At 41.8% G+C, this 214,932-nt stretch overlaps 2 protein-coding genes across 2 annotated transcripts; one reads left to right on the top strand and one right to left on the bottom strand.

The window, feature by feature from the left end:
* Positions 1 to 25,370: 25,370 nt before the first annotated feature.
* On the bottom strand, positions 25,371 to 128,838 carry MARCHF11 (membrane associated ring-CH-type finger 11). Its single transcript, XM_027074479.2, has 4 exons — positions 128,178 to 128,838; positions 126,798 to 126,953; positions 49,564 to 49,756; positions 25,371 to 26,024 (listed from the first exon to the last, which is right to left on the bottom strand). Exons 1-4 carry the CDS (start codon positions 128,727 to 128,729, stop codon positions 25,702 to 25,704), a joined length of 1,224 nt encoding a protein of 407 aa, XP_026930280.1. The 5' UTR covers positions 128,730 to 128,838; the 3' UTR covers positions 25,371 to 25,701.
* LOC113603486 (uncharacterized) lies at positions 128,728 to 150,209 on the top strand. Its single transcript, XM_053224354.1, has 4 exons — positions 128,728 to 128,807; positions 129,095 to 129,704; positions 137,632 to 137,745; positions 149,866 to 150,209. The coding sequence occupies exons 1-4, from the start codon at positions 128,728 to 128,730 to the stop codon at positions 150,016 to 150,018; spliced, it is 957 nt and encodes a 318-aa protein (XP_053080329.1). The 3' UTR covers positions 150,019 to 150,209.
* Positions 150,210 to 214,932: the final 64,723 nt, after the last annotated feature.

Here is a 214,932-nt window from a genome sequence, read left to right as displayed (position 1 = left end):
GCCCACAAATAGATTTGAGAGCATAAGGTAGGCATAGATAGAGCTATCTCTTCACAGTGGAATCAGACAAATGATGGCTTTAGGGGAAATAACATCTGAAGAAGACATCCACTTCCTATTAAAGCCCAATTAGAGAAGTAAATCAGAACACAAAGACTGGATAAAACTGCTGATTTCATAGACAGAAAAAGTTTAGAGGTTTATTGAGGAGTACTCGTATAGTATTTCTTTCTAAAACAAAACAAAATCATGATCACAGAGGTTTGCTTCTGCAAGCAGCCACAGCTGTATACAATATGTAAGTATCGATCTCAGGCTCAGAAACCACATTAAAATAAAGTTAAGAGCCCGGCTTACATCTATCAAATTTTGGGTAATGTCAAGGTTATGCTAAGTCTCCCAGCCACAGAACACCCCTGTGTAATACGCCAAGACCCCTCCACTCATCTGGTTCTTTATATTGGGCTGTTTGATCCCCAGTCGGTTTGAATGCCTCCAAGCAGAAGATCTGGAAAGCAGAGACTGAGGTTAAAAATTCCACTTGGTTTTCATTTTCTTATCCCTTGCAGTAAGCATGACGTCTATGAGCCACCACACTTTCTAAGTCTTCATCTTTGAAAGAGTTGCCATTCTAATGAGTAAGAACTTGGAGAATGAAAAATCTGAATGAAACGTGATGGTGGTATTCCCCACTGCACCTTGGGGGGAACTAAGAGGGAGACAAGATCAGACCAAAAAACATCCAGGGGATAATATGATGAGATCCCTGCCCTAGACTGTGGATTTGGAACAAAGGGAAGCCTTCAGTTATAGCTAAGCAAATTCTGTCTTTGAGTACTTATTTTTAATGTTTATTCATTTTTGAGAGAGAGGGAGAGAGCAGGGGAGGGCAGAGATAGAGGGAGATACAGAATCCGAAGCAGGCTCCAAGCTCTGAGCTGTCAGCACAGAGCCTGATGCAGGGCTTGAACCCACAAACTGTGAGATCATGACCTGAGCCGGACTTGGACACTTAACCGACTGAGTCACCCAGGCAGCCTGCAAGTTTTGTCTTTAAAATGGACTTGGGGTTTTCCTCTAATGAAGAGTGCAAAAAATGTTGCCGTGGAATTGAGTGCAAATAGTGAATAGTCGTTGGAGGCTTCAAGTTTAAACTAACAAAATGACAATTACGCGTTGATTATATAAATATCCTCTACCTAAGTTTATCATGCGCCTTTCCACATACATGATGTATGTACAAGAGGCAAGAAACATTGCTGTGACAGGTCTCTCAGGTGGAGGAAGGTGGCTGCACAACAAATTGAGATAGCACAGCTTAAATCCCTCATGGTGATAAATACTGAATATATCTCTACATATTTTGCTGTGCTGGGCGTCAGCCCAAATTCCACCTCACATGCACTCTGTGACTTTAGGGCAGTAGTAACTTTCCAGCCTGTTCTCCATCTCTCTGCCAGTTACATAAAAATAATTACTAGAAAAAAGTTATAAAATCATGTCTGTTTCTTCAAGCTTTTGGGGAGTCATTGGTACTACCAATCAATACATTCTAGAGCAAAAAGGAAAAGGAAACAGCTCCTTATATTTGCCCAACTTTCACAAGTATATATTGATCGCAGTTTCTATGTCCTGCTGTTCATGCGGCCCCTCTCGTCACAGACGAAACTGCCGTGTAGTTAATCTTGTCACTCTGGCCTTGTCTAGAAGTTTCTGTTCTATTCTAGTCTGTTCTATTCTATTTCTGCCTTCAAACCCTTTGAAGTCAAATTATGAACTGCTGAGCATATCATAGATGCAAGGCACTGTGTACAATAAGGAATCTGATCTAGGCATAGGTGAAAACAGGATCATTGTTAGTTTCCATGCAAGTACAAGATTAGCAAATATAATAAAGCTGATTTATGGCACCGTTCAAAGAATGAAGAAATGAAACTTTCTCAAATGAAATAACTGCCTGTGTATATATTTGGGATCTGGGATAAGTTCTTCCCTTCCCTGAACCTCCATTTCCTTACCTGTAAAATGGGACAATAATAGTACCTAATTCGTAGGTTTGCTATGTGAGAACTGGATGAGGCAGCATGCATAAAGAATTTAGGAGAGCCTAAATCATGAGTGCTATTATGAGCTCACCTGCGCTAAAGCCCCAGTACTCCAGAACGTGGCTGTATTTGGGAATAGGGACTTTTAAAGAGGTAATTACGTTAAAATGAGGCCATTATTTACGTTAGTAATGATTTAATATGACTGGTGTCCTTATAAGAAGAGATTAGGACACAGAGACACGAGGGGTGCATGTGTACCGAGAGACAGCCATCTGTCAGCCAAGGAGGGGACTTGGAACAGATCCCTCTCTCATGACCGTCAGAGGAAACAATCCTGTTTGGCACCTTGGTCTTAAACTCTTAGCCTCTAGAACTTAAAGAAAATTCATTTCTGGCGAATAAGCTGCCCAGTCTGCAGTATTTGGTTACGGCAGCCTGAGCAGACGAATACAACTGCTCAGTAGATGTTTCCTCTACAGAGAGGGTAAGGGCAGAGCGAGGAAAATGAATGTGTACATGGAACACTACAAGGAGATGTGGTCACCACGTCCCCTTGGGTTGACCTCCCTGGACGACCTCAAGGAGCTCTCTCTCTCCGGCACCAGAGCAGTATCATTGGATCGTCTTCTCCAGTCGGCAAGGAAATTCTGGAAAGAATTGCAGGTACTCGCAGACAAAGGAAAAGCAGAGCATCTCATCGGTATCACTTTATACATTCATTTGGAAGAAGACTGGACTTCAAGTCATACCGAAGTAACACAAAACACAAGGAGCCCTTATTCTCCCCGAGACGCTTGACGATTTGCATGTATAAATCAAGAGTGCATTTTCAAAATGCTTGGCTTCTTTTATGAACGTCTTGATTTCTCCAGGCCAAAGTATCTTAGAATCCAGAGTGCAAAATAAAATAAGCCAGGACAATATGTATCAGAGTCTATTCATAGGGACCTAATTGGTGCAATCATTAAACGATGTGTTCTCAGCCAGTCAGTTGGGTAATGCATGCGAATATGTAATTCCTTACTACAGACCCAGCCTGCTGATATATGTCTTTCTGCAGTCAAGTCCAGGAGGCTGAGGGAAGTCAGGCTTACAATTCTGTGGCATCTCAATATCTCAGTGTTATCTCAACAACAACACAAATTCAACAAGGATCTAATAGTGTATTGCTGCCAATATCTGGATCTTTTTTTTGCTAAGTGTTCTTTTTCCTTTGCTTGCAGCATAGTTTTAAAATCATGTAGTGCAGCTTATATTATTTAGGAGAAACCAGATGATATCTCTGTACCCTGAGGTCAGACCCCAATAGCCATCAGTTAGCACTTGACTGCTGTGGGCCAGGCACATGATGTTTTAAGTACTTCATTAGTCTGGGGCCATGTTCCCTGGGGCTTCCATAGAACAAAGGGTATTATGGACTCTTTCCAAATGTTCATTTGTTTTACATCATTGTTATTAAATGTAGGCAGGCCGAGTAAGAAGGAGAAGCCTAGGATTTTCGATGGCACCTTTGAAATCTTCCAGTCCAGGGGTGGCAAATAGATTTTATTTCCATTGTTAACTCTTATCAATTGATTGTGGCTTCACCCAGAGCACGATGTTGAAACTGTGCCAAAGCCAAGTGTGGACTCAACAGAAAGTAATGTCAAGGTTGATACTGATGTCCGCTGTGGGCACAAGATTGGGGAGTGGCAGACTTAGAGATATGAAAGTCTTACCCTTTCTTCTTATGTAGGAGGAAACTGAGCTCCAAAGACATTAAATGATATTCTGAAGATCACACAATTAGTTAGCAAAAAAGGCCAATATCCTGACTCCCTTTCTACCACATCACTGAAGAACAATGCATGAGTATAGCTTAATTCTGCCCTCCAGGTGATAAAACCGGTCTTCGTCTCTGATGAGACTGTAATCCAAAAAAAGCATCCCGTCCCCAACACACACATCACCCTTCTTCCCTGAAGGATAGGTTTCCTCTGCATTGACTTAGAGGTATTTTTCTCCTGAGACCCTTTTCATGTTAGAAATAGGAAATAAAGTTTGTCTCCAGGTTCTATTTACTCATCTGTAAACGGGAGAGTAATACACAAAGTCTGAATTCTGCATGAATTTCCATTATTAAAGCCCTTTGAGTTCTTTACAAAAAGAATTCAAACCTGAAAATCTCTTTGGTTATCGGGGAGCTTGAGTGGCTCAGTTGGTTAGCCTCCAACTTTGGCTCAGGTCATGATCTCGCAGTTCATGGGTTTGAGCCCTGGGTCAGGTTCTGTGCTGACAGCTCAGAGCCTGGAGCCTGCTTCGGATTCTGTGTCTCCCTCTCTCTCTCTCTGTCCCTCCCCCGCTCACACTCTGTCTCTCTCCGTCTCTCAAAATGAATGAACGTTAAAAAATGAAAATAAAAGAAACATTTACAAAAATTTCTTTTGTTCTCAATATGCCAAATACAGGTAAGAAAATATAAACCTTATATATGTAAACACAAAATGTTCTGCACATGAGTTGAGTGAACCACGGGGGGAAAGAAGTTTTAAAAAAGGGTAAAAATCTAGTGAACCTTCTTAAGGAATAAGAGCAAGGAGTTAAATTCTAATTCTTTGTAGCAATTATTTTTTCCCCTTGGGAAAGGACATTAAGAACTTTTGCACCGTAATGCCATCTATTTTTTATTGCGCCAATGAACAAGTACATCTTTCCAAACTGCCACTATTCATCACTTTTAAATAAGAATAGATGAGTTTGAAAAGATATGAAGATTCATTAGTCCCAGCTCTAAATATTGCAGGTGGAATTATTTCCATCCATTGCAGCCCACTGCAGACTCAGAGAAGTGTCACATGATATCCTTGAAAATTATGCTTCCGAAGAGAGTGGCCCTTGTTTGGACAAATGCAAAGGCAACAAGACCCTGTGTTCATTTCCCCAACATATCACGTATACGGCCGGATAAGGAATACCATTCGATCTCATGGGAATGAGTCCTTTCTATATATTGAGACCATCCAAACAGCTGGAAGAGGATGTGATTATTGACACGACATTTTAATGGAGTTCTGTAGTCAGTGGGAAAGTTTCATTAAGATCTACTTCCAGGGCGCCTGGGTGGCTCAGTCGGTTAAGGGTCCAACTTCGGCTCAGGTCATGGTCTCGCGGTCTGTGAGTTCAAGCCCTAGGTCAGGCTCTGTGCTGACAGCTCAGAGCCTGGAACCCGCTTCAGATTCTGTGTCTCCCTCTCTCTCTGCCCCACCCCAATCATTCTCTCTCTCTCTCTCTCTCTCTCTCTCTCCCAAAAATAAATAAACATTAAAAAAAAATGTACTTCCTGGAGCACCTGGGTGGCTCAGTCAGTTAAGTGTCCAACTCTTGATTTCAGCTCAGATCCTGATCTTGCAATTTGTGAGTTTGAGCTCCACATCAAGCTCTGCATTAGCAGTGTGAAGACTGCTTGAGATTCTCTCTCTCTTTCTCTCTCTGCCTCACCCCTGCTCTCACTCCCTGTCTTAAAACTCAATAAACATTAACAAAAAAAAGGAAAAAAACGGTCCACTTCCTTCCAACCACATTAGCCTCCAGAAGGTAATAACTGGGATAGTATTTACTCCCGAGGAAAAGGCATGAGGAGTCATGAGTTCTCGTGAGCACTTACCTACCCAGCACCCTGTTTGGAGATTTACATTGATTACCATATTCATTGCCATGACACTCCAAAAGGGTAGATATAATCTGCAGATAGAGACAGAGATACTGAGGGCATCGGCGGGTTGAAGCAGTTCAGTGCTCTGGAAACAGGACTAGACTGTCCCTTGACTCCTTTCCACCAGCCCAACCTGAAGGCTGCTCTACACTATACTTCCCGGCCAAGCCCTATCCCTCAGAATCCTAATTCTTTGAAGATCTTCTTCCAAGACATCCAAACCTCTACTCTAGCATTGCCATTTGATTTACCTCCACATGCCCAGGTTCCAAATGGGAATACCTAACTCCCCCATATGTAGGAAGGGCTAGTCCTACACACTTTCTGGGGGTGGTGTTTTGAGCTTGCCTGAAATGTACACAGAGAATGAGACACGACTAGGGAGAGATTATCATACCTCATTTATGATGTCGGTTTTTTCTTGCATGTCACTAGGCTTCTGTTACTTACTTGATCGAGGGCAAGAACTATGTCCTGCAGCCTGACTCCCCTCCAGTACCTAGTCCTGTGCTTTGCACATAGTAGGTGCTCAATACTTGTGAGAAGAACAACTGACTACCTGAATGACTTAATGGGTGGATCATAGCTCACTGGTGGAGTGTCCTCATGTGCCAACCTGTTTCTCCCTTTTCACTCACCTTCTACCTCCTGAGCCACTTCATAGGCAAAAATGCAACCTCCTTCCCTCTCCTCTGCTCACCCAATGTGCCCTCCACCATGTCACCCTCTACCGACTTGCCACAGTGTAATGAGGGCCTAATGAGAATGACTCAGCTCAGTGTTGCATCTAGATGTCCCATGACCTTTTCTTCTTTATCATTTGCTCATTGCCAGTCTGAGTGACTCAGCTTTTGGCTTAATGGAAGTGGTGACTATACAGCATAGAATTCTCCGTATCTGTATCTATACCAATAGATACAGATATATACAGATTTATATATATACAAAATAATATATAATAATATATATATTATATATATAATAATATATAATATGTATAATAATAATATCTATACCAATAGATACAGATATATATATATTTATTTATATATATACAAAATAATTTTATAGATAAATTAAATTTATATATTTGAACTCTCTATATTCATATTTATAATCATACACACACACACACACAATTTTTAAAACTCTCCCACAGCCATGATCTCATTTGACACAGCACCTTCTGAGACCACCAGGACGTACCTCACAAGTCTTATCTTCCAGGAAGTAAAGGTGACTTAACCAAAGTCACACAGTTAAGCCATCAAGTGGCAGACACATGTCCCACTTTCTTTTCACTACCACCCATCTCTTCTTCGATCGTTGGCTGACCTTGTTTCCATTCTTAGGGCAAAGACCTAGCACCTATGCCTCTGTTTGAGTCTAGCACAGTAAATGTTATAAACTTGACTGTAGCCCCTAAAAGTGAAACCTAGCTTTGAAAAAAAAAATTTACCGGAAATATCGAATATTTTAAAAACTTCCATCTTACTGAAATCTCATCAGGGATGGACACTCACATCCATTCATTTGTGAGGACTTGGGGGTTTGGAAGTAGCATAAAAAGTAAGTATCATGGGAACCCCCAGAGGTCTTTGTCCCATTGAAGGGTCCATTGCCGAATGTGGCCAGAGAACAGTCCTGCAGCCAGTGTGGCTGGGGCACAGGTGAGCGGCTGATGGGCCAGATGATCTGTTTTGAGAGAGAGGGAAATTCGCCTTGGCTGGCGTGGTGGTGAAAGGGGGTTTAGCAGAAGACAGAGGACAGATGTGACAGATACCTGACTGAGAGTGCAGAATTGCTGGGTCCAGGGGGGCACTAGCTTTCTATGTGCACTTGTGGGACCACTGGGATGCCCAAAATTTGTATTTAGGCCTTGTTTCTATTTAAGTTAGTTACGTAACTGTTTTAAAATTATTTTTTTCTTGGATCCATTTACCTGCGTGTTAAATGGAGACAAATTTGCCAGTTCTTAGCTATGGACACTGAGGAAAAGTTTTAATTTCTCTAAGTCTCATATTTCCACTTTTGGGAAATAGAAAGCCTGTAACCTGCTGCACAGCATTGTTGCGAGAATCAAATGAGATGATCTAAGTGAGGCCTCCAGGACAATGCTTGGCACAGAGTAGTTGCTCAGTTATTTATTTTCTAGGTGAGTTTACATGCTCATCTGTCCTTTATACTAAACATACCCTTGGCAACAACTGTCTCGATTCCCAAAGTCCAGATCTCCTGGAAACACTGACAGTCATTTCTTCAGTCTAGAGACTAGACAGATAGATGGGTAGATAGTAAGTAACAAATGGGCAGATGGGCAGAGAGAAGGAGACAGAAATTGAGAGAAACACGTGGTACATACACAGATGGAGAGAGATACCGGTGGAGAAAATCAAGTCAGAGACGGGGAGAAAAAGGGGAAGAGATGGGAAGATAGATGGAAATTGATAGGGAATTGAAGTATTGTTCTTGACTCACTCCCACCTCCATGAGACATTACCATTTAATCTCTCTGAATCCAAACGCTGAGTAATTGCAAATGGCATTTGGACCTGGAAGGTTTCACCGCAAGTCCTGGTTATGTGTATTTCTTTCTTGTCACTGAGTAATGATATCACAGGAAAGTGGAGCTGAGAAGTAAGGAAGAAAAACTTGCAAACCTACTCAGATAAAAATGGGCCCAAATGAAAACTGGAGAGCTAAGGGTATATAATTTCCCCCAATCTAATTGTACATTTTCAACCCTCTTCCCCTCTCCCCGACACCTCCTCTCCCCTGCCAAGCGTTCCCATGACCTCAGATTTTATGTGTAGCTGGGAGGTAACTAAAGTTAGTGTTTATGTGGAATCCAGGGGTGTTAAGAGCAGGGTGAATTCACACTGGGTGAATCGGGATAGAGGCTGGTAGGAATAGGTCCTTGGAAGAAAGAGCCCAGTAAAGCAGAGCCCATCGAGACTGGGTGCCTGAAATAATGGCACACACCTCATATGCCTGGAGCAGGGAAAGGTCTCAGGCAATGGCAGTGTCCTTATGACCATTACCAATTCACAGAAGGCACGTATGAGAAATGGACATGACAAGTTTGAACCGAGTGGCCCCCATGCATGTTGTGACTTGGGACTGATGACAGCAGTTTACGGGGTTTATGTCCTTTGATGGCCACTGGCTCAGTTCTTCCCAGCCAGACCCTTGGAAGAAAAGTTTCATTCCCAAACTTTTCCAGTTATCAGGAATCCATTTTTAAGCACAAAATACTTCATGCCCCCCCTCCATGATTATAACTGTAGCTAACATTTTATCATGTGCCAGCCTTGCTTAGGTGCTTTCTGTGTGTTGATTCTATTCATGTTCATTCCATCTTTGTTAGGAAAATAGCCTGTCATCTCACAAAGGAGAAAGCCAAGGTAAGGGGAAGTCACAGGACAGGTAAGGGGGAGCTGAGTTATGACACCATTCCACAGTCCCTGCTCTTAACAGCTACACTACCCTCTCTCTTGATTGTAGGTGAGCTTTCATTGCAAAACAAGTCACATAAGAATAGAGGGATTCCATACACATCCAGCAATGCTTTTAAATTAATCTCATAGAGCTGAAAAAAATAATACACTGGAGGTATTATGTATCAGATCCATAAACAACACTTGAAACAGCATGGGGGTGTGTATTACTTCCTATGATGGCAGCCTTTGCCGTGGCAACGCATGGTCAGACCATCCCCATGCCTACACGGCCCCAGGGCTCGCTGTTCCAAACCTTATCATACTCTCTTGGACCTTGGCTATCTATCGGTTGTGTCCTTGGGGTCGGGACGGTGTATTCTTTGTAATTGTAATTTATGCACGCATCACTTCTTGCCCATTATAGGTGCTCAGTAAATATTTTTGGAGTGAATGAGTGCATAGTTCAGTATCTAGGTCCTCCCTTCTCCTGTCAAGGCTATTTGCAAGTACAGATGATTTGGAAACAACTAGCTTAGAAGGTGTAATCAATGATATACCAGGTCTTTCAAGAGAGGTAGGGCTGTACAGGAGCACCTCTGAGAGGGACCAGTATAAAAAGCATGGCGCGAGGTGGGTTCCTGGAGCCGTTTTCCTGGGCCACTGTAAAGCGCCTATTTGAAGATGGTAATGGACATCATGATCAATAAAGGGTGAGTGTCAACAGATACCTTCAGGGAAGATGGCAAGCTCTTTGGCCTGTCCCGGTCTGAGGGTGCTGCACATCTTGAGGTTCACGTGGAACATAGGGCAGAGTGGGAAGCACCTTCAAGCAGCGAGAACCACATTGGCTGCCAAAAGGAGGACTTGAGGTGCGGTCAAGCTGCCAGGGCCTCTGACCCTGACTGGCTGTGGAACAGAGGTTTGCACCTTCAGGTCAAATTCTGGCCGACCCACGGGGAACCTTTCCCTCCCAGTCTTCTTCCAAGGGCATAACACTAGGTGGGGTTCACTCATTGGTAATTACAATGAGTAACAAGGGGAGATTTCAAGTTCGGCATTATGGATGTGAAACGGGACATTGTGGGGTCACAGGAACCTGGGGTTTAGCTTGAGAGGCCAGTGCAACTCTGTGTTCGCTCCTCTTGGGTATGCCCCCTGAGGGGATATCTGGGGCTTTTAAGTAGCCCCTGTCACTCTAAGAAACAGCTAAGAAAACCCAGAGGGCCCAGTCTGAGACTAGGATGGGATAAAAAAGCATTCTCAAAAGAGAGCACATTCTGTGTTATATCATTGAAAATGATCCATGAAAACTGGACAGCATATCACTGATGTTGAGATTTTTTGGTCTGGACTTGGATTATATGTGCAGACTTCATTTATTGCTTTGTATAATATTAATATTAGTATCCTAATTAATATTAGTATCCCCAGAGTGCCAATCCAATACAGAGAAAGGGATAGAGAATGTGCCCAAGTAGTGTCCCATTACGGCAGACTTGTATCAAAGTGGACTACTGGGCTTGAATCCTTGCCCAGAAAGCCCATTCTGAGCTGACGACATGCTTGTCCTCTGTTATCTGACATCCCACTCGCCTCTACGCCACTGCTTGTGACCCTTGGAGAGCCTTTCTTGACAAAATGAAGCCTGGTGTCCACCCCATGCATTCAGTAGAGCTGCACAAATTAGTCATTGCCTATTGAAACTTTAAGCTTCTTAAAAACGAGATATATAGAAAATGAGCGTGGTCACCGTGTGTCAGATGTGCTCACGGAATCAGCCGTTTGATTTCTAGTGGAAATAAATCAAAAGCAGACACTTCTCTTGACCATAGATGAGACGGTGTCTGGAGCCAGATAGAGGCAGGTTGCTGAGTCTAAAGTGCACATAAAATCCAATTGTAAGTTGGCTGACCACAGAACACGACTGGATTCACTTACTGCTAATTAGGATGAATAAAAAGAGACACTAGGAGATGTGAAGCTTGGGATTATGGGTAGTGAAAGCCACTTGATGGGAGGAAACCAATTTTTCCTGGTGTTTTGGAAAATCACTTCATACGGAGTCTGGTCCGTTATTTATGTCCTGAAAATTGCATGTAGGAAGGACCAAGCATATTCTGATAAAACTACACCCCAGGAAGTCCCATCCGAAGGGATCTTAAAGACCCAAGCAGGGAAGAGTGAGTGGGTTTGGCTCCCCATTAAAGAATGGATCTTCTGTCCCTGGCCTGTACGGAAAGACATTTTTCCTTCTGCCCCAAGTGATAAAATGCATGCCAATGAGCAACGCTGGATACCGTCAGTTGAGGCTGGTGTGATGGCCAGATGGCCCACTTGATTATCGATCATTTTATTTGTACCTCCTGGTGGTAAGTTCTCTTTCTTAGGGTGATTTCACCATCCCTTCACTGTATTTGGAAAGGAAATGAACGGCCAGGCTCACGCAAGCTAGGAGTGACTGTCAGGAGGTGTGAGGCCAGAAGAAAGCAGCTACATGGAGTGCTGGTTAATAACATAAAGGAATCTTTTGTGGGAATTCTTACTCCATTATGTTGGCACATCCCTTTCCCCCGCTCTCTGGCCAGCAGTGATATGGGAGAGTTATTTTAATCTTAACTCTATTTAGGGGATTGGAGTGTTCCAAAGAGAAGGAGAGAGTTTTGCTGAGTATTTCAAACAATTGATTCCAGATGGATTCTCTTTGTATCATTTATGGAATTGTTTTTTCTAAATGGATTCTAAAGATAGAATGTACGTGTTCACCGCAGACTGAAGAATGCTGAAATATTAAGCAACTTGGATGGCAAATGTTGTGGTATCCAGGTGTCACTTTGGGTAAATGGTCTCATTTTTCCATTTTTTTTTTGTTCTGTTTTTCTTGGTGCATCTACAACACATCTGAGATGGTAATCCTCGTAGGGTAGGGATGACAGGATCAATCTGCAGGATGAGTTATCCACATCTCTGCCCAAGTACCTATGGGTACTTGCCATAATAATAAATGATTTTTATTTCATATTAGTTTCAAGAGCATTTTTACTTTTAATGAGAAGTATAGCGGCGGGGGCGGGGGGAGAAAGAAAGAGAGAGATCAAGAGAGATAGAGACACCCAGAGAGACCCCACAGGAATGGGGGCAGAGAGAGAGAGTCTAGTGGAGAAGCCAAGATTAAAAACCAGGATCTGATTCCCACTCATGTTCTTCTGCACAATGCCCCTTTCTTTTTAATGGTAATCATCAAATAATCCCCATGCAGAATGGTTATCACCAAATGACACCATGGGCGTCAAGACAAATGGTACAGCCCCAGCACCGCTCAAATAGAATGAATGCCAATTATAAGCTTCCAGGATGGCATGCTTAACTGCACAGGCATGCATACCAACCGTCAGCGAAAGTTCCTGAAACCTTGCATCCCTGCTATACCCATGGACAGAGTGGCATTACCTGTGTTGTCTTGCTCTGGGCCATCAGATACAGGTGTCTTGACCCACAACAGACTGAACCGGAGATCGGCTCCTTGACTAAAAACTACAAGACATATGTGGCAGGCCAGTGGCTCACAAGGTGGTCAAGTGCCACATCAATGTGCTCCTTTTTGGATGAAGATCGGTGAGCCCAGTAAGAGCTTCTTTCTGGAGGAATTGAACAGGTGACATAAGACATGGAAGAAAAAGAGGCAGGGCAGCCATGCAGGAAACCCAAGAGTAGAGAGAGAAGCAGATAGAAAGTAGCACAGGTTGAGAATGGCAGGCTCACTGGATTAGGTGCCAGTGCTGTTGACAGAAAGGACAATAGGGCACCAGAACTCCTGAGGATCTGGAATGATGCTTTGCTTCTTTGTGGCATCTACTGTGGGAGAGCAAAGGTGGTTTCCTGACCCTCCTCACTTCCCCAAATATTCCCTGCTAGATCCCCATCACCTGAGGTAGCTCAAGTCTATCTCTCCTCCTTGTGACCTAAAGTACTTATTATGGCAATAAGTATAAGAATCACCTGATTGCTGTATGGTAAATGTGTGAGTAGATTGTTTTAGTTAATCATTTCAAAAACACTATGAAGTAAGCATCCTAATGATACTATCATTTTATAGATGAGTAAATAAGGTGAAGGGGGTCAAGTACAACAAAAAGTCTTCTTATTGAATACAGTAAGTGCCAAGAATTAATCAGTTAATTGAAAAAACCAATTGAAACAAGGAACTGTTGGGGAACCTGGAAAGCTCAGTCGGTTAAGTGTCTGACTCTTGATTTCAGGTCAGGACGTGATCTCTTGGTTCGTGAGTTTGAGGCCCGCCTCAGGCTCCACTCGGATATTATGGAGCCTGCTTGGGAGTCTCTCTCTCTCCCTCTCTCTCTCTGCCCCTCCCCTGCTCACTCGCTGTCTCAAAATAAATAAATAAACTTAAAAAAAGGAACAAGGAATTGTTAGAAACTGATTCATGCATACCTTAAACATTCTGTTTTTTCAAATGCATAATATACATCAATTTGATAAGGGCTTTTCTTTTGGTAGAAGCTGATGGGATTCAGGGCTGTTTTCCTGCATAAAGCATGCATATAGCATATGCTTCACATTTTCTACTTTCAGTTTCTCTGATGTGAAATAAACCTGGAGACCCAGGTGAAACAATCTGATGCAGACTCTTTCTAGATTTCTTTTTTGTTTTCTATAATCTTCCAAAGATATTTTCCCAACATCCAACTGGCAGGGCTCACGCCTCTCCAGTCCTTCCAAAACTCTCAGCCTAGTGGTCACCTCTTTTCATATTCAATTCCATCATCAGTTATATTAAATGAAATTATGTAATGACATTGGTATCAAGTGATTTGACAACTAATTCTCAGAAACTCATCTGGTAGAAGCAAGAATGTATGTGTCTGTTACAGAAGATTCTACTCCAAGATGGAAAGGTCTTGGAGCATCTCTGATGCTCGTGCAGAATCCGCGTCCCCTCCCCTGGAACCTGGAGGAGTGTTGGTAACTACCTTGACAGAGTATGGCAAAAATGATGCTCTGCGACTTCCAACCTTAAGTCACAAAAATGCCACGTACTTCTGCCTTGTTCTTTTACAGCCCTGCCTCTTGGACAGCCGCATGCTGCCAAGAAGCCCCAGCACACTGTAGTGATGCCACATGGAGAGGAACCAAGGCCCTTTGCCCGTGGCCCTGAGTGAACTCCCAGCCGATACCAACACCACCTCTCCAGCCCTGTCTTGAGCCGTCTTGCCAGCAGATCCTGCAATCCCAGTGGATCCCCTTTTTTTTTTTTAATTATTTTTTAAAATGTTTTTATTTGTTTTTGAGAGAGAGCACACGAGCAGAGGAGGGGAAGAGAGGGCGAGACACAGAATCGGAAGCAGGCTCCAGGCTCTGAGCTGTCGGCATGGAACCCGACGCCGGGCTCAAGTTCACGAGCTGTGAGTTCATGACCTGAGCCGAAGTCGGACGCTTAACTGAGCCACCCCGGCGCCCCAGCCGAGCCCCTCCTATACCTTACACCGAGTGGGTAAGGAGGGGACCTCTCTGCTGAGTCCTTCCCAACTACAAATTAGTGAACAAAATAAAAGACCGCTGTTTGAACCCATTCAGTTTAAGTGGTTTGCTGTGCAACATTAGACCAGCTAATGAATGTTTCGGGTCTCATTAGTATGTTTCACAGAAGGAACACAGAACACGCATCAGCTAGAGGGTCTGCTAAGCCAACATCCTCTGTAACTCTTCAATGATTGGGTAACTATTAAAAGCTAGAGCTTAGGTTTGAACCCAGCTGTCTGACTTCAGAATTATATTACTACAGTCCTACAAAAGAATTTTAGAAGCCCCTACTAAACCGTACGTAACAGTTGGTGACACATAATAATGTGTAGTATGTATTATCCTAACTCCATGCTTACAGACAAGCTCTTAATATTTCCAAGGTTCAAGGCAGGAGGACAGATCCCAGATGTCTAATATTTAGAAGTTAAAAATGAAGGCAAAAACTGTCAAATCAGTTTCATCCCCTTTACATACACCTTCGTGAAATCTAAATGGTCAGTTGAGTTCTTGGACCCCATGGCTATACCGCTTCTCCTTCTACCCCTGGATTCTTTCCTTATTTACACGTGTGGTCACACGTGTGTTACCTCCAGCTTGTACTACCCGGCTTCATTCACACATGCCTCATCAGCTCTGCTTGGCCAGCCCCAAGTCCTAGGGATGGTCACGCTGGAGGGACAGTCAGTCCTAGAAGAATGAATCCAGGAAAGAGGTCCGTGTGAGCTCATGAAGTAGACACGACCTATTTGGGTAGAAACTTCTGGGAATTCAGTGCTTGGTGCACGTTCTATATTGACATTTGGGCGCTGGAGGGACTCTGGGTCCCTTGTGCCATGTGGAGGAGTGTGGCTAGAAGGGGCTGCCAGTGAGGGCCACATGACAGGAGCTCCTTTCTTCAGGTCTAAGGATGGTTAGTCAACTCCACCTCCAAACCCTCTACCCCACCCTCTTTCACGATGTCTGGCCCATAATTGAGGACCGATAAATATTTACCAGATAAAGTAACCTTGTCCCCAGAGGCAAGCTTTACGTTTTGAATCTTGGGTGCTTCTGGGGTTTCAGACTGTCAGCCCGGAGTGAGATCATAAAGCCGGGACAGGAGCCAGACTCCCACACATCTCTGAGCCCAGCTCAAATTGATTCTAAGTGACTCTGAAGAGCCAGCGGGATGGATGAGAATTAGATTCCGCTCCATGAACGGTGGTGCAGACAAGCACCAGACGCTTGACAGTGACCCCTGAGCACTGACCGTCCCAACCTTTAGTCCTGCCGATGAATTTTCCACTGACACTGACAGTCTGCTCTAATCTCTCCGCAACACCCACACCCACCTCCCTACCCAAGAGCGCACACCTTTCTGGTAATGACAACCGAGTAAAATGGAAATGATTAGAGCTGAGGGCTGTAAAACACTGCAATTATGCAGTTAGGAGATTTATGTAAAAAGGGCTACTCATCCTATTTCTTCAGAGAAGCCTCTGAAGAACTACAGAACCTTCCAAGTCTGACACTGGTAATGGTTGGAGAACACTATTATTTACCAGACCTGTAAGCCACAGACCTTGAATATGTCATAGACCCAAACCCCCTTACTTTGTTTTACTGCTGTTTCAAAGCACGTTCTCTGCTACATCCAGAAAATTCATTACCCATGGAAGTAGTTGTTTTAGTTAATTGGACCTAGGTGTTTTAATATTATTTTAGTCCAAATAGAAAAGACTTGAGTCCTATAGTCTTATTTAAAAAAAAAAAAAAAAAAAAAAAAAAAAAAGCTTGTCTGCCTTTTTGATTAAACTTGGTGCTCCAGGCCTCACAAAAAAAAAAAAAAAAAAAAAAAAAAAAAGACCAAAATAAGGTACAGCCCACGTATTTTAAGTAAAAGTGGAGGGAAGAAGTGGAAGAACATTTTCAGCCTCAAATTCTGTCAAATTCAGAATCCGAATCTATTGACCCTTTTATCTATACACCCTTTTATTTGGAAGAGTGTTAATGCAAAACCTTCATAAACATGGCTAGGTGAAGATTTCTAATGGAACAGAGATTTCTGGGGCCTAATTCCCCTAGGGTGTAATTCAAACGTGCCCTCCGAATTCTGTTTCCTGTAAGGCTATCAGATCTAGGGCAGACAGGAAAGATTAAATCTGTGAGAGATAAATGTCACACTCTCTTCCTGAACATTCTTCTGACATTTCAAACCTCCATCAGCCTCGGGAAATCCATCTCTGCCTAGACTCATGATTGGTGTTCCGGGCACAGACGTTGACAAAGAATTACATAAATTGATGTCTTAAATGGTACTTTCATCTATAGAGATTTTGGGAGAGTTTCATGAATTTGGGGATATATATATATATATATATATTTTTTTTTAATATTTATTTTTGACAGAGAGAGACAGAGCATGAGCGAGGGAGGAGCAGAGAGAGAGGGAGACACAGAATCCGAAACAGGCTCCAGGGTCTGAACTGTCAGCACAGAGCCCAACGTGGGACCTGAACTCACAAATCTCGAGATCATGACCTGAGCCAAAGTCCGTCACTGAACCGACTGAGCCACCCAGGCACCCCCATGAATTTGGGGATATAAAGTAAACTGCAGAGAAGTAATTCACTAACTATTAACTAGTAATTCATACTTTTTTCCCTCTATGTCCATAGGAAACTAAAATGTAAGAGAATAATTTTCCTTCCCTCATCCCTATGGTTATGTTTACATCTTTTTCCTGTTGTGAACTGTTTTCGGTTTTTGTTTTGCTTTGATTTTTTGTTCAATTGTTATTTATTATTGTTACTATTACTTTTCCTGAGGAAATTATCCTGGGTCCTGGAAAGGATGGGAGCTGAGAGATACAGGGAAGAGACATAAAAAAGGATAGAATGCCCCCCCAAATATGTCCAAGTTCTAAATCTCGAAACAGCAGATTATGTTACTTTACACGGCAAAAGAGGCAAAAGACAAACATTTTCAGGGTGAATATAAAAACAGGATTCATGGGGCACCTGGGCGGCTCAGTTGGTTAAGCATCTCATGGTTGGTGAGCTCGAGCCCCGCATTGGGCTCCATGCTGGCAGTTCAGAGATGGCTTGGGATTCTCTCTCTCTGCCCCTCCCCAGCTTGTGCTCTTTCTCTCTCTCGCAAAATAAATAAATTTTTTTTTAAAGAAAAGCAGGATTCAGCTACATCCTGTTTTCAAGAGATGAAATTTAAGTATGAAAACACAAATAGTTTAAAAGTTAAAGGATGAGAAAATGTGCACCATTGTAAATAAGACCATTTAAGAAGACTGGTAGGGCAAAATTAATGTCAACCAAGTAAACGCCCATATCAGAGATAAAGAACACTCCCTAATGCAAGAAAGAATGAGACACAACGACCCTATGTATATGCATCCATTGCTAAAAGCAGGGCTTCAAAACACATGAAACAAAAATAAGCTAAACAGAGAAATAAACAAAACTATATAAGGAAGTAATTGATTTAAATATAAACTTAAAAAATATTTAAGGATATAGTTTGAGCAATATTGATCGGTGTGTCATAACAGAAATGTATAGAATATCACACCCAACAATTGCAAGAACATATATTTTTTTCAAGTGTCCATGGAATCTTCACAAAATATAGTACATTGAACATGACTACAAATTAATCGTCCTTCCTCTTGTCAGGAGGTAGAATCCATTTTCCCATTTTTAAAAATCTGAGCTGGTCTTGTGATCCACCTTAGCCAATGAAGTATGGCAGAACTGATGTTATACCACTTTGGAGTCAAGGCCTCTTAGACTTTGTTCACCCACTTTTGCACTGCAGCGGTAAAGAAGCCTAGATTAACCTCTGAGATTGAAAGAGAAACCCAGGGGACCCTGGGTGGCTCAGTTGGTTGAGTGTCCAACTCTTGATTTCGGCTTGGGTCATGATCCCAGGGTGGTGGGGTCAAGCTGCAAGTTGGACTCTGCACTGAATGTTGAACCTCCTTAGGATTCTTTCTCTCTCTCCCTCTGCCCCTCTTCCCTGCTCATGCTCTTTTTCTCTAAAATGAATACAATTAAAAAAAAAAAAAGAGAGAGACAGAGAGACAGAGAGACAGAGAGAGAAGCCCAGCCCAGCCAGTGTCCCTGTTAAGCCCAGCCCCCAGCCAACCCTCCATTTGAATGCAGTCTCAGGGTGAGATCAGAGGAAATTAGCAGACGAATCACCCAGACAACCAGCAGAATCATGAAAAATAATAAATTATGATTTTTAAACCACTAAGCTTTGAGGTGGCTTATTTTTTCAGGTAGTTTGTGATACAGCAGTAGATCTATGATACACTTAAGAAAGACCATATACTTGACCATAAAATCATCTCAATAAAGTTCATTGGATTTAAATTATACAAAGTGTCTTCTTAACCACAATGAATTAAATTATAAATTTTATAAATTGATAACAAGAAGAGATTTAGGAAGTCTACGAATATTTTGAAATTAACCACATAGTTCTAAATAATCTATGGATCAAAGAAGAAACCACAAGGGAAGTTATATTTTAAATAGGATGATAGGGAAAGCAGTATGTTAAGAGATATGCAATGCCGTTAAAATGGCATTTAGAGGGAAATTTGTAGTTTTAAGTGCTTACATTGGAAAAGAAGAAATCCTTTAATTCCATCATCTAAACCTCCACCTTAAGAAGCTAGACAGCCCAACTGAGGTGCCTGGGTGGCTCAGTTGGTTGAATGTCTGACTCTATTTTGGCTCAGGCCATGAGTGGTCGTGGGATCGAGCCCTGCATCTAGCTCCATGCTGAGTGTGGAGCCTGCTTAAAATTCTCTCTCTCCCTCCCTCTGCCTCTCTGCCCCACTCACGTTCTCTCTCTCTCTCTCTCTCTCTCTCAAAAAATAAAATACAGGGGCACCTGGGTGGCTCAGTTGGTTAAGCGGCCGACTTCAGCTCAGGTCATGATCTCACGGTCCGTGAGTTCGAGCCCCACGTCGGGCTCTGTGCTGACAGCTCGGAGCCTGGAGCCTGTTTCAGATTCTGTGTCTCCCTCTCTCTCTGCCCCTCCCCCGTTCATGCTCTCTCTCTCTCTCTCTCTCTCAAAAATAAATAAACGTTAAAAAAATTTTTTTTTAAAAATAAAAAAAATACAAATTCAAATAAATAAATTAAAAAGAAGAAGCCAAAGAGAAAAAATTAAACTCAAATTTATAAAACTGAAAGAAAGATACAGTTATTGCTTACAGATACAGATTTGACTGTGTATATAGAGAACACCAGGACAATAACAACAACGAAAGCTTTGGAGATAATGAGGGAATTTATAAGGTCTCAGGATACAAGGTCCACATAGCAAAACCAATATATTTCTACATACTAGCAATAAATAATTAGATAAAAGAAAACATGATCTACAAAAACAGAAACATGAAATACTTGGAATAATTTTAACAAAGGAGGTAAAGGAACTCCACACTGAAAATATAAGATGTGGTTGAGATAAAACAATGAAATCCTACACAAATGTTAGTGTATTGAAAGACTCCACAGTGTTGTCTATGTGCCCCTAAGTTCGTCGATGACTTCAGTGGAATGTCGAACAAAAGCCCAGCAGGCTGGCCGATGCAGTCTGTCCTGGTCTGGGGGGGGGGGGGAGGGTGGTGAGGGGGGCTTCAGCCTCACCCCATATTCTAGAATTCTCTCAGTGGTGTCTTGTTCTTGAATTTCAGGGAGAGGGAGAGTCAAGTCAGGAACAACCTCTGTTGCCATCTTGGTCTGGAGGTTACCTTCTTTAGGAAACTTTCTCTGAACACTAGGATTAAGTCATGTGTCTTTTCTGAAATTTTCTTTTCTGGCATCAAAGTGCTTAAACCACTTCATTCAACTGCCAAATTAATGGGCTTCCTCCTCCCTAAGATCACAAACTTCATAAAATCAGCTTATCTTTTATCTTCTGTTCCCAGGCAGCCTTCCCTCACTGTCACCTCATAAGCAACCCCTTGGGCTTGTTGCCACTGTGGCCTTTTTATTGTCCCTCCATCATGGCTGCCTCTTCTGATTTCTTCCTTATCTCTTTTTGGGGGGCAGTCTCTCCAGCCCATGTGGGGAGCTGGTCCTTAGTGATATACGAACAGGAGCAGCTAGGAGCCTCACTGTGTGCCTGGGGCATAATACTTTGAACAATGGCATAATGGGGACGGTGCCACCTTGTTGTCTAAGCCAGGGATGATGAATAAGGAAGGCGAGGTAGAGAAGTAAGTATCCCCAGAGCTGCAGCTAACAAAACTAATCACATCGTGCCGTTAAATGGTGTTGAATTGTGTTACTTTTTCTTCTCCTGGTCTCTGAATCTATGCTTTGGCTCTTTCTTATTAATAAATCTTGACTTTGCCAAGAGTCTCATGGGAAGCGAGTCCCATGGAGCATTTCCAGCTTCTGGCCACATTGTCCTTGTTGTCATAACAGCTCCTGGGCAGATCTCCTGTGTTCCCAAAGCCCCAGGACAGCTATGCTAGGGAGCTAGAGGTATGACTACATGAGACATTTCTCTCCATGTTTCCACTCACTCACAGCTGAGGCTCCTTCGGTGGCCCAGCAGCTGAGATGGACATTCGTGCTTGACAGCCCCAGAGAGCAGGGTTTTAAATCACCTAGGTCACCATTTCCACCCTACGCTCACTAGGCTCCACGCCCTATGTGTCTTGGAGCAAATCTCTTTTTTCTACTTGCAGCCCTAGAAAAAGATACTTTTCTTCCGAAAGGCCATGTTGCATGCAGACAAACTTCTCAGAAATATGAAGAAGTTACAAGAAAATTAAGTGACCTCTAACTTATTTTGGAAAATCAGTATCAAACGCTTTGGGGTAAAGTTTATGCATCACCAAAATTTTACAGGAAATCATACATAGTTTTCATTCTCCCACTGGCTCCCAGTGTCTATACTTCCTAGAGGGAAAATCCCTTAAAATAACTTTGAAGCCTTTGACTAATTTATTAGATAAATCCACTGTGTATAAAATGGCATCTTTATGAGGTAATTAATTAATCTCTAGGTTCCACCGGGGCTCGGAACTTTGAGCTTTGCTATAAATTACGGCACCTGCCGCAATTCTGAATCACACACACGTTATGGGAGCATTTTTTTCTGAACTGATAAAATGGGATTGAACTAACTGCCTCCAGTATCTTCTTAAGGTTTTAAACCAATTATTTCTTAATATGTTGGACATCAAATTATTTTTATATGATATCATTTATGCAAACGCGTTTTGAAAATAAAAAGCCAAATTTTGCCACTGAAGTCTGATAAATGATGAGCCTGGAAAGAAAAATTTTAAGTATCAGATATTCGTAAGCTACTGTCATTAAAATTTGCAAATCAAAAAGAAAAAAAGAAGCAAGCTACGCAGGAAAATAGGGACAAATTATGACCTTTGTGTAAAATGACACTTCCATTATTAGATGGTCGCTGATCTAATTCTGGATTGGCAAAGACAAATTAATTTTGCTATTTCACTCCATAGATAAAGGAGGATTGATTAGCACATCATCAAAAATAATAGACTATGCTAGTAGTGTGGGGAAAAAAAAGAAAAACAAAAAGGGAAAGGAGAGCAGTCCCAGGCTGAAACAGAAGCAGTAGAGAGAGCTTGCTTTATTTTGGCATTTGTTTAGTTAATGAGACATATGGAATAAAAAAAAAATTAATCACGTTTAAGAAAAATCAGATGATAGTCTTTATTCTGGGAAGTGTTTGGGAGTATTTTCAATAATAGAGACACTATCTTCTACTTCACAAAATCTCCGATGTGCTTTCCTCTTCGGAATTGTGGGTTTTGCTGTCTTCTGGGAGAGGGGAAGAGAGCCCACTCAATGCCCCCAGTATTTCTACTGCATTATCTAATTTATAGTGGTGGCACCTGTGTGTGATTGCTGCCTACTATTTCATTTTGTAGGATTTCTCCGAACTCTTTTGAGGGTATGACCACTGTCCATTTATTTTAGCCGTACCTTGAGAACAGAGAGTGTCGCCCATAGGAATCGGGTTACAGGGGGGTGAACATCCCCCCGAGATGACCTTGCCACGTCTGGCCACCTGCAGCTTGAACACCGTCTTCTCAGGGTTCCCTGTGGAGTTCGGACCCTGCTACCTAGTAAACCCCATAGAGATAGATCATGTCTTCCCAGGCATCTTCTGCCCCCCCCCCCCCCCCCCCCCCGGTGAGAAGCCTCTCACCATGACTGAAACATGCCTCTCTTTTACCCCCGAGGAGCCGTTCCCAGAACTTCTTCTCCGTTTGAGTGGCAAATTTCTGCTCACGCTTCAGCACCCAAGTGATGCCGGCTCCTCGGGGATTCCTTCCCCGGCCGCCCCAGGGAAATCTGCTCCTGATCTTCCACTTTCATTTGCTTGCCTGTATCCTGCCACATATGCTGTGGCACATGTCCCCAAAGTCTCCCTGCAAACCTGGGTCGTTCTGTGGCCCACTGCAAAAGTATGTGGCACGCAGGAGGTGCTCTGTGGATGCCTGTCCTTCACATGAGTGGTTGGAAAGAGACAAATTGCATACAGGTCTCATTGTTTCTAATATTGGAAAAGATCCTAAAAATAAGGCATTTCGAACTTATTTCCTTACATCGGTGATTTTGATATTTAAGGGAGCCCACGTTTGAATTACAGACTTGGCAACTGGAAGTTAATTATTTATATCGTAACTCGTACTACATATTAACATTTTAATTATTTTTAAACAGTGAATTCAATTATTTCAAGGCACGTCTCCTCCCCACCTGGAGTATTTCTTCTGAGTTTTTATGTAATCATTTCAGAGACGGTACGTTTTATTGAGCGGAGGTTCTGCCAGATCCTTATTCCAACCTTGACTTGGGTCATGTGTGGGTGTGTGACTGTGTGTGTGGGTGTGTTAGGAGGTGTGAAGGTGATGGGGGGAAACAGTGGGTGTGGGCAAAATGTGCATCCAAAGGTCAGGGTGCTGGAAAGCAGGGCAGCCTAGGGACGCATATTCCTTTCCAGTTTGACAGGCTCACTCTGAACTCTCTTGGCGACATCTCTACCTCGTGCACCCCACACTGGGAGGGGTCTCCCATCCATTACGCCTTTTTGTGTCTAGTGAGTTGATGGAATACGAGGGTGTACGCCAATTAGAAGGGCAGACTTGCTAAATACGGAGCAGTGGTAATCTAATCTGTGTCTGTCTCTTTATCCGGTATTTTTAATGCGATGCGCTGAACAGTTCCCACAATTATTCTCCATTAAAGGTGTTGTTGACGACGACTCCTCTTCGTGATTAAACTGTCCAGGACAAACATCAACACCTGCGGGGCACAAAAAATGGGTTGTTCCTTTGACAGCAGATTGGCATTCCTGGTGTCCCTATTAATTAATCTGCTTTTCAGTCCCAGGGGGCAAGATTCTGAGCGTCCGGAACCAGATTCATAGGACTGACTGCTACCTCCCAGTGTCTTCCCCAGGACTGTGCTTGTGTAATATCAGAATTAAAAAAGTGACATACAGGATGGGAATATTGAACACTCTCGCTTCCTACAACTGCCCCCTTAACAGTGGTTGCGTGTTCCTTCTTTCATGATTTCCTGATTCCTTTTTCCCATTTATGCAAATTAGCACAGCCTTAACTCATTTGCGACAGTTTTTAAACTGGGAAAATATTCTTTCGCGTATTGGTGGGATTTGCTACGTAGGAATCACAGTGCTACCTGTAAACGTTAACTATCCTAGTACGAATCATCCAAAGGTCATTTTTAGAAAATAGAATGTAAAGCGTTTTTATTTCATATGCTTTAAAATCTACTCATCAGTGACTTCCAATGACTTACATGTTCAACTCATGTTCCAAAGGAAAGCATGACCGCCTGCCTCTTCATTTATTCTGTCACTGCTCATTAAAATGTGCCATTTCCCTCCATTAGGAGGATTAAAAGGTGGAAAATCTCCAGGTGCCGCTAGTTAGCAAACCGTTCCTAGGGAGTCAATAGCCTCATTTTTCTTTTCCTCTTTTCACTTAAAAAATACTTATCTACTGAAAGAAAACATTTCTCGCTGCAGGTGAATAGATTTCCCAGGACTTCATTAAAGCGAGTGATAGGGTCCGTGTTTAAATGATTCAGTAGATATATAAGCTTTTACAGAAAGAAAATCTAATCAAGATAGCACTCACAGGCTTCAAGACACTAATAATTAACCCAAATGACTGCCGTAGGTCTGTAAGAGGGTTATGCAAATGTGAGGCGGTGGGATTATTACTTCACAAGCAATGATGTGACGTTTTGGTGAGCTCTTACGGTTATAAGTATACAGAAGGCCCTGCCCATTTGTATGTAATACCAGTAAGTTATACGTACTATTTTTCCCCCACTCATCTTTAGCTGTTTATAAGCTCTCTGTACTGTTTCACAAGCTAGAAAACAAGCCAACATTCCTAGAGCTTGCATTCCTGGTGACAGATTATTCCATCCCAGCAAAAGAGTCCCGCTTACATCTCCCAGTAGATGTGAGGCACGAAGAGGACCAGTCCACAGCATCGCCCAAGCACCTGGGATCTGCGAACCCACAGGCACCTTGGCATCTGCCCACAGAGTTCTAAGCTCTTCCCCGTTCGTAGCATGCCTGAAAAACTACACATGGAGCAAAACGTTTGATAAAAAATATATTTAAAACAAGCAAGAAAAAATAGTCTCGGCCTTCAGGACAGCTTCCGTCATTCTTTGAACCAAGTAGGGTTAAATTATATGTATAATGATTTCAAGTACCAACTTATAAAAGATGTGGGAAATCAGAAAACAAAGAACCAGAGAGCTATTTTTTTTCAGAAAAATGTATTTGCAATTCAAATGTTCATATAAAAAGCATAAATTTTAAAAAGTTCATAGATGTGTGTTTTTAGAAGTGCTGTGGTTTCGCCATTCATTGCAATTACATTCCAAGATGTGCAGGGTGGTCTACACCACGCCGCCTTACACTTTTGTCACACAGAAGTCACTCTCATCACAACCTCCCCTGAGCTGTTATCTTCGGACAGATCTTCATGGGGCCTCATCCGGTTGAACAGGTGCAGTAACACATAGCCACACTGAAACCTGGGGGAAGTTAACTGCGTCGGGTGGACCAAGTTCCTGTTCCGCAGGGCCGTCAGTGGCAACCATAAAGTCCTGCTTGTGGAAGACTCTCCTCGGCTACTTTCTTCGATGTCTGTGGCTTTATCATAATTCAATACATCCCAGTGTAAGTTAACAGCCCGCCAGCGCTTAAACACTCTGTAAACTGCAGCTCCTTCATGGACAATGAGACCTAAAAATGGAGGCGGGGAGGGGACAAAGTCTCGTCATAATCAAAAGTCGGTGGTTTTGTATACAAGTAAGGCATTAAAGAAATAGTTCTCTGTTACTCGTTGTCATGAAAAAAGATGGTATCCTGACCACTCAACTGTCACGGCTAACGGCAAGCTACTGTCCATATTACACAGGAATAATCAATAGCCAAAGAATAAGAATACACTAACGTGCACAGAGTAAAGTTATCACGGGTATAATTAACCTGCTCCATCGTGGCTTAGAACACACCTTGGGCACTCATGTTGCCTTAAGAGAATCATTAGGCTTATTGATTCATTCATCATATATTTGCGGACTCATTGCGGGGCCAAGTAATGTGTGGAGGGCTTGGTTTCAATGGACACCTTAATTTGGGAAAGAGACAGATGTTAAAGTCAACATCATCTTCCCAGTTCCTAAAGCACTGTCTCACACCGAGGAGGTATGAGACGACTTTTTCTTCTTTTCACTCTCTTCAACTCCACAAAAATGCATTAGGCACCTACGTGAGAGTTTCATGTATATTACCTCGTCCAGTGTTCGCCAAAGCCTTAGGAAACGAGTATGAGCATGTCCCCCATTTTGCAAACAAGGAACCAGCTCAGACGCAGAGAACTGGTAGCAGTGGCACAGGGATTCAAACCCAGGCAGCCTGGCTCCAGAGACCTAGGTCTTTGCTGCTATGCAGTATATTGGATGATTATGCATTTCGGAGACACTCTCAGGAAAATAAACAAGGTAATACAAGAATCTCAGGGACCATAAACTCGTAGTCTGTAGATCGGATATGGTGCCCTGATACATGGCTCCCACTCTACCCAGATCCCACCACACCCTGCATTTTTCATACATTGGCATTTCAGCATGTGGCCCAAAGCTTTTGAACTGGTGACCCCTCACTGAAAGAAATTCCTTGGGGGAGGTCCGGTCAGATTGGGAAATGAGAAGGAGCTCTTCTCCTTCAGGAGGATGAAATTCCATTGAACGTCGGTGGAGGGATGAATGCAGAGTCTTTTTTTTTTAGGTGGAATAGGGCACATAATCACAGCATGTCAGTTGGCCACAAGCACTGTTGAATGAAAAATTGGAAAGTGAGAAGATCCTACCTCCCAGGATTTAGACCTTGAGTCTAGAGAAACTCTCAGAAATGTGAACAAGGAAGCATGTTCAAACATGTTTGTCGTGTAACTGTTTGTGTTTGAGGGGGGAAATAGCAAACAGTCTCAAAGTACATGCGGAGAAGAATGGATAAATCGTGTCGTATGGATCCAGTGGACCACGGCAACGAAACTGAAGGGAGCAAAGTCGCATACACAAACATGTATAAATCTTAAAAGAGAGGAACTCTTAAAGCCATGTGAAAAAAAAACAACATGAAAGTTTCAGAAAGAAATTACTGGGGTAGAGAAATACTACCCATTTTTACAGATTCAGATATATAGGTAAAAAGTATAAAAAGATGCATAAAAAATAATCATGAAATTCGTGACAGTGGAAAGGAAAGAAAAGAAATGAGATCCCGGAGAGGTTTCAAATAGGCTTTTTGGCTGTATCTCTAAGGTCACTTTTTTTTCACGTTTATTTATTTACTTTGTGAGAGCAGGGAGAAAGAGAGCGTGAGTGGGGGAGAGGCAGAGAGAGAGGGAGAGAGTGAATCCCGAGCAGACTCTGTTCTGTTAGCATGGAGCCCAACGCAGGGCTCGATCTCATGACCATGAGATCATGACCTGAGCTGAAGTCAAGAGTCGGATGCTTAACCAACTGAGCCACTCAGGTGCCCCTCTAAGGTCCCATTTTTTAAGCTGGGTGGTGGTGATGTTCAACATATTCTGTATACTTTTTTATGCCTAAGTCATACTTTCTAAAATTACAAAGAATTTATTAGGAAAATTTATCTAAGACGTATTGAGGCACAGAGAACTGAAGTCAGGAGACACGTAGGGAGATCACCACATTGCAGGCGAGGAGCAGAGTGGGCACAGTAAGGGACAGAGTAATACACTTGTCAAAGGAAAACAATGATAGAACTAGTAATACCAGAAGGGGAAAAATCAGCGTCTCATGTTTTCAAGCCTAGAGGAATGGGTGATTGAAAGGATGTTAGTAATCTTTCCAAAGGTACAACGAGTAAGGGTTTTGAACATGGTTTTGTTGGGGAGATTACTTCATTTTCTTTTGGCAGCTAAAACAATGGCAGGTAGGTGATGGAGATGCCCAATTTTTTAAATATCACAACTACCTAATATCCGAATTTAGGTTTTACACCACTCCCTTACCAGGACAAAAACTTCTGACACGCGTGACTTAAGAGAATTCCAAGGATGTTGGCATAGGCCACTTAAAACATGCATGTGGTTTAATCAATAAAAATAAACAAATAATAATTGTGTGACACCACCAAAATAATGAGAAGGAATGTAAACTTCTGTTAATCACAGCAACTGCAAATAACTGTTTTGATCAACTCTATTTTTCTAAGGACAAACTGTCACAACTGATCAGATATTCTGGGGAAACAGCCAGAATTAGAAGTAAAGACTACCAGATAGTAATTGATGATTCGATTATTGGCCTTCTGAAATCTCTGTGGGCAATGATTTAATTTTTCTGGTTCTATCTTTCCTCATCAAAACACAATTGCAATACCTAATCTATACATTCAGCAGGATAGTATGAAGACAAATTGAAATTCATCAATTATAATGCACTCAAATTTCCTCGAGATGGTGGCTCTAAAGACACAAAACATTATTATTAATTAAAAAGTCCATAGTGAACCTACGTGACGAGAAACATTCATTCACACTAATCACAAAACCAGTGCAGCTTGCAACAGGTTCATTCTGGAGAAGTACAGTGATGGGGGACAGCTTCACCCCAGGAAATCACTCATTTCACAGGATCTTATTCTGTTTTTTTATCGATTTCCTTTGAAAGGCCAGAAATCAGATCATTTACTAGAGCTTAACGTCACTTTCTGGGAACGCACTCCTGGTAGCCTTTTTCTAAATACATAAATCTACCCAGTGTGCAGAAATAAATCCCACAGGCCTTTCTAGTACATTCTGAATTTAGAGGGAGCTACTTGAAGTTTTCAGGAAAACACAGTCCTCTTGAATTTTCAGCTCCATGTTCTGCTTCTTCATTGCACTTCAAGTTATGAACGATGCTTAGATTTTGTTTTATTTCCTATAAGTGTTGGGAATCACTCCTTGCCCTTTAGAAGCTTAAGTTTTCTTGAAATAGGAGGAGGGCTATCCTACCCTTGAGGTCCTCTCTAATATGCATCTTTCCCTTTCTTCCTTAAATCTTCTAGACTTGTAGCAAATGCCTTTTGTACTCAAGGTAATGAGAACATATGGTACTAAGATCGTCAAAATCCAAGAGTAAAGATTCATTCAACTCTAGTCCATATGTTGAAAATCCAACTACTAAAATTCACGCTGCCATACTTTCTTACTGATGATCTTGTCTCCTCTTGTTTCACAACTGAGAAATGCACTTCCCCCAGGACCTTCACTCTCTGAGTAATACCTTAAGTTAAGCCTTAAAATGAATGTGTCATCTTGACATTTCAGGTCATGTAAGAACAGGCTTAGATTTATTTTTTTCAAGAGTCACTAGACCTGAAAGGAAAAGCAATGATAATTTCTATAAAATGTAAGTATGAAATATTTTAGGACAGTTGTTACACTATTTTTTAAATTTTTTTTTAAATGTTTTAATTTATTTTTGAGACATGAGCAGGGGAGGGAAAGAGAGAGAGGGAGACACAGAATCCGAAGCAGGCTCCAGGCTCTGAGCTGTCAGCACAGAGCCCGACACGGGGCTCAAACTCACAGACTGAGATCATGACCTGAGCCGAAGTCGGATGCTCAACCGACTGAGCCACCCAGGCGCCCCGACACTTGCTACATTATTAATAGCATGGATGTCAAGGGGTGATTCCTGAGAATTTGGGAGTTTGAGAGTTCAGAAAGTGTGTGTGTATTAAGTGTTGGTTGTTTTTGTTGTTGGTGGTGGTGGTGGTGGTTTCTTTTTGTTTATTTATTTATTTTTTATTTATTTGTTTTTTATCATTTTCCTCCCAGTAACTTTTAATTTGAGCATCCCCTTATTGATGTGAAGAGGAACATTTTTGTTAGGGAATAATATGCTTCAAAAAGAGAAAGTTCAAATGTTTCCGGTTTCACTAAAATAAAAGCAGAGGGGTGATGTGTGGGTAAAATATATCCCAAATTTGTAAGTGGTGTGTTGGTTGAATTTTTTTCCATGGTAGCAGAAAATGAATTAATTACCCAAATACATCATGGGGAAGACCATCAAGGTCCCATGTTCTCATGCTCACATGCACAAGCATGTACACATGCACACGCACACACACACGCACACGCGCGCACACACACACACACACACACACCACTTGTCCATGTTTATTGCAACACAAATGATATGTTGCAATTAACAGAGACTTGCAAAAATTATAATCAAATACAAACAAATTTTGATATTAACAATCAAACTACTGATCAAATCATTTCATTTTTTGTGTTACCTGTCTCAGCTCTTGCTCAAAGAGGTTTGGTTGATTTTCAGAACTTAAATTATCATCAAGGATCTATTTTGTGCCAAGCACTGTGCTAAGTGCTTTACGCACACGGTTTTCATTTTATCTTGGCAGTAGCTCTACAAATAGACACCACGACTGAACAACTTCATGGTTGAGGAAATTGAGACTTAAATTTAATAACTGTCCAACATCAAGACATAAGAATAAGAGCAGAGACTGGGGCTCAAATTTGTCTACATATAAACCTTGTGTACAATAGTCCTATCCATGCTAAATTTCCAATGCAAGGCGGTCTCTCAGAATGAAGATCAACTAAAAGAACCCTTGCTATGGACTCAGTGTATCCTTCCAAAATTCATACCTTGAAGCCCTAATCCCTAATCCCTATGTGGAGGTGGGACCCGTGGGAAGGTAATAAGGGCTATTTTGAGTCATGAGGGTGAGACTCTCAGGATTGGATTAATGGCCTTATATAATCTGGAAGAGACAGCAAGGAAAGGCCATGTGAGAACACATGAGAAAGACAGCCATCTGCAAACCACAGTGAGAGACCTAACCAGACACTGAATATGCTAGCACCTTGACCTTGGACTTCCCGGCCTCCAAAACTAAGAAATAAATGTCCTGTGGTATTTTGCTATAGAGGCTTGAACAGACAAAGCCAGACCTTGCAGACCTACACCATCCTCATAGAAAATATGAGTAAATTAAGTCCTGGAGACTGTGATTTGGACAAAGTTATACCATTAACTGCCATTTTTAATATCTTGTAGGTCACTGACACTGTTATATCTCTAAAAGCGCCAGTGAAACAGCCCCTTCCTCCTCTTCCCACCCACAGGAAGAAAGCTGTTGAAGACAACACTATAAGTGGTGACAGCTTCATCTGAGAAGCTGCCTCCACCTTGAGGTTTCCCAGGAAGTGAGAGGTTCTGATGAAACCACAAAGGAGCACAGGTGAAAGCCCTGTGTGCTGTCCAATCAAAACAACCTTTGGGAGAAGCTAAAGAACTTACAATGCACAGCACACATTTGGCCAGAAAAGGCTCCTGACTGTGAAAATGTCCAAGATTTTTAGACTAAATTTCACCAGTGTCCATTGCCAAGATCTCTTTCACTCTGTCTCCCTCTTTTTCTCTCTGCCCATCTCTCTCAGTGAAAGTTACACATACTCTATAAAATATAACCTATGTCATTCTGAGAAGTCAGTGGGCAACAGAAGAAGAATGGAAACTTTGGGTGGGAACTTTGGGTCCCATTTAATCCCACCTAAGAACAGTTTAGGGGCGCCTGGGTGGCGCAGTCGGTTAAGCGTCCGACTTCAGCCAGGTCACGATCTCGCGGTCCGTGGGTTCGAGCCCCGCGTCGGGCTCTGGGCTGATGGCTCAGAGCCTGGAGCCTGTTTCCGATTCTGTGTCTCCCTCTCTCTCTGCCCCTCCCTCGTTCATGCTCTGTCTCGCTCTGTCCCAAAAATAAATAAAAAACGTTGAAAAAAAAATTTAAAAAAAAAGAAAAAAAAAGAACAGTTTAGAACCAGTTTCAAAAAATGGACACATTTAAAAACATTTTTTTAATGTTTATTTTTGAGGGGGGGAGGGGCAGAAAGAGAGGGAAACACAGAATCCGAAGCAGCTCCAGGCTCTGAGCTGTCAGCACAGAGACTGACATGGGGCTCAAACTCATAGACTGAGATTATGACATGAGCCGAAGTCGGATGCTTAACCAACTGAGCCACCCAGATACTCCAAAATGGACCCATTTCTGACTCCTTAATTGCCACTACTTGAGGACCGGAGCATGGTTGTATAAGAAAGATCAACTAAATGAGACTGTGGTCCAAGATACCCTTTGATGCATAATCTTTGCTGGGATGTCATAAAATGCATTAATCTTCCTGGCTTATTTTTCCCAACCTACCCCAAATTTAAATGCTGAACATTTAATGGAAAGTTAGATATGAGTATAGAGGTCAACACTTGAACACGTAAATCATTCCCCCATTGCTGAATCTTGTTAATATGAATCTTGAAGAAATAAACATGAGTGATTACTTCTTTGCGTAACGAATGCTTTTTGTTGAACTGAACTATATGTGGAACTTAAAGAAAAAAATGCAAAAATATGAAACTTAGAGATGAAAATTGAAAGACAATACATACGGCCTCACTGAAGTCACCAGACTCACACAACAGAGCCATCAGAAATTGGTATCTTAAAAGCCAACTGGGGACTACAATGTCTTGATGATTATATACGGGGATTTTTGTGAAAGTGTATTTGCAGTGTTGCCCAAATCAGAACAAATAATATAAAGAAATATCCCACATAAAATGCACTTACATCTATAAAAAATAAGTTAATTTTTCTATTGTAAATTATATATATTACATAAATATGTATGTACATTGTATATATGTATAATATGTATATCTTATACATATATACATAAATTCAGAGAACCAAGTTGAGGATGGCAGGCTAATCACGAAAGCATAAAGTCCAGGAGCCCAAACACTCAAACTGTTGGTAATAAAATCTTCTGCGTAAGAAATGTAATGAGAATAAAAATTACTCACAAAGTTCCCACAGCATGAAAACCCTTGCAACTAGGCGCTGGCTAATTCCCAAATACTGATGATCTGACCCACCCCAACTGATGATCTGACCCACCCCAAAGCAGAGTATGTAACAGTACACATAAAGAAATGATTATTAGAATAGCGAAAACCCTACGTGATTGCTTCTCTGAGAGCACACAAAAGAAAATTCACAGTGTCTGTCCTATGACCCGCTCACTACTCTCTATGTCCTCCCGTCTGCTCAATGAACTCTGCAGTCCTCAGCCTTCACACAAAGAACACAGTGGGGCTGGATCCTCAGGGGCTCCTGGATCATCACTGATGTCGATGACATCACTGCCTGGTGGTAGAACAAGATGGCAAAGCCAAATTTCATTAAGGAGTATAATAGTTTACTAACTAGTGGGGAGTGAAGCACACTGTTTTCTGAAAGGTCTTGACATAGGTTGAATTTGCTTCCTGACCTACCACCTCTATTTCAGTTAATGACCATCCCCTGAGTCAATTAAGCTAAAACCTTGGAATCACCTAGACTCCTCTATGCACTAAATTCTGCTAGTTCTATCTTCTTAGCAAATCCGAGATAAACCCATAAGACAGAGAATTCTCCAGAAGGATCATGCTCCTACATTTTCACAATGAACTATTATTAAATATGCTTCCTGATCCATATTCTCTCATAATTTCTTCTCTGGCCCACTCGGAATTAATCCTTCCCTCCTACCTTCTGCCATTCCACACAGGAAATACCTGCCCTGTTTTACCTATTACTGGTACTGGAATAATTTGTTTATATGCGTGTGACTTCAATCAGCTGTGTGATCTCTGAGAACAGAGACCTTACTCTTACTTCAATGCTTGAAACATAGTAGAAACTCAATACATCTTTGCGAAATGGGAGGGGATGAGAAAGAGGTGAGCAGGCATCCCTAGAACGTAAAGGGGAACAAGGGTCAATTTAAGTCTAGTCATGAAAGTGCCACTAAAACAGTGTTCTTTAAACTGGTAGAGTTATGGGGCACCTGGGTGGCTCAGTCGGTTAAGCGTCCGACTCTTGGTTAGGGCTCAGGTCATGATCTCAGGGTTTCATGAGTTCAAACCCTGAGTAGGGCTCTGAGCTGACAGCATGGAGCCTGCTTGGGATTCCCTATCTCTCCCATTCTCTCTGCCCCTCTCCCACTCTTGCGAGCTGTCTCCGTCTCTCTCAAAATAAATAAAAAAAAAAATTAAAAATAAAACAAAATAGCAGAGTAATATCTTAAGATACCACACTGAGACATGCACTCTAAGACTAGAGATGAAAAAAGTTTAGGAATCGGGGCCCACGTTCCATACATACTTGAGCATATGTACGGGTACACACACACACACACACACACACACACACGGCCTGGCAGGGGGTAGAAGAGTTAAATTCTTCACTGGGACTCATTTTCAGTCCAAGTAAATTGTAGCCAACTCCCCCAAGGTCTTGTTGACCTGGTCATCAAACATCTTCCTGAATCAAACAATCATGAACCCAGCTGGTCATAAAATGACCACGCTCGGGCTGAAAGCCTAAGCGACTTACATGCATTTGTCTCTGCTATTTCCAGGCAAAACAGGGAGACTAAAAGAGATGCTCCCCATTCATCTGACCACTTGCTGTTCTAAGAAGCCAATCCATCAACGAATGATCTTAATGATTTCTCTTATTTCTTAGTAAATAAGAAACTCCTGATCTTTCAATCTTTACTAGTCCTGCCTCTCGAATCCACCTTTGGCATAGTCACAGAACATTCCTCAAAAGCTGCAAACTTTCTTACATGTTATAAAATACATGATATGTTATTTTTTTTAATTTTTAACGTTGATTATTAACTTTTGAGAGAGAGAAACAGACAGAGTGTGAGCAGGGGAAGGGCAGAGAGAGAGGGAGACAAAGAATCTGAGGAAGGCTCCAGACTCTGAGCCATCAGCACAGAGCCCACCGCCTGCATTGAATTCATGAACCATGAGATCATGACCTGAGCACAAGTCAGATGCTTAATTGACTGAGCCACCCACACACCTCGATAAGTTAATTTTTTTAAAGGATTAAAAGAATTCACTGGAGAGAAGAATTGTTATATCATCTAAGCTTCTACCCAAAAGTGCTTGAGAAAAAAGTCACCTAATGAATACGGTTATTTCAATAAAAGAAATAAAAGAATTAGTCCAATGTCCTTATAGATGACAAAGGTATCCTAGAGCCCTCCTAAAACTGGAAGCATGGATTTCAGCCGAACACAACTTCAAGTCTGCCTTCAAATCATGAAACGATGAAACACCTTGTAGCAAACGGGTAACATCATGTGTCATGGGATCAGCAGTGGACAAACGCAGTCACTGAATTTCAAAATTAGAAAATACTGGGTATGATTTAATCTAGCCCTTTTGCTTTGGGGGATGAGGGCTCTGAGTCTCACAGAAGTGACATGGTTTGCCCAAGTGTCCACAGTTAGTTAGTGCTGGAGCCCAGAACCAGAGCCAGACCTTTGTTGGCTGGTCCAGTGTGCTTGCTCTGTAAGAACTCAGACCCCAGGAACCATCCTTGGCCAGAGCTAGTCCACACTGGTGCCTCTTTGGCCCAAGGGATATGATACTATGAAGTAGATAGAATCAAAATCTCTTCAATAACACCAGAGCCTAGGATGGTTAAGTTCTCCTCTGGTCTGTATCTTAAAGGGCACACGACAGCATTGGGAAGGATTACAGTGACCTTCACAATTTATGAAAGTAACTCCACAAACCCCAGTGTAATAGTATTGTGTTAAAAGTCCTACCAATGTCCATTTGCTGTGTTAAAGCTTTTAGAGTTAGAAATCTACTTTGGTAGATTTCCATTTGTTTCCCACACTCTAAGATATGGACTAAAAACAATTCTGGGTGCCTGGGTGGCTCAATTGGTTGAGCATCCGACTCTTTTGTTTTGTTTTGTTTTAAGGTTTATTCATTTTTCAGAGACAGAGAGAGTGCGTGAGCGGGGGAGGGGCAGAGAGAGAGGGAGACACAGAATCCAAAACGGGCTCCAGGCTCTGAGCTGTCAGCACAGAGCCCGACGCTGGGCCCAAACTCACGGACGCCGAGATCATGACCTGAGCCGAAGTCAGACGCCTAACCGACTGAGCCACCCAGGCGCCCTGAGCATCTGACTCTTGATTCCAGCTCAGGTCATGATCCCATGGTTGTGGGATAGAGTCCCCGAGTCAGGCTCCGCACTAAGCAAGGAGCCTGCTTGAGATTCTCTCTGTCTCTGTCTCTGTCTCTGTCTCTCTCAAAATTTTAAAAATTAAGAACAATTTAAAAACACAGTTCTTAGAAGGAGACTATTGGTGGAGACTGTTTTCCTGGTCGCAAGTAGAAACAAACACAGCTAATTTTCCTTCTTTGCCAATGGACAAACTGTCTACCGCAAACTCACAGAACACAAGTTTATTAATCTCTAGAGTAGATCATATATGTATTGGTTGTTCTATTTCTCAGGGTGAGAATAAGACTTAAAAAGATCTAAATCGAAATACCTAGTTACAACCCCATTTATCGTTGTGACTTGTCATAGGCTATCTCATCTTTGTTGGCTTTGTTTTTCATTTCTCTTAAATCATACAGGCAGTGGGTAAAAATTCCAAACAGAAGCTACCACCTAAATAAACATAAATAAACTTTCTAAGTCTTTGATGTCATTCACACATCAGTAAGATTTTTGTAATTGAAAATATTAATGGGATTTTTAACCTGAATATAAAAAATGCTCAGACCTTAGCTTTCCTTAATATTCTATTCTGTGATCTAGCAACAAAATCCAAGGGTTAGAGGGGATTCTTTACGTACATAATTCTTATCAGGCAATTGTTTCACTCAGATCAGTCAAAAGAAAGAGATCGCTTTTGGTATGCTGTATTAAATATTTCCCATTCTCCACTGTTTCTGTATGTTCTGTCTGGGTCCATTAATTTAGAATAAATGAGTAAAGACTTCACAAAATAGCTACATTACTTTGGGCTTTTAGGGAAAATTTTTCTCCATGTCTGATCTAAAATCAGATCCCCCATACCTCAAATAAATATTTATTCCTGTTGTTATGCCTTAGGTGTTTGAGACAGCAACTCAATGTGGTTTCACTTCATGAATAAACAACAACATTTTGTAAATTAGCTATTCAAGCTCAGCATATAAGACGGGGTACCGACTAAATAATAAATAGAATTGACCGGACCACATAAATATTCTTACACAGGCTCTGGGAGCGACAAGGTCTGGATTCCAATGTCGGGTCCCTCTTCCAATCCGGGTGACCTTGGCAGAACTACTTAATGGCGCCTTAAGTTTTCTCATCTCTGAGATGATATAGTGGCAGTACCTACACTTAGTGGAGCAATGTGGGGATTAAGAGTGACATTTGAGGAAAAGTACCTGGATTAGAAAACATAATCTTACCTATTATTGGAGATCATGGTTTTTAAAACCTTATTTCTACCTATTTGGAGGCCCCTGAAAACACATACGGGCTTCGTCTCTATGCTCATCTCTGTGGTTCCTCATGACCCAAGTTTGTCTCCTGCTCCCTGTCAGCAAACCCATAGTCCCCAACCTGCCGTGATGTGCACATCATCTAGAAGAATCTTCATGTTCGCATTTCTCTTCAGTAAATAAGGTTCTTTGCTGCAAAACAGTCCTAAGTCAAGAGATCCCTAAAGAGGCGGGTGTCAGTTCTGAGGAACAATCTCCAGGTTTTTAGGTTAGAGGGCCTGCCTCTTAGTGTCCTGGGTCCCATTTCCACGCAGTCTAGTCTGATCTGTCCTCCCAGGAAAACTTCCTGTTCCCACGCCGAGGTGACCCTATCTCACACTGGCCTAGGGACACACTCAGATTTCTCTACGGTTGCTGCAGCCATGCGTGAGCCTCGTTGTATTTAAAGTCCCACAACTACTCTTCGGGAGAACAGTAAAGTCACACAAAAGAAAGAGTCAAGTTGCACAAAACACACGTATGGCCACGTGAGCCTATGGTGCGTCCACAGGAGATTTCCTCTCCTGGCCCCTCAGCTGCTCTCAACAATCACAGATGATCTGTCCCCTGGCTCCTGGCTCCCTAAGCCCCCTCAACACACAGGACTCCAGGCCCATGTGGATGACCTGACCTAATGTACATGCCCCTTGCCCTCTGCTGCCCCTCCTTCACTCCAGCCTGGGGCCCTTCCCTTCCAGAAACCATTCCAACTGCTAGCTTTGAAACTCTCCCACCCAGTGCAGACAACCACCCTCCAGGGCTTCTTACCCACTTTCTTCATCTCAATGCAGCCTCTTCTACCTCCTGAAGACCCCCCCGCACCGATCTGCTACTTCTTTCTGGCTTTGTTTCCTCCCCCAGTACTGAGAAAGCACACCCCACCCCATAATCACTCTCCCAGCACGGGGAGAGTGGGGGGAGGGCAGTGAAAAGGTAAGGTCGACATTGCTGCTTCCTCTCTCTGCAACTCTGCATTACAAACCCCCTCTGAGCCCAGCCTCATAGTTCACCTCTCTGCACCTGCTCCTCATCCTTACTGGGTAAAAATACAGAGCCACATGGCTGTGCAGACTGGGGGCACCTTGCTCCAGCCTCTGGGGGGGGAGGTGCTCCATCATACCCAGTGGTCCTTAATGCTCCAAAGCCCTCCACCGCCGAACTTCATTTCTAAAGCTCCCCTCAGACTCTTCCCCATGCTGCCTCTTCTCCGTCTCAGCAGATTGTCTCATATCCCTCTGCCTGATTTGCATGTCTCTGTGTTCCTCAAACTGCTGCTCTTCTCGCCCAGATCACCTTCCCTTGCAGCCAGTGGCTTCAAGTACCAGATACAAATCTCCAGCTCAAATTTCTATCCTGAGCTCCAGACCGCTATACGCAGCCACTGCCTGGCCCTATCCACTCGATTCCTCAGAAATTCTGCAAAAAGAAAATGTTCAAACAGCACCTATCCTCTTTCTCTCCAATCTACCAATCAGCCTCTGTGAATCACACCTGATGGTCCCTCTCCCTTACCCATGACCTCCACCCCTGCCTCCACTGATCTGATCCCCGTTATCTGGAGATTAACCTCTTTGAGTTCCGGCAGCTGCCTATCTGCCCTGATGTCGGCCTAATCCTTTGCCTGGATTATTATCTTCTTGCCTTCCCAGCATGCCCACCACACTCCCCTGACCCCTTTAACGTCCCCTGCTACCAAGGCTCTTTCTTCACTGTCAAGCTGACCAGTCACAGGCGGCAGACCACCCTCCAGGGGCTCCCTGAGCTTTCACGGTTCCGTCCCAAATCCATGCTCCAGCCACAGGGTCCTGCTAGATGATCACACCTTATTTCCTCACTGCTACTCCCCAGCAAGCGTCTTTTGCTCTTGTCACACCAAATTACACAGGAGTCCTCCAAAATACATGTTTTCATGTATTGACAGGTTCAGGCAGCTGCCTCTCTCTGGCCCCCTTCGTGCTCTTCTTTAGACTTGAACTCAAGATTTCTTCCTCCCCACAGACTTTGCTTCCTCTAAGTATGGTTAACCAACATTCTCCCACCTACTCTCACATGTATTTGTCTCCTGACACTTTTCGTGTTGCATTTTAATTGCTTAGCTCCCTGGCCCTCTCCAGCAGCTGCAGAGCAGGGAGCGTGTCAGGCTGCATAAAGCTCTTCTGGAAAGGGCCAGACAGTGAATACTTTAGGCTATGTGAACATTATGGTCTCTCAATGACGAAGTTGTAACTACTCATTGATGGCACATAAATGAATGGGTATGTCTGTATTCCAATAAAGCTTTACTTACAGGCACTGAAATTTATATTTGATGTAATTTTCATATGCCACAAAATAATAACCTCCTCTAAATATTTTTTAAATCATTTCAAAAGGTAAAGCCCATTGTTAGATCATGGGCTGTTCAAAAACAGGCAGCAGACCCATGCTATTAATATCGCTATCCTGCACTCCAGGCTTACAACGACACAGTCAACACTTAGCAAATGTTGGCTCAATAGATGACGGGGACCCATTTGGCTAAATGGCCTCCAGATGAGAGAGATGGCTAAGAGCGTCATATTTTCTCTGGAGGAAACAGAAGTCAACAAGATCAGCATATTTGGTCTGTTGCTTTGCTAACTATGTCAATGTTTGCCCCGGAGAGCTTGAACTTTACAAGGGCAAAGGACAGGAAGGCAAGGCGTTGTAACGTCTTCTCTCCCTGAGGAAGCCTAAAGAGTTAATTCGCTTTGAGAGTCCATTGCAAGCGCAGCATTGAAGGGCAAGTGCCAAAAAACAAGTTCCCTTCTATTTTATTTCCTGGGGTTTTAAAGGCAGCAATATCTCTGATAACCAACTACGATAATAATCTTTAGAGAAATTGGTAAACATTAGTATGATTAAGGCATAGAAAAGCCTTTAATTTGTACCTCCAGAGTAAAATGCTAATAATGGCATACTTTTCAAAGCATATAAATGATAAAGAGTTGGTTTTCCTCTAACAATTTTGAATTACAAAGCACCACTCTGCCTCTCTGAGCGGCCTCAGAGGTCAGAAAGCGAAGGATCAGATAGGAGGCTGGGACTGGTGTGGGAGGATGCACTCCTGTTCGAGACTCTTTCGCGACAAAGTTGCGGCATTTCCTAGCGCATGATGCCTAAGACATTCTGTATTCGGGAAATAACATCAATACTTGTAAAAGATTCTACTCTGTTTAAGAAATGATTCCCATCAAGCTAGCAGCTCGTGCAAATCTGGTAGTGGTCCTGGCTGCAGCAGCCGACCTCAGAACCCAGCCCTCTGCCCGGGAGGAAGTTTGACGGGAAACCCAGAGGGGCTCCGGGCAAGAGCAGAGGGAGGCTTCTGTCCTCCCTGCATCAGCAGCTGGGCCAAGTTTCGTAAGTAGCCAAATTGTGGCACCAGAGGGGTACCGATCCCCCGTCAGATCACAGATCAGGGAATGGAAGCATGTCTTGAGAGCGGAGGTGGCTGATAGTCCTTTCCTGTCTTGGAGGGAAAATTGAAAATTGTGATAGGAAGATTAAAAAAGGAAGTACCGGGCTAGTCAACCTTCCTGGTTATTCTGCCCAACAGTGTTTAAGTTGAGCTGCTTTTTTTCACATGCCTTATGATTCGCGCAGATGCTTCCACATTGGTGCTTCCTAGGAAACTCTGGGAGAGGAGAGTGGTGTCGCCCTCCTACACTCTGCCTTCCGCAGCCTAAAGCTCTGCCCGTAGCTCTGAAACAGCCTCTGCGGGCCCACTTCGTGCTGAGGACCTACTGACGTTCAAAGCTCTGTTCTCTGGAATGATTCTGGTGGCTCAGATCCCAGACTCCGTGGTGGTGGTGGTGGTGGTGGTGACAGGGGTGTAGTGCCATGAACGGCTGGATGTGGGCTCCCGGTGTTTTGTGATTTAAAAAAAAAAAAAAAATCAACATATATTTGGAGTCTCAGGATCAAACTTACTGACAATTTTGAATGGGGTGGAGCTGCCCTGCTGGTGTGGCCCTGAGAAGAGGCGTGGGGCCTGTGGGTGGCTGACAGCTATTCGCCCCCATTTCTCATAGAAGAGGCCCCCAGAACCACACTGGATTCTGCCATCCTGGCTCTCCTACTCTAGCGGGCATCCTTCACCCCTCTGCGCAGGACAGAACCGACACAGGCCCTGAAGAATGCTGGTGAACGAGACTGTCCTCTTGGCAATTTGACGTTTCTCACTCGAAACTATTTGATAGATTTTATATTTATCCATAAATATTTTGCCTCTCTGCAGTGAGCCAAGGGCTGCACATTTTACAAACTTTGCCCAAATTTCTTTTTCAAACTCACTCATCTATACGGTTGATGACCCTGTGTGACAATCTAGGAATTGAAGGCTCCCCTGTTGTCTCCTATTTTTTTTTCTGCTCCACATCATGGCATATTCCACCTTCCAATGCTAATTTCTTTCAAACTCTTTAAGTAAATATATGTTTTTCACCTAAAATGCTTTAAGAACTTCTGAATCATGCTGTGAAGTGCCAGAGAGCATGGGAAATTTTAAACAAGAGATCGTCCAATAGTCATTTATATTTTGCTTGGAATGCATTCGAATTTTTCTTCCTTAGTTGATTTACTTTCTTAATCACGCTTTGCTTATGCTAATTGGTTTATATTTGTTGAAAACAAGCCACAGGAAGAAAGAAAATCTAAAAGCCTCATTTTAGAAAGAAACAACCCTGGCATGAAATACACAACTGGCAGGGCACCTGGGTGGCTCAGTTAAGTGTCCGACTTCAGCTCAGGTCATGATCTCGCAGTCCGGGAGTTTGTGCCCTGAGTCGGGCTCTGTGCTGATAGCTGGGAGCCTGGAGACTGCTTTGGATTCTTTGCCTACCTCTCTCTCTCTCTCTCTCTCTCTCTGCCCCACCCCCCCCCCCCCATGGTGCTCTGTCGCTCTCTCTCAGAAATAAATATTAAAAAAAAATTTGAAATAGACAACTGGCCATCCTCAATGGGGAGAACTCATTTGTGGTAACCAAGAGTTTGATTATCCTGAAATTCTTGGTTAAAAGTCTTCACTTTTCCTCATACAATATCACAGAATTAGAAAATGTACGTTTTAAGTTTCATGTCAATGAAAGGTTCAACGATGTGTTACTTTTAGCTGCTCTGCTGGGGAAAAAAAAATAGCACTGTGAAGCAGTATGGAAAGTAAGACAGAAATGTTACCTTAGCTTTTAAAAATGTGTCTCATGTCTCCGATATAATCAAGGACCTAAGAATATGTGGTATTTACTTGTTTGAAGTTCTATAATGAAATGTGAATACATTACCACTGGTAACTCTATATCGTTTTCTTGTGTGTGCCCAAGAACCTTTAACTAGACAGATCATCAACTGTGAAAAACAAATTTTTTAAAAGGGCTATAATAATAACTACAAGAATTCATATGTATTTAAAAAAAAATAATTAGGTTTCAAACAGAGTGAAATAAAACCTCACATTGGAGGATATGAAATTTCTGCAGAAGGAGCATTTTTCAGCACTGACTATATAATTGGTAGATTAAGGAGAAGATATTTTGATCTGATCCTCGTTCAAGTGTATAGCAGGTTATTTTTAAAAATGCCCTAATCTCTGCAGTTTTCAAAAGCAGGACAAGAAAAACCACCGTACTATACTTTATATCATTATTTCAAAGAGCTCTGAGAGGGATTTTTAGTTCCTGGTGGGTACATGTGTGTTTCCTCCACTCTGGATGTCTGTGCTTTAATTTGTTTATTTAATAGAGTAATACGGAAAACAAGCAATAACAGAGTCAGTACTTTAGCCACAGACCCAAGTGATAGAGGGAGGCAATTTTCCTTAAAGCAATTTCTGGGAGCACTTTCTGCATGAAAAAAAGAGACAGACTGAGAAGTGAAACTCCTTGAGTGTTAATGGTATCATCAATAGAACTGTTCTCGAGAGGCAGCGATCTTTGACCTCGATCCCATCTTGTGATTTCATTTTCAGAAAGACGAGGTGGGAGTAATCACAGGGCAGAGCTAGTCTATGTTCCCGCCCACCGCATCCCAAAAGACGCCACGCAGGACAGGCTGCATTAAGAGCACGGGTCCGTGTGGCCATTCTTATTTTCTTAGGTAAAACCGCCCCACAAACCTAAATAGTTACAAGAGACTTTAAGGAAAGCACTCTAATGGTATTAAATATAGCTCAAACTACCAATGAAAATGTCAAAAAATGGATATCCATTTTTGGCAAGGCGTGGGAAGATGGGAATTCTCATATATCTGGGGTGAGTGCAATATAAGTCAAATTTAGAGAGCCAAGATTAGAGAGCCGAAACGGGGCATGTGCTTACTACTCAACCCAGACTTTGCATTTCTTGGAATCCTGCCCTCAGAAATACCGCTAGGCAGCACTGTGTCTAAGGACAAAAATTGGTAACAACTTGAATATCCGTCAGTAGAAGAAGTTAAGTAAACGGCTGTACATCCATTCTAATGGGGAAAGATCTCTAGGTCATGGTGCTGCATGAAAATGACTATGTTTTGAACAATAAGAATAGTATGATCCCACTTATATTAAAACACCTATGTGTCTATGTACCCATACACATGTTAACCTAATGAAAAAGATCTGGTGGATATACACCAAAATGTTGGGGGAGGGGGACCTTTCTGCAAAGGGAATGACATAACAGAGCAGTGGGAGTGAAGTCTTTTTTTTTAAACTTTATATATTCATAAAATGGGTTTATTTGAATATGTATATGTTTATACTATGTGGACAATTAAGAGATTTTTTTAAAAGAACAAAGTGATCCACGTTCTTAAATTTTTTTAAATGTTTTATTATCCATAGATGAGAGAGAGGGAGACAGGGTGCGAGCAGGGGAGGGGCAGAGAGAGAGGGGGAGACACAGAATTTGAAGCAGGCTCCAAGCTGTCAGCACAGACAGAGTCTGACACAGGGCTCGAACCCAAGAACCGTGAGGTCATGACCTGAGCCAGAGTCGGATGCTTGACCGACTGAGCCACCCAGGCGCCGCTTAAATTTTGTGGCCATAACCAGCCCCTTCCATTGGTATCTCAAGGAAGCTCAAAACATATTCCAGACATGGATTCGGCACTAATTTAGAGTGTTAATGAAATTAAGCATAAGCACTGCTATCCCGAGTTCAGGAATCCCACTAACTGGGTTCTAGTTTCATTTTATTGCTTTGACAGAAAATTGAACTCACCTCATCAGGTTCTACCAGACACTCAAATGACGTGGTAACTACTGCCCTCACTTTTTGGATGCAAGTTCATCAAATGACTCCCTTTCCTCATGGCTGACTCTGGGTCACTACTGAATGCATTCCTCTTACGGAACAAGCTTCCTCTGAATCAGTCAACGGAAGCCATAGCCTTTTAATTTCTCAATGTGCAGAGTATGGACTTAAGAACCAAATCCTGAGCCCAAAGCCTTCCATCATGCATTTGCTTTTCATTTCTGGGTTTCATAACCTTCCTTTGCCCACCGTGCAAATCTTCTTAGGGGGGAGCCAACACAAACGAGCTTGCTTTGACTATTGTCCCTAACTTACTGTCCCAGGCTAAAACATCTCAGTGATTTAAATCCTTTATATTAGTTTTCCTGGTACACAATTACAGTTGGAATGTCAAATAGTTAAAAGAGCTCCCCCTGTATGATATAAAGTTACCGTTTTGTAATTCGATTTCCTTAAGACACATTTCCCTTTTATGGTTCTCCCTCGACCTCTCGACCACCACCCTCTGACCTTTAATATCTCCTCTTAACGATCTTCAACTCATTCTTACTTTCTCCATCTCTCTTGGCACACGGCCACTTTGTGATTTAGTAAATACAACCTGGTTATATAGGCGATGCGGATTGTGTTCATCGAACCCTTACACATTCAAGTTGAATCATCATCTAGGATCGGTACTGTCCAATATAATAGCCACCAGCCACATGTGGCTATTTATTTAAATTTAAGTCAATTTAAATAAAATTGACTTTAAAATTCTGTTTCTCTTTCTCACGAACCACATTTCAAGCGTTCAAGAGCCAAACGTAGCTAGGGTTGGTGGTCCTGGACAACAGATACACTGCAGTAAATTCTACTGGACAGCCCTAATCCAGGCATTTCAATGACAATGGCACCTAGAACCCAGGGAGAATTCAAAACTTTAATAGCAAGAAAAAACTGAATCTCGGAAAAGCAGAAAATGTATCAATTAATCATGAATAAAAGCAAAAACCAAACCCACTATGTGTAGAAAGAAGTTAACGAATTTCCTGAGTAAATACATTTTCTACAAATCTTTACATTTCTATTGAACAATCCAACAACAACCTCTTCCTAAGCATTACAAACACTGGCTGGATTATAACATTTGTTGATTCAGGAATAATCTACGGATTTTCCGAATTATTTTTTTTTAAACAGAAGATTTATGAAGCTGCCAGCCTGTTCCTTCTCACTGAGGTATAAACAAGTTTGAAAAGCTTGGGCAAACAGGCATGTGGGAGTGTCCCCAAGTACTTTAACGCCCTCCGAAAGGGGAGCCAATCTTACCTCCTCCACCAGTGACAAGGGGCCATCTCCCCACTTGCCATGCATGTACTCATCCATCAGCCTGCTTGGCTGTCACCTCCCCGTGAAACCTGCCTGGAACCACCCCCTCCTTGCATACGACATCCCAGCAGTCATGCCTCCCTGCTTTGCCCACCTCCTGTGCCTGCTTCCAGAACTGTGCGCATTCCGCCAGATTCTAATTACCTACTGACATGCCTGTCCTCTTGTGTGGCTGAGAGCTCCATGGGGGTGGGAAAATGACCCACTCTGATTTGTATTCCCAGCGCCTAGCACTGTGTCTGACACAAAGAAGGTTCTCAATAAATATTTATTGACCTGAGCAAACTGGGCTCAGAGGGTAACCTGCTTTCACCGTCAGACTCCTGCAGTCAGGGGGATTGGAGGCGTAATCAACGTAACCTACTTTGTTACCATCTACATGCAATTAACAGACCCTTGAATTAATTTGCCAGAGCTATTATTGGCTATGATCCAGTTGGCTATTGACAACCTGCGTGTGTATTTGCTAACTTGGCTATAGTCGTTTCCCAATTTCTTGAGGAAAAAAATAAGATACTCTCTGAAAACGAACAAGGTTGTTCAACCTGAATTCTTTGACATTTTTCAAAAAATACAAATAAATCCTGGGGCGCCTGGGTGGCTCAGTCGGTTAAGCGGCCGACTTCGGCTCAGGTCATGATCTCGCGGTCCGTGAGTTCGAGCCCCGCGTCGGGCTCTGTGCTGACAGCTTGGAGCCTGGAGCCTGTTTCCGATTCTGTGTCGCCCTCTCTCTGCCCCTCCCCCGTTCATGCTCTGTCTCTCTCTGTCTCAAAAATAAATAAACGTTAAAGAAAATTAAAAAAAAACAACAACAAATAAATCCTGCAAGGGTGAGATTTGGATTTAATGAGTTAGAATGTAATGAAAGGTTATTGTCATTATTTAAAACGTCAATAAAAATGCACTCTCCAAAGTGTAAGCCAGCAAAATGTTGATTGGTTTGTGTTCCTAAGAAACTTGACTTCATAAAATGGGCAAATACCCAGATTTCAAAAGGGAAGCCCAAATATGTCCATATTCTGCCAAAAATCATTAGTCCATAGGCCTATGTGTTTAAAACCAAAATTTAATAATTTTGATTAAGAAACTGGCATTAGCAATCAAAATTTAAGATAAGGTAACTTGGTACTAAATGCAAGCTTTGAAAACCAGAATAATGGGGGTGCATGATTCTGTCGGTTAAGCATCCTACTTCGGCTCAGAACATGATCTCATATGGTTCGTGGGGTCCAGCCCCGCATCGGACTCTGTGCTGACAGCTCAGAGCTTGAAGCCTGCTTCAGATACTGTCTGTCTGTCTGTCTCTCTTGCCTCTCCCCAGCTTATGCCCTCTCTCTCTCTGTCTCGCAAAAGTAAATAAACATTCAAAACAAGAAGAAAGGAAAGCCAGGATGATGATTTCCTAACCAGGATGTATAAATATACGTTCGTTTTTTAGTGCTGTAATGATATCAAAGCCAATGGGACTTTTTCCCTCCACGTTCGACTGGAAGCCTAATGGTTTCTTTGTTTTTCATCTCTCCTTTTCGTATCAATGGAATACCGCATTTTATAACATTTATGGTGAAAAAAAATAAATACTATCTATCTCTGAATTTATTAAGGAATTTGTAGAACAGTTTTGTGACTCTTCTTTATTTAGAGCAATACCCTAGAGATTATATTTGTATAGAGATTTCGCATTTCCAAATGCTTACAAGTGCATTATCACATTTAATGCAAATTGTTCATACACATCATTAGTTCCATTATTCAGGCAACATCTGCTCAGTTTACATATTATTCGTGACATTTCCCCCCCACACCTCCTTTTTCCCTTCCTGGCCTGCAATTTGATCATTTTCTTTCCTATTAGTCTTGTGCTAGTGACAAGGGAGGAAGAGAGGAAATTCTGGCTAATCCTATTTTAAAATGTATAGGGTTCTTTTAGAAAAAGTGACTGAAGATATTTAAACTGCTAGTGAAATTAAGGCTCTAGTGAGCACAGGCATTAGTGTGAATGATTTGAGTTGCTTTAATGTTTGTGACTTATTCAAATACCTTTAATCTGTAACTTCCAGTTAATAACATAATTGGTTCTAATCATGATTTCCTTGATTTGGGCCTGTGGGCTAGGGATTATTATTTCCATCCAGGACACGGAGAGAGAGAGTTGATTAGTCCCCGCGGAGCCCGGGATTGGAAACCGAGTCACTGGATCCCAAATTGCACCATTCCCTGCAACCAGCGTCCCCCAAGCTTCGGCGTGCCTCAGAATCCCAGGGGACTTGTGATGCACAGGCGGCCGGGGGGCCCCAATCCTGAAATTTCTGATTTGGCAGATGAGGTGGAGCCTGAGAATGTGCACTTCTTAAGAAGCAGCAGTAGGACCGTTGCTCTAAACCACGGCTGCCTCTCTCAGCTCTGTTTACGCCCCACCGAGCTGCAACCACATCAGAGCAGGGACAGTCCCCTCGAGACCGCGTGGCCCCTCTATGTGCCTGCCCCCCACTGCCAACCAGACACCATCACAGTGCCAGTGTGATAACTGCATAATTACACGCCACATAACTGCTGCATGAATTGGCTTCCACTTTCTCTTGGTATTGGGGAAACAGCAGATCAGTCAAGAGGAACGTGCAAATAACCTTTTCTTTTTCGTAGGGATCTGTTTAAGCCAAAATGTTTGCTCCTTTTTCTCTTCTAAGCCACTGAATGTATTAAGCAAAACAAAGAGGCACAGGTGATAGGAGAAACTGACCCCCAGCCCCCATCCCGCCAAGGAGTACTTTGTGCCCTCGAGGCACCTGAGTCACTTGACCACGAGGTAGGACCACCCGGGGTCTGTCCCTCCTCTCCCCAAATGCACAGACCACCACCGTCACCAGTCAATGCCTTCCCAGCTTGGTGAAAGGGGGCTGACTTGCTCTCATGCCATAGAAATAAATGACCTTATTTTGCCCGCCCCCCCATAATTTCTTCCACTCTTCCTTCCTTTACCTTGCAAAACAAGTCACTTCAAATGGGCATTACTCTGTTAAATTTTTTGCAACGACTTGGGTATATAGACGCTATGCTTTTTGAGGAAAGCGGCCCGATTGTGACACCCCAGACAGTTAAGTACCTGGAGAACCGAGATCCCGTGAACCACAACGTTCTACCCCAGATCCCACTGGCAAAAGTAAAACAGCTGAAAGAAATGGATTACTGACAGTTTGTTAACGTTCAACGGCATGGTCTTACCTATGCACACTAGATCCATAAAACCATACATTCCATAGCAGATTTGAAAAAGGATGTCCTTCCTCTGCCACACTGCATAGGGGCTGAAGGCAGACCAGAGGAGCCAGGTCATACTTGCTATTAAGAACAGGGATCCTAGGATTACAGCAATCATCTGAACTTTCTCAACCAGTGTTATAGAAATGCTTTGCCACTAAAAGAAAAACAGAGGCATGTAAGAAAAAGGTGCTGTGTTCAATTCAAAAAGGAAAAAAAAAACATTTTCAGCCCCATGTTTCTCTTCATAATGTTAGACGCTTTTCGATCTGATCAGCCCCCAAATGAATTTTTCCATTTCATCCCGGCTATAAAAAATAGACAAGCAGATAAAGATTAATGAATTGCCTTAGCTTCATTATTTTCAGTAATTCACCGCTCTGCACATTTAATCTAGTTTTATTCCAGATAGCAGTACTGCGAGCGAATGGCTGAGGAATATTTAGTACCTGGGATCACATTATTATCTTTCATGCATGCACAAAATTAAATATACTCCGAAGATATGCGTTGAAGTCTCCTCTATTTGGAAACTTATTTTGCTTTTTAGCACATTTGGCTACTGCAAAAAAGGGGAACTGTCTCTTGCTTTTGCAAAAAAAAAAAAAATGTAAGAAACAAATACATAAGTTACATAAGAACATCAATGCAAAAGTCATTAAAGTAATACACTAGAATTCTAAAAGAACTATAATATTGTACATTATCTGTTACTGGTACATTTCATATACTCAGATAGTACTGAATTTTAATTATCTAGTGAGTGATCTGTGAAGCCATTTTTGTCAAGATTTCGAATTGGTAAACAAATGGAATATCTTTGAAATTCACAAACCGTGTAAGTACCACACTAGTCAATGGGGAGAATAATTTGGTATCCTAAGTATCAGTATTTGTGAGGATTTTACAGTCCAAATGATCAAAAGTCTTTCAAGAGTGTTATCAACTTGAAAGGATTAATTAGTCATGTTCTCCCTTTTGCATAATTGAGACAGAAACAAGACTAGGATTGCTATTATGGTTTGTCAGTAAACAATGAAACTCAAAACAACCTGCACAATTTTATTCTGTGTGAAAGGGCTCTGGCTGTTGCAACATATGGCTTGTCAGAAGAATTCCTAAACAGTTTAAATAAGCTTTAAAAACAAATGAGCTTGAACAACCAGCATCCACTGTGTGAATCCGATATTTCCTTAAACTCTTTACTTACCTTAAGTCTGAATATGTGGATCCCAAATTGTAAGTCTGTCACTACCCATGACTCCCTCTTCTCCCTCATTGCTTCTGTCTCTCATCATAAATAATTTATATATTATATTCAAATATGCATTTTTACCTTGCATATTCATAGATAATATTAAACTCTACATTTATTAAAGATTAAATACAAAAATGCATATGAAACATTTAATTCTCTAGGGTCATTTATTTTTCTTTTAAATATTTTATTTTCTTTTATTTATTTTATTTTAATCTTTATTTATTTTTAAGATAGAGACAGCATGTGAGCAGGGGAAGAGCAGAGAGAGAGGGAGACACAGAATCCGAAGCAGGCTCCAGGCTCTGAGCTGTCAGCACAGACCCGGACGCGGGGCTTGAACTCACGGACCGCGAGATCATGACCTGAGCCTAAGTCGGACGCTTAACCGACTGAGCCACCCAGGCGCCCCTTCCTTTAAAAATTTTATAACCAAATGACCATTCTGTGGAATTCCATAAGAAACGTATTTCTAATGATTTTAAGATGCAGATTCGATTATCGAAAACTGGCTTTTGGTTTACAACTCTGGATGAATAGTAATTAAATTAGTCAATATGATTTTATCATTACGAATGAATCAATTTACTTCAAGCATGTACTTGAAGCTATTGTTTTGTTTTGTTTTTTTTCTGGCTTCCTGACGTAATTTTAAACTGCCAGGCAATTGAATTTAAAGCCATTTTAGCAGCACCTGGGCGGCCTAGTCCATTGAGCGTCTGACTCTTAGTTTCAGCTCAGGTGATGATCTCACAGTTCATGGATTAGAGCCTCACATCGGGCTCTGTGCTAACAATGCAGAGGCTACTTGGGATTCTCTCTCCTTCTCTCTTTGCCTCTCTCCATCTCGTGCTCTCTCTCTTTCAAAAATAAATACATAAACACTGAATTTTTTTTTTAATTTGGCGTCACCAAACAGGTGTGAAGTATCACTAGTTGTTGTTTTAGTTTAGTTTTGGTGCTTGTTAAAGTTTTGCCTTAAATACCACAACACGGGAAGCTAAGTAGAAAATAACTTCCAACCAACATCCATCCCAGATGGCTGCTATCACATCTCTATGCATTATGGTGTTCTATCAATTTATTAATCATGTCAGATAGATGAGAACAAAGCATGCTTTTAAATCCACGAGGCAAAGGAACACAAGTGGTGTGTGTGTGTGTGTGTGTGCGTGTGTGCACGTGTGTGTGATTTTCATATGGTGAACAATATGTTCCAAAATACATAAGCCAGATTCACTGGAGTCTTGGGTAAGCAGCGAGCGGTAAGTAAGAAGGATTTATCAAAAGTGGTCTTTACTGATACCTATTTTCCTTTTTCAGGAATCCTTTATGTTCCAGATTCATTCCGTAATTTTAGCGGAATTAAATTTAGACAGCTCAATATTGTACAATTCATTGTATTGAGCTTCAATTAGGCTTAGTAGTTAATTGATCCAAGACTGCCCGCGTAGCAATTTAGCGAAACATGGTGGTCATAGGCATATGTGGTGAGGTCCTACTAACCACTTAGATTTTGGTGAATTGATCAGGAGGGACGGATGGAGCTGAAGTGTTTCCTGGGACACAGGAAGTTGTGGTGGTTCACATCTGAGAGTCAGCATGACTGAGAGGGCTGAGAGGCCACTCCGGGTTGGGCAGCTTTTTTTTTTTTAAGTAGACTTCACACCCAGCCCAGAGCCCAATGCAGAGCTTGAACCCATGACCCCAAGAACAAGACCTGAGCTGAGATCAATAGTCCGACACCTAACTGAATGAGCCACCCAGGAGCCCTGTGTTGGGAATCTTCTGACACATGAAGCTTAACTATTTCCTGGCAGGGAAGGAGAATGAGTGAATGGACAGACTTATCAGGAATAAGAACCATTGATGTTGCACACTTGTTTGGTGACACCAAATTGAAAATGGCTTAAAATTCAAATACCTGGCAGTTTGAAATTAAGGTGTTTAAAATTACGTCCAGAAAGCCAGGGAAAAAAAAGAGCATAACTCTCAGTTCTCATACCCTGAGATGCTTATTTATTATTATCATAGAAATTATTTTGTGTTGTGGAGATAAGAAATAAGGTCAGAAATAATGTTGAGACTTTGGAAGTTTATTTCTAAAGAAGGAAACACTGCTCAAATGCTATAAAAAGCTTCCTGAAATTTTTGGTTTTATATCAGTCCGCTAATGCAAATATGCCAATGAGTCTGAAAGGGCGTCAATGTTCTTCATATATTGATGATCCTTAAAATTAGCACCATTTATCTGAATAGCTAATGAGGGCAAGCCAGTATTGAAACCAAAATCATTAAACTGATTATGAACATGGGGATTTTCCCTTTGAACGCTGATGTCATCTTGGCAATTTCTTTGCCCGTTATATAATGTTCTTATTATTGTTACCATTATGCAAAAAAGTGGGATTGTTCACATTCTTCCCCTAGGAAAAATAATGTTGCTTTCCACCACTAGGAAACACCCACCTGGCGTCTTTGCCCTAGAAGGCACACATTATCTGACGGGCTTAGCCTCAAGAAGCTGTGTTAATGGACCATTAGCTTAGACAATAAAAATAGAGGATGAGTCTCTCGAGGCTATCCCAATGGTATCCAAGGCTTGGATTTCAGTCTGTAAGACATTTCTGATATTTGAACAGAATTTGTCAACTGCTGAACATACTTTTCACCTCTAAAACTTAATATGTAACCATATGTAATATGCGTGTTTATTTACATTTCTTCCCAAGTTTGGAAAGGTAAGTACTATAACAATGAGCAGATTGACTCTACAGAATTGCTATGATTTATTTCTTTCCATAATATTGGAATATGTTTGACTTTTATCTTCCTGAAAAGATGCTCACTTCTACACAAACTATTGGATGTATTGTTTCTAGCAAAAATGGGACCGAGTGGTTCCTCTTTTGAAAGTTCATCCTCATGCAATGTACTAGAAGTAATTTAATAAACATAGTCTATGGTTATATAGGGCCAGTATGTCCCAGGCACTTTTCTAGGAGGTTATGCATATTAACTCATTTAATTCCAACAACTCTGTGAGGAACGTACTATTACGATCTCCATTTTAAAGATGAGGAACCTGAGGCAGAGAGAAGTCAAACAATTCGCCCAAGGTGATACACCTACTAAGGGCTAAGGCTGCCATATAAACCCAGGCAGTCTGGCTCCTAGGTTCACTCTCTTATAGACCTGACCCATGAACAACACGGGGGTTAGGGGAACCAACCCCCTCTCCAGCAGGAAACCCATGTACAACTTCTGAATCCCCCCAAACTTAACTACTAATGGCCCACCGTTGAAAGGAAACCTTAGCAATGACATAAACAGTCGACTGACTCATACTTTGTGAGTTACATGCTGCGTTCTTGTAACAAAGTGAGCTAGAGGGAAAAAAATGTTAAGAAAATCATAAGGAAGAGAAAATAACATATTTGCAGTAGGGTACTGCATTTATTCAAAAAAAAAAATCTGTGTATAAGTGGACTCACGCCGTTCCAAGCTGTGTTGTCTAAGGGTCACCTGTACCATACGATAATTCTACGCTCTAATGACAGTTAACGGCTCACACCCTGTTTTTGCAGTGACACCACAATTTTCCTGGTAACAGCTTCAAGTCTGTCTTCTATGGTCTCCTGAAATAGCTCTCCAGCTGGACTGCTAGCCGTGAGTCATGCCTTGATCCCCCGTGGCAGCCCCAAGTCTACATTCCTAATGAAAGGAGTCCCAGGAAGGAAGGCTACACATATGGCTCAGCACATATTCCGAGTCCTTGGCATATAACTGTTGCAGGAAGGATGAAAGAAAGGGATAGAGGGATATGATGAGGAAGAGAGGGAAGGAAGGGGGAAATAAGGAAATGAGGAGGAAGGAAGGGAAGGAGGGAAGGAGGGAAGGGGGAAGGGAAAAATGGAAGAAAGAAGGAAGGAAAGAAGAAAGAGGGAGGGATGTGTACGTTCCTTAATTCTGCTTAATCTGCCTGCCTGTATTGTCCCAAATGCATGTACTTACTTTTTATTTTGGTCTCTCTCTGCCTTTGAGCATGTTCCTTTTTCAGCATGCCATGCCCTTCTCCCCTTCCTCACGGGCTGAAATCTCTCACCCATCCTTAACTGGCTTTAATGCCACCTCTTCTAAAAAGCCGTCCCCGCCTCTCCTTGTGCAGATTCCCCCGTCTGGACCCCATAATCCACTGTTTCTACTTCTGTGTGGTGTGAATTTCTCTCTTGGATCCCAGGTGATTAACTCCCTGTTGTCCACAGACTGCAAGTTTCATGAAGGCAGAGGCTCAGCCTCATCCCCCTGATACTCACCAAACAGCTGTACAGACCCAGGAAATGCTTCACTACATGGTGTCCTGACTTCAGTTTCCATCATCTATCTGACTGTCATAATGATATTCTCTGCACCTCCATTCTAGTCTTGCTCCAAGATAAAGTTCCAGCTCTGGCCAAGCCACCAATGAGTAGAGAAGTGAGAATTTAAACTGTGATCTGTTTCCAAAGCCCAAGTTCTTTCTAAAATGCCCTTCTCGCCACCTGCATCAACTGACACATCCTATATTTGAAAGTGAAAACAAACTGGGCATAACTATACCTCCATAAAAATTATACCTCTACAGTTAGGGAAAAGTCAACATATGCGAAAAGCAGTTCAGCACGGCAGAGTCCCAACGAAATATCACCGATCACTTTCTAAATGGCATTCAATACTTCTTGAGTCTGAAATTTGCAGTTTGTTAACTGAATACTAACATAAAGAAGACAACCTCAAGGAGATGTATCGCTTTTATTTTAATGAAGTTTGAAAGGAAATAAATAAATACACATTGGAAATTATTTAATATTCTCATTATACACGGCTGTTCAGAGATGCACCAAGAAAGGTCCACCAGTCCTAAAAAGACACAGACAACGTACATGGCCCGGAACTGGGTATCGTTGTGTGTGAGGGTCCATGTCTGTGTGGCATTCTTCCCGGAAAATTAAATAACTACCCCACTAATTACCACAGACTGCTGTGAAACCATGGCAAAATGGTTGCCTTTCCCAATGAAATCTAACTGATTAGCACAGATTGATAACTTCCTTCAGAGAAAAAAGGATGAAAGAAAAAGCTGGGAATTTTCTTTAAAGAAGTGACGGGAGCCCAAGCCAAGGTAAGAGCAAGTCGTCTCCTGGTATCAGTCACTTCCAGCCAGTAAGATAAGAACTGGAGAAAGGCATACGCTCCATCAGGCCTCCAGAAAGCTATTTAGAAAGATGTACCTGTCATTCCGTTGTCTGAAATAGTTAATGCACCTTCTCAATTTAGAACCCAATTTCCTCCCCGAAAATAACACATGCTCAGAGGGAATGAAATTGAACTCAAGGAAAGTAGGTTCATTGAGTGTGCATTAAATCCTTCATTCTAAAACTGTTTCACCTTTGTTTTTAAAAGGCAGGCCAGATATGAATCATAAGCTAATAGATTTGTAGTATGATGATTTATAGCATGCAGTATGACAGGTGGGATCACTTACCAGTGTCACAGGAGGGAGAACCTGTTCTTAAGAAATGTCCTCTTCAGAAAAGTGAATTTAGCTAAAACCTATTTTCAATCATCTTTAGATGGTATTTAAATTGAGCCACTATAAGTTGGGATTTGAAATGCTGGTAGAAAACATCTCTATGTGTAATCAACCTGACATGCGGATACAACATTCAGTTAGTTATATGCCCCTTCTTTGTAGAGTTGTATTTATAAGCTGCATATTAAACGTGATTTCATGCTTCGGTGTGGGTCTTCTCTGCTAGAAAAGCATCCTCATAAACTTATCAGAGCTGAAATGATAATCAGACAAAAGAGAATTTGCTTTGCCTGAGAAAGGTGAAAAATTGTTCTTTGAGAGAAGTGAAATCTAAACAACTTAGAGAAAATAAATAGGAAAACACGGAACTCCTTCTTTAAAATAGTTAACAAAAACTGATAGAACTCTAGCAAGGCTAATTAAGAAATAAAATTGGGAACATAACATGACTGATCCTACAGATAAAAAGAGTAATAAGAACATATCATAAACAGTCTTATGCCAATTAATTCAATAATAGAGATGAAATAGATGAGTTTTTTGCAAAACATAACTTATCAAAATTGACTCAAGAAGAAATAGAAGGTATGAATAACCTTGTACAAAATAATTGTACTTATAATTAAAAGACTTCCACAAATGAACAAACACCTCCTGGGCCAGATGGTTTTACTGGGAAATTTTATCAGACATTTAGAAAAAAATAATATCAAAGTTACATATACTCTATCAGACAACAAAAGAAGACAGAACATTTCCCAAGATATTTTATGAGGTCGTGCAAGACCCCGATACCAAAACCCCAAAAAGAAAAATATGTATATAAAAAATTCCAGACTAATATTCCCTATGAGCATAAACGAAAACATAATCCTCTACAAAATACTAGCAAATCCAGTAGTATATAAAAAGAATAATGCAGCTGGAGAGGATGTGGAGAAACGGGAACCCTCTTGCACTGTTGGTGGGAATGCAAATTGGTGCAGCCGCTCTGGAAAGCAGTGTGGAGGTTCCTCAGAAAATTAAAAATAGACCTACCCTATGACCCAGCAATAGCACTGCTAGGAATTTACCCAAGGGATACAGGAGTACTGATGCATAAGGGCACTTGTACCCCAATGTTTATAGCAGCACTCTCAACAATAGCCAAATTATGGAAAGAGCCTAAATGTCCATCAACTGATGAATGGATAAAGAAATTGTGTTTTATATACACAATGGAGTACTATGTGGCAATGAGAAAGAATGAAATATGGCCCTTTGTAGCAACGTGGATGGAACTGGAGGGTGTGATGCTAAGTGAAATAAGCCATACAGAGAAAGACAGATACCATATGTTTTCACTCTTATGTGGATCCTGAGAAACTTAACAGAAACCCATGGAGGAGGGGAAGGAAAAAAAAAAAAGAGGTTAGAGTGGGAGAGAGCCAAAGCATAAGAGACTCTTAAAAACTGAGAACAAACTGAGGGTTGATGGGGGGTGGGAGGGAGGGGAGGGTGGGTGATGGGTATTGAGGAAGGCACCTTTTGGGATGAGCACTGGGTGTTGTATGGAAACCAATTTGACAATAAATTTCATATATTGAAAAATAAAAAAAAAAAAGAATAATGCATCATGAGTGAGTGGGGTTTATCCTAGGGATGAAAGATTGATATAACAAAATGTCAATCAATGTAATTAACAATACTAACAAACAAAAAAGCAAAGAAAAAAGAAACAGATCTTACCAAAAGATGCATAAAGTTACATGACAAACACCCATTCATGATGAAAACTAGGAAAGAAAGAAAACTTAACCTGTAAAGGGCATGTACAAGACTTAAAGCTAGGATCATACTTAATGGTGGAGGAAAAGAAAGAATGCTTTCCCCCCCTAAGATCAGGAACTGGGCAGAGATGTCCACCCTTATTACTCCTATGCACTAGTGAACTAGATAGACATCCTCGTCAATGGAATAAGTCAAGAAAAAAAAAAGGTTTCTATTTGTAGATGATATGATGATCTATGTAGAAAATCCTAGAAAATCCACAAGAAAACCTAACAGAATTAGGAAGTTAATTTCGCGAAGCCTCAAAATACAAGGTCAATAAACAAAGATCAATCGTATTAAATACCCCCACAAAAAGTTGGAAAATAAAATTACAAAAAACAGCGCTACATTAAAAATACCATAAATCATAAATTACTTAAGACTAAAATGTTTAAAAGATAATCTGCAAGTCACTGCTGAAATAAAGAGGACTTAAAGAAACGGCTTTCATGAAGACTCACTATTGTTCAGATAATTGTTCTCCCTAAATTTAGGTTCTACAGTTAAAGGGGAAGAAAAATAGTATCCAAAGCACAAAGGTTTCTTGTTATTGTTTACATTTTCAAAAAAAAAAAAGGCCGCTGCTCTAGAATTTAAAATGAACACCAATCCGTTGATATTACCAATCTACTTTTAACTCACAGTGATTAAAAAAGAAAAACAAATCTCCAAATCATGGGTTGCAGTTTCCACAAGAATTTGGCAGAAAACTCTCTGGACTCACTTTCTTGTAGGGAATAGTCTTGACTGCCACTCCCAGAGCTGGCGGTAATGCATATTCTGCAGGGTGCTGTGTCTTGACCACAGAGCATCATTTGGTTTAATTAAAATGCTTCGAAGTAGATCATGTGACCAACAGGAAAGCCGAGAAGTGGGTGGCAGGTCCCCATGTGTACCAGGGCATGTTGTGAGGGCTTCGTGCTATGGTATAGGGCTCAGACCACCAATGAAAGTTTTTTCTTCCAGAAACCTGGAAATCCCAAGAGGTTTGACAAGCCATGTACCAGGACTACAGAGATGTACTCGATATGGTTTGAAGCTCAGGAAGAAGAAACTGAGAATCTCAAGGTGAGGGCCACCTTGGGGGTTCCCGGAATGGACTGTCAAGGACTCTGTCTGTGTCCTAAGATGAAATGAAGAAGGAGAGAAATTTTCGTCCCCCAGAAGAAAGCCCCTGGGAGAAGGTGGCCTTTAAGACTTGACTCTGGTAAGGAGATTCTTCTCAGCTTTCCTCACAGCAATTGGGCTCAGTTGTGCTAGACATATGAATAGGGGAGGCTGAGCTTTGACTTCAGGGCCAGGAGAATCAAGTCCTGGATGAATTGGGATGAGGTGAACCTAGTCCAAGGCCAAGTACCAACTGTCTAAAAGAGTTGGTCTTAGTAGCTAGATTTTGCTCCCATATGAATTAAAAGGGACCACAGATCCAGAGGTAGGCCAAAGTGACCAGAGAGCCTGCCAAGTTTGAAAACTTAGTTCTAGGGGGGGGAAGGAAATTAATCTAAAGTAAAAGTTTGGTTACTAAGTGAGAAGCAGAATTAGCAGAGCCCAAAGATGTGAAGTGGGGAGGGACGCTGCATGGGAGGAGCATCTGTGAATGTCCAGGGACCAGGACACTAACTACATGAGTGAGGTGAGCCTTCTAAAGAAATGTGTGTCCAGAAAAACCTTGGTAATAAAAGCTGTCCTTTATCTCGATGCCAAATCTTGGGATAGGACACTAAGTCCCGAAGAATAGCCTACCTGGCTGTTTCTAGAGTCACAGGACGATGGTAGATCAAAGGAGTAGAAGGTGTAAAAAGTTTTCGTATAGGAGCTGAGTATCCTTATTTGGAAGGTGTAGTCTGAGAAAAATCTCTCAAATGACTGTTAACAGAAGGAACAATTTTTGAACTAACAAGCATTAATTGAGCAACCATAGGGCACGGAGTCCACATGAGAAATGCCAGATTCTAGATCTCACTTAAGAAAAAGCATATTGATTCTCCCTTCCCCCCGCCCCTTAATTCTTCCAGAACTGTTCCCTATCTCATCTCTCAGTGTTACCTCTTGTTCAGTTGTTTTGTCAGCTATAGATTTTCATAATTGCCAAAAGTCTTGTGAATCCACACTTAACAGTCCGAAAGTTAAGATAAAAATACACTCTAGCTCTTCAGGGTTCGAGAAATTATACTGCCTTCCCCCTCTCTGTATTAATTCTTTCTGTAACAAAAGCTGGTGCTATCCATCACTCCAAATCAGGGAAATCTGTTCCAAGTGCCAACTTTCTAAAAGAGTTAGTCTTAGTAACTAGATTTTGCTCCCACACGAATTAACAGTGTGTCTGTATATAATGCATTTTCAGTTCATTACTCTTCTCAATATTTGATATTAATTATGTTTAAATACAGGTTCCCGAGGATATTTGTATCTAAGTAATTAGTAGGTGGTCATGACCATATTTACGTGTTATCTCCACAAAGAGTTGAGAGCTACCTTTGCTAAAGCTTATTTAAACTTTCAGTGGATTGTTGCTGTGTTCAACCTTGATTCTGAAGCAGAATTTTCACGGAAAGCAACCATCTTTCCATTTTAAATAATTGAGCTCATGTCACCCAAACACTGTATATTCTGGTGGTCAGACATAAAGGTGCACACAGAAGTGCACCCTCTTTAAATTTCTGATGTGTATAAATGGAAGCCTTCAACATACACTTACCAGATTCCTGGTCCATGGCAGAACTTACAGGAGTTAGTAGACTGAGGAAAAATCCTCTTGCTATGAGAAACACTATCTAAGCAGTAAAAAGAAGCACAAAGGGCAAAAGGTGAGCTGAGTGTGAACACACGGGTAAGAAGAGTCTGCTCAGCGGAGAGTATGCTGAAGACGTGGGGAGAGACGGGACAGGCAGACAAGAAGAAGCATGCGCAGAGGAGCTGGCAAATAGTGGGGGTTTTATTGTTGCTGAAGAGCAGAACCCATGTGGGCAAGTGGTGTGGGAGCCAGCTTGGAAGGGGCTTCCAGAATGGCGATGCAGTCTGAACTTTATCCTATAAGGCAATGGCTATTAGGTAATCACAAGAAAGAGCACGTCTTGTGATAAGATCGCTCAGAGAGGTTTATCTGCCTACTTCTGCTCTTGCTTCTGGTGTTTCCCAAAGAGGGACACGATACACCCCATCCCACACGCTCTCCTGCCATGCGGCCTTGCCAATCCTTATCAAGAAGGAGCATCAATTTCTCCACTCCTTCGAGTAATGGATGCTTTAGCCAACAGAATATGGCAGAAGTGACCCTATGTCAATTCCACGCACAGATTTTAACTGTCTTCGCAGCTTTTTTCTGAAGAAGTGTGGCTCCCCCAAGACCGCCATGCCGTAAGAATCTCAAGCCATGAGGAAAAGCCCAAGGAGTACAGGGGCATTAGGCACGTGAATGACAGGTGATCTGAGATGTGGCTTCTCCAGGCCCCAGGACCTCAGCGGACACCACAGGGATCACAGACGAATCACCCAGCTGAACCCTTTCCAACTACAAAATCATGAGCAAAAGAACCACGAAGTACTGGGATAGCTTTTTTCGATAGCAAGAGACAAAGTGGAACCCATCCATTCACAGATCATTCTTTGCATTGCGGTAACTGTGGGATGAGAATTAGAAAACCAGACTCTTGGTGTTTTGCCCCCTCACTCCGGCTCCCCAACTCTCGACCCTTCTCATCCTCATTTTTAAAATGAAATTTCACTTAGATCACCTGTAAGTCTTACTTCTACTCTACAATTCCCTCAAATATGCCTTTTATTATATAACTTGCATTCGCACCATTTTTCTTACCCCTCCATCTTCTCTCCATATGCCCTTAGGGTTCTTGTCCTTAAAAACGTGAGAAATATTTGGGGGGTAATGGAAATGATCTAAAATTGGCATGTGGTGATGGTTGCACAAGCCAATATACTTACTAAAAATTATTGAGTTGTGCACCAAAAAAATGGATGATTTTTATGGTATGTAAGCTATGCCTCTCAATAAAACTATTTTTTAAGCCCTCAAGAAATCCTTAAAATAGCAAACTGAGTGAAATCTTTTCAGCAATTACTTGCTTGGTTGGTGTGTGCTATCGTTTACAAATGTTTTATCCTTGAAATGTGTTTAATTGTTTAATTAAATATAATTTCTAGTGCAACCCCACAGAGAGGGGACCCCTAAGAAGGCCATTTACCTGAATTCACTCTTCTCAGCTTTTCAATTCCTAGAAAGGTGCACACCAGATAAAGAGTTTGGACTCTGAGGTCAGATTCGAACACCGGCTCCGACATTTCCACTTCTTTGCTGTGGGACTTTGGACAAGAACCTTTTTTTCCTCATTTAAATTGAGATCCTGGTAACTATCTCAAAGGTTGTGGTGAGGATTAAATGATAATACACACATACACACACAACATACACACACATACATGCACTACATAACATATACGCACACACACTGTATACATGGGGCACATAACCAGTACTCCTTCAGCTATAATTATCATTCCAAAGACAAAAGAGCCCTAATTGACAACTTCTCTGAGAAAGGGAAATCCCTGAGCCATCTGCTTCTAGATGCTTCTAGAAGAAGTCTGACGGAAGAATGGTCAGCAGTGTGTCTGAACAAGGCTGCCCTGTCCCGCTCCCCGTTTCACCCTAAACCATGTCCCATTTCCCGACATCCTGCCATGGTGAGCATGTCACTTTGCTTGAGCACAAAGAAATCCTTTCCACAAACAAGAACTCTCTTAAGTGAGATTTGGCAACTCATTAAGGGGGGAAAGGGGGGAAGGAAGAGCTATGATATCTTCTCATATTTATTCTTTACTTTCAGCAATACTTTAATAAAACAAAGGCCTTCCCACCAGCTCCAGGAATTCCTCACTGACCCATAGTTTTCTCACTAATAAGGGTTTTATAGGAATAATAAAGAAGAAGCTTTTCCTCACTCAAGAGATATCTTCCCTCTGCGTAAACTTTAGGCCATTCATTTACATTGCGATTGAGAAGCCACCGTGTGGTGGGCCAGGCAGAATGCTGGACAAGACACTGCCACGAGATGCACTCGCCCCTGCCCTGAACACTTGACTGCCGGGTGAGGAATTCGGACTCACGACAAGCGACTACAGGGGACACCCCAGCAATCGCATCTTTGCAACGACGCTATCAAAATGCATAGCAGAGATACACTTCATAATCAGAAGCCACAGCAAGCATAGAGGAGAAGGTAGTGTGCGCTCTGGGGTTTTAAAGCATCAGCAGAAGTCACTAGGTGGAAAAGAAGGCGCCAGACAGAAGACCAAATGCCTGTCATTCTCTAGCTTTAGGTCTGCGTTAATTTCATCTTCTCCTTCACTGGCCTTTCCTCATGGTTTTGAGTTCTCCTCCCACACCGAGTTTTGCAAGTCAATGGCAGTCCAATGGTGACTTCCTTTGCCATTAATGTGAATAATCCAGTATAACATCTGATCTCCACCTTCAAGTAGCCCACAACCTCTTGAGTGATTAGAACGATGCCTGGCAAGCAGGGGGAGGGGAGGAGGACATACTGTACATGCTGTCTTTACAGCATGTAATTGAGCCTACAAGTTCTGCAGAAGAGACTGTGGATTTCATAGGAGGAGTCTGACAGACAGACATCAACACAGTCTAGAACAGCTTCCCGGAAGAGACAGGCTGGCCTGTGACCGGCAGGGGGAATTCAGAGATGTGAAAGTTTGAGCTAAAACCTTCCAGAAGGAGCCACTCCAGCAAGGCTCCAAGGAGGGAGAATGAGCAAGAGACGCTCTTGTGGTTTAAAAGAAAAGAGCCCGGAGGGCGCTTGGGTGGCTCAGTCCATTAGGTGTCCAACTCTTGATTTCCGCTCGGCGGTCCAGCCTCGTGTTGGGCTCTATGCTGAGAGTGCAGAACCTACTTGGGATCCTCTCTCTGCATCTTTTCTGCCCCTCCCCCACTCATGCTTGCTCTCTCTGTCTCAAATAAAGAAATAAAACTTTAAATAAATAAATAAATAAATAAATCAAGGGACCGGGAGTCTAGGATGCGGGAGAAGCTATCTGAAAAGTAAAAAGTGTAGTCAGTGAGATTTGGCTACATAACATCCAGCGACATGACCAGTGTTCTCCCCATGTGGTCCTGTTGTATATGACGACCTGTTTACACGTCTCTTCCCCAACCAACCTCTCTGTGAGCTCTCTGCAGGCAAGGATGGACCTTACTGATGTCTGAGTCTTTGTCTCTTGGCCACATGGTGGCCTGTTGGCAGAACTCAAGGAAATTGGGTCAAGAACTGAGGTTTGCTTTTGCTTTGTCTCTTCACGTGACTGACCTGTTTGGACAGCATGAAAGGACCCAAAAGCCATTTTAGCTTTCTGATTCCAGCCTGGTGGTTCTCAGTCAGGTCTGATTTTGCCCCCACTCACTCCGCACGGGTCATCTGACAATGTCCGGAGACATTTCTGCTTCTCATTACTGGCCCTACTCGTGTCTAGGGGACAGAGATCAGAGACGCTGCTCAACATCCTACGGGCTGCAAGCCAGCCGCCCCAACAAAAAACGTGTCTGGCCCAAAATGTTGACAGTGCCAAGTTCGTGAAACCCTATTCTAGTCTATCACACTTAAGATCAAAATAGATGTTGGGGCGCCTGAGAGCGTTCAACTCTTGATCTTGGCTTAGGTCATGATCTGATCTCACAGTTCGTGAGTTCAAGCCTGGCGTCAGCCTCTGTGCTGACAGCGTGGGGCTTGCTTGGGATTCTCTGTCTCTGTCTCTCTGCCCCGTGCGCGTGCGCTCTCTCTATCTCTCTCAAAAATAAATCAACTTTAAAAAAAAAAGATGAAAATAGATGCCCTGTTTGGATTGTTGGGGTTCTAGTTGTATTCTCTTCTGAACAGAAAGCATGTGAAAAGAAATGAGGGGGAAAGATCCAGGTTCTTTTCAAGATAATTGCACTTAGTTTCCCGGGAAACTTAACAGCAGAGACATCCAAGGTATGCCACGGGTCATCTCATCAGCCAGCAAACTCCATTACATGGTTGCTGCGTCCAGAAAATGTGTGAGGAACGGTGCAGAGAGGATGTTGTCAGATGGTGACTAATGTGCTGATGTGTCCGAGGTGCCTTAGTTAAAAACAAGTTCAAAGTCTTTGTGATTCTGCATGAAAGAAGCTACATGTATATATTAGCATTACATGCTACTTTTAAAGTGAATGAGAGATGATTCAATAAAGCACTGATGAAGGAGGGCAAGGCATGCTGCTTAAGGAAAGATTTCTCTATAGCATGGGAGAGATAGATAGGGAAGGAAGGAAGGAAGGAAGGAAGGAAGGGAGGGAGGAAGAAGGGGAGAGAAGGGAGGGAGGGAGGTTGGATGAGTCAGTGGTCGATGGATTGGTGGACAAAGAAACAGACTGAACTACTCTCACCCAAGGCCACTGCCAAGGTCACTATAACATCCATAATGCTGTAGAGCCATCCCGCATTGTGTCTCCATACACTGTAACCCCCCAGGTTAGTGGAAACAGTTGGCCTTTTCTGGTTTTGATTAAGAATTGGGAGGGGCGCCTGGGTGGCTCAGTCAGCTAAGCTTCTGACTTTGGCTCAGGTCATGATCTCACGGTTTGTGAGTTTGAGCCCCACATCAGGCTCTGTGCTGACAGCCCAGAGCCTGGAGCCTGCTTTAGATTCCTTGTCTCCCTCTCTCTCCAGCCCTCCCCCATTCGCCCTCTCTCTGTCTCTCAAAAATAAATAAGGCTTAAAAAAAGTTAAAGAGAAGTGGAAGAAAGCCATCCACAAAGATTAGGGTGGCACCAATATTCTGGATCAGGTCACCTTTAGGTAGAGGAAACTGCCTGACAAAATAAATTACTGTGTTGTAGAGGGGAAAGCTCTAGTTCTGAGACGAATGGTCAGCACAGAAGAAAAATGCGTCCATTGAGGGCCAAATTCAGCCTGTGCCGGATCCGAACATACACAATTTAGAACCTGTCCTCATCAAAGCACATTTGGAAGGAGGCAGACAGCTCCTCAGAGGCCCTTCATTTTAAGGACGAGCCAAGAGTGGTACAAGCCGAGAAGGCTCTGGGGCAAGGCTGCCGAGCTGGCTGATGGGACATGGGCCCCAGAATCGGTCCAGGGCTCCTGGAGCTCGGCTGTGGGGACTCGGGATTTACCCTGCAACCTCACCCTTTCCAGATGGGCCATCTGCTCATTCCATGTTGGCTCTTAGTCTCAGTCACTCTTAGTCTGGTCCTGCCGCTGCAGGACGGTCAGCCCGTTCCTTATGACGGCGGCAGAAGCCTCCTGCCCCAGGACCCTCGACCGCGGCCAGGGCCCTGGCCGCAGGTGAGGTGTGATACAGAACCACACCTGTACTCCATCTGGAAAACATTCCTGAATGAGGAGTGTCACCGAAGGAATGACGATGAAATTATCCTCACGACAGCTCAACTGGCTTTTAAGCAGCTTTGCTGATGAACAAGATTGATCTGCTAGAAGATGAGAAAGCAAATTTTCTAGAGTTTTCCCTCCCCAGAAAGAGATTTAGAGTGGGGGAAAAAAAAAAAGAAATAAGTGGTTTGAAGATAAGAGGGCTTGAGGGAAGCACTATTGATATTTTTGGAAATCATATTACCATATTGTTGCTTTTTCCGAGGTTATGTCCCTAGTGAAGGATAATTTATTCTTCAAGAAACTTCTTTGACAAGTTTTGCAAGTGAAAGGAGTGCACACCCAGAGATGAGCACACTTTGCAAACAGCAAAATAAGGCAACATGTACCCCCAAATAATTAATACATTATGAAATAGCTGCAGCAACATTAAAAGGGCCCCCCCTCCCCCACCAACACACACTAAAAGAAATAAAACCTATATCTGGGCATTTTAGGGCACAGAATAGGAGAGGGCGGGCAGGCACAGGGTTGTAGTGATGGGTACAGAACCGGGAAGGTCCTTTCTTAACATCGGCCAGGGTGGAGGAAGGGGACCTACTGGTGGCCGAACTGTTCCCAGGAAAGGACAGGCTCCAGGTGGAGAAAAGGAGCACGCAAGGTCAGACCTGTTCCCTCGCAGAAGCCCCAGCAGCCTGGGACAGGAAGGAGGGGAAAGAAGGAAGGGGAGGAAGGAGCCGCGAAGCAAGAGATCCCGAGCGAGCACGGCACAGACGTCCACAACCAAGGTGGCCGTCGTGGTGGCGGTGACGTCTGACATTAAAAAGCTCTCGCTGACATGAAAAAGCCAGGACAACGGGCAACACAAAACAAGGCCACTGTGCTTCCAGGTAGCTGAGGCACGTGAGAAAAGCGTGCTCTGGGCTGTGTCTCTCCGGCAGCCGCAGAAGTGGGGGTCTGGGTGAACAGCTTGCCCGAGACAGCCTCTGTGTCGTGTGTGTGCGTGAGTACACGTGTGCGTTCATGGCGGTGCGTCTGTGTCCACAGACTGCTGTTGCCGACGGTCAATGTCAGAAGCCTCAGCGCAGCCTCGGTGTAGCTCAATGGAACTCAGTGTAGCTCAATGGAACTCAGGTGCCCTAACCGCTGGGGCACCTGAGTGGCTCAGTCCGTGGAGTGTCTTCTGACTTCGGCTCAGGTCACGATGATCTCATGGTTCGTGAGTTCAAGCCCCGCATCGGGGGCTCACTGTTGTCAGGGAGAAGCCCGCTCCAGACCCTCTGTCCCCCTGTCTTTGCGCCTCCCCGGCCTGTGCTCTCTCAAAAATCAATAAACAGTTTTTTTAAAAAAAGAGTCCTAACTGCATTTTCTGCAGCACCTGGGAAATCTGCTTGTTGTTTCAGAGCCTCAGTTTCCTCAAACGCAAAACACCAACCTGTAGGAATGCTGTGAGCAGCACAAGAGATAAGTTTTACACAAACACTTAGCAGTATCCTTGGAACACAAGCACTCAATGAACGACATCTAGCTATTAACTGTTAAGAGGGCGGACCTCCCAGAAACTCACCAGCTGAGCTCTGGAGAGAAAGCAAGCCCAGAAATGGTTTCTCCAATGATCAAACACAGCAACTACTACTCTTTTTCCAGGATCACTAGAGTGACTTATCAGTGAAGTCCCATTTGGGGAATATATTTTCTTTCTGGTTCTCTAGAAAACCTGAGCATATTCTATTTATATATTTTGTTACTGGTTTAGAAAAATTTAGAATATTTGTAATTGTAAAGGCCTCCTTTAAAGGACAAAAATGATAATTTTAGGTTGGGACACTGAGCCCAAGATCACATAGTTCAGTTTCAGTATATGTAAGATCGTTTTGCACAAACGAATCATTCAATCGTGTCACTGGTCTCAAAGGGGACCAGACGTAATGAAGAAGACCATCCATCCCATCTACTTTTGAATTTTTCAAAATTCACTGACATACAGGCTTGTAGTCGTAGGTGAAGAACCACGTCTTCGTATATGAAGTTAACAGCCACAATACAATTTAATAGAACCACATAATATAAAGTGGATATGTATTTGGACTAGAGAATATTAGAGTTTTGAAAAAAGTACATAGAAACCATCTAGTCCAAATTCCCATTTTACATCAACTGGGACCAAAGGTAAAGTGACCTACCCAAGATCACACAGCTAGTTAATGGCCAACATAACAAAAGTTATAGATCTGTTTTGTTATTAGTACAGACCTTATTTATTATTATAATTAATAATAGCAGACTCAGAAAATGGTGTGATTTTATATTTCTAATTTCCAGCCCAGGCAGTAATAGTTACTGTATTCCTTGAGGTCTGACAAGAAGATAATGGGTTCCATATCAAAAGCTGAGGAATTAAAGAGTGATATAACCAGAAAGCACGACGGGTAGGGTATCCATGATAGGCAATTGCTCAGACATGGCCGACACCCCTAGTAAACTAAAGTCTTGGCAATATGTGATATATTTAAAATAAATCTTTGGCAGACATATTCTTTTTCCTTAAAATTATTAGTAGCCTAACATAATTTATAGAAAGCTCTTTGTATATTGGATTGGCAATATTCAAGGTATCCTATGTTTTTTTATTCTTTTGGTGATGGGGAGTTGAGACCTCCATTCCAAAAGAAGTAAGTTATATCTAACGTACAGTTTACCATTTCTTTTTTCTTTCTTTCTTTTTTTTTTTTTTTGAGTGTATTTATTTTGAGAGAGACAGAGACAGAGAAAGTCAGTGAAGGGTACAGAGAGAGAGAATCCCAAGCAGGTTCCTCACTGCCACGGCACAGCCCGACACGGGGTTTGAACCCATGAAGCTGTGAGATCGTGACCCGAGCCCAAACCAAGAGTTGGACACTTAATGGACTGAGCCACCAAGGCGCCCCCAGTTTACCATTTCACTGAAACAACTGTGTTTAATGTTAACCAGCATTCAAATGAAAAGTATGACTAAAATTTGGAAGATTTCCAGGCATACTAAAGAAATACACTGCTGTTAGTGCTCCATTTTTAAAAATACAGTTTTATTTTATTTTTTTAAAGATTTGATCTTTAAGTAATCTCTACATCCAACACAGGGCTCAAACTTACAAACTTGAGATCAAGAGTCGCATGCTCTACCCGCTGAACCAGCCAGGCTCCCCCAAAAGATAGAATTTTAGAAAAATGGGGGCACCTAGGTGGCTCATTCAGTTAAGTATCTGACTCTTGATTTCAGTTCAGGTCATGATCTCATGGCCATGAGATTGAGCCCATGTCAGCTCCCACTCAGTGTGGGGCCTGCTTATGATTCTCTCCCTCGCTCTCTCTCTCTGCCTCTCCCCACTTGAGTGTGCAGGCCCAGCTCTCTCTTTCTCTCTAAAATAAAATAAAATAAAATAAAATAAAATATCATTTTTTAGATCATAGTCTACCTTCTCCAACTAAAAAAATATACAGGTATTTGAGTGAGGATAAAAAGGGGCATAATTAAGGAATGACCTTATTAGAATCTCAACACCACGCTGTCTCTGAGAAATGGTTAGCAATACAATCCATTTTCCTAATTCCAATATTTTACATCAAGGGAGTATTTTTTTATTTTCAAAGGAAGGTCACTGTCTTACTCTTTCACAGAGTAACAGAAACCTTGGTTTTAAGATGAAAACTGAGGGGCGCCTGGGTGGCTCAGTCGGTTAAGCGGCCGACTTCAGCTCAGGTCACGAGATCTCGCGGTCCGTGAGTTCGAGCCCCGCGTGGGGCTCTGGGCTGATGGCTCAGAGCCTAGAGCCTGCTTCCGATTCTGTGTCTCCCTCTCTCTCTGCCCCTCCCCCATTCATGCTCCGTCTCTTTCTGTCTCAAAAATAAATAAAAAACGTTAAAAAAAAAAAGATGAAAACCGAGATTATACAACTAAAGAAAAAGGTATAGAAAGAGTCTAAAATCTGAAAAAGGTTTTTTTGCGTTTCATTTTGGCACTGATCATGTTTGTGCATTCTTTTCAACACGGCCTTTTTTTCTTACTTCCAGCTTGTTTACCACCCAGGAAAGCATCCTTGCTCTTGATGGAGTTGTAATCTCCCCTTTTCATCCAGAACTGCCGCTTTGCCCAACCCGTAGATGCAGAGAACCTACGGGCAGGTATACTGGGGCTGGCTCTCCTGCAATTCTTTCGTTTATAAACAAGAAGAAATGGCTGCCTGAATTATTAATATGAACATGAAATAACAATATCATTTCCCATATCTTCCTTGAGATTCTATTTACTTTGGTTATTTGGATTGTTGTTTTAAGCATAAGACAACAATAAAAACAACAACAAAACGAATTCCTGTGCTGTGGAATCCAAACCCAGCAACCAAGCTTTTCTAGTTGCTACTATTCATCGGTAGCATTTAACTGCACACCATGGCTCACGCTGTTGCAACATTCAGCCTTTTGCGCTGAATAAATTCCTGTCACCAGTGAGGTTCATGAATAGGATTATGAGTCTTGACTTTGCAGTAGCATTTTTAACGAAGGCCGGGGTGGAACTTTGCAAAGGGCATTTTGCAGTAAGAATAACTTAAAATGAAATATTTAGCCAATCTACTTATTAAGATGAAATTTGGGAGTCTAATTTAAACCATTATTTTGTAACGAGTGCCCTCTCCTTCCCTAACGCGTCCACTTCTGTCATAACACTGGCACCCAGTAGGCACTTAGATTCTCTTCCTTCGCGTCCCTGAGCAGCATTTTGTGCACGCCTGGCTCTCTCCTCAGCAGGGGAGCACCGTCAAGTGCAGCTTGATGTCACGGCCTCATCGGTTTACGAGAAAAGAATGAACTCATCAGTAAATCTGAATCAAGAGCCCTGCAACGTAGAAGACAGGACAGAAGCAATAGCATGAAAGGAGAATACTTTTTGCTAAACAAGTATTTTCAGGAGGCATGTACATTACCCGTGGTCTAGGAGTTTTGTACGTTGGGTAAGCAGGAAGGAATAAAAAGATCTAAATAACAATTTGAGAACGTTGAAATTGAAACCTGGGACTTATTGACTTCGGGAAATTCTTTTTCTTCCTAGGACAATTTCAATATGAGCAATTTTGCTGACACTGGTTTTGCATGTGCGTCTCTGAGAACTAAATGCTCTTGTAAGCACAGGTTAAAATGCGTTTTGTGAGGTTGCACATCATTGGGGGAAGGAGGGGGAAAGTTGAGTGTGGCATGATTCTAGCCTCTGGAACATGCATGTACTTACTAATGACTGTCAGAACAAAAGAAAATCATCCTCTTTGTGTTTGAGCATATCAAGTCAGTGAATGGTCTTCTTGAAGTTAGTGTCCTGAAATGAAGCATTTTGACCACGCGATGCCTTCTGACTCTTTGCAACCACCAAATTGAATCTAGCTCTGTGAAATCCAATTGACTGTACTTCAGTGCCCAGGTCCTGGGATTCACTCTCACCAGGAAATATACTGTACAAGATATACTACCGTCACGACAGGTTCCACATCTAACAGGCGACTAAGATTGCCTGATTTTCCATGCTTATGATTTCCTCAAATAACTCTAACTATCTCAAATGGCTTCATTCTTCCCCCAAATTACAGAGAACTGTTAGTACAGGTGATACAGGAAACAGGTCTCTGCTACCATATGAACTTCGGGAAAAAGAAAAAAAGAAAAAAAAAAGCCATGCTGAGCTATTGATTACACTTTGCTGACTTTGATAGAGTAAATAGATCCTATAAACAAGGTTAGCAAAATTAATCTTAAGGCTCCTGGAATCATTAGTAAAACCTGCTATCCTATTGTGTATGATGAAAAACATTTTTGGAATATTTGGAAGTAATTCAAAGGTATACCCTCATTCAACGATGAACAACTGCACAAAGATATCTAAACCTGTGGACAAATGCTTCAGAAATTGGATTTGGGTGAAAGACCCAAAGAACACCTTCATAGCAAGAAGTGGTTTTCTAGAAGTAGTCCCATCACCTCGTGCAGGGGTGAGAGCATGTCGAGGTTGCCCAGCTAGGACTTTTGAGGAGGACAGCAACGGTGGAGGAGAACTAAACTCTACCACAATGTCAAGCTGGCGATTAGCACCGCAGAGCAATTATCAATGACGAGTCAGAAACACGCTGAAAAGGACAAATGTGTTAAATACTCCAGTGGTAACTGCAGTGGGGATCTTACCAGAGATAGGAAGAGCGAGAGAAAGGATGGGATTTGCAGCTGTTCTGGCTGAAAAGAATCACCTAACTTCACACATGGAGGAGGGGGATCGGCGAAGCACCAGGACCGCTCTGGAAATTTTCTCAAATTGATTTTCTTCAATACAGAGATAAATAAAATATGACTAGATCGGCTCTGCTATAATATGGCTCATTTGGGATGCTGTGAATTATTTATTCCTGACTGTACCCACTCGGCATGTTTATTCACTAACCTTTTAAAGCCATCTCACAAAATGGTGCAAACTTTTCTGAAACTGATTTATTTGGGTAGGCATGCCTCGGGACTAGCTTCTTTGCTCTCCTGAAAGATTTTTGTGTATGCATCCATAAAGGGGATCATACATTTAGGAAGTGCCCTACACAGAGCAGCAGAGCACAGTCATGTGGCCATTTGGACTGGTCCCACAGGAAGGCCACGTAGGCCTTCGGTGATGAAACTGACGACTGCCCTCTTTAGACTCGGTTGTCTTCCAAAACAACCTAGGAAGTAAAATTCACTCGTTCATCCTACCTTAGTGCTTACTATGTGCCTGATGCTGGGCATATGTTGGTGACAAGTCAGGCAAGTTCCTGCTTGTGTGATAACTACAGCAGAGCAGAAGACTGCAGACATTAGACCAAAGTGGCACAAAGAAAGTCAGCGTGTAACTACGCATTGTGACAAGGGCCATGAGAAGAGACACGGGCTGCTCTGAAGGAGGAAGGCGAACAGAATTCTTTTGAATTTGGGTGTTCAGGGAAGCCTGTTTGATCAAAAGGCACTTTATCCTACTGAGAGACAGGTAACAGGAATTCATTAGGAGAAGAGTAGAGGGAAAGGTGTGCCTGGCACAGGGAAGAGCCCTGAAGCACCTGTGGCGATCTGGAGGCACACGCCCACCTGCAGATACCGTGATGTGAAAGGAGCTCACAGACTCAGCCATGGTATGGGCCAGACAGAGGCTGGGGGCCCTTCCAAGGGCTGAGGCTTTCTCCCAAGGTCACTGGGGAAACAACCACTGAAGTGTTTTAAGGCAGAAGATGATGTTTCCCTCATTGCCTTGTAGAGAATAGATCTGAGCAGGGAAGAAACAGAAAATCCATTCAGAAGGCCATTCAATTGGTCCAAAGAAGAAGCGGCCGTGATTGGGGCCAGATGGTAGCTTCAGAAAGCAGATGCATGGAGGTACAGCACATTGAGACGGGAGAGGACAAACTTTGAGGGGAAAGACCGTGAGTTCTGTTAGAGACATTTAGTTTGAAATCCCCATTAAGTATTCAAGCGACGACAGGGTAGTTGGATTTACGAGCACGAAAGAATGACCATATTTGATAGAGGAAGGAGAACCAAGACAAAAACCAAAACAAAACTGAGCTGTGGGTGACATGAGGGGAAGGAGGAAAGAGGAATCCGGGCAAGCGAGGAAAGGAGGGCATCGCCCACTGCGTCTTGCTCTGAAATGTCTGAAGACTCCTCTTTCAGGTCCTGACTGGCTTCCGCAAGAACAGTTTCAGGAAAGTAATGGAGGCAGAAGCCAGCTCCGAGTGGGCTGAAGAAGGACAGGGAAGGAAAGAGGCAGAAGCAGTGAAGGGGGCGGTGCCGCTGAGTGCCGGGGCCAGGGAAGAAAAGGAGAGCCGTGGCTGAGTGGGTCAAAGGAAGGTGTATTTGTCATCTTGGTTTTTCTGTTCCGTTTCTTAGAATGAGGCTAGGGGACTACAGAACTCTATATAACTACTCTTGGAATAATCTTGGGAGGACACAACTGAAGAGTCAGGGAAGAGGTGAAAAACAATTGAGGAGCAAAAGCCCTGAGTTGTTGAGGGACTGAGCTCTGGAGCAGGAATAGAAGGATGGGTCCTGAAGAGGCAGATAGTTCCTCTGGTATCAGGTGCAGAGAGCATGCGGAAAGCATCACCCTGATGCTCTTCCTCCACAAGACTTGGAAAAAAAAATTGATTTTAATTTTTCTGAATTCCTAGAGCCATGAATATTGGAAGCCATTTAAAAATGTTAAAGGATGCCTAGCCATGAACATGATTATGTTTTGAGATACTAAAGTCCTATCAGCCAACAAAGCAATTATGTTTCCTGACTTGCTGACAATACCATTTAAGAACGCTCAGATTCTGAGTTTATCCCACCAATTATTCCTCTAAGGCAAAAAACCCAAGGCTCTGTGTTTTATTACTTCTATTTATAGTAATAAAAACTCAACCCACAGATTCAAATAAACACACAGAATGCAATGAAGCGAAATGAACTAGCTTAAAATGCATTACTAAATAACCCTTCACAAATGGATTCCCCTCGGCTTTATGTCCATGCATATGCCGCTAAGTGCTCAACTCAAGGACACTCCCATCCCAGCAGCCTGGTCCAAGGACAGCAAGCAGAGGCCTGTATCAGCACTGCATGCCATGATCCACCCAGAGTCACTGGGGTCCCAAAGAGTTTCTGAGAATGTCTATTAGCTTCTGTAAGTTCACCTCGGAAATAGACAGTCCAATAGATTCATTTACTCATTCATTCATTCAACAAATATGTATTGACCATCTGCTATGTGCCACGCATGGTCCTAGGTGCTGGGAACACTGTGGAAAATAAAGCATTCCTTACCCACAAAGAGCTTTCATGAGGTGACAAAAAGAAAGAATAAGCAGGGGAAGGCACTCAATGTACACATAGAATGTGGTTGTTTCTCACCACCTTCACTGCTATCCTCCCCCCAGTTCAAGCTGCCACCAAATCTGACTTAAGATTATTACAATAGCCTCTTAAAAGGGCTTTCCTTTTCTTTTTTTTAATTCTTGAGAGAGGAAGAGAAACAGAGGGAGATGGAGAAAGAAAGTGCATGTGCAAGTGGGGAGAGGGGCAGAGAGAGAGGGAGAAAGAGAATCTTAAGCAGTCTCCATGCTTAGCACACGGCTGAGGCAGGGCTCGATCCCACGACCCTAGAATCATGACCTGAACTCCTATCCGGGAGCCCTGAGAGAGACTTTGCAATTACTAAGTCAGATCATGTTAAAGCTCTGCTCCAGACTCTCAGATGGCTCTCCAACTTACATTACGAATGAAATCTAAACTCACATTTACAACGGACAAGGCTGCACCACTCTCTGGCCTTGTGTGTAGATTGCAGAAATGGCTATAATGCTTTGCAATTCTTCCCATCAAGGGGTGGAGCCAATTCCCCACTCTTTGCATTTGGGATTGGCTGTGAGACCTGTTTCAACCAATAGAATGTGGCCAAAATGACTTGGCCATGTGAGCAAGCATCCAGATGTGAATTGGACACAAGCCATCTCACCTGAGGTTTCCGGTCAGCACCAGCTTCCTAGCAGCTGCCAGAGACACATAAGTGAGCCTAGTCAAGACCAACATTAGAACTGCCTAGCTGAGCTCAAACTGCCAACAAGTTAGCAGCTAACTTTGTGTGCCTCTGAGCATGGAATGACTCAGGATGAGGGGTCTGGGAATGGTGAAAAGAATCACTGATAAGTTGTGAGGTGAAGGAAGTAGAAAAAGAAAATGAGGACCTGGTACGTAGTGACTGGGGCCTCAGCATGAGAGAAGCCAGCAAAGGCAGGGAGGGAAAGAAAGGATAGGGCATTGGATGGCCACCGTTGATGGAGACACTTCTGGAACTTATTTCGGCTACGGAAAAGGAAGGCTAGTTCACACAAAGCTCACCCCAAGTTGTCTCAGTAGTCTGAACAAAAATCACTTCTCAGGGTGCCTGAATGGCTCAGTCTGAGTGGCCGACTCCTGGTTTCAGCTCAGGTCATGACCTCATGGTTCGTGAGACCAACCCCGCCCCCCCCCCCCCCCCCCAGCCCAGGCTTTGTGCTGACAGCACGGAGCCTGCTTGGGATTCTCTTTCTCCCTCTCTCTCTCTCTCTCTCTTCCCTTCCTCCACCTGTGCTCTCTGTCTCAAAAATAAATCAACATTTTTAAAAAATTACCCCTCTTCCTTATGAATCCAGGAGAGGGCAGAACCGTGAGTCTGGGGGCCAACAACTGTCAATGACGTTTGACATGAGACAGAGAGTTGAATCTGGAGCTGAGCATAATGGATGATGGGAGACATGCAGGGAATATAAGAGTATGTTTTCTAGAAGTGAAGCCAAAACCAGAGGCACAGCCTGCTACTCTACATGCTCTATTAGTAAAGATTTCTACCTCCCACAGGTAATGATGAAAAGACGCTGCCCCGAGGAACCTCACAGCTAGGCACTTTAGGGTAAGTAAGAACAGGCACTTTGGTGTGTGGGGCTTGTCCCCAGCCTGTTTGGTGTTAGTTGCATAGTCAAATTAAAATATAAGGCAGCCATGATTCTTGGAAATGCAGTCACCAATTCAGGGCAACCGAAGTCTCAAGAGAACCTAGATGGCCTAATGCAAATTTGTAGGCATGGTGAGAACTGTAAGGTTTATAAGACCTTCAGACAGGTTCCGAGCACATGAATGAAACCGGTCTGCCCTATTCAAACGTGATTTGAAACTATCTTTGTAGAAACAGTGTAAGAGACTTGTCTCCGTATTATGTATATTACCCTTTGAAAAGGTCTTGGTAATTATCATGGGTTTACATCCGAGGTTGCCATATTTCCTAGGCTCAAGGAGCCCTTAGTAAGACGGTAAACTTTCTCACGAAGCTCCTAGTCGAAAAGAAATTGCTTATAGTCCTGCTTATTAAATAGCTGGATCCAGACAACTAATAAGTATTTATTCCCTAACTTAGTAGCCATTTGAAAAAAAAATAATACAGGTAAGTGTCATTATTAAATGACTATAGATACTTGTTACAGACACGTGACCCTGCTGCTCGGTACTGTACGTCTCAAACTTTAGACTGAAATAAGACACTGTCACTTACATTCCCTGTTCCACCTGGGCTGTCGAGAAGCACTTACATTTTATCACAGCAAATGCAGAAAATCTAGCTTCACAATGTATGACATCATCAAACGGAATGTGCAAGATCTAATGTTGAAACCTGAAACCGGAAGCTACTTCGAATAGTAATTCACCCAGTGCCCGACAGGTGGCGTTGTATTTTCCTTGACATTTTAACAGTACCTGGTGGTGCCCCTGGGAAGTCACAGGAAGTAAGTTTCCGAGCCAGGAATTTATAGAATCATTAGTTTTTATCTAGTTCACAATGCACTTAGGGGCAAGATTCTTAATTAACGATGGAAGATACAAATCCACGTTTCTAAAACTCTCTCACTCACTCGCTAGGTCCTTGGCTTTTTGTCAGATATGATTAGATTTGTTCTTTCTTTTTTTTTTTTTTCTAGAACTATGACTGAACTGGTACTAGGAATGCCAGCTTGGCCATGTTCTTATTGTCTGATTAGGTCTCCATTATTATAATTTCCTTCAGTCCAAAGTTTCTTGGCAGGAATATTTTTCAGTCTCTTGCCAGTTATGTGATGGGTGAAGTGGAGTTGAAAGCATGTATTGTAATCTGCAATATCAGCTCCTCAGGGCCCTGATAGCAGCGATATGTCACACGACCCTGAAACGCAATACGTGTGGGGTGTGAGGGGTGCCGAGAACTCGTTTTCTGGAACACTGCTGAGGGTACCTTCCTGATCATCTCACGTTGGAATTGGGCACTGGCACAGACACCAACTGTGTATTAAACACTGGTAAAGCTGCTGTTGTGCACTGGGGATCATATATGCAACTCTTTAGACAGCATGCGGTTCAAGTTCAATAAACCCTAAGATATTAACATTTTCTTGGAGCCCTCAGTGCTGTAAAGAGTCCCCAGAATGGCCCTCTGCCACGTAATTTTTAAAGCATGGAATCACTCTCTGGCAATGCTTGGGCTACCATGAATACTCTAGTCCCGAGTCTGGCATCCAGGGATGGATCTGGAGTTTATAGGAACTGGATATCCATGGCTACCTCTCAGCTGTGAACCCTGGCTGTCCATAGTTCACGCTGACCACGGCTTCATTACAACACCAAAGGGACCCATGTCAAGAGACCCAGCATATGTGGCCTGATTATGAAGAACTCTAACTACACCTGCTCGATGAGAGAGAGAAAAGCCACACAAGTAAGTCAGCAGAAATTTAATACAAATCACTTTCAGGTTCAATTGATAAACACCAGTAGGCCTGAGGTAACCCACATTTTTACTTTTCTCCATGAGAAGAAAGTCACAGCAGAGACCTGATGCCCCTGAAATCCGTAGATACCAAGTCAACGTGATGAGAATTTCCTCGCTCTGATTTGTGAACATAATGCCTTGCTTGCAAATCTTGAGAAAATAAGCATTATGAGTGTTCGTGGTGAAAGATTCAGAGAAATCCTTTAACTTTACAGTTGTTACTTTGGGTTTCTTAAATACACATCACCCCAACTAATAGTTACTATGCACGTTAGGTATTGATCGTAACCTGGTGCTTCAAGGAGAAATTGCTAATGAGGGAATAATGTAACGTGAAACCATGCAAGGTTTTAAGTTGGGGGGTGTTGGATGGAAGGGACACGCAGAGATCTTTGACATCTAATAAAAGGAGAGTCAGAAATTAAGACAAATTATTTTCTCATTTGTACTGCGCTCACCAATTCCATGAATTCACATGCCAAGAATGTACCATATAAACACTGCTAATTAACAACCAAATCGTTTACAAGAAAATGTTGGCAGATAGACTAATTTTTAACACATGAATTATTTTGTAATTTATTTCAAATTATAATACTTTGCATTTGGATTTAAGTTCTTAGTTGCAAAGCCCCGATTTGAGAGCATTCTCCTTGTTAAAACAGCTACTTTTTTCAGTGCCTTGCGTAGACATTTTACAAATAAGAACTAATTACTTATAAGAATGGGGGAAAATCGAGGCGCCTGGGTGGCTCAGTCGGTTAAGCATCCGACTCTGGTTCAGGCCATCATCTCGTGCTTCACAAGTTTGAGCCCCCTGTCAGGCTCTGTGCGGACAGCTCAGAATCTGGAGGCTGCTTCGGATTCTGTGTCTCCTTCTTTCTCTGCCCCTCCCCCGACTCACACTCTGTTTCTCTCTCTTTCAAAAATAAATAAAACACTAAAAATTAAAAAAAAAGAATGGGGAAAAAATAGCATTATATGGTATATTTCCTACGGCAAGGAAAGCGAAATTATATATTCTCCCTCTGGACTTCTCTTTGGTCCTAAATATTTGGTTTCAAATATTCAGAATTTCTCTTGTAGGAGAAATGTGGAGTTGAGATTCTAGTTACAGAGCTGAGATTCTGAAAGTACTGACATTAAATCAATTTGTCATATTATGTGTTCCCCATAATACCCTTCATTGTTTGTTCCAACCGTAAGAAATGGCATCTTGCAAAGGTCCTGCTTTGGCTAGCATCTGCTTGTAATAGGCATGAACATTTTAGAACGAGTCAAATTAAAAACTTGATTAAAACATTAATATTTCCTTTAATTAATATTTGGGAGGGATATTTTTAAAGGACCATAAATCTTTAATAACATAAACCTATCGGGGTGCCTGGGTGGCTCAGTCGGTTAAGTGTCCAATTTCGGCTCAGGTCATGATCTAACGGTTCTGTGAGTTCGAGCCCCGCATCAGGCTCTGTGCTCACAGCTCAGAGCCTGGAGCCTGCTTCAGATTCTGTATCTCCCTCTCTCTTTCTGCCCCTCCCATGCTCACTCTCTCTCTCTCTCTCTCTCTCAAAAATAAATAAACATTAAAAAAGAAAAACAACATAAACCTATATACTTACATTATCTCAACTCAGTAAAAAAAAAAAAATCTCCCCTGGTTCTTCCAAATAATGAATAATGTAAATAATTAAAGTGCATAATATTTAAAATTAGATCATTAAAGTAGCATATCTAGAGTAAACTGGTTAAACATTTCACAGGACATGGTGAAAATTTGTAGGACAACAGGAATTAATGGAGGCTGAGTGGGGGCTGAGTATTCAGTTAACAGTTGGGTAAGGAGTCCCAACTCACTCTAGGTTATGTTCATCGTTGGGATTCAGGCACATACTCCTCAAACATCCTGCCTTTCTTTGCATTCAGGTTAGAGCCATGTGACTAAGTGGCCAATAGGATATGAGTGACCAGATGCCAGCCACACCGGGCCTAGCCATAAAGTCATCTTATGTGTTTATCTGTCTCTTTTCCTTCCCTTTCTTTGCAAACGTATGCTCAAACCCAGCTCCTAAGACCCATAAGCTAGTGTGGCATGGGACGGGGTGGGGGGTGGGGGGGTAGGGGGAGGAGAGGCTGTGTGCCAAACACTCATCATTCGCCCCTCCAGATCTCATTTCTGTCCTTTCCTTCCCTGTTCTTTATGAAACCGTATTAGCTCCCCTGCCGTCTGGCTCCTGGATGGATGGGGTCAATGGGAGGGACCTGGAAGAAGTCAGAGGGCAGAAGCGGAGAAGTCAGAGTATCTACTCCCCCCTGCTCCCTCCCCATCTGATCAGGAACATGGCAGTGGCTCTATTCTGCTATCCTGAGCTCATCTCTGCAACAGCTACAGCTCCGAAAGCACTCTGGGAATTCTCCACCTCCTACCTCTTTTTGGTTCTCCTGACCCTGTCCATCCCCCCCACAAAACCCACTGAGTTATCCACCTGTTTCCTACCAGGGCTGATGCAGGCTACATGTAATTTCAAAGGCTAGTATCTTTATTGAAATTTCAATAAGACCCCAGACACAAGGCAGTACTATCGGGCAATGCTTGCCAAGCAGAGAAAGTAAGGATTTCCTCTTAGTCAGACTCCAGGCACAACGCAGCTTGACTAATGTGCAGGCCAACAGAAACAGCCCGCCCGGTGCATCTGATCTCTAGTGGATGACTGGGCAGTACTCATACCTTTGGGGGGGGAGGTGAAGGGACGGCGGAAACAGCGCCTATCTGCAGGCAGTCCAAATGTGGGCACAAGAGGCTGTACCTGGGTACTTCTGCACAGCTTTTCAAACTGCTGAACAGCCATTAACTGCCAAGGCACACTCAGGCCCAGTGACAGTCCCTGGGGATACCCAGAAATATACAGGAAAGAGTATGAAGCCACTTGGGGTCCCATTATAGGAAGGAGGGATGAGAGCCAGAAAAACAGAATCAAATGCTCTTGATTTCAGTCACCACCTATGTAATTCTAAGCTGATGTGGCCTGAGAAGGTAATCTTTCCTAGAGAAGGTGGTGTAGGGAAAGTCTCTGAACAAAGAATGTGCCCTAACAAAAGAAATAACCTCCTTGCAATGAACTAGAGTTCACTGGTTATATGCCAAACTGTGTGCGTGTGCGTGTGTGTGTGTAAAAACACCACTTTCCAATGCGTATTTCAGAGCTCATAAAAAAACTGATCCAATATTCAAACATTTTGAAAAAAATGTGAGCAAGCTTGGCCATCTGTTCATACAAGTGATTCATAAAACATCAATTCCAGATGGATATCTAAGCCTCAGATATTCATTTTTGTGCCTTGTTGTTTTCATTTACAAAATAGTCTCTTTTATTTTGTATGTAAAACCCCTCCCCTCTCCACGTTTATGTCTTTACACAAAGAAGTCCCATTAACCCTTGACTGGCAGGCATTGATTAGAAAATAAGCTCTTTTAAAAATTATTTTATAGAGAGAGACAGCATGAGTGGGAGAGGGGCAGAGGGAGAGAGAGAGATACAAAGAGAGAGAGAGAGAATCCCAAGCAGGCCCCACCCTCAGTATGCAGTCCAACTGGGGGCTAGATCCTATGACCCTGGGATCACGACCGGAGCCGAAATCAAGAGTCAGGCACTCAACCAACTGAGCCACCCAGGCGCCCCGAGAAGACGAACTTTAATATCATCATGCAGTCCTTTATGTGGCAATGCAGAACTTATAAACTGTTCGCCACAGTTCATGCACTTGGCATGTGATTGACATGAGCTGGTTCCCCACTGCTTATGTTGGCACACTACTTTTTCTCATTTCTGGAGTCAGATGTCTTGCTCATATAATCGTATATGTCACACTGCCCAAAGACATGTATAGGTATTTAAAGTTGTGGAATAGCTAGGAATGTTTTCTATTATTTTCACACTACTACCAATGTTTCTTTGGTTATATTTTCATGATATGGCTCAGGAAAGCTTTTTCTAGCACATACTTTGGGCCCTTCATTTTTTTTTTTCTATAAAGCAATGTATTAGAATAAACAATTTTAAAGTCACCGTTTACAAGGGGAAAATTTAGTTTTTCAGTCAAGTGTTTTATATTGAAATAGCTACATCAAATTTAATTTTACTTAATATAAAGATGGCCCAATAAAGATATTTAAAATATTTATCTTAGGGTTATTTTACATTCACATTATGTCTTCAGTAAATTATTTTTCAAACAACTCGCTGGTTCGGCAATATTTTATTTTTACATTAAGTCTCAGCAATTCCAAAAAAGGTTTTATAAAAGTTAAATGTAGAATTGAATAAGATATTTGCATTGCTCTGCTTGAGGGTTTTTTTTATTCCAGGTATTTCAATAGAGAATGAGTGATTTCCAATGGACATTCATTCCACTGAGCTACATAATTCGTCTTAAGGTGATTTTATGACACCTGTCCCCACCTACTTTTATCTTTACATGGCACTGTGGATATGTTACAGAATGAGGAATGCCTATCAGTGAGATAAGGACCAAAAGAAAAGTAAATCAAAATAAAAAAAGAGCATGCAGTCAAATTTGTGCTATGAAATCCAATATGGCTAATGGCTAAAATTTCCATGCCTCCTCATTTTTAGCATTTTAAGATACATTTCCTTTGCAAATAATAGACGTAATATTTCATCAGTTACAGAGCAAATGAGAGGTAACTATTTATTGTTCCCAAGATTTTGTCTAACTGCATTATGTAAATACAGGTAAAATCACATGTTAATAAATTCAATGATCATATGTAGCTTCAGTTTCAGAAATGTGATCTACCTTTCAGCTAACAATTCATATTAACTGTGGTACAGATGAAAATACCATAAATTCTAGGAGATCGACACACACATATAATAGTGTGTTCATATTTTTATTAAATATTTATTAACCATTAGCCCCTGTTTCTAGCCAAGGAAGATCATAAGCTCTTCAGTGAGATTGAATGTGCACAGACCTTGAACTTGAATACTTCTGCTATGCTAAATATGCTCACAAATTAGAATATTGTGGTACAAAATGTCGTGCCTGTGATACTTAGGCATTAGAAGTGGTTTTGTTGTTTTGCAGGTTTATACAGACCCGTGGGCTGTTAGGGAATACAGTCAATGCAGGGATGCTACTAGACAGAGGACAAATCACTCTTTGGAAAAGAAAACCTCCTTGGTTCTGGTTAGATATAGATATAGATATAGATATTTCCTGATGATGATATTCATGAAAGAAACAGACAAAAGGGCAAAAGGCAGTAACATTATCATAGATGGAAACAATCAAGAAAGCACTATTAAAGGACATCAGAGATGCTGACCATATGCTCCTAACTTGTAGTTATTAGGGTAGAAGACAATCGTCACCACTCACAAATCAACCCAGTATCACTTCCACAGTTGGAACCAGAAGCTGATGACAGCCTATCTCCAGATATGTTTAAGAGACACCACATTTTCCCTGCTCATTGAAATTCACTTCCTGAATCCTTTCCTATCTGGCAAAATTTATTTTAATCCATATGCCTGAAGGCTCATGTTAATTTACCATGCAAATATGATCTGCTGGATCCTTCATTTGAAATAGATTAAATAACGATGAATATTTACACATGCCTTTAAAAATGCATTTTAGAACCAGCAGTACCTTCATTATTCCACTTAACAAGGATAGCATGAAGAGGTAAATAGAAGGGAGGGGCAAATTAACATGAATCCACATGTAATATTAAGGCAAGTGCCTCAACGGTCAAAAGTAATTCTTTTTAAAAAGTTCAAGGGGCATCTGGATGGCTCAGTCAGTTAAGCATCCTGATTAGGGCTCAAGTCATGATCTCACGGTTTGTGAGTTCAAGCCCCACATCAGGCTCTGCAATGACAGTGGGGAGCCTGCTTGGGATTCTCTCTCTGTTCTTCTCTCTGTCCCTCCCCTGCTTATGCTCTTCTGTCTCTCAAAATAAATAAACTTAATAAAATAAAACAAAACAAAATAAAATAAAATAAAATAAAATAAAATAAAATAAAAAGTTCAAAATTCTAGGGCACCAAGCTGGTTCAACCAGTAGACCGTGTGACCCCTGATCTCAAGGTTGTGAGTTCAAGCCCCATGTTGGGTATAGAGATTACTTAAAAATAAAATCTTTAAAAAGTTCAAAATTCTAATCCTAATGGAGATAATTCCTAATTAATTTGTAAGGAAGAAAGCGAACAACCATCATGGAACACATAGTATTTGCTTCAGTAAGTAGTAACATAATCTCCATCAGAATTACCTTGTACGGAGAAAGGGAAGCAGAAAATAGCCAATGACAGTTTGTTATGGATGGATTTCTAGACAACAAGAAAGAGATCCTGGAAATATTTTAAACTTTGAAATATAATAAATAGACAAATGTATAATTATACCGGGAAAACGGTGAAAAAAATTGTACTGTGGGAGTAGCAAAGGAAGGAAAAATATAATCTAAAACAAAACGTAATATTATCAGCAGAGCAACGTGAAGACCTGGGAGGGTAGGCAAACAATAAAAGGCAACAGATTAAGGGGATCTTGGTGTAAATCCTGTTTTTCAGTTCCCCACTCTGGAATCATGAATGAATCAGTCCCAACCTTCTTGGGGCCCAGGTTCCTCCGATTCAACTTGATGATCTATCAGATCCTTGTCAGTTCAAATACTCTGGGAATGTTGCCATTTCACAAAGGACAACCTAAAGAGAAAGCTCATTTTACTTTGCGCTTAAGAATTGGAATATATGTCCTTTTTCCCCCGTAAAATTCCTACTCAGTTCTAATTTCTGCCAACTTCTGATGTGAGGTATTAAATAGCGGTGATGCGGCACCAGTTAAAAGAGAGCTACAGTAATTAAGCCAGGGATGGCGGAAGGTAGGGTAAAATTCACTGACATCGAAAGATCCGATAAGAAAAGCAGATGTGAAGCCACTGACTGCTTCCTCGAGTACAGTCCAAGCCAGCTACAGACGATTCCTTTCACCCCTGATCCAGAGCCCCACGGCAGGAGCTCAGAGCACCCCAACTGTGGCTGGGGACGCTACCCAGGGGATATGGGAGAATACAGCAGGGGCAGCTCCTCCCCTCGCCTACAGAGCAGATTAGCCACCATGTTCAGAACCAAGTAGAAAATAGTTATTCTCAAGGTGTTTACATGGCCCAAGAGCAAAGGGAATGAGAGGAAATAATGAGCTGAGAAGGAGAAGAGACGAATTGTGATGAGCAGTCATCTGGATGGGTGATATGATCAATCTTCAGGCCAGTTATGTGTGTCTTACTAGTCCAACTTAGTGCCTCTTTGGGGGCTCCATTTCTTGCTGGTCTAGGAGATTCCGTTTTGCATCTATCTTTGACTTCTTCCTCCTTAAAGTGACGCTCATAACCTTCCTCCAGTGTCTGGGTCGCCAGAAAAAGATGAGTGAGTGTTGGAAAGCTTGAACATGGAAACCTGGTTGTATTAGGAATGCTTTCTTACAAGCAAAGTGCTAGGATATGGGAAAAAATTGAGTAACAGGCAAATAAGGGGCTGCCTTTGGATGTGGTTGATTAAAATTCAAAGTGTCAGAGGATAATACAGTGTGGTGTGCTAGCCTGGAGATTGAGAGTAGGACAGCTGATGTCTTATGAAGGGAACCCAAAGAACATTTTAGGAGACTTCTTAGAAGCTTCAGAAATATGAAAGAAAGTATGCCCTGCAAAAACTGGAATTAGAAAATAACGAGAGGCAGTCCTCAGATGAAAAGTCAGTAGGAACAGACAGAAACAACCAGCTAGGACAGGGATGAAGATAAATAACTGCAAGGAAATTAGAAGACATAACAGGCCAATCAAAACCCACAGTGCAGGAAACTGTTGGCATTATGAGGAACAACAGGAATTGATGCAATCATCAAAAGCCTCCTGGAAAAAAAAAAGCTTCCCTGTGCTTGAAAAAAGCAAAATTATTTGTTGACTGTCTCTTGAATACATCATTTTGAAACAAAAGGATGAAGAAATATCCTAAAAATATCCAGTAAAAAAAATAAAAACAAAACCCACCACCACCAAGAAACTATGCACCTACTGTGGACAACCAGAAGAATAGCCACAGGTTAAGCACTCCTGCCATTGCCTTTTGCAATGTATTTTTTGCGGTCCTCTCCATCAAGAGGTAAGAGTCCATTTCACCATCCCTTGAATCGGGTCTGGTTCTGTGACTTACTTTTGCCACTAAGAATGTCAGAAATAGCTGTGTACCAGTTCCAAGCCTTTCTTGGAACCCTGCCGTTTGAACACATCAAGCTAGCCTAGAGACGGAGAGAGAGCCCAGCTATCCTCGTCCAGGTCACCAGAGCTCAGCCAGCCTGCTGGTGCCTTAAATGTAAGAGATCTCGGCGAAAATCAGCAGAAGAGTCTCTCTACCCCACAGTGGACCACAGAGGCATGAGAGAATCCAGCCAAGGCCAGAAGAACACATAGACTACCCAAAGACTAACAAACAATAAGAAAGGACTATCGTTGTAAGCCACTGAGCTTTGGTGGGTTTTGTTACACAGCACGAGCTAACTAATCTACCTAAATTGGAACAAAAAATTGTAACGTGCACATGCACACACACGCATCTGCGAGATAGAAGAATGTTGAAATATTTAAAATGCTTAAAGGAAATAAGCAAAATTCTAATACTCCAACAGATAATTTGGCAAATATCTCCTTAGACAATTCACAGAAAAAAAATTCATACGGCTAACAAACATCCACAATCTACTCAACTCTACTGATACGCGATAAACAAATGAAGGCAAAGAAATGTCGTTTTTACTACGTTAAATTGACAACACAATTCAAGACTCATATAAATGTTAAGGCTGGCACAGGCAGGCGGCCACTCAAACACACTCCTTGTGAAAAGGGACTACGGCCCAGCCATCCTCATCAGGCTCACATCAAGTCTTGAGCCTCGAAATGCTCACACTCGTGTTATATTTTTGTACCCTCAGTTTTTCAAAACAAAACACTTAAAAAACAGGGCAAGTGGGTGGCTCAGTTGGTTAAGCGTCGAATTCAGCTCAGGTCATGATCTCACAGTTTGGGAGTTTGAGCCCCGTGTCGGGCTCTGTGCTGACATCTCAGAGCCTGGAGCCTGCTTCAGATTCTGTGTCTCCCTCTCTCTCTGCCCCTCTCCCTTTAACACACTCACTCTCTCTCTCTCTCTCTCTCTCTCTCTCTCTCTTTCTCTCTCTCAAAAATAAATAAACATTAAAAAAATAAAAATTAAAAAAAATCACTTAAACAAACCAAAAACCTGGCACCAAAAAAGTCTTCATGCTCATCTATCTATTAACTGTACTTCTTGGACTTTATCTCAATGAAATATTTATGCATATGTACAAAATTTAATAACACAAGAATTTCAACCATGAGAGAGTGACTACATAAATTTGGGTATAGCCTTAAAATAGCCTTATAATTTAAAATTTGTGGATCATTACAAAAAACACATGTGAAGAATATTTAAGAAAATGAGATAACATAGCAACATAGAGAGAAAAACTCGATACCAACTTTTAGGTGTTTACAGCATGACTGCAATTTAATAAAATTATATGTGTGTGTATGTATATTTAAGACTAGAAGCAAATACAAAGCCATGCTAAGTAATCTTTGTACCTCCAGGATTAGGATTTTGGGTGATCTATCACACACACACAGAATTTTCAAATTCCTTATAGTAAGCATACATTCATTTTATCAGTACAACGAATAAAACATTAAAAAAATTTTTTTGGAAAAAAAGGGGGGGGCGCCTGGGTGGCTCAGTGGGTTAAATGTCTGACTTTGACTCAGGTCATGATCTCGGTGTTCATGATTTCGAGCCCCATGGGGCTCTGTGCTGACAGCTCAGAGCCTGGAGCCTGCTTCAGATTCTGTGTCTTCCTCCCTCTCTGCCCCTCCCCCACTTGTATTCTGTCTCTCTGAAAATAAACAAACATTAAAAATTTTTTGAAAAAAATAAGTACAACCAATAAAGTCACTTTTTTAATGATTGGGTACAGCTTTGGGTGAATTTAGAGGTCAGTTCTCGACCTGGTGCATTTTATAATCTTTTCATCAGTGACTACACATTGGACAGTATATAAATGTAACAGCTTTGGGTCCTTTACCAAACCAGGAGACTTTATGAATTCAGAATGACGCTGTTAAATGCTGAGGTAACCAGAAATAAAAAGACGAGATGTAAGAGGGACCTCTGTTGGGTCATTAACAAGGATAAGTTAATTACACAACGTAATAGATAACAAGTGTAGGTGTGTCTGAAACAGATCTAGGAGTCAGCAGACCAGAAACTGAACATGAATTAGAAACCTGTGTATGGAATCAAGTACATTATTGAAACCTAAAATGACAAGTAAAACATGAGATTAATTCCTCCCCACCCCACTGGTCACATATAGTGTTTTATGAATATCATCTACAGTTTTTGGATTCACAATTTAAGAAGAAAGATTCAAAGGAAAACATTACAAATAACAGTATTTCTTCAGAAATGAGGTCATGTAGCACCCCTCCCACCCCCCACCCCCCAAAATACTGTTGGAAAGATTTAAATCTTGGGACAGATGAAAAGTAATTATTACACAGCTGGCAATGGCCAGTGGTCTCCACGTCTACATAGGGAGCATAAAATGTTCCTTAGAAAGTATGATTAAATTATGTAATGATCACGTCATCTCCCTCCCTCAAACCAGCACCATCCTCCAAACCCCAGGTAATCACATTATATCGAATAGGTTCCCCAGTGCAAAGATGTGGGAAAAGATATCAAAGGCAATAAGAATGAAGGATTGGAGGGAGAGTGAAAGCAGAGAGGGAGGAAGAGAGAGAGGTTGGGGGAGTGAAGAAAAGAAAGAAAGAGAGGGAAGGAGGAAGAGAAGGAAGGATGGAAGGAAGGAAGGGAGGGAAGAAGGAAAGAAGGGGGAAAGGAGGGATAAAGAAAGGAAAGGGGGGAAAGGAAGGAGGGAGGGGGCAGGGAGTGAGGAAGGAGAAACTTGGAAAGATCCGAAATAGGAAGAAAGGTGCTCATCTGAAAAGACACAGGGAAAGCAGACATGGTTGTCAATCCTAGCCAGCCATGTCTCTTACCGTGCCTCAGTTTCTCATCTATAAATTAAGTAATATGCTCTTAAAAAATTCAAGGGGAAAGTGGTAGCAGATAGTATATTTGTACAAATGGTGGCTCAAAAAAAAAAGTGACAGCAAATAGGACAAAGAAAGAAAGAAAGTAGGGAGAGAGAGAGAGGGAGGGAAGGAGGAAGATGTAATTCAAGGAAATGTTTTGAGAAATAAAGAAACAGATTGAAAGTATACATTGGATGCCAGAAATAAATTTGATATATAACAACAGACATGAGGTTCGTAGACTTCAGTGATAAAGAACAATCCTCTGGGCAACCAGCTAGGAGAAAGAGATAAATTTATCTCGAAGGGAAAAACATCAGCTAACCTTGGGCTTCTCCCCAGCAACATTCAATATTGAGACATGGCAGAAGGTCTCCAAAGTCCTCAGGCAAACAAAGTCAAGAGACAAATAAAAACCGTTAGCAAAATGGCTAGTAGTGATCCTTGGCTGCATGTAAGCAAGGAACGAAAGTTAAAGCCACCGTGAGCATCAGCTCTAGAACACAATGGAAATGGCATGCACCGCGACCACGTAGAAATAGAGGAGGCAAAGTGTACCAACGGCCTCAACTCTTACAGCCAGGCTAAAAATGCCAGACTTAAATCTGGTGAAGGAAGAGGAGAAGAAATTTAAGTACATTAAAAATATAAAGGTAAATAGAGAATAGCTAAAAATATATAGTATAATCAACTAAAATTATGCGGTAGAAGGAAGGAATAGAAAGTAGAAATAAGTGGAATTATACTTATTTCTTCACGAGCCCTGGGAGGGAGCATAAATAGATACTGTCTAAAGAAATATAATTAACTAAATATATCTATGAAGGTACAGTTATAACGGTTGTTCCTAAAAGAGTTACGCCGTAACAGATAGGAACTTGCCAAATAAGAGGAAAAAACATACAATTAAACTAAGACCATATAATAAAAGTTAATAAAAGAAAGAAAAACATAAAATGATTACAGAATTAAGACCAAACACATCTATTTTATAAATATACGTATTGGCACTGTATTAAGAAATCAAAACAAAAAGCCTCCAGACTGCTTCCCAAGGGGGGAAAAAAATAGATGATAGGCTCTATTGAAGAAACACGTAAAATGAAAGTGACGAAGAAAAGTTGAAAATAAACGGCTGGGCAAAGACATGCCAGGTGAGTACCAACACAAACTTGGGAATTCTGATGGAAATTTCAGATACATTGGCTTCAAAGCAAGTAGCCATTTGCAATAAGAAATAGCTACTTTGAAATTGTAGAGGCTGCTGGGGCGCCTGCTTGGCTGTGTCGGTGAAGCAGGTGACTCTTGATCTCAGGGTTGTGGGTTCGAGCCCCACACTGGGTGGAGAAATTACTTAGAAATAAAATCTTAAAAAAATATATTTAAAATTGTAGAGATCGCAAGCCACAATGAGCATCCAACAGTTATAAATATGGCATCTTCGTTTATACAGCAAAACCCATATGAGGTACAAGTGTAAGAAATACAGATGTATTGAAGTTTATCTCTTTCTGCAGATGAATGATCACACGAACAAAAAATAAGAATAAAATCACAAGGCTGTTCTGATATATAAATAGAATTCCGTGTCTTAAAACAGAGAATGGGACTTCCTTATAAATCTCCATGGAATATCTTGACACTTAATTAGACCAAAAATAAAAGTTTCGATCAATTATCAAAACAGAAACAAAATAGGGGTGCCTGGGTGGCTCAGTTGGCTAAGCATCCTGACTCTTGATTTCTGCTCAGGTCATGATTTCATGGTTTGTGAGTTCGAGCCCTGCATCAGGCTCTGTGCTGACTGCATAGAGCCTACTTAGGACTCTCTCTCCCTCATACTCTCTCTCTCAAAATAAATAAATAAACATTAAAAAAAAAGCAGTGAAATAAAAAAAATTCTGCCCATAATGCAATAAAAATTAAAATCTGTAACAAAACCAGAAAATCAAGGAACCCTACCATCTGCAAAACATTTAAGCCTCCAAAATAAACTTGGTGTCAAAAATAAAATTAAAACCAAGAATATGGAATATACAGAAAATAGTAACAATGGGATGCTCTATATCAGAAACTCGCATACAGCTGTGATGTGCTCAGAGGAAAATTCACAGACTAAACTACTTATATGCATCAATAAGAAACCGAGCCTTTTTTTTTCAAGTCAAGAAATCTAAGGCCAATATATGAGATTAAGCCGTTAACTCACCAAAATAAAGAGGAAAAAAATTGAGAATGCAGAAATAACCATAAATTTTTCATGGAATATGTGAATCATAAAAACTACTGGCCTCCAAAATATTATAATAAACGTAAAGCCCTAAACGAATGGATGATGTCATACATAAACAATTACCACAAATGAAACTGCAGTGTTTCAAAGAATAACCCCTCCCAAAATACACCAGACTTAATCAATTTCACAACTGAGACTTCTACAAAACCTTAAAGGGACGGATAATTTCAAATCCATTTACAATACACATAGAAGACGAAGGGAAGGTTTTGATTCTAAAAACACCGGCATAACATCCACGTCAATACCTGAGACAACACATCCACACAAAGAGAAACTACAGACAAATTTCACTTATGTTCTCAACGCAAAAATCTCAAAGTAAATAGACACAAGCTGAATTATGCAATACAATGGGGCTTCTAACAGGCGTGCAAAGAATGTTTAGCATTAGAAAACGTGTCAATATAATTCTTCATATCAGTAAGTAAAAGGAGAGAAGTTGGAGGTTCTCCATTAATGCTAAGGAAGAATGGGACAAAATTTCATAAAATTTAAAATTTCTCTATTTTTTTTTATTTTTTAGACTTAATAACATAGAAAAATATGGACACATCACCAAGATCATAATAATGAGTAATATAATGAGCATTTATAAAGTGCATATTATATGCCTGGTGCTGCTATGAGTGGATGTGCACCCATTCAAAATTGTTCTTTTCTCCCTTTTTCTAAAGTAATGGCTAAATAAGGCAATGGCAGGGGGGATGAAGGGGACAGCGGACAGAGCCAACACTGTAGGACTCTGGATTTATTCTGAAAGCTGAAGGAATCATCTGGTTGCCAAACCAACAGAAGAAGTAACATCTAAGCTCCACCTCCCAGAATTCTTTCAACCCTGTTGAGAGTACATCTTAGAGACTATATATAAAACACTCTCCTTTTATCTACTAACTGCTGTGTAACACATCAGATGGCAGACACAGTCATTCGGCGTGCACTTATTGAGTGCCTGCTGGGTACCAGATGCTGTTCTAGGTGTTAAAGATATACCAGTACTGATAAATGATCCTCACCCAGCTCACTTTCTGGTCCTAAATCTAAAGGCAGAAAGAATGTAGCAGCATAAACCTTCTTTAAAACACTCCCCAGATCTCAGGCGCTGAATAAAATAAAAACGAAACATGGCCCTTTCCTAAGGAGCCTAGAGTGTCCACAAAGACGTGAAGGCTGTCTGGAAGCCAATGAACTGCAAATACCCTCCACCGCGTTATATTGGCAAAATGAAAGAAGGACGTCCTTGGAAAGTCATCAAAAATGTAAGCGAATCACATCCTTTCAAGGCCAAGGAGCTTGAGATACACTTGTCTACACAGCACGTTCACTTTAATATTTTGAAAAAAAAATGACATGTTTTTAAAAACCATAACATCTATTTTCCATTCATCTTGAAACTGTGAACTGAAACTCAAGAGCCAAGAAACACATGAGAACAATATACTCTGACCTTAAGCAACAAAAAGCAGCATTGCCTCTTAAAAGTCTATATTGCATAAAGTACTTTCTAGTGTCCAAATACTGCACATTCCTTACCTCGCGGCACAAGGACCCCTACAAGGCGTTCAGCAACCAGGATGTTGCCTAATTTTTAGGGAGATTTTCTTTTCCGTCTTCCTGGAAAATCACTTTAATACAAAGATTTTAAAAGGCAAAACAGAGCCACCCTGTGTTTTCCACACGAGTCCCTGCCAAAAAGTTAGAAGACAGCCTTCCTTTTTAAGAGGAAAAACAGCAGATTCTATCTTAGTCACACAGTATCAACTCAGGCCAAAATGACTAAAAACCTCGCTGGAAGGAGTTGGCATCACTATTTCCAAAACCAAAATAGTTACCAACAAGTGGCTAAAATTGGGGGGAAATTATTAAATTGGACTATATTTTACAAAGACAAGCCATTTCTAAGGTGAGATTTTAAGAGTCAAAGGCATCCAAGAACATACAAATCCTAGCATGGTTTCCTGCTCAACCTAAGTACGCATCTACGTCGTCATCTCCTCCCCTCGAGCTCACTTGACTTGTCACTTTTAAGGACATTAAAAGTAATTCCACTCTAGGACCTTTGGGACAGATCTCAAAAATCCCTCTTCTGGCCTCAACGGTGCATTAAGCCAAGTAGATGGCTCAAAAGGTGACCACATGACAAAATACACTGTAGCATCCAAGAGTGCAGCCTGGTCGGGCCCTGCGGATTCACACTGCCTACAGCCATCACTGCTCCCATGACCCTGACTTCCTCTCCACTGGTAACGCCATTCAAAAGGAAGCACTTTGTGCAGGTTACCTGCTAATGTGTACAGGCAAATAGCGTCAGACCTTAACAGGGGCTAAACACCCTATGCCCCTGTGTCCTCCTTTCTCCTTTCTGTGTTGTGTAGCTGCCCTCTCTGTCCTTGGACCTTCATCCTATTCAAAGCTCATCTAGCTTGCCCCTTTGTTCTTTCTCTGTTTCGGACTCCTAAGACAGCAGAGGGAAGAGAAGGGTGACAGGACACCATGGATATGGAATCAGGCAAGGAGGCGGGACCTGGGTGGCAGAGGACAGCTGATGGGAAGACACGTCTTGCCCTGCCCTCTGCTTCTATTTCCCAGGCATTCCCCATCTCTCCAACGACACCCTCGATTATGGCAATTCGGCTGCTCTGTGCCACCTCGTCACCTTCCAGGAGCTGGCTCACCGTGCCACTGAATGTTGACGATCGCCCCTCTGAAATGAACTTGCTCTGCCCTATTCCTCTTAAGGTTCGGTTGATCTCTCAAGCAGCTAATCTAAAAGAATGTGCCCGTGGAAGAAAACTGTCCCACCCAAGAGCCACACCCCGGTTAGCGTTCCAAGGAACGCGGCATTTCTCCTCAACTATAATGTAGTCTTTTTACCTAAACCAGAGAGACTGATTACAAAATAGAGCCAGGCCAAAGAAAGAGGCAGGCATTTGGGAGTTTTGTCCAGATCCGGGGCAATGAGTTCAAGGTGCGGTCATAATCCTCAGGCCTCGGTTTAAGTTAGCACCCCCTCCGCCAAAATAAGAGACACTCCTTAGACATCCTGATAGCAAAATCTCTTCAAAATACTGACAGCCTTCCAGCGGCAGTTTTATTTAAATGGACGGTGGTAGATTCACATTTGCATGACTCCCCCAGGCTCAGCAGGGAAGGGGGCTCCCTCTCTTGTAACTGAAACTTGAACTGAAACAAAGTGAAATTCCTGGTTCTTTATCCCTGAACAAGTGAGACCTCCTCAAGTCGCAACGGACCCATGTGCAAAATGGGATGATGACAAGATTAACACCTCGGATTCTTCATAAGGGATTAATGAACTAATGCGTGCGAAAGCACTTTATACATGGAGAAACGAGACGCAGATGTTCATTATTATTTCTCATTATTATTTTTCAACCAGTGAGGTTGGTAAATGCAGAAGTTGACAATATGTTCTCGAATTCTCTCTGGATATTCGTTGAAGTGACCATCCGTGCTCTTTGAAATGGAATTTTATCAACTTGCTGCATGATGCCCAGATCATATAACCTCTCCCAGCATCCCATCCACCTCAATGGACAACCACCAGTGGGTGCTCACCGTCTCCCCATCACAGGATGCTTTCCAACAGCGTCACCCACACACTCCTTGTCTTCTGCCTTCGTTCTCCACTACTGACTGTTAAATGTATGCTCACTGACCCTCTCTCCTCTTTATCCCATAATCCTACCTCTTGTTTTTCCATCGGCCTGCTTGATTGACTTGGGGGTTTTAGCTTTTAGTTAAAGCGCGAGTTTTGATTCTTAATCAAAGCAACATATTGCAATCTGTTTATCGAGCACACAGAGGAATGCTCAAATGAGTCACATGGCTCCACAGCCAGTGAAATTACATCCTTGCTTAATAGCATAGTGAGGCATTCATGGTGCCAGAGTCAGTATATCACTTAGCAATGCCAAGCAGTGTGATTAAGAAACGCTTTTTAGTTCGTTATTTGAATTTTTAGCCTATTAGGGAAACATTTACATTAAGTGAGAACGTGGGGATAGCTGACTAACTTTTTCAGCCTTAATCTAGATTTTAAATGTCATGTGCGCACAGCAGAAAACCTGCACAATTAAGAGTGACGGCTGACAGAAATGAGGGGGGAAAAAAAAAAAGATGGTCCGTGGAGCTTGTGAGAAAATGCCTAGACAAAACCTTCCCGTTAGAGTTAAGTGTTAGAACTGAGATGCACTTAAGTGTTGCAGGTCAACAGAAGAAAGTTAAATATGTTCAGTTTAAAAAGTTCAAGATCTTCCACTCTTTGAGTGTAGGCTGTACCTACTGACTTGTTTTCGAACAGTTTATCATGGAGTGGGGAGAGAGGAGAGAGTAACTTTACCGTGGAGAAACGTGACAGACGTGACCTCGAGCCAAGCAAGCGAGGTCACCATCAACCGTGATAAGTCGTGCTGACAGCACGTGCCCTCATACAAGGCACTGACCATGCCACTTCGCCTATGGGGTCTTCCCCACAAAAAACAAAAACAAAAACAAAAAAACCCCACAATCTTGGTCTACCTAAGAGAAGAAAATCAGGCAAACTTAAGTGAACAGGCATACGAGGAGTCACCTGATAAAGAATCCATAATTTGTCAAGGTCATCAGAAATAGGCAAAGTCTGGAAACGGTCACAGCCGAGAGGATCCTGAGGGGAGACAGCAACTAGACACAATTTGGTGTCCCAGAGAGGACCTTGGAACAGAAAAAGACTGTTAAGAGAAAACTATTGGGATTTTGGTAAAATGTGAAGCTTCGTCAATAATAACGTGCCAGCGTTTCTTTCTTAGTTGTGACAGGTGTACCAGAGTCACATAAGATGTTTAACAAGGAAAGCTGAGTGTGGGGTGTGCAAGAACTCTCTGTACTAACTCTGTGTCTCTTCAGTAAACATAAAACTATTCTAAAATTAGGAGCGCCTGGGTGGCTCAGTTGGTTAAGCTTCCAACTCTCGGTTTCAGCTCAGGTCATGATCTCATGGTGCGTGAGTTCGAGTCTCATGTCGGGCTCTGTGCTGACAGCGTGGAGCTTGCTCGAGATTCTCTCTCTCATTCTCTCTTCTCTCTCTCTCTCTCTCTCTGCCCCTCTCCCACTTGTGCTCTCTCTCTCAAAACAACTAAATACACTTAAAAAAATCCATTCTAAAATTAAAAGTTTATCAAAATGTCAAAGAGCACAACTGGAAAACCTGAACTAACTCTACACCCAACGTGTAGAGTTAAGCTTAAGCAACCTCTACACCCAACGTGAAGCTCGAACTTACAACCCCAAGAATGAGAGTCACATGCTCTACCCAGGCATGCACCCCCAAAACTAAACTAATTGCTTTCATTGCAAGCATTTTGTACGGCTGGAATAAATAACTGGTAAGTTATGTGGTGGTGTGGTTTTTGTTTCTATATCCTTAAATTCCAGATTGGGCCTCACTTTCATCTTCTTGCCCTCCTTTGTGCCCTGGTGGTATCTGTTTTTGCTGCCACCAGACAGCCAAGGACAGGACTCCATCACTATCTGGCCAGCTCTACCTCACAGGACCCTAAACGAGGTCTCTTTCCTGACTCCCACCCTCGACCTCCACTCTCTCTTTTCTGGGAAGAGCTGACCCACCCATCCAATGATGTTAATGTATCAACAGTGCTGAAGTAACCTGCAACGCTACCTGGAATAATGTTTAAGGACAAAGAAGTGAACTCAGTTGGGAAAGGCCCATAAATCAAGGGCAAAGCAAAATTTCCTGGATTTTTTTCATCATGCCCAAGGAATGTTAGACAGCTCACTCTTCACCAAGACACCTGGATGGAGTATATAAACTGAATCTTTGTACCCTTGCCAGGCTTTCAACGAAATTGCCAACTAAAATGCTTTTGTTTTGTAGGTATCCATTTTAATCCAGCAGAAAGTTCTTGCCGTGGACTGAACTGTGTCCCACACAAAATTCATGGTTCAAGCCCTAATCACCAATGAGACTTGTACTTGGAAATAAGATCTTTACGAGGCATTAAGATTAAAGGTCATAAGGACAGGGCCCTGATCCAAGAGGAACGTGGCCTTATAAGAAGGTAGTCTTCAGTGGAGAGCACAGAAAGAAGGCGGACCTCTGCAAGTCAGGAAGAGAGCCCCACCAGGAACTGAATCAGTCGGCACCTTGATCTGCACTTCCCAGCCTCTAGAGCTGTAAGATACAAATTTCTGTTGCTTAAGCCACCTGATCTGTGTGTTTGATTACAGCAGCTCAAACTGACCAATACAGTTCTTTGTGAAAGAAAAAGTACTTTTAGAATACAGAACCAAACACTATTATGCTATATAAAATGATTCATGTGTTGAAAAGACCAGTTTGTCAATACTGAGAGAAATGCATTTGGGAAAAAATATAACCATATCCATTTTTCCCCATTCCAGAACAAGCTGTCAACCAAATAAATGCAGAAAGATGCTTTTTTTCTTCCTCATGAATGTCACTGGTGCTGCTTTTCACCAAATCACTATCTCCAGATTTTAATATTCATGCAGTACATGACCCCTGGATGCGTGACCTAGTAATGAATGCCCTTCCGTTTCTAGATAAGACTTATCCATATTTGTCCAAGGGAAATAATAGTATATATACAATTTTACCTTTATTATGCCCTGGGATTTTTTTTTAATTTTTATTTATTTTTGAGGCAGAGAGAGACAGAGCATGAACGGGGGAGGGTCAGAGAGAGAGGGAGACACAGAATTGGAAACAGGCTCCAGGCTCTGAGCCGTCAGCCCAGAGCCCCACGCGGGGCTCGAACTCACGGACCGTGAGATCATGACCTGAGCCAAAGCCGGACGCTTAACCGACTGAGCCACCCAGGCGCCCCTGCCCTGGGATTTTAAGAGGGTTCTGTGTGGAAGCATTTCAAATCTCTTATATCTAAATTCGATTAACATTCCCCCCAATTTCATAAATGGGGCTCTCTTTTAAGAACAGCAGAAAATTTCTTCAGTTTGTAAATAACCAAAAGAATTGGAACATAAGGTCAACCTCCCTAATCATAAGCAGGTGATGACATTGTTAATCTCACTGTCAAAATGTCAAGACTCAATTTATTTCTATCTTTTCAAAACAAAGGGCTAGGCAGTGTTCCTGGGGACCTCTCACAGTGGCTTTCTTTATATTTACCAAATCATTCCAACTCCTGGAAGTTGAGGCCTGCTATTCATCAGTTAAGATCACAAATAAGAAAAAACAAGGTATAGTTAAGCAAAACCCTTCATTTGCTAACAGCATTCTATTTTGTCTCTTTAGCTTTGAGGGTTGAAAGTTTCAAGAGTATTCTCGTGGAGACAAAAAGAAGTCAGCTCAGAACTACAGAACTCTCTCTGGTTTACCACCACTTGGAGAAGGGTAAAGTGACCCCTGGACCCCAGGAACCAGGATTTTGAGGCTCACTCCGCCAGCTTTATGGTCGTGGGGGTTTGGAGTATGTGATGACTAGGGTACCTACAGCTTAAACAGCTAAAAATCTAAAAGGAATCCAAAGTTCTGATTTGAAGGATTGTGAGAAGCAGGAGAAATTCTTTGGGGTTGGCTGTTTGCAAGGTTTTAAGTTTGTGGCACAAGAGCTAAACAGGAGGATAATCAATAATTTCAATGTAGCTTTCTGCTATAACAATTAAAAAAATTTTTTTAATTTATATTTGGAAAGGGGGGGGTGGCGAGAGATTTGGGGGACAAAGGATCTGAAATGGGCTCTGTGCTGACAACAGCAAGCCTGATGCAGGGCCCAACCCCATGAAGAACCGTGAGATCATGACCTGAGCCGAAGTCAGATACTCAACCAACGGAACCACCCAGGCGCCCCTCTGCTGTAACAATTTTAAAACAAGCCAGCTAGTGCAGAAATACAGGCTGTAGCTGCCACATTTTCTAAGCAGTACCACTCTTGCCTTCCATTATAGTACTCTGTAGGAGACAGGGTAACTGGAAATTCTAGCTTAGCTATTCTGTGCTAAAAATCTGAAAAACATTGAGAGAGAGGCAGACAGACACTAAAACAGAGGCAGAATCTGCTAACTGTGTTCAAGTGTACCTAAGTGGAAATCCTGAAGTATCTCAGTAGTCCTTTGATCAGTTTTCCCAAAGAAAGTAATGTTTCAAAGAACTCCCTTTCATTTGATGTCATGGTAGATGCCTTGTTTGAGGGGCCTGCGTTTAAAGTAGGGCAGTCACAAAAGAACAGGTTTTCACTGGCCAGTCTATGGGGACTTTCAAGAACACCTTGAATCGGTACTTAGTGTTTCTCTGCCTTCAACTATAAAACCCTTCATTTAAAAACACCGCTAATGACAGCTGATATTTATGGAGCGTTTACTCCATGTGTCATTCGGCCAAGTGTATTGCGTGCATGTTCTCATTTGATCCTCCGAAACCCTGTGACACAGTTACTACTATTATTATCCCCTTTTGACAGTTGAGAAAACTGGGGCACTGAGAGGTTAAAAAGCAGGCCCAACATTACAAGGCCAGTAAACGCGGAGACTCAAAACCTGACCTATGGGCTTAGTAAACCATGCTCCTGCCCACAAAGCTTCTTGGTAGAAGGAGGGGGCCCTGGTTCTAGACAGGGCTCAGTCACTAATTGTCTCGAGGAGCTTGGCTACCCCCTCTCTCCTTTTAGAAAAGAGGGCTGATCCAGAAGGTCTTTAATGTGTATGTTGAACGACCATGAATCAGTCCCCAATTATCTCAGAGGAGAACATAGAGGCTACTGGACCCGTCTTTGCTAAGTAAACATGGTGTGGCACACATAACCATTCCGATCACTCTGCACACTGGTTTGCAGGTATGTGGGCTCGTTGTCTGTGTCTGGAACACGATACGCATTCAACGAGCACCCAGGAATACACTGAATAAGCTGCAGGGCCCAGGTTATATGGTTTATACAACTGTATATTCCAGGAAATGTCTACACCACCTGCAAGGCCACGTGGTGCACCCTCGCCCATGAGGAAATGTCTATAAAGTGAGTTTTTCTTCATCTTCTGCTCCTGGTTTATATTGTACACTTTAGGGAATATTGAGGAAAAATTGGAGGAGAGGTGCAATCAACAGCAGATCTAATAATCAGAGTATGAAATAAGAGCACTGTTAGGAAACCGAGGACATGAATTTAGTTTTTGTGTCGTTGTGGTATTAAATTTATATATATACACACACATACATACATGTTAAGTTTATACACACGCACACACACACACACACACACACACACAGATAGATAGATAGATGATTCCATTCTCCTTACAAAAGAATGGCTACCCAGAAATTCACCAAATTCAGTGTCTACGTGGGATTTTCCTCTCTTTCCTTTAGTCCTCACTGGTACACATACTCACTAATATTTGACACTCTTTCCCTACCCCTGGCACCAACGTCCAACTCTAATCAGCACTGACCCTTGTCCAAAAGCATGTGAGCAATGGTGAGTCTGGGGAAGGGGGAATAAGCACCCCATCCTTCCAGGACCTGTTCCCCACCTCCACCTACCGATTCTTCCCCAGCCATCACCCAGGCACCCTGCTAGCAGCCCCTCTCATCTCTTCACCCAGAGCCCTCCTTACCACCACCGCCACCACCCCGCACCCTCCCAGTCTCCCACCCTCCCCCCAGCACTGCTCTGTGCTGCCCACCCAGCTCCACTCCTCCCCCAAGCCCCGGCTGACCTCAATGTCCAAGGCTTTCTTTTGAAATTTAAGGGAAGTTTTTCCAGAAAGTCACTAGTACCTCTTGTTTTAAAGACCTAGGGTCCAAATGAAATGAAGACAAAAGGCGATGGAAAGCTGAGAAGAGGAAACAGTCCTCTGCCCTTATGCTTCCCAGTGAAGATATGGAAGCACTCTCTTCTACTCTTGGTGGGAGTATCAGTTGGTACAAGTCCTTGGAAGCTTTTTGGTAGTCTCCACGAAAGCTTTATAGACACATGCCCCATGACCCAGGGCCTCCTGCCGCATGTGGCCCAAATTCTTCACCCTGCCCTGTGCCCGTGCCTGTCACAGAGCTGGAGTGGAGTTGAAATGGGGAGACAGATGTTCCTCCCCTCCCCAGACCCAGAAATCAATCCACCTAAGCAGCTCCATATGTGGTGCTCAGCATCCAGGCAAAATGGCCCCAGTGGACAAGCCAGAGAAACCCACACGGGCTCTGTGAGTGAAAAAGGAGCGCTATTCCCAAACAGGTTCAACACATTACCTGTTACTGAGCTGCGGATGGCCTTTTGTACAGCGTAACGGTCAAGTCTGAGGTAAGCATTTGTATTTGAGGTAAGCATTCATGTTTGCCTCCAGTATTTACTCTCCACAGAGTTAACGCCTGCTGACTTTCAACTCACCCTCACTTCTTCTAGAAACTTCCCTCAGGCGGTCCCCTCATCGTCTACCCCTGTTCACCACATTCAAGGCTTAAGCAGGTACCATTTTTTAGTACTCTCACAGTGCAGACAGGACAATCCACACTGGGTTGTAATTTATGTGTTTTTATCCCCCAGTGGGCCGTACGCCCCTCTAGTCTGGGAGCTATAACTTACATGTGATTCCTAGGGTCCGCCTCGCTGCTGTGCACAAATATCGTAGGGTGAATGCTGTCCCTCTTGCCCATAATCCTGCTCCTGCCTCTCCACCCAATCAACCCCTGACTCTGGCGAACGAACCAACCCAAGTGCTTCCCACCGTGTAAGACCCTCTTTGGTCTCTCTTGCGCCGCTGACCTTTCCCTTCTCTGAAACCCTGTGACCTTCAGTCGTTGTAAGCATCCTCCCCAAGTTAGTCCCCAAGAGCTTCTCTTTTACATGTGTCTTCCCAGCTGGATTTTAATTACCAGTGTCCATATTTTAGTAGTTTTTTCTAGGTATAATTATACATTCAAAGATATGTTCAGATATATAGATAGAGGTCTATCTACCTATTCAGCTACTAAGTGGAATTAGAACACACCCATGTTCTGTTGCCTGCCCTTTGTCCTCATCAACAGGTGGTGGAAAATTTTTCCAAGTCAACACATTCATTGGCTTCCTAGCACTCCACTGCGTTGGGGTGGCATCATTTACGTAACCGTGCATCAGGCCTTGTGGAGCAGCATTTAGGTCTTTTTCAATATTTCTCTATCACAAACCAGGCTGAAACCAATATCCTCATACATCCATCATCTCAGACTCCTATAATTATATCCTTACGGTAAACCTCTTAAGGTAGGATTGCCAAGGCAAAGAGTTGAACACATTTTATTTTATATTCAGAGAAACATGTCTAGACCACTCTCTAGAAACAGAGTATCAGTTTATAGGCCCCAAATCCTTTTCCCAGAACCACTCCCCCACCATATCCCACTCTTTGAGACTGATTCATTATTTTGTTTCCTAGAAGGACAAAAGCCTGGCAGCCGACATTCTGGCATCTTCACCTTGGGAGCCTATGTGTTGGGGAGGGGAGAAAAGAGATGGGAGCTATTGAAAGCCAATATCAAATAGAATTCTTTCTTCCAGGTCTCCAGTTACTGCCACAAATAAACACTTCATATCTCGCTCCTAACATTGCCAATAAAACACATGAAGAGATACCTAATCTCCCCATTAGCCAAAGGAATGTAAACAAAATAATAATGGCTTTTTGGGGATTTTTTCCACTGTCATCATTTTTGGGTGAAGGCAAAGTGTAGTTGTTTTGCTGATGGTCAGTGGGAGGAAGAGGTAACTGCGGTAGTTAAGTACTTCCAGAACAACCTCAGATAACGCGTGACAGCTGTATTTCCAGTATCTCACTCATTAAGCATGAAAAGGGTTTTAGTTGAGCTTTATATTTTTGTTTATATTTTGCTTACGGTTCTAAATAAATGACTTTCACCAAGTGCATTTTTGTGCATCTATTAAGATGAATACACAGAGACAAATAGGCTTGTAATGGCTGTGATGCAAACCACACAGTGTCTACCTGCCCCCCTCCTTCTGTATCACGAAGAAATTTTTCAGTTTTTGTCCAAACATGAGATTTGTTCCAAGCTTCTGGCCCAACGTGGAGCGCTATAGGTCAAACGCACCTTCCAAGTATAGCTATGACACAAGAACAGTAAGTGTTATCAAGAGCCGTGTCACAAACCGTATCAAGCCCTGTTTGTTAATTCATCTTAAAGAAACCAAGCCAAATTCTGGCAGGACCCAGTCCAATACAAAGAAATCCCGATCGAGAAGAGATAGGCATAAAGCCACAAGAGAAGAGACTGCCTACAAACAGCTCTCACAGCAAAATCAGAGATCCGTTTCTTCCCCTCAATCAGAGACACGAACGGAACCCAGGAAGTTTCATCACACCCTCCCAAAGTTGATGAAATAAAGTGTACCCTGATGGATTCAATTGCAGGAATTGGCACCGTTTCTAAATTCTGCTTCCTCTATTTGGCTAAGAATGGGTCTGTTAAAATATTAAGATATGCCAGTAAGTGGTATCGTGTTTTCTCTCGCCACCTGCAGCTGGTTATGCTATATTCACACTAAATGCATCTCTCAGTTTATTACAACGATAACGCAGCAACCGTGTCATTTGGACCACACAGAGCATAAGTTACGTTAACATAGCACGATCATTCAGATCGTATAAAATAAATACTATGACACTAAATGCACACATTTTACAAGCAGTCGATCATCCACTTAATTTCCTTTCTCGATGCATTGTCCAATGTTATACACATGGCTGGGCACTGTGGCGGGTGGAATACTAAGTCAGGGACCAGTCCTCCCCTTGAGCGCCAAGATAAAAATGTGTGCGCGATGACAGAAGCGCAGAAAAGATAAAGTACCATGGCAGTTGCAAGGAGGAGAAGATCACACACGTGCTGCAGTGTTCAAAGATGTCTTGGTCGACAAGTGGCTTTTAGATTAGACTTGGAAAGCCAGAGGGAACTTCTCCATGTAGAAAAGAGAGAAAGGGCATTTCTAGATGGGAAAGGAGTGCTTTCAGCTCAGGAACTAAGACCGGACTTGTGGGTTGTGCTAGAAAAACAAGGATAGCTCTTTGGCAGGATCACGGGTTATCGGAAGCACTGAAGGAGGCGTACATTTGGTAGCTTAGATGTCGCTAGCTTGAATAAGACCTGACCACCATGCTGGGAGCATGCACGGCACTCTGTAGGCAACCAGGAGCTCCTGGTAGGGCTCCCAAGAAGCACGCTCAGAGTTGTGTTTTAGGACGCAGAAAGGGGAAAGTCTAAGTGTTTGAGCAAAGACTGCACCCGACATTAAGTGTGATATTCTTTACACTTCAAGACGCTTGTATTCAATATGTTGGCTATTAATGGACGGATATATAGTTGAAAGAACGAGTTATGTCAGAGACTGGTAACTGTTGCTCAGTACCCATGCATCCCTTTCTTGTTTAAGAATTCCCAAAATTCAGTTGGTCACAGGCTGTCCAGAATGAACTCCACACGTTTCCTAGCTTGTCTTGAAGTTAAATATGATCATATTTAGTCATATGGCCCACCCGTCCCGTAGGCACGAAGCGTAGTCTGACGTGCTGTGCACGACTTCTGGGAGATGGCTTCTAGACACTTTAAGACATTTCTAGAGAGATGTGCTTAGCTTTCTTTTTCCTGGCTCCCAGTTGGCACATGGATGCAACGTCTGGAGGTGAAACAGCCGCTCTGGGCAAGAAGATGAACTTGGAAATGGAGGTCGCATACGTCAGGACAATGAGAGGGGAAGAACCTGGACTCTGACGCATGACCTTCATAGCCCAGGAGCATCTCACCTGACACTTTTATGAAAAAAGAAATGCCTGTCCCTTCTGAGTTGCAGATATTTTAGATAGCCACCACTGGCATCACAGCCACCATGGGCACCTACAGCAGATCTTATCTGACATGGTTAGGAAGTAATGCAAGGGGCTTTCTGTAGCTCCTTGTCCAAAAAGTCTGTGGGTTTCACCCTAGGTAAGAAGTCCAAGAATTCTGGAAAGGGTGGAGCAAAGCCCTACTGGACAATCCAATTAAACCCGAGGAACTGCATCCAACAACTGGACAAAACGCATCCTTTTCCAGCACACAGGACACATACTTGGCCAAAACTCAAGACTCAAGTCTCAGCAAACACTGAAAGAATGAGTTCTTACCCACTATGTTTTCTAATCACAAGGCAATTAAGCAAGAAATCAGAAACACAAAGGTAATCCTCATAAAAAGTTGAAAAATTAATTGCATGATGATTTGTTAATGTCTATCTGCCAGTTAGATTGTAAGCTGTGTTACAGAAACTGACGGATTGAGCTGGCCAAAAAAAAAAAAAAAAAAAGGGAAAAAATGTAGTGATGTAAATATAATTTTTTTAAATTAATAAGCCTAACGTCAATAAAGACAAAGGATATGAACATATAATTCACAAGCACAGAGAAATACCAACGATCAGTAAACATAGAAAGCGATGTTCAATCACACTAGTAATCAGGGACATGCAAATCAAAATAACAAAGTATCACTTTCCTGCAACATTAATAATTAATTTATTCATAATTAATAATTGGTAATTTCCTACGTTGGTCAGAATAGGGGAAATGACCGCTGTCCTACAATGCTAATGGAGAATCATATTCATTCAGTGCTGACTGTGGGCAATTTGGAAATATCTATCAAAAATCTAATGGTGGACACTCCATAATCCAACATTTCTACATCTGACACAACCTTACAGTAATACACCCAACGTGAGTGTATAGAGTTCACTGCCGCCATTTTACAACAGCGAAAATTTATAAACTAACTAACTGTCCCTCAACAGGAGAACTGTTAAATAAATTGTTAGATCCATTCTGAAGAATATATACATCAGTTAAAAAAATAATACAGGGTCAAAACGCTGTCAAATGAAAGAAACTGCAGAACAAGGCAGGTAGCAGGAAAGAGAAATACTATAAATACACAGAATTTGTACATATGAAAATAATCATTCGGAAAGTCTTAGAAGGTGACAGTCTTATCGGTGAACACTTGGATTGGGGTCATGGTTGGGGGTGGGGCTTGGGAGGTAAACAAAAGGAGAGATTATCCATTTTTATTCCACTGGTTTCTATACTACCTGAATCATTTACATTTTAACATACATTTTAACTCCATTACATTTTCCTGAGTTACTTGTGTAGTTCAAAACAGTTTAGTAAATTATTAGACTTAACCCAAATCCCATAGTGATTTGTGGTGGCTCATGAACTAGGATCAGGCTCCCTATCAGGAAGCATTCTTTCCATTTTCCCAAACTGATTCAAATTTAATCCTGTAAATCTTGGCACAACTTAAACTGAAGCACCTCAGAGCAAGACACATTTTTCTAGACTACTCGTTGGTACGGCAGCCTGAGAACGAAACGGGGCAATGCCTCTTAAGCACTTTGCAAACTGCTTGCGGCACAAGTGCTCCATAAACGGTGGCTGTTATCAGGAAGGGTCTCTAGAAATAGGGACTGTAGTGCGACAACAAATGCTTGTTTCCCAAACCATGTTTTCTCATCGGCCATGGTCAGCCTGAGAAAGTGTGTACACAGGGAGGTGCCCAAACATAACTCTTAACCTCCTACTCCAGATCGCTCTCAACAACCATACTTAAGATATTTTCAGTCCTGGAAATGACATGTTGGGATTCGCTTAAGTAAACACTTGTCTAATCCACATCACTTTCCATAGCTGTTTGCTTTGCAATCAAGTTAGCTTTAATCCATAAGTATCTGGAAGTGAATAAAGCCATCTATCTGTTGTGCTGAGCTCTGAATGGATTCGCTGTATATATATATACAGTTAAAAGATAATAATTGTATAATTTGATGATGGCATCATCACTTTGCAGGCACTGTTCGGTTCTGATCAGACATCTAGAAGAAATTCCATTATCAGACTCTGATAGCATCTGAGAAGTGAGCTCTCTCACATCTAAAGTGCTAGACAAATTCAGACCCATACTTGACAAGGAGCTTTGTATTACTTTTCATGTCATACAACTGTCACCCATGTATAGTTAGCACCTTCTCTGTAGTAGGGGTCTTGTCTTCAAATTACAAACGAAAACCGCCTTCAACAATGGCTAGTATTCTCTCAGTCCTTTATGGGAATAGCAGTCTTATGTGAGTGTGGAGCTGCTAGGCAATGGTTTTAATACAGAACATGCAATGCAGATACATTATCAGTGTAAATATTTCTCTCCTTACTCGCAATGAAACTTTATGCTATGTTATTGAAAACTGTCCCAGTTTTGTACCAACCCTTTGCCGGAACATTGCCATAAAAATTAACATGCTCAGCATTTGCTCAAGGTTTAGCTGCTGAAAACATGTTATTGACCACACAAGACAATTTTAATTTACTGTGTTTGTCATTTAGTACCCTATCGTTTGCAGCTGAGAGAGAAAAAAAAAGGCACTTAATAAATAATATAAATCATTTTTCTTACTGTCCCAAAATCTGATGAAGAATATTTTTCTAGGTGGCCAAACTAAAATACACACTAGCTACCAAGATATCCGGCTATGAATTAACCATGCTAATGTATGCAATTATTATCGTGCTTAGCTTTTTAAATATTCTCTGAAACTTATTTTGGCCTAGAAATACATTTCAGGTTTTGGTAAGGCAGAAGTACTACATGTACATTTTTATGTAAAAGATATTGTTTTTATTTATGTATTTATTTATTCACTTAACCCCCCCCACACACACACACACTGTAACCCTATGTAAAATATATTTAATGAATGTTATGGCCCCCATCATCATCTAACAGAAGCTTCATATTCCTACAGGCCCCGGCCCCACCTACGGCTCTTGGAAACCACAGTTTAAATGGTTTTCTCTGACAGAACATAACATTCTTTGTACCTCTTGCCATATTCGCATGTACTATTTGATAAATGAGTTACTCAATACAGAAGGCAGGGGAAGTGTTACAAACCAAGTTCTTTGAGTATTTATACACTGTTTATTTTCAGTAACAAATAGGTCATATTTTCTCTGCATCGAGACAAGAGTAACTGTGGCCTCCTTGATCTGGAAAGGGGATGCATGTGAGTTCAGACAAATACTATTTGTTCTAATGCACACTATTAGTATTCTTGAAATGCCTGTACCTCTAAAGCAAAATTATATTTCCCATTTAGAAAGAGAAAAATTCTACTTATCTCTCCTTTTTCCTTGCTCTATTTCTTTGTTATTTCCAGGATAACAGAGCCTTTCCTGGGGATTCACAACCAGCCAGAGAGAATCATCCTCCACATCTCCTCCCCGCCATGACGAACCTCAGGAGATGCCCGGTGCCTAGTTACTGCTTAATTACAGTTCCTCTGGTTGTTAACTAAGAACTCAAGCTGCTTGGAAAAATTTTCTCCCTCAAGCAAGATTGCTTGCCATTAGTAAAACAATCAGTAGTAATTAAAAACCTCATTTTCAAATATAGTTCATAAGTTTTACATCAAGAAAATTGCTTCTTGTCTAATTCTCTTTTAAAATGCCGCCCAGAGAAAAGTAAAAGGCCCTTGAAACAAACAAACAAGCAAACAAACAAACAAAAACTAAAGCCAAACAACAGCAGCAACAACAAGCCAAAATGCAATGACTGGTTTTCAAATAACAAAACTGCTCCAAATACGGATGAATCCAAAAAAGAGGGTTTTTGTCTTATTGACAAAAATATCAAAAATACTTGATTGTGGATATAGTGCAAATATTCTGGCAGGGACCACTAGGCGCTATAATTATCTTCCATTTAAAGTTGCTGTGCCCAGATAGTCAATGGGCAATCAAAATGTGAGGCACCCCCTAAAATAACTTTAAATGGATTTCACATTCTGCTTGGGTTCACATACTTCACACTCTTCAACTGTTCAAGAAGTAGCTATTCCAAAATCTCTGAACAGAGTAAAGATTAACTCCCCCAAATTGAAAAGTGTCAAGGAAAAAAAAAAGAAAGAAAACAGAAATGTAGAAATGGTTGATTTGATCAAGGTCGAACAGAGAAAGGAGCACCTTTTTCGAAACAAGTTAGGTGAACAACACCAGGTGCCAAAGCCTTTTAAGTAAATGGAAACTGGCCCAAATTTATTTCCAAACAAGATGAAAATGTAGAGAAACATGTCTAAGGTCAAGGGAATTCTGTGCACTATGAGATCCGTTTCAAGAACACAAGTGGAGTTAACAGGAAACACTAGAGGGCGTAGTTGCATAGTGAAGCTCTTCTGACATCTAATTGGGGAAACAGATACCAATAGTCAGATGCTTGCTCCTATAAATCCTCAAGACCTGCCACTTCTGACTTGTTTTGAAAAGCACTGAACTTTTAATTGATGACCTAAACTTATCTATTACAAAGGCATTCAAGCAAATACAGAAAACCCAGATAAGGGCTCCATGGAGAATGCTTATTCTCAGAATGATCTGTCTTCCCTCCTGCATATGTTTATAAATATGAATCTTACTCTCCATGAAATGACCATCACTTTTCTTCTGAATAAAAGATTCTTAATAACCCACTTTGCTTATGGCCTTTGAAAGCCATGGGTTGTGAGTTATGGATGACATTTCCCATCAAATTTAGGGAACTGATTATTCCATTTTGGTTGACTAAGTACCATAAGCTCAAACAGAGTGTCTCCATATTATTAAAAGTTTTCTGAAGAGAAGGAAGGAGTGTTTACCCTTCAAAACTCCTTTATATTCATATTCTCTGTCAATGGCAGAGATTCAAATAGATGGGCTGCCCAGCATCCAGTTCACTGATTAATGGAAGCCATTTATTCCAAATGGATTTTGGAAGCCCAGATGTCAGTTTCTGTAGCTCCAAAAGCAACATAAAAAGTCATTTACCCTCTTTTGGTCAATGCATGATTTTCATAGTGGCCAAGTCATGTTCAGTATCTCTTAATTATATTATCTTGAAAATTACAGCCTCAAACATCCATTCTCCAAATAGCCAAGTTTCCTAGATGACATTCAGTTAGATGATGGAGCTTCTCTTCAAAACAATCCACCTTAGAAATTGTATGTTTTTCAACATCAGGATAAAATAAGCCCAATATTAGTTTTTTACTTGTTTTATTATCACTATATTTATAAAAATCATTATTAAAAATAATTATAATCCATGGGGCACCTGGGTGACTCAGTCGGTTAAGCGTCCAACTTTGGCTCAGGTCATGATCTCACGGTTTGTGAGTTCGAGCTCCACATCCGGCTCTCTGCTATCAGTGCGGAGCCTGCTTCAGATCCTCTGTCCCCCTCTCTCTCTTCCCCTTCCCCATCCGTGCTCTCTTTCTCAAAAATGAGTAAACATTAAAAATAATAATTATGATGATGATCCAAGGGAACCTGGCTGGCTCCGTTGGTGGAGTGTGCTACTCTTGATCTCAGGGTCATGAGTTTGAGCCCCATGTTGGGCATAGAGATTACTTTAAAAATTATAATAATCCAAAGTAGGCTGAATTTCTCATATATCATGGCATTTATTTAAAATCCTACCCCTTGAAAATTCTGTAGATCAAACAGTGAATGACTCAGGAAGAGCAAATTGATCATTTGTGATTCTAAAATACATCTTTACTACTCTTCTTCTCTTTACATCCATCTGATTGCACTCTTTGTCCTTGCTCCTAAAACCAATGTATTGAATCTTCACCATAATATCCTGGATAGTACAGTGGATTGAGGGAATTGGCCACTATAAAGGCTTTTAACATATTGATGCAAATTATAAAACTATAAGTATTGACCTTTCCAGTTCCTAGAAAACTGAAACCCAGAATGAAATGTGTTTCAGTAGGAAAAGTAATCATTCACTAGCATACCCTATTTCTAGAAAGCCATAAATTTGAAAATTCTGTCAATCAAAGTCAAAGATCGGGGATTGGTAGCCTTCTCTCACCAATGTACCTAAAAATTTAACCACCTCTTCCCAAGATTTTATAGGTCTCCTTCTCTGCCCGATATTTTTTTCCTTAGCACTTGCTCCTAATTAGTTTGCTAATTATTTGACTTGCAATTTATACTTGTATAGCATCTGTCTCCCTCTCTGGGTTGTATGCCCTCTGAAGGCAGAGATTTTATTTCTTTCATTTACTTTTTTGTTCATCCCCTGCCCCTAAAACAGTGCCCATCAATTAGTAATTAAGTATTTGTTGGATTATTTAAAGAATGAATAAACAACAAACACAAAATCTGGCAGAATTGTATTTGTTACAACACTTGTTCTAATAAGGTTAGAAGTCAGGAATTAATGAAGCACAATCAAATGCCAACAACTTTGAGAATGCTACTTGATTTAACTTTCCCCAACAGTATGACGGAATTAATATATATAATGTCACTGCTGGTCACACAGCTTTTGTTAGAGGTTGAGCTAAAATTTGGACCCTGGTCTGCACATTGCTAAAGTCCATGCTTTTTCTATTGTATTATACTGACCCTCATATAATCTCAACCCCTCTAGAAGATGTGTAACAAATATTTTAAAGGATGGGCTTAAGTTACAAAGGCTAATTGTGTCAACATACTCATACCCAGGACGCTCTGGAGACCTGGAAGAAGCAGTTGGATATTTATGAATGGCAGTAAGTATCTCCTTGATACTTGAAAAGCATAGAGTCCCAAAACTCCTCAATTACTCACACCAAGTCTCAGGTGATCAGGGAAAAAGAAGATGATGAAAAGTCACATAGTTCCTTCATGAATGATGGGAGAGGACAACTGCACCAACACACAGATTAAGAGACTATTTGATTAGGGATCTGAAACACTTAATCTCATGCAGTACATAATCACCATGATTGCAGAATCATAGAATCTCCTAAGCTGATAACTTCACAAAGAAAGCTAGCTCACCGACTCTTACTGATTTTTCATGAGGCTCTGTTTCAGGAATAACCATATGCAGGTTCAAGCTCCCTTAGCCAACAATCCTACCCTATGCTGTCTGCAAGGATACACTTCGGATTCAAAGACCAAATAGGTTGAAAGTAAAAGGATGAAAATGATATATATATATATATATCCAAACAGTAATCAAAAGAGAGCTGGAGTGGCTATGCCAGTGATTGTTACCACAATATCAAACAAAAACAGACTTTAAGATGAAAACTACTACTACAGATGAAGGACATTTTGTCATGATCAAATGGTCAGTCTCTCAAGAAGGTATAACACTCATAAACATATTTGCTTCTAATAACAGAGCCCCAAAATACAAAAAGCAAAAACTGACAGAATTGAAGAGGGAAACAGACAGTTCAATAACAGTTGGAGATTTCAATACCCCACTTTGAACTAGAGAGAATATCAACAGAAAATAGAAGCCTTGAACAACACTATCAATCAACTACACCAAGCAGACATTTATAGAACCCACCATGCCACAACAGCAGAATACACGTGCTTCTCAGAAATGCATGCAACAGTCTCTGGGACAAACCATATGTTAGGCCAAAATCCCTTACCCAAAATACCTTAGGCCATATATGTTTCAAATTTGAAATTGTCCAGATTTTTAAAATATGATACGGCGCATTTTCAACATAAATGGAACATTCCACATCCTCAGCAGGGTCTATCTAGGTCAACATCCTATTTTCTAATCACAGTATCTCTACAGCAAAACACATGGATATTGACCTTAACTGATCAATAACAACCATCAACAGCTTCAGGTCAATTCAGATGTTCTATCATCAAATGAATTACACAAATGAAAATAAAATTTAAACACCTGCTGCTTCTACTTTCAAACGTTTTTCAAGTGGATCCACTTTTTTTCACGTTTGCTGCCATCATGACCTACTGCTCTGTCCTTCCACCCATTCACCAAGGGAGCCTTCTAACAGCATTCTTGCCTCAGCCCAGCCTTTCTCCAACCCAGTCTCCACAAAGCAACAAAAGACATCACTCCACTGACGGAGACTTTCCAGAGCCTTCTGCCTGCCCTTAGAATGAAATGCAAATTCCTCATGAATGAGGAAATGCATGAATGAAATGCAAATGGCCTGTATGGTGAAGTGCACCCCTGCTTCCCTGAAGACATCATTTGCTCCTCCTCAGTCATGGTCCTCTTTTTACTCCCTCGAACATACCAGCTCTTTCCTACTCACAGTCTGTGGTTTAGCTGCTCTCCCTTTCAACATGCTCTTTAGAGTTTTTCAAAGGTGAGATTATCATCAACCTTTATGTCTAAGCTCAGATGTCATTTCCTCAGGAAGACTTTCCCTACCCCTTCTATCTAGTTGGACTTAGGCTTCCCCATAATTTTTTTTAATAAACTGAATTTGGGAGCAGTTTTAGATTTACAGAACAGTTGCAAAGATAGTGTAAAGCGTTCCTTTGTACCCTGCACACAGTTTCCCTCACTGTTAACATCTTACATTACCCTGACACACTGGTCACAATTAATAGGCTAACAGTGGTATATCACTTATTAACTAAGCTCCACACTTCACTAGGATTTCACTAATTCTTTCCCGATGTCCGCCTTTTTCTGTTCCAGCATCCCATCCAGGACACCACCGCATTACATTCAGTCCTTACATCTCTTTAGCTCCCTCTGGTCTGTGACAGTTTCTCGGGCTTTCCTTGTTTTTCCTTCGCAATGTGGAAGGGGCATTTGTAGACTATCCCCCAGTTTGGTTTGCGCTGATGGTTTTGTCATTATTAGACTAGGTTAGAGGTTTTTAAGAGGAAAACCATAAGAGGTCAAGTAGTCTCATCACAACATAACAAGGGCATATGTTATGAATATGACTTATCATGCATAAGTTTAACATAAACCTAGATAAGGCAGAATTTGCCAGGCTTCTCCACTGGAAGGCTACTCCATTGGCTCCTCCCACCCTATAACCAATCTACTCTTGGAAAACAAGTCACTAAATACAGCCCACACTCAAGGGGTGCACAGAGATGCGCCTCACCTCCCGGAGGGGACAGTAAGCAAATAAATTATTCGGCATTCTTCAGTTAGGGAGATTTGTCTCTTTCCCCCCATTCACTTATTTATCACTTATTTATATCAGTATGCATTCATGGCTGTTCATATTGTAGTTTGAGTTATAATCTATACTACGTCATTTATTTCATTCCTCAAATTGTTCCAGATTTTGCCACTGGGGGCTCTTTCACGTTGGCCCTTGTGTCCCTCTGCTGTGCCTCCACCCTTTGGTTTCTGGGCACTTCTTGACTTTCCAGCACAAGCCACTCCAGACCCACCTTGTGTAAGAATAAGCATTTTGTATGTGACCCGTTCCTTTTACTGGAAAATGGTACTGGAAGCTAAGATCTGGCGCTAGGTGAGTTTGTTATTACTGGAGTGTCACTACTATTAGGCCTTCTCAACAGACAGAGCTAGGCAATGGATAGGCGTATACTAACCCATGCATAAGCACATAGCTATAAATAGTTGTATCTATCTTAAGCAAAACATGAATTTGTACTGACGTCTCCAACTCTAATCCAGCACCACATGGCTGAGTCTAGTTTGCCCTGTTTTAGTCACTCACTTTATTTCCATTAGAAGTATTCACATAATCTATAATTACCTAGTTCTTAAAATTTATTTGCTTATTTGTTTATGGTCTGTCCCTCACCATCAAGAATTTAAAATAAGAAGCAGAGGTTTGCCTGTTTTACCTTGCTCCTGGGCCTAAAACAGTGCCTGCTATATGATAGAGGTTAATATGTTGAACGCATGAAAAAATAATCGACAGGAAAGTATTAATTATATAATTCTTAGTAAGAAATAACAGAGATGAAATATTTTGAGGCTACCCCTTGACACAAGTGAAGTCATCTTCTAGACCAAAAATGCACATATTAATCCATTGCTATGCCCTGTTATATCAATAATCTCCACACATTCATCATCACTTAGCATTGAAATTTTCCCTACAAGCAACTCAAGAAATGGTTAGTTTTCTCCTCCTAACGTTTACTATAGTAGAGCTTAATCATGTGCAAAATGAAGTAGCATATTTCTATCTCAAATGCCCTTATCTGTAACAGACACTACCTTCAGTCTCAGTAGGGTGCAGGTCAGAGAGAAGAGGTGGGCAGGAGGTAGGGAGATTAGTCACCCATTGTTATGTGTTTCACCAAATTAGTCAAACAAGTTTCAGTATCCAAGAATCTTTCCCACCATATTCTAAGAACCACGTGTCATCCAAATGTACCCAACAAATCTTGACACAATTAGTTGTAATCTTGTTGGCTTAGCATTTTTTTTCATTTCTTTATACTACTTAAATTGCTGAGAAGTCTTATCTAGATTTCAAAATGACTTTAATAGAAGCCTTAGCAGCAGGACTGAGAGGCCCTCATGAAGGGTACAAGAAAGCAGTTTCAGAAGGATGAAAAGGTGGTTTTACATCCAAGATTTCCTTTCAACTTCCATGAGCGCCTGTGTGGTTCAGTCGGTTGAGTGTCTGACTCTTGATTTTGGCTCAGGTCATGATCCCAGGGCCATGGGATCGAGTCCCATGTTGGGCTCCGTGCTGAGCATGGAGCCTGATTAAGATTTTCTCTCTCTCCCTCTGCCCTCCCCTGCTGTCATGTGCTCTTTCTGTAGATAAAATAAAATAAAATAAAATTAAATTAAATTAAATTAAATTTTAAAAAACAGGATTTTCTTTCAACTTCCAGATTTGAGCTTGGGAATGCTTGATCCTAGGGGATACAACGTGGGTAAGAATAGATAACCCTTCCTCTCCAAAGGACTGGAGCTTCTGCTAAAAAAGTAAGGGGATAATGTTGTCAAGAAAATAAGAAAAAGATGGAATGAGCATGAAACAAATATTTACTGAATGTTCCATGTATTCCTAGTAAATCCTGTGCTCTTTTTCTATTCTACTATAAATATTTTATGTTCTTTATTTTTTCTTTAAATTAATAAGAGATTCCTTACATACATATTTATGTAAAAAAATTGCAAATGTAACATAGAAAAGAAGTTAATACTGGGGAGTGAGTGGGGGGGGGGAGAAAAAAGAAAAAAGTACTCCCCTGTGGCTTCTAGAATATTCTTTCAACAAGAATATAAGTAAAATTCCCTGATACTTGTGAGAGAGGTTATCATGCTTAAAAATCTGTTTTGGAGGCGCCTGGGTGGTTCAGTCTGTTGAGCGTCCGACTTTGGCTCAGGTCATGATCTCACAACTCCTGAATTCGAGCCTTGAGTCGGGCTCTGTGCTGATGGCTCAGAGCCTGGAGCCTGCTTCGGATTCTGTGTCTCCCCTCTCTCTCTGCCCCTTCCCCACTCTCTCTCTCTCTCCAAATAAATACATATTAAAAAAAAAAATAAAAACAAAATCTTTTTTTTAACAGGCTGAACAAACCGAGGAGAGCCTGTATAAATTTCTTGAAGAAATAGTTCCTTGTTTATTTGAACTATATTGTAACTCAGAGTCACGACACAAATGAGTATCATGGCACAAGATCAAGTCCATATATAACAAAGGAGCGCCCAGAGGGTTCCTGTAATAAGAGCTAGATGCATATGGGAGGGCCTCCTGTGCCCAAGTTAAGCTTTGGCCACTTGCACATAATTAGCATACCAAAATGAGAAAGGAAACCAAAGGGCACACGAAGGCAATGAAACTCTATTATTATGATAAGAACACACTGCCCAAGTTTTAGCAAAGAGAACTGATAGAAGAGATAAACACTGGAGAGAAAGCAGGTTTTCAGACGCTAGTCCCCAGAGCATACCACACCTAAGAGCAAGGACAGAAATCGTCAGTAAATTCTCTTCTGGGCTTTGCCTGTATACAAATGCTTCCGGTTTGGGCCACGTCTTCCTAGGTGAGCTGCTTCGTGCTGAGGCGCCATCCACCTCTACTTACACGGGACCTCATCGGGCTAAGTCATGTAGAACAGCTGTTGAATTATAAGTTACGCTCTGGCAGGGACCACGTGGTCAAATATCCAAGGATACAGAAAGCACAAGCCATAGCGCAGTTTTTCCTGGAGAGACCCCAGGGACTACCATCCATTTACGGGTAATTATAGGCGATTATCTCCTGCCGGTCCACTCCCTGCTGCTACGAATGGTCGGAAGCACACTCCCCCTTCCTCAGTCGCACCGTTCTACTCTTACAGGGTCCGAAAATAGAAGGGAACCTAGTTGGTCACATCACAGTAAAGCCACGTGCCAAGCAGGGAATGAGCAAGGAGAAAAGAGTCTGTTCTGTTCCTCCGTGTCTCTCTGGGTTGGAGTATTATTCTCACCAGTAGAAAAGCACTTTTGGAGTTACATCACAACTGTACAAACCGTTTGTCAAAAAAAAAAAAAGAAAAATTCACCTTGTTTTTAGCCAGGTGACAGATTCCACGCCAAAAGAGTTGTACCACGTAGACGTTCTTAGCAGCTCATCTATACCCGTGATCATACAGCAAAATTTCCGGCAGATTATTCAGATTCTCTGAACAAATGCTAGATGAAATCCTTCAACCAGTGACAACCTCAAGAAAGCAAGTGTGTCACACATGGGTAATTTCACATTTACAGAGTCTTTTTTCATGACATTTTATTTTGTGAAAAGAGCAGACATGTCTCTCTGGAACCTTTTGTGGGTTTTTTTTTTTTTCCTTTCAATTTTAGGCTTTTAAAAATAGATCTCTGTATTACTCTCAAGGCTTTTTCCTGTGGTCTGAAGAACTGAACATACTTGCCTGAACAGCTTCAGAAGAGAATTATTAGAAAAGCAACTTAAGAACAAGCTGAAAACTCACAGCCGATAGATGGCTGACGTGCCAGCATCGAACGCACGTTCGATCATTTTCCTTGAGATGTATTCTCACTGCACAAATATGAACATGGCCCCCTGGTTCTGTTCATCCTAAGACACTCGTTCATTCATTCATTCACTCATTCGTACTACAAACAGCCACTGAATGACCACAAAGCGACCAAGAAAGAGAAGCTTTCCCAAACTCTGTTGAGCTGTGTTAAGAATTTGTTCCCAAACCCCTCCCACTCACTGATAAGCTTGTCCTCCCAGAAGGCAGGCTTGGAAACCCCAATCAAACTCAACAACATTTTCAAACATTCAAAAGTGGGTGTTCTAAGCATACCTGTTGGGCTGCAGATAGCCTGGGAGGACCTGCTTTAGGGATAGATGTGCGAACACTCTCCAAAATGCATTCTACAACTCAAAGGGACAAGAAGGTGGCCTACTCCAGGGACACTGAGGGCTTCTTCTGGGATGTCTCCGCCTTCTGCTTCTAACTTAACTGAAGCAGCTCCTGGAAATGGAGGCTTTGAGTTCAATACAACCAAGAAACTGTTCGGAAGAAACAATGGTTTTAATATTTAGTGTAAAGTTGATAGCATTTGGTTATGGAGATACAGTCCCACCATTTTCTGAATGATATAAGTGTATGATGATTTCACTCAAAATTACAAAGAAACATATAAAAATCTGGGGACACTTCACCCATCTCATTTTCTAAGAGGTCAGAAAATACCGAAGTCCATGTTGATACTTAATTTGTTTAAACTGGGGGTTGGCAAACTACTGTCAAACCCATGTGGGCTCAATCCAGCTGGCAATCCACCTGTTTCTGTGGTGCCCACAAGTGTTTACGTTTGAAATCGCTGCGGTGTGGGGTGGGGTGGGGGAGACAAAAGAAGGATCTTATTTCCTGACATGTTAAGATTATGTGAAATTCAACTTCCAAGGTCTACCAGTGAAGATTCACTGGGACACAGACACGCTCATTCCTTTACGCGATGGTTATGACTGCTTTCATGCTAGGACAGTAACCATAATATTTTAGGCCCTCAGAGCCTACAGTTTACTGTCTGGACCTTTACGGAACAGATTTGCTGACCTCTGGTTTACGTACCAAGATTAATGTTATCAAGTGAAGACATTCTGGAGCCATTCCAAGGTTCCTCTACCCAACCACTACCCAATTTTCTTGCCACCGTAAGTTGCTTTAACCAAAAAGTCTGCCCAGTTCCACCCCAGGTTGGCAGCGGCGGTGGTGGGGGGGTGTCCTCTTCCAAGGGCAACTGGGGAGGGGCGAAGAAAGTGAAGAAGAGAGGGGTGTCAAAATAGAAATACACTTAACCAGAGCTAGGAAGTGTAGAAAAGCAAATGGGTATAGAAGACAGTTCTGGAAAGTACCACCATCCGGGCAACATCATCCCAGTCCTCTTTTGGTAAAGGGTAAAGGTCAACACCAGCACAAGATGCCTCAATGGACTCCATCTGTTTGACTGCCATCTCAGAACCATCCGGCCTTGAGACAAATTGTAACATCACTGTACACGTGGCCTATACAATAAATAAGATGGCTTATAAGTAGTACACAAAGTATAATTTACATATTTTATTCAGCAGAGAATCATTAATCTGTTCCAGTGAGTAAAATGAAGATTCATGTGTTTTGAGAATTAGTAAGCAAATGAAACAAAAATAATTTCAAAGGCGAGCAAATTGCCTCATGATGTGTTCTTTGTTTATTTTGACATTTTTAATTACCTATAAAATATGCCAACATATGCATTTAAATATTACATTTTAATGTTGTTTCTCAGTTGTTCAGGCATGGTAACGAAAAGCTTCTCTTCAGCTTGCCATTTGCTATTAAGCCCGCAGCGAATGTTAGTAAGAGAGCAGGGGTTAGAGAAAACCAGAGAAAGGGTGGTTCACCATGTCAGCCAGGTGGTATGTATGCAGACATTTTTCACCCATAAAAGGAAAATGCCTTGAAGTATTTTGAAGTATTTTGAAGTATTTTAAATGACAGCATGAAAAAGCGATACAGTTCATGCTCTGATGTCTTCTTACTACATGTTCAAAATCACACTTGATTTTCTATAATAACTTGTCAACTTCTGCTGTGTGTCAGTTACATCACGAGAATGACTGCATCACTTCTGAAGGTAGACCACCCCTTCCGTGACACAGCCCCACTCAGGAAAATAACGACCACAGAGTCCTCAAGAAGTTAAGGTTCTATAAACGCTGTACAAATAAGGTCCGGAACATTAGCCAAGAGGGACCCAACTTCCCTCTAATTCAACTTCCTCTCTAATTCAGGTGCCAACTTCCTCTCTAATTCAAAACTGTCATGATGAGCCCCGGGGTTTTGAGAATATGGGTAGAAATGAACACCGCTCTCAAGTCGTTCTCCCTCCTAGGAGACTTTGAGTCATTCTTACTGCTATGAGAAGACCTGTTGCTGACAGCACACTGAGTGTTGAAAGGCAAAGCAGTAAGGGGAATGCTGAGAAAAAATGTTACAGGCTAGTAAAAATGTCCAGGGGCCTAATATTCACAAAGGTATATGGCCCCCATGCAACTCTCAACACTGTCCGAGGCAAGTTCCTTCCTCGCCCTTTCCTTTGGTACTTGAAGTAAGGGGGGAGAAGGAAAGCTGATGGGCACCACCATTCACTCTGACTGACACTCAGCCAACTGCCTGTGCCTTTTTGTGATTGCCCCCCAGGGATCTCTGGGGCTTCTCCAACCTCCTCTTGCTCACAGGCACACCCCACTCAGTAGGGGCATTTCCAAAGTATAAACAAATGACGCCTGAGAAACTGAATCGCACTAGTCTGTGCCTGGCCACCTGTGGAAGCATCTCATAACTCCCGATTATGAGTAGACTCCAATAAGGACCCACAGGGAGGGATATTATCTCTGGAGCACATACGCCCTTGTGTGCTGAGATTGTTATATAGCATAACACCTGATTCTTAAAATGCTGTTTATTCATTATGTACAAAAATAAATTTGTTCAGACACTGAGATGTGCTCTCGAAGAAAAAGTGGGGTGTCAACATCCAGGGATAAAGAGTGATATGGAAAGAGAAGTCATTAACTTCATTTTGGTGACAAGAGATTGAAGGAAACAACAGGGACCTGTGAGTGACTGAAGGTCCCCATCTGTTAGCTGAATGAACAAGTAATAATAATCAAAGCTAACATTAAAATGGTACCTACTATGTACTGGGCACTATTCTTAGCACTTTACATATATCTATGTATTTAGTCTTCAAAATAATGGATAAAATAGATGCCATTATGATCTATTAAAGATGACTTAACTGAGGGCACCTAGCTGGCTCAGTCGTAAAGCCTATGACTCTTGATCTCAGGGTTGTGCGTTCTAGCCCACATTGGGTATAGAGACGACTTTTTAAAAAATGAGTTAACTGAGGCACAAAGAGTTAAGTAATTTGTCCCAGGTACCTTCCATTTACAGTGTATTTTCCTATGTTTAAGGAGTGAGGTCTTTTATAACAAGTCTTAAGATTCTCCTACAATATGTTACCAAATAAATGTTATCTCTTCAACTGTCTATATTCCTTGCAAAAAGCACTGAAAGAATTCAGAACCTTGAATATAGCTTAATTAGTTAATGTCACCAGCATCTCAAGATAAAATTGATCTTATATGTCCTTAGATTCCACTAATTTTATACCATAGTATGAGATTCAAAACAATTAGCTTTTACTCTTAGAATATTATTAATGCGTCATCTTGAATATGCTAATCAATAAAATAGATTCTGCAAGTAGGTAGGAGGGTAAATGCATGTTAATTACTTGGAATGTCTTAATTAACTCCACTGCTAATGATACAGCAATTAAGGCTTAAATATGTTTAGAGGATACATCCGTTTTCTACTGGGTCATGTTGCTGAGAATCGCTAAAACCCAATGGAATGGAGAGTTTTAGACCCAAAGTCTCAAAGAATTCTAATCTCAATGAGAAAAACAAGTAAAACTAAAGTTCTAGACTCACTGCAACATGTTTCCCTCGCACATACACCTGCTTCTGGTTAGCTATTCTTTTCCCTTCTCGGTCCCCATATTCCTCTGAGCACCAGGAGGTACCTCATGGTAATAATCATTTCTGGAAGTGCTTGGGGGTCTGCATCGAGCATCACTGATGAGTCAACCTCCTATACATTTTTTCAAGCTTGTTTTTTATTTCTGAGCCCTGGGAGGGGAGTTATGACGGTGCCTGTGGACCTATCTGGGCCTAGTGAGTACTTAATACGGAGACCAGGGTAGTTAGAGCCATTTTAGAAACTATCTTTTATTGTGGATTAAAGATAGCCACCCTCTTTAAAAGAAGGACAGACTCCAAAGGCGGAGTCTATTTTCCCTCCTCTGAATGTGGGTTGGTCCTGTGACTTGCTTTAATCAAGAGAATACAACATACATGAAACTGTACTTAAGCGATCTGTAACTTCTGCTTTCATGCGCTTGGAACTCAACAACCTACTGTGAAAAATCCAAGTCACGTGGAAAGAGAACCAAGGTGCCAGGTGACAGCCCCTAATGAGCTTCCAGCCAACAGCCAGCACCAAGAACAAGTCACATAAGTGAGCCACCTTGGATGTTCCACTCTAGTCAAACCTCTGGATGACTACAGCTCCAGACTGACACCACATATGGAGAAGAACCTACGAGCGGACTTCGATCAACCCAGACTCTGAAGAGATAAAGTGATTGTTGTTTAAACTATTAAGTATTTGGGGTGCTTTGTTATGCAACAACAAGTAAAGCCTTTCTACACCATGTTAGAGACCCAGGCTAAAACCCAGTTCCTGATGGACTCAGCATAACACAGGATAAGCCATGATAGGCCCAGAAATGGCCATGATGGAATTGAGAACACTTTCCAATATGCGACGTGGTGACTAAGACCATGGACCTTAGAGCCAGCCTGACTAAATCTGAATCCTGGCCTTTGATTAGATATGTACCTAGTAGAAGTTATATAACTTTTCCGTGTCTCAGTTTTCATTTGTGTAAAACAGAGATAATACTCTTCCCTACCTCGTAGGAAGATTAAATATCAGTATCAGCATATGTAAAGCACTTAGAACAGTGCCTGGCACAGAGTAAGTGTTCAGCAAATGTTCTCTATTAATATTACTATTTATTCTCTCTTCTGTTCTACATCCAAGGAACCACCCACTCACAGCTACAGAGGGCTCTATACTTAAGACATACGTAACCTTCCATACTTAGACGGATGTGGAAAGAAGAGGAGTGCCACAGCATACTTCCTGTTTGATCCTACACCATGAAGAAATGGATGTCTGCCAGGTCATAAAAGCATGAATGTGATAAATGCTAAATCTGATCGGCCTCACACCAGCAAGGGAGAAAACCAAAAATCAGAGTAAATGCTCAGTTTGTAGGTCATCCATAACAGAAATGTCAGACGATTAATAAAACTTTATCTGAGAATAACCTGCTCCTTCATAGAAGAATCCACACTTTAGGAACTTTATAACTGATTTCCACTCATTAAGGCACTGAGCTTTATATGCATATGACATAGTCCTGGAGGGCTATTTCTCAGGCATGTTCTGCGCTATCATTATCAGACTTATATCAACTTTGTTTCTAAATATTATTTGGTCGTTAACTCTACCAAACAGGTCAGGTTGCAGAGCACGGCAGTATCCACATGTGTCGTAATAAAATTAGTTCTAGTGTATTAGTAACACTGGGTTCATTTTGGTTTGGGGTTTTCGTTGGTTTTGTTGTTGTTGTTTTGATTTCATATCATATACACATTTTGAGGAACTGCCTTTGTTAAAATGACACTGAATGATTCCTTTTATGAATGAAATAAAACATAGTAGCAATCACTTCATTTTGCTATAGAATTAGTAAACAGTATTTTTTTGTCCTAGCCCTTTGCTCTTCTGTATTTTAAAATTACATCAAGGACCTATTTCTATTTACTTCAAAATTAATCATCCCACGTGAATTAAGATATAGTAGCCATAAGTTCTTTAAATACTTAGCATTCTGTTTGAACTCTTGAACATCTGGCCATGGTACTTCTCATGGGACTTTTTCACTGGAGGCCCAAAGCTGCCCCTTTCCCATCTCCCCCATGTTTCTAGTCATAGAATTATTGTAGATCCAATTATACGACTCTTATCCTTGTATCTGGACACGGTTCCATGTGTTTTTCAAGACAGCTACGATATATCCATAAATTGATACCCAAGTAGTTCAATCAATTAGAGGTTCTGGGAAAATGTGTTAGGTTTGTGCCTATCTTCAGCACGATAACATCACTCCTCCACATTACTCTTCTTTCCAAATTATTTATAAGCCTTAGGTCAACTTGAAAATATTCATATTTTCATTTCATGCCTGCTAATCATGCTTTAAATGGTGACTATCAGAGATGCAAATTAATTGCAAACCATACGAAGGATGCACAAATTAAAATCTATGAAATTTAAATTATGAATGCAGTTGTATATCAGCTTCCAGGTCCCCCTGCGATCACTAACAGTCTCACTTATTGTATATTATTCAATGCAAGCTGCATTTGTTGATGTAAGCAGAAATAGAGAGATTTTATGACTTTCTTCCCCTCCTAACTTTTCCTTTTCCCTCTTCCTTCCATTTGTCTTCCTTCCTTTGTCCCTGTTTTGAATCTCCACTTTTATGTCTGCCTAACTTCAGCTCCAGGTTACTACCAGATCTCATCAGTCACACACTATTCTGCATTAATTTAATACATCATTTTTAATATTTTCAATTTTACATCCCACCGATCGATTCAAAGAACCTGAATCAGCCCCACCATAAAAAAATGAAAGCCTATTTTTCCAAGGGCATTTGTAGGGTTATGGCAATTGTGTTTTATGTGATTATACACAAAAAGTTTAAGAATATACACAATTTCAGTGGTATTATTGAGAGTAACTGTTGGGAATACCTCTGAATCCACTATGTACTTGAACACAACAAATGATTAAAGTAGCCAAAGCTTCTAAATGTAACATCATACAAAAAAGAACCTAGTTAAGTGAAGAGCCTAGTTTTCAGATTAAAACTAAAAGACTCAACTGAAGTTTCCAGACTAGTAAAGTTTTACTTTACATGCATGTGTTTTCCATCAATGCAGCCCATTCATGGCTTCAAAGCTTCAATTAACAAAATATTATAAAAATAGTGTAACATGTCCAATTAATAAAATCGATTTAACTGAAGTATCTCACAGTTTACCAACCTGTCCTTTTAGAAGCAAAGATGGGTATCATTTTATCGAAGAGCAACAAATTAATAATGGAAACCATTTGAATAAAATGTCTCTTGAGTTCCTCAGATTAAAAAGTGTCACAGATTTTTCAAAGCACAACTCCACAAATTCTTCATCTTGGTTTTATTTTGATTTGCATAAAATGTTTTTGAGTAGCATTATGTCGGTATCCTTCATAATAACTAAACTCAAGTGCACACATGTTTAGCAAGATCATTTCAGGAAAAAGAAATGTCACCGATGTTTACCTGGCAAGGCTGTTTCATTTTAATGGCTATGACATGGTATCTGTAACAGCAGAGCTCACAGGTCCAGGAACCCCTCTCACTGATCCATTTCAGCAGGCACAGCTGATGTGTGTACCGAACGGATCCGTCACAGCGGCAGGGATTTAACAACTCCCCCTGAAAAGATAACACCTCAGGTGAATATCTGTACTTGTGTCTCTGTTTAAAAAAACAAAACAAAACAAAACAAAACAAACTAACACTTGCTTTCTTTTCTTTCAAAGCCAATTTACCCAGATGGATACAAGCATCAATCTACATGAGAAAATTAAATTTTTATACTTCTGATGGGAATGAAACTACAGTCTTAAAACTATTTCAAAGATAGTGCTTGATGTTATGACATAAATGTTCTACCAACACACAAAATGTCTGCAAGATATAGCTCCCAATACCCTTGGGGGAAAGCTGTACTATTAAACCTCTTTAATAACTTTTAAGTGGATGGTCAGATGCATTTCCTCTGCAGTTATTCTTAATCATTGCTAAAGAAGAAATGCATGGCATCCCTGAAAGTAGCTTGCAATAGCGTTATGCTTTTATTTTTTCTAAATGTAGCATCATAAATATTGACTTAGGGCACTATATTCCTGAAAGCCTGCATATTCTTACGCAATTTCCTTACTTTTAAAAATACTAAACCTAATGTTTTCTCAGACCACACATTTTGTAAGAGGTATATTATCCTGCTGCCTCCATGATCACTCTCACAGAAGTTTGCATGTACCTCTAACGGAGTTTATAATGTTAGAATTATGTTTCTAACAAAATAAAAAAGAAGTTATTAGCTAAATACTCTTTCTTTCGCAAGGTCAAAGTACATTCCTATTTCTCTTGTAAACACTGTGACATGCTTTTCACATCAGTGCGTCAACATAATCTGCAATATGTAAAGCCCCTGCCCTTTTTGGTTTTGACGTGACTCACCCCCAGTTTGTATTCTAAGACTCTCTGCCTCCGTAGGCATGTGTGGAAAAAGGATTTGTTTCTATCTATAAACCAAAATCCATGTAGCAATTCACAAAGGAGATACTTATGACATTATCATTAAAGCACCTGAGGAATGTGTAACTGTAAAACCAGGTAGGAAAAATTAAGTGCAGACCCAATTAAACCCTGCGTTCGCCACCGGGACATTCTCATTTGCCTTGACAGAAAGGGAAAAGGGAACCCAGGTAGCTGCCGCTGAGTTGGCTGGACTGGACCAGCCGGGCTGGAGAAGAGCCGGGAGGCGAGCGCTGTCCGTGGTGCTGAAAGGTCGACCGTCCTGGGCAGGCGCCGGTCCACCTCGGACCGGAGCCCCCCGCCGGCACCTCCGGGGTCCCGCAGGGCCTTCCTTACCTGCTCGGCGCCCTGGAAGCAGATCTTGCAGATGGGCTGGTGGTGCTGGTGCTGGTGCCCGGCGCGCTGGTCGCCACCGCCGCTGCTGCTGCTGCGGCTGCTACACACCGAGCGCGTCTCGGGCTGGTCGCTGGCGCCCCGCCGCTCGCCCTCCCCGCCCGCGCCGGCCTCAGCCTCCCCGGGGACGCCCTTCCCCGCCGCCGCCTCGGGGACCGCCGCCTCGGGAAGGCGCCTCGGACCTTCCCCGGAGTCGCCAGCCGCCGACACCTCCTGGCCGGCGGGCGGCAGGGGCGCGGGAGGCGGCGGCAGCTCGTCCGAGCCCCGGCGCCGCGGGACCACCTCCGTCGGCGGCTCGTCTGGTCCCGCGGCGCGCTCGGGGGACGCGGGCGGCGCGGGCGGAGGTGGCAGGTAGCGTGGGGGCGCGGGGACCGAGGCCGGCTCTCCCGGCGGCGGCGGCGGCGGCGGCGGCGGGGGCGGCGACGGGGGCGGCTCGGTGTCCCCGCTCTCCGCCCCGCGGCGCCGACTGCCGCTGTGGCCACCCTCAAAGCTCATGGTGGTGCCGCCGCCGCCCTCCTGCCAGCCCAGCTGGCGGGCCGGGCTCGGGCTGCAGCCGAGGGGAGAACGGAGGGGGTGGGAGGAGAGAGAGAGAGGAGTGGAGGGAGGGAGGGAGGAGGGTGGGGAGGGGGGCCCGGGCGCCAGGGGCTAGGGGGCGGGACCGGGAGGGGACGCGGAGGGCCCGGCGGCGGCGGCGGCACAGGCTGCTGCTCCGCGGAGCCGCCGGCTCGGCTCTGGTGGAGGCGGCGCCGAATTCCGCTGCGCGTGAGAGCCGCGGCGGGGGGGGGGGGGGGGGTGGGGGGGGGAAGGCGGGGAGGGGGAGGGGGACCGGAGCCGCCCCGCGGGGGGGTGGGCGGGGGAAGGAGGTGGAGGGAGCCGGCGCGGGGCCGACGTGGAGGAGCGGAGGGGGCGCTCCGGGGGAGGGGGGCCCGAGGAGGCGGGTGCGAGCCCCGTGTGGGGTGCGGAGACTCGGGCTGGAATTCAGGGAGGGGAGATCCCCGAGCCGCCTCCACCGACCCCGCCCCGGGGCCGCTCACGTCGGTTCCGGGGCGGATTACCCCTCTCCTAACGGCGCGGCACTGCGGCTCCGGGAGCCGGGAGAGGGGGAGGGGTCGGAGGCCACGGGTCCAGAAACCGTTACTGGGAAGGCAAGTGGGCTGCGGCAGCCCTGGGCTGGGTGGGGCCGGGGTGGTCGAACCCGAGACCCGCGTGGGAGTTGAGGGGCGCGAGGCTGGTGTCCTGGCTCGCGGGAGCCGGCGGAGCAGGGGCCCGGGAAGGGGCGCGCGCGCCCGGGGGACGGTAACCGCTGCTGCACGGGGATTGCTCCGGGCCCTCTCAGAGCCTTCTCCCTCAAGGGCGCTCTCAGGGATCCACCAGAGCCCTAAAAACCGAAGCCTCTGGAACCTATATCCTCCCTCTGTCCGTCTCGCCCCAGAATCTTCCCTGCGTCCTCCTCGCCCCCTCCCTCCTGCAGTGAGTATCCTGGTTTATTGGTAAATATCTTGGTGACATTGTAACTATCTTGGGTCATTTCCTGGACCGGCTCCTCCCAGCTGAACTCCGGTGCCACGTTGTGTGGCGGGTGGTCACTTTCATCCTCGCCCTTTTATAAAGGACTCAAATGATACCTCTCCTCCCTGAGAAGTGGCTGTGTCCTCGGGTCTTGGTTTCCAGCAGCCCAAGGCCAGTTCTCTGCACTCGCACTCTTGGAAACCTTTCTGGGACTTTTCTATAGGCAGGGCAACTTTCTTCTCAGTTCTTTTCTGGAAATAAACTACCATACCTGCAGGGAACGGGGCGGAAAAGCCCGCACATGCAGTCGTTTCCAAATCCGTTCAGTGTAAACTCATAAAGCATCGGATTTACGTAGTGCAATGTGCCTATCCGAGTCAATGGTGATGTTCACTCTTCTAACAGTTTAACGTCTTTGGCACAGTCGACTCTCTCTGGGCAGTCATTTTGGGCTGCATTTCATAGCTGAAGACCCAGGTTGAGATAGGCTAAGTAACTTCTTCAAGGTCATAGGACTACTGACAAAACTTTTGAGTTCCCTGACTCCAGATCTTCCAGCTCAAATACCCAATGATTTTTTTTCCCCAATCCTTTATAAAGCCTCCTAAAATGGTGTGTCTGGTGGCACCGCGTCCTACTAATAGATGCTCTGAAAGGACTGAGATAAACTAACAGCTGAGATTATTTTTTCTCTTGTAAGTTTTGGAAGTAAAAAGTATACGTGGTTAAAAAAAAAAAAAAAGTCCCAGGTCTTTAGACATAAATTGGTTTGATTGCAAAGCGGAGAATGAAGGTCGTGAACAAAAAAGTTCAGAAATGCTTTGTCACACGTGGTCCTGAATGAAATAGTTCCCGGGAATGTCCTCTAACACTTAGCGCCCCTCAGACTTGCTTATTTTTGGTAGCAGAGTGGCAGGCAGCAAGCATATTTTTAAAATAATAATCCCTGAATGCCCTCGGAATTTACCACACTGAAGAAATGTGGTTGTAGATCTGTTTTCATATGTTTGCACCTGTCAAAATGACATTGCACACCGTTTGTATACCGCCACAGGCTTAAGATAGTCATAAGCCTTGATCCTCAGTTATTGAGTTAAAAGCTGTCTAAATTGTCTTTAAAAATCCCCTAAATAATTCAATTAACAACTAGTAAATTTCTACCAGGCAAGACAAAGTACATTAATATTTGAAGGACAGCATACAAGCCGTGGATTCTGTATAAAAGATGCGGAATGATTCAGACAGCAGAGTATCATGGATAAAAGAGGAAAGAGCCACAGTGCTGGATGTGTCCTCTTAGTTGATTGTTTCTGAAAAACGATGCTAGGAAGAGAAAATTAACTTTCATCGATACGGTGAGTAACCACATAAAAACATTATTTCCCAGCTTCTATGACCTCCAAAGCTGACCCTTCCCTGAAAAAGGGACATGTGTTCATGATCTTCATTTAACTCAGTGAATCTTAAATGGATCAAGGAAAAACACCTTTGTGACTTTGAATGCATCGTCTGCTGTAAGAATATAGAACGTCGGGGAGCACAGAAAAGATGAACCACTCTAGCTGCTGGCATCCAAGCAAAAGAGATGATAGAGACAAAGATATCTGATAAAGAATATCAGGGCACCAGCAGGCCACTGACAGGCATCCAATAGCCAACATGCATCTACCAAAATGCTGAAAGGCACATCCAATCTGCTTCAACCTATGTAAAGGAGAAGAAAGATACGAATAATATAACAAATGCCAGAAAAGTCATATCTTAACCCCCACCTACCCACCTCCCTTCACGCATAGGCTGAGTGAAATGTACCCTTCACCAAAACAGTCCTTTCACTATGAACTTGTAAACCTTTAGATACCAGAAGTTTCTTGAGCTGAATCCAAGAATGAAGGAGAGCTAGGAGGGGCCCAAGCAAGTATGTCCCAAAAAATTACTTGGTGATATTCATGGATATCTCTAGGAATCCTCCTTGAATTTCCCATGTTGCTCTGTCCTGAATCTATCCTCTGGGGTCACATTAGGGATTTTAAATAGAAAACAATCCAGGCTACACTAGGTCAGAATGGTTTCAAAATGATCTTGAAGCTAGGTTATGTGTGATGACCTTGATATGCCCTTCAATAGGAGGGTTAACAACAGGAAAATTAGCCTGGACAGCTCTTCAGAATTGCTTTTTGATTCTTTCAAGTTAAACTCTTAGAGATGTTCCAAAATTGTATAGTTGGCACCTTTGGAGTGCACTAATTTGTTTTGTTTTTGTTTTAGCTTTTCTTTCCTTCAAATTCTTTCTGTGTTTCTGGATTTACACCACAAATCCAGACATTTAGTTTTAAGGTAGCCTTGTATTTTCACAAAACTATTTAATGAGACATTTTTCTCTTTCCCAAACCGATGAAAAATGTTCTTTAAGCTATATACTCTACCATATTTGTAAATATAAATTCATAGCAAATATTCATTATACATATTGAATAATTTAGTGATTAAAAGATGGATAAACCAGCAGGGACGCATGGTAATGGTTACATCTTTTTGAAAAGTGTTCTAGAGAACATTTACTTGGCTGGGGTGCACTCATTTGTCTCTGTGGTCGCTAAGTACAATACACAGAATCCTCAGTTGCCTTCAAATATCTAAGAGAAAAGAACTCTGTGCTATAGAGCAGTTAGGTTATGTTGTATGGGTGGGAGTGGGAGTGTTTAGAGAGGATAGTAAAGTGCATTCTGCGTATTGTAAATATTCAATGCAGAGCACAGCTTTGTTGTACGTCAGAGCTAAAACGGTGTCAGCATCATAGAATAGTGCTATGTGCAGCCCAGTCCACAATTTATATCTCCTACTCTCACCTGTCCACTGAACTTCAGTCTCACGTGTCACCGTGTCTCCTTGGCTGCCCTACTTAGATGCCGAAGGGCCATTTCAAACCAACCTAGTCCAAAAGCAAACAACATCCCAAACCTGCTCACTTCCCAACCTTCGTTATGCCAGTAAGCTAGTGGTTCATTCATCCAGTTACTGAAGCCAAAATCCTTGGAGGCATCCTTGGCTGAGTTTTCACATCATACATTCAGTGTATCAGAAAGTTCTTTCAGGTGTACTTTCAAAATATACTCCAAATTTACTACTACTTTTCACCACCCCGACATCCCAATTCAAACTACCATCACGGTGCTCCAGGACTATCATATAGCCTCTTGTTGGGGCCCCTGAGTGGCTCAGTTGGTTAAGCGTCTGACGTTGGCTCAGATCATGGTCTCGCAGTCAGTGAGTTTGAGTCCCGCATCTGGCTCTGCACTGACAGCGTGGAGCCTGCTTGGGATCTCTGTCTCTGTCTCTGTCTCTCTCCTCCCCCCCCCCCCCCCCCCGCCCTGCTCCTACCCCACTGCACTCTCTCTCTCTCTCTCTCGCAAAAGTAAATAAATGTTATTTTAAAAAAATAGCCTCTTGTCACCCTGCTTCTTACTCTTGAATCCGTCCCCAGTAGCGGCCAGGACGATCCAATTCAAATGTGAGTCTAGGGGCGCCTGGGTGGCGCAGTCGGTTAAGCGTCCGACTTCAGCCAGGTCACGATCTCGCGGTCCGTGAGTTCGAGCCCCGCGTCGGGCTCTGGGCTGACGGCTCAGAGCCTGGAGCCTGTTTCCGATTCTGTGTCTCCCTCTCTCTCTCTGCCCCTCCCCCGTTCATGCTCTGTCTCTCTCTGTCCCCAAAATAAATAAAAAATGTATTGAATTTATTGAAAAAATTTATTGAAAAAAAAAAATTTCAAATGTGAGTCTAATCATGCCTGCTCCTGCTCAGTACCCACCAATGGCTTCCCGTCATACGTTGTGCACTATCAAAAATGTGAGCATGCCCTTCAAGTCTTCCTTCTAACTTCTGGCTACCTCTCTGAAGACATGACCATAGCTTTCCTCCCCGCCCCCGTTCCTCTTCCCTGTTGTTTGCTCCTACCACATTGACCTTGCCAAGTTCACTCCCTCTTCATCCTTCTTTCGGCTCCTTATGACTCTTTCCCTCACTTCACTCAGATCTCTGCTCTGAGGCACCTCATCCAAAAGACCTTCCTTAACCTTCCTATCAGAAATAGAATCCTCCAGCCCTATTTTAACTCTGCCCCTATCCCGGTTTTATTCTTTCTCATGTCACTACTCAGTATTACGTGCAGACACACCGTTTCATTGTCTGTCATTGTGCTTCACGGACACTGTGTTTTTTACCAATAGAAGGGTTGCGGTGGCTCTGCTTTGAGCAGGTCTGTCAGTCCCATTTGCCCAACAGCACTACCATTTCTGTGTCATGTGTTGGTAATCCTCACAATATTTTGAATTAAAAAAAAATTTTAGTGTTTATTTTTGAAGGAGAGAGAGACAGAGTGTGAGTGGAAGAGGGGCAGAGAGACACACACACACACACACACACACACACACGCACAGAATCCGAAGCAAATCCAGGCTCTGAGCCATCAGCACAGAGCCCGACACGGCGATCAAACTCACAGACCACAAGATCATGAGCTGAGCTGAAGTCGGACACTCAACTGGCTGAGCCACCCAGGCGCCCCTTGAATTTTTTTAAGTCATTATATTTGTTATGGTGATCAGGGATTGAAATTCACTGAAAGCTCGGAGGATGGTTACCAAAGAATTTTTTAATTAAGGTATGTACTTTTTGTTTAGACATCATGCTATTGTATGCTTAATAGACCACAGTGTAGTATGGACATGTCTATTATATGCACTGGGAAACCAAAAACACAGTAGGCTCACTGTATTGTGATATTTGCTTTATTATGGTGATCTGGAAGCAAAGCCACATATCTATGAGGTATGCCTGCATTTACATATTGTGTGTATTCTGTTGGCTTCTTTTTTTTTTTTAAGATCCTATTTTTAAGTAATCTCTGTACCCAACGTTGGACTCAAACACACAACCCCAAGATCAAGAGCCGCACACTCTGCCAACCGAGCCAGCCAGGCACCCCTGTTTGCTTCTTATCTAACATCTTCTATTGAGGCATTTGCTCCACTGGAGACTTCTGTCCACTGTGCCTGGTCAGAGTAGTGTTCAGCCAATACTTATTGAACAAATACTGTAAAACCTTGGTTTGCGAGCAAAGTTCATTCCAAAGCACTCATATATCAAAGCTTGTAATCCAAAGCACTCCTATATCAAAGTGAATTTCAAGAACTATTGGCTCATTTGGTTAAGTGTTGGACTTGGGCTCAATCATGATCTCACAGCTTGGGAGTTTGATCCCTGCATGGGACTCTGTGCTGACAGCTCAAAGCCTGGAGCCTGCTTCAGATTCTGTGTCTACACCTCTCTCTGCCCCTCCCCGCTCAGGATCTCTCTCTCTCTCTCTCTCTCTCTCTCTCTCTCTGTCAAAAATAAATAAACATTAAGAAAAAAGAAGAAATGTTTGCTTGTCTTGCAAAACACTCCCAGAACAAGTTACTTGCAATCGAAGGTTTTACTGTATATGAATAACTCTGTCCAGTCAAGCAGGTAATAACCAATCAGTCTCTGTCTATAAAGCATTGTACATTTGGTTAAACCATACTTCCCAAGTGAGACCGCAATCTGTAGGACAATGAAGGATGTAGTTACAGCATTTTGGCACGCTCCATGTCATGCGAATACGTTTTTTTTTCCATTGCTTAACCAAATTAACTAAAATTATTCTCTTACCAATTTGTAGTTGCTGCCTAGTCATTTGCTACCATGTAGAAGTAATATCAAAGTCTTGATTGACCTTTGACGAGCAGCAGAATACACGATCCCAAAATATATCATTTTGGCAGGTACCTTATTTCAGATTGAAGGCTTTCAAGACCCAGCAGATTCAAGAAAAACTTTGACTTCTCCTGTAACTACATAAAGAATTAGATAGGGGGCATGGCCCAGAAAGAGAACTATTACCAGAGATAACTTTTATCTAAAAGTTAGATGGCAAAGCAAACATCTAATTACAGAAATCTGCTCTTCACATTATCCTGTGAATCGCCCTCTTCCCTTCTTCAAGCCCCAGGTCTCTATCCCATTCCAAAGCTCAGGGTGGCATGTAAGCCACAACCGCCTCACTTGCCTTTGGGTCTCATATTTCATGGGGCTCCCATACCTCCATGATTTGTTTTTCTCCTATTCATCTGTCTCATGTTACTTTAATTAGTAGACCAGCCAAAAGAACCTAGAAGGGAGGAAGGTGAAATACTGTCTCCCCTATACCTTGATTTGACATTCAATGAAGATGTCAGAAATTTGAAAATGCATGCCTTTGGTTTTAAAGGAAAGTGAAGGAATATGGATGGATGGTCTCCATATCTGACCAATCAGATTGATCACTCATGGTGCATCCCATATGATTTTGCACAACACTGCATTCTAGCCTTTATCAGTCTTATCCATAAGTTTGGTACCATACTCTCCTTCAAGTCTATCTTTGCCTCTTCCATCTTTCCATTGTTCTCTGTTCCTGCTGGATTTCCACTCCTAAAGGCTTCTAAATCTAAGCCAACCAGCCAGTCCTCCCTCTACCCTTCCTAGGTGCCTTCATCCTCACTAAGCTCCTTTGATCTCTCCCAGAACCCGCTCTCTTCTCTGAACACTCAGGGATATCTAAACTTTGCATGCAAAATCATCAAAGTTATGAGATAATGAGCTTCCTAATTTCTGCCAAAAACACTTCCTATATCTCCCCCCGCCCCCACCAATACTCTGAGACCTTCAAAACAATAAAATAATATATTAAGGGCATGTTTGATTATAAAACATCATATTCAATTTAAAAATTACAAAAACAAAAAACAGCAACACATTATTTTCTCTCTTGGTCTCAATTCCTTGAAACTTGGAAATGCAGAAAGCATTTTAGCAGACAAGCTGAAGATATAGAAATATGTTGAATTAGAGGCTCCTGGGTGGCTCAGTCAGTTGAGCACCTGAGTTGATTTTGGCTCAGGTCATAATCTCACAGTTGATGGGACTGAGCCCCATGTTGGGCTCTGTGTTGACAGCACAGAGCCTGCTTGGGATTCTCTCTCTCCCTCTCTCTCTCTGCCTGTCCTCTACTTGTGCTCTCATTCTCTCAAAACAAATAAATAAACATTTTAAAAATATGTCGATTTATTGTGTACACTGTATATCCTAAACCTGACTGAGATCCGGAATGCAATCACATCAGCATGACCTGATAGAGACTCCAGGCTTTAGAAGGACCTGGAAGAAAGTCAGCACTGATTTCCCTCAGCTGAAAATCATTTATTTTTATAATAACCTCACACGTTAAATTAGATGGTTTTCTTAGGACCTTTATCACATTATGCCTTGCATTGTGGTTAGGTATGCATTTATCTGGGTCCCCCCCCCCCACCCCCGCTCTTGTGCTACATTGTAAGCTACTTGGAATTCAAGTGGATCTGTTTAAATGGACCTTTTCTCTGAAGCATGCACTATGATGGCTGATATTAATGGAACTCAATAAATGTGGATTAAATAAGTAAATATTAACTGAAATCTTATTTCAAAAGAACTATTATTTACACTTTTAAAGTTTTTGATAGAGTTCCATAAATGACTTAAAGATAGCCATGCTTCCATGATGTTTGGATGGAGAGCAGAAAATTAGTTTGCTAGACAGACAAGCTCTTCACACGTCCCTTTATTAGAGTCCCTAAGGAACAATCCAAGATTAATAAGTACAGTGAAGGACACCTGGCTGGCTCTGTCTGTAGTGCATACAGCTCTTTATCTCGAGGTTGTACGTTCAAGCCCCACACTGGGTGTAGAGATTACTTACAAATAAAATCTTCTTAAAAATTAAAGTAAAGTACAGTGAAACACCCACATTTCTTTTTTCTTCTCCCTATCCTTGCCCACCCTCCCTCAGGATATTTCTCTTACCACCTGGGCAGCTGGGCAGTTGCCCCACCGTTTTGAGCAAAGTGGAGCTATGAAGCCAGAAACCTACAAGGATGCCCTGCTGGAGCTTGGCTTCAACCAGGTACTGACCTGAACCCTGATTGCTTTCCCATAAAATCCTAGGCTCCCTCTTTCTTCTCCAGGGCTCCCACCTCCATGAGGGGTACTAGTCTGCTCCCATTCCCTTTAGAGGGTCCCTGTTCAGACAAGAGGTGGAGACAGTTCCATGTTTACACCAGGTCACAAATTCCACATCCCACTTCCAATTCTACCCCAACCGACCCCTTCTCCAGACTTTAACAATTTCATGAAATGACCATGATAGACGCAGTCTGCATCAGGAGGTGCTGATCAACCACTGAAGTTAACCTTCAATGCAACAACGCGGCTGTTACGGTCAAACAGCAACTCCTCAAAGGAAGAGAAATGTTATTTCCAGGGAAATGACTGAACGTGACTGACAGACATGAACAGATACAACCCTCCCTGCATCTTGGAATTTGACTTTTAGCCCATTAGATTTGCAGTACTTGTCAGCCCCTTCCTCCTGTCCATTGGAACTCCCAAACGTAGCCCTTCCCAGCTAGGCCAACAATATGAAATTATACTCTGAAAGATACTGAAATGCAAAACCAAGAGTTATAAACTGCAGCTATACACAAGGCTTCTTAAATGCAGGAAAATTTGAATAATGGGGCATAAGTTAATACAGTTAAAAAGTGTTATTTTGGGGCACCTGGGTGGCTCAGTCGGTTATACATCAGACTTCAACTTCAGCACAGGTCATGATCTCAAAGTTGGTGAGGTTAAGCCCCATGTCAGTCTCCTGTTATCGGCGCAGATCCCCATCCCCCCCTCCCACTCCTCCAGCTTACACTCTCTCTGAAAAATAAACATTAAAAAAATAACAATATTTGATGCTATAAGCATGAGCTCAATATACTGGGTGGGGCGGGGCGGCACGGGGGCGGGGGGATAAGTGGATGGGTGGGTGGAAGATTCCACAATCATGGGCATTGTCAAAAAGGGATTGACTACAGACCATAAAATGCCATCTTTTTGTAAAATCAGCAATTGCCAAGGGACAACTTTTTGGGTAAGGGACTTTGAGAGATGGATGGACCTAACCACAAAACAGCCATAGTCCAACTAAAAAGATAAGCACATAGACATAAACATGTTACACAGATTAAGAGTTATAGTAGGGAGATTAAAAGCATGCAGGAGGTACAGATAGCAACAGTTCTGCAGGAGAAAGATGGTTATCCTGAGAAAAAGTTTCTCAGGGTGGGTCATTTGGACTGGGCTTTGAAGGTAGGTAGGAGTGTGCCAGGTACACGCCCATCTCAGCAACTAACAAAATCAAGAGGACACAGAACCTGCGGTCGGCATCAGACTCAAGCACGAAGACCAGAGAGACGAGGGAGGGTGATTGAGGAAATGATTCAAGTTCATAAAAAATGAAGACAGTGATAAGCAGGATAACTTATTAGCTCCTGAAATGCTAGAAGAGGAGCACTCCTTCTGTTGGAAAAAACATCACTGTAGAAGGGTTTGGACCATGTAATTCCTAAGAAGTCACTCTTGCATCAAACGTGACCTAGAACCACCTGAGAACCCGGAAATAAATCAGCCTCCAGAAAAGCACCACAGCCCGCCCCACAGAATCACATTAACTATCAAGTGAAACCGCTAGATGTTGTATTTGATTTTAACTATAATCCTCATTACTATGCTTGATCTCCCTATCCACAGCAAATTACAAATAACCAATCTAGCAATATAACCCAATAATTTAAAAACCTTGGCGGTAGGGCGCCTGGCTGGCTCATTCAAAAGAGCATGCTACGCTTAATTTCGGGGCCATGAGTTCCAGCCCCAGGTTGCATGTAAAGATTACTAAAAATAATAAATAAATGACTTAAAAAATAGAGTATTATAAAAAATAATAAATAAAAATAAAAATCTTAGCAGTAAGGGTTCATTTAAGAGCAAACAGCTCTGCACACAGTTTATGAAGCCACGGGTGGGGGGGGGGGGGTGTTTGTCTTGTAGTCTTGCACCATCACTGTTATTCACCATGAAGAGCTTGAGTCCCCAAGAAAAGTTAATGGCCTGGGCAATGTGTAAAGACTGATGAGGCACACGTTCAGAAGATTCCCTTCCAATATGGTAAATTACAACTTTTTACCACTTAATGTAACCAGATTAAAAATTTTTTCTCAGAGGAGTGCCTGGGTGGCTCAGTTGGTTGAGAGCATAGACTCTTGATTTCCGCTCAGCTCATGATCCCAGGGTCCTAAGATGGAGATTTGTATCAGGCTCCGGGCTGGGCATGGAGGCCCCCTTAGTTCCCCCTCCCCCAACTCCAAGTGGGGCGGGGATCACACAAGCTCCCTCCTCTTACTCTCGCTGCTTCTTTCTCGGCCAGCAGATCACAAGGGGTTGAAGCCAGATCATTTATATACATACGAAATTTATGGTTTGCTCCCAGTGCTAACTACAAATGCATTGGTATGTAATGGGGAGCCAAAAATGTTTGAGCTCATGAACCAGAGAAATGACGTGATTGTAACACTTTGAAAGAAGATTTATGTTAAAAATGAATGAACCTTTAACTACATGAACAATTCTCTTGCACTTAACCAATGATAACTGAAATGGATTGACCATTTCCTGGGTCAGGCGCCATTCCAAGCGCTGAACATGCGTTAATTTATTTAATCTTTGCCACAGTGCCATGAAGCAGGTGCAATTATGCTCATTCTACTGATGGGAAAGTAGGACCAGAGAAAAGGAGCTGTGCCCATGCGGGCAGCTAGTAAGCAGCAGAGGCTGCCTTCTTCACCCAGGGAAATGCGATGCCCAAGCCCATCCCCTTACCCACTCTGCTACACGCCTCCCGTGTCATCTAACTCATGGCAGACCAAAAAGAAACCTGTGTGGCTTGAGACAGCTAAGATCATCAGTGTAGCTTCACCACTTAAAAAACAAAAGTCTTCAGTTTGTAACCACTCTTCTACGAGTGGACGTTTTTGGATTCCATATACAAGTGAGCTGGACATTTTTGGATTCCATTTACAAGTGAGATCATACAGGGTTTGTCTTTCCCTAACTTATTTCACTTAGCATAATATCCTCAAGGTCTATCCATGTTGTTGCAAATGGTAGCATTTTTTTCTTTTTTAAGGCCAAATGATATTCTGTTGCATATATAGAATACACTTTCTGCATCCATTTATATATCTTGGCTATTGTTAATAATGATGCAGTGAGCATGGGAAATAAACAGAGGTGTGTAAAAAATATTGAGTGTGAGCAAAAATCAATCTGGTAGCACCCAATCCAGCAGATAGAAAGGAGCTCTGAGAAGCTATGCAAAATGAAAGACTGACAGGCAGAAGGGGTAGAAGGAGCAAGAAAGTTATACGGGGCAACAAAAAGTGGGCTGGTTATTGCAAAGTCGCTTTCTGTTAGGGGCTAGCAGGGGTCTATCAGGCAGGTGACCCGTCTGGCGCTGACCAGGAGATTCCTGACTGACAGGCTTAAGACTCCATTTCTGGGAAAACAGGAACCATAATTAAGTTTTGGATTGGCAATGTGAGGTTTAGCATAAGAGACTCCACTTGGGGCCTGATGTCTTGTTTTCAACAGAGGTAAACGTGACTTTCATCTGCATTTTCACTTCTGCTCCTGAGTAGCAGGGAGTGTTAGGATGGGGCACTGGGGAGGTGGGGCTGAGACGTGCCTGACCGTTTGAGATTGATAGCTTCAAGTATTATGGTCACACTCTTTCAAAATCGTGTTTGGATGTCACTAGAGGAAAGAAAATAACAGAAATGAAGGGTCATCGAGTCGAGTGAGTATGGTACTTCCTATGCTCTTATCTGTGTAGTCTTAAAAAAAAATCCAGGTGTAAAAGGCGTATTCACTTTCATATTTCAGAGAATAATTCCTTTATAAATCATAATGGAAAAAATGGTAACACACAGCTAAAATTGGCCCTAATCCTGCGGTTCTCAATAGGGAGCGACTTTGCCCACTTGTATCTTCCAACCCTAGGATTACTTGTCCATGTCTGGAGATGGTAGAAGCCACTTTTCGGGAAGAGGCTTGAGCAATGGCGAAAGGGCCCACAGTAACCAGCCCCTCTCCAGCTGAATACAGACAGGCCCATCAGGTGACCCACCCAAAATATCCACAGGCCAATTACCAATGGGCTACTTACAACCAGGCACAGGCCCAGAAAAGGAGTATCCCATAAGTCCCCATACACCCTCACCTTCTCCCTTTAAATACAACCCTCACTCACTGCCTTGAGGCAGATAGTCTCTGCTTTGCTGTCTTGCCCGCAGCTCGTGGTGGTGCATTCAATAAACTTCTCTTTCCTTTGTTCTGCCCTGGGTGAATCCTTTCACCTCCCATCCCACCAGCTTCCACCCAGTCGGGTCACCCCACTTTTGGGGGCCCTCATCCTATCAGGAGAGATATCACAGAGATATGTTGGGGTGTCTCAAAAATAAATAAATAAGTACATAAATAAATACATACATAAATACAAAACACTCAGAAGAAATCCCTAATCATCCAATATCATGTTAGTAACTCTTAAGACAAAAAGAAAAAAATTGTAATGACTGATTTTTTTTTTTGCAGATTTTTTTATAAGAAGGGGAGCCAAACATTCCACCCCAAAATATGCCTCTTTGGCATAAAGATGATCTGGAACTGATTTTTTAACTTTTCTTATTCAAAAAAAAATTTTTTTTTTGTTTATTTATTTTTGAGAGAGACAGAGACAGAATGCGAGTGGGTTAGGGGCAGAGAGAGAGGGAGACACAGAATCGGAAGCAGGCTCCAGGCTCTGAGCTGTCAGCACAGAGCCCAACACAGGGCTCCAACTCAGGAGCTGTGAGATCATGACGTGAGCCCAAGTCGGATGCTCACCCAGGCGCCCCTTAACTTTTATTTTTTTTTTTTAATTTTTTTTCCAACTATTTTATTTTTGGGACAGAGAGAGACAGAGCATGAACAGGGGAGGGACAGAGAAAGAGGGAGACACAGAATCGGAAACAGGCTCCAGGCTCCGCCGAGCCATCAGCCCAGAGCCCGACGTGGGGCTCGAACTCATGGACCGCGAGATCGTGACCTGGCTGATGTCGGGTGCTTAACCAACTGCGCCACCCAGGCGCCCCTTAACTTTTATTTTTGAAGAAACTGCAGCCACAGCAAAAGCTCTGAAAACCAAGAGGCTACCCTCTCTTAAGGGGCATTTCCATTTACAAGGGAAATCTGCATGTGTAAGGATGTTTCCCTCTGGTAACACAAGGCCAACTCTAAATCCTAAGAATCTTGGCCATGGGGAACGCTTCAGTTTAGACCTATGTAACAAGCCTCACCTTGTTTCCTGAGCTTTTCCTGGTCACCTCCCTCCAGCATCCTTCTGTCTTAAGCCTTAAGATGATGTTTTCCTGGGTCCCTCCATGTATACCAGAGTAAACTTCTGTTTGTTTTTCTCTTGTTAATCTTCTATCCCGGGGCCTTCTCCACCAAGAACCTAGAAGAGTAGAGGAAAAAAATTACCTTTCCTTCCCTACATATGTTATCTGTTGAAATGTTGAAAAATACAGAAAACAAATGAAAAAAATAAAACAATAACTACTGATTCTGTTACCCAAACATAAGTACGTAGTATAGGAGCTTTTCTCTCCACTCCAGAAATGCCTTCCTAGGAGGGATCTTTGGAAAGAGCAGGAAAAGAGCCACAGTCTCCATTGGGATAACAATGTGACAGACAAGGAGTCAAAGGGGTGTCTCTACTACTGAGCCAGAAGTTAGGGTAGACAAATAAATGCTTTCTCTTTCTGTCATAAATGCTTCTCCCTGAAGGGCCAGAAGCATCTGAGCCCTTCCCCCAATCCTCTTCAGAAAGACAAAGAAGAGGGGTTTAGGTGAGAGTACAGAGTTGGGGAGTGAGCCAGAGATTGACTGAAGCCTAGAGAAGGGGACACAAGAACTAAGAACACCTTTATCATAATAAGAACACCCTTAACGTAATAAGAAAGGAGACAGAAGGAGACACAGAATCTGAAGCAGGCTCCAGCCTCTGAGCTGACAGCACAGAGCCCGACGCGGGGCTCAAACTCACAAACCGTGAGATCATGACCTGAGCCGAAGTCGAATGCTCAACCCACTGAGCCACCCAGCTGTTCCTAAAATAGACTTTTTAATGGGGAGATTGAAGAAAGGGCAAAAGGCAAACTGACACCCACATACCACCCCCCCCCCCCCCACACACACACCAAAGGTGGGCTACCTGTGACGTCCCTCAGGTCTGCCCAAGAACAAAGGCAGGGGAGCAACAAATGGTCAACTGATAAAGATTTGCAGTCATGCAGGACAGAAACTAGATCAGAGTTTGTCATGGTCTTAACGTTTTACAAGAAAAGCACAATCTGAGTAACAGACCTCCAGGAACCTGTACAGTCAATGCCCTGGAGCCCTAACATCACTTTCTCCTCCACAGGATAAAAAACCCTATATGAGCAGTCACTCCCCACAACCCCAGTGCAGCCATTTCTGCCCAGGGGTCCTGTCCCCACGCTATAACAAAAGCACTTTTTTGCACTGTCAACCATCTGAAGAATTCTTTCTCGACCATTGCACTCGAAGACCTCACATCGAGATCACACCGCATTCTATGGAGATCCTGTTTATTTTCTCCTGGGACAGTTAGAGTATTGCTCGCTTTTCTTTTTCTCTGTGTTTGCCATTGTTTGTTTTTGCTTTGTTGTTTTGATTTTTTTTTATATATTTTAATAATATGTGTATACGCATAAGTATAGAATTTTTTTTCTTTGTGTTTTATGATCATTTCCTAAAGAAGAATCACAGCATTAGAAGGAACAGGCCAAACAGTTTGGAACAGAAACTGTACTTGTATCAATGGTGGAAACGGCACAGATGTAAAACCAAGCTAAGTCGCTCTTTTGAAACACCGAAAGAAGGAAGAGCCCTTCTATTTGGATGGCCTCATTGTTAATTCCATAATAACACTCACAGTGTCATTACTGCTGTTCTGCAGGGCGCCAACTGCCTTTGCGCTCGACACATTTGCTTATGACATGATCAGTTCCAGGGCCTGAATGTTCACATCTGTTTCATTAACTTCCTTCCATTCACTCTCCTCTTAGGCACTTGGAGTCTCTCTTTTTCTGGAAGGTTCTAAACAGCCTCACTTGAATTTTGAATTTCTCAGTAGCTGCTAGCTATGCTTGCTGAGACAGACCCTTGACCTTGGCTTCTTCCCCTAAAATTATGTAGGTGTCTGAGGCTGGGCTCGTATAGACATGTGGCCTTGTGATGACAAAGGGCACATTCTAAGAATTCTAAGAATTTGGGAGGCTACTCCAAATTTTTTTTTTTAATTTTTTTTCCAACTATTTTATTTTTGGGACAGAGAGAGACAGAGCATGAACGGGGGAGGGACAGAGAAAGAGGGAGACACAGAATCGGAAACAGGCTCCAGTAACTTCTGTAGCCTGTTGAGGACTTGGTGTGGACATGGCCTCCCAAGACTTCCTTTGCTTTGCTTTTACTGACTGGACCATCTATTTCAGGCGTTGTTGCCAGTGGGGCTTGCCTGTGTGGAATCCTGTTCCTGCAGCTCCTATATGGATTCGAAACTATCAGGTTCTGTAATGACCCTATCCCAGCCTAGGACCGTGCAACTGCGGCTGCATGGCAGGAACGGTGTCTGTGGGTTAACAGGGCACGTTGGGAGATCCAAGATGACAGCAGGAAGAAGATGAAAGTTTTACAGACTTTTGATACCATTGCCAAATGGAGCTTTAAAAAGAGATTTAAAATTGCAGTAAATGTTTTTTTCATAAAATAATAAGTAAATAAATAGAATGACGTTAAATGTCTCTTTCCATAATACTTTGGATATCATTCTTTTTAAAGCTGTAGGGCTGTTCATATTTTTGAATGTGCTTTACTCTGTGTAACAACATAAGTTGTCCATTGTTTCTTATAGGATGTTTCTACTAATACATTTTGTTTGAATATTTCCAAACAGGAAGTCTCTAGAAGTAGAAATCTACAATAAAAGATAGATGGCGGAGTTTGAATTTTGATAGATGCTGCCCACACACATTGCAAACTGGTTTATCAATTTATCTTCCACCTATATGTTTCCCTTCACGTCCAAAAGAACAGGATATGAGCCATCATTTGAACATTTTAAATTATAATGTGGTGAGAAAGAGCACATAAGTAGTCTTCTGGTTTTAATCTGCATATTCCTGATGACCAGTGAGGTTGTGTTATTTTCTATCGGTTTTATCGTTCATTATCCCCTTTTCTGTGAATAGCATATTTATATCTTGTGAATATTTTTAAATTTATATTTATTTTTATTTTTTAAGATATTTTTTAGTTTTTATTCATTTTTTTAGTAATCTCTACACCTAACGTGGGGTTCAACCTCATAACCCCAAGATCAAAAATCACATGCTCTATCGACTGAGCCAGCTGGGCGCCCCTATCTTTTTTTTTTTACTTTAAAAAATTTTTTTTAAATGTTTATTTATTTTGGGGAGTGAGAGAGAGGCAGAGCATGAGCAGGGGAGGGGCAGAAAGAAGGGGAGACACAAAGTCTGAAACAGGCTCCAAGCTCCGAGCTGTCAGCACAGAGCTGGATGTGGGGCGGCTCAAACTCAGGAACCAAGAGATCGTGGCCTCAGCTGAAGTCAGATGCTTAAGTGACTGAGGTGTCCCCCACCCCATCTCTTGAATGTGTGTGTGTGTGTGTGTGTGTGTGTGTGTGTTTTAATTTTGAGTTTTCTTTTAAGTGTCTTATAAGAATACTTTATATAGGTTGGGTATTAATCCCTAATGCTACATGCATAGCAAATACTTTTTTGCTCTCTCTCTTTGTGAGGTTTTTGTCCTTACGTTGTTAACCCCTCTTATTTGAGGTTTCTTCCCCCGTCTTGTATTTCCTTAGAAAATTACCCTTTTCATGTAGACTTTCTTTTTTTTTTTTTAATTTTTTTAACGTTTATTTATTTTTGAGACACAGAGAGACAGAGCATGAACAGGGGAGGGGCAGAGAGAGAGGGAGACACAGAATCTGAAACAGGCTCCAGGCTCTGAGCTATCAGCACAGAGCCTGACGCGGGGCTCGAACTCACGGACGGCGAGATCATGACCTGGCTGAAGTCGGACGCTTAACCGACTGCGCCACCCAGGCGCCCCTCATGTAGACTTTCAAAGACAACGATTCGAAGTTTCATATTTTATTTAAAAAAATGTTTATAATTATGTCCTCCAACCTAATGTTTTATTTGTACTATCTCATTTGCTACTTTCCAAAAATTAAAGTTTTGATTTAATTAATTTAATTGTGCTTTCTTTTTGCTGTCATTGCTCTATTTCGAAAACTAGAAACAATTGTTGGAAGCAGTGTCTTGGCAGCAACCCATTGAGCAACCCATTTTCATTCAATTCTAAATAGAATGCCATTTCTATTTTAATTTTTTTCTCTCAAATGGTATTCTTTAATGACTTAAAAACTTTCAAGGACAATATATTTAAGAGAAGGGCATGCTTTTTATCACTGATTTTTGCTTTTACATCATTGTGGACTGAGGATGGGGCCAGCATGATTTCTCTGCTTTGGAATATGTAAGATTTCCTTTGCAAACTAGTGCTTGTGGTGAACATTTGTCATTTTTTTTCATAAGCGCTTGAAAAGACTTCATATTCTTATTTTGTTTAGGGCAAAGTCATATGTACATTGGAAATGGGCTTTTCTCTCCTTGATGTGCCGATTTTTAAGAGTGTGAAAATCGCTCAATGAGTCTGTTGGATTTGTGTTCATTTAGCTTTATATTGAAACTCTTTAAACATTCTTCTTATTATTATTAAGCTTATTTACTATTATATTTATATAATATACACTTTTATGTGTAAAGTTTGTATCTTTTAATATATGTGTAGTGTTTATATAAGAACTATATATTCTACATAATATATAATGTAATTAAAATAATTATTTAGCCTATAGTAATTTGGAATGACCTTTTTCTTCTTCCTTAATCTTTATTTATTCAAGTAATCTCTACACCCAAAGTGAGGCTCAAACCCATGACCCCAAGATCAAGAGTCACATACTCTTCCAACTGAGCCGGCCAGGCACCCCTGGAATGACCTTTGTTTCATTTATGTATTCTATTCGACACAGCCTTTGGTGCTGAGTGGGGTGTGGGGATGGGTGAGGGCAGGAGGAAGGGAGACAGGAGACCATGGAGAAGGGAGGCACGAGGACAGACAGACCCACAGACACAGAGCTAGACGTACTGTCCGTACTTGTGATGTGAGATCTCCACATCCCTTGGGGGTTCTTGGAAACTTGGGTTCCTGCGGAACCTTGCTTAGAAGGCTCACCTCCTCCGCCCATGCTTTCTCCCATTCCCGCTTTTTTTTTTTTTTGAGCTCAAGTTACAGTGTCCTCAGGTTGTAGGTTCTCAGCTCTGTTAGCATATGTATCACTCAATTACCAGTTGCTTTCTATGTTCCAGAATTTCCTGTTTTATTATGCCATTAGCACCCCCACTGGCTTTCCAGTCTCTTACGGATTTACTTAGAGATTTCTTATTATATTTTAATAGGGTTTGAAAAAAAAAAGTCTTTATTATGCCTCTCATTATCTAAACTGGACCGTTATCAATGGTCAGATTTGCCTATGTTCAAATTTAGGCTCTGTCACTTACCAGTTGTATGACCTGGACAAATGACTGTGCCTCCGTTTCCTCATTTATAAAGTGTGGATAAAAGTACATGGTATTGTCCTATAAGACAGAGAGGGCACTGCATTAATGTCATCTGTTTTATTATTTTGTTTGTCATATACACTGTAAGTTTCCTTTTACTTGTAATACTGTATGTTAATATGTATGTAAATGTACCGTTATGGATATGTTATCTTTATGCTTTTCAAGAATAAAAGCCAGCACTTATACAGGGTGTACTATGTACCTTTCAGCACTTCACGTGTATCAATTTATGGTTCTGAAGGAGCAATCACGATGGCAATTAGAAAATATGTTTAACTGATAATGAAAACACAACCCAATAAAACGTATGGGGTGCTTTTCCCATTATGTTTCCTAATTAGCTGTTGTTGGTGTCTTAAAAATGTTTTAGTTTCTGTTCATTTGTTTGGAGTCTGGTTTCAATACCGAGCAAAGCCTCAGGCGGAGGGGCTTATGAGCTATTACTTTATTAGGAATTAGCATTCCCAGGAGCAGGAATGAGGCACAAGGCGGGTGAGGCACCGTTGTCAGGAGGGTCCCTGGGAGCCTGGCTGCAGAAATGGCGCCCTGCAGGTGGGCTTGCTTCAGGCCGACCGCACCTCTGGAAGGTCTTTATGGGGGACGGGAGGGCAAGGAAAGGGAAATACTTCACCTACCGGCTTCCATCTTCTTCTTTCTGTCCAGGATATTAGCCCCTCAGTTCCCAGCCTTGGCAGAAATCCAAGCCAATAAGTTGGCCTCTCTCCGGGAGCTTGGCCCCTTACTTCCAGGCTGCGTCTGCAGTCGCTGGAACCTTCAGATAGAATCTTTTTTTTTTTTTTAATGCAACCAGCTTTGGTTGTTCTCACTGAGGTACTGGTCAGCCACAGACTCTACCGTTGAGGTCAGAAGTCAAAGCTCACCTATTTATTTTGATACGTGATTTATTTCATCGCTGCTTTTTTTTTCCTGAGGAATCAATAGTTTTAGTTTTGGTTAACTCTTGATCTAAGAATCATTAAGAAGTAGTTAGGGTTTTGTTTTGTTTTTACCGGTTTTTTATTGCTTGATAACAAACTCTATAAAACCTAGCAGATTAAAACAACCTACACTGGGGCGCCTGGGTGGCTCAGTTGGTCAAGCATCTGACTTCAGCTCAGGTCATGATCTCACAGATCTTGAGTTCAAGCCCCACATCAGCCTCCGTGCTGGTAGCTCAGAGCCTGGAGCCTGCTTCGGTTTCTGTGTCTTCCTCTCTCTCTCTCTCTGCCCCTCCTCACTCGTTCTCTGTCTCTGTCTCTCTCTCAAAAATGAACAAATATTTTTAAAAAAACACTACAACATATCCTATCTCATCATTTCTGTGGCTCAGCTGGGTGGCTCTGACTCAGAATCTCTTCCAGGATGCAGTCATGGTGTCAGCTCAGATGGGACTCATCTCAAGGTTCAACTGGGAAAGTATCTGCCTCCAAGCCCACTCCTGTAACTGTTGGCAGGATTCCATTTTTCCACTGGATGTTCAACAGCTCAATGTCACAGCTTGTGTCATCAAATAAGTGACAGGAGCCAGGGAGAGAGAGTCCAGCAAGGAGGCAGGCAGTCTCTTGTAACCTAATCTTGGAAGGGATATCCCATCACTTTCATTGTATTCTCTTCATTAGAAACATGTCTCTAAATCCAACCCAATCCATCTAGGCGGCTTCTTCTTCTTCTTCTTCTTCTTCTTCTTCTTCTTCTTCTTCTTCTTCTTCTTCTTCTTCTTCTTCTTCTTCTTCTAAAGTAGGCTCCATACCCAATGTGGTTCTCAAATTCAGGACCCTGAGATCAAGGGTCGCATGCTCTTTTTTTTTTTTTTTTCATGTTTGAAGTTTCTCTCGTTGTTTGGAAAAGCAACAGAAAGTGACAATGGCAGTCACCACACATTCACTGCCTTCCTAGCGTCGGGGATACAGGGATATGATCTACACTTACCCACTTAGATGTACCACTGCAGACTTTGAAACAAAAGCCACTCCTGGGAAAAAGCAGTGGGAGCAGCTACACCCAAGCACACGGTGCGGCAGGAAGTGGGGGCATTCTGGATCCCGCGTTCAGTACTTCTGAGGTCCAGGCAGCAACATCTTTGCCTAACGATGTGCCTGCTTCCTGGTTACCAAGTCACCAAGTCTGCTTCTGGAAGCTTCTTAGAGATATCATGAGCTAGCCACTACTTGTAAGTAAATTCTTCTCTCTGGTGAAGTGACCCAGAATTGTTTTCTTCAGCTTGCAGTGAAGAAACCAGAACGCGACACTGTCCTCATTCTTGTTAATCTCATCTCTTCTAGCGTCTTCATCAACATCAGCGGCTTTCCATTTCTGTGTTTCCTCCTCTATTTTCATTTTCTTTTGGCTCATTTTTATTCTCTTTTTGTCCTTTCCCTGTGTATTCTGAAATATTTACGTTCTCTTTCACCTCATGATTTGTTTTTCTACAGTACCAATTAGTCTTCCAAACGACAAGTTTACCTCCATAATTTTGTCTTGACATTGTTTTCAACCCTCTCTGTCTCACCCAGTTATCTTTTATCTCCACCCACCTCTCAGGTATATCCCAACTCATGCAAGACGGGGGTTTTCATCTTGTCATCAGTCTCTTATTTCCCGGAATTCATCTATCCTTACATTTCATTGATCATGGAAGCAAATATTTCTCCAAATTAACCTCTGTTTTTCATAGTAAATATTTTTAAATGTTTATCTATTTATTTGTTTTTATTTTAGAGAGAGAGAGAGAGAGAGAGCGAGCATGTGTGAGTGGGAGAGAGAGGCAGAGGGAGAGAGAGAATCTTAAACAGGCTCTATGCTCAGCACAGAGGCAGACACGGGGCTCAATCCCATGATCCTGGGATCATCAGCCAAAATCGAGAGTTGGGTGCTCAACTGACTGAGCCACCCAGGAGCCCCTCAGAGTAAATATTTTTAAATGGAGACTCTTATCCTGTATCTTAAATGCTACGTTCCCTGTCATTTAAGATGTAGAACCTTTTCAAAGATCAACTCTCTTGTGGTCAGATTCTACTTGAGTGTGCTCACTGTCCACTGGTTGCTGCTAGAATCTTCTCCCGTTTCACCTAGAAAGCATGTTGGCATGCATGGCCCCTAGCAAACAGTTTTTAAAAATTTAGGTTAAATCTGAATTCTCAGAACAAATATGATATATTCTTTATAGTGTTGACTCCCAGACAGAGACCTTCAAAGATAGAATAGGTTGCTTATAAAATAATCATATAAAAAAATTCCACCACAACATGATCAAAGTCAAGCAACAAATAGCAAACTGCAAAAAATATTGGCAATATTCACATAGAAGATAATGTCTCTAATTATATAAATATATTTAATGGTTACTATAAATACTACTGATTTATTACAAATTATTAAGAAGAAATCAATAATCTTATGCACACAGGCAAAGGTCATGAGTAGGTAATTCTCAGAAAAGAGATATAAACTTTTTCATGCTTATGAAAAGAAAGTCACCTCAAAATAAGAGATTGCAAATGAAAACTATAATAAGATACCATTTCTGGGGCACCTGGGTGGCTCACTCAGTTAAGCGTCAGACTTTGGCTCTGGTCGCGATCTCACAGTCCGTGAGTTCGAGCCCTGCATCGGGCTCTGTGCTGACGGCTCGCAGCCTGGAGCCTGTTTCGGATTCTGTGTCTCCGTCTCTCTCTGCCCCTCCCCCACTCATACTCTGTCTCTTTCTGTCTCAAAAATAAGTAAACATCAAAAAAATTTTTTAAAAGATACCATTTCTTACTTATATTGTCAAAATTATGTGGCACCCTGAGTGGGCAAGATTTTGGAGAAATAGGCACATGGTATATTACTATTAGTGGTATAATTTTTATATAATCTCCCTAAAAGTTGTCAATATGCATGAAAATTTAAAACATGTATACCTTTTGTCTCAGCAGTTCCATTGGAGGGCTTTTTAAAAAATTTTTTTTAATATTTTTATTTATTTTTGAGACAGAGAGAGACAGAGCATGAGTAGGTGAGGGGGAGAGAGAGAGGGAGACACAGAATCTGAAGCAGGCTCCAAGCTCTGAGCTGTCAGCACAGAGCCCGATGCGGGACTCGAACTCACAAACCATGAGATCATGACCTGAGCTGAGGTGGGACGCTCAACCGACTGAGCCACCCAGGTGCCCCTGAGGGCTTTTATCCTACAGATATACTTACACAGAAACTTAAAGACAGAGTAGTAGACTATTAATTGTGGCACTTTCTACAGCAGCTAAAGAGTAAAACGGCTTAAATATCCATCAATAGAGGAATGATAATATAAATTATAATACATCATATAATGGAATCCTATGCAACGTTGAAAACCATGGGGAAGCACCAGTCATTCTAACATGGGATGATTGCCAAGATGTGCTGGATACGGTGGGAATAGAAAACAGTGTTGGAGAGTGTTTATACTGTGTTATTATCTGAGTGAGAAAGGTAAAACAGAGGCACCTACTCAATGGTTGTGTGTGCACTGAATATCTCTACAAAGGTGCAAGAAACAACTTGGATCGTTGACTCTTGGAAAAGGCACTCTGGGACAGGTGGGCAAAGGTGGCATATAGGGCTACTTTTTACTATACGTTCTTCGTAACATTTGGTATTTGATCATATGCATAATTTCAAAATTACAATAATTAAAGTCTTAATGAGGGTGCATGATACAATTACCTATATTTTATGCCCAAGTTTTGTCTCAACTCTTTTGTTTGTCTATGTTAATAGTAAAAATTGAGGCAGGAATAATATGGCTTTTACGATCTCAGAGGTTCTGTTCCTGAGATTCTCATGCAATTTTATAAACTGAAAAAAAGACTTTTTAAAAAAAGGGGGAAGCAACATTGCCTGCAGAGATATCTTGACAGTAAATTCATTAGATAGTAAAATAGTTTTGCATAATAAAGGACTGGTGCTCTACTGCTCGTCCTTTGAAATTAAACTTGATTCAGAACTTGAACTGATTACATAAAAGAGCCTGTCCAGTCGAGGGGAGAAAAGCCTAGGACTCCATATGTGTAGACCCACAGAGCAAATATAGTACATTCTTTGGCTTCCTTACAAAATGTCAGTCCTTTGATCTTTGAAATAATTTCACCTGTGTTGATGATTTCACATTAAAAAAAATAATCTTGGTCTTAATCTCACATTTTTTTCCCATTTCTTCCTCTTTACCAGTTACATTTAATTGCTTTTTTTTTCTCATCCAAATGGGAGTTTTGTCTTTATTCAGACTGCTGGACTGAGTTCATAATGTGCAGCTAATATATAGCAGTCTTTAAAATAGTATGCCAAGATTTTTGAGAGGATTGGAGTTTAATGAGTAAGCCTGGCTGCCTCATTTGTAATATTGTATTCAGGAAAAAATTAAAGGGACTTCAAGTCATTTTTCTTTCTAATAGACTTAAGAATCAACTGAATTAAAAAAAACAGACACACACACCTTGTATCAGATGGGGTGGCCATATTCAGATATTCCAGAAATGTTTTCACTGAGAATAAATGAAATAATATTGGTCATAAATGTATGATTGTTGAAGAAGGAGTTTAAGTTCAGGAGGAGTGTATTAAAACCAGTCTCTCTACTCTTGTGCAGATTGAAATTTTCCACTCTTAAAAAAAAAAAAATGTCAAGCACTGTTTACTCCAAATCACCCAGACTTTAATCCCCTCACTTCTCCTGAGGGCACCTCCTTCTCTTCCCTTTCTCCAGAAGGAGGAGGAGCACACATGAGGCTGCTTCATGAGAGATTCTCAGGCGATTTTCATTCATTCAACTAATATTTCCTGAGGGTTTCCATAGGTGGCTTCTGGACTGTGCTCTAAGCTTGCCAACCACAGTGTAAATGAGGCTACGTTCCTGCCTTCGCTAGGCTAAATCCTAGGAGGGAGGGCAGTGACTAAGCCAATCATCCTACATAATTTCAGATGGTGAGGCATGTCTGTCTTCCATTGCTGTTCAATCCCAAAAGTTGCAACCTGAAATGGCGACCACTTATTTGCTCATGATGCTGCGTGTTGGCAATTCGGGCAGGGCTCAGCTGGGAAGATTTAGCTGTTCCAGGTGGTGTCAGCTGGGTTTGTGTATGTATTTGTGGTTATTTGGAAAAGTGTCTGTAGAGTGGCTGGTCCCAGAGAGCTCGTACATGAGCCTACCAGTTGGCTTGGTTTGTAGGCTGGGACACCTCAGTTTCTCCACCCCCTGGCCTCTCTGGCAGGCTAGCTCAGGTTATTCAAATGGTGGTCTCAGAATTCTAAGGAAGTAAGGGCAAGACCTAATACATAGGAATTTTAAGTCTATGCATGTGTCATATTTGTTATTCCCCTATTAGCCAAACAAGTCACTAGGGCGTGTATATATATATATATATGCCATGTACCAAAGATCCCAGATTCAGATATTTTCATGAAGTCCAAAGCATAGGCTTTCACGAGGGCCTGCTTACATTTTGCTCCTACCTGTCTCAAAGTAATCTTTTTTAAAAGAAAATTTTTCTTGCCCATTGGAAAATGCTCCATTAAACAAAATTAAACAGTGATTATTATCATTATCATTACTATCGGCATGATTCGGGGCTCGCCAGAGGGGTTAATATGCCACCATGCATTGGGAATCCCTAAGATGAGGACTCTCGCTTGTACTTCACAGACTTTTTCCACCACAAAGTATCTCCAAGGCAGTTGCTACCTGATTCCAGCAATTGTTGCTGTCAAAATTGTGGGTCCAATGTATCTGGATCTTCCAGGCTTGCAAAAGTAGCAAAAACAGTTCTTCTATTCTATGCAAAATTTCTAATTTTGAGATACTGACAACTTGTTTAAGTGTTTTAAAGATTCAGTACAAAAAAAAATGTTTTTAATAAGCAAAATACAACTGAAAATCCAATTTGACAGGGTGGTGACTTTACATAAAGGCCCAAGGAGCCTTTTACAAAAGAATTCATGTTGACGGAAGGCAGAGTAGAGGTTCAGAGGTTTGGCCTCACGGGTGATCTGGCCCTAAGGGTAACAAGAATGAACACAAACCAAAGAACTGTTCTCAATAATCTCCATGGGTACCAAGAGCTCAGAGAGCGAGTATCCCTGGTGAAAGTATTCATGGCTTAAGCTCAGTGACCTCAGCATTAGTAAAGACCCTAGACTGTGATGTCCCAAGGGACTAGCAGAAGGGGAAGCCCAATTTTTCCTGATAGGCCCACCCACCACTGATTTGTCACTTGTCAACTGGACAATTCCAGATGGGGGAGAGGCAGTTTTCTCTCTCAGCTTTCCTATTGGAAGCGCACTTTTTCTGTGAAGCACATTGGGTCCATTCCATTTCCTGTCCGCATTCTACATATATTCCGGACTCCAACTTCTCTGGCATTAAATACTGCCTCCTCATCTGTTTTGTGCTTCCATCTCTGTCCTAGTAAACTGCATTTACCAAAATTGTGCTGTCCACATGCTGTAGCACAATGAAGCCTTGCTAATCCCCACCCCACCCCCACCCCCCCATCAAGAGGTAGAGTCTGGTCCCTTTCCCTAGACTGGCTTTGTGAACATCCTGTAACTAATACAGTGGAGGAGAAATGACCCTCTGCATGACTTCAGAAGGTTTTGCAGCCGCTGTCTGTTTCTCTTGGGTCCCAGGATCTACAGCAGAATTTCTCAACATTTGCACTGTTGACATTTTGGGTTGAAAAATCATTTGTGAGGAAGAGTGGGTGGGGGGTGTCCCATGCATCATAGGATGTTTAGCATTGTGGACCCTCAGACTAGCCCATCTGCTAACTGAGTACCACTAAGTAATCTCAAAGTCACCAGAAGCAGAAGGATTACCCAGCTGAGCCATGTGCGAATTCCTTGCCTACAGAATCAGTGACCTTCACCTTTTGAAAGGTTGCTGTTTTAACCCACTAAGTTTTGGGATAGTTTGTTGTATAGCAATAGTGACTAGAATATCTCCATAGATGGAAAACGAAATGTAATGATATTTTTCTATTTTATTTATTTTTAAGTTTATTTATTTTGAGAGAGACAGAGTGCATGCAAATGGGGAGGGGCAGAGAGAGAGGGGGGGAGAGAGAGAGTCCATGCTGACAGTGTGGAGCCTGTTGTGGGGCTTGACCTTAGGAATCCTGAGATCCTGACCTGAGCTCAAGAGTTAGACGCTTAACCAACTGAGCTACCCAGGTGCCCCAATATTTTGCTATTAAGAAAAAGGAAATTAGCATCCATTGGCTGCCCTTGGACACTCCTTTTAATTTTTCTAGTTTATGGTACAGCAAATGAAGTTGCTCTCATTCACTTAACACACACGTATTGAGGACCCATATTTGTGCCAGGAGCCAGGTTGGATTCTATAGACGCATAAATAAACATAACATTTGTCATTATTATATCTGTATAATTGCCTTCATGCATCCTGCTATCTAACCAACATTCTCAGTTCTGTGAATGGGTGATCTTGAAATGACCTTCACTCTTCAGTTTCTTTCTTCTTCTCATTGTAGTCGCCTTCCCGGAACTTCCTCTTCCTTCACCATCTTCCTCCATCTTGTCCACAGTGGGGCCAAATCTACCTCCTCCACAAAACCTTGTCCTACACATTAGTCAAAATTATATCCATCTCTTTTTTGGCCCTTCACATTTTCCTCCTCTCCTCCCATCCCAAATAACACATACTATCATCCTTACTTGGCATTTGACCCTTCCTCCTACTTCAGAGTGAAAACAGAACCCACGAGCATTGAGTTCCCCTGGCTTCTAGCTTTCCCAGCCCACAAACACAGCCACACCTCCTGTATCGGTGGGAGTTCTCCAGAGAAACAGAACCAACAGGAGACAGATACAGCTATAGCTATAGATCTGTATATCTACATTAGAGAGAGGAGGAGATTTATTAGAGGGGTTGGCTCACATAGTTATGGAGGCTGAGAAGTTCTACAGTCTGCCCTCTGCGAGAAGAACCAGCGAAGCCAGTGGTAAATTCCGAGTCTGACGGCCTGAGAATCAGGCTGATGGCGTAAGTCCCAGTCTATGTCCTAAAACCTGAGAACCAGAGGTACCAATGTCCAAGGGCAAAGGATAGGTGTCTCGGTTCCAGCAAAAAAGAGAGTGATTCAAACTTCCTCTGCCTTTTTGTTGTAGGCAGGCCCTCAATGGGCTGGATGATGTACCCCCCCCCCCACAGCCACCTGCCACCCCACATTAGTGAAGGCAGTCTCATTTACTCAGCCTACTGACTCAAATGCTAATCTCTCCTAGAGACATTCCCGTGGGCACACCCCAAAGCAATGTTTGACCAGTTACCTGGACACCCTTTAGCCCATTGAAGCTGACACATAATATTAAACATCACACCTTCTTCGCGCCATTTTAATCGAAAAAGTCGTTTGCCTTCAGTTGAAAGCCACTCCCTCTCTGCTCTGGACCTGTATCTCCCCCTGCCTCTGGGAGCCAGAGTCCCTTTTTCTCTGAAATATTTCCCCCCCCTCCTCCACCCTCGCCATTAGCGTCAGCTTAAAATAATCACCTGAAGCCTCTCCCACTGGCAAAGGAGAGGGTGCTTTCTTGATTCCATCCCGAGTTCTATTCACTTTCCTTATTTTCAGAGTCAACGTTCTTGAGTGTTCTCTCCAAACGTTGTCTCCACTCTTTAATCCCTCACCTTTTCTTTAACCTTTTATAATGTCCTGTCTCCTCATCCCTGTACACAGCCCCCATCCTCAGCCCCGTGCCACACACATTCTAAAAGTTCTCTGCGGAAGGTGGCCACAGGCTTTGCCGTTGCTGAACAGCAGACAATTTTCAGGCTCCATAGCACAAACTCTTGTTGTGATTGACAGTTGCCCACTTCCCTCTGCTTACAAATCCCCTAGCTTTCCAGAACCCTGCTCTCCCTTTATCCCTGCAACTCCTTCTTGGTCTTTTTTTTTTTTTGAGGGGGCTCTTCTCTGGCTGCACCTCAGTGTGAATATTCTCTTCTCTTCTCATTGGTTCCTGCTTCTCTCCTCAGTTCTTTCCTCAGATACTCCCATAGCTTCCTCAGTCACCCAGACGGCCCTGGATTCAGTGATTCCCAGTCCCCAACTCTGCTGAGCTCTAAACTCATAGATGCAGCTGCCTCCTGAAGACACCCATTTATTTATCCCTCACATATCTCAAACACCCTAATTTGGTCTTGGTTAATTTGGCTTTTTAAATATGTTCCTCCTTAGGGTCTCCATCTTGAAAACGAGCGCCCCTCTCACTGGAGCATCTGACAGAGGCTCCATACCTGTTAATTACTAGACCCCCAAGGATTCTGCCTTCCTTAGTTTAGCTCACGTCCGTCAACACTGACTCTGCCTTAGCTCAGACCCGCATCACTTTTCCTCTGGACAATTGCAGCAGCCTTGTGATTAACTCCCATCTCCAACTTTGCCCCCCCTCCTAACCATTCCCCACTCTGCTGCCAGATTCATCTTTCTAATATAAACATTTGATCATCTGGATGACAGGATGAAAGTCTCCCTTGTTAATAACGTCCAAGTTCCTCAGTCGGGCAGACAGGGCTTTATGATCTAGTTACTGCTTACTTTTCCCTCTTGCTGCAACATCCCCTACGCCTTGGCCACACTAAGTACGTTTACAGGTGTACGAGGACATCATCCTCTCTTGTGTCTATGACTTGCCAACGTGGTATTTTTCCCTACCATTGTTTTCCTTTCTGGTATGTTCTTCTCCCATCTTACCCCTTCCTCGGTTGGCTATAATTAAATTAGTGAGATTGCTTAACTATTAACAGATGATTGCTGTCTTTAGGAGATGTGTTTCTAATCCAGCGAAGCAATGAAAATAGAATTTAAGTACCGTGTTTTCTGATTAAGAAGATCCAGCGTTAACATATAGTTATTATTTTTGTCCCCACATAACCTAAAGTTTCAAAGCGAGTTTAGCAGCTGATACTAGCTTCATCATCTACTCACTACTCCCTCTTTCCTCCCACTAGAAAAATATGCTCCGTGCACCCAGGGAGCCTCATCGTGTTGCTGCTGTAGGGCCCCTCTGTCTCGCGCAGCGTGCAGAAGAGGGTGGGGGTCAGTGTGCATGTGCTGAGTGAAACAGTCAATAAATGCTCGATCTTAAACATTCAGCCTAGGGGTCTTTGAGTAGCCTTCCCCGATGCCCCCAAAGGAGGATGGTATAGGACCTTCTTCCCTTGTGACTCAACATACCCTCCGGTTTTCTCTATCATAGCACGAAGAACAGTATACGTGACTTTCCATGGCCGTGTCTCTTCCTGCTGCCCTCTGCAACCTTATTATCACCTCCTTGAGAGCAAAGACTGTGTCTCGTGAGTCTGTGTCCGCAGGTTTAGGCACAGTACCAGGCATGGAGTAGGTGTGCAAACCATGTCTACACACAATGAATGTTGAATTAAATTACCATTAGTGTTTCATATGCTCAGATAAACCTAAATGGTGCTCATCAAAAACAACAAGATGCTCATTTTTACAATGCTGACCAACAGCACGATGCCATGATATTGAAACAGATGGTTAGTTGCAACTTTGATAATTATATGAAACGCATTCTTTCAAACACCAAGTTGCTGTGGAACTTTGGGCATCTAGTCCATACTTAATAGTCTGCCGTGTGTCTGTTGGGATTTTGTGCTAAGGTACCCATTATCTTCAATCAGGATTGAAGGATAATTTTCTATAGCTGGAGCGTCCAATCTACCACAACCTGGACAAAATAGGCTGCAGAATGATTAAACTCCCTTTGCTGCCACTGTATGCTCACCAAGCGTATGCATTATTTATTTGTTGGCATACAGAAAGTAGAAAATTTCCTGGTCCGCCTCCTGGACAGCGTTTACTTATTCCTGAAAAATTCTGACTCTGAATCTCTTTTTGCGAGATTTCACATTTTTTAGAACGTTACCCCTAATCTACCAGAATTAAATGCGTCAACATTTATCTCAGGGTGGCTATAACTTAAGTTCTTACGTATTTGATAAACACCCTTGCACTTAGATCAAGGTTTGGAAAGAAAAGAGGGTTTTTGTATGATTTTGAGGGTAGATTGCTTCCACTGGTGGTTGATTTCATCCGAATTATGTTTAATTTTTTTACACTTTTGAAGGTATATAAAAACAGATTCGCTCTCACCAATCCAAGTGCTAATATAGCTTATTGATTATCGTGTAGAGAATATAAATTCCAATCACGGTAGAGTTACACCGTACTGGGTTGGATTCTAAAGTCGGCCTATTTGGCAAAACTCACGTGTAAAAAAATTACCCCTGACAATCACCCAAACGAAGGTAGACATTCCTTTTCTCTCAAATCCAAGGCCGCCAAATCTCTCTCACATTTACACATAATGTAATCTCACATTACCACAGATGGCTTTTTCATCAGTTCCATATCAAATGAAGTTACTGGCTTGCATACATGTAAAAGCCATTTTCTATGGATAAAATATATATGCAAAATGAGAATCATTTTCAGTGGTATGAGATATTCTGCAACCAGGTCCCCCAGGACCAACAACAGATTTGGCTTCCATTTCATTCTCATTGAAGGTACATGGTCTTTGATGAAATAGCGAGCAGAATCATAACAATGTTTCTCTCTCTCTCTCCCTCTCCCTCTCCCCCGCTCTTCCTCCTTCTCTTTCCCTCCCCCCTCCCTCCTCCTCCTCTTTCTTCTTCCTTCCCCCCTCCTCTCTGTCTCCTTCTCTCTCTCTCTCTCTGAGATAATTCATAGAAGTTATATGCACATATTCTGTGTCTACGTTGGAAGTTTTCATAACTGTTCTCAGTAGCTTATTAAAAACTCAACTGTAACCAAGAGCTTACCTGTCTACTCACTCCCTCTTCCAATGGTTTCCCATTTCTGATCATCACAAGTGTGATTTCTGACCTAGAGTTTTGAGCTCCCTGTACTCTGGTCACATAAGAACAAACTGGATTTGTCTATTTCTTCTAGTTTTTAATGAACATAAAAGACAGTCTCAGTGGCATTACCTGGGGTTGTATTTTCATGACACTGTCCATTTTCTCAAACAGCTAATGGCATCCACTATAGTACACATCTGAGGAATATGTCAGCTATTTGGGGATGGGAAGTGGTCTGTTCATTTACAACTGGGCCTCTTTTAAGGGATTCTAAGTTTGGTGTGCCTGGGTGACTCGGTCGGTTAATCATCCGACTCTTGATTTCAGCTCAGGTCATGATCTCACAGTCCGTGAGATCGAGTGCCACATCTGGCCCTGTGTCGACAGTGCACAGCCTGCTTGGGATTCTCTCTCTCCCTCTCTGCCCCTTCCCTGCTCACAGGCATGCTCTCTCTCTCTCTCTCTCAAAAGAGATAAATAAATAAATAAATAAATAAATAAATAAATAAACTTTAAAAAAAGAGAGAGATTCTAAGTTCTATATCTGAGGATATACTTGAATTTGCTCCCTGAGCTTCTAGAGATTGAATTAAAACTTCATCTGGCACCCAGGTGTGTCCAATTCCCTTTGCGAGGCCCACTGCAAAGACAAGAGAATGGCAAGAGTTTTGTTTTGTTTTGTTTTGTTTTGTTTTGTTTTGTTTTGTTTCAAAGTAAAGGAATGTGAATAAGATTTGAAAGTCCCCAGAGCTGAACTAAAGGGGAAGGGACAGGGCCAAAAATATATGATCTCCTCAATCATCTCAACTGCCCTGAGAGGTGTGATTTTTTTTTTTCCCTCAATGTACAGAGGAGGAAACTGAGCTTTAAAGATATTTAAGAACTTACCCCAAGCCACACAGATAGGATGTGGTACAGCAGGGATTCAGACCCAAAACTCTCTGGTTCCCACACTCTGGATTCTCCTTATATCACATGATTCGTGTTATTCCTGAATCCTGTGGTTTTGCCTTTCTCATAAAAGTGCTCATTTTTATAATACTTTTTTTTTTCCTAATCAAGCTATGAAATTTGTAACTACTGATGCCTTGCCAAGATTTCCGTTATGATAGCTAAACCACTCCAGCTTCTGAAAAGGACTAGAAATCTTGGGTAAAATTAAAAAAAACAAAAACAAAAAGAAAAGAAGACAAACAGAAAAACAAGATATCAATTATCAGACCAGGAGGGGAGGCCAGAAGAGCACTCAATCCAGCTTTGGTGCTCAGGTCCTTTGCCTAAACCGATGCCCTAGAGTTTTAGTTTTTATGACCTCAGCAGTTACGGGGCAGAATATGAAGTCCAAGGTGGGCCCCAGGTGGGGGTCCCAATAAGTGATGGTCTAGATGAAGATGAGATTCCAAAGGGTTACACGTGAGCATGGGAGAAAAGGAGAAAGCAAGACCGTACCCTCTGATTCAAGCTACTACAGGGAACAGCAAATGTCTCAACCCTTGTCTCAGAACAGATTATAGTAGAAAAAAGCCGTGAGAATTTGGAGCTACCAGTTGGTCCCTGGGAGAATGGAAACCATATTTCAAACTACCTGCGAGATCCCAAAAGCCTCAAGCCGAAAATATCACTGAGAACCTGGGTTTTCATCCAGTGAGGATAGCACTTGACAGAAGAGACATTTGGGAAAGACGGGGGATTTTCTTGAGTTCTCATTATTCCTGGGAGCACCCTGGGCATTTTTTTTTTCAGGTAGAAGCAGAGGCACGGAACTTCCATAATCAAGAAATGCCCCACCCCAGATGCTAATAACACACTCCTTGAGAAACACCGATTTACACTGACTATTTATTTTTAATATGAAATTTCTTGGCAAAGGCAACACCCAGGGCTCACCCCAACAGGGGCCCTCCTCAATGCCCATCACCCACTTTCCCCTCTCCCCCACGCCCCATCAACCCTCGGTTTATTCTCAGTTTTTGAAGAGTCTCTTATGGCTTGGCTCCCTCTGTCTCTAACTTTTATTTTTCCTCCCCCTCCCCCATGGTCTTCTGTTAAGAGAAAGACCGATTTAAAGTAGTTAGATGGGCGGTACCCACAGTGCCTTGAAAAAGCACAGCTAAATTTGCCTGGAGAAACCCACCTTTATCTCAGATTTCAGATGTTTTTCACAGTTCCCGAAGAAAGATAAAATCATAGACAGGAATAACCAAACGAATAAGAAAATAAGGCACGGTCTGCACCCTCACCTTCCCCCCTGCCCCCCCAGGTGACTGCACTTTTGTGCTGGTTCCTGAATAGGGGCCAGGGGAGAGATTGTGCAGAGTCCCCCACCAAATAGCCTTGGCACTGGTAGCCCGGGGCCCCCCGCTGACCCTGGCCCTCCCCACACCTGCACCAGACCCTGCTGGGGGGCGGGCAGCCTCTGGGGACGCCACAGAATTCAGCCCCCCGCGCAGCAGTTCTGGGGGTGGGAGCCGAGCGGGAGGCCGGGTGCAGCACAAGGGCTCGGGGCAACCTGTCTGGAGAAGCGGGAACCTGGATTTTGGCTGCTTCAGCTTCCCTATAGGATAATTCTCTCCTCTCCTGCCAGGTAAGGAGAGCTGGAATCAGGATTAAAATGGAAAAAGCAAGGGGACCTGGGGGGTAACTTGTCAACACTTGTGGACAATCTCTGTCCTCAGCCCCAGGCAAACCCTGCTTTCAGAGGTATATTGTGCTTTCCATTTCCAAAACCTTTCGTTTCTGGACTTATGTGACCTGGCTTTGCCCGTGCGTCTCGCACCTCAATCTCCTCGGCATCACACATCAGCCACCATTTGGATCTCTTCCAACTGCGTGTTGACTGGCTTCACATAGGCAGCCCGAAGCCAGCCACGTGGGAGTATTTACACCCCAAGAGCCAGCAAATGCTACAAATCAGGGTTTGGGGGTTCCCTCCCCAGGACAGTCGATTGACAGCACACAACCGATTATAATGCTAGGTGTAAATTTCTCTGGCCCTCAGTCTGCCCATCCCTAAAGTGGGTATAACACTTCTGCTTTTCTCTCTTCTCAGAGATGTCGAGCTTTAACCAGGATAAAGACCACAAAGATGCTAAACTACTCAAATATTAAGTACCCTCTGATGATGTAAATCAGTTCTAATCATTTCAGTTAATAACAGTGATTATTAATAACACATTTCCTTTCTTTTCTGGGAACAGGACATAGACTGGACCTATATCATCGTGACTGGCTCCTTCATAACTTGAGGAAATCAAGATAATAAAATAATATTCAGAACATATGAAAGGGGTGCCTGGGTGGTTCAGTGGGCTAAGCATCTGACTCTTGATCTCCACTCAGGTCTTGATCTCAGGGTTATGAGTTCAAGCCCCACGTTGGGCTCCATGCTGGGCATGAAGCCTACTTAGAAAAAAAATTTTTTTTAAAAGAACATATGAAAATAAGTAAATTCTCCACCCATTTTCTTTAGCAACCTACAAAAACCTTTGAGCAGAATCAGAACGAGGAGAAAACTAAGTTACTCTTTATACTTCTGCCCTCTTCCATCTGGTAAGCAATTCAAAAAATTTCTGAAAGCTTAAAACACTCACATAGTCTGAAAGTGAAAAAAAAAAAAACCCAACTGTCTGTATAATACATTATGACTTTATACTTGTATACACATATGTTTTACAGACTGAATCTGTGTGCCTTATCTTACCTGATTCTGCTAACATCTATTTTTATTTTAGAGCCCAACACAACTCTCACCTTGCCTTTTCCCCCCTTTCTTTACATATAAAATGGAGGTACCCTGATAAAATATGGCCTAAATTTCAATTTCAAGTGCAGAGTGGGGATGCATAACTACTACATTTTGATCCATATCTTCGGCTTTGTGCTCTGTGCTCCGAACCCTGCATTACCATCAACTCTGTGTCCCTCACTGAAACTAGATGTTGAATCAGGACAGCATGGGTATTTATCATTGTGGAAAAGTCCGCGTAAGGGAAGCAATTCAGATAACACAGGGAAACTACAACAAAACAGGTGCCTTTGTAATTTATAGAGTGCTTTTGAGAACACGAAGGCGGGGACAGATTTTGCCCACTGGGCCTGCAGTTGAAGGGCAAATCAGGACAAGGAGCAAATAAGAAACCAGAAAGAAGCGTCTGGAAGGAAGGCGGGCTTCGCGGATGAGGAATCGCTGACTTTCTGTCTCGTTTCTCTTCCTCCCTGAGCCACGTCTCAGGCCTTCTCCTCCTAGGGAAGGAATTTTACTCGGGGACCGGATTCAAAAGATTTGGTGAAACCTAGTTCTGAAAACAAATTTGCAGGAGACGGATTTTGCTGAGAAAAAAAGCCAGAGAGAAATACGTTTTCCGCACGCAAGGAACAGCCTAAGACAGTTTGTAGGGAAAAGGGGCCTAGCAAAAGGTGGAGAGAACGAAGGGGCTCCAGAGCAGCCGGGATGCGTAAGGGAGCATGCGTGTTGATTCGCCCACTAGTCAGAGTTAGGCAGCTCTTGTGACCAGCTTCTACGCAGGATAAAAATCGCGAAGGAAGCCACACAGAGGGACGGATGTTCAACTCTTGCCCTCACAGGTGGCTTCTCCCACCTCCCTCCCCAGGTGCCAATGCTGTGTCTTTTATCTTTAAGCTTCATCTCTGATCCAGGATGAAAAGCTTCGCTTAGGTAGAGGAATTTCAGGCATCACTGAGCAGTCAAAAGTTTTTGCCCAAGCCCAGGGAAACTATCACATACTACCCCCCTTGTATATTTAACATACTCTTAACCATCTTGTATCCCTTGAGGCAGGCAAAAAAAATAAAATAAATGATAATAATAATAATAATAACAATAATAACTTGATAACTTACTCCTTTCAGAGTGAAATAGGTGAAACACTCAGGGTGATTAAAAAAACAAAAACATGGGACACCTGGGTGGCTCAGTGGGTTAAGCGTTGGACTTTGGCTCAGGTCATGATCTCGCGGTTTGTGAGTTCGAGCCCCACGTCGGGCTCTGTGCTGACAGCTCGGAGCCTGGAACCTGCTTCAGATTCTGTATCTTCCCCTCTCTCTGCCCCTCCTCCACTCATGCTTTGTCTCTGTCTCTCAATGATAAATAAACATTAAAAAATTTTAACAAACATGTTTCAAAGCCAGATCATGTCATGGCCATGGGTGACGCTGAGGGGTACCGAGATCCTCTCAGCAAAGGAAAGGAAGGAAGGGTCTCTGTGACTTGGTGATCCTTGGAAACCCCCACAAACACCATCAGGACAATAATTTCTCCAGCTCTTTGTTTGCTCCTTCATTAGGCAGATATTTACCGAGAAGCTTCGCTGTGTCAAGCCATGCTCCCATCTTTGGCTTTCTGGAGTGAACAAGGCGGAAGAGGTCCCTGCTCTTGTGGACTTTACATTACAGGTGAGGGAGGAAAACAAACAAACAAATACACAAGAAAAACAAACACAAAGTGCCTACAGAGACCTGATGTGATGGACCAACACTGTGGGACTATTTAAATTTTTTTTTACATTTATTTATTTTTGAGAGACAGAGAGAGACAGAGAACAAGCGGGAGAGGGGCAGAGAGAGAAGGAGACACAGAATCCGAAGCAGACTCCGGGCTCCGAGCTGTCAGCACAGAGCCCGACCCGGGGCTCGAACTCAGGGACCCTGAGATCATGACCTGAGCCGAAGTGGGACGCCCAACCGACTGAGCCACCCAGGAGTCCCAAGGGACTATTTTAAATTGTACACCCAGAGGAGGTCTCTCCAAGAAGGTGATACTTAAATTGAGCAAGCGTGTGCGTGTGCGGTAGTGAGCAGCAGACAAGTGCAACAAGACCCGGGAGAAAGCGTGACCTAAGCAGAGGAACTAGGCGTCGTGGGCACAGACGTGGCTGGAAAGTGTGTACAAGCAGGGAGGGCGTGAGGCGGAGGTGGAATTGTAGACAGAGGCCGGGTCACAGAAGGTGGGTGGTAGGAGCAGGAAAAGCCATTTGGGTTTCATCCCGATTGCCATGGGCAACCTTTGTGGGGGGTTAAGAAGGGGAGCGAGGAGATCAGATTTAAATGTTTACAAATCACACTGGCCCCTGTGCACAGGATGGATTGTAGGGTGTCAAGAGCGAGACCCGAGAGGCCAACGGAGGAACTATCCCAGTACTTTAAATGAACGTTGACCATGGCTTAGATGAGGTCGACAGCGACCTCAGATAGGGGCGGAGAGAAGTGGTCAGGAGCCGGACACATCTTAGAAGCGCCCTCCATGAGTGCTACTTATGAATTGGACAGGACCATGTGAAGGAGAGAAATCACGAATTTCCTGCTGGTGCCTGCCAGGAATCCTTGGGGTCCCTTGGCTTGTAACTCTATGAGTCTGGTTCCTCCCTCTGCCTTCTCTTGGCTGTCTTGCCTCAGTGGATCTGTGTCTCCCTCTCCTCATAACGACACCTGTCACGGGACTTATGGCCCACCGTCATCCAGCGTGACTTCATCTTTACTCGATGACATCTTCAAGATCCTGTTTCCGAAAGAGGTCACATTCACGGGTTGGGAGCGGACAGGAATTTGAGGGGACACTGTACAACTTAGTACATTAGCCAAGGGGTCTGCACAGTTCTTCTTGAGAAACTGCTCTCTCTTGAGGAACCAGAAGACAGCACCATCTCAGATAAGGGTGTCACCCCAGGCCCAGGAGAGGATCAGAACTGCCTCACTATTTTCTGAAGCCTGGCATTTCAAAGTGGTGGTAGGGTGGGGGGTGTGTGTGTGTGTGTTTCTGGAGCAGTAGCGAGAGACGCGTAATGGAAAAATGGAACACACCTACACCTACACCAGACTCAGAGCTCAACTATGAAGGTGATACGCAGCACCAACACGTGTTAGAGCCTGAATTGTGCCTGCCTCCGGCCCCAGATTCATGTGTTGGGGCCCTCACCCTCAATGTGACTGTATTTGGAGACTGGGGCTTTAGGGAAGTAATTAGGATTTTTTTAAAAATGTATTTATTTATTTTTGAGAGACAGAGCATGAGCAGGGGAGGAGCAGAGCGAGAGGGAGACACAGAATCTGAAGCAGCGTCCAGGCTCTGAGATGTCAGCACAGAGCCTGACATGGGGCTCGAACTCACGGACTGTGAGATCATGACCTGAGCCGAAGTCAGACGCTTAACCGACTGAGCCACCCAAGCACCTCAGGAAGTAATTAAGATTAAATGAGACTGTAAGATTGGGACCCTGATCCAATAGGATTGGTGTCCCTATAAGAAGAACAAGAGACACCAGATCTCTCTCCCTTTCTCCCTCTCTTTCTCTCTCTCCATGCACATGCAGAGGAAGGCCACATGACGACACAGCGAGAAGGTGGCTCTTTACAAACAGCAAGAGAGGTCTCACCAGAAACCATCCCTGATGGCACCTTGGTCTTGGACTTTCAGCCTCCAGAACTGTGAAAAATAAATGTCTGTTGTTGAAGCCACCCAGACTGTGGCATTTTATATGGCAGCCTGAGCAAACTAGTACCACCAGTCTTCTAATAGATAGAAGTCGAATGTCCCCACAGACATACAGGAGAGGGTAGGGAAGGATCAAGGTATGGTTCTCTTGTAGAAACACGACTTCTTGAACCTTCAGGACAGAACTTCTGATTTTATTGCAAAGGATTTTTATTAAACAGATATTTATTGTGTGTTTATTATGTACAATTTATTAGTCGTATTGCTAAATTTCAGATGCCTTTCCAAATTTACTAGAAATGAGTGGACTTGGGTCTGATGCCAAAGAGAAAGGGGCTTTGTCAAGTTGCTTCCCGGTTTCTATTTTGTTTTTCTTTCAAGATTTTATTTAAGTTCTTAACATATAGTAGTTAACATAGAGTGTAATAATGGTTTCAGGAGTAGAATTTAGTGATTCATCACTTACATAGATCACCCAGTGCTCATCCCAACAAGCGTCCTCCTTAATGCCCATCACTCATTTCCCCATTTCCCCACTTACCTCCCCTCCAGCAACCCTCAGTTTGCTCTCTATAGTTAAGACTCTCTTATGGTTTGCCTCCCTCTCTGTTTTTTAAAAGTTTATTTATTTTTATTTTGAGAGAGAGAGGGAGAGTGTGCGTGAGACAAAGAGAGAAAGAGAAAGGGGGAAGGGGCGGGTGGGGGGGGGACGAGAGAATCCCAAGCAAGCTCTGTGCTCTCAGCACAGAGCCAGATGCGGGGCTCAATCTGATGACGCTGGGATCACGACCTGAGCTGAAATCGAGAGTTGGACACTTAACCAACTGAGCCACCTAGCTGTCCCTCCCTGTTTGTTTTTATCTTATTTTATCTTTCCTTCCCTTATCCTATGCTTATCTGTTGTGTTTCTTAAATTCCACACATGAGTGAAATCATATGGTATTTGTCTTTCTCTGACTGACTTAGTTCACTCAGCATAATACACTCTAGTTCCATCCACATCATTGCAAATGGCAAGATTTCATTTTTTGATGGCTGAGTAGTGTTCCAGTGTGTGTGTGTGTGTGTGTGTGTGTGTGTGTGTGTGTGTAATCCATTCATCAGCTGATGGACATTTGGGCTCTTTCCATAATTAGGCTATTGTTGACAAGGCTGCTATAAACATTGGGGTGCATGTATCACTTCAAATCAGTGCTTTTGTATCTTTTCGTGCTTCCCCATTTCTATACGTTGAATGGAGATAACGTTCACCTTCTGGGGTGATGGTTTTGAAGACATGAAAAACAACCCCGGCTGTGAAAGTAAAATGACATTAACCATTTCTGAGAAAATACAATTTGTTTTGTAAGAACTTGTAACGATGTTCTGGGCACTATACACGTCGTTCCTCATGCTATCTCTAGCAACAAGAACGAAGGTTGTTTCATCCTCTCCCTTGTGTTTTCCGGTTTTACTGGAACCGCTCTATTCCTGCTGTTCCAAGTCCCCTTCCATATGATTGCCACATGGGTAATTCTTTTGACCCTTGCAACAAGCTTAGGTGCTTCTCGCAATCCAGTTCCACCATCTGTATTCGCTTTAACCTATTCCTGGTTGGTGTCACTGAAAGAGAATAGAGATAGGAACCAAGGGGTCACTTTGAAGGTCTCTCTGGTTTTAACATCTCTATTGACAAACTGGAAGAATGTGGAAATACCACAGTAATGAAATCTGATGCTAAATTGGGAATTGCTGCAATGGCAGAAGACTAAATTGAGGAGAAAACCACAGAGGGACTGAAATTCAACTTGGCAAGTCACAATCTAATATATTGGAGAACTAACAAAGAATTCAAAACATGGACTGCCAATGGATGAGTGAAGTCAGTCAAATATTAATGTCCCAAAAGGCCCGAGGGTAACGGCGAAGTGAATCGTGCATGGCAGCAGAACAGAGGCGAGCTAAAAATGATCAGTGCTGTTTTGTACACCAAGGAAGGAGGTTCTGTAGGCAAGGAAAATGTAAGCGACCGCAGACATGACATCTAGAATTCGAAACTGTATCACAAGTGTTATTCCTTGGAAACCCCTTCAATCACAGTCAAGTTCAAGGCATATGTCAAGGGAAGAGTGGAGGGAGAGGGTGGACATTGGGAAAAACAAGTTGAATGGAGGACTAAAGCAGAAGGACCACTACTGGCTGCATTCACAATCATTCAAGGTTACAGAAAGCAGTGTGGTTTAGTAGGTAAGGGCTTCAAAATTGGACTTCTTTTGAGTCTCCCATTTGGCCACTTCTTCGTTGACCTTGGGCAAATTCTGGAACTCTCAAGGTCTACATTTCTGGGTCTGAAAAAAAGGAAGTTGTAGGAATACTTGATTCTTGGGGCTTGTTTGAGGAGGGAATGACATAGTGCATGTCAGAAATTAGTACAACTCCAGTCATAAAAAAAGAATAAAATCTTGCCATTTGCAACAACATGGATGGACCTAGAGGGCATTATGCTAAATGAAATATGTCAGACAGGGAAACATAAATACCATATGATTTCACTTATATGTGGAATCTAATAAAAACAAAATAAAGAAAAAAAAACCCCCAGAAACAGACTCAAAGATACAGAAAACAAACTGATGGTTACCTGAGGGGAGGAGGGCCCCTGTGGGAGAGGGACGAAATAGGTGAGTGGAATTAAGAGGTATAAACTTCTAGTTATAAAATAAATGAGACACAGAGACACAGAGGATAGCATAGGAATATAGTCAATAATATTGTAACAACTTCGTATGGCAATAGATGGTAACTAGACTTATTGTGGTGACCATTTCATAGTATGTAAATACTGATTCACTACTTGTGCACCTGCAACTAATACAATATTGTATGTCGATTATTCTTCAACTAAAAGAAATCAGTATAATTTATGATATATAAATTCTCAGCAAGTGCTAACTATAACAAACAATAATAATGACACGTGATTAGGTTTTTATATTAATGTACATACATTTTTGTCAAAAGTTTGTTTGTTTGTTTTTACCTTCTGTGAGCAATGCTTTCCGCATGGGGATGTTCCAGACATGACACTCAACTTAGAGTTTCCACCCAGTAATTCAACAGCCCCTATGCTGGCAGCGTATCCGTTTTAAGTTGTTCACTGTCCCCCATCACTTTCTCTACCAAATAATTCTACCATCTGTCCTCCTAACCATTCTTAATCAGAATAACCCTAATAGGCAGTCCTGGATCTAGTGATTTTTTTGAACCACGAGAATATGGAATGAGAACCAGATGGTAAATTTGAGCATATCTAGGACAATCCCTTTTTTTCTCTTAGCTACAAAAACAAACAAAATTAAATAGCGGTTTCTCTTTTTTTATACATTGGTTTCCCCAGCCAGATATCTCCTTGAACTCTATTAGATGACAAAAAATTTCCATCTGCTCAAGAAATAGCACATACCTCGAACTACAGGACATCAAAGAAAACGTGTTTTGGTTGAGCCATTTTAGAGTCTCGGGTAGGTGTTTTCTATTGCCTGTATCAGTCAGGTCCTGTCTGTGATTTTACGTTGAAGGACAAATGGAGATATTATTTTTAAAAAGATAAATACTTAAAGAAAACGTAATGCCAACCAAGGGGAGAAGGGGCGGAAAAAGTGTGCTGACACACAATTATGTAAATGACCAGGTTAAAGAGTTTCCTCCTTGAAGTCTGCATGCTGATTTACAGCCTTTCCAGAGACAAGCAGTAATGAACGCTGCTCCCATAAACCTCCTTTCCTGAGGTTAGAACCTGGTTTACCCCCTTGTAATCCAGAGCCTGCTGTATTAATTAACAAGAACAAACACATTCCTTTTTGAATTGAAAACTTGTGCTCCAATGGTTTGATCAATCTGATAACACTAAAAGAAAGAAAGAAAGAAAGAAAGAGAGAGAGAGAGAGAGAGAGAGAGAGAGAGAAAGAAGAAAGAAAGAAAGAAAGAAAGAAAGAAAGAAAGAAAGAAAGAAAGAAAGAAAGAAAGAAAGAAAGAAAAAGAAAGGCCCATTCTGGTCCCAAAGACTTTCTTCTGAGATAAGAAGTGAATGATGTAATGCTTCTATACATAGTCCAGACATGTCAATTTCTTTTCAGAAATTGGACATTTTTTGAAGAGCCCATAGAAACTATCAAGTGGATTCTGGCAGAGACATTACCTAGGGATAATAGATCAATCATCTCAAACCTTTCTGTGTCATCTTGGATTTTAATGCCATTGAAACAATTTCCTACATTTTAGGCAATTTCCACTGAGGCATGAAACTATTTTTTATAAATAATTATTAAGAAGTTTGGGGTTCTTGGGGCACTTGGGTGGCTGTGTCAGTTGGGCGTCTGACTTTAGTCCAGGTCGTGATCTCAGGGTTTTTGAGTTCAAGCCCTGTGTCCGGCTGTGTTCTGACAGCTCGGAGCCTGGAGCCCGCTTCGGATTCCGTGTCTCCCTCTCTCTCTGCCCCTCCCCTGCTAGAACTCTGTCTCTCTCCGTCTGTCAAAAGTGAATAAATATTTTTTAAAAATTTTTAAAAAGTTTGGAGTTCTTAAAAATTTCATTAGCTCAACAAATGTCTCACTTTTCCCCTTAATACTGTGTCTCCGTCTAACTCTAGAGACAACAGTGTTTTCACATTTATAATGCTTTTTATCAGTCAATCATTTCCTTCAAGAAAGGAGAAGAGTAGCAGGTCCCTTTTCTGTAAATATAAACATCAAAAAATACCATGTTCTACTTTGGAATTCAATCACAGTGAGAACACTTTACTACTTAGGGAAGTATTTTTCCCAACAGAAAAGTTGCTGATATATTCCAGACGTGTATCTATCAACTGTCCAACTCTTGGCCTGAAACTGAAAAGGGACTTCTTTTAGTTCTGTTTGAGATGACTGTTTTTCTTGCTTATTGAAATAGAAGTGACTGAATGCCAATTGGCTTTCCGCTTATATGCCATGTGTCACCATCCAACAAGCAATCACATGAGGCATATTGAATTTTCTTCACCGTGGGACAAGCCGTTCATGTGTGTCCCTGTCTGAGGACAACGGTGTGGAACAAAAGAATCGATCCTCAGGTGGGTTTTGTGAGGTGTTCTGCCTGCTCTTGAGGTGTGGCAAACACCATATTTTGGTTAGTTGTTTTCTGTTGATCTGGCCTCAGTTTGGGGTAAATAAGTTTTCTTGGACAACTTGTCTGCATTGACTATCAGTTTCTTTGGGCCTAGAAAAGCAATCAGAAAGAGAATAAAGGGGCGCCTGGGTGGCTCAGTAGTTTGGGCATCCGACTTCGGCTCAGGTCATGATCTCACGGTTCATGAGTTCGAGCCCTGCGTCGGGCTCTGTGCTGACAGCTCAGAGCCTGGAGCCTGCTTCAGATTCTGTGTCTCCCCCTCCCTTTTCCCCTCCCCTGCTCATGCTCTGCCTTACTCTCTCTCAAAAATCAATAATAAATATTCAAAAAAATTTTTTTAACTTAAAAAAGAAAAAATAGAAATTCATTTTTCACTTACACATGGTGCTTTTCTGAGGTCTTTGTCTTTTTTACCACATGCTTTGACTAGATAAAAGTAATTCTTGATTTTTCATACACAAATTTTATTAGAAAAGTATTTTGAAAAAAAAGATACTTTGTTTTTAAAGTGTCATTTGGACTTTGGGCCTTTGGCGGGGGGAGAGCTGATTACTTGAAAGAAAATAATAAAACTCTTATAACAGCTAAGTTTTGCTTCTGTCTCCATTAATGACTGGAATGATTTCCTGCCTTCATCAGCATAAAGGTATAATGTCTGCCCCACCCCCACCCCCCCTCCTCCGCCATCCACCATTGGACGATCTTGTTGGGGACAGTTTGGAACATTTGCCAACTTTGGTTGTACCAATAGGAGGTATTATGGCTCACATGATTAAATCACACATTTCCTGCTACATCAAGGTCATCCAGATATCTGGAACAAATTCCATTTTGTTGTAGGTAAAAGCAAGCTGTCCCACATTAGGTCCGATAGCACAGCATTAAATGTCTGCAAACTTAGGGGTGTTTTTTTTGCTTTTTAGATTAAAATGCCTGATAAAGACATTTGTATATTTTCATTTACCATTTATTGCCTGTGAGCTGGAAGTCTATTCTCCTAAAATGTCTTTGGTTATAGGAGGGGAAATTTGGAGACACTGTCTCTGTTACTTCCTAGAGAAAATGAGTCCTTTATTTATATCATTAAGCCACTTCTGTCTCTAAATTGTTCTGCTAGTAATTGATACATTGTCCTTTAAAAGTGTTTATACTGTGAATGGTGTTGCTTTAAAAACAGTTAAGAAGTACTTATGCACTTGGAATTCTATTCCCTTAGGAGGGTAATTAAAAAGAGAGAGAAGGAGGGGTGCCTGGGTGGCTCAGTGTGTTGAGCATCTGACTCTTGATTTCAGCTCAAGTCATGATCTCACGGTTTGAGAGTTCGAGCCCTGCATCAGGCTCTGTGCTAACAGTGCAGAGCCTGCTTGGGATTTTGTTTCCCTCTCTCTCTGCCTCTCTCTCTGCCTCTCTCTCTCTCTCTCTTTCTCTCTCAGAAATAAACACTTAAAAAGAGAGAGGGAGAGAAAGAGGAAGGAAAAGAAGCTAGTCCTCAAAGTGTTTAAAGTTCAAGGGTTGGAAGTAAGAAAGCATAAAATGGAGAAAATAAAACAACAAAAGAAAAATGTTTAATAAGTGCTGAAATTCCGAGTGCAGAGTTAACTGCACATCTGAGAAGCCCAAATCACAGGGAACTGGGGCCTCTGGATTCAGAGGTTTTTCGGGTCCCAGAACCATTTGTGTGAGAATGCAGGCACTTTTAAAATTTCATTCATTCATTCATTCATGCATGCATTCATTTTCAAATATAATTAACATATAGTGTTATATTAATTTCAGGTGTACAATAAAGGATTCAGTAATTCTACACACTACTCAGTGCTCATCAAGATAAGTGTACTCTTAATCTCCTTCTCCTATTCCACCCATTCCCCCCACCCCCCACCTCCCCTCCAGCAACCACCACTTTGTTAGAGTCCGGTTTGGGGGCACAGCTGTCTCTTTTTTCCCCCTTTGTTCATTTTTTTTTAATTTTTTTAACATCTATTCATTGTTGAGAGACAGAGCATAAGCAGGGGAGGGTCAGAGAGAGAGGGAGACACGGAATCCAAAGCAGGCTCCAGGCTCCGAGCTGTCAGCACAGAGCCCGACGCGGGGCTCAAACCCGTGAACTGTGAGATCCTGATCTGAGCCAAAGTCAGACTGAGCCACCCAGGTGCCCCTGTTCATTTGTTTCCTAAATTTCACGTATGAGTGAAATCATATGGCATTTGTCTCTGACTGACTTGTTCCACTTAGCATTATAAGCTCTAGGTGTAGGCTGTTGCAAATGGCAAGATCTTGTTCTTTTTTATGGCTGAGTTATCACCTCTTCTTTACCCGTCCGCCCATGGATGGACGCTTGGGATGGACACTTGGATTGCTTCCATAGCTCAGCTATTGTAAATAATGCTGCTATAAACGTAGAGGCGCATATGTCTTTTCAACTTTTCAATTTAGTGTTTTTATTTTCTTTGGGCAAATACCCAACAGCGGAATTACTGGATCATATGGTATTTCTATTTTTAATTTCTTGAGGAACTTCCATACCATTTCCACAGTGGCTGCACCAATTTGCATTCCTACCAACAGTGCAAGAGGGTTCCTATTTCTCCACATCCTTGCCAACTCTTGCTACTTCTCATGTTTTTTATTTTAGCCATTTGACAGGTGTAGATTGATGTCTCGTTGTGGTTTGAATTTGCGTTTTCCTTAATGATCAGCGATGTTGAGCATCTTTCCATGTGTTTGTTGGCCATCTGAGTGTTTTCTTTGGAAACATGTCTATTCAGGTCCTCTGCCCATTTTTAATTGAATTTTTTGTTTTTGTTTTTGTCTTGAATTATAGAAGTTCTTTATGTATTTTGGATATTAATAATCCCCATCAGATGGAGCTTTTGCAAATACCTTCTCCCATTTGGTATGTTACCTTTTTGTTTTGCTGATGGTTTCCTTCACTATATGGCACTTTTAATTTTGATGTAGTTGCAATAGTGCAATTTTGCTTTTGTTTCCCTTGACAGAGGAGACATATCTAGAGAAATATTTGTAGGGCTGATGTCAAAGAAGTCATGAGCATGCAGGTGTTTCTAACAGTGCAGGTTTCAGGGCCCCACACCATTGATCAGAGGAGATCAGAAGGGATTTGCATGCTAACTGTTTCCCAAGTGGCATCCCCATCGATGGGGGGCCTCCTACAGGCCTCCCTGCTTCAGCCCTTCTCCCCCTCCCACCCGATTCCCCCAAGAGAGGCCAGAGGTTTTGAAAAGTGAAACTAAGATCCTATTATTTTCCTGCCTAAAACTCTCCAATGGCTTTCTGACATACTCCGTAAAATTCAGTAAAACACTCTTGGGCAACAAAGTGACACAGGATGGAACCCTTGCCTACCTCTCCTCTCCAGCCTCACTTTACATCACTCTCCCCTGCTTTCTGCTGGCCCGCGCTTGCCTGCCACAGACACCTTCTTTCATATCCTCGCACATAATAAACCTGTTTCTCCCTTAGAGCTTTTGAACTTTGAATGGAATGGGCTAAACTTGGGGCAGGGGGTGAGTGTAATCAGAAAAGAGCTTTAGTTTTCTCCTACCAGGGCTCTGAACAATGTTCTTTTTTTTTTTTTTAAGTTTATTTATTTATCTTTTGAGACAGAGAGAGAGAGAGAGAGAGCGCGAGCTTGCAAGGACAGTGGGGGAGAAGCAGTGCGAGAGAGGGAGACACAGGATCTGAAGCAGGTGCAGGTTCCTTGCTGTCAGTGCGGAAGCTGATGCCGGGCTCGAACCCACCAACTGTGAGATCATGACCTGAGCCGAAGTCAGATGCCTAACCAACTGGGCCACCCAGGTGCCCCTCTGAGGATTGTTCTGCTGACTTGAACAAGAAGTAGCCAGGCCATGGTGATCTAACGTACAGCGTGACGAATGCAGACTACAATGTACTATGCGGTAATCATGTAGTGTGATAAATAGCTCTACACCAGCAATCATATCACAATATATAAATATATCAAAGCAGCAAGTTGTACACCTTAAGTTTACACGATGTGACGTGTCGAATTTATTCCATTTAAAAAAATGCTCTCCCATTCCCGTTCAAGCCGTGCCAGCTCCTGCTCTTAGCCTTCTGCTCACTTTGTAAAGAAAACAAAGTCGCCTCACCCCCCGTTGTAGTGCCTGTCCCTTCTCCCTGGCTCAGGTCTGGCCCGATGCTTGGAAACGGCAGGAGGAGGCAGCTCAGAGGTCCTCGACCCCCTCCCCCCCCCCCACTCCCCACTCCCTCTCTCTCAGCAGGCAGCCTTCCGACGAAGCCCTCGGGCAGTCTCAAGCTATGCTGCCTCCACAGAGCCCACAGGGTCCTTGGGCACTTTCTCACATTGATGCCTCCCCACAGCCCCCTACCCACCCCCCTCCCGAGCTGCTGGTGTCCTTCCCCTCTGTTCTCTCCCTTCGCCCTACCGTCACCACCTTCCTCAGCCACCTTCATATCTTGGGTCTTCTCCAACCAAAGTTTGGGCAACAGACTCTTTGCCACCTATATCGGAGATTCTCCAAGAACTACCTTTCACATTTCTCTGATAGCAGCAGGAGGCGGAGCTCTGAGCTTCTCTAAGCAAGTTCTGAGAGAAGGCATAGGATTCTGGTCTCCCCTTCTGGTAAACAACCCCCAGCCCCTGCAAAGGGTTCAATTACTGCTTCCTGCACAGGACTTGGAGGAAGGACCAGGACTAATCCCTTCTCCCCACAGAAAAAGAAAAAGGAAACACCGTGGCACTTTCTTCCCTACAAATACACTTCCAAGCTTGCTGCACTCAGTGACTGGTGATTCCTTACACAGATGCTTTTTAAGCAGCATGCCCGCCTCCTAGCAAGTCCTGTGGAGGATGTTTCTAGTACGGGCTGTAGAACTGGAGGACACTCTATCACCCACTGCTCTCACCCTAAAAAGCACACTAAAAAAGAAAGCACATTCCTTAGGCTGTTCCGTTCCCCCCAAGTTGTGTACTATCCCCAAAAGTTGTGACGTAAATAACAAATTATTCTTTCTCACAATTTGGTGGGTTGACTCACCTCAGCTGGGTGGTTCTTCTCTTCTGTGTGGATCGTGTTACTCTCTTGGAAGGCTTCTGAAGTCTTTACTCACACGTCTGGTGCCCAGATGGAGCTCTGTGGAGCCTCTTTGGGTAGCTTGGGCTTCCTGACAGCATGGCAGTTTCAGAGTATTTGAACTTATGAAGAGACAGAGCTGGTTTTGAAGAGGGAAAACGGAAGCTGCCAGGCCTTTTCCCAGATAAAGGCCTGGAACTGGCCCAGCTCTATGTCGGCCAAAGCAGGTCACTAGACCAGCCCAGATTCAAGTGAAGGGAGAAGACAGAAGGAGAAGCCTGCCCAATAGGAAAGGAAGGAGTTGGTGGAAGCCATCTTTGGAGACTGTTTATCATACTAACCTCTTTGCCTAGAATGTTCTTTTTAAAGATATTAACATGGCCACCACCTCCTTCTCACCATCCAGTTCTCAGCTCAAATGTCATCACTGACCGTCATCACCAAGACTGTCACCAATTCCACCCATCTCACATGACCATATGTCACTCTGGTTCACTCTCTTCATTTCTTTTTCTTTATTTATTGTATTTTTGCCATTATTTATTCTATATTGTTTCTTATTTATTTGTATACTGTCTGTCCTTAACTTCCCACTCCCCATTGGACCACAGGCTCCCTAATAGAAAGGAACTTAGCTTCCTTATTCTCTGTAGTCTCTTCCTCATCTAGCAAAGAGATAGGACTCAGTGACAGAATAAATAACACCTACTCATTTCTCCCAGGTTCAAAGCCAGCTGCCAGTCACAGTGGCTGATGGACACAAATGTCTTTATATCTATCCAAGGTTTCATGGTAGAGGAGCATTTTTAGGACTTTCATTTCATTAACATTTCTTTTTTCTCTAGAATAATAGAGACAGTTTCTCAGTGGAGGTTTCAGACTCCAATAACACTTTGGATTTTTTTTTTTTTGGATAAAATAATCTCGGGTTTATGAAACTTCTTAATTTTCCTTGGGCAAAATCAGAGGAGAACTTTCATGTTACACCTTTGATTTTTCTTCTCATCAGAGTTTAATGTTATAGTGAATCAACATCATTAGGGGACCATATCTTTAGGTGGGAATCAACAACCTAGAGCTTTTATGCAATTGTTTTTGGAGGGATAATAATCACAATAGCTAGGGGCACCTGAGTGGCTCAGCCAGTTAAGCATCCTACTCTGGCTCAGGTCCTGGTCTCAGGACTCATGGGTTCGAGCCCCACATTGGGCTCTCTGCTGTCAGCACGTGGCCTGCTTTGGATCCTATGGCCCCTCTCTCTTTGCTTCTCCACCACTGGTTCTCGCTCTCAGAAATAAATAAACTTTAAAAATGAAATGAAATGAAATGAAATGAAATGAAATGAAATGAAATGAAGTGAAGTGAAATGAAATGAAATGAAATAATAACAACAGTTAAATGTCTTGAGCCCTTGGCTTTGAGCCATGCCCTGGACTAACTGCTTCACATGGGTTCTTCTAAGCATAATGACCAGAAGAGACTTCCACTGTTTTTATGCAAGTGTCTGCGACCTCTAGGAATATGCCCTTCACATGTATCACCATTTAAACAACTTCCCTCTTGATCCTCTGCAAACTCTGCAAGAAAAAAGAGAAGCACTTTGGCCTAAAAAATATTTAAATTCCCTTTTACCCCTGCCCCAGAACAACTGTGTTATGATTTATCTTACTTAATGGAGCAGAAGACTTAAGCATTTCTTTCTTACTTTGAGATGTTGGTCAACTCTTGTCCCTCAAAGAAGTGTCTGTTTGCTTCATCAAAAAATACCAATTATATGAGTATTAGCTGTCTCTCTTATATTACATTTTTATTTAATGACATCTTTCTGCAAAGGAGTAAGGACAATAGCAAGCTTAATAATTTATACTTCTGGGGCGCCTGGGTGGTTCAGTCGGTTAAGCGTCCGACTTCAGCTCAGGTCACGATCTCACGGTCCGTGAGTTCGAGCCCGGCGTCGGGCTCTGGGCTGATGGCTCAGAGCCTGGAGCCTGCTTCTGATTCTGTGTCTCCCTCTCTCTCTGCCCCTCCCCCGTTCATGCTCTGTCTCTCTCTGTCTCAAAAATAAATAAACGTTAAAAAAAAATTTTTAATAAAAAAAATAATTTATACTTGTTATTGTGTATACCTGCTAATACCTTAGATGAATAACAACCTTTGAATGTGAATATGTACTTCCATAATGCATTAATGTTCTAAAAAATCACTTTTTGTTAAAATTCTCCCAAACTACATAAATGTGTTTTGGCTTTCTGACCTGATCAATTTGCCTAGGTTTTTCATAAGCACTCTTCTATAAGGCATAGAACTGAGGAATCCTTGGAAATATGTCCATCCAGTGGTTGCCTCTCAATGGCCATAACTTAGATGACTATTTCATGATGAAAACTCTGGTCTCAAGATCACTGTTCATCTAATTGATGGCTACTGTCTTCATCACACAGCTGTTAGCTCATCAGGAAGATAGTTAATAAACTTGGCAATATACATTACATTAGTTTTTTTGCCCTAAGGTTAATCATAGGACTATTTTTCAATGTGCTTTTGATGTGTTAAGCTTCCCTAATAAATATGATTAAGTAAAATAAGTGAGAGGAAGACCATCAATTCAATGAAGATGGCTTAACATTAGGCAATAGGTTTATATGTGAGTAAAAGGAAATTTCGTGTCTGTACTTCATAGTTCTTAAAGAGCATTTGGCTGTGACCCAGACACTGAGCTTTACCCTCATTGAGCTAAGCCAGGAAAACAGTGATATATGCATCAACAGGATGGTCTTCAATGGAGCATTATTCAGGGAATTTTTTTTGCATACAATATGCTCTTTTCTCCATTACTTTACATCAAAATGAGCATTATAATTTTTTGAAAAAATAAAATAGAACATACACGCTAAGATAAAATCACTGAAGGGAATGAACAATGTTGAAATAGCAGACTCCTAAGAACAAGATGTGTTTTATTAAAGAAACTTTGGGGGTGCCTGGGTGGCTCAGTCGGTTAAGCGTCCAACTTTGGCTCAGGTCATCATCTCCCAGTTTGTGGGTTTGAGCCCTGCATCAGACTCTGTGCTGACAGCTCAGAGCCTGGAGCCTGCTTTTGATTCTGTCTCCTTATCTCTCTGCTCTTCCCCTGTTCACGCTCTATCCGTCTAAAAAAAATAAATAAACATTAAAAAAAAATTTTTTAAGGAAACTTTGTCCCCAAACTTATAAGTGAAGTTCATATTAAATATTAAACCCTTCTAAGATCTATTTATTCAAATTTTCAAAAAAGAACAATGTAAAATAAAATGCACTTGCTGTTACTACTGCCTTCACTGGGACCATCTCTCTAAACTTCATCCTTCTGAGTGCTGTCATTTTAGTCATTATTGACGTAGTCAATATTAGACAAACACCAGGAATAAAAATTAGCTGTGTGGCATTTACAACAACAAAGATTATACAGATCAGTAGAAACATATTTGATGATATAATCCTCCTTATTTTAGCTTCAATTCGTTTTATTAAGAAAAATAGTCCTAGGCTTAAACTTCCTATTGTTTGTCCAGGTCTAAAATAATGTTTGTAAAAACTATTTTGATGTAGTTAATTTAATCACTTCCTCCTGTGTCAGTCAAACGACTATAATGACCATAATGATGACATCAGTTTGGGGATGATGGCAACCACCACTGAAGAGAAGAAATTAATTTATATTTGAATCAGATCCATTTTTTTTTCAAGTACAAAATCAGTACTCTCCTCCCTCTTAGCACAAAATGTACTTGGTGGGATAGAAACATTTCATTCAGGCTTCCCAGACTCAGACTTCCATCTGATTTAATCTTGGCTGAAGGGAAGAATCAGAGTAGATGTTCGGTAATGGAAAAACTTCTGGTTCCCTCTTGTTTTTAAAGAGAGAAGTTCCCTTCCACAATAGCTTCCTCCACCAGACATAGTCTCCATTCACCTAGTGCTTTAATGGGTTCCATTTCTTCCTTAGATGACAGACTCTAGGCATCCGGAGTATTTGTCAGAGAAGAACTACTACTTTCAGGAATAGCTACACAAAGCATTTTTAAGCCAAAGTACTTTTTCTTTACATTTCTACGAGGAGAGGAATGGAGCAATAAACCTGTAGGAAAGCAGTATGTAGATTGTGTCCTCCAAGATGGCTGCGACAAGACTTCCATCCAACCTGTCTTCTTCCTGTGTGATGCTGACACTCCTTCTATAGGGCATGGAGGTTTTGTGTCTCTCCTTGAACCTTGGTGGGGACTGTGATGACCGCAGAAATGGTACTATGGAATTTCCATGGCTAGGACGTGAAAAGCCATGCAGATTTTACCTGGTCCTCTTGGGACATTCATTCTGGAACTTAGCCACTATGCTGTGAGAATGTAGCAAGACCACACAGAGGCCAAGTATAACTTTCTGGCTAAAGTTCCAGTTGAGGTCCCAGTCAAGACCTGCCTTAGCCTCCTGACATATGAGCAGGTGAGTCACAAGATGACTCTAGCCCCACACACCATCTGCTACCATAGCGTGAGATTCCCCCAAGCAAAAACTGCCTAACTGAGGGGCACCTGGGTAGCTCAGTCAGTTGAGCATCTGACGTCAGCTCAGGTCATGATTTCGCAGTTCGTGAGTTCAAGCTCCGTGTCAGGCTCTGTGCTGACAGCTCAGAGCCTGGAGCCTGCTTCGGATACCGTGTCTCCCTCTTTCTCTCTGCCCTCCCCTGTTCATGCTCTGTCTCTCTCTGTCTCAAAAATAAATAAACATTAAAAAATTAAAAAAAAAAACCTGCTTAACTGAGCCTTGTCAATGCCCAGAAAAATGGGAGAAAACAATAAAAGGGATTTGGGTTGTTTTGGTACGATTCCTTATATGGCAATAAATAAGTACGATGGGTACAGAGCAGAAACTCAGGTGGTGGTTGTTGCTATTTAATAAGCCACTGGAAAATAATAGCTAATGATATCATACCTATTTCTTACGTTCACTTTTCAATATTCTGATCAAATGGACCATGATCTTTTTTAAGGATCACCATATTGCCCACCTTTCTTAAGTGTGCTACCGGAATCAACAGGATTCTGCTTTCTCTATGGCAAATGGCCTACACAAGCCAGAGGCTGGGATAATACACATTATGCTCAAATTACTATACATGTATTTAATTTAAAAATAAAACATAGGGGCACCTGGATGACTCAGTTGGTGGAGCATGGGACTCTTGATCCTGGGGTTGTAAATTTGACCCCCACATTTGGTGTAGAGATTACTTAACAATAAAATCTTTAGGGGTGCCTGGGTGGCTCAGTCAGTTAAGTGTCCAACTCTTGGTTTCAGTCAGGTCATGATTTCATAGTTCATGAGTTTGAGCCCTGCATCGGGGTCTGTGTTGACAGTGCAGAGTCTGCTTGGGATTCTCTCTCTCTCCCTCTCTCTGTCCCTCTCCTACTGTCTCTCTCTCTCTCTCTCTCTCTCTCTCTGTCTCTCAAAAATAAATAAATTTTAAAAATTAAAAAAATTAAAACTAAACTAAAATCTTTAAAATTAAAAAAATAAAAACAAAAAATATGGTCATCCCTCCGTAGGTACTAAGGTGATAGAATCAAGTCACCAAATATCAACTCCTAGAGATACAATTCATTTTTAGGAGTAACCTTGCAAAAATTACTTCCTTATTTTTAACATATTAATTCATCTTTTACTTTCTTTTTATTGACGCAGTCACATATCCCCTGGAATCACTCCCAATCTTGATAAGGCCCTGTGGCATGTACTTTAACCTAATATAGCAGTGGCTCCAACGGTGCGTCATTCACTTGGGTGCAATGAGATGCATGACTTAACAGGGTCACATTCCTGTGCTAATGCTACTCCCCAGTCTGCCAAGAGGCAGCTGCGTGAGCTTGTCCAAAGATACCGAATGTGGCCACTCCTGCTTCCAGCCAACACCCACCCCCTCATTCGCCACAAACAAAATTCTCTCCCCCTTCAAGGCAAAGAATAATATCACCTCTCTGGCTTCTATTGCCCATCCCTTCCTCTCACACTCCTCACTTCTCTCCATGGACTGAGAAGGATGTGCCCTTTCAAGGTCAAAATCCTCATCTTTCTTCTTAAGCCCACCCCTTCTCACCTTCTCAGAGACAGTCCCCATAAATAAGTCTCCTTCTGGCATCTTCAGCCTCTCCCTCATTCCTGACTCTTGACCCTCTGCCTATAAAATTAAAACCTTTCCCATAGTAGAGACTAAGTCTTCCTTGACCTTGTATCCCTGTAAATGCCTCCCTATCTTCCTTTCTCAATCCACTCTCTTGAAAATGTTGTATTGGTTTCCCCTTGCTCAATTCCTAGTCATTCCTTGCTCTGGTGTCATCTGGACAGTGACCACATCATTTAAATCGTTAAGGTCACCAGCGACTTTCTGAAATTATTTCCAGTACTACTGAACTTGATCTTTGGGTCTTTAGAGATTTCAACCATTCCATCCTTTGCAAATAATCTATCTTGTCTGATTTCCACATCAGCCTCTCCTAATTGGACTTCTCTCCCTCCCTTCCTTCCCTTCTTCCTTCTTTCTCCCTCTCAACAATATACAGGGTCTTATCTTAGTCAGCTCAGGCCATCATACAGACTATCATAGATTGGGTGGCTATAACAGAAATTCATTTTGTCACAGTTCTGGGTCTAGTCCCAGATCAAGATACCAGTCAATTCAGTTCCTGATGGGCATTCTCTTCCTGGCTTGCAAATGGCCACCTTCTTGCTATGTCTTCACATGGACTTTTGTCTGTGCATGTGCAGAGAGAAACAGAGAGAGAACCCTCTTTCTCTTCTTATAAGGTCATCAGCCCTATTCAGTTAAGTCCCCACACGTAGGACCTCACTTAAAATTAATTACCTCCTAAATAGCCTATCTCCAAATATAGTCACCCTGGAAGTGAGGGCTTCAACATATGAATAGGGGGAAGAGAGGGGACACACTTTAGTCCATAAGACATATACTTCATCACATATGAAGTAGGCACACGCACAGTTTCAGCCTTGCCTACAGCAAAATCTCTCCAGTGCCTCCTGTGCCCTCTGCTGCCCCTGGTAGGTTGTTGGCTTTCACCTTCAGGCGTGTTTTTTCAGAGTCCAAGATGGGCGCTACAGTTGTAATGAACTCAGCCTCGGACATCTTCCTTGAGAGGCGGAAAGCGGGCAAATCTATGAGCTAGGCCTGAAAAACAATAGCAGCCCTCAGACTTCCCCTTATTTCTTCGTGGCCAGAACGGCTTCACGTGCTCATGGATAATCGTATCACTGACAAAGGTAGATGTCCACGATTGGCGCATCGTAATCACTGTACATTTTCCTGGGACAAGGGAAGGGTGTCATTCTACAACACACAGGGTCCGATGGGCCACGCGTACAGGAGGACAGAACTCACTTCCACCTTCCTCACCATGTGCTCTGGATCTTCTTTGTAACGTCGTCTTACTCCACGTAGTCCCTTTCGTTTTGGTCTTCTCCAGGATTTCTTTCTTGGGCTGCTATTCTCTCTACACTCTTTCCCCAGATAATCTCATTTATGTCCGCTATTTGCATTAGGGCTTAAAGATTAAAGCCTCCCACATATCCAAAGTCTTCCTGGCATGTCCACCAGGCTTTGCCACAGACATCTCAAAGTCAACATATCAAAAAATGAAAACCATTGTTCTTGTCCCCAATGCCACTCATTTTCCAGCTCTTTGGTATTTTCTCTGTTGTCTGGTGGCTGCATCCCACACCCATTCACCCAAACGAATAAGCCAGTCTCCTCTCAGGTGCCTTCTTCTTTCTACATCCATCTAGTTACCACTTCCTATTGTCTCTTTCCTAAATATCTCACAAATTTCCACCATTCTTTTCATCCCTGCTGCCCCTGCCTTCCCTCTTGTGGCCTCATTTCCTACCACATCCTTCTGTCTTATTACAGTATTTATCAATCCAGGACCTGCGTATATTAATGCACATCTTTGTTCATATATCCTTCATCACTACGAAACTTTAAGGTACAAGAGAGCTAGGGCCTTCTCTTTCACATATTTGTTCCCATTGCAGTTACAGCCACCTGTTACATAAGCCCTCATGGAACTAAGTTCAATTCAGCTCCCCCAACTCATAGACAGAAATAATGATGCAATATCCTTGCCCCAGGCTGTCTTTCTCACTTCAGCATAAGATCTGAACGAAGGACCTCTGTTGTTCACTCCTTTGTATCAAAACACCAAGTACAGTGCTTTCCATTAGTGATGACAGAAGCATTCAAAAACATTAGCAGGTTGGGGCTCCTGGGTGGCTCAGTCAGTTAAGCATTCGACTTCGGCTCAGGTTGTGATCTCGCAGTCTGTGGGTTCGAGCCCCGCATCGGGCTCTGTGCGAACAGCTCAGAGCCTGGAGCCTGCTTTGGATTCTGTGTCTCCTCTCTCTGCCCCTCCCATGCTCGTGCTTTGTCTTTCAATAATAAATAAATATTTAAAAAATTTAAAACATTAGTAGATTAAATAACTCCTAAAAACAAAATGATATTTTACTATAGTTGTAGACTGACGTGGCATTATTTTATTTTTCCATTGGTATACAGTCTCTTTCTGTCTGCTTTGTGCATGGGCTCCCCAGTGTTGGTCACCATAAGAATGGTTGATTTTCTACAATGAAATCTTGGCTCAGTCAGATCAGGGCCATGGTGTCTTCTGGACCCCTTGTCTTATGATTCTGTGATTATAAGATTACTGAGAGAAGTAAGTTCTTTTTGACATAAATAAGCCCATTAATTTGGTGAGGGAAAGTGTAATCCCTGATGATGTTTTGAACTAATTGGCTCAAAAAATGTAAATAGCTTATTTTTAGCAAAATGGGGTAAATTGCAATCTTTCAAGGTTTCAAAGGTGTGATTTTCTTGTTGGAAAACACTATTTAAGAATAGTAATGTATTCTTTTGAATTTGGGTCAAAATTTGAAGGCATAGACTATAATTATAACAGAACTACTGATATAAGTCACAGTTATTTTCTTTCTTCAATGAAATTTTATTTTGGCTGATAAAATTATTAGTTTATTAATTAGTGTTAATTATTCAGCTAAATAACTAAAACTAAGGTGTGATTAAAATACTAAAAAACAACTGATCATACCACATTTAAACATATTTTGACTAAGTTGAGTGAAATTTGCTCTGCTTCTAAAAACACGTAAGTGACTTTCAGTTATGCAACCTGATGTAGCCACTCTGGAAAACAGTATGGAGTTTCTTTGAAAAGTTAAAAATAGAGCTACCCTACCATCCAGCAACTGCACTGCTAGGTATTTACCCAAAGAGTGCAAAAATACTGATTCAAAGGAATACATGCACCCTGATGTTTATAGCAGCATTATCTACAACAGGCAAATTACGGAAACGGTCCAAGTGTCCATCCACTGATGAATACATAAATAAGATGTGGTCTGTGTGTGGGGGCAGGGGGTGTGTATCTATATAATGAATATTACTTAGCCATTACAAAGAATGGTATGGATGCAACTAGAGAGTATTATGCTAAGTGAAATAAGTCAATCAGAGAAAGACAAATACCATATGATTTCACTCGTGCGGAATTTAAGAAGCAAAACAGGGGCACTTGGGTGGTTCCATCAGTTAAGCACCTGACTCTTGGTTTCAGCTCAGGTCATGATCCCACAGTTTGTGAGTTCGAGCCCCGTGTCAGGCTCCATGCTGACAGTGTGGAGCCTGCTTGGGATTCTCTCTCTTCCTATCTTTCTGCCCCTCCCCCACTCACTCTCTCTGTCTCTCTCAAAAATAAATAAATAAACTTTTAAAAAAAAAGGTAAGAAACAAAACAAATGAGAAAAGGGGGAAAAATGAGAGCAAGGCAAACCAAGAAACTATAGAGAGCAAACTGACGGTTACCGGGGGCGGGGGGCGGGGGGGAGGTTGGTGGGGAAATGGGTGAAGTAGGTGATGGGGATTATGGAGTGCACTTGTGATGAGTATCAGCTGTTGTCCATACAACACCTGTGTTGTATCATCATATTGTTGTTGAATATGTGGAATATGAACTAATATAATGTTGAATCATCATATTGTACACCTGAAACTAATATTACACTGTATGTTAATTAATTGTAACTCAAATAAAAGCTTAAGAAAAAGAAAAAAAATGATTTCTAATTTCTTTGTTACAAATAAAAACTAAATAAGTTATCCCTGTAGGTAAGTTCTTATTTTCACCCCATTATTGACATTCTTCTTAACTTGAGAGTTTCACACTTGAAATTAGCATCTTTACCCATAAATTGGCCCTTATATTTCCCAAGGTACAAGGAGCAACATCCTTTCTGATCTATTTAACAACATGGAAACCACATGTTAATCTCATGAGGTCAACAAACCAGACACAATTTCACAGATGAGGAAACTGTCGCCTTTATCCGATATCACATGATTATGAAGCAGCAGAACCAGGATAAGACTCAGTATTTTCTGATATTTTAGTCTAATGCTCTTTAGTCTAATGCCACCATTCTGAACTAAAAAAAAAAAAAATAAATCACCCTCTGCTTTTTGTGAAAAAGCATTAGGACTGTACTTGGGATGTCCAGAGTATAAAATTTCTTGTAGAATTTTGATTACTTTTTTTCTCTTTGCCATTTCAGTTTTGAAACAGCAAACCATGGGAAGGCATCCAAGGTTTATACAGTGAAAATTTTACTTCTCGGGACTTGGGAAAGTCTAGCCAATATTTTCAAAATAGAAAAAAAAAACCTGTTCTTCATGTAATATTCATAAGACAAATGAATTTTTAAAACTTACAAAGATGGCTGAGTTATAACTTCACAAGGTATATTGCAAAACATGTTAGAGGTCTTCTGCTTGTGGCCATCACTAAGTAACTTGTGTCAGGGGCGCCTGGGTGCCTCGGTCAGTTAAGCGTCCGACTATGTCTCGGGTCATGACGTCACAGTTCATGAGTTCGAGCCCTGTGTTGAACTCTGGGCTGACAGCTCAGAGCCTGGAGCCTGCCTCACATTCTGTCTCTCTCTCTCTCTCTCTCTGCCCCTCTCCCACCCACACCCTGTGTCTGTCTCTCAAAAATAAAGGTTGACAAAGATAAAAAATAAAAAAATAACCCAACAATGTAACTTGTGTCAGACTAATCTTTTCATCAACTATTATGTTAGATAAAATACAGGAAATGATTATTTTGAGATGTTAGACAATAGGCAACACAGGTCTGCGATCCCAGAGAAAAGGAAACATAAGAGGAAGTTATACCAGTTTGTGCCTGGAGGCACTCTACGAATAGTAAGGGGAAGGAGTCAAAGAGAGTACAGTAATCTCACTGGGCTGAGTAGACAGATATCATAGCTCCAGGCTACTGAGGTGGCTGGACACCGGGGAGGGCAGGAATGACGCAGAAGAGACACAGAAAACTCCAGAATTCTGCATATGGTTCCCCTTGGTCTTTGGTCCAATACCAAACTGTGTATGCATGGGGCAAGAACCTGTAAGATGGGGCAAAAAACAAGTACTGAAGAAAAATTACTGGGGAAATTTGACGTGAGCAACTGCTAGAACTCACCAAGCCTGGGAGATATTTGAGTCCTGACCAGGTGGAGTGGAGACACCTCGTAAAATAACCCTGACATTCAACAGAGACCCAGGAAAAGTCATGCTTATCTAGTTCCACAGTAAAAGCTACTCTAAAATTTTCCTAACAAATCTCTACAATAATCCTTGAAAGTGTCAAGCTTAATTACTTACCTCTCTGTAAGAGGTACGATACTCAGTATCAGTACGAACGATACTCAATATATTGTCTATTAAGAAAGAATATAAAAGCCAGCTCTTCAGCAACATAGCATCCATAGTATCTAGCATACAATAAACAATTATTAGACATTGTGAGGAAGCAGCAAAATGCGATACAGAACCAAAAGAAACGTCAGTCAATACAAAGTGTAAACAATTTATTTTTGGAAACATGGGATTAATCTCAACCTCTGAATGCTTAGAAAGTATGATACTTTTTGGGGGAAGGGACTACTTTCTAAAATATATAAAGTGATAAAGAGAAAAATCTTAAAGGAGGTCAGCCAAAGAAATATGAGTTCATAAGCTAAACTTATTAGACACAAAGTAAGGCAGACTATATTAGATCGGCATCTTTAAAGTACTAAAAGGAAAAACAGAGACAAAAGGAAGAACAAACTCTAAAACCTTGTGAAAACATCTTTCACAAATGAAGGAAAAATCAAGAAACTTTCAGACGAATCAATGCCACAAGAGTCTGCAACCAACAGACAGGCACTACAAGGTATATTAAGGGAAGTTCTTTAGACTAAAACAAAATGATATTAGATGGAAATTCAGTCTACACAAAGGAATGGAGAATTACAAGAAAGGTAAATATGTAAACAAATATAAATGAGTATTTTCTCTTTGTGAAAAAGTTTATTTATTTATTTTTAGTAATATTCACACCCAATGTGGGTCTCAAACTCATGACCCCAAGATCAAGGGTCACATGTCCTTCTGACTGAGCCAGCACATTGCCCCTGATTACTTTCTTCTTGCTTAATTACAGAAAGACAGAAGTATCCTGTAAGTGTGTGTGTGTGTGTGTGTGTATATATACTTACACACATAATATGTTTTATACATAACATGTATTTATTTATTTATATTTCTGTAGACCGTGATATGTCAAGGATATACCCAGGAAACGGAAGGGCAACTAGTTTAGAAAGAAGGGAAGGAAGGAAGGAAGGAAGGAAGGAAGGAAGGAAGGAAGGAAGGAAGGAAGGAAGAAAGAAAGAAAGAAAGAAAGAAAGAAAGAAAGAAAGAGGCAAAGCTAAAAAAACTCACAGAGGGCATAAAATAGAATCATAAATAAAACTTGTTTCAAAAGAAAGCAGGAAAGAGGAAAAAAGAACAAAGATCTAATGGGACAGAAAGAGTAAATACAAGATAACATATTTAAACACAATCATATTTATCTGATAATTACATTCAATGGGACTGACTCTAATTAAAGGAAAAAATGATCAGATTGGATTTTTTGTTTTCAAAAAAAGCAATATACTGTTGGGGTGCCTGGGTCCTCAGTTGGTTAAGCACCCAACTCTTGATTTCAGTTCAGGTCATGATCTCTCACCATTGTGAGATTGAGCCCTGCATTAGGCATGCAATGGGCATGGAAACTTCTTAAGATTCTCTCACCCTCTTCTTCTGCTCCTGCCCCACCCCCCCACCCCCCTCCCCCGTGCTCCGGCTCTCTGTCTCTCTAAAAAAAAAAAAAAGCAATATGCTGCTTATGAAAGACAAAAGGATGAAAAAAGTATTCCACTGAAATATTCATCATAAGAATGCTGGGGTGCTATGTTAATATTAGATAAATTAGACCTTAGGACAAAAAAAAATATCAGAGATAAAGAGGGACACTTCATAATGGAAACATGATCATTTCATCAAGAGGCCATTAAAATCGTAAACGTGGGGTGCCTGGGTGGCTCAGTCAGTGAAGCGTCTGACTCTTGATTTCGACTCATGTCATAATCTCATTGGTTTGTGAGATCGAGCCTCAAATTGAGCTCTACACTGACAGCACGGAGCCTGCGTGAGAATCTCTCTCTGCCACTCCCCCACTCATGTTCTCTCTTTCTCAAAATAAATAAACTTAAAATCATAAGTGTGTATACCCCTAAACAGAGAAATCCAAAATATACAATGAAAACCCTAATGGAGCAGAAGGGAGAAATAGAAAATTGCACACTTAAAGTTTTAGATTTCAAACCTCCTTTGTCAGAGGTAGACAGAATAAGTATATAAAACATGCCATGTGCATGCAGTAGGTTTAAATAGTACCATCAACTAACCTCACTTGCGCAATACCCTTTTCCTCCCCAGCGATCATGAAGCATTTACCAATATAGACCATATGTTGGGCCATAAGACAAGCTACAATAAATCTCAATCGAAACCATACAGGGTATATTCTTTGACAGCAAAGTAGTTAAATTATAAAATGATTTAAAAATAGATACCAGAAAATCCCCAAATATTTGGAAATTAAGAAACCTATGTCTTAAGACCTGGGTAAAAGAAGAAGTAGAAAATATTCTTAAATGAATGATAAGGAAAATACCACATATCCAAATTTGTGGGATGCGGTGTTTGGGGGGAATTCTATATTCCTACATACTTATATAAAAAAGAGGAAAGGAGTAAAATCAACAGCCATTGCTTTCATTGAGAATCTAGGGAAACATCCTAATTAGACTGATAAGATAAGAATAGAGAAAACATGAGTTACCAATAACAAGAATGAAAGAGAAGATATTGATAATGATCTATAGACATTAAAAGAATAATAAAGTTTATGAACTACTTTGTATCAATATATTTAGCAATTTAGATCAAAGGGTAAAGTACTTGAAAGCCACGAATTACTAAAACTGACATAAGAGGTAATAGAAAATTTATTTTCTATCTTCTATTCTAAAATCTATTTTCTATTCTAAATCCAGACAGGGTGCCTGGGTGGCTCAGTCGGTTAAGCGTCTGACTAAGGTCATGACCTCATGGCTTGCGAGTTTGAGCCCTGCATCAGGCTCTGTGCTGACAGCTCAGAGCCTGGAGCCTGCTTCAGATTCTGTGACTCCCTCTCTCTGCTCCTCCCCTGCTCACGCTCTGTCTCTGTCTCTGTCTCTCTCTCTCTCAAAAATAAATAAACATTAAAAATATCTGAATAGACTTACAATAATTAAAGATATGTATTTGTATTCAAAAACCTTCCCAAAGAAAACTCCAGGCCCAGATGGCTTCACTCATGGATTCTACCAAAGAAGAAATAATATCAATTTTATAAAATGTATTAGAGCTCAAAATACGGTTTTTGTCTTTACTGTTTGATTTTTTAAAAATGTTTATTTATGGGGGCACCTGGGTGGCTCAGTCGGTTGAGCGTCTGACTTCAGCTCAGGACACGATCTCGCGGGCTGTGAGTTCGAGCCCCGTGTCAGGCTCTGTGCTGACAGCTCAGAGCCTGGAGCCTGCTTTGGATTCTGTGATTCCCTCTCTCTCTGCCCCTCCCCTGCTCATGCTCTGTCTCTCTCTCTGTCAAAAATAAATAAACATTAAAAAAAATATATAAAAATGTTTATTTATGTATTTTGAGAGAGAGAGAGCAAGAGCATGAGTATGCCAGTGGGGGAGGAACGGAGAGAGGGGGGGAGAGAGAGAATCCCAACCAGGCTCCATGCTGTCAGCACAGAGCCCCATGCAGGCTCAGTCCCGTGAACCATGAGATCATGGCCTGAGCTGAAATCAAGAGTCAGATGTTCAATGAACTGAGCCACCCAGGCACCCCTACCCTTTGATTTTTTTTTTAATTTTTTTTTTTAACATTTATTTATTTTTGAGACAGAGAGAGACAGAGCATGAATGGGGGAGGGCCAGAGAGAGAGGGAGACACAGAATCTGAAGCAGGCTCCAGGCTCTGAGCGGTCGGCACAGAGCCTGATGCAGGGCTCGAACTCACGGACCGTGAGATCGTGGCCTGAGCAAAGTCGGACGCTCAACCGACTGAGCCACCCAGGCGCCCCTACCCTTTGATTTTTAAGAGTAGCACTAGTTTTAGAGATTGGCCTCATGTCTAAATGGTATAACTATCATAAAAAATCTTAAAAGTTGCGTTGAGGAAATAGAACTAAATCAGAACAAACAAACAAACAAAAAAATCCAAGTCAGAAGCATCAATGCATATGATTCCTTCCTGAGCTGGGCAGTGCTGAAACCATCAAGTTGGAGAGTTCAGACATGGTTCACCGTTTTCTGTCACGGTTATCCTGTGTAGAGTTGAAGCTACTTAACCCTAGTTACTCCTTCATTTTTCTGTTCCCTTTCATATGAGTTATCGAAACTTGCTGTTTCTACTTCTTCTTCTCTCATTCCCAGCAAAGAGGCATGTAACTCAGCCTGGATATTGGGGGAAGAAGCCAAGGAAGCTTCTGTGAAGAGGTGATGCCTATGCTAAGCCCTATAGGATGCACATGTGTTATATGCAGAAGGAGCTGGCAAAGAAGCCAGGAAGGGCAGCATGACCAATGGCATAAAAGTGAGAAAGCTGGCCTGTGAAAGAACTACAACAGGTTCTTTCGTATTGGACCAAAGACAATAGGGGTAATAGGAGGGGTAAGTCCGAGACCACATCCTGAATGTGATATGCTCTTGAGGATTTTATCTTCAAAAATAGGGGGCTTTTGCAGGATTGCAAACATGATGAATTTTGCACTGTAGAAAGAATACTCTAGTAGTGCATTGGAAGCGGGGGGTAGACCTGTTCCTCAAACATTGCAATAGTTCGGTGCAAGATGATGAGAGCCTAATGCAAGCTAGAGATGGTGCAAAGACAGAGAAGGTGATATTTGATACAGGAACAGAATCCGTGAGACTCAATGACTGATCAGATGTCAGGGGTGAGGGAGAGGGAGCAGTGTAAGTGATTCCAAGTCCTCCCGTTTAGGTGGCTGTGTAGGTAGTGGGTCTTTCACTAAGATAGGGATCCTGGTAGGAGACTGGGTAGCTTCCATGCTTGCACTTGTGAACAGAGGAGGTTCGAGGTGAAATGTGGAGGTCTGGTAGGCATTTATACGTATCTTTTTTTCCCCAAGGTTTTATTTTTGAGAGAGAAAGAGCACAGGCCAGGGAGGGGCACAGAGAGGAGGACAAAGGATCCAAAGCAGGCTCTGAGCTGACAGTGGAGAGTCCAATGCAGGGCTCAAACTCACGAACCATGAGTCATGACCTGAGCTGAGGTCAGACACTCAACTGACGGAGCCACCCAGGTGCCCCTATATGTATCTTGCACTCAAGAGAGACGACTGGAAACTGGCATTTGTGTTTGATGGGCACGTGAGTTAAATGTGCAACCACGGCACACATAAAATGAGAAGTAAGACAAATGTGGCCGTTGAAACCACATGAATAGATAAGATCTCTACGATATAGAAAAGGATATGCTATAAAAAGAGCCAAAGGGGGATTTTCATTTTATATTTATGAATTTATAATTTCCGTGTAAGCCAACAACCTTCCTTATTCCAGATCCAACTTGTACATACCTAACGTCTGACAGTCATCTCAAGGATGACTTCTTTTAGTAACAAAGGAAACTATTTGAACAACAATAAAAAAAGTTGGCGGTGAATGTATCTAGACTATAAAATATCAGGGGAAAGCATTCAACGTACGTGTCCCAATGATGGTGGCGCTTTTCTTTCAGCAAGGATCCATCTTCCTTCAGCCCGTGAATTTTAGAATAGGCTCCCTCTCCTCTACAAATGCCGCCCCCAACGCCTTGTCCTTCCCCTTTCCTGCTGCCATAGTGATACTGCATAAAGTTCTTTAAAGCTGGAATGCAAGCTTATCCACTCTTCAACGAGACACCTGATGGTAACAGACACCGACAATGATCTGATGGTAAAGCCAGAGCGGGGATTGCTGTGAAACGCTTGACGCTTGCCTTGTGTCCACTTGGTTGGACAGTTTTCTAATCTTTGCAAAGGTAAGACATCTTTCTATTCTTTTTCTCAAAAAGTTCTCCCCAGATTATACGAGGTGCAGCCCTCTTGTACCACCCCGGGAAAATGACTACAAGTCAAATGTTACAGACCACACGTTAATCAAATCAAACAAATATTTTTAAATTCGTTAAAGAAAATTAATAAATTTAGGAACTGATCCTCACACTCAGGTCTTCTGACATCGAGGCCCATGGCCTTGCCACTGTGGCAGGAGCTCCCCATTCTGGCTGCCCTTTTGAATGACCCAACTGCTCATCAAGGGTTGAGAATCACCATCTTACACCTACCTCTGTTAACATTTCCTATAGTTGAATAAAGCGTTTACAATGCCAAAAATACTTTCTCCAAAGGCAAAACAGGAGAACAAAGAAATGGAATCTTTGCATTTCTTTTTTACATAACCAGTTCACCGATGATTCAAATATGCCAAGTATGACCATTCATTCATACAAAGAAAGCTGTTTTTTCTTATCTGAAGAAATTGTAATACAACAAACTATTCAAATTTGTTCTGCCATCGGTTGTCGATAATTTTTCTGACTTGGAACACATAATTAAGTATCTAGCCACTCTTTGTTGTAATCTGTATACGTTTGAATCAAATTATTTCTTATTCAGGTTTTACTCAATTGCCCTGTGAGCCTTCAGCAAAGGACCACCAACCCTGCTGGCGTCTTCACCTCACTGGTCCATGGTCTGTTGCCCTACCTTCTAGGTAAGAAGTAACTCCTTCAACAGGGGAGCTTTTATAAACTGGCATTCCCTTCTTCCAGCCTTAACCTTCCTTATGAAAATTATTCTGAAAGAATAATCTTTTCAACAAATTCCATCTCTAACAAGGGGCAGAGAAGCAAGAGCACTTATACGTGAGAGAAATTATGTGAATACAACGTTTTCAAATTCCTCTGGGATTCTTAGAGCAGTTGCCTTTTGTTACCCTGTTTATCCATTTAAATAAAGTGGCATTTCTTACCTTCCATGTGCAATTTTGTTTTCCTTTTAGGCAACTCAAAGGAATCTGTGATGTAGTTAACAGAGTAACTAAATGAAAGGCCTGGATTTTGGTCCCAGTGGGAGAGCTGTGTAAAATTGGCCAAGGTGCTTAAACTCTCTGAAGGTCAGTTTTTTCTTCTGTAAAATTGGAATATAAACATGCATCCTGTCTAACTCATGCAGTTGGTAAATGACCAAATCTAATATTTCTACCATGTTTTATTTGACAGGGAGATATTTGCTCTCAGGCGTCTTTGATTACAAAATCTTTGACTGAATACCTTCAAACTTTGCAAGCTATGTCCTGATGTATATTCCAAATAAACAATCTACTTGACTAAGTGTTTCATTTGGGTGTTGTAAACCACAAGAGGCCTGATGTCTTTCTTCACTAATTAGAGAGGATCATATACATTTAAAAATTCCTTTCATTTAGAAAACGTCTCCTGGAAAGATATGTATTACCATAAGTTAAGAATAGGACGCTTCTGAAGGGTTTAAAATCTGATTGACATTGAATGATTTCAAGAACCACTACTAATTACTTGATATGCGTATCTATAAAATGATTTCCTTATGTAATACTATTTCTCAAAGGTAGTTAAGGCAATATCTCCAAATGTGTGATAATAAAAACCACAGCAAAGGCTAAATGCACATTCCAATACTAGAGCAAAGACTAATATTCATTTGGTGACTGAATGGGGCAGGAAACACAGATATTGTCTGGTAGACAAAATCTCTCATTTGACAGATAATGAACCCGAGGTTAAGTGGTTTTGTAAAGAAGATGTCTTGTTGTAGAATTGCGACCAGGACTTAAGTCCCTTAAATCAAAATGTAGGACTACGTTAACTACTCCACAGTTAACCATGGAGCCATTTCCCCAGATTCTCAAGCTAAAATAGCAAATATTAAAAATTGCAGGGGGTGGAGAGAGAACATATTCAAAATACAGGGGGCAAAGTATTTAGATATTTATCAAAATTTACCAAAGATTTCCATTTTACAGTGTGATGTCATATGAGAGATGCTCATTTACTATAAACCTGAGTACGTGATTCTAGCATAGATTTTTCAATTAGACTATTAGAGCCTAGTTAAAACAGATTTAATTTAGATGCTTACTCATATTTGCAGTACTGAACTTAAGTTGGGATTTAATTATAGGAAGCATTATACTAAATTAATCTCATTGGAGTTCATTTCATTATTCTTATGCAGCAAATTTCAAAAAAATTAACTTAAAGAAAAAAAAACCAGAACAATCTCATATAAACTCTTTCCCAGTGGATCGATCCACTTTAAAATCCACTAAACAGCCTGATGAGGCAAACATTTTCCCTTATTCAGGCCAGGCAGTTAGGTGCACATTTTCAGAGTAATGATTACCAAGATGTTAGCATCATTAAATATTGTCAATTCTGCAAAATTACATTTAGGGTGTTCTGGACATTTTTAATCTGGACAAAATATAAAGCAGGGGAAATCACCTAGAAAATTTAGCAGAGATAATCTTGTCTTTGACGCTGGAGTGGGGGAAGAAGCATTATATGCTATGGCCTGACCCTGCAGCTGTTCCCAAATTCTTATGTGGCAGTTGCAAATAGAAATGCTTTCCTCATAAATATTTAACTCCAAGGTTATGGCCCTTTCTTTGAGAAGTAGACTTCATCCCAGTTGCTCACTCTTAAGAGAGGATTGCAGTAGGAGGATGAATACTTGCATATCAAAATAGAACATGTTTTTTTCTGATAAAGAAAATAGTTCCCAAACATCATGATGGTAAGAGAGCATGATTATGCCTAAGTCCAAGCTCTATCACTAACTAGTGTTGGAGAATCCCTCTACCTTCCCTGGGACTCCATTTCCTCCTGTGTAAAATGAGGATCCCTATGGCCCATACTATGCCAACTTTGCATCCTCCCAAATGTTCAATATCATGGCTCAGAACAGGCTGCTGGCTCTTCACCAAAGGCTAAGGTTACACCAGAAGTCAATATTTTATTTTGTTAAATTCAGCGCAACAACCCTTTCTCTGTGAATGAATACATGAATGAATGAAAGAACGAACAAACAAATGAATGAATGAAGTATGAATAATGACATTTATGGAGGAGACAAGGGAAGAGAGGACTGGATATGTGTTCATTCACTATTAGAGTGGCTAATAACCTAGATAACCACAAGGTGTGTCAGATTCAATGGAGTAAATGAAAAGCATATCTTCCAGGGAAAAAAATTCCCATTTGAGATAAATTATTTTTGTGGGATATATTGCTTGCTGCTCTCTTTCTATTCTATAGACACAGAAAGAACAAGCTATACTTTCACATAAAATCCACTCAGAAAACGAAACTGATGAATTCTGAGCAGTGTGACAAGAGGGCTTGAGCTTTCTCCAGTAGGAGATTTCTGGTGAGTTTCCATCCATTCTTTAGAGACGGATCGTCCATTGCAATCACTATGGTGTCTTCTAGAAAGAACATGGGACCAGGAGATGGGAAGGCTGGATTTGTACCCCCCGAAGGAAGGGGTCACATATTTCGTGTTTTACTTTGCATTCCAGCTCAGTGCCTGGCATATAGTGTATCCTTGACAATGAGGTAACTTCTATTGTTGGTTCTATTGTGTCCTGAATAAGTGTCTCCTGGTCCAGAGCACTTCCAAAAGCAAACACTGAGGCAGAGCTGTGTGTTGAGGCCTCCTCAGGAGGTACAACCCCAAGGCCTTCAGAAAGAGAGGAAAACAGAAAGCAAAATGAAGGTGATACATATGCTACTGAGCCAGCTACAGCTGCTGATTAAGACGCAGCTGGTTCCTAGCCCAGGACACCAGCCAGATGGGCCATGTAGAAGTCCTGAGCCTCAGGACCATCTATGAGGGGAGAGGAGTTTGTTTTCCAGCTCCTACCTGTGTCTCATCCCCTGGGGCGCTGACTCCCACACACTGCTGTCTGACCCTGCTAGGCAGCTGCTGGAGGGCCCGCTGCATTGCCTATGGCACAGTGCTCGCCTGAGCCCAGAAGCGCTGGGAGGAGGTACAGCCTATGGCCAAGCTGGGTTGAGCTTTGGCATAAGAGCGGCTCTTCCTTTGGAGGCATCATGGAGGCCGTGCCAAAGGCCAACAATCCCAGAGCACCCACCCCTCTGGGCTTAGAGGGTCCATGCATCTCTCCACTGAACAAATGGCTAAGATGCAGGAGGCAGGAAAAGCTAAGTGGATCTGGGGAGGTGATAAACTGGGTCAAGAACAGTGTAGCATCTTAGAAAAGTACTTGACTCAAGGCTCAGCATCAACTCTAAAATGGTGGTCATATGTATGCCCTCATATCATAAAGGTGTCATGAGGACAAAATGAGAAATAAGAAACTACCATCTTCTCATCACTCCTCCTCCTTCTCTTGAATCTACCCCATGAACCTGTAGAGAAAGAAGGCACCCACCCTATCATTAGGAGCTGCTAAAAAAAAAAAGGTCACACAGCCAAAGCAGTATCGCCAACCTCCAGTAGGCCCTCCTCACTGACACTTAGCCTGGTGCTTTTCCCCATTGAGCTTCCTCTCCCTTTGCATCTTTCCTCACCTCCTCCCCCACTCTCTGCTCTCAGTGCCCAGCCCCCCCCCCCCCCCCGCCAGGACACAACAGGTTTGGTAAGCCCTGAAGTTTGTACAGTATTAAGAGTCCCTTTTAAGAAAAACATTACAAACTTAAAATTTAGTCTGAAAGTGAAGATTTATTTCCATTTTTTTAAATGTTTATTTATTTTTGAGACAGAGAGAGACAGAGAATGAACGGGGGAGGGTCAGAGAGAGAGGGAAACACAGAATCTGAAGCAGGCTCCAGGCTATGAGCTGTCAGCACAGAGCCCGACATGGGGCTCGAACCCACGAACTGTGAGATCAGGACCTGAGCCGAAGTCAGACGCTTAACCGATTGAGCCACCCAGGCGCCCCAGAAGGTGAATATTTGTTTCAAATGAGCAAAGAAAACACACCAAATACTAGAGACTTGGGAATCTGGGTCCTTTTTGTTTTGAGATCTCTTTGCACAACTTACCAGAAATGCTAACTGATTACAACTTGGTTGGTCTTCCTAACCTGGAATACCCAACAGCAGTGTTTTCTCAAACCTCAAAGAACCTATGAACATCTGGGGAGCTTGGCAAAATGTAGATCCATTTAGGATTCAGTAGGTCTGGATGGGCTCCGAGTTCTACGTATTTGACAATCCCCAGGACATGGTCAAGTGATACTGGTATGGCTCAGTCACAAACCGTACTTCAAGCAGCAAGGCTCCTAACTCTCGGCATTAGCTGGGGCAGGTACAAGTGAAGGTTCTGGAAGCTCAAATCTCATTAACTTCATTGTCTTCAGGTGTAACTCCTCCTCTGCCACTGCCCAAGGGGCAGTTCAAAATGTCAGTATAGGTGTTAAGAAAGTGAATCACTCTAGCAACTGGGTAAAAGATCTTTTCCAATTCTTGCTTTCAACACAAGTGAAGGGAGAAACCAATCCTTCTGTCAACGAATAGATTATGGGAAATGTTGTTTGATACACACACTCTGATTTTTACCATGTAACTCAAAAGCACTGGGAGGAGGCACAGCCTATGATTAAGCCGGATTGAGCTTTAGTATAAGAGTAGCTCTTCCTCTGGAGGCATCATGGGGCCCATTTAAAGAATTTAGTGGTATTGCTAGAACAAAAGTCCTTCCATTCTTGTCTACTTATTTCTGTGAAAAGGCTTCTCAGGAGTTATATTAACAAAAGTAAAAAACGGGAAAAGTATTGGTGCAGAACTGTCTCATTCTCACAAAAAAATACTGAACCAGGGATACTTAAACTACTTGAAGAAAAACCTTTGCCATCTGTCTCATTATCAGATACATTTCCACTAGCTTTTATACACTTAACAATTATGTATTGAATTTTATATTGCATTATATTGTGTTGACCAACTGTATGAAAATGTGAAAAAGAAATCAATCCAGGGAGCTCCCTGTGTGGTTCAGCTGGTTAATCATTTGGCTCTTGATATTGGCCCAGGTCATGATCTCCAGTTGGTGAGATCGTGCCCTGTGATGGGCTCTACACTCTCAGCTGTGATACTTGGGATTTGCTCTCTCCCCCTCTCTCTGCCCCTCTCCCAATCACACGTGCTCACTCGTTCTCTCTCTCTCTCTCTCAATAAATAAACATGAAAAAAGAAAGGAAGAAATCAATCCAAAAGAAAAATATTTACTGCTTCAAAGTTTATGGTCATAGGCCTTTTTTAAAATTTAATGTCAATGTCTTTATTTTATTGCAAAGACTGCTAAAAAAAAAAAGATTGCCAAACATAATGATATATTATGATAAAATTCTGTAGAAGAAATCAAATGACAATAAGATTATACAGGGAAAGAACAGCATAAAATTTCCAACTTGTTCATGAATATTTTAAGTGAATTACTGACTATCAAATTGCAATTGCATGCTGATTCCACTAGGTATATTTTAAAGGACCGTACAATAGTTTTATCTTAAAATTTCAATTATTACAATATGCCTGTGATATGGTGGTTTATAATAAGAAATCTATATTTGGTATTCATCACCATTTCTGGCACACAGCTCCTAAGATGCTTGGAATTTCCTAAGTGAAAGAGTGATAGATGTGCCTTTTGTGTTAATGAGGTGGCTATTGGAACCCACCTAATGATAGGAACTGGTTGCTAGGAGCACCATGTGAACAGAGGGTTGGAATTTTCAGTCCCACCTACCCACCCCCAACCTCCAGGGAGAGGAGAGAAGTTAGAGATTGAGTTCAATCACCAATGGCCAATGACTTAATCACTCATGCCCATGTAATGAGGCCTCCGTAAAGACCCTCACCCGCTCCACATGCTGAAATTGAATACAAGACCCAAAAGAATGCATAGATAGATATAGATATAGGTATTATTTAAAATTATGATGTGAAAGGTTGTTAACATACAACTGTCATGGAGGTACACATTTCCCAAAACTTGTCAGAGCTTCTGTAAGCATAGGAGGTTTGGGGGTCACAGTTCTTGGAAAGCTGCCCCCACCTCTCATCTCCTGCAGTTTATCCCCCAAGGCAGTCTGGCTCTGCTTATCTTCAGCAAAGCCACTCTTGCTCAAGTCACCAATGCTTGGCACTTTATGAATCAAATAGACACAAGCCATATTGGATTAAGGGCCCACTCAACTCCAGCATGACCTCACCTTCACTTGTAATGACCCCATTTCTAAGTAAAATCATATTCCGAAGTAGTGCGCCTTAGGACTTCAACATATATTTTTCAGGGGACACAAGTACACACAAATAGTGACTGAGTTTTCTTTGATAAACTCTCAAAACCCACTCTCTCCTCTTGACTCTCCAGGTCCTCCTACTTCACTGGCCCCTCAGCCTGTCTCATTTGCTGGCTCTTCCTCCTCCAGCTGACCCCTCAGGGTAGGGTGCCAAGGCCCCCATTCTGAGCTCACATCTCGTTCACAATCTCTCCTCATGGAGGTCATCCATATCTAATACTTTGCATCCCCGCACCGCTAAGTCTTACCCTGCCCTCTCTGCTGAGCCCCAGGCCCAACACCCGATTGTCTGCTTAACACAGCCTCTACCTATCTCACGGACATCTCTAACCTAGTGCCTCCCAAGTTAACCTCCCCATCCCTGCTCTCATCTGTTCCCCTCCAGTTCTCTGTGTCTCAATAAATGCCACCCAAATACCCCCAAATGCTCATGCCAGTAATCTAATAATCATCTGGGAGATCTTCCTCCTTAAAATATATCTCAAGAACATTCTTGGTTCCCCTTGTCGATTGGTTCCCCTTGCCAATTCCCTAATCCAAGCTACTATCATCACTCTGCTGCAAACTGCATTTTGGTTAAAATCCAAAGTCTATTCAAAGTCGTCAAGATCCCACATGTCATGATTAATTATTTAGACAAACGCACCGGTGTGAAACATCACTCTTAACTATATTTGATTAAAGCACAGACATTATGAAGTTAAAAGCTTACTTGTAGATGTCAGTCCACTAGAAACGATAGCTCCAGTTATTAAACTTGTATAGTCCCATTGGACACTAACCAATTTTGTAGCCATTAGAACATTTATTTCTGCATTCCTCTGAATTTCTGGTGACATAAATCCCTGTTCCAGGAATTCTTCTTTCAATTAGTCCTGTGATCCTGCCGGTTCCTTCATTGATTAACAAGAGTAAAACTTTTGGCATGTGCTCTTTCTGTATCTGAAAGCAGGTAATGTTTTTAACTTTCCCCAAATGGGACTTTGCTTGAAGATGGTCGAACATGTCCAGGTAGACTCTGTGCCAGAACAAATTAAACCGTGCTATCCAAGAAGTGTTTCTCATAGGTTCATCTTTTCTAGGACCCAGAGGGATTCTCCAGCACACTAGAACATTTACTTTTGCTAACTCTGTTTCTTTCTTTTTTTAACTTGATGCTGAGCCCTTCCTTTTGCTTTTGGATCTTGACCAAATTTGGTTCTGGTTCTGGTTTGTGTGGGAAGCTGCAAACTCTTTGTCCAAGTGGCTATGACTTCATACATAGCAGATAAGTTACCATCAGCAGCAGCAGCAGCATTAGGAGAATGATGGCTGGGAGTCTGGTTTAATGGTTTGGCAATTTAGTGAGGTGTGTTGGTTGAGTTGGTGAAAAACAACAGAGTATCCAATTTGTTAGTCTTTTCTTTATCCTTGCCTATATGTGATCTCGGATGAAGAATGGTTCTTTGAGAGCAAGACAGGTGAGGCGTCATGTGTCTGTGTTCACTCTGACCTGTGGGACCTTGAACTACATTCTCTTTGGATACCTGTGTATCTGAACCTGGAAAAGGTCTCTACCTCTCCATAAATATTCTCCTACCACTAGAGGTTATTATTAAATTAGATTATAACACCTCTTAAAGAACTTCTGTTTGACTGGCTTATGGAAATAAATATGTATTTACATGTCAATAATTTGCCAAAATTTTCAGAAAATAAAGAAACTAAGTTTCTAATACTTTTATTATGCTAGGCTTTTTAAGTAAAACTAAACAAAAGAAACCACTGGCTCAGAAGCTTCTTTTAAAAAGGAATTCAGGTTCCCATATTTAAAGTGAATTTTAGACAAGTCAGACTTATTTAATGATTTTGATTAAAAAAAAACAAGTAACATCAACTATATATCTTTTCTTTGATATCAGTGTGGCACGTTACCAGTGAAGCACATTATACAAACCATATGGGGTTTTTTTTATTTGTTTTTTTAAGAGCTTAGTTAATCTGATTCCTTAAATGATTTATATCGGTTTATTGATCAGATAACTAACATCTGTATAATGTTTAGCAATGTAAAAAACATAAAATTGTGTATTCAACTAAATTAAAACATGATTTAACATTTTTGTAAAAGTAATTTTAAAAATAGTATCTAAGGTACTTAGATAATTTTTCATCCTAGACTACCATTAAATTAATTAATGGAGAATGTTTGGGTATCAAGATAATTTCTATGTGAGATCAAATACTGATACATAGTTAACTAAGCCACACACAAACACACACACATGCACACACACATGCCCACACACATGCCAAATACACACATCCCATAATGTATATATCAACACACTCCGAAAGTATAGCCATTCTATAGCTTAGAAAAACCAAGACCAAAAGTGTACTTAGTCAGAATATCCAGGACTCTCTCTAGTGCAGAAGGAGGAAACTTCATGAAAACAGATGGCTAATTCAAGATTCTCAGAATAAGAATTAATTATAAAGGAGTGAATGAATTAATGAGTCAGTAGCATTGGTATTGATGTTAATGTTCCATTTTCTCATGGATGTATAATGGAGTTTGTTCTCTTTCTTTAATAAAGTTTGCCACCTTTCTGCTAGAGATACTCCCTCCCCCCCAACCCATCCCCCTTCCTATCTCCAAAACACTTGCCCTTGTTTGCCTCACTGTCCATTCATAATACCAAATGGCCAGTAGATAACTGACTAAGACACAGACTCAAGAGTACCTAAGTTTGGTCTACCCAATTGCTGAGTTTCTATCCAGAACCTTGCTCTCTGGGTTGGCTTATTTCAGCCAACTGTCTTTGTAGTATGTTGATTATTGCCTAACTGACCTCTCCTGAAAAAGAGAGAATGTATTTTGGGGAAAAAAAAAGTTTTTAACTTTTCCATAACTTTGATACAGAAACAAAATTTATTTCAAATTAAATAATTTACAGAAAACCTTTCTTTTGATGAATATTCAAATTTATTGGTAAGACGATCATCATAGTAAGCCATTTTAATGGCAAAGCAGAAAGTGCCTGCTACTTTTTCCATGTTTCCTATACAAATATTCCAGTCTCACATTTATTTTTGCTAAAACCCTCCTTGCCTTCCTATCAGCCCCTCTTCACCCCCTAATACATCCAAGCATTTGACCTGCCTTTTGGCATCTGCAACCAAGATAGCAGTGCACATGTTTCCCTTTAGTCTCTACTCCTACTGCTGCTAACCTAGTCTCGGCCAGAGTTACATCTAATCTATACTGTGACATTGTCCTAACCCATCTGCCCGACTCCAGTGCTATCGCTCCTTTAACCTAGCTTCCCTCACCCCATTCCCAAAAATCTGCAGCCTTAATTATGTACACAAAACCCATCTACAGTCACGTAACTACTCTGCTCACAGAATAAAACTCAAATCCTATCTTGGAACTTAAGACCTCCTACCATCTGGCCCAACCTTCATCTTCCCTTGTTTATAGGTTTTATAGATTCCGCACACTTTCCAAACATTCTGCTTCTGTTCGCAGAGTTCCCTTTGCTTAGAAAGCCCTTCTTTCCTCCTACCCACACCCCATCTGTGTTTTTGCGTGTTTAAACTATTCCTCGTCCACAGCTTTCTCTAAGAGTGTTTTCTGATCCTTCTTGTGTCTGTTAAGAAAAATGGTCTAAAACTTTACATCGAAACATTCCTAGAAACATTAACTTAACCTTCTCCTCTGTGTGTGATCATTTACTGCCCTTGCTTTCTACTTGGTGTCAGTGGATTCCTTTGAGCCAGTAATGTCTCTACACTGATAAGTTTTAACTCTTGTAAGAGAATTTTAATACTTTGTCCTGTTTCCCCTTTTCTCAACTGATTTTTCTTGGGATTCAGGATTTAGAATAACATCCCCAAGAAATGTCACTTAGGAACTCCCATATGAAAACACTACTTCCAAAGTCACATATAATAGGCTCATATAAAGATTATTTAATTATCTCAGGGAATTCCTGCATTTGAATTTGCTATTTACTATTAATTAAGAATCTTCGACTGTGTGGAATTACTATTTACTTGCAGATTTTATTCTGGAAGAAAACATAATCTTCGAGGTTATGATTTTATTGCCCTATAGGACATTAACTAATTTTGTACCTAACCTACCCGTCATATTTGAACATTCTTTTCTCAAAGTGCCAATAAATACCCAATTCCTCAAAATGATCTTTGGACCAGCTTTATCATTTTAATAGTTCTTTCACTAACGAGGTAATAAAACTCTGACTCATGTCATTCTCTATTTGCATGAGACTCATGTTTTTAACTTTTTAAAAAATTATACTTTAACACTATCATTGGGAAGTACTTTATATGACTCCTCTTGATTTGCATAAAATATCCCTTACTTATAGTTTTCTCTGTCGTCTGTTTTATTAAACTGTCAGCTCCTGTAGGTCAGGGAGGGCCTGAATTCTCTAGAGATTGCACATGGTACCTTGTAAATGGTAGATGCCCAATAAATACCTGTCAAATATAAGAAGTATAAATGAAAAACTATTATATAAAGTATCTTAGGAAATCATTTTAATTGGCAAAATTGTTTTTGTCATATCTTGTTCAAACACATAGATTCCTTCCACATATTTAATTAGAAACAACATTTCGGATGCTGTTAATTAGCATGTTAACTTTGACATATTCTTTTCATTTCCAAAAGTTGTCTAAGCAGCTATAATTATCACTAAGGGAAAAAGACCAGTATGTTCACGATCATGTTTTTAATATTTGTTCTTATAAATACTTGGGTAACTCAAAATAAATGATTAAAATAGTTAAATATTCATTGAAAGCAAATTGGAAAATTTCCAATATAACGTTGGTAAAACAAAACAAATATTCCTTATTAATATATAAAAATACTTACGGCAATAATTTTACGTCTTAGGTTTTTGTTTTTGTTTTTGTTTAATTTCCACCAAGTTCTTGAGGCATGAGACCATCTGCGTCAACATAACTCAGCCATTAGGACTGAAAGCTGAGACCGTCTATATTAATATGACCTGATTGTTCCAGGTAATTTATACCTTGGAAGAGAAAGACTGGAAACCAATAATTAACCTCACCATTTGTTTCAGGAAATGCTTACAAGTCAATTTATCAAGGCAGACAGTTTGCTCATCCGGGCAAACAGCTCTCCTGTCAAAACAAAGATTTCCTTCCCTATTCAAAGAGCTTGCTCATCAGAACCTTGCTTTGCTATGTATGTTCACCACACCTAAATTTTTATGTCATTGGCCTCACCCAGACCCTGCTTTGAAAGACCCATCTTAAACATTTGGCCCAGACCTCAAAATCCCTTCGGAAGAAATCCTTCCCTAACTTCCTCCAAGATAAGGTGACAATCTCCTTTGCGGCGGGAAGTTTAGTGAACTCAGCTTTGCTTAATCAACCGGTCTTTGGGCAGAAGTCATTTCACATGCTGTAATCAAAGGTCACCAGAGAACTATCTAGCACCTAAAAAGCCAGTGTTGTATCAAACATTACGACAGTTTTCAAATTATCCTGTTGTTACTTTTCAAATTATTCTGCTGTGACTCATTGGCTGATACTGAATACTGCATGTTAAAGATAGAGTTAGGCCACTCGAGGATACTTGAAATTTATAGATAATAATGCTACAGAAATGTAATCAGAACAGTGCTAGGCAAGTGGTAGGTCTTCCTTATGCCTCTCCACCACCATGCAATGCCTCCCATAGAGAAGATGGAAACACGAATGAGTTTGAAATGGTTGGACACTACACAATGCTTACTGCTCAGAATTGGCTCCAGACAAAATTTTAGAATAAAGAGTTTGTCTTTGATATTTCAACTTTCTCTTCTTTATGGTTTGTTATCTCTCCACTCTTTCAGGAAAACAAAGCCTTTCTGCAGGCCTCGTGCTTCTCTTTCTCACAAGCCTGGACCACTCACACCTTGGTATGACTGGCTTTCCAACAGCATTTTATCTTCCCTACGTCTCCCCTTCCCCTGCTTTAAAACCCAGCCATTGGCTGTACTGCCTCATCCATTATACTTTCTCCCAAGATATTTTCATTTGAAGTATTTCTTTCTATTGATACAGTGAAAGAGTTTATCCCCACTTAAAGGAATTTCAGAATAAAAAACTAAGTTTTGGCAGGATCAGAGAATTCTCTTCATTCATTTCATTTAATGTATCCTTTTAGTATCTATGAAATCCTGGTCATACTGACACTAAGGTAATTGAGATTACTGTAATGAAATGGGAAAAAACATCCAGTAGGAAGAATAAACTAAGATACTATAGGAAGCAATCAGATAAATCCAGAAACTGTGACATTCTGGAGGACAACTGCCCCAGTCACATCAGCAATTCAGAGTCATTAAAAAAGAAGACTGTTCTATTCTAGATTGGGGGTAAACAAATCTTTTTTGAAAAGGGCCAAATAGAAACACTTCAGACTTTGTGGGCTACATGGCCTATGTCATGACTACTCAACTCTTCCTTTATAGAGTGAAAGCAGTCGTGGACGGCCCTAAATAAATGAGTGTCTGTGTTCCCACAAAACTTTATTTATAAAAACCAGCAGCCTGATGAATTTGGCCAGCAGCCCTTGTTCTAGATTACAGACCTAACATAACAACAGGATGCAATAGACAGTCCTGATGGAGATTCTTCTTGGGAAGCTTTAAAGACATTTTGGGTATAATTAGGGCAATTTAATGTGGCTTGGATACTAGATGGGATAGTTTCATTTACATGGAAAAATAGAAAATGTCAAGTGACAAAAACAAATCATTCATACACATTATATATACTATTTCATTTTTTTTAAAAATGTATATGTATATGGGGCACCTGGGTGGCTCAGCTGGTTGAGCATTTGACTCCTGATTTCAGCTCAGGTTGTGGTCCCAGGGTCGTGGGATTGAGCCCTGCATTGGGTTCCATGCTGAGTATAAAGCCTGCTTAAGACTCTCTCTCTCACTCCCTATGCCCCCTCCCCCACTCGGGCTCTCTCTGTCTCTAAAAAAAAAAAAAATATATATATATATATATATATATATATGTATATGTATAAAAATTTACAACTATATTCATTATAGTGCTACTAGTGTTGGGAATATAGTATTTTAATCTTCTTTTTTCTTTTTTTATTGAGGTATAGTTGGCACATAATGGTACATTAGTTTCAGGTGTACAACATAGTGATTCAACCATTCTATACATTATGGTATGCTCACCACAAATGTAGCTACCGTCTGTCACCATGCAATGCTATTATGATACCACTGACTGTATTCCCTGACTGTGCCCTTTCATCCCTGTGACTTATTCATTCCGTAACTAGAAGCTTGTATCTCCCACTCCCCTTCACCTACTTTCGCCCATTCCTCGACCCCACCCACTCTCCATTGGCAACCATCAGTTTGTTCTCTGTATTTACGGGTCCGTTTCAGCTTTTTTTATTTGTTCGTTTGACTTTTAGATTCCACATATAAGTGAAATCATATGGTATTTGTCTTTCTCTGTCTGACTCATTTCACTTAGTGTAATACCCTCTAGGTCCATCCATGTGGTCACAAATGGCAAGATCTCATTCTTTTTTATGGCTGAGTAATATTCCACTGTGCATTTATACCACATCTTTCTTTTAAATTCCAGTATAATTAGCATACAGTGTTATATTAGTTTCAGATGTACACTAGAGTGATTCAACAATTCTATATATTACTCACTGCTCACCATGATAAGTGTACTCTTAATCCCCATCACCTATTTACCCATCCCTCACCCACTTCTCTCATAGCCATCAGTTTATCTGTGTATTAAGAGTCTGTATTTTGTTCATTTCTTTGTTCATTTGTTTTGTTTCTTAAATTTCACACACAAGTAAAAATCATATGATATTTGTCTTTCTTCGACTTATTTTACTTGGCATTATACCCTCTAGATCCATCCACATTGTTGCAAATGGCAAGATTTCATCCTTTATTATGGCTGAGTAATATTCCTGTGTGTGTGTATGTACATATATGTGTGCATGTATATATGTGCACATACATACACACACACACATACACACACACACATACACACACCACATCGTCTTTATTCATCTATTGATGGACACTTGATTGCTTCTATATCTTGGCTATCATAAATAATGCTGAAATAAACATAAGAAAGGCATATATCATTTTGAATTACAGTATTCATTTTCTTTGGATAAATAGTCAGTAGTGGAATTATTGGATCATATTTACTGGTATTCTTATTTTCAATTTTTTGAGGAAACTCCATACTGTTTTCCAGGGTGGCTGCACCAATTTACATTCCCACCAACAGTTCACAAAGGCTCCTTTTTCACCACATCCTCGTAAACATTTGTTATAGCTTATCTTTTTGATTTTAGCCATTCTGACAGACGTGAGGTGATATCTCATTGTGGTTTTTGATTTGCATTTCCCTGATGATTAGTGATGTCGAGCATCTTTTCATTGTGTCTGTTGGCCATCTGTATGTCTTCTTTGGAAAAATGTCTATTCAGGTCCTCTGCCCATTTTTAATGGGACTATTTGCTTTTTCTGGGGTTGGGTTATGTATGTTCTTTATATGTTTGGGATATTAAACTTTTATCAGAAAATATCATTTGCAAGTATCTTCTCCCATTCTGTAAGTTGTCCTGTTTTAATTTTTTTATTTTTATTTAAAATTTTTTACAATTTATATTCACTAATTTTGTAATAAAGTTCACTTTTAATTTTTAAAAAAGCAGAAGAAAATGATTTACTCAAAAATCATAAAAAATTAGTATGTTCCTTGAGTGATTAAAATGAAGAGAGCCTTGGGGCACCTCAGTGGTTCAGTTGGTTAAGTGACTGACTTCAGCTCAGGTCATGATCTCAGGGTTCATGGGTTCGAGCCCCATGTTGGGCTCTGTACTGAACGCTTGCTCAGAGCCTGGAGACTGCTTCAGATTCTGTGTCTTCTTCTTTCTCTGCCCCTCCCCTGCTTGTACCCTGTCTCACTCTGTCTCTGAAAAATATATAAATTTAAAATAAAATAAAATAAAATAAAATAAAATAAAATAAAATAATGAAGAGAGCCTTAAAATTGCATGTTTTAATTTCCGTATAATTTTGATGATAGGAATATAAATAAGCTAGTTGTATTTCAAAATATATTTTGTAGAATGAACTGAAACAAAGATGATTCCACAAACAAATAAATCTCCAATTGTTTTATTTATTATTTTTTAAATATGAACTTTATTGTCAAATGGATTTCCATACAACACCCAGTGCTCATCCCAACAGGTGCCCTTCTCAATACCCCTCACCCACCCTCCCCTCCCTCCCAACCCTCATCAACCCTCAGTTTGTTCTCAGTTTTTAAGAGTCTCTTATGTTTTGGCTTCCTCCCTCTCTAACCTTTTTTTTTCCTTCCCCTCCCGCATGGTCTTCTGTTAAGTTTCTCAGGATCCACATAAGAGTGAAAATATATGGTATCTGTCTTTCTCTGTATGACTTATTTCACTTAGCATCACACTCTCCAGTGCCATCCACGTTGCTACAAAGGGCCATATTTCATTCTTTCTCATTGCCATGTAGTATTCCATCGTGTATGTAAACCACATTTCTTTATCCATTCATCAGTTGATGGACATTTAGGCTTTTTCCATAATTTGGCTATTGTTGAAAGTGCTGCTATAAACATTGGGGTACAAGTGCCCCTATGCATCAGCACTCCTGTATCCCTAGGGTAAATTCCTAGCAGTGCTATTACTGGGTCATAGGGTAGGTCTATTTTTAATTTTTTGAGGAACCTCCAAACTGTTTTCCAGAGCGGCTGCACCAATTTGCATTCCCACCAACAGTGCAAGAGGGTTCCCGTTTCTCCACATCCTCACCAGCATCTACAGTCTCCTGATTTGTTCACTTTAGCCACTCTGACTGGCATGATCTCCAATTGTTTTAGATATTTTTCTATTTTTTTATGGTTCTTGGAACTGTCCTCAAGAGAATAAGAAATAGATTCCACACAAATTTGTGACTTATAAATCACATTTATTATTGCTCACAGGAAATTTCATACTTAATATATGCAATGAATTATGTGTAGCAATAAATGTGTGTCATTAAAATATATATATAGCCATTAACTCTGGATTTTACATTTTATTAAAGGAATTCTGTAATGCATTTCTAAGTGGTTGTCATTTAACATATCTAAGGTATTTATACAAGGTAAGTATTTCCAAGTAAAGTGTATCATTGACTCTGTTTTTAATTTTTGCACTTCATTATTTTCTTCCTATAATAAATTTGAGACTATAATTGCAATCTTGTATAGGTGTATTTTTGTGGTACCAGTCATTCGGTGCAAATTCATAGTAGAGTGTTTGAAGGAGCCTCCGTGGCAGGTGAGGACAACTTACTACAAAGGCTATGTGTACGTTTTCTGTACTGTGGAAGAGGGGCTTCCACACCAACACAATGAGTTGTCTCAGATAACACATTAGACCCCTGTGGACTTCACATTTCCTCTTTGACAATGAAGGAGCTTGGATGATTTCCTCTCTAAAGGCCCAGTTAGCACTGGTAGGTCATGGCCTACTAATTGTATAGCTTGTCCATCTTCTTTTATCTTCCCTTTTCCAATAAGATGAAGGAATAGACTCTACATTAAGCACAGCGCAGCTGACCCCTTCTCTCCCAGTCTCCATGCCTTCATTTATCCTCCGGGCGTCCAAAGCTGCCCCACCCTCACCCCTGCCTGACTGCCCAGATCTGTTTCATCCTTGCCAGCTTTGTAGGGCGCACCAGGTCCTACATTTGCACCCCTACATGCACAACAAGTGAAAAATGATTGAGTTTCCCTTCCTACACCCTCTTCTGAAAAGTCTCTGCACTTGGTGAAGCCATGCTAAGGTCAGATATCATTGCAAGGGCAACAGGCTGGGGTTATGAATCC

The sequence above is a fragment of the Acinonyx jubatus genome, chromosome A1 (assembly GCF_027475565.1).
Source record: "Acinonyx jubatus isolate Ajub_Pintada_27869175 chromosome A1, VMU_Ajub_asm_v1.0, whole genome shotgun sequence".
Classification (NCBI taxonomy): domain Eukaryota; kingdom Metazoa; phylum Chordata; class Mammalia; order Carnivora; family Felidae; genus Acinonyx; species Acinonyx jubatus.
Note: the sequence above shows the minus strand (reverse complement) of the source record. Positions and strands in the feature narration are given on the sequence as shown.

Excerpts from the sequence above, each read along its gene's own strand:
- LOC113603486 (XM_053224354.1), top strand. The coding sequence starts at position 128,728 with ATGGTGGTGCCGCCGCCGCCCTCCTGCCAGCCCAGCTGGCGGGCCGGG. Across the intron at positions 129,705-137,631 it reads CTCGCCCCCTCCCTCCTGCA|GATATTTCTCTTACCACCTG; the intron begins GTGAGTATCCTG and ends ACCCTCCCTCAG. Across the intron at positions 137,746-149,865 it reads TGGAGCTTGGCTTCAACCAG|GATGCAGTCATGGTGTCAGC; the intron begins GTACTGACCTGA and ends AATCTCTTCCAG.
- MARCHF11 (XM_027074479.2), bottom strand. The coding sequence starts at position 128,729 with ATGAGCTTTGAGGGTGGCCACAGCGGCAGTCGGCGCCGCGGGGCGGAG. Across the intron at positions 49,757-126,797 it reads AAATGAAACAGCCTTGCCAG|TGGCAAAGCATTTCTATAAC; the intron begins GTAAACATCGGT and ends TTTTTCTTTTAG. Across the intron at positions 26,025-49,563 it reads TATGGATCTAGTGTGCATAG|GTCTCATTGTCCATGAAGGA; the intron begins GTAAGACCATGC and ends CTCCATTTTTAG.